Below are 286852 nucleotides of genomic sequence, written 5' to 3'. Positions count from 1 at the left end.
ACATGGTTTGTGCAGTAAAGAAAGCAGCATGCAGAGGTCTGTAGTTTTGAGCAATTGTAGTTTTTTTTATTCCTACAACTGTCTCATAGTGTTATTGGTAAGTGCCGGGTAAGGAGGAAAGGATGGACTCTGGGGAGCTTGACACTATTCACTGTGAATCTATGTACTCTTGTAGTGTAGCAAAATAATTTTTGGAAATCGAAATATGCAACAGTCTCAACATGGAAGGAATCCCTATTTTCATTACTGATATGTTATCTCTGTGTTGGGAAAAGTCATATACTGTACTATCACTGATTGCGTTGCCATGTAAAAATTTGCTCTGGGAATCAGAATGGCTGAATGTCACCTGTTCATCAGGGAACTGGGGTGAAAATTTAGTTTACCCACTAGGCATCACTTCTGCATTGTAAGGTGTTCATTGTAACTGCTCCTCTACTTGAAGCTGTAAAACCTGCTCTGCAGTTTCCCAACCGGTTTACAGCACAAACAGATCTAAATGATTATAAAATTGTATGTCCAACCCAAAGGGACTTTTTGTTGCTTGGTGGGACATAGTAATAATTGTTCCAGTGTGTTGGGAAAATACCACAACCAGTATTTTATTTAAATGAACTTGCATGAAAGGGAAGTTGGGAAAGTAGCTGTGTCTACGTGGTGAGGTCCAGTCTCTTGCTTAGTTCTCACCACATAGCCATGGCTGTGCTGCTCCAGTTTCTCTTGTATACTCAAGCCACTGGAATAGGTTATTGAACCATAACATAACCCCTCACCCATAGCAGCCACAGAACAAAGCAAGCTGCTAAAATTGATGTTGGCGAGAGGAAATCTATTGCTCCTCTTGTGACAGAACTCTAGTGACATAGAAAGGATTGTTGTTTTAATGGCAAGCAGGCAGGGAAAGAATGCTAGTGCCATGGTGATATAGTGACAAACCTTTACCCTGCTCTATTAGGAGACACCGAAAACCATTTCAGTTAACAGCATTCATTTTCTTTCTGCCAGGGAAGAGATCCACTTAGGGAGGATAAGAGGTCAAACCATAATGGGCTCCAGAAGTATAACACAACATTGTGGGAAAAAGAGAGTGGGCTTAGCAGTGTCCAGACACTTCAGCATTGACCACATCATAGAACTCTGGCTACTGAAATGCAGTGGAGCAGAAAGGATATCCAAAGAATGAAATTTGCATTAAAACATCTAGCACTAATTTTTACTACTCTGTTCAGCCTCAGATTAACCATTAATGTTTAGGGCTTCAACAAGGGAAGGGGGCACCACAGAGTTTTCCCCCCCAGTGCTAGAGTTACTATGGACTATGATATCAATGGTGTACCCTCCTTAACAAACCACATCCATCCATCCATCCAAATCCCTCGGCTCCCTCCCTCAAGAGCCCTAAGAGAACCACCTCCCTACCTAAAGTAATTTGAGTATGGACCAGAGAAAACTAAAAGGTATAAAGACCCACCTAGCAAACAACCTCATGCTTGGCTTTTTAAAAAACTTCTGTATTTTGGGAAGTTGGGTGGGGATAAGGATAAAAATAGCTGCTGGTCCTTTAGACCTATGAGAACTATGTTGTGAGCCGCCCAGACTAGACTATGTCTAGATGGGTGGCATATAAATGCAATAAATAAATAAATAAATAAATAAATAAATAAATAAATAAATAAACTATATGTGCAAGCCAGAATTAACAGCCACTGTTAAAAATGCCCCGAAAGGGACTTTAAGCTTTTGTTTGAGCTTTTCAGTTTACAGATTCTGACAAAATCTGTTTACATTAAATGTGAAAGTGCAAGATTTGGCTACAAGCTGGTAATTTGATTATACATATGATTTTGCATATGAGATGTGATTCTTTTTGCTTCGTGCTATGCAATTAAATTACTGTATTTTCATGCATATAATGTGCACATCTATTTTTCACAATATGGCAATGTCAGTATAAGTTGTGTGTTGTTTAGATTATGCAGCTTGCACTGATAGCTCCCACTGAAAAATGGATGATATAAATTTCACCTGGTTTCCTTCTTAGGATCAGACTTTCATGTACTAGGTGAACTATGCAGAGCGGGTCAGTTTTCCATAACTGCAAACATATCTGGATTATTCATGCCAGTACCTAACTCCTTGCTCCCAAATTTTGTGACAACCTAGGAAATAAATCAGGTGGAAGAGGCACAAATGTATGTAGTCATTTGTTGATTGCTCTGATTTCAAAAGAGGGCTCCTGAATTTTTTTTATATTACAGGAGAAACAACAGGTTTATGGAAGTAAATGTCAAGAATCTGGTAAAGAAGAAATAACATTGAACACTGGAAATAAAATTAGTTGTAGTTGTATCCTTGGCCTTTAACTTTGAAACAGGTGGCATATCCCTGATGGACAGGTACATGGCATTTTTGGATTCTGCACAGGTAACCCATTCGGATAAGATACCTAAGTGGTAATAAGCCAAGGACAAAGAATGTCCTTGAATGGTGAAATACACTTTAAAGAATGAAGTTTTCATAAGTTGCTGCAGAGAGAGGTTCTGCCTTCTGTCACATGAATACCAAATGACTCCTTTTTGCTTAGTTGCTGTGCAGTGAGAGCATATCCTGGGTCATTGCCCAGCAGTGGAAACTATTATTTTCTCAAAAATGCATTCATGGTGCTCTGAAGTTATTTCTTGATCACTTGATTGAAAAGTTGCAAACTCTGTCTCAATCGGTTTCTTGAGTCTTTTGTGCTGTTGCTGCTATTTTGGTGAATGTGATGAGCACACATGATGATTTCTCCTTCCTGCATTTGCAGAAGAAATTTTAAAGAAACATGACATAGCTTCTAAAGGTTTCTCTCACATGGGTTATCTCCATTTATTTGAAGCAATATCTACATAGATCACAGAGACAGACCTGATTTGTCTGCCAACAGTTCCTGCTGCTTGTCTTCGTTTCTCCTCATTTCCCCTCCTAGGCCCCTTCCAACATGGTTTAAGGAATTCAGCATGACAAATGTGTGGAAATGTGGAGACATTATTATTATTTTTTGAGTAATGTTCCTGCTTTTTTTTTGCTTTCATTGTTACTGTGGACAACTTTTAATTTTTTTTAAATGGTAAGGGTTTATCAACTTAATAATCTTAATAATTGTATGTTGTCAAGTCAGTTCTGACTTGTGGCGATCCTTTCCAGGGTTTTACTGTTCCATTTTTCTGGGACATCCTGGGATACTGTAGCTTGCCCAAAGCCTCTTTTGGGATGCAGCTGTGGAGAATTGAACTCCCGACCTCTGGCTTTGCAGTCAAAAACCTCACTGAGCTATCCAGCCAGCTCTACTTAAGAGAATGCAAAAGGATGCATCTATAATACCTGTGCAGAAGAGAGAATTCCAGCAGATGTATCAGGCTAACAAAACTATTAAGAATGATGCATTCTGTTTTCTTTGCATCTGGCCACGGAGCACAGTAAAAACAGAAGCTGAAGTGTATCATACAATAGGAACTGTGCACACACACACTATCAGTAGTAAAAGCTGATTCCTACAATCTGGAAGCAATCGCAGAAAGAAAGAAAAAAGCACTCAGACCCAAGAAAGTAGAGTGAGTGGATGGCAGGGGTGGAAGATTTAGCCTCATCGTTATGGGAAAAATTACACCTGTCTGAGCTGCAGGTTCTGCTGAGGTGATGCAAGACTTGGTGATGCAAGACCAGAAATGGCTTTTACTAGTGTGCACAGTTCCTAAATGTGTGCTATTGGACTCACATCCTGGTTGTGGCTTCCCCGAGGCATCCAACTGGCCATTTGTAAGACCGGAAGTGAGAGCAAGGTGCCTCTCACAGGAGTGCGGTCCCTCCCGCCTACGGTCGATAAAGAAAGTCAAACCCCTGCCAGTTCCCCCACCCAGGAAGACAAGACCACCTGGACCAGACCCGGGGAGGATAGAGGAGAATTTGAAAGAGTTAACGGTCAAGGAGACCGGGACTGGTTTGGCGGGAACAAAGCAAAAACTGCGGGTAGTGGTGGAGGTGGGGCTAGCGGAAATAAAAGGAGGTGAAGGAGGACTTCCACCAGGTTGGGAGTGGTTTTCCCTGCCAGAAGAATGAGAAGTTTTTTTCTTTGACAGATCCCGAGTCTGGCAATCTCGTCTCTTGCAGAGCAACAATGTCCATCTGCAGTCTACTCAGTTCCATGTCGATGAGAGCTGTCATCTATTTCCTGCAGGTCGTCAGAAAAAGCTGTAGTCAGAAAAGCCAGGGGTCATTGTCCGTACATTCCAGGTGCCCAGCTTTAGAGCAGAAGTCTTATGATTGTTGCATGGTGCAGGGTTATTGATCTGCTCTTTGGCTTTGACCCTAAACCCCATGCACCCCGTGAGGTTAACAGACCATGTGAGGTAGCACCTTACTGGCTGGGGGCTGCCCAACTTAAGGTGGGCGGTAGCTACCTAGTGAGGTGCAATGACCTCTCCCACTGTCAGAAGTAGTCCCTGGCGTCATGCTCTACACCAATCGAGCACTTATAACTGGTAACTGCTACTTCCCATGTTGTTTTGAAGCTGTATGCAAAGCTGCAGTGTCCTCTCCAGAGCACGAAGCCTGGGTAAAATAATATGGAAGATAGGGTGTTACCCAAGCAGCAAATCCCCCTCTCCACATCGCTGAAATGGTCCAATGGAAAGGCAAGATCCAATACAACTGGTCCCAGAAATGTTGCAGGAGTTGACAGAATGACACAAAATGCCTCCGGGACTCTGGCTGTTGGGATCTGCAAGATGAGGGGAAGTAGGGGTCTTCCAGATGAAGCCTGTCTCGGGATCTGCAGATGAAGCCTCCCTCCCCTCTTGACCAGCAAGGAGAAAGGAGACGAGCGCTCAGGGGTATGTTTCAGGGCGGGATCTTTCTCCTCGACCAGCAAGGAGAAAGGAAAAGACAAGACACTCAGGCGTAAGGCAGCTGCTCAGAGGGTACCTCTCGATCTCTCGCCTCCTCCTCTTTTATTGTATCCCCTACTACATTTGCTCTAGTTAATCAATACTATTTTAACCAGAGGCATTTAATTTCCTGAATACACAGCCAGAATAACCAGAGTGCTGGTAAACAGAGCCAGGTAATTTCCTTGAATACAAAGGCATCAGTAAACAGAGTGGTTGGTAAACAGACAGGCTGGTAAACAGATAGCTAATAGTAAACAGACCCAGATAACTCCAAATACACAGACAATGTAAACATTCCTGAGGTAGACACTTTAACTACATTACCCAGAGACAATAGACAGCAGGTTAATGATCATCCTTACTGGAAACTGACCTGCGCCCAAAACAATTTCTGCTATACACATTGTAAAAGCATACAGTTTCCCAACATCTGGCTCCGGATTTTGCCTCGAGGTTAACTCCTGAAGCCTTTTCCATGAGTGGATATAGCCACAAGGCAGTGGAAGTTTGAAATTGGAGTTTTCCTTCTCCTAGATGGGCTGCCTTCCAAGGCTGACAAGCCCCACCTACCCAGCCTGCTCCCTAATAGTGTGGAGGTAGGGACCAGCTGTCAGTATCATACCAAAGTCTTGGTTACTGGGGTGGATCCTTCCCCAGCACTGAACTGCTGTTGAGTTACCTATAGTGTTGCTCACAGTGGGAAAAGAAGGATAAACAGACGGGCCATTTCTGGTGATGTTTCCATATATCTTGGAGTGCTGCCTTAATGAATCCAAAAACACTGACATTTCAACTAAAATGCTTATGGGCTGAGGATCACAATCAAAATACTGAAGGTTTAAAGAGAACCAAACTTTATTCCCCACCCTAACCCCTTCCATTCCCAGAGTCTCGTGCAAAAGCATCAGAGAAGTCGCTGGACAACCATCATGTGGCCTGGAGAAGCTCCCACTGTTACCCTGGTATATCTGACTGGCAGATGTTGGTCACTAATCTGCTGGACTGGCTTTCTAAGCACAAGCCACTGACAAAGTGATGGATGAAGCTGCCTTTCATCTTCCATTTCTGATGATGGCGTCATGCGTCTGTAGCGGGCCACTCTGATGCCTCTGCCAACTCAGGCCTCCAGGAGTGCTCACTACTCTTCTTCAACTGCTGCCACTACTTATATTTAATATTCAAAAAGGACAAGTGTTTCTTCCAAAACAAAAATTGTTTATTGATTTAACAAAAGAAAATGGGTAAATCACAGGTAGTTAATCAAGTTGTAAATCACGGTTTCTCATTCACTATAGCACACACAGACTTTTCCCTCACTGGCTATTTGGCTCACAGGCCTCCATCGTAGGCATCCTTCAGTCTCGAGAGACTATGGTATCGTGCTCTGTATGGAGGTCTTGGAACAGTGTCTTGTGTGGCTGAGAAGGCCAATTCGAGAGTGACAATCCCTTCCACACTGGAGACAAATCCAATCTGTCCCCTGTCCAGCTCCCTGGTTTTGCTTGTTTCGGGACTGCCTCTTTGCCTCGGTCTGCTGTACAAGTGTCTCTTCAAATTGGGAGAGGCCATGATGCACCACCTGCCTCCAGGCTGAACGCTCAGACGTCAAGGTTTCCCATCTGTTGAGGTCCATTCCTAAGGCCTTCAGATCCCGCTTGCAGATGTCCTTGTAACGCAGCTGTGGTCTCCCTCGGGGGCGGCTTCCCTTCACTAATTCTCCATACAGGAGATCTTTTGGAATCCAACCATCAGCCATTCTCACAACGTGCCCAAGCCAACGTAGACGGCGCTGTTTCAATATTGTATACATGCTGAAGATTCCAGCTCGTTCTAGGACTACTCTATTTGGAACTTTGTCCTGCCAAGTGATACCAAAAATGCGTCGGAGACAACGCATATGGAAGGTGTTCAGCTTTCTCTCCTGCTGTGCACAAAGGGTCCAGGACTCGCTGCAGTATAGGAGTGTGCTCAGGACACAGGCTCTATAGACCTGGATTTTGGTGTATGCCGTCAACTTCTTATTAAGCCATACTCTCTTTGTGAGTCTAGAGAACATGGTAGCTGCTTTCCCAATGCGTTTATCCAGCTCGACATCTAGGGAGAGAGTGTCAGAGATTGTTGAGCCAAGGTACACAAATTCATGAACAACCTCCAGTTCTTGCATGGAGATAGTAATAGAGGGAGGTGAGTCCATGCCCTGGCACATGACTTGTGTTTTCTTCAGGCTGATAGTTAGTCCAAAGTCTTGGCAGGCCTTGCTAAAATGATTTATGAGTTGTTGGAGGTCTTCGGTAGAGTGGGCAACAATGGCTGCATCATCAGCAAAGAGGAAGTCCCGCATGCATTTCAGTTGGACTTTGGTCTTCGCTCTCAATCTAGTGAGATTAAAGAGCTTTCCATCTGATCTAGTCCGGAGATAGACACCTTCTGTTGCAGTTCCAAAGGCCTGCTTCAGCATGACAGCAAAGAAGATCCCAAACAGGGTCGGCGCAAGGACACAGCCTTGTTTTACTCCACTTCGGATGTCAAAGGGATCTGATGTTGAGCCATCAAAAACTACAGTGCCCTTCATTTCCTCATGAAAGGACCTGATGATATTAAGGAGTTGAGGTGGACATCCAATCTTGGGAAGTATTTTAAAAACTCCGTCCCTGCTAACCAAGTCAAAGGCCTTTGTGAGATCTATGAAGGCCACAAAGAGTGGCTGTTGTTGTTCCCTGCATTTCTCCTGCAGCTGTCGGAGGGAGAATACCATGTCAGTGGTGGATCTATTAGCTCGAAAACCACACTGTGATTCTGGATACACTCTGTCTGCAAGCACCTGAAGTCTCTTCAGCACAACATGGGCCAGCAGCTTCCCTACAATGCTGAGAAGAGAGATACCACGGTAGTTATTGCAGTCACCCCTGTCGCCTTTGTTCTTATACAATGTGATGATGTTTGCGTCCTTCATGTCCTGTGGTACTCCACCTTCTCTCCAGCAAAGACAAAAGAGTTCATACAACTCAGTGGTGATGATCTCTTTACAGCACTTCAAAACTTCAACGGGGATGTTGTCCTTTCCAGGTGCCTTGCCAGAGGCAAGGGAATCCAAGGCTGCTTTTATTTCTGCTAAAGTTGGTTCACTGTCCAGCTCTTCCAAGAGAGGCAGGCACTCAATGTTATTTAGTGCCTCTTCCGTTACTACATTCTCTTTAGAATATAGCTCAGAGTAGTGCTGCACCCAGCGTTCCATCTGCTGTGCTCGGTCCTGGATGATCACGCCTGTAGTAGACTTCAAGGGAGCAGATTTCTTCTGTATTGGACCTAAAGCCTGCTTGATACCGTCATACATTCCCTTGATGTTACCTGTGTCTGCTGCTATCTGTATCTGAGAGCAGAGCTGAAGCCAATAATCATTTGAACATCTCCTGGCAGTCTGTTGGACTTGGCTACGAGCAGCTCGAAGAGCCTGCAAGTTGTACTCACTAGGACAGGCTTTGTATGCTGCTAGAGCTCTCCTCTTATCCTCGATGGCTGGAATCAGCTTCTCCGAATGGGCTTCGAACCAGTCAGCCGTCTTTTTGGTCTTCTTGCCAAATGTGGACAAGGCAGTGTTATAAACAGCGTTCTTGAAGTGTTCCCATCGTTCAGGTGCATTTGCATGAGCCGGGCCTGGAAGGGTTTCCTGAAGTGCTTGGGCAAATTCCTCCACTTTTCTTTGATTGTGAATCTTGTTGATATCTATACGTGGCCTTCCTTCCTTTTTAGTGTGATACAATCTCTTTGTTTGCAGTTTTATTCTGCTACACACCAGGGAATGATCAGTATCACAATCAGCACTCTGATAACTGCGTGTGATCGTAATACTAGATAGGCTAGAACGTCTAGTGAGGATCAAATCAAGCTGATGCCAATGCTTCGATCTTGGATGTCTCCAGGAAACTTTGTGTTGAGGCTTTGTATTAAAGAACGTGTTGGTCACACAAAGACCATAATAACAGCAAAACTCCAGCAAGCGTTGGCCATTTTCATTCATCTTCCCAATGCCAAAACGGCCTAGACAGGTGGGCCAAGAGTTGTGATCAGCACCAACTCTAGTGTTAAAGTCTCCGAGAATGAACAGCGGCTCTCTCTCAGGGACTTTTTTGATAGCAGCTGCCAAATCATCATAGAATTTGTCTTTGACTTCTGTTGTGGATGACAGTGTTGGTGCATATGCACTGATGAGGGTGACCAATCCCGCTGATGACTGGAGCTGCAGAGACAGGATTCTTTCACTCCCCACAGTAGGTGGAACAATGGATCTCAGCAGAGTATTTCTGACCGCAAAACCAACACCATATTCCCTGGTCTCGTTCAATGGTTTTCCCTGCCAGAAGAATGAGAAGTTTTTTTCCTTGACAGATCCCATGTCTGGCAATCTCGTCTCTTGCAGGGCAACAATGTCCATCCGCAGTCTACTCAGTTCAATGTCGATAACAGCTGTCTTGCGCATGTCGTCTATTTCCTGCAGGTTGTCAGAAAAGCCAGGGGTCATTGTCCGAACATTCCAGGTTCCCAGCTTTAGGGCAGATGTTTTCTTCTGATTGTTGCACGGTGCAGGGTTATTGATCTGTTTTTCGGCTCTCCCACCATCAGAAGTAGCCCCTGGCATCATGCTCTATGCCAATCGAGCAAAACGTATAACCAGTAACTGCTAGTTCCTGTGTTATTTCGACACTGTATGCAAAGCTGGAGTGTCCTCTCCAGAGCACGAAGCCTGGGTAGAATAATATGGAGGATAGGCTGTTACCCAAGGAGCAAATCCCCCCTCTCCACGTCACTGAAATAGTCCAATGGAGAGGCAAGAGCCAATACAACTGGTTCCAGTGACTCACAGGCCTACTAACATGCTAATCACTAACTCTCAATCTATCAATCTCTCCATTTAACCCTCTCACACCTCACACACCCCTATATATATTCCAGCTCCTCCCCCTTCTGCACCACCCTCCATCCCCTCATTGGCTGATGTTCCACTGCCCAGCTGTGACGGACAGGTGAGAGCAGGGCTGTATGCTACAGCCTCCAATTTCATATCTTCTTCAGAGTCGTCATAACTTGGGGTCACTGGTGATTTCCGTGGAGCAGTACAAAAGCAACCGCAACATATGCAGTGAAATAGAATTGACTTCCTCGCTCTGGTTGTCTTGTTTGAGGAAAGGTCTTCCTGGGTCTTCTCTTCTTTCTTTTTCTGCGTTGATGGCAAGCTGTTTTCCTCTCTTGAAGACATGATGACTCTCCCTAAAGTCTCTGCTGGACCAGATATTTATAAAGTTGACAAAGTGACCAGGTATTGTTACCTGGTGTGGCGGTGCCATTCCGAAGGTTGCTAAGCCACATGGGTGTTGTAATCTACCTGCGCAAACCTTAGTCCTGTTCATGGAAGGCAATAGGGCTTCAGCTTTAATGAGAAACTGGAGAACAAACCTTTTCAAGGGACCCATCGGCGTAACTGGGCATCTGATCTTCCAGTTCTATGGTCAGATTTTGGCTCCAGCTGTCGTCCTCGATAGTTTTCAGGGACTCCTCAGAAACTATGGAGGACAGAATGACAGAAGCCAGACATTTGGATTACAGGGTCCTTGATGTCTGCTTGTAAGATGCCACGACCACAGTTTCCCCTGCCAAAATGCCTTTAAAATGCCCTTTGAAAATAAGTTTTTTAAGAAATTGAGAATATTACTTATCACAGGATCTGAAGTCAAAACAGGTAAGCACTCTCTTGATCTAGTCAGAAGCCAATGGGCTGTTGACCCGGAGAGCCCAAATAGACCAGTTTGGTCTCCTGGGTAAACACTGGTGAAGGGCTGTACTCTGCCACGTCCCCAGTCTTCTTCAACAAATGTCTGTAATCCTAAACGTTTGCTGATGAACGCATAGGACTTCATAGGTTCTTCTATTTTACCCATTGGGCCAATGGAGAAGAGATCAGACCCAGCACTACCTGGGCTGTCAAATATATCCCTGCCCCCCCCTCCAGCCAGTAACAGGTGAAAGATGAGCAAACCCTTACCTGCAGAAGCTTCTGCTCCCACTCCGGTTGGCTTCCAAAAGGCACTCCAAGGCTTAGGAAGGCCTCTGAATTGGTGTATGGCCTCATCTTTGGCCAAATCACTCCTGCAACCAGCGTAGTGTAAGTGTGTGTGCAAGGAGGGAAGCAGGACCTCCCAGGGGAAGTGTGACCCTAGTCATCTTCTGGGAATCTCAACTGGCATCTGCGCAATGCTTGCGCAAGGCTGAGGCGATGCCTTTATGCTCTGGAGGGGTTCCACCTGCAGATCTGGGTTAAACTAGGGGAAGGGAGGCTGCATGGAATGGAAGTCACATCCAGGGGAGAGGATATGCAACCCTTGTGTTTGACCTCCCTCCCTCCAGAAGTGGGAAGGAGAGAGGCATCTTGGCAACTGTCAAAGAGAGCGCACTCCCCAGAGGTGAAGGGGTCATGCACAGATCTCAGCAGTGTGGCTGGCTTGCCCAGGAGTCTTGTTGGGAGCTTCGACAGTCATCTGCTCCTCAGGTGCTTGCTAGCTGCCATGCTACCCTCAGGCACACTCAGGAGGGTATTTAACTAGTGGTAACCTATGGCAACCTGCATGCCTGTGATATCCCTTAGGGAAGGATAAAGGTCTCCTGATTCATTGGATCCTAAGGGGATGAGTCGCACTGAAAGCTGAGTTCTTCCATAACATTGCGGGAGAAGGATGAAGGAGAACAAAGCTTTAAAGGGGCAGAGAAGCTGAGGAAGAGCTCAGCTCTCCTAAGTAGAGTTGGTAAAGGGTTGGGTATTTGAAGGGGGGGGGGAGTCTGTTGCCAACGTACATCAGACAAGAATGCTGTGACGCTCAAACAGATATCGAAAATGAAGGCCACTTTCCCCCACTTCAGGTGCTGAAGAACCAGGGTCAATGCTTCCAAAACTTCAGCCACCACCATGGTGTTGTGTAGAAAGATCCTTTGTAATATTCAAAGAATTGCCTTCTTTTGTCCTTTCACCTGATCTGCTTTCCAAAGGAGAAGCCGGCCCAAGCTTCTCAGAGCCATGTGACGGACATCAGGATGCTGGTCTTCAGCTCTTTCCTTCAGAACTTGAATGAAGGTGCTCAGCTGTATGTATCCTTTGTACGGTGCTGAGCTGAATCACCTCAGTCAATTAACGTGGTTCCCATGAACTGCAGCTTCTCTGATTTTGTCTTCATCCAGAGAAGGACCTTCTGGATGAGGTGGTCATTGAGTAAGCCATTCTGCACCAAGCAGCTCGTCCAAGGCAGCTGGAGATATGCTAGGAGCAGGGCTGGCAAAGACTTTCACGCAGCCTTGGAAGTCATGGGTTCTCGGTTCTGCCGAGAAGGGTGTCAAGAAGCAGGTCCATGCCATGGGATGGAGCCCTTCAGTGCTGCATGAAACATGTGGGGGCTCTTCCCACCGGCAGATCTGCGTCATGCAGAACAGGCAAGGCATTAACCTTGCAGCGCCACCACGTCCCTTGCTTCTGATTGACATAAAAATGGCACAAGAAATAAATACATAATCTCCTACCTTTCCGGATTCATTCAAGTCCACAGATAAAGGCAATCCCATCTTCGACAGGGAGCTACCCTGTCCTATAGCAAGCAGCCTTTAGGTAAAGGATGGGAGGGAGAGATTTCCACATGCCCAAAATGACCCATCTTCACTGCCCCTTTCCCTGGGTAGAAGGAATGCCAGCAGAAACACTTTTCTGGCTAAGATCTGCTATAGAAGAGCCAGAAACGGGTACAAAGCAAGGGAAGAGGTGTTTAATGCAAACTGACACCTTGTCCAGAGACATAGTCACTATGCTGGCATAAAACCTGGTCAAGATGATAGGAGTGGTCCTAACTAATCTCCCCCTTTCCTAGGGCAGGAACACAGCCTCGGTTGCCCCAGTGTCAGCTCAGCTGGCTCTTGGCTGTTCTGGCTCGACAGAATTGGTAGTCCAGGCAGGATCATTTTAACGTAAAATAAAAACCTGCCGATGGCCCAGGACACTGCTCACATATTAAACTCAAGGAAACCTAGTTCTAAGAAGCATCAATGTTTTGGTTCTCGTCTTCATTTTAATCTTGATCTGCCAAACAAAAGGCACCAACTTTCTTCTCCTCTAGAGGGCAGAAGTGTAACAGTAAAGAGCCTTTGAATAGTCGCTTCCAACAATGTTAATTTGAAACAAGTAAGGATGGACTGGCAGGAAGCCTGTCAGCAGCCTTTTCAGAATAGATTACATAGGCCAGTGCTTCAAAATCATAAACTGTATAGCCTAGCTACAAGCCCCAGTGTTGCAGATGCCTGTTCCAAAAACATGGCTCCCTCCGTTTGTGGCGTACGAAGCAAAAGATTCCGCACAAATTAAGGGGAATGAACAAAACTGGAATGCTTCAGAAAATCCAGATAAAAATACACAGATATGTATGCTTTTGCAAGCAGAACTATAGTTGAAGGTTTTGCCACTGAGATCTTGGTATAAGTGAACAACTCGGACTTTGGAAACAGTATTTTCTGAAAGAGGATTACAGGATGCTTACAGAGAAATAGACATTGTTAGTAACCTAACAAAGGGTGGGCTCTGAAGACAGGCAGCAAGAGCGCTCTTCGTGTGTTTTGATGGCTTCATATGATAGGCAACACCTGGAACAGGAGATTTAAGATTCACCAGAAATTATGCTCACTGTCAAAATGATTAAAAAATTAATCTCTCTGCCTTTAACCCGGCTTATTATGGACAGTATAATTCACCACAAAGGAGTAGAATGCCAAAGGAATTATAGTGACTTTAAAGAAGGATGCCAAGAAACTGCAGCGAGTTCAGTGGAGGGCAGCAATGATGACCAAGGGGCTGAAAACCAAGCCCGATGAAGAAAGACTGAACAAAATGGTCATGTTTTTGCCTTGAGAAAAGAAGACTGAGGGGAGATAGGATAACACTTTTCAAATACGTGAAAAATTATCATACAGAGGAGGGATGGGATCTGTTCTTGATCATCCCAGAGTGAAGGACACGTAATAACGGGCTCAAGCTTCAAGAAGCCAGATTTAGGCTGAATATCAGAAAAAACTTTCTACGTACTGTATTAGAGAAGTACAACAATAGAACCAATTAGGAGGTGGTCAGCACTCCAATGCTGGAGGCATTCAAGAAAAACTGGACACCCATCTGTCAGATATGCTTTGATTTGGATCCCTGCATTGAGTAGAGGGTTGGACTCGGTGGCCTTATAGGCCTCTTCCAACTGCATGATTCTATGACTGTCAGAATTTGGCTAGATCCTTTTAATGTTGACTTGGAAAATAGGCCAGTAATGCAGTTTAGCAGCAGAGGGCATAACTGACTTAATCAAAGTGATGAATATTTTGTCTGTAATTAATTATTTATCTGAAATTTGCTGTTCACCACAGGGTTTCTGTGAAGAAAGTGTTCCTGACAATGAGAAAAGATATTAGACTGTGACTCCCATGAGCCCTCAGCATTAACTATATGCTGGCCATAGGCAATGTAGTCCAACAACATCCGGAGGGCCACAGTTGCCTGTCCCACCTATGCAAAGCATAAACGCCAATGGCTAGGGGTTCCCCTATTCCAGTTCTCTAATCCAGTTATTCTGATTTGCACAGAGACAAATTTGCACAACATGCACATTAAGCACATCATTTCAATCTTGGCATCACAGATAATGAGAGAAACAGTATAGTTTAATGGTCAGAGTGCTGACTTGGGAAATCCAAGTTCACATCCCAGCTTACTCACAAAACTAACACGAAAACAAATTTGTATCCACAAGTGTGCCTAACAGTTTGCCTCAGAGTCAATTAGTACTCTCACCCAGACCTATGATACAGATTTGTTTTCAGGATGAAATGGGGAGAGAGGAAACACATAAAGATGCTATGCACATTACTGACCTGTACTGGTGCATATGAACTCCTGTCTCATGGCTTATCTGAGTTGTGTGTAACTAGTTTCATTGTTTGTAAGCCATGAAATACCTGGGACAAAATGAGGAAGTAATTGGTTGCCAAAAACTGTCCCATGTCAGGAATATCATCTGGCTAGGAGATTTTTAGTAGTTAAAGACTTCCTCCTTTCATCCCAGGTCTCCTACAGCTCACATACAAGGAGACTGATTAGACATCCAGGAAAGAAGTAGGAAGTTTTTAATTACTGAAATTTTCCCTCTGCCAGTGACAGGTGTAAATTATACAACAGGATTTTGGTCAATAACATTTTGCCATGCACAGGAATGTCTAGCAATATTCTCACGAGATGGTTACTGTTTATTTTTAAGTTGGTTTTACTGATGGCACAACTTCTCTCAACAGATCAGTGAGAACACTACAAGAGTTCCCCACTCTCATCTGATTTGCAAGGGAGAAGTAGGGCAGATTACAGAAATAAGAGGGGAAACAGTCAGGGAAAGCTCTGGTTTCCCTGAGATATAAAGTTTGAAATTTTAATTATAATTAGAAAATATCCAAACTTACCTACCTTTACTTTTTATCACTACACTGGCTTGCTACATGGCTGGCTGGGTTTTGCCTGGACTTTAGGTATGACATCCATTGCCTGCTTAGCCCATCTGCTGGTCTGGATTCCAAACTTGTCCTACCCCAACAGGGTAAGTTTCTAGCTCTTATAGAACTGGTGTTACAAGGCAGAATATGTCATTTTGTTGCCCAACTGTTTTATAAGAAACAAGGCATCTGTTGTTATTAGCCAATGACTGAAGCCATCTGCAGTTTGACAGGATCTCACAGATGTGTAATTACAGTTCTGGGTCAATATTACATTGTGGAATGCTTGGTTCTAGATGGTTTGTAAACAGCTGATATGTATTTGCAGAGCTGCCTGCAGATGGTGGATATAAAGTAATGAAGCCAAAGGAATGAACACTGGCTGAGGGAGTTATAAGGGGGAAAGAAAAGAAAAGAACTTCTCCAAGCCCTGATCCTATGCATCTTACTACATGTCCTCCTCTGGCAGGGGTTTGGATTTGATGACCCTTGAAATCCCTTTTAGATCTACAATTATATAATTCTTTGGCCAGAGACCTACTGAGGATTTATGCCAGTGTAAATGTAATTGCGTAAATCATGACAGCCAACTGCCACTAATTAAAGAGTTGCTGCTTGCGTTCCTCATCATGCGCCAGTTGTGGAACTTGCTGCATGACAAGGAATGAAAGTGACAACTCATTAATCAGTAGCAATTGGCTGGCACAACTTAAACAATTGCACATATAATTGTAAATCTCCAATAGGATTCTGCCTTATCAATCTGTGGGTTGTCATAAGCTGGAAGTGACTTCATGGCAGATGATGATGATGATGATGACGACGCTGCTGCTGCTGCTGCTGCTGCTGCTGCTGCTGCTGCTGCTGCTGCTGCTGCTGCTGCTGCTGATGATGATGATGATAATAATAATAATAATAATAATAATAATAATAATAATAATAATAATAATAATAATAATAATAATAATAATAATAATAATAATAATAATAATAATAATAATAATAATAATAATAATAATAATAGCAATAGCCTCTGATTCTCAGTGTAAGTGCCAATCCAGTGTGGTGCTTCACATATTTTGCTTCCACTTCTTTATGGGGAAATAATTCTATCCCAAACCTCTTACCTCACCACTTGTTCTTTTGTTTCACTGATGTGGTCTACACGCAGTAGGGAGTGAGATTCATAACAGAGCTTTGATAATTTAATTTCTGGACTAGTATAAAGAATCCCTCAGTCAGAATAATCAGTAGCTGTGTTGGACTACAATTACTGAGATTCTGGGTGTTGTAAGTCAAGAAAGTAATGATGAAACGTTCTATGAAAGGTAGACACTTACTTTTCTTAAATGAAAACATGAAATCCAAGTCAATTGAGAGTCTGAACAAGCACCAGGTGGCATGCCTAAAAACTGAGTAAAAGCCAGTCATCTGGTCAATATGGCAACAACACATGAAGCTCACTGGCTGGTCTTGAGCCCATCACACTCCCTCTGCTTGACCTACCTCACAGAGTTGTCATGACAACAATGTGGGGAGGAGGACAGGCATATATGCCACTTTGACCTCACTGGAAGAAAAGCAAGATACAAACAAATAACAAATAAGTACATTTTATGATCTCATAGTACCCTAGGTAAGCAGTGCACACTGGTGAATGCTTGGGAACTGGAAGGAAATTTGTATGAATCTAGCCTTGATACATACTCTCTGCTTGGAACAAGTAACTACTGTTAGAACAGATTATGGAGAAACAGAATGTCTTCCCATACCCAATGGTGACACACAAGGCACCATTTTATCTTCTTGTACATAGAATATTATTACACTGACAGCTGGACTAGAATCAGATGAAGAAGGAGGGAACATTGGCGGAAGAAATATCAGTGATCTGAGATACCAAGATGACACAATCTTACTGGCAAAAAGCAACAATGCCTTAAAATGGTTTGTGATGAAGATGTGAAAGCAAGGCTGTAACTGAATATTACGACAAAAGCCCTGTCTGAATAAGGTTAATGTAACACTTAGTACTTTGAGAACTGTCAGCCCGGCCCAAACTCTGGCCATTTAGTGCAAACTGCACACTGGGGAAAGTTTAGAGAGGGGAAAGAAGGAGGGGGAAAAATCCCTTCTCTTCACAGCTTCTGAAATCCAATCCTTAGTTTTACAAGCCTTGGAAAGCATGTCCGTGATTCTGTTTCAGAATAGCTACAGCCCCCTGAACAGGAGCACTGTTGGTTGAGTTTGAAAATATGCTTGGGATTCTCAGGTAATTACAATTCATCACATGCCTCTCTTCTTGGGCTGGCTGATATGTAGGATGAAGAGGGCATAAACCTAGTAATGGGTTTTTGTTTTCCCCTCTCCAAATAGACACACATTCAGACCAAACACAGACACATTTTCCCTCCAGCTACTGTGGCTTGGGCTTTGTTTTAGCAGGAAGGAATGAACAGATACTGCAGACGATGCGGAACTCCCACACCCCTCTCCGCATCCAAAAAAACAATCATCTAGCGACACTGGGGAGCTTTTAGCTTAGTAATAAGATGCACTGCCAGTTGCCTCCAGGGTGCTGGTGCCAGCTCGGTCCCCAGGAGATGGATTAGGAGGATTTCATTATCATTTGGTGGCTTGAGTGCTTGGAGCAGAAGCTTGGAGAGATTACACACTGACCTCAAGGAAACAAAAGAGAACTTTCCAGCACGACCATTTTGTTTCTGGCACTCATGCCACTGCAGCACAGGAGAGAGATCCAGGAAGATGGATGTGTTGAGGAATGTTTTTTTCCAGAGAGAAAATGGAAGAGAAGCCGTATGGTGGGATCCCACCCCATTTCTTTCTGTCAAAAGATAATCTGAGAAGTTTAGTATTCAGAACAGTCTGTCCAGTTCCCTTGAGTGAATTTAAGGGGGAAAAAAAGAGAATAATTGAGGAGGCTGAGAGAAAACTGAGGTGCACGTAGCTTTGTGTCTATTAAGAGACCTGTTAATGAATATCATAATCTACCATGGAAGTTACTGATTGCTGCATGAAAGAACTAATGGAGACGGAAGTAAATGTCTGGTACCGGAAGAGATATCTGGTGCAAATGCGCAGATGAGCCAATATTGTATGTTGATGTATGTGCTGTAAAGGCATTTACTGGGAAGCTGCAATTGGTGGTGAATTTCTAACCAGCATATACATTGGCCAGAGTTTTAAAAACCTATACAGTGCCTGTCTTGATCTGTGCAGGAAAAACATCATGGGTAAAATGGCTCTAAATTCCATAAGAAATGGATAGGGTGCTGATTTAAAATAGAGCTATTTTTAAAGGTATGAAACAGGCTGTGTTTCATAAGTTAGATTTACAGGAGGCCTGTGGTGCTATGTTTCTCTCACACAAAAAAACCTCAGAGGTTCCTAATGAAATGGTGTAGCAAGATAGCTTAAGGCTGAGTTTTATAGGGGCTGTACAACCATTTCATCACTGATTATTCCCTCCCTCTGAAAATTTTACAGCTCTGAAGATTAAATTTAAAGTGCCTCAACTGTAAAAATGTGACAAGCGCAAAAGGGAGATCAAAGGGGAGAGTACAGATATGCTTACAAACAGGAGTCACTGCATTTTGTAAACACACTCTCTCTATTGCTTTCGGTTGAGTTTTCTTTCAGGTCAGGAATGGGGAACATAGTAGACCTGGTTTTGTCAGTTTACAGCAGAAGCTGGTTGTGCACCACCGGATATCACACCCACGCTCCCCACCTCCCAATGTCTGGAGAGCTTTCGAGCTTCTTATTGATGTGGCTGACATTTGCCTGTGTCTTTTGCCCATGATAGCTGGCAGTACATATATTTGTAAGGGAGAGTTTGAGATTGTTTATATGGAACACTGAAACCCAAGCACTTCCTGGCAGTCTAATAAGTGAAGTCCTAGAAAAACAACTTGTGAATTCTTTAAATGGCGCCACATCAGATGATGGGATGTGGCTGCAGAGAGAGATTCACAGCAAGAACTGGAAACCTATTCTTTGATGCTGTCTAAACAGTAACACATAGGAATGGGGAAGGTTAGGTTTTTTTTTTTTTTTGAGTATTACTCCCAGAATATACCATCCAGTATGGCCAGTTGATTTTAAAAGCAGTGGTGGTGGTGACTTCTTTTTCTCACCGTAACAACTACGCGTGCACTCTCTCACTCTCTGAGGCGAGATCAACCGTATGTTACCTATCTCAGTTAAGAGCCAGACCAGCCATTGTGTTGGAGGTAAGTACAGTCCCCGAAAAAAGAATTTTTTTGTAAAATTGAGAAGTTTTGTTACCAGCTGTGATTAAGGGTGGAAGAATGGGATGCTAAGAGTTCTCTTGTCCTGCTGATTTTCTGCTCAGAATGAGGCCTCCTATGAGCTGATGGGAAGAAAGCAGGCCTGCTGTACTTTCTCCCCTGCAGTGAGCAAAGCAGCTTGGGAACAGCAATTTTGAGCAGACAAATGAAAGAAGGGGAAAGGGTTAAGCGGCACCTGTTCTCTGCTGTGTTCCTATCCAAAGTGGCAGCTTCCCACTGTTCATGCATCTTCCTCGTATTGTCTAATTTGGTGTCCAGTTGGGTTCATCTTTTCATTCCTACTTTTTTTTGCAAAGCTCTGAATATTCTACTGTTTACTTGTATGAAATCTGCTCCAGCTCCTTATTCATTTTCATCAGGTTCACTCCAACCTGTCATAGCACAGAAATGATGAGAAAATGTGCACCTGCCAATTTCGATTTCAGAGCAGGATAGATACTCAAGACTGGTTTTGAAACTCAATAATTCTTATCAATAGGCATTTGAACACAAACACATTACAGTTATATTAATGTATGGATATTATATTCAGATTAACAAGCAGTGATGTTCTGCTCCCCTCCCCCTCACCCCTTTTGGGAATCAATTTATACTTCCTTCTTCCCAAATGTTTTCTGTATTTTTAAGGTTTCTACAGACATCCACTGTAACAGAGCAATTGTCAAAGATGCACAGCTTCATACATAGGACATGTGTCACAGCTAGAATTTGGACACATTCCTTCTTTGGGACTACAACAGCCCGAATACTCCAGGTAGCCTGGCTGGTGGGCATGCTGACGAGGGAGTCGACAGCTGAAATCTTGTGCCATTATGCAGCAGCAGAACATTTAGAGAGAAATTGCCATTTGTTAAGAAATTGGTGCAGCAATTATTTGTTGCACACTTAGTTGTGTGACTGAGTGTGCAACAGATAATGTCTATGTGGATTTCTTATGGCAATTTGTTTCTAAAAGTAATGCCATTTATGCAACTGTGCAACAGGATTTCAGCCTCTGGGTTGTAGTCCAAAAAATAAATTTTCCAGTCTGTGAGATTACTCAGTTCATGTAATTTTCGTCTTGTTCAACAAAGTGTGGCACATCTGTTTAATATCATTTCCCCAAAATGATTACTTTTGTGTAGTTGGCTTGGCACTCCCAAGCCAACTACACCAGAGCACAGGTTGCTGTCCTCTGAAGATGCCAGCCACAGAGACTGGCGAAACGTTAGGAAGAACAACCTTCAGAACATGGCCAAAGGGCCCGAAAAACCCAGAAAAACCAAAACGATTATTTTTTTTCTTTTTCTCTTCATATTAAAATTACCATCTTCCCCTTTTAAATAAAAGTTTCAGGGAAAAGCTAGTATAACACATAACTTCCCTCTGTTCACGGTCTGATCCCCATGCAACCTTTGTTCAGTACCAAACATTTTAATCACATCAATATTCTCAGTCAGTGAGGCAAGTCCTGTGCAAAGAATAATTTTATGTATGAGAACACCACATGATGCTACGTACGTATATGTCTCCGAATTGTATTCCAGGTAATATCCTTCACACGAATGAATGAGATTATTTCTTCCTTGGCCAACACATTTTTAATCTTGTCAGATGCTTACCATATTTCAGTTGATACAATGTAATTGTTGATTTATCTGGAAACAGGTCTGTTTGCTGTTTTGAATTTTGCAAGGTGTAGCTGGTCTGTTTACTTGTCTTGAAAGCATTCTAAACAGCTGAAGTGACTGTTAATGAATTAAACATTTTGCTTGAATCTTAAAAAATGCAGCATCAATGCTCTTGCTCAAGGAAATCACACCTTTGGCTTTTTCTCCTTCACCTTTGCAGGGCATCTCATTCTGCCACAACTTTATTTTCAATAAAGCTTCATATTTATTTTGAAACCAAGCTCTTGTCTACTTACGTATTGTTACCTTCCTGACAACTTCAGTCATATGATTCCATGTATCCCTGTTGCTATGGCACACGAGAGGGGAGCATGCTGTTGCCATCATGTTTGTATGTGCCTCCTTGGTAACTGCTTGTTCACTGCATTAGGGGCAGATACTTTGCTGTCTAAGATAGAAGAGTAAACAACACTTCTCACCACCGAAGTCAAATGACAGTTATTCAAACCCTGCCAGGTTATTTTTGGCACATGAAGCATGTGAACCCATCTTCCATCCAGTAAAACACAATAATAACAATCTGAGTATCTAATTGTTTGCTGCCCTTTATGACAGCCTGAATTTGCAGCCTCAGGCAGCCGTCTCACTCTGCCTCATGATAGGGCCAGCCCGGCTGCTACAAGAACAGAATGTTGGTCCAGACATGTCTCTCATCTGATCCAATATGCCTCCAATTCTACACTTAGGGGCCAAAGGAAACAAACTGTGATTCCCATTGATTTCGCTGGGAGATACAACAACTAACTTGATATAGATCAGCATCTTTGAGTATCTTCTGATTTCCTCTGCTCTAGTCAGTCTGGAACAGGTTAGAACATCTCTATGGGAATTACATTCAATTAGTTTGACACCCCTGCCAAGATATCCAGTGATGGGACAAAAATATCAGTAATTACAGCTTCTGTTATTTACCTCAAACCAGTTACAAGTTTGCAGTAAGTAAATTAGCAAAGACCTTGGAAGAACTGTTGATTATGGTGGCTGGGGATTTTGAGAGTTGAAGTCTAAAAAGTAACTTTTTCAAGCTTTTGGTTAGAGAGTTATTCAACAGCCAGCAACATCCTTCCCTGACTTCTTAAGGGGTCATGACTGTAGCGGACACCCTGCCTTCCCATATATGTAATGGAATTAGCCTGCACAAATGGGAGATGTTGGGAGGTGGAGCCAGAGAAACCAGAAGGGAGGGGTGAGTCAGATAAGAAAAAATTTAGTGAGTTAGTTCAGTCAGAGAGGGTCAGAGATGAGAGTCTGAAGTAGAAGATAGGGCTGGTTAATCAGAAAGAGAGGGCTAGTTAGGAAAAAAGGTAGAGTGGGTGGTTATGAAATTGCAAGCAAAAAGGACTATGTACTGAGGGAACTGTTGATGAATTGCTTATGTATACTCAGTACTGATAAACATCTGTTATTACTCATTCTGCTTCACTTCATTAAATAAGTTCTGTTTCTGTTCACAAGACAAGTGTTCTGACATTCATCATTTATATTGTGAATTGAAGTAATCCACTGGTGGCAGCGAGAAGAGAACGCGATGTACGCCTTTGTGAGGGAATAATAAACAGGGGGCACGTGGGTATTGCAACAAATTGGTGTCAGCTTGTGGGATATGTAGCATTAGCCCTTGGTTTGGTGAAACAAGCAGGGGCCATGAGGGTAAACATCACAATGACATAGTCCTAACTCTGAAATAGTGAATGACTGGGTCAATTGGTGCCTTTCTGCCCATGACATTTGCGATGACAGAGAGACTATTCTGGTTGATTTTCTAATAAATACATCTCAGGATTTTTTTAAATCAATCAATCAATCAATCAATGTTTATTTGCATTAGCCATATGCCATAGCAAAGTAAGTATAAAATCTACAAAGATACAGAATCAACACATCTGAGTCAAAATAACAGATAAATACATATGCATTGGATAACTATACCAACCAAAATTGGTCAGAAAAAACTATATAAGATTACTCCTTTACAACCATAATTGGCCTAATTTAATTGCTACTACTAAAAATTTGGCTATTTGTGCCATTACTTGTTTATCTTGGTCTGTAAAAAGAAAAGGTACATAGAATTCGGATGAAAGTCCTGGCTTCTTGATTAACAAAGGGAAAATTAACTCTTTGCACATTTCTCTGTAAAAAGAACAGAACAATAAAACATGGGCAAGCGTTTCAATACTATCACCTCAAAGACACATGCGGTGTTGTAATGGGGTTCCTTTAATACAACCCTCAAGTAGTGCTGAAGGTATAACGTTAAGTCTTGCACGTGAAAAGGCCCATCTGTATTTGGGAGTTGTCATCATACACAAATATTTTGCCATTATTTTTGGATGGCTTATCACTTAGTATTTGTACCAGGGACAGAATTTAGTAGTAACAGAACAATTATTTTGGTGTTCAGTATCATATAAATACTGTTCTAGTAGGTTTCTTGCTTTGCTATACCCAATAGTTAATAGGAAATAAGGTGACAGCCCTATAGTATGTATTTTAGACTTCACATCTTTCATCCACTCTCATGAGGATGCTCCACAACAAAGGAGAGCAGACTGGAAGGAACAAGTTTCAGTCTTAACCAAAAGTTAAATATCTTGAGCCAGGACTGTGTGTATACTGAGGAAAGGCTGCTTTCCATCCTCAAAAAGGCATTTGGCACACAGTTGAGTACAGCAAATATTTGTCTAAGAAATGTTGACCAATTTCTATTGATTTTAAGCTTGTATTAGCCCAAATTAGGTTCCCGTACAGTATCTGAGGGGGATGTGGTGGCGCTGCGGGTTAAACCGCAGAAGCCTCTGTGCTGTAAGGCCTGTAAATCTTCAGCTATAATATCGAATCCAAGTGACGGAATGAACGCCCGTTGCTTGTCCTAGCTCCTGCCAACCTAGTGGTTCGAAAACATGCAAATGCGAGTAGATAAATAGGGACCACCTTGGTGGGAAGGTAACAGCGTTCCATGTCTAAGTCACACTGGCCATGTGACCACGTAAGATTGTCTTCAGACAAACGCTGGCTCTATGGCTTGGAAACGGGGATGAGCACTGTCCCCTAGATTTGAACACGACTGGACAAAAATTGTCAAGGGGAACCTTTACCTTTACCTTTACAGCATCTGTGCTAACAACTTGGCTCTGTAGACATCCAACACTACTGGTATGAAATTGTGGCCATTCGTATAGAAAAACTATCTTTGAATTTTTATGGTGCATAAAGCTTTTTCCACAACATATTCTTGTTGAGTTGTCCATATTCCTGATGTCTGAAAAACCACACCTATATATTTAAAGGCTCTGACCTGTTCAATTGGTTGTCCATTCAAGGACCATTTGCAGAGTCTAAAGCATCTGGCAAATACCATTACTTTGGTCTTACTATAATTCACCTCTAGGTGTTCCTGCTGGCAATAGTTTGAGAATGCCCTTATTTGTCTTCTCAGACCAACTTTAGATTGGGATAGCAGCACTGCATCATCTGTGTATAGTAAGATTGAGAAAGATTTTGTTGCTAATTTGGGGGAATGGAATGCTGGAAAAGACAAATGCTCAAAATGTCATTCACATTTAGGTTGAATAAAATTGAAACTAAGACACAGCCTTGCTTGAATCCTTTTGTAGATCTTATAGGATCTGTAAGAAGCCCACTGCTGGAACAGCATACTCTTAGCCAGGTATTATTATAGAAACATTTAATTAGAAAGAGAAGTCTTTTATCTATAATTGTGGAATATAGTTTTTCCCACAGGCGTACATGAGGTATAGAGTCAAATGCAGCCTTCAGGTCAATAAATGCTGCATATAACGTGAACTTTTTCTTCTTAACATATTTATCGATCAGGTGAGCTAGTACAAAACAGTTATCTAGAGTGGATCGCCCTTGACTAAATCCTCCTTGCTCTACTGCCATGATATTTTCATCCTGGATCCAGTTGATTAATTCATTGCTGAGATGTTTGGCATAGAGCTTGTTTATTACACTCAATAAGCTGATTGGCCAGTAGTTGGCAGGATCATTTTAACTCCTTTTTTATATGTACAGTGGACCTTCTACTTACAGAATTAATCCGTATTGGAATGGTGGCTGCAGGTCAAAAAGTCTGTAGGTCGAGTCTCCATTGGCCCAAAATGCATTGAAAACCGATTAATCTGTAACCAATCGTTTTTGTTCTGTTTCTGTTCCATTTAGTTTTGTTTCTGGTCTGTAGGTCGATTCTCCGGCAGCAAGTCGAACCTAAATTTTGCAGCCAGAGAAGTCTGCAACTCGAAAAGTCTGTAAGTCCAGCCGTCTGCAAGTCAAGGGTCCACTGTATAGGGACTATTATAGATGTACTGCAACTTATAGGTAGTATGCCTGTTCGATCAATAAATGAGAACAGGGCTGCTAGCAAGGGTGCCCACCAGCTAATGTTAGATTTTATGAGTTCTGGAGACAAAAGATCCAATCCTGGTGTTTTGTTATTTTTCAATTGTTGTACAAGACTTTTCACCTCTTTTACTGAGACTAGTGGCCAATAGGGGAGATTGTCCATAACTGCTATTAGTTGGATGTCCTGGGGGTTAGAATCGGAGAATAATGCCTTGTAATGCTGGGTCCATTCCTTAGGGCCTATAATACACATTGGCGCCGAGTATCCGTTATTCATTAGACCTGTTATCGTGTGCCAGAAAAGACCAGTGTCTCTATCACTATTCTATCAAGATTTGCCAAGCTTTTATAATTGCTAGTTGTTTTTTCTTCTTATTTAATAATTTATACTTATAATAATTTATAACTGTTAAAGTCACAAACTGTTAAAGTCATATATATATGATATATAATTTATATATTTATTTATATTTATATATAATGCCTGAGCTTTACATACAGCCTATACATTAAGTATTAAGAGTTATGTATTAAGAGTATATACCGGTAGATACATATGCCTGAGCTATATATATATAGTACTGATATTATTTTTTGGAAACTCCTGAAAAACCATATATTGAAAGTTAGGAAAAGGAAGGAGAAGAAAGATGGGAGCCTATATTTCCATAAAATGTTTTTCACAATTCATCCCTAACCTATATATTTGTTGTTATGTGCCATCAAGTTAGAACTGACTTACAGTCACCCTAATAGGGTTTTCAAGGTAAGTGAGGTATTTAAGGAGTGTTTTACCAGTTTCACACTCCAAGTGTGTTTCCATAACAGAGGCAACACAGATTAAACCATGCCTCTCACATGAAACTTTGCTTTCTCGTAAGAATGACTACCATTCTTCCATTTAACAGCATGGCTACACTAGGATAAACACACTTGTATTTGAATTGGGTTTACAATGTTTTAAACGGATTTTAAAAAAAGTGACTACATGACACACATGGAAGGTCAGCTTTTTCCCATCTAGGAAGTATGTTTTTTGGTTCAAAAGCAAGATATTTTACTGGGCAGCAAGAGGGTTATTTATTTTAACACTTGTCAAATTGATTTTGTTTGAATCGTTTTGGCATATGAGAATACGTAAATTGTGCCTGTGGGGTTTGCCACTCCCACCACTCACTGGTGTGCCTTCTGTCTCACCAGGACCTGTTGCAAGTTTCCTCTCCTTCTCCACCAGACTTCTCTCTCTCTCTCTCTCTTTCTCTCTCTCTCTCTCTCTCTCTCTGTGTGTGTGTGTTTGTGTGTCCATCTGTCCCTAAGCCTGTGTCTTATCTATTTTATTCCATTTCTATTGTCAGTTTGAAATATATTTTCAAAAGATGGCAGCTAGCACCAGGGGGGAAAGTGCTCCCTCCTTCACAAGCTTAGAGCTTCTGGTGCTTAGTTGTCAATGTCTTCTCAATTTCTCTGTCTTTCCCTGTTGCCGGTGGCAGCTGCCTTGCTCCCCTCTGTTTGTGTGTGTGTGTGTGTGTGTCTTCCCTGAGCAGCTTCACTCAGAAGTTTTCAAGGAGTGAAGGCTGCTGTCACTTTAAGACTTTACTGAAAGAAGAGACTCCTGGCTTCCACAGGGCACAGGAAACCGCAGTTTTATTTATTTATTTTCCATTTATTTATTTATATCATGTCAGTTTGAAAGGCATAAACATTTTTTAAAAGAAATATTAAAAATAACATCACAGCAGCAATGGCGAGTGGACAGTGTGAGGGCAGGTGTAAAACAAAGCCTCAGTTGCAATCATTTAAAAGGTCCATGTCATAGCTTAAAAATGGATTAAAAGTTTTCCCAAGAGGACACACGCAGCAGTCAAAAAACAATGTGACTATTATGTGACTTTGAACCAATTTCAAAAACCTTTACCCATCTTCCAGTTTATTTTCATAGTGTAACCATGCCCTAAGACACACAAAGCACAAAAAAGACCCAACCCCCCCTCTCCCCTTTCCTCCTGTTTCAGTTTTAAATGACCATGCTTGCTGTCAGTATTCATCTTGGGTATTGTTTGCATGGGGGTATTTTTTTGTTCAGCTATTTCTCCGATCAAGAGTTTAAGCTGTCTGCAGTTGGACAAGTAAATACAAACAACAGAGGAGGAAGACAAACACACCGTTGAATTAATTATAGCTTTTAAATTACAGGTCTTTCTGTGAAAATAGTCTTGAGAGATCAACTGGGTTAATTATTGATGCTTCCTCCACTAAAGTAAAGTTGTGCCAATTAAGCTTCCATTCATATGACTGTACTGGTGCTCGGTTCTCCCCTTCTGTGCCCTGTACACATGCCATTGCTAGGGCTTCTTCCTACGCAGACCTTCTGGAGGATTCTAACAGCTGAATGGTGACCCAGTGCCTCTACAATTTGAGCAGCTCAGCCAAGACAGACTTTCTGCCTGCCCTGCTTTTTCACGGCATTAAACTGTCTCAGGCCATCACAGCCAGGGCTTTTTGAGTGCTTATTGTACAGAGCTAATACACCTTTCCTTTAAGATGCACTATTTCTTCTGGAGATACTGCATTTTTCTAGATGAGCAGCCTACGGCTGCTGAAGTGTTCACCCTCTGTGACCTGGGTGGCTATTCCTACAGCACCAAAAGGAACAACATGGAAGACAATTTTTTTTGCCAAAAAGGAAGGGTTTTTTTTTGCATTGATTTTCATTAGGCTAATTTAAACAAATATATGAATATACAGGGATAATTAGACACACTTATTATAAAGTAAGTAGGAATATAATACCAGAATGGGAAAAGCTGTCAGATGTAAAGCCAAAAAAATTGGATCTGAATGTTACTGAAGTATTCCTTGGATCAAAACATGGCAGACAAATCTGGGGAGAGCAAACCAGATTCCACAAGGTCTTGGGATTTATTTTATCTTTCTTCAAAGTTAAACATGCTGTATGGAGGGCTGAGAAGTTATTTGTCTCATGGAAGATTCCTTTCAATAGGGAGGAGAGATTATATTGAAGCTCAGTCCCTGAATTCTGGCTTACCATAAGCAAGACAGATCGCTGGTGCTCATGGCTCAATCAGTCCCTGACAAGTGGAAACAACTGGGTGAAACCAGATCTTCTGCCTGTTGACAGTGATGTTGACATCTAGCAGCCCCTCTTGTCTCACCTGTTACATGGCACAAAATTAAAACGACACTGAACTGTGTTGGTTGTTCAGATATCATGATAAGTCACAGGCGGAAGATCTAGGTTTTGTTTAGTTACTCCTGCTTGCAACTAGAGCAATGCAGCAGGATGCACCAGTAGACTGCTTCAGGTGTTAAGCCCAGTAATTCTGGTTTACTGTGATGTGTTAAATTTGTATGCGGGAAGTATTTCTAAGCATTGCAACAGAGAAAGATGACATTCTCCTGGGGTGCTCATTTTGACAGCATGCTCATGATGGGAGGAGTGGGTAGCCTGGCTCTAATACACAGAAGGAAACCCAGTATTTTTCACCCAAGAAATAGTAGATATTGGCATATGCTTACTTTATGCAGCATCTCTCATATTGTGGAGCTACACAAGTTTTGTTTTCTGTTGAATCGTCCAGAATTGTGGAAGGAGGCAGAATGTTGGTGTCTTACCTTGATTAAATGTTTGTTGCAATTTGGCATTCACTCCATTCAGATTCCTAATCTGTTATTTTTTTTCCAGAATCTTCATTGTTTCAGCTGCATGCCCCCATGCAAAGTTCAAAACAGGAAGAGTCTTTTGATATTGGGGCTGAATAAAAGCAATGTATGAGCATAAAATTATGTTCTAATTTAGACTCCTTCCTGTATTTTTTTTTTTTTGCTCCTGCAATATAGATTTTAATGCGGAAAATTTATCAACAACAATTATTGTATAATGATGACATTAAATGAAAAAAGCAAAAAGCAAACAAGTAACTGTGGTCTCTTATGGAGGAAACCTGCTGGGTATTGCTGAAATTCAAGACAGTAAGAAGGGGAGATTTGATAAATAGGTGCAACAGTTTGAACTGAAGCTGTCTCAGACTTGGGAACCTACTGCCTTTCAAAAATACTCTGATTTCAGAGCTCAAGTTTTCTAGGCTGACCAAGGAAAACCTTTTTGAATTGGACTGAAAAAATTCAAAACATTTGGAATCTAAATTGAGGGAATTTGCACCCACGAGGCAAGTTTATTTATCAATAGAAATCCTTTGATGACTTCAACAAGTAATGACTTATGCAAAGCACCACATATACAAATGCGTTAAGATGGGGACATTTCACCAGTTGATAGGAGGCAACCCTGGAAGCTGTAGCCTAAGACAAGCACATGGAGGGAGGGGGCTTTGCCTGTACGGAATAAAGACTTGCCTTGCCAATTGAGCTTCACTACCTGAAGGCTATGATGTCATGCCCTCTTTCTTCTAGGATGTTTCTCTGTTTTTAAAGGAGTCTCATGGTGCAGTGGTTGAATTGCAGTATTGCAGTCAAGACTCTGTTCACAACCTGACTTCGATCCCAATGGGCACAGGTAGCTAGCTCAAGGCAGACTTAGCCTTCCATCCTTCTGAGGTCAGTAAATAGAGTACCCAGCTTGCACGGGGGGGGGGGGGTTAATGTGTAGCCTGCATAATTAAATTCTAAACCACCCAGAGAGTTCTTTAAGTGTTATAGGGTGGTATATAAACAGCACACTTTGTTTTATGAATTACTGCTCTGTTAGGCCACACAGAGCCATCTGAGGTGGTGGGGGGGAAAGAATTAACTATAGCACAAGTATCCTATTACAATGGGAAATATTTGCACTCCATGCCTTTTGCTAGAAGGAGAAGAGACTGAGAGCAAAAACCAAAATTATATGAATCATCCATTAAATCCCATTTAAGAGTAAATTAAAATAAAACAGAGAATCAATAGGTTGGCATTTGGGGTGTCCCTTTCTTCTTAGAGAGATAATTGAATTACTCAGGGCCAAAATGTTCAGTTCTGTTAAGACAACAAGCAAGAGGATTTTCTGTCATGCTTGCCATTGGGCTGCATTTATTTGGAAACGAGTCATTTGCCCCCTTGTTTTGCAGCCTCTGCCACTTTCCTCCAGTACCTTGCTACTTTCTCTGACCTCAATTTCCCTGCCCTGTTTCCTATCATCTCATTTTAATTACAATCTAGAACCTTGACCCCCTCAAGTTCGCTTTGCAAATACAGTATGTGTGCTATACTGCCACGGTAAGCTATACTGTGAGGAAAGAGTAGTCGTAGAAGCCTATAGTTCAGACCCGTGTAAATTGGCAATGGAATGGAAATGATTCACCTGAGGGAAAGGAACATATTGCTTTGTATAGGATTAAATTCTTTGGCCTGTGTTTTGCAGCAGGTCATATAATGAAATTTGTCCCCTTTGGCTTCAAAATACATGACTCAATTAATCCAGTTACAAGATGTTCGCTTTTAAAAAATGGCAGGAACCACGGCCTTCCATATGTTCTGGAGCTGTCCTATTGCCCTTTCTTTCTGGTTGCAGGTTGCCTGTTCAATCAGTATGGTTCTGGCGAAATCTCTCCGGGCACATTCAGTCCAGGATTTAATTTCAGTTGTGTACCTCAGCCACGCAACAACATACTGCGAATAAGTCACATCCACTAAGTTGTGGAGTGTTCAGGGCTGGCTGGTGATTACAAATCACAGAGACACCCAAAAGTGAGGCCATAAAAGCAGGGAGGGCCTCCTAAATCTGCTTCCAAATCCCAGTGATGATAATTTCCACTCAATATAATCTGGGTCTTATAGCCTTGTTGTGAAATTTCTAGAATTTAATGGACCTTGAGTCTAGATGATCTCCTGTTAAAATTGTTCATTTACCAACATTCTTTAGCAGCCAGTTATTTATTGGCTGGGGTGTGTATGTATGATATCCCACTTCATGGCAAGTACTTATTTCCTCCTTGTTTCAATGTTATCCTTCCAGGCCTAGGAAACCTCCAGTGCCATCAGCCTGGGGCATCAAACACCTGAATTATCTCTGGAGACAAAAATGATGAAACAAGGCTGTCCTGCTTTGGGCACATCATGAGGAAGCATGATTATCTGGAAAAGACAGCAATGCTAGGAAAAGGTTGAAAGCAGCAGGAAAAGAGAAGAATCAAATATGAGATGAATTGACTTCCTAAAGGAATCCACAACCATGAGTTTGCAGGAGCTGAGCAAGGCTGTTGAAGAGAGGGCATTTTGGAGTTTACTCATTCATAAGCTGGAGGTGACTTGAGGGCACGTAACAACAACAACAACATAAGGGCAGGAAACATCGATCCCACTGACAAATATGCTGCAAAATTAAATAACAAAATAATGGCAATCGTGGTGAAGTGATGCTTTATATTTATTCATTCCCCCCTCCCCACAAACTGAGTCCTGTCATAATTAGCCGGCTTTAGAACAGAATGTTCTCCATAGCATAACCCAGGAGGGAAAGCCTCTTTTGCTCACAATTCTTATAGGGGTTTTGTTTTGTCCAAGCTTTTCCTTTCAGTGGAACCCCAAAGGCAAGATGGATCTCTGTTACAAAATGCAAGTGCAACACCAGTGCCAAAGAATGTGCCAAGGCATAATAGGATGCCTCTCTGAGGCACTGAATTGTTTACTTCTGCATTCATTGACATGCAGAGCACTGAGGGAAGCCAAGTGCTTCTCTGGATGAATATTGTCAGTTACGTAGGCAGGTAATCCCTGAAGAGACTGATCAGTCATGCAGAGGTAGACTTTCTCAAGGCCCTTCACTTTACCCTTGCCAAACGATCCACGCCTTTAGACAGGGATTTGGCCTGCGTCAGCACTTCCATTAGAAACCAGTAGTTGAGAAATTTCTTAACTCATCCATTAGAAGTTTTGGGGCTGAAGGTGTCCTTATAGCTCCCTTGCCCAGGAGATAAAAGCTAAATAATTTTAAAGAAGAAAGAAAGGGAGATGAGAAACCATGGAGGTGAGGAGAAAGAAACTCCTATTGCAGGAATGCATTGAACAGCAGACGTTAAGTTTCACGGAGTATTTAATTTATACATTGATATTTAGCAGGCTGCAAACTAGTATTTGATAGGAATTTATGTAAATCAAAATAATCCTAGGATGACTGCTTCACATTTTCTCCCTAATATATCTTCTCCCGAATTAGTGTAGTATTAGCTGAGGTAAAATCGCCAGAGGCAATCTAATTTAATTAATTTTAAAACCAAGCTGGCTACAATTATGCAGGATAAAATATGATGAGTTTTAGTCTCATTCTGCGGAAAGGCTTCCATAGGGTCGGCGTGTTTTTCCAGTCCTTCCCTCTTAAATAACTCGCGAATCTGTATTTGTTGCTAAAGCTGACTGGCAGCTTTTGGTTCAAGTCAGGAGGGGGTGTCTCTCCAGATATTTTAGCAGGAAGCATCCTCCTCTTGGGCCATGGCCTGCCCCTGCTAGAGCCTTGTCAGAGGCAAGAGTTAGAGGAGGATTGCTTTTCTTTTCTTTCTGATCTATATATTATGTTGATATTGTTGCATATACTGAAGTACAGTACAGGCAGCTTGAAACAGTGGTCGGAGACATCACCTCTGTGTTGTAACGGAAGAGGAGCTGCAGCCCTTCTGCCACCTTCATGGTACAAATCTGGGTTTCGTTAAATACCTTGCATCTAAATGCTAGTTTCAACGTGCAGTGCTTTGTACTCAAGGTGAGCCCTTCCATTAGTCTGTGTGCAACAGCTGACCCAGGCAGCAGATTTTGGCTCTCATGAAAAGGTCAGCAAATGATTAGTTATTTAATTTATGGCATTTTTTTCTCCTATCAAGGATAGGTCACAGAGATTCTGAATGTCCTGCCTTGTTTGCCAGAATTATTTATTGGGCTTTGGATGCTTATGAACATTTACCTTGGGTGGGTGAGATATGCTTTTTGCAGTTCCATACCTGTTTATATAGATGGCTTCTGATCTGCCAGTGAAATCCAAACGGGGTGTGCCCTTGTCGGATTGTGGTATAAGGGCCTAATGGAGCATTATATGTGTTCTCTGCACAGGAATTTTACAGTTACTGCTGATGGATGTCTTTCATAGGGCATGAGAGAGCATTCTTATTGAAACAATGCATTTTTGGTCATTCTTTTCTTGCTTTTACAAGTAGACTTGGGATTAGAGATGGTATATTTGCATTTGTCTTCCGGGAGGAGACGGATATGGATATCACTCCCACAGGTGGCCAGGCTGATTGGATCCTCCCTCCAGAACTGGGCCATCCACTTACCACTCTCAGCGTGCTTGGCTGTCATAGTTTGCATTATGCCAATTGCAGAAGTAGCCAGGCCAGGGCTTCCCCGCCTCCCTGTGCTGCTGACCAATCCAGCGATTGGGCGGGATGATTAGTCTCCCCAGTCCTCTGCTGAGTGGTCAGCAGTGCAGGGAGATGGGGAAGCCTTGGCTGGGCTACTTCCATGATTGGCATGGCATGAATGATGATGGGCCGCGTGCACCATGCTGCAAGAGGTAAGTGGACAGCCTGGTTCGGGGGGGGAGGGTCCAATTGGCCCGGCCACCTGTGGTGGTGATACTTGTATTTGTTTCCCCGGGAGACAAATACGACTATCTCATCTCTGCTTGGGATGCTTCTAGGTTTGGCTTTTATTGTGAAACGGTCCTGCCTTGCTCTTGGAATTTAGAGGGGCTTCAGATATTATCTGTTCCATATTCAACCTTTCCATATTTCCCAACAACTTTTTCTATTTCTTTTTCTTATCCCAGATGGAGGGAAACATGGAATAGCAAAGTCTAAAATTCTTGAGGTATGGCATCATTGACTGAAGCCTCTTCCGGAAATGACAGATGCTGGATTAATCTAAATTGTCCGGGTGCCTTCTTTGGAACTACCCCTAAGGGAGACACTCTCAAAGTGGCTAAAGGCGGTTCAGGGAAAGGCCCCAACACCCTTCCTTCCCATACCTCCTTGTCAATTTTATCCTGCACCACCTTCTCCCTTCCTTGTATCGATTTTAGGTTGTTTGAAAAATATGGTTGTCGTTCACCCTCCGCTGGTATCCTGAAGCCTTCCCTAAAACCTGCCAGCAAATATTGTGCATCTGCCTCGTTTGGGTACTCCTTCAGCCATGCTTCAAGTACCTCTAATTTAATTGGGGTGGGGCCCCTTACCCGGATTGCTGCTTCCGCCTCCGGGTTTCCTTCCCTCAGCCTGCTTAGATGACCCCACCCGGTAACAGCTGGAGCAAGAATGAGGGCCCCCGCAGACCGAGCACTCATGCCTAAATCTACACTGCTTTCTTGAGCAGACACCCTTGGAGTTGTACTCCCAGCACACCAAGCGGGGTTGAACCACCTGCCCCGCACTCCGGCGGGGGGCTGAGGTAGATCTCCGGAGCAGGTGCCCAGTGTCCGTCCTGTCACCTGCATAGGGTGCCATCACCTGCAACCATAACCTCGGTAGGGGCTCGTCCCACCGTAACTCAGGCTGTTCAGCAGCCATCTTCCTAAAAGACTCGTCATACTCTATCCAGGCCTGGCCCCCAAAATCATTATACGCCCGGTATATAATGTCCCAATAATGGAACAATGCGTCGGCCCAGCCGGGCTGCGCCTGTACCATTACCGCGGTGTAAATCACAAATCCGGGGTGCCAGTTCTCCCACGTCCGTGCTGGCTTCTTACGTCTCCTCCTCTCCTTCTCCTTCTCGTCCTCCTTCTCTCCCTCCTTCCTGTCAGGCTCCTTGTTCAAGAGCTCAAAAAAATCAAGGAATTCACCTCGCCAAATCCTTTCCTTTGTCGCCAAGGACAGGTGGTGGCCTAAAAACTTACATCCCTCCTGTGATGTAGGTGTCTGTTGCCCTGTGCCTGCTGCCTGTGTGCCACTACCTGATCCCCTGAGCGGAGCGGCCGCTCCCTGTCTCTGTGCTCCAGCAGTCGAGCCTGTGTGTGGAGCTGGTGCCGCTGCTCCTTGCGTAACACCAGCCGAAATTGCTACCTGGCCGCCCCCCACACTGTGCGGCGGTGTCACCGTAGATGTGTCCTGTGCTGCCACATCTGCGCTCACAGCGGCCTGCCTGGCCCCTGAATCAGGCGCCGACTGACTGGTCCCACCCCATGGCCATGCACCTCCTGTCGATGGGGGATCTGGGTTTGTGATATTCTGTGAGGAAGACCCACCTGATCCCTGCAGCGTTGGAGTCTCCACTATATTGCCCCCGCCCGGTGCTCCGTTACTGCCTCTTGCTGCCGCTGAAGATGCCTCAGACTCTGAGGCAGTAGGGACCTCAGTCTCCGTGCTCCGCTCTAACGGTGCTGTAGCATCCTCGCTCGCATCGTCTGTCTGCAGCTCCGCCTCTAAAACCGCAAGTTTATTATGAATATCCTGGGCGAGGGCACGCAACTTCGCCCTCCGGTGCCCCCTGGCATCCCTGGTCGACCTGCGTGGCTGCCTTCCACCCTGGGCTGCAGGCGCCTGACCCGCCCGTGCCCCTCCCAAGGCATCCATTCTCTGCTGTAATTTCCGCCATATTGGCCATGATTCCTCGTCTGATGAAGACTGAGGAGGGGAAAGCTCGGGTACCGGGCGCTTCCTGGTGCGCTGTTTTCCTCTCTGGGTTGTTCTTGTCCCTTGCGAGCCGCCATGGCCGAGCCCGTCTCGCAAATAGTCTATGGTACACCTTGGCTCCCCCCTTCTGTCTTTACTTCCTTTCTTTTTAGTGAATTATCTATACAGTATACTTATTTATTTCAATAATTTGCTTTTTTGTTTGTTTGTTTTTTTTAAAAAATACTCTATTGTTGCTGTTCTTCACAGGCAATGGTGATGTCCCTGGAGGCCTTTTTTTTTTAAATTAAGTTGCCAGTACTGTGGGGGAGGATCTACTCTCCCTCAGCCCAAAGGAGAAGGCTAGCTCTCAGCTTGCCAGGGCTCGTCCAGCTCTGTAGGCTGCTGGCCCTGCCCCCTGAGGCTGCCTACGGAGGCAAACAAAGAGGGATTCCCAAACCACGTGGCGCTGGTAACATCAGCTTGATCGGGATGAGAGCCCTCTGAGTCAAAGATCTCACCCTGATCAGATGTCGTGAGGGAAAGCACCACAGCAGCCGCACGGAAAAGCCTACTGAACCCCTCCCCTTCCCAATCAGCACCTCCGACACCCCAAGCCCTGTGGCCGCTTGACTGATGTGTTGGGAAAAAAGGATGGACTCCCTAGGCTTGGGGAAGCCCCTGACGTCAGTAAAATGTCACTGGTTCCTTGCTAGAAACCACGTGGCGCCGGGGAAAAAACAAAAGGCGAAGGGTTTTTTTTAAAAAAAACTTATTTAAAGCCCCCTGCACTCGTCAAATGCGTCCCACAGCTAAATCCCTGCTCCTCTGGGTAAACACGCAGAGCTGGGTGGAGGCCTGGTGTAAAGGCACAACTTGCACACGTAAGTCGCTTGGCTCCCTCACTCCCGCAGCTAACCTCCAATCCCCCCTGCCGCTGCCGCCGCCGCTGATCAGGTGCTGGGCTTGGAGGACTAAAGGGGGCAAATTCCTGGCTTGCTGGAGGGAATGGAATCCACTGGCGTCACAAGGAGTAGGCAGCAAGAACGCCTCTTGCGCTGGGCGCACAGGGGGAGGGCGAGAAAAGGGGGGGTTGGTGGAGGTAGCCTGAAACCAAGGGGATGTCCTCTTCTGGCCCCGTGAACTGTCTGTTCCTATCCCTCCCACCAAAGCTAACGGGTGTGTGTGTGTGTGCCCGCCAAAGGTATCACCGTGGGAAGGGAGCCGATGCTCCCCTCCCTATCCGTTGTTCCGCTGCGTCTCGCCCTTCTCTGCGCCCTGGTTTGCTGCTCGTAACCAATGCCCGGCTCTTGCACACACTGCTCTGGAAGAGGGGTAACGGCCGTAAGCCACCTCCGCGTGCGCACGTGCTTAATCGCTCGCACCGAGGACGACCGGCTACCTTCCCCCTTGCCAGTTCAGCAATGGCTGCTGGAGAACAAAGGGGGGAACCCCCTTTAAATGCCCTCTGACCTGCCCACGCCCCTTAGCCGTCCTTGCGTCCGGCCACCCTACGTCATGCATTAATCCGGGCAAGTTGCCAAAGCCCCGCCTTGATGACTGGATCCCTCCGGTCTCTCTATCAGCGTGACCAATTGCAGAAGTAGCCAGGCCAGGGCTTCCCCGCCTCCCTGTGCTGCTGACCAATCCAGCAATTGGGTGGGATGATTAGTCTCCCCAGTCCTCTGCTGAGTGGTCAGCAGTGCAGGGAGATGGGGAAGCCTTGGCTGGGCTACTTCCATGATTGGCATGGCATGAATGATGATGGGCCGCGTGCACCATGCTGCAAGAGGTAAGTGGACAGCCTGGTTCGGGGAGGGAGGGTCCAATTGGCCCGGCCACCTGTGGTGGTGACACTTGTATTCGTTTCCCCGGGAGACAAATACGACTATCTCATCTCTGCTTGGGATGCTTCTAGGTTTGGCTTTTATTGTGAAACGGTCCTGCCTTGCTCTTGGAATTTAGAGGGGCTTCAGATATTATCTGTTCCATATTCAACCTTTCCATATTTCCCAACAACTTTTTCTATTTCTTTTTCTTATCCCAGATGGAGGGAAACATGGAATAGCAAAGTCTAGTGCCTACTCATACATAGCTTTAGGACCTGTCCATTTGGAAGCCATCCTTCCATTTGTTATAACATCTCTACACAGAAGACATTTGGGTGAAGGAAACAGTATATAACTCCCATGTGTTGACCATTCATAGGTACTGCATTTTAATGTTGTGACATGTGCAGCAGCACTGGCACAGAATGTTTGTGTCAATATGTATGTTCTCTTTTTCCCTCTCTTTCTCTCTCTCACACACATTGCTGTGTGAGATGTGTGTTTCATATGCACATGGGCAATCTATATTATCTATGATATACCTGTACTTATTCTTGCTTTTTATCTCTGGTTACAGCACAGTTTAACTGTGGGACAAGAGAAGTTACTGGGGGGAAAGTGGTAAGGTCAGGGATTTTGTGTCACTGCTCTGTTTTGTGTGTGGACTGAATGCTCCATGTTTTGCTTCCAATTCTTCCCATTTATAATGTGAAGCATCATCAGCATGACTTGAACACCACATGGCAGAGACTATGGATGTTTTTGTTGACTGGAAGAGTATACTGTAATTCAGAGACATGTAGACAAAATCTGAAGATGATGGGAGTTGATTAAACATAGATGTGTTTAAGACATGATGTATTTAAGATTTCTTTAATTAAGACTTGCACCTCTCTTTGTTATGCTTCCAACGTGATAATGCAGAGCTGGCTTATGTGTCTCCTCTGTGGAGTGTGGCACATGTTAAAAGTGGACTCTAGCTCACGCCCCTAGCATGTGAGTTTGATACAGGTTAGACGTGACATGGAATATAGATACATTTCTGTAGAAATGATGTGTAAACAATTGTTTTGGACATCACACTAGCATTTATTAAAGAAACTACTCATGTCACATGTGCAGTATATTTATTGCACTCCCTGTAATGCAGCAGTCCCCAACCTTTTAGGGACTGTGGACCGGTTGGGGGGAGCTCTGTGGGGGGGTACCCCCACGCTCGTGGGTGGGCATGTCACGCTTGCTGGTGGGCACAACACACCCACCCGCGAGCACATGCCCCTTCATGAGCACTACATGCCCACCGTGCATCCATGCCTGGGGGTGGAGATCCATCTCCGCAACCCAGTTCCAGGAAGCCCATGGACCAGCACCAGGCCACAGATTGGGTTTCGGGACACCTGCTGTAGTGTACAAAATTTCTTATTGGGACACTTTTGACACAAGTTTTAGTGTGCTTAATCTTCACAGGGTTATGACAAAATTCAGACATGCAAGCCAACCAACATCCTGCATTCCTCATTTTGAATGCCAAAATTTGCAATCTTATGGATATACAGTAGAAGCAAATCCCATTTAAATGAATGAGGCAATGTTCTATGAAAATCTGTGGCATATCTGTTTAATCATCCTTTTGTTTTGCAGTCTTTGTCAAGCGTGCATGAGAGTGAGGCTGGGGAATTAAAAATTGCCTTTACCAAAGCTTGTTCCTGTAAAATCACCACATTGTTAAATTCTGTTTACAGATAACTGAGCAAACACATAAAGTTGAACTATATGTCTTAAATACTATTTTTCTTCCACTGAATCCAGTTAGCTAATTTGTGGCGCAAAAGGAATATAACTGGAATATTAATATTTGTAATATATGACAGTAAACAACAGAAGAAGAAACAAGCATATATTTCCCTCAATGACGGACAGTGAAGACAGATTCTTTTCTGTGATTTATAATTTGCCACAAACATTTTGTAACAGAAAAAAAAATAACATTTGAAATTGTACTTGGACTAAAATCTTATGAAGAAGGGACTGAAAAAGACACATACATAAATTACATCTCTCAGGCTTGAAAGTCATTCCTTCCTATGATATTACAAATGATGACAATTTAATTGAAATAATTAATCAAACTATTTTAGATTTTTAAATAAGGATGACGGCAAACATTTGTGTTAATAAGCAGGCAAACATCATTCTTTTTCTTGGCTGTTGAGCTTAAAAGAAGGAAGACAGACAAAATATAAGCCCAACCAAATTAAGCCAAAGGAGCCCCATGGACGTGGGCCTAAGCTTAATTGCTTGAAACTGTAGCCCACTGCTGAAGTTTATGCCAAATAAATTTGCTATATTTGTTAGTCTTTTAGCTTGCCATTCTAGAAAACGCTTTATGGTTCTTCCTGCAGTATGGCTACTCCCTTGGAAACCACTTGGAAGAGAGTGTTCAGCTGAAAGATGGTTGGCATTGAAAATGTTGGATTGCGAAGTGGTTTTGGCATCTGTCTGCAGAGCTTGGGACTTTGATTCCTCCCCCCTGTGCCTCCTTGACAGGGGCTGGACTTGATGATCCATAGGGTCCCTTTAGCGCTGCAGTTGTAAGATGATGGTGATGATGATGATGATTGATTTGCCTAATTTTAGTAAAGTACTTGTGACAAACCCAGACCTACTGGGATCTATCACACAGTTACTAAGCTGCCACCAACCATTCCCTATAATAAGTCACACAGACCAGGGATGGATTTTTAAACAATAAAAGAATAAGGTTTATTTTAAATACAAACAGGGTAAATAAAACAATCAGGTGAATAAAATAAAGTAACGTGGCTTATTCTCACACACACAAGCATACAGTTTGGTTCACCTAGAACCCTTAACTTAAAGCACAGACCCTGAACCCATCAGTTCTGGCTAACCCACAGACACCTGAACTTATCAGGTTGGTACTCTGACACACAGTAGTACCCTGTCAGACACCCAGACTCCCACAACAGCTTCTTCTTCCCCAGCTGCTGCTTCGTCCCAACCCAGTGTCTCACAGTCTGTCTCAGCATCTACTCTTCACCACACAGGCATCACATATTTATACAGTACAGCCCCTCCTCCTGATGTCCCGCCTTCCACTCCCCATAGGATGGAACTTTCCCTCCAAACCCATGACAGACAGGTAACATCAGTGCTGTTATGTAACACCTCCCCTCTTTAAAAGTTGTTTTGTAGGGGGAAAGCTAAAAGTGCTTTTCACCAAAAAAACAACCTGCATAAAATACACAACAACATTTATACATACCATATAATACTTACATATACTTACACTCCAAGTTAACCATAGCAAATATGCATTTAAACATTTTACCATATACAATACATCAATTTACCTTTATTAATACCAACCAAATTCAAAACCAGGTACATTTTAACTTTTTGTTTTCATTATATACATATAGTCCATGTTCTTTCGCCGTCTTCAGTCTTCAGGTCTTCTTGATAAGGCGTCAGCAACACAGTTCACTGACCCTCTGACCACCTTCACTTCAAAGTCATAGTCCTGTAAGTTCAAAGCCCACCTCATAAGTTTGCTATTGTGGGTTTTCATCGTCTTTAACCATTGCAATGGCGAATGGTCAGTACACAGAACAAAATGTCTTCCCCAGATGTAAGGCTTGGCCTTCTGGATCGCGTAGACTATGGCCAAACACTCCTTCTCCACGGTTGCCAAATGTCTCTCACCTTTTTGAAGCTTCCTACTCAGGTAGGACACCGGATGCTGGTCACCATTCTCATCCTCCTGGCACAGAACTGCTCCTACCCCGCTGTTAGACGCATCTGTGTAGATGATAAACTCCCGGTCGAAGTCTGGAGCACGCAGGACAGGATAGTTGATTAACGCCTCCTTCAACCTCTGGAACGCCGCCTCACAGTCGCTGGTCCACGGGATGCGGTCATCAGCCTTCTTCCTCGTCAGATCGGTCAGCGGAGCCGCAATCTCGCTAAACCTCGGGATGAACTTTCTGTAGTAGCCCACCAACCCAAGAAATGATTTGACCTTTTTCTTGGTGTTGGGTCTAGGCCAATCACGAACAGCTTCTATTTTGGCCTCCAGGGGTTTTATCATTCCTCCCCCTACCATGTGACCCAAGTATTTTATTTCTGGGCTACCCAGCTGACACTTGCTGGCCTTTACTGTTAGCCCTGCTGCACTTAACCTCTGCAGCACTAACTCCAGGTGTATCAGGTGATCTTCCCAGGTATTACTGAAGATCCCTATGTCGTCAATGTAGGCCACTGTAAAGTCACTGAGCCCTGCCAAGGTCTGGTCCATCAGCCTTTGGAATGTGGCTGGTGCATTTCTGAGACCAAAGCTCAGGACTCGAAACTCATAGAGACCAAAAGGGCTGCAAAAGGCAGTTTTTTCTTGATCCCTGGGATCAATTCTTAATTGCCAATATCCCTTTACCAGGTCCAATGATGAGATGAACCGACAACCCCCTATGGTTTCAATCAGGTTGTCTAGCCTGGGCATTGGGTAGGCATCAGGAGTGGTTACACGGTTTAATTTCCTGTAATCGACACAAAACCTAATGCTCCCATCAGGCTTGTCTACAAGGACTATCGGAGAGGACCAAGGACTAGAAGAGGGGACGATTATGTTCTCCCTAAGCATCTCGTCCAGCTCCTTCCGCACCTTGTCCCTATAGGGTCCCGTTACTCGGTATGGGGATACTGCCTGCGGGGGTGCATCCCCTGTGTGGATCCGATGCATCACTCCCTTCACTATCCCCGGCTTGTTGGAAAACACCTGTTGATATTTACTAAGCAGCATTTTTAGTTCTTGCTGCTGGTCTTGGGTGAGTGCAGGACTGATCTTTACCTCCTCTGGGTTGTATTTTACTTCCCCTCTACCCTCCCAGAAGGGTAATTCAGCTTCCTCACTCTCAGCTGCTTTTATCGCGAATAAAACCCTCTGTTCCCCTCTGTAGTAGGGTTTTAGGGCATTCACATGAACCACCCTCCTTGCTTGGTTCTCCTCCTGCTCTATTAGGTAGTTCAGGTCTGACATCTTGGAAATGACCCTATATGGTCCTGCCCATTTGAGCTGCAGTTTATTCTCTCTGCAGGGCCTAAGCCAAAGCACTTCCTCCCCTGGGTCAAAGTGCCTCTCTCTAGCTTTGTGGTCATACCATGTTTTCTGTCTGACCTTCTGAGCTTGCAGGTTTTCTGCTGCCAGCTCTAGATTTCTCCTCAGGTCATTCATCAAGGTGTCTATGTAAGTCACAACGTCTTGTGGGTCATCCTGGGTGATCTGCTCCCAATTTTGTTTGATCAAATCAAGGGGCCCTTTCACCCCTAAGTGTGCAGCCAACATGTCAGAGTGACCCCTTTGTAAGATCATGGGACGATACTTTTCAGGTACCACCAGCTGACTTCTGATCCCATCTCCCCCTTTTGAGATATTCCTCAGGGTTTCTCTATATAAAATCCCCTTTTTCTCCAGAAATCTCACTGGGGTTTCAGGTGTTAGCTGGGCGTCAGTCACCTGTTCAAAACACTTTTGGAGAGTGGCGTCTGCCTTTTGCTCCTGTCCAAATCTGCTGTCTGTGGTTAAGGTTTCCACCACAGCTTCTGAACTCCCCTCTGCTTCCGTCTCTGGCTCATCATTACCCCCCTGAACTGTCCCTGTGGTGGCTTGTGAGCGTGTAATCACTAGCACCCGTTTCACATGTTCAGCCAGGTCATTTCCCACGAGCACGGCTGCTGGCAGAGTCGATGAAATCGCTAGCCGCCAAACGCCCCTCCAGCCTTGAAAATTGACAGGTACCTCAGCTACTGGCAGAGAGATTACCTGCCCCTCAATACCTGCCACCTTCATGCTCTCATTTGGGATTATAAACTCCCGAGGAATAATATCTGGATGGCACAGGGTTACCTGGGAACAAGTGTCCCGCAGCCCCCTATACTGACGGTCAAGTATTCCTACGTCCACCCCGGCTGTCTCAAACAACTGAGAATCTGTTTTTACCAGCAAGCAGCGCTTCACCTCTATAAGAGGACCATTTTCCTCAGCCTGATCAGCAGAGGTAGCTGTTCCAGACTGAGTAGTCATGGCAACAGGCTCCCTCAGTGACAATGAGCTTTGCTCTTTCTGGACACAGAACACAGCTTTTGGCTTGGTCCCACTAGAATTCTGAGGCACCATTCCTTTTAGCTGCTTCAATTTCTCACACTCTGAGATTAGATGACCCTTTCCCTGACAGAAATAACATTTTCTTGTGTATTTTGATTCTTTCTCATCTTGTTTTGGTTTTCCCTCCAAAATCTGAGGTCTTGGTTTCATGTCTGAGGGCTTCCCTTCACCATGGGCCCCTCCCCCTTGCTGGCTTTTCCCTTTTATTCTCAAATCCAGCTCCTTTTGCTTGGCCTCAAACTCAGCCCTGATCTGTAAAATTTCTTCCTCAGCCCTAGCTTTTATCTCTTTTACTTTTTCTTCAGTCTTATCTCTGATTTCTTTTAATTTAATGTCTTTTTGCTGAGTATATTTTTCAAGATCTTGCTCACTTTGTCTGACCTGAGCCTCATACTTTTCCTTCTTTGACATTTCTTCCACTGATAAATTGTTAATAAACTTATTTAGGAACTTCAATTCCAATTGTACCAGTCTAATTTGGTGTTTCAGTTCCATCTCTTTTATCCTCATGGCCATTCCCCTTTTCTTGGCATCTGCCTCTGTCTGACAGATTTCAGCTCTTTCTTTTCTTCTGATTTCCATTTCCCTCACCCTCAGTTCATGCTGTTGGGCTAGGAGTATTTTTCTGAGTTCTGGGTTTTGTTCTCCCGTGCTGTCACCTTGCACTGAGCCAAATTCATCCTCAGAACCTTGGTCAATCTGGGGGTCTTTCACTTCACTCATGTCTGCTATCTGGCTTCGAGTCAAGGGCATAATCCCCCCTCAGAACAGGCTGCTTTAAAAAGTCAAGCCTCAAAATAAAACGACCACTTTTTTCCTTCTTGCCTCAGAACCAGCTCTCCTAGAGATTGCTGCTGTTCTTCAGCACTAAATTTGCAACAGTATCGAGTCAGAGCCTACCCCCCTCTGCTGGGCCTCTCAGCTGGCAAGCTAGCTCACTGTTGCTACGCAGTTTTGCCTCAGCGTTTTCCCGCCAAAATCAGGCTGCCTCAGAGCACCTTAATCTAAGTCTCCCCAGTTGGCACGTTCTTCTACTAGTGCACCTCCCCGTGAGGTACACCTAGAAGATTACCTACGCGCCTCAGACTGTCCCTGACTAGACCCCCCTTGCTCTGGGCACACTTGCCAAGGCTTTGCTGGACCGCTGGACAACTGGACCAGTCGTATCCCACACGCTGGACACCAATCAATGTGACAAACCCAGACCTACTGGGATCTATCACACAGTTACTAAGCTGCCACCAACCATTCCCTATAATAAGTCACACAGACCAGGGATGGATTTTTAAACAATAAAAGAATAAGGTTTATTTTAAATACAAACAGGGTAAATAAAACAATCAGGTGAATAAAATAAAGTAACGTGGCTTATTCTCACACACACAAGCATACAGTTTGGTTCACCTAGAACCCTTAACTTAAAGCACAGACCCTGAACCCATCAGTTCTGGCTAACCCACAGACACCTGAACTTATCAGGTTGGTACTCTGACACACAGTAGTACCCTGTCAGACACCCAGACTCCCACAACAGCTTCTTCTTCCCCAGCTGCTGCTTCGTCCCAACCCAGTGTCTCACAGTCTGTCTCAGCATCTACTCTTCACCACACAGGCATCACATATTTATACAGTACAGCCCCTCCTCCTGATGTCCCGCCTTCCACTCCCCATAGGATGGAACTTTCCCTCCAAACCCATGACAGACAGGTAACATCAGTGCTGTTATGTAACAGTACTCATGGAGGAAAAGTGTGCTAGTGAAGTTTCATTGGATCTGTGAGCAGTTCTGCGAGCAGTAGCGCATTTTTTCTTATCCTAGACATGCCAATGCTTGTACAGTCAATTCTATACTTGGCTCCAGAAACAGTTGCACAGCTGGAAACTGCTTTGGATTCCCTCTTTGTGCACAGTCTGGGATTAGGAGTCCACAAGGGCAACCTGATTTACAGCAGCAGAATGTCAGTGTTGGATACTCTCCAATTTACCATGGCCAAAGGGGCTTCTATTTCTTTAACAAAACAGCCTGAGCACTAGGAAGATGCCAACCATTACTCACCCTCTGTTCTAAAAGGAGATAACTACTCATTTTGAACATAAACATTACGTTTACAGGTAGCTCACACATTTTCCAAATGTCATCCTTTCAAGCATGCAAATCTTTCAGTACTACCTGCTTGAAATAGCGGACATGTAAACAAAGCCATGGTGCACCCCAACTGACCAACTGCAAAACCAAATCAAGCTAATTTGCCTAACACGGATGAACCCAAGAAAACACAGAAAGTCTTTCCTCCTTTCCTTCTAAGCGGGGAGTTTGTGTCTCATCTAGTGAGGCTCCCCTTTTCTCTTTTGGCTTTGGGAAAGCTGATCTCAGTGATGTAACAGGATTATACATTTTTCTGGAATTGCTATGAAATTGTTGGTATTCTGCATTCTGTTATGTGATTCAGTAGTTGATTCTAGACAAAGACTTAATGGCAGAATTGTTCTGCGTTTTTTTGTGGAATGTTATGGGGATCCAGAGGTAGTTGTCTACCATTGGTAACTCTCTCTTTCCTCTTTAAAAAAATTTTTTTTAAGGAGAAAAAAATGGGCTGTCTTTTCATTGGTAGCCAGAGGAACTGTTTGCCTGGATTGTTCCTTGATCTTAGATTGCGTTGTTCCTAGAATTAAGAAAAAAAAGGGAGCCTTCTTCTTGAATTATCTTCCAATATGTTCTCTTTCCTTCACTTAGCAATGGCTCTTCATGGCCAATTTATTTGAGATTCTATCCAGCCCCTCACTTAGAAGAGGTTGAGGTTTTTGTTTCTCTTTTAGACACAGCTCCTGCCTCCAAAGCCAGAGTTCTCCGGTCAGGGTATAGAGCAGTGGTTCCCAGTCATTTTTGAATCATGGCCCCCTTTTATACTAGCCAAGTAACCTGTGACTCTCCTGACACATCTGCATAAAAAGGCAATTTTAATGCAGTAGTCATCCCTTCTCTGAAAGTAGAGGCATCTTTCCCCTGCTCCCTAAATCAGGGGTCCCCAACCACTGGCTGTGGAGACAAATCTCCTGTGCCCGCACATGCAGATGCATGCATGGCCCCTTCCACGCATGCAGACCCCTTCCACAGTCCCTCCCACGTATGCACGGCCTCTCCCATGTACGCACAGATGCCCCTGCCTCCCCCCACGCTAAACCGGTCAGTGGAGGCAAAAAGGTTGGGGACCACTGCCCTAAAGAGCCACTCCCTCTCTCTCTTATACACACACAAACTTTAATAGCCTGCTCTGAAAAGTCAATAAAGAAATTATTTAACAAGGGCTACACCATATATAATGCAGCCCACAACCTCCCAGAAAACACTTTGTGACTCCCTTGGGGGTCACGACATCCACGTTGGGAAACACTGGTATAGAGGACCTAAAAACAAAGTAGTCATTAGGAAATTGCTCCAGAGTCTGGGAACAGTGACAGCCTGATTGTCCCTAGCAAGTGCACTTATGACAGTGCTGGGACTGAGAGAAAGACCTCCCCTGATGATCTCAACACCCTAACAGGCTTGTAACAGGATATATGGCTTCAGAGATAGCTTGGACCCCCAGGCCATTTAGAGCTTTATAGGTTAAAACCAGCACTTTGAATTGTGCCTGAAAGCTGATCTGCAGCTGGTAGAACTGCTGTAACAGGGCGGTGTAAGCGGGTTCAGGATTTTCCTTGTGCTGTTCATCATCATGCAGTACAAATGATGAGTCTGAATTATTAAATAAAGAGTTTTCATTAACACGATTGTTGTTTACATCTTTGTTAAACTCAGCCGGGTTTTGCAACGTTAACTGGGGTGGGGAACTTTCCCAAAACCATAACAGAGATTTTTCATCATTTAAATCTTTCAATAGTATGTTCTTGCCGCTTTCTCCTCATCGGTCGGCATTCTCAGGAATCCGTTGTGGACCATGCACAGGGTCCTGCAACAGGGATGGCGGGCCCATTCTCCCTCTCTCGCTACCTCTTTCTCCATAACTAGATCCAGCTGGTGTACCATTCTCTTGGGACCCCGACCCTTGGGATATACCAAGACTGTCCATTCTTCCGGACTCAGGCCAGCTATTATAGGTCACACTTTTCCTCTTGCGGAACCACTTTCTCTTTCCTCCCCTTCACTATCCACGGCTCTCTTTAAGGGGACAGAAAAGACTTGTACAATATTCCTTTGTCAGACCTTTCAGTTACTGCTTCCTTAAACATGGTTAATTTTTCTGTTTCTTTAGTTACAGTTCCCTCTTCAGTTGTTAGGAAAACATCATCTCTCTCCCTTTCGCTTCCCCACTCCTTCTTCTCTCTCGCCTCAGTCATTTCTAACTGTTTAAACTGTTCCCTCCTCTCGTGACTCTCCCTGTCTCGAGTCCCTTCTATCTCCGTTGCGTGACTTTCCTCACCGGCTCGTGCTTCTGTCATTTGCTTATTCCCTCGTCCTGTTTCTAATTCCCTTTCTTGTTCTATCTTCTATTCTGTCTTAGGTGTTTGAGGGGGACAGCTCACTCTGATGTTCCTTCTGTCTCCTCCTCACAGGCGGTTATTTGACCTCTGTAACCAGCCCCAGTCAGCAATCTGGCTGCAGTGCTTGGACTTGCTGAAGTTTCCAAACATGGAGATGAGGGGCTGGTCTAACTCCTGCTGCTCTGAGGGCTTCCATTCCCGTAATTGAGGCTGGGAGATTCTCGCCAAATTACAAGACAAGTCCTTGTGTTCAAAAAATCCCATCCACGCTCACATATAGTAGATGGCAATAATGTGATATTACAACAAACATCCCTCCTTACAGCCTGAACTGGATAAAGTGGTGAGCAACTAGCTGAGTATCTCAGACTTTTTGCATTTCTTTAGCCAATTACTACATAAACATAGCGTTAAATCCTTAATTGCAAATACAATAGGACTGTCTTTACTGCCAGGATTCTAATGTACCTCCTGGGGAAGGGAAAAAAGTCTATTTAAAATGGCAATTTCCTATATTGCTTTTACATCAACATTGTCTTAATGCTTCATTTGTCTTATTCCCAGATTTTAACACATGCAGAACAAACACTGACACTCTTAAATGTTTTATTAGGCAATTAATGTGAAATGAATGAGAAATTTATAATAATAAACATTAAATGTTAAGGCAGCCTTAGTGCCTCTTTAGCTGCCATGAGAATTAACTTTGCAGTGTTCTGTGTCCTTGGCTCCAGTCTTAAGCACACTTACTTGGAAATAAGTATTATTGATATTGCTCTAGGATTCTTCCACATTATGGACAAGTGACTGTAACAGGAATGGGGATAAGAAAGCTGAGAAATTCTTGCAGTTATAAATATGTAGCATGAAGATGTGCCACATACATTTTCAGAGATCTTTTTGTCACAGTTATGGAATTATAGAATCATAGAACAATGGAGTTGCAAGGGCCCTATAAGGCCATCCAGTCCAACCCCCTACGCTATGCAGGAATCCAAATTAAAGTATACCTGACAGATAATTGGCTAACTTTCTTTTGAAAGCCTCCAGTATTTGAGTGCTCAGCTCCCCTTTGCCCCAAGGTACTGTAATTGGTTCTATTGTTGTACTGCTCTAACAGTTAGGGAGCTTTTTCTGATATTCAACTGAAATCTGTCTTCCTGTAATATGAACTATTATTATGAGCCCTGCACTCTGAAATGACTGTGAACAGATCCTGCCCCTTCTCCATATGATAACCTTTCAAGTATCTGAAGAGTGTTGTAACAGCTTCCCTCAGCCCTCTTTTTTCAAGGCTAAACATGCCCAGTTCTTGCAGTCTTTCCTCACAGGAACTGGTTTCCAGTTCCCTAATCATCGTTGTTGCCCTCCTCTGAAACCTGTTCCAGATTGTCTGCATCCTTCTAAAAGTGTGGTATCTGAAACTGGCCTAGCCAGTGCTGAACAGAGAACTAGTACATGACGTGATTTGGAGACTATACCTTGTTAATGTAGCCTAAGTAGCATTTGCTTTTTTTGCAGTTGCATTGCACTGTTGGCTCATCTGCAGCTTGTGATTTACAACAATTCCAAGATCCTTCTCACATTTAGCATTGCTGAGCCTAGTATCCTGCATCTTGTACCTATGCATGTGGTTTCTTTTTCTGAAGGGCAGAACCTTCTTATTGTTCTTCTTAAATTTCATTCCATTGTTTTCAGCCCAGTGCTTGACCCTACCAAGATCTCTTTGAATTTTGTTTCTGTCTTCTGGGATATTATTTATTCCACCCAATTTTGTGTCATTCTCATATTTGATAAGCATTTCCTGCACCTCCTTATCAAAATCAATAATAAAAACATTGAAGAACAAATTCTGTATTTTGTTCCAATTGTGCATTTTCTTATATTGGGAGGTTTTCTTCTCTCCCCTTCCTTTTCTGCCTATATTTCTTCTCATGGAATCCATTGTTTCTTGGTGCTTCTACTGTAGATGAGACTTTTATCGCACAAGTGCCTGCTTCATTTGGGAATGCTATGGGGTGTATTTTGGTTGGCAGTAGTGGGGTATCTGCATCTAGAAGCTGCCTTAGTAGGAAAGACTTAGGCTGCCTCTGTTTCCTGATTTCCTGCTCCTCGTATATGTTGCCTTATGACTAGGAGTTACAAAAGGTCTTAAGAAGGATTGCCAAGTCAGCATCTTCCCATTCCCTTAGATTCCGGGGCCAAAATCTGAGACCAGAAGGCAGGCCCATGTATATCAAAGTAAGTGTGTGTGTGTGCGTGCGTGCTTGTGATGTTAGAAAAATGGAGCAGGCAAGGGTTTGGAGAGGGACAGACCTAATCCTGGTCCTTCTGATTGTGGAAATGGGCACAAGACAAGTCTGTGTAAAGGAACCCAGAATCTAAAGTGAAACGCAGCTAACTGAACATAAGAACCTGAGAAGAGCCCTGCTGGATCAGGCCAGGGGCCCATCTAGTCCAGCTTCCTGTATCTTGCAGTGGCTCCACCAGATGCCTCTGGGAGCACAGGAGACCACTAGAGACCTGTCTGCTGATACCCCTTCCCCTGCATCTGGCATTTTGAAGTACCTTCCTTTGAAGCCTGGAGATTATATGTCCCCATCATGGCTTGTAACCTGCGATGGACTTTTCCTCCAGGAATCTGTCCAATCCCATTTTAAAGGCATCTAGGCCAGATGCTATCACCGCATCCTGTGGCAAGGAGTTCCACATACTATCAACACTCTGTGTAAAGAAGTATTTCCTTTTGCCTGTTCTCACTCTCCCGACACTCAATTTGAGTGGATGTCCCCTGGTTCTAGTATTGTGTTTTACAGCAGCTGAGATCCGGGGTGGATGGGAAATCTTTTTTTTTTTTTTTGCTAGCCATCCAGTTAATAAAATGTTCCCAGCTGTGCAAGGGTGGCCAGCATTTCTGCTGGGGCTCACATTCCACTGGTATACTTGCTGTATGCAGAAGGAGTTTTTCCAAGACCTCTGATGTTGCTGGGCCTTGTGGAAAGCTCGTTACCAAATCCTGGGGGGAGGGCTTGTTTTTGTTTTGACCAGGCCCCGTGTGGTGCAGGTGCTGGGCTTGTGCACAAGAGAGTAAAAACAAACCTCTAATTTTCTCCTCCTCTTTTAGTGATGCCCACCTTGAGATCTGTCTTCCTGCATGAAGACCTGACAAGGCATAGCAATTCCTTGAGACTCCACCCAGCAGCCTGGAATCTGGCAGCATGAATCATAAGCTCTTGGTACCAATAATTTATAAAATGGGCTGAGTAGAATTTAGAAGTGCCATTGTTTGTCCAACAGGGCTCCTGTACCGTCTCAAGCAACATGATGGATTCTAAGCAGGGGGATGCAATGATGGGGAAGCTTCATCTGGTCAGTTCTTTGGTTTCCTGCAGCTGCTAAAGGAGACACTGGAATGTTGGCAGACAAAGCTTTACGTGTTTTTGTTAACCATTACAGAGCTAAAACAATCGTACAAATTTTTGTTAATGGAGATGGGGAATATATATATTTTAAAACATTTAAATATTTTTAAAAGTTTAAACATTTCACAACTTATCCAAGTAGCTTCCTCAGTCTGAGGAGAGTTCGAAGGGTGACCCCTGATATATCCTCCATGTTGGCTTCGCTTCCCTCTGGTCTGAATAGGCTTGTTAGATGGACAAAGGACAGGGGTGTGCTTGAGTGGAAATCCCATTTCTGCAGTCCTTCTCATTGTCATAGGTTGTTAACAGTCATTAGTAGTCTTTCTGGTGAGTGTGGTCCTGATTTATTTATTTATTTTATTTATTGCACTTGTATGCCGTCCATCTATTCTTTCTGGGGAGTCTGATCTTTCTGGGGAGGGATGAAAGGAAAGGGCAACATGATAAATAGGAGACAGATTATATCTAAAGCCTCCGACCCTGTTGAGTGAGGGATTTTCTATATGCACATGTATGGCCTCCCTGACCCCTCTCTCAAACCACCTATCTTCTCTGTCCAAAATGAATAAATTTTGGTCATCAAACAGTGTCCTTTGTCCTTCAGATGAAGGAACATTGCTGATTGTGGTCCTGAGCCATTGCACCTTCTGTGCCGGGCTGTTCTGTTTAATGGCTGTTTGATTTCTCCAGTGTAGAGCTCCGAATGCTCCTCTTTGCATTGGACCGCATACACTATATTGCTCCTGTTGTGTTTTGGTGTCTAGTCTTTTCAGTGGACAAGTCTCTGCCTTAATGTGTTTGTGGGTTTGAAGTGCACAAGCATGTGTTGTTCACCAAAAATCCTTTTGAGCTTACACACATGCCATGTAAGGAATGACTGGTTCTTCTGTCGGCTCTGGGTCTCAGACTGTTCCATTGTCCTGCTGGGTCAGGATATTGCCTTGTTTAAGGCCCATTTTGGATATCCACGGGCCTTAAGGGATGTCTTCAGATGTCCGTCTTCCGTCTTATTGGCTTCCGTGGAGGCGGGGATATTTCTTGCTCTGTGGTTTCGTATCCTGATGACCCCCTAGTTTGTGTCGCAATGGGCGATGAGAGTCAAACAGCAGGTATTGATCAGTGTGTGTAGGTTTTCTGTAGATTTCTATTCCTCAGCTGCCATTGGATCCTATGATGACTGTACAGTCCAGGAAAGCCAGCCGGTTGTCTTTGGTGTCTTCCTTTGTGAACTTGATATTTGGTTCCACTCCGTTTGTGTGGTCTGTGAAGGCTTGTACTTCCTGAATCTTGATCTTCACCCAAGTGCCATCCACATACCTGAACCAATGGGTCAGAGTTGTCCTCTGAAAGGCGTTTAGTACCTTCTTTTCCACTTCTTCCATGTATAAGTTGGCAACAATGGACAACACCGGGGAATCCATTGGACAGCCATGCTTCTGTCTGAAGCTACTTGGATGAGTAGAGAAATGTTTCAAAGCTAATAAGAAAGAAGTCCAGTTGCCGTGACTCAACTTCCAGATAATACTTTGGTTGTTTCTTTTACCCTTAAGTGACTAATTTTGTTGTTCACTCATTCAAAAAAGTGCTCTGCAACATTTAAGATGACACTTTACAGATGTGTACAAATCCCACGTTTTAATTGCTGGCTGGGGATGGTGGGATTTATCTAGCAAACGCCAGTCTGATGAGGAAACTTCTTAAAGCACAGTATCCAACAACCACTGCAATTACATTTTCTCACTGATCTTTGTTCTTTCCACCCCACCTTCTCCAAGAAACATAGGTGCGGCTTGCTCTTTCTGGAAACACCATCAATTGTCTATGACAGAATGGCATAAAACTTGAAAAAAAATCCTGTAAAAAATCAGTTTTAAGAAAAACTGTAAAAAAATACCTTACTAATGATACCAAAGCAGGTAGTATCACACTACTCATGATATTATTTTCAGAATGTAACCTCATCCATCCCCTGTTATAAAAAGTAACATGGTATAGGTAACTGAGTTGTGTTAAATTATAACTTCCCGCCTCTGTGGAAATGGAGTCAAAGTGGACTGCCTTCATGCCAGTGGCCTCATGTTTTACACACTTTGTGACTCAAAAGAGTACTGCTTGCTGTACTGAGTAAAGCTGGCACTTGCAGAGAAAGCTATAACATTTTTCAGCAACTGAAAGCCCATCTCAGACTCAGACAATGTGGGTTCAAATTCCAATTTGAAATTCACCCCGGGGTGGGGTATGGCAAAGGTAAACCAGTCCTGTAATATCTCCCATACTTACAAAACCCTACTAGGGTTGTGATAAGTCAGAAACCGCTTGATGGCACAGAATAGCTACTACTGTGTTTCCCCGAAAATAAGACAGGGTCTTATATTATTTTTTGATCCAAAAATGCATTAGGGCTTATTTTAGGGGATGTTTTATTTTTTTATGTACAACAATCTACATTTATTCAAATAAAATCCTGTCATCGTCTTCTGGTTGCTGTACAGTGCTGGAGGGCGGGTTTTCACTTAACTGGGACTTATTTTGGGGGTAGAGCTTATATTACGAGCATCCTGAAAAATCAGACCAGGGCTTATTTTCAGGGTAGGTCTTATTTTCAGGGGAACAGGGTATATACTGGCGGCTTATTTATGGAATTTTCAAGCAAGGCACCCCATAATGTACCCATTCATTGTTCACAAAGCAAGCATTCACCAATACCTATCCTAGGAAAACTTTGTTTGTTACATCATACTCCGGATTCCAGATCTGCTCAGCTAAGTTCAGTGCAGACACTATGAAGTCCACTTTAAATAATGATTTTACATTAAACATGAAACTCCTCTTTTGCTACTCTACCCCTTTAGTGATTTTCGTTAAACAGACTGTTCAACAAGACAACTGCAGCATGCCACAGATCAAGATTTACCTATTTCTGAACCCTTAGAGAGAGGGGACGGTAATAGATATGTTGGAAAATGTCACAGCCCTCATGTCTTAGTAAAGCGCAGCCATCTGCAGCTATAATCTCAAGAGCTGCTTACCAGTCAGTCCCAGAATACACTAATTGTCCAGGCCTAAGGCTGCCATTGACTCATCAGCATTTCCTGCCTGGCAATGGAACAGCAGAGAGACAGAAGAGGGAGTGGGAATTATTTACATGACTTTGATTTCAGCACAAATCTTGCCCTAAAAGGGGGCAGCTGTCACTATATTTGTCAACATCAGCAAGTGATTATGTAAAGAAGGCCCAAGTGTACTTTCGACTTTGTCTTGTCATAGCCCTGAGAAGCCGATAGATGGAGCACGTCGCCTGTGCATCCTAGCAACGGGGACCGTGGAGTGCAGAATGATCCCGATTTCCTTAAGCTTGTTATTTTCCCTATAATAGAGTGAAAATGTATAGGGAGGAAATTAGCCGAAGGGAAGATGGTGAAAAAAAAAGGATGGGGGGGGGGAAAGAGGCTCTTTTTTGTTGAATTGTCAGTTTAATTTATTCCTGAACACAATGTACCTGAAGAATGATAAGAAACAACTTTGATACCATTCTAAATAAATAAAAAGATTATGTAACCTAATCTCCCTGGTTCCTGGAGATGGTTTCTGTTTATCCAGTTGTCACTTAACCACTGTAGCAGTCCTATAATGGGAAGAAAGAAGGGAGCTGTTCTGCCTGATGCATATTCTTCTATGGATGAACCTAAGATGCAGTGCAAAAAGCAAGGAACCATAATTCCACTGTGGCACAAGCCCAGCATTGCAGTTGAGATGGACAAATGGGATGTTGGTTCCTCTTGGCCTCCATATTCCAGATGGCCCTTTCGAACACATATCTGGAATCCTGAACAGCTTGGAGGGGGACTGCAGTCCAAAAGCAGCAGATGGAGCAAAGGTCGGAGTACCCACCAGTTACTTTTCTCTTGACTACCAAAATACCGTTCCCCCGGCAGATGGGGCCGTCTGTCGAAGTTTCGTTGCATGAATTTGTGTGTAACATGTTGACCCGAGCAATGGTGTTCCCAACGCAGTTGTAGTTACTGATGTCATCTGGGTGGGATGTAGAGTCTTCATAATATTTACTAACAATCCCCTTTTTCTCCATCCTCATGTCCTTCAAAACAACCTGCTGTCTGATACTGACCATGCCTACCACAGCAACATTTTTGACACACTCGTGTCCCTTTCAACCCTTGCCGGTTCTTCTAGTCCCCTTGTTCTCCCATCCAGTAATTTAGCAGAACGGATAAATATAAAAACACAATGCTTGTAAACATGCAACTGTCCTGGAAAAAAATTAGGGTTTTTGTCTCTGTCGTGGTGGGGTGTGGGTTCTCCGAAAGAATGATGGATGGGATGACATAAAGGAAAGGCTGAGACCCCCTGGGGTAGTGCATTCTGGGATCTGTAGTCCAAAATGTAATTCCTCTAAACTTAGCACCAGGTCTAGTCCCTGATTAAGTTAGGGAATTCTCCTCCTCACACAGAGTTGGGAAGGAGGCCACAAAAGAGACTGTCACGGCCATCTAGTTCTCTAAATACAAGCGTGTGCACCAAAAACAGTTGCATAAAAATAAAACGATGGTTTTGGGGGGCAGAGGAAACTTGATATGTTTGAACACATTAGGTAAGCATCTAGGAGATAGGGGTCTGGTAGCTGATTACAAGACTGAGAAGGAAGACAGTGCTGGGGTAGAACACAATAAGGAGCAGGGAGAGGATTCCCTTAAGTCCTTAGACGCAATTTGAGCAAATTCTTGGTTTGGCTTGACTTGACTTTTAAAAGCAGCAAGTGGAGCAGCAGCAGTGGCAGGAGGAGACCAGAGAGATATTTTTGCTTGCTTTTCTTGACTGGCTGTTAAAGAGCAAAGCAAATAAGAACCCTCTGGTTGTCTGCTCCTGTTTCCTCCTGCTTCTGATACCGGGCTAATAAAGACCAAATAAAGTCACTTCTGCTCCATGTGCTACTAGGATGGAATTTAAAAAATTAATACATTGTTTTTAAAATAAATAAATATTTTGACCTGCTTCAGCCCACTCCTAAACAGGTGTGTAGACAAGCTCTTTAAAGTTAAATATTACTGCTATATGAAGGGCTGATTGAGAGCCAGTATGGGGTAGGGGACAGAGTGATGAATCAGGATTTACATGACCTGGGTTCAAATCCCTACTCAGACATAGAAACCTGAGGGTGGGACAGTGGTTATAAATTTCTCCTTGAATATTTCACATACCTTAGAGACTCTACTAGGGCTAAAATAAATGGAAAGTTACGTGATGGCACATAGCAACAAGTAGCAGTGATAGTTACCAAGCAGTTCATAGGCATCCTTCAGTCTCAAGAGACTATGGTAACATGCTCTGAATCGAGGAGTGTCCTCTCCAGAGCATGAAGCCTGGGTAAAGTAATGTGGAGGATAGGCTCTTACCCAAGCAGCAGATCCCCCATCTCCACTTTGCTGAAATGGTCCAATGGAAAGGCAAGAGCCAATACAACTGGTTTCAGCAACATCACAGGAGTTGGCAGAACGACACAAACTGCCTCCGCGTCTCCGGCTCCGGATTTTGCCTCGAGGCTAATACCTGAAGCCTTTTCCATGAGTGGATATAGCCACAAGGCAGTGGAGGTTTGAAATAGGAGTTTTCCTTCTCCTAGATGGGCTGCCTTCCATGGCTGACGAGCCCCACCTATCCGAGCATCAACTACCCACCTACCCTACCCACCTACTATCCAAGCAGTAAAGAAAAATTAATTAGCAATAATTACAGTATTGTAAAACCATTCTTCAAATATCTTATTTACTTTGGAAAACCTACTGGGGCTTTATTATAAATCAGAACAGATGTGATGGCAAGTAACCTACAATCTTTGGGAAAGGCCCAGTAGCTTTTTTCAGTGACCTATGGCCCAGAATGTTTCCCATAGCTCAGTTCCAGGTACAGTATGCTCATTTACCCAGAAATAAGTACCACAGTGTGGAAAGGATATATAGGATTGCAACCATTGTGATGTTCCAAAGTCAGCTCTTTTTCTAGCTATTGTCTCATCTATACTTTTTACTGAAGCACTTACATAAACACACCCTTCCCAGTAGGACCTCATAAACTAGAAAGATTTGCATGATCATTGCTGGTTTGATAACCGTAACCTTTGTAGCGCATTGATCCCATTGGGAAGTACATCGACTTTCATCCACTTGGAATCAGAAATGCAGTTTAAAATTCATATGTAATTCCACAGCTCTGCATAACAATGTAATATAGCTTCAGATTTAGAGAACCTCCCTTTAGAGTCCAATCTTTCCAAGTAATAAGGTAGATGAAAAAAAGAGATTACTCTCTAACTCCTGGGGGAACATTGTCATGTACCTTTTTGTTCTCCAAGTTTTAGCAATTAGTTACTGTAAATGCCTTCATGTAACTTCCCCCCTCCTTCCAGTTTCTTTTCTACATTTGATTTTGCCAAACAGCTCAGAACACAAAAAGTCAGATAATATAACTGCACGCAATAGCAAAAAAAGAGAAAAGATTGAAATGCACATTCCCCTTGGTCTCGGTACCCCTTCAAATATATTTACAGAGTAAATTGGAAGAAATTGAATTGAGTTCCTTTCACATCAAAAATGAAACACTTCTGATTGTCAATCCAAAGCTGCAGTCTGGTGAGGGGTTCATTCATATGCGAGAGCAGATGAAACTAATAATAATAAAAAAGAATGGTAAACTATGGTTTACTATGAAAGAAAGCAGGAATGGGAAATTAATTCAGGGAGGATGAGATACTTTGCATTACAGTTAGAAGGAATTGCTTGCTCTGGGTTACAAAACTGGAAGAGATCCATGGCATGTGAAGAGATACCTCATATGGTGCCAATTTTGGGGGTGAAATTGACTGTACAACACTGAATTCTATAATAGAAAGACAGGTATATCTGGTTCAATGCACACAGCAAGCTTGTTTACTGATACAAACATCTCGGCCATTTTAAGTGTGTGTGACTTCATAATAAATCCTTTTGCATCTCAAATACCTATAAAACAATAGATTGTCAGTGAGGCAAGTGGAGAGTGAGACGGGGTGGTGTGGAGTGAGGTATTTGTAACAGAGTTCAGTGTATTTATTTTCAGCCAATGAGAAGTACAACGCTTGTAGAAAAGCTGGGAGCAGATCATTTTTTTGAATGAAGGGTCTCCATCTTTCAACCAGATCCAGAGAGAATCCTTCCTGATTTGTAGGTGTTGGAGAGTAAAGCTGTAAGCTGTAACAGTGTGCACTGCCATACTATTTTATTATTTTTTAAAAAATATTTATATCTGTCCTTACACTGGGAATGCCAGAGGAATTCTGTCTTTATGAATTATGACTTGTAATGATGATCTATACTTTTTGTAGCAATACTCAGAATGGAGCTTGGATAGCCACTACATTTTGTACCTTGAATGTTGCAAGATATTTCTTGGCCCCCTAAACATATCCAATTACACATAGAAATATGCACTTTGAAAAACTGCACATACAAATATAATTGAAATAAGTGTGTAGACAGCATTCTGAGAAGATTAATAAAGACAACAAGCAGAACATAATTATGGAACTGGCGTGCGAAACTGGCATGGCTTGAGAGAAGTCAGGTGTGTCCCTTCCAACTGAGCGCTCCTTACCTTGTGCCTGGAGCACAGCTTATGCTGCAGGGACGCCTAGTCCCCACACTCCTCCGTGATGTATGGGCTGGCTGTTGTGCGAGGTGAAAAATGCTGGAGATATTCGTTGACCTTCAGCCAAGCCCTCAAAGTGTGCAGTAATGACTTTTTGCCGAGGATTTCCTTACATTGTCTAATGGAAATTCATATGCTTATTTGTAAACATGTTTAGGCATTAACCATGCCAGCACTGATTTTGCACAGGGAATCCAAGAACATTTTATTTATTACCTTGAGGATATTTATAAGCAAGAAGCAAGACGCAGACTGAGCTACAAAGAGAGCACAAAGGCTCTCTGCTCTGAACATTAAAGGGCAGATGACTGCATTTCCATGGTCTCTGCCCCAAGGTCTGATCATGGTACTTAGCAGATGACCCACAGGTTGGGCTGTCTCGTAAAATTTTGCTTCGAGTGGGTAATTGATTAATAGCTGTCCATTTGGGTTTGCCTGTGAGCAGTTTTGAGCACCTTCCTTTATTCATCATCGTGAGGATGACTGGCAGACTTGCTGTGGAAAAGAATGGTAGTCGCAGAGTGGGTGCTTTGCTTGGTATGAGGATGGGCGTTAAGGAAGATTTGCTGGACATTTGGGAATGAGCCCCTGTCCTGGGCCCCTGGAAGTTGTATGGCATGAACCGCTTCTCCTTTTTCCACTGTTCATTGTCACCAGATTTCCAAATAAATCGTGTCAGGGGCATTTACAACTGTCTTTGTAAATTCATATTACTATTTATTCAAAGACTCCAAAAACAGAAAAGCCTAAGCATAAATATTTACAATGTTTCAATTACTGCCGGCACAGCAGATCGCAGCCATGACGGTTAGACCTGCAAATCAATATTTATGAGCCTTAGAATGCTTCAGATTACAGCTGACCATTCCTCTGAATTGGCTGGTTTATTGTCTTAACACCTTTTAGTACAATGATAAACATCTTTAAACATCTCTTAGCAGATGTCTTGATCATAGCCTCAGATTGTTGAGTCCCTGCAAAGAGGGCCGGTACCAGGGCGAGCTTAGAAACACCCATATCAGACAGAGATTCCAAAGGACAGCTTGTGAGCTGGCAAAAGAGGGTTAATTATAAACATGAGCAGAAGGGGTAAATCACAGCGGGAATATTACAGCTGCAGAGGCCGAGAGCCACCTTATTCCCCGAAGGGTGGTGCGTGAGCATTTTTTGGGTTGAGAGTGACAACAACTTTATCTCAAATCATTTTCTCGAGGGAGATGATGCCAGCTGAATGTAAAGATGACCGAAGGGACACTGGATATTCTGGATGTGTTTTACTGTCCGCCTTTGAGTTTTCAAAAGGGACAGAGTCTCTGCGAGTGTGTTGTGTCCAGGTTGTGTTCTGTGTTTTCAGCCATCTGAAACCTGAACCACTTAGACTAACAACAACACACCTTGTGGCATCGTGCAGGCTAACAAGTTTTCTTTGGCAACTGATGTACGTTTTTGTGGACTTCAGCTCCAGAGGTGTTACTTTTTTTTAATACTACAGTTGCCAGAATCCCCCAGCTTGTAAGGCCAGTGGCCCTGCTAACTGGGTCTTCTTGTCATTATAGTTAAAAAACAAAACTCTTCTAGTTCTGTGCAGTGCAGAGAAGCCAAGCAAGACTTCTTGGTGCCACAAGGCTGTTGGTTTTTTGCCACAGACGAAAGTGATTTCCCTCTGGAAGTTTACGTACTTAGCTTTGAGCTCCCCCAGTTAATGCCAGCCTGTTCTTAAACAGGTTGACTTGGAAGTCTATCCCATAGAATTCTCGCACCCTCCTCAACATGCGCAACACTTTCAGTCTTCAGTCTCCTTAGCACATAACCTCAAGCTGCTGTGGATGTGGAGTGTTTCGTGTTAAAAGTCTCCCACCCATGTGGTATCTTTGTGGGTATGGCTCCAGTTCCAACACTCAGCTGCGGAGGTGACTGCAAGTGTGCTCCAGTCAATCCTGCAAAATGGTGGGTCAGGGAAAGCTTTGGAATGCTTTCCTATGTGATTCATTGCAGCTGTTTTGGGGCATTAGGGCTTGAAAGCTGACAGGGATCTAACTGCGGTCGGGAAGGGATTAGGCATGTAAGCCCTGCTCTCCACATCCTCACCACTAGAATGTCGATAACGTAATTTGCACATTCAGTGTGAAAATTAGAAGTAGCACTTGGGAGTGCATTGGATTGGACACACTGAACAGGGATTTGTAATAATCAGGAACGACACTTTATCAGGGTTTCCAGTCATAGAAATGGTGTATGGAGGTTCAGCTGAACATGCTTTCAAGTGCTGTGTCAAACCTTTGTGCTGAAGGAATGAAGGTCTTGTTGACATTCAGCTGGAGGGAATGCTGGAGGCAGGATTTATGTGTGTTTCCATGTCAGCCATGGGCAGGGTCAGAGCCCAAAGCAGGCGGGTTGCTTCTCTCTCTCTCTCTCTCTCTCTCTCTCTCTCTCAACACACACACACACACACACACACACACACACACACACACACACACACACACAGAGAGAGAGAGAGAGAGAGAGAGAGAGAGAGAGAGAGAGAGAGAGAGAGAGAGAATGCTTCTCTTTCTCCTCTTCATCTTTCCTACCCAGTGGGCTGTCAGGAAAAGTTAGATCATTTTTCCCAAAAGAGATGTTTTGCTGTTGACTCATGACTATTGGGCAAGGGGCCACAGCCTGCAAACCCCAGTTTTGGTAAATGTTCAATTAATGTTTATTTATTTAAAATATGTTACCCCATCTTTCTCCTTGAAAAGGACCCAAGGCAGCTTACAACAATGAAAGACAATATTTAAAGTTCAAAACAATGAGAATAAAGCAGTGGTTAATATTATTAAAAGACGGTATTTAAAAATTATGAACAATGAATAAGGAGGCATCTTATATTAATTAACAGGCAATATTAAGGCTATGATCAATAAGTATACAATTTTTAAAAAAAATATCATTCTGAGAAATGGAAAACACAAGAAGTACTAACAATCCAATCAAAGCAGCATAACTATCTAAAAATCACACACAGGTAGCTGGTTACTAAGGGAAGGCTTGTCTGAAAAGAAAGGTCTTTGCTTGCTTGCGGAAGCAAAGATGGGGCCAGCCTGGCTTCCTGTGTGAGGGAGTTCCAAGATCTGGGAGCAGCAACAGGAAAGGCCCTCTCCCATGTCCCCACCAAGCGCACCTGTGAAGGTGGTGGGACCAAGAGAAAGGCCTTCTCTGATGATCTTAATACTCAAGCCAGCTCATAATGGGAGATACAGTCCTTGAGATAGCTTGGACCCAGGGCATTTAGGGCTTTATAGGTTAAAACCAGCATAGTAAATTATGCCTGGTAATTGATTGTCTGCCAGTGGAGCTGCTGTAAGGGGGGGTGGGTAACCAGCCTGAGTTAGCAAGATGGCTGCTGCATTTTAGAGCCACTGAAGTTCTCCTGACACTTTTGTGCAAATGCACTTCTGGCCATCGCTGAGACCTAGGTATCCAGATTCAGGGATGAATCCAGGAGCAACCACAAGCTGTGCACATCTGTTTTTTCAATGGGAGTGTAATCCCATCCGGTGCCAGCTCCATCCCTATTCCTTGATCTGCCTTTCAACAAACCAGGAGCACTTCTCTTTTGTCTGGATTAAGTTTCAGTTTATTCACCCTCATGTAGTCCATCACTGATACAGTACCAGACACTGATCTAGAGCCAAAGTAGCTTCCTTGGATTTAGGTGGCAAGGAGAGGTAGGGTTGGGTGTCATCCATATACTGGTGACACCGAACCCCAAAACTCTGGATAATCTCTCCCAGTGGTTTTGTGTAGATATTAAATACCATAGGAAACAAAACAGAGCCCTGAGGGACTCCACAGGTCAGTGGCCAAGGTTTCAGATAGGAGTCCTCCAGCACCGCCTTCTGATCTCTCTCCTCTAGGAAAGACCAGGGCCACAGTAAAACCATGTCTCAAAGTCCCATTCCAGAGAGACAGGACAGGAATATACTATGGTTGATTATTACTGGGGGGGTGGGGGTGGAGCATGTGTTAATGGCAGGCTAGCAGCTTGAAACCTAGCCATTAAGTTTCAGTACAATGTAACACTGCATATTACAATGTGATAGCTTATTGCCTTATGGTTTTAGTTATTTGTGGAAAACTTGATTAATTCCTGAGAAAGGGTTAACAACTCAGAGAGTCATGGGTTAAAGAGAGTTATCTAGTAGGAATAGTAAAATTTTGAGAAGTTATGTGAGGGACTTCACGGGTTGAGAAGTTATGTGAAGACAGGAGGTCCTGGTCCATGGGGTCACGAAGAGTCGGACATGACTAAACAACAACATGGTTCTGGGGTCCCCTCAAATTGGTGAAAAATCCCCTCAGAACACAAAATCCCCCCTGCCCCAGATGTCTGTGTGTTTCTGAGGTGGTCATCAGTTGTGTACTTCTAGTATACAACATTGGGGAAATGGATTTACTGGCCCTAGTTTCTCAATAAAGAGGAATGGAAGATAAAACCTTTAATAGGATTCCATTCTGCTTGATCTTGTAGTGGGGCAAAGACAGTAGCGGCAGCCAGGAAATAATTCTCCCTTCACCCAGAAAGGAAAGTGAGATATAAAGAGGATGTTTTCCAGACCCAATCTGATTAATATCAGGAGAAAAGACATTTACAGGGCATTTGAAGTAAAAATGAATACAAAGGCCAGTATAGACTGTAGATTCCTTAAGAAACAGGTTTGCAGCTATACTGTGTTAAGATTTTACAAAACTGGAGACTACGGACTAGATAAACTAGGTTTAGCCAACCTAGTTCTGGAACATGTTTCCTTGTTATTCTTTACTTAATGATCTAGCTAAAAGCATAGTGCAGTGTAACTCAAAAGCTTGCATACCAGTTAGTCTCAATTAAGGCATATTTTGTGCAGAGATTTTTATTTTATCAGACCTGAATAGACAGTAGTTTTGTGTGGTCTATTTTTGAGACTCTTTCCAGAAAAGTGGTACCACCAGGTGGCACTGTAATACACGTTCCATTTTATATAGAGTATACTACCGTGTTTTCCCAAAAATAAGACAGGGTCTTACTGTATTAATTTATGCTCCAAAAATGCACTAGGGTTTATTTTCAGGGAATGTTTTATTTTTATCATGTACAACAATCTACATTTATTCAAATACAGTCCTGCCATCTTCTTCTGGTTGCTGCACAAAGGTGGAGGGCAGGGACTCATTGAACTGGAGCTTATTTTGGGGGTAGGGCTTCTATTACGAGCATCCTGAAAAATCATACTAGGTCTTATTTTCAGACTAGGTCTTATTTTCAGGGAAACAAGGTATATATATTATATATATATTATAGACAACTCTGAGTTTTTCAAAAGCTATACTTTCACCTTTAAAAACAAAATCCTCAGACTAGATTAAGTTTTAATCTTGCTCACAGAAGAGACATATTGAAATAAATAAGAAAAATATGTGTTAACTAAGTGAAGTGTATAAATCCACTGGATCTGGATCTAGATAATTGGGATTAATAATTTTTACCACCCTGAACATGTCAGATCTGCCCATTTTTAGAAGCTGAGCAGAGTTGGGCTCGCTTAGCCTTTGGGTTGGGAGACCATCAGGGATTACGTTGGGCCTCTAGGTGGGACTAGGAAAGAATCCTGCCTGGAAGTCTAGAAAGCTATGCTCATTCCCTGGTGACAACACTGGGCTCCATGGACTAAGAGTCTGGCTCAAGGTAAGGTAGCTGCCTAGCTTTCCCTGTGTTGTTCCCATGGTCTGTAGTACACTTTTTCGTAGGCAAAGCTTTCTCTGGTCTATATTTCATGTAGACACACAGCAGCCTAAGTTATTAGGGTCATAAGTAATCAATTTGTTTGTTTTACAAAAAAAAAAAAAAAAGGATTGGGAGCTACATGAGCACCAGTCTGACGGAACAATTTTTGGCAATGGGTAGGAGTGATCTGATATGCAGGTTGAGTTTCTTTGCCTAGGTTCATCTGGTCATTCCAGTTGTTGTTATGTACCATCAAGCTGAGTGACCTCCAAAATGTCATGGTTTTGTTTTGGCAGAAAGACTACAACTTCTCTGTCTCCTGCTTCCAATTATATACTGTAGTCTGTTTGATTTCTATATCGGCCCTCTGTTGTTGTCTACATGTACAGCTGTCTCTTCAACCACTTGAAATATACGGTATTTCTGCAATGAATGGCTTTGCAGGGCACTATGAGTCATTCTCCTGCTTCATTTCTGTTCTCCTAGGCCGCTGGTTCTTAACCTTGGGTTACTCAGGAGTTTTGGACTGCAACTCCCAGAAGCCTTCACCACCAACTGTGCTGGCTGGGGTTTCTGGGAGTTGCAGTTCAAAAACATCCGAGTAACAAAGGTTAAGAACCTAGGCCAAATATTCCAAATAGCATTTGTTTCCTACTTTTGTGTTCCAGTCACCTATGACTATGTCTTGTTTTGGTGTGTGATCAATTTCTTATTGGATGCTTACATAAAAGGTTTCAGTTTCTTGTTCTTCACTATTGGTAGTTGGAGCATAGCCTTGGATGATGGTTATGTTAATAGGAGTCTGATGGATATTATTTGGTCAGACCCTGCATTATAGTCCCTACCTGTCTGTGCTAGTTCTTGCCTCAGTGTTAGAGCCACTCCATTTTGTCAGTTCCAGAGTAGAACAGTTTGTAGTTGTCTGTCTGAAAATGTGCCATTCCAGTCCATTTTAATTCACTGACACCAAGCACTGCAATGTTTATACATTCCATTTCTTCTTTTATAGTTTCCAATTCACCTTGATTCATACTTCTCAAGTTCCATGTTCCAATTAATTGCATGTGTTGTGCACCATTGGACTTTCCTTTCACTTTGTGCACATCAGTCATTAGATGTCCTTTTGGCTTTAATTGCATCATTAGCAAGTGTGCTATTTGTACATGTTCTTCGTTCTTCTTCAGTTGCTGATTGAGTGTTTTTCAATCTGGGAGTCTCATCTTCCAGCCCTATCACTTCTTTTGTTTTGGAGTGTCACATCATAGGGTTTTAATGGCAAGGAATGTTCAAGCATTTACCATTGCCACCTTCTGTGCAGTACTAACAAAGGTTCGCTTAAGTGTCACCACTGTCGGTCCCAGTAGTGGGGCTCCCCAATCGAGGGGAATCTTTTGTCATCAGTGATGAACAGTGGAGCCCATTCTAAGAGGGTTGAAAAACTAGGACATTTGGACTAGCAAGGAAGATGATATCATCTGCCCCCCTCTATTCTCTTTGTCTTTCACTCATTAAGTAGCAGTGGATGTGTGAAGTATCCTAGAAACTATGTATTTCTATGCACTGTCTGCAAAATATTTTGAGATTACTTGGGTAGCAGTGATCAATTAAGACCCATTACCTTTACAAAAGCCCTGTTTATGGTGGAGATGAAACCTGCTAGAACCATTCTGTTGATATGGATCAATACAATAGTTTGTATTTTGGACTCTTCTCGTAAGTGTGGCTTACAAGATGGGCGTGAACCTGAAAAATGGTGGTTCGTGGTTAGCCACAAACCACCACAAACCAACCGGAAAACTGAACTGGTTCACAATCCAGTTTTTGGTTCGTGCCTGGTGAGAGGGTTACCTGTTCCTGTTGTGCTGCTGCCATTGTCATCGTTGTTGTGCCACCATCGCTGTTGTTGCTGTGCCACTGTGGCACTGTTGTGGTGCCACAGTGTCACCATCATCAGCTCTTAGGCTGCCATAAAAATAAGGCTGATGTTGTTTGTACAGTGCTTGGATAGTACAATGGTCCCCATACATGAGGGTAAATTGGCAGAGCATCTTTGTTGGAGATTTCTGTGTTGGCCATTGAGCCAAATCCTGATGTGAAGGAACATCAAGTAAGCAGTTTAACACAAGCAGCTTGACCATGGTATCAACATAACGTTGTAGCTGAAACAAGCCGTGATGTTTATTAATGAGATTTAAAAGGACAGGTGCTCCAAATTTTATTGTTATACCCTTCCTGTTACAAGCCTGATGATTTATTCCTCCCCCAGTGACTGACGCTGACATGTTGTGTTGAAACATTTCACTTTGGATTCGTTTTGACCTATTAATTTTTATGTGCCTTTGCTAAAGACTGGAGAGAGGTGCCTTGCATCGTTGACATGATGATGTATTAGAACTGCAGGGTGGGCAGTTGTAAAAGAGAACAGCATCTCTGACAGCTGTGTAGAAAAGGGCGCTCTTTTGCTACGAGCTGCACCCACTTTTGTATAAGGCTGCCTTGCCTAGCCCTGAACGGTCTGTGGAACAAAACATTGTGGGTGGATACACCTTTGTGCTCATGAGAGTGCCTCTGATACTGGATGAAGGGAATGGAAGTTTTGTTTCTCTGATGCCCCGTCCAGCTCCTATGACATCTCGTATGTGGTTCCGGAAGGTTGTGCAAACATCTGGAATAGCGTAGGAGGTCAAGTTGAGGGCTGCAGAGAGACTTAGAGAAAGCTGCTCTCTTGTTTCATCGTGAGACTTCCACTAGATCCTGGTTCCCTCTGGAAATGGAAGGAGCCCATCTGGATCCCACCCACAGGGCGTGTTGGAGATCAGAGAACACAACTACCTAGCATTAAGTTAGGTAGTTAGGTAAGGTATAAAGGTAAAGGTTCCCCTTGACATTTTTAGTCCAGTCATGTCCGACTCTAGGGGGCGGTGCTCATCCCCGTTTTCAAGCCATGGAGCCAGCGTTTCTCTGAAGACAATTTCCATTGCCACGTGGCCAGCGTGACTAGGGAACACCATTTTACCTTCCCACCGAGGTGGTACCTATTTATCTACTCACATTTGCATGCTTTTGAACTGCAAGGTTGGCGAGGAGCTGGGACAAAGTGACGGGAGCTCATTCCGTCATGCGGATTCGATCTTACAACTGCTGGTCTTCTGACCCTGCAGCAAAGGCTTCTGTGGTTTAGCCCACAGTGCCACCACATCCCTCCAAGGTAGTTAAGTGATACACGCCAAAGGATATGTAAATTGCATGTATGTCTGTCCTACTCTATTTCAAGCCATCTGGTTCTCGTTCCCCAAAAGGTTCGTGCAACTTGTGCTAATAATGCACTGAGAGTTTGTGGTGAACTGTTGAGCGCATCTGTTATTCAGGAGATGTTGGCTTTATGTTTCCTGCCTTGGCATATTTTGTGGTCCAACTCTCTGTGGTGCCAAGCACTGTTAAATTTTGTAGCACTGTTAATTCTGCTTGTATCTTGCTGCGATAAAATGTCACTAAGCAAAAGAGGAGTAGCAGTTTCACTGGGATACCCATTAACTAAATAGCTTGTGCCTGAACTAAATAGATCTGACACGAGCACCAGTGTAGGCACTTAAAAATGGCAGCTGCAGCTGCATTTTGCTTTTGCCTTTCTCTTTAAAACTAAAACAAATTATCCCAATTTTTTACTTTGTCCATCTTGTTTGAATGAATAGAGTCTTTGCCTTATGAAATTGTAAAAGAAATAGGCATTTGATTATGGCGTTATTGAAAAAAATAAGATAGAATTAAGATAGAGCATTTCTGGAGCATCTTTAGTGAAAAAGGGCTTTACCGATCCTTCTCGTAATCATCTTCTCAAAGATTCATTAGTTTGCTTAGTTTTATATAGGGAACTCACTAGATACTAGTGTTGTATTTAGAAGCTGGTAGCCCTTTTTTTTTCTCCCACAACTCGCTTTGACCTGGGCAATCAGACTCACAAATTAAAACCATATTTACCTTCCAGTGACCAATCATAAAACAACACCAGCTGGGATGCAAGATACGGAAATGGGTGAAAACACATTCTGTGCTAATCAGTGCTTCCCATTATGTGTCAACTGTAGTTTGTAATTTCACCAGAGGCAGAAATAGTGACATATGCATTTAAGATGCTACACCTTAGACGTGGCTACTTTTACTTGATGAAGCAGTGGCAGGAGTGACTTTTAGTGAAGAAGTAATGGGAAAAAATAAGGGGTCAAATCCCCCTTTTTCTTCCTACAATGGTCCCTTTGAAGACTCAAGTTTTCCATCACAAATAAAGGTTTGGAGCTCCTAGCTGGAAGAAAACTTGAGTCTGGGAGCACTGCTGTGGTAAAAGTAGCTGGTATTGCCTTTCAAGCTGCCTTGGGTCTTTCTAAAAAGAAAGGCAGGCTAAAAATATTTTAAATAAAAAAATAAAATAAAATAATGGTGTTATGCCAGAAAAACAGCAGACTTAGCTCATGGACTGAGTTGGAAAACATTTTGAGGCATGAACAGGCTGGCTTCTGAAAGAACTGCTCCACCTTTGACCATTGTATAATTTTAAACCATCTTGCAAAGAGGTATATGGGCCCCCGTGGAAATGGGCTGTTTGCAGCTTTTATAGACTTAAAGTCTGCCTGTGTTTCAAATCCAAGAGGAAATTTATGGAAAAAACTTTATTTTTTTCTAGATTGACAAAAGGCTTTTTCAAAAGCAGTCCACAATTAGGGTAAGATGTGGAATGGATGGAAATCTGTCAAACCCCATTCAGGTGGAGAGGGTTTTTTCCCCCCAAGGTTGCACATTGGCGCCCACACTGTTCAACTTATATCTTAATAACCTCTCCAAAAGTTGTTTAGCTCCTGAATATCACTTCCCGAAATTGGCTAAAATCAATGTACCCCTCCTACTATTCGCAGACAATGCGGTTCTCATGTCACGCTCGGAAATTGGCCTTAAACAAATCATGCATGCCTTTTTGAGCTATTGCAGGAAAAATTTACTAACAATCAATTTTGATAAAACCAAAATAATGGTCTTCTTTAGACATAGTAAAACCAAAGGTTGGGTTATGGAGGACTAACGGATAGAATAGATAAAAAAATTCAAATATTCTGGGAATTACCTTTTCACACTCCCTCTCCTGATCCTACTACCACAGACAAACAACAGTACAGGTGGCCAATAACACAAGTAAACTATTTAGATGATTTCACTATGTTCAGGGTGGGGAGCTGATATCTCCAGCCCTAGAGATAGTCAAGCATAAAATCCTTGCACAGTTGTTGTATGGTATTGCTGTTTGGATTAAGGCTTTTAACCCGTCCATTGAAAGCATTTTATCAGATACGTTACGATCCTTATTTGCCATGCCAAGATGCGCCTCTTCAGCCGGTCTGCGGCTCGAAGCTGGTATGCCCTCAGTAGAATGTCAAACGTGGCTAACATGCATTCTGTTATTGGTTAAAGGTGGTCTATGCCCCAATAATTTGTGGCTACCTATATTATTTGCTGAAAGATGTCTTTGCCAGCTCATGGCATAAGGAATTTACAGAAAAACTACATCTCTTAGGCTTCTCTATGGATTTCCTACTGAGACAGCCTCAAGGTTGCATTAAACCAATACAGTACAGTACTTATACAACGTATCAAAGATATAGACCTTCAGTACTCTCTAGTTTGTGCAGACCACTGTGTTTTGGCCTAAATTTTAACTTCCCCAAGCCAGCTAACTACTTATACCAAATTGGAGCACTGAGATATCACTTTGCCTTTTCAAGGGCTAGGTTTAATTGCTTTCTCTCAGCCCTTTAAAAAGGGCATTTTAATAATACCCCATATTGTGAAAGGATTTGTCCCTGTGGGAAAGAAATTACTGAGACCTTGGCGCACATCATTTTAGAATGTAGCCTATATAGGATCGAACACATTCAATATCTTGGTTCACTTATGACTAAATGTACTGGTCTACCCCCCCACAAGTTATTTGAAGTGTCTGTTGTCTAGAGAGAATCAAATAATTATACAGTTAGTGGCTAAGTTTTTATTTTCAGCTATAAGAATGTGCAAAATGCTATAGCAAGATTCTTTATTATATTATGTATTTATTTTATCTATTTTATCTTTGTATGAACGAGTCTATGACCACACAATGAAACTTACTTGCTAATAAATAAATAAATAAATAAAATGATGGTATGGAGAGTTAATGTGAAATGCACTCCTCCTCCTCCTCCTCCTTTCAGCTGCTTTGCTCAGAAAATGACTTTTCTTTCCCAATGCCATTTCACAGAGAAGTAGAATCTTGATTTTTAGCTTATGAAGCAGAGATAAAATCTGTAGCTCCACTTTAAATCCATTAATGGGAAGGGATTGGAATGCACATCCATGATCATCATCATTCTATACACTTACTCATATTGAGGAACCTATCTGCACTCAGTATGGCATCTCCTTATTCCCCACTTTCCTGTCACCTGCCTAATCATCTTTCCGGCTTAGTCAATGTGACTGGTAGGAAATCAACAGGTTGACTAGTAAATCAACAGAAGCTTAACAGTTGGACTTGAGCCACGTGAACTCTATTTAAAACAATGGAGATTAATTGGTTTAATTTTGGGGTTCAAACCTTATTCCTTGAGTTTAGGAGTACCTTCTTTGAAATCAGTGGACCTTACAGTCAAGTAATTTTTTCCCCAATCTGGGTATTGGTGGTTATGCCAAACAAGTTATCTGCTCAATAAGTTACGAGTTGTAAAGTATGATAATAATGCATATATATATATATATACACACAGACAATTTAAAAAATATTAATATTATTTTGGATGTTGACTTGCAAAATATTGAAGCTACAGACTTCACAGCAATGGTTTAGTTCATTTGATGTAGTGTTTTTTTCCTGTAAGATGTTGCATTTAAAAAAATTTCTGGAAATATTCTACAATCGCAGAGAAATGTATCACAATTATCTTACAACCGCATGGCTATTGGTGTGCCAGCTCAGGCATAAGGCTTATGGTGATAACTGACATGATAAAGATAACATTCAGGAGTGACTCATTATTAGTGAAAAAACAAAATTCCCTCCTCAGGATATATTGTCAGTTTTCAAGCAAATAGTGCATTTCATAGTGGCGAAGCGATGATGGGCTAATATTTCTCCAAGCCGTTTGGAAATTTCTCTTCCTTAGAATAAATACACTTTGGCTACACCTGAGCTATGTCACATTGTAAAGACAACATACACAGTCCCAATAGGCTGCTGAAATTATATCTTAGCCTTTTCTTTCCGGAAGGCACTGCTATTTAATATAAATAGCAATTCTATTTTCCTTCTGCTACCTATGCTCCCTTTGTGGGAGGCAGATGCTGTTCAGAGATGCAATTATGTTTTCCTCTCAGTCAAAAACAAAGGCTCCTTCATAGAGTTACAGCACTCACGGACCTCCGATGGCTCTTTCGATCAAAACGTTCAGTGTTCTTAGGAGGGAAGCCAGAGAAAAGTTTGCCAGATGTGCTTTGCCCAGGAGAGGCTGTTGTTGACAAGAAACCTGTGGTGGTGGAGGCCTTGTCTTGAGCCCACCTTTTGGTGAAGTCATTGCTTTCTCCATTCAATATCTGTTCTTTCAGTGTTGCCTGCTCAGGAGGGTAGAGTCCCTGGTAATCACCACGGTTAGAAAGCATATGTTCCCCTGTTGTGTAATCCCCTGGTGTGTAATCAGGCGATGCCACACCTGTGTTTGCAATGGGTGGGTCAGGATCATCACTGTGGACTCCTGGGCCTTGTTCCCTCAATGTCCACTTCTGTACCTCCAAGACCTGTTGTTCTTTAGGGAGCTTGTCCAGCTGTTGTGCTTTCACAGTGTGAGATGCATTGATGGTCCCTTGTACAGCCAAGATAAGATACCTTGGAAAAGCAAACAATAGCAACAAAAAAACACTTCAGTAACTATTTCATGACAAACAAGCCTTCATTCTTTTAGCATAGTTTTGCTGCAGAGGCCTGATGAGGTGTAATGCTTTTATCTGATTTTAAGTACAGTAAATTTTTTTGGGGGTGGGTAGCATATGGACTTTATACTCACACCAGACCTACAACAAAGATCCCTTTCTACAGGTGGCATGAAAGGATCAATCAAGTTCTCAGGCATTCCAGGACAGGTGGGTGGGCATGTCACTCATATCCTAGTCAGGTGTGTTGGGGAAGCAGAGAAAGGGGGGGAGGAAGCCAATATGGAGACATTCTTATCATATGCTAATGAATGGACACAAAGAAAGCAGAAGGTAGGACTGTGCTTGCAAGTGAACGGAGATTCTGGGAAACAATCTTTCAGTATCAGCCCCCTGCTAGCTTGTGCTGCACTGGCTACTGTCCAAGGAGGACCAGAGAGTTCCAGATTCAAGTCCTCACTCAGCCACTAGGTGATTTGGAACCCAATGCTATCTTTCAGGCAGCTGTGAGGATAAAAAAGAAAATTTAAAAAAAAGAGGTCAGGAGAGACAACCAGCTGTTATGACTTGAGCTCTCCAGAGGAAAGGCAGGAGATAAATATGAATAATAGGAGGCCAGGTTAGATAAGGGACTGATTGTTAAGAGACATGGCTCTAAGTACTGCAGGCTCTATGTGGAAGGAGAAATTTGCAAGAACAGACCAGAGCAAGGATGGTGAGATCCTCTCCACTGACTGCCAGCTGATCCACATAGTGCAGGATATCTCTTGGAAGAGGGCGATGGAGTAAGGCTCATGGCAAATACATTTCCTACACTGCTTTTTGTGATTTAGATGGGAACCTGCTTGGTAACCCACCCTGGAGACCTTTGGGCTGGGAAGTGAAGACTAATCAGGAAGGAGGTTTTTCTTCATGCAATGAGTAGCTGGGAAAGGCACTGTTTGATTCTTGCTTTAATACCATGGGTCAGCACTGGAAATGAAACCATCCATTAGCTTTCATTAAATCACAGCTCTAGGCTTTGCTGAAATTCGTCTTCTGGTGCTAACAGTCTTATGAACTAGTTTCCAGCACAGATTGACCAGGCCTGTGGGAACACTAAATCCCTTTAGAAATGTAACATTATTTACTTACACTCATGTGGCTGGCCGATCTGTATAAAAAGCAGTTTATAAAATGGCTTCCAGATTTTGTGCTGCCTTGCCTATGTAGGTTTTAAACTCCCCATCAGAGAGAATTTAACTCTTGCGTTCATGGCCTCTAGTCCAGTAGATTCCCTTCCAGGTTTGATGGATAGCCATGTAAGAAGAGTTAGATAAACTCTGAAAGTAAATGATGGCACAAGCAGTTGTTCACCTCCAGGTATGAACAGCACCAAATTCCTAGTCTTCAGAAGAACTAGATTTCAGCTGTCATAGATTCCTGCCTGGCTTCCAGAAGATGATAGATTCTGGAAGGTTGCAAGAGAAGGGGACAGCCTATCATATCTGATCTTCCTCCTCCTGTTTCCCTCAGAAAGTTAATTATATAATTTTCTGACCCTTTGCAGTACCCAGCAAAAGGATGGGTTGGGTTCTGTTTAAGGAACTGCTCAGGCTGATATACCTCTTTCATATGACCTCCACCCTTCGTCCCTGGAAAGGTGACAGGTTGGGCAGATAGCGCCAAAATTCACTGGTTACATGCATATTTATTGTTACTATTAAATTAATATTATATGAATGAAGTGTGTGTTCACATGCTCCCTCCTTTCTCTGACATAGACAGCAGGAGCTAGGAAGTTTTTGCTTCTGTTTTCAATTAAACTTGGTTTACTGTTACTTCTGCACTCCATAAACTCTGGTTAACCAGAACTATTTATTGAAACAAGTTGACTTTATCAATTAAAGTTTTAAGTTGGTTTACTTCAGTAAACCATAGTCATGACAAACTCTAGCAGTTCGTCTGGGTTTGTATGTAAAATAAATAACATTTTATCTTAAAAAGGAAGTCAAAACTTCTGATTGCTTTGTGCCATCACTGGAGGAAGAGATGGGAGGGGGGAATATATGAGATTGAGGTTTGCTTGCAATGACACACTACAGTTTGTCTTCACAGCCCAAATACAGCCATTCACTCAAAGCACCATCTTTTTATCAGTGGAGCCTGGGGTACACAGGATACAGTTGGAAAATGGTGAGAGATGTCAAGGAACGCATATTGTTTTTGTCTGGTAGCTGTTCAACCTTCATACTTTTCAGGCTCCTATAGCACTCAAGTCTAGATAATTATTTCATAGCAAAAGGGCTGATTTTTGTTTCTATAGGAAACGAGCCCCAAGGAACAGAATGCCATGGAAACAAGCTTGAACCTTCTTTTTGTGAATTCGCCCTCGAATGAGTGTGTGTTTATGATGAGTAAAGTAGGATATATGAATTGTAAGCCTCCCGAGTAGGATGAACAAGAGGTTCTTCTTCTCAATCCTTCAGAGATCAGTGCTAAATGGAGATGCAGATACTGCACCTTCACACAACAGCTAAGGCCTGTTTGATGTCTGGGAAAAGTTTTGAGTCCTGACAGCTAGTTACATTCCTATTGCAGCACTGAAGAGGAAAGCACAGAGGGCCTTTTTTTTTTTTTTTTTTGGAAATGCTTAAGGGTTGCCTCTCAGAGACCTGTATTACACAGCACAACAGCAAAGCCTTTTACACTCTGGCAAAGACATATAGACTCGATTCCCCCAACCTACAGAATAAAAAGAGAGAGGGAGGGGAAAAAGAAAGAAAAAGAAATTGGGAGCACATGAAAGGATGTGGGCTGTCAAGGATTTAAATTTTCCCTTCTGAAGGGAAATCACAAGGAACTAGCCCAGTGATGGCGAACCTTTGTGTCCAAACTGCAACACAAAACCAACCACGACTGTCCCGAAGAGTCCCCCTCCTCTGGCCGCACAACCTCCAGCACCTGCCTGGGGCACTCCCTGTTTTGCCTTCGGATGCAGTCCTTAAAGGTGCAGGTGGCAGGAGCCAGGTGTTTCCATACCTGGTGTGTGTGTGTGTGTGTTTTTGTAATGTGGCAGCCATTGCTGTCTTGGCTCTCCCTCCCTTCTTCCCGAAATCCGGGATTGTAGGATGGGTAAGTATTTATCAATGGTGACTTAGTAGGGCTCGAGTGCATGCCAGCGGTGGCACGCGTGCCATAGGTTCGCCATCACTGAGCTAGCCCCAGATTGGGACGGAGGAAGATAAAGAAACAGCACACTAAGGGCAATTCTGCCTAGAACTCCATCTGGTCAGCATGGTAGGTGGGGGAGCACTGCAATGCCAGCACCCTGCAAGAAGGAGCGTTGCTTGTCATTCTTGTTTTCTCCTACCCGAGCCACAGGGGAACAAGACCCAAAGCCAGCCAAATTATTTGGGCACACGAGACAGAAAAATGGCACAAGTAGACCTGTCCCCAGCAGTAGCAACAATGGGATGGCAGCAGATACGTAGCTATGTACAGCCCTTTCATGGCATTCAAAACCTGTTCCCTAAAGCAGCTACTTCACTATGCCTACAGACAGGACTGGTATTTACAGCCTGGGCAGGCATCATCCAGTGATGCATATGACGCACCACGCAGCAGCAGGGGCGTTGCTTTCAATACACCAGCCCCATGGAACAGCCACCCTGGTAAGCCCTTCCGACACACTTAACCCCTTGTGAAAGTCATCCGCTCTCCCCAGATTTTAGTTCCCAATGAGATTTTAATGTGGGTGGTGGTGGTGATGAACCAAGTGTCCAAACCTTGGGAGAAGTGCTGTGACTGGTGTAATGATGCAGATGAAATAGAAACTTGGTTCTGAGAGTTCCTTCTCCGTAATCCAGTAGGGGTTGGCTGGATGATTGCAGACAATGCAGGAAGCATTGTAGATGAGCGAGAAAATAAAGTAAAGGAGAATGCTCCCCATCATGATGATCCCATGGAGCCAAGTCTAGGAACAGAAGCGAGAGAAATTAAGTCAAAAAAAGCTTCACAGATGTAGCCACAGGGCAGGTATCTGGAAAAAGGGATAATTGTAAATCTTGGTCCAGAAGCAGTCAAATTACATACACACAAATGTATTGGTACACATGTATATACATCAGTGAACAAAATGCCATAGCAGTAACCGTGAAAAACAACAATGAAATCTACAGTGAGGAAAGCAAAACCTCAGAATTCATGTTGATATGTTTTTATGAAATATAGCTTCAGTTTTATAGGTACAGTATTTGAGCTATGGTTCTCCAAAGAACTCTGGAGATGTGAGAGTCTCTGGAAATGAAACGGGGTGGAGAGGAAGTTTGCTTTGGCTGCGTTTTATTAGAGGCCTCATTTGAAGCTGAATGTATGCTAAATACTGAATTCTGAGCCATGTTGTAAAGTGTTTACAGAAGCGTTACCTTTCTGATGAATTCTGAACTGTTTATTTATTCTGTGAATGTCATCCAGTTAACCTGAGCTTCAGGATTCTTGCCAACTTTGCTCAAAGCCTTCAAGCTCCTAGCAAGCCTCAGCAGTTTGCTGTATTCTCTGTGGCATTCAACAACTGCAGTGGGGACCCGCAATGAGGATGTTTGTTGATTGTCAGTTTGACTTGTCCAAAAGCAGCTCAAAAGAGAGCAGGAGGGCTGCAGTATGTCAAAGATCCACTGTAGCACATATACATCTCTCATAGGGTATGAACTGATATACAGACAAGTCATAGAAAAGGCACGAAGCTATGATCGTTTAAAAGCTGTAAGTAAATGATTAGTTTAAAAACAGTTCAAACTGAGGAACCTCAGTGGAAAGGATGTATTTATTTTTTTGGTAGGCTCTATGCTGTCTCCAAATGTTGGTATTTGAGCAATTTACACCTTAAACTGTTTTCTATTACTGTACTTGTACAGCAAATTACTGTACAAAAGATCAAGCTAGCCAACAAACAAACACACACACACACACACACACACACACAGCAAGAGACATAGAACTCTGCATATACAAGCCCTGTGTGTATAAAACATGGAAATCTGTTGGCTATAAGCCCTGTTGACATCTGATAGCCAGGTATTTCTGGTGCAGAAGCCAGTGTCAATACATACCCATGTCTGAATTTCTAAAGCTTGGTGAAAGAGAATAGTAAGGAGGGCGACGGTGTTGACTGTTGTCCCAAAGGTGAAAACACCAATATCAGAATCTTGATATGCCTGGAAAATAACATTTGTGGAGGAATCGGAAGTATACTGAGTGCACGTTGGTTGACTGCACTTTTGGTTTCACTAAGGGCCACTCTCAGAATGCCTTAAATACTTACTAGGTAAGGGATGAAGAAGCAGATGAGGCTCTGGTAAAAGGCATCCAAAATGGCGATGCAAAATGTCAGAGGCTTGTAAACCTGTAGCAAATCATGGCACAAAGAGAAAAGAATTGTTCAAAGGCTACACAGTTTCTTGGCATACCAACCAGTAACTCACTATATGGTGGCTTTAGACACGGTATAGCTGTGGTTGGTGAAAGACATTCATCTTATCTCCACTACATAAATTAATGGTGGAACCTGTCAGGGTATGGTATTTTATTTTATTTGGTACTCTCTTCTGTTATTTATATATTTTAAATTATGGCTATTACTCAGTATTGCTACTTCTGAAACTTTCTGAAATTTACCATCCCAAAGAATTGCACACACTTTTTGTGGGTGGTGGTCAATGGCAGCCTTTGTGAAGACAGGAGGGGCTTTATATGAACTCCCATTTCTACATAGTCTGTTCCTACTTTAGTTCCCCTCTGTTTTCCAGCTCTCTCCTCCAGGAGACCAAAGGAAGCAGGAGATCTAAGCAGTGTAATTGACAGTGTCTTTTGTGGTGCTTGTGTCATACCTATAGCGGCAGGCAGAAAGCAAACTCTATAAACCCTGCTTTGCACACCTCCATGGTCAAATGCGCCTTCATGGATTGCTGCCTTGTCATGGCGAAGGGGCTTGAGTAATTCAGAGAAGCTATGGGATATGCTGTGCAGGGACACGCAAGACAGACAGATCATAGTGGAGAGTTCTGACTAAACGCGATCCACCTGGAGCGGGAACTGGCAAGCCACTCCAGTATCTTTGCCAGGAAAACCCCATGAACAGAAACAAAAGGCTAAAAGATATGATGCCAGAAGATGAGCCCCTCTGGTCAAAAGGCATCCAACATGCTACTGAGGAAGAGCGGAGGACAAGTACAAGTAGCTCCAGAGCTAATGAAGTGGTTGTGCCAAAGCCGAAAGGATGCTCAGCTGCGGACGTGCATGGAAGTGAAAGGAAAGTCCAATGCTGCAAAGAAAAATACTGCATAGGAACCTGGAATGTAAGATCTATGAACCTTGGGAAGCTGGAGGTGGTCAAACAGGAGATGGCAAGAATAAACATTGACATCCTGGGCATCAGTGAACTAAAATGGACAGGAATGGGCAAATTCAATTCAGATGACTACCATATCTACTATTGTGGGGAAGAAGCCCGTAGAAGGAATGGAGTAGCCCTCATAGTCAACAAAAGAGTGGGAAAAGCTGTAATGGGATATAATCTTAAAAATGATAGAATGATGTCAATACGAATCCAAGGCAGACCTTTCAACATCACAATAATCCAAGTTTATGCACCAACCACCAGTGCTGAGGAGACTGTAATTGACCAATTCTATGAAGACTTACAACACCTTCTAGAACTGATACCAAAGAAAGATGTTCTTCTCATTCTAGGGGACTGGAATGCTAAAGTAGGGAGTCAAGAGATATAAGGAACAACAGGTAAGTTTGGCCTTGGAGTTCAAAATGAGGCAGGGCAAAGGTTAATAGAGTTTTGTCAAGAGAACAATCTGGTCATCACAAACACTCTTTTCCAACAACATAAGATTCTATACATGGACATCACCAGATGGGCAATACTAAAATCCAATTGATTATGTTCTCTGCAGCCAAAGATGGAGAAGCTCTATACAGTCAGCAAAAATAAGACCTGGAGCTGATTGTGGCTCTGATCATCAGTTTCTCATAGCAAAATTCAAACTTAAACTGAAGAGAGTAGGAAAAACCACCGGGATAGTCATAATCTAAACCAAATCCCTTATGAATACAGAGTGGAAGTGAAAAACAGATTTAAGGAACTAGATTTGGTGGACAGAGTGCCTGAAGAACTGTGGATGGAGGCTTGTAACATTGGCCCAATCCAAAAGAAGGGCAGTGCCAAAGAATGCTCCAACTACTGTACAACTGCACTCATTTCACATGCTAGCAAGGTTATGCTCAAAATCCTACAAGGTAGGCTTCAGCAGTATGTGGACCGAGAACTCCCAGAAGTACAAGCTGGATTTTGAAGGGGCAGAGGAACTAGAGACCAAATTGCTAATATGGACTGGATTATGGAGAAAGCCAGAGAGTTCCAGAAAAACATCTGCTTCATTAACTATGCAAAAGCCTTTGACTGTATGGATCACAGCAAACTATGCCAAGTCCTTAAAGAAATGGGGGTGCCTGACCACCTTATCTATCTCCTAAGAAATCTGTATGTGGGACAGGAAGCTACAGTTAGAACTGGATATGGACACACTGATTGGTTCAAAATTGGGAAAGGAGTACGACAAGGCTGTATATTGTCTCCCTGCTTTTTAAACTTATATGCAGAATATATCATGCAAAAGGCTGGACTGGAAGAATCCCAAGCCAGAATTAAGATTGCTGGAAGAAATATCAACAACCTCAGATATGCAGATGATACCACTCTGATGGCAGAAAGTGAGGAAGAATTAAAGAACCTCTTAATGAGGGTGAAAGAGGAGAGCATAAAATGGTATGAAGCTCAACATAAAAAAAAACAATAACACAAGATCATGGCCACTGGTCCCATCACCTCCTGGGAAATAGAACGGGAAGATATGGAGGCAGTGACAGATTTTACTTTCTTGGGCTCCATGATCACTGCAGATGGTGACAGCAGCCATGAAATTAAAAGATCCCTGTGTCTTGGGAGCAAAGCGATGACAAACTTAGATAGCATCTTAAAAAGCAGAGACATCACCTTGCCGACAAAGGTCCACATAGTCAGAGCTATTGTTTTTCCAGTCGTGATGTATGGAAACAAGAGCTGGACCGTAAAGAAGGCTGACCGCCAAAGAATAGATGCTTTTGAGTTGTGGTGCTCTTGAGAGTCCCCTGGACTGCAAGGATATCAAACCTATCAATTCTGAAGGAAACCAACCCTGAGTGCTCACTGGAAGGACAGATCCTGAAGCTGAAGCTCCAATACTTTGGTCATCTCATGAGAAGAGAAGACTCCCTGGAAAAGACCCTGATATTGGGAAAGTGTGAGGGCAAGAGAAGAAGGGGACGACAGAGGACGAGATGGTTGGGCAGTGTCATTGAAACTACCAATATGAATTTCACCAAACTCCGGGAGGCAGTGGAAGACAGGAGGGCCTGGCGTGCTCTGGTCCATGGATCATGAAGAGTTGGACACCACTTAACGACTAAACAACAAATGGTCACATGTAGCTGATATCTCAAACTAAAGACTTGACTGCTTTCTTATAAGCAAAAGATAAACAGAGGAGGAGAGAACTTAAACAATCCAAAGGTAAAAAAACTGAACAATGGAGTTAAACTTTTGAGTGAAATTCTTTTTTTGTGTGTGTGCTCTAAAATGGCAGTTAAGTACTTAGTGACCAGAACAGAAATGGCTCCATTTCCCCTTCCTCACTGAACCCAGGAGGCAGGAGAATTGTGAGGATGAAAAGACAAGCACTAAGGGAAGCATCCGTCTAATTTGTAGCCATGTTTCTGGCAGGGTTGGCTCACAACCTGCTGGTGACTTAGCATTAGAGTCCTTCTGGCCTTGGAGCTGGTAAACGTGGGATGAATTGCTCATACAATGGAATGGTTGGCCTTCAACAAGCTAGTAGCTGAGCTTAACTGAAAAGGGGCAACTGCAACATAAAGAGGATCAGAATAATAAACAACTTTTCATGCCAGTAGTACTACTCTATTCATAAAAAATAAGAACAGGAAAATTGCATTCAGAATAAAAGAAATCCATCTGCCCTCAAGGAGACACTTATTAGGCCCATAAGAAAGAAACCTAGTTTGGCGGCGGACGAAACTGGTAGTTATAGGCCCGTCGCCAATGTTTCTTTCATGAGCAAAGTGGTCGAGAGGGTGATGGCCGATCAGCTCCAAGCCCACTTGGATGACACAGATGCCCTGGATCCGTTCCAGTCGGGCTTCAGGCCGCGCCACGGTACAGAGACGGCATTGGTCGCCCTGTACGATGACCTGCTGAGGGAGGCCGACAGGGGCAAAATGTCTCTGCTGGTCCTCCTCGACATCTCGGTGGCCTTTGATACTGTCACCCACGGTATCCTCCTGGGGAGGCTCTCCGAGTTGGGAATTGGTGGCCTGGCCCTTGCCTGGCTCCGTTCCTTCTTGGGGGATCGTCCCCAGAGAGTGCAGCTTGGGGAGTTTGTCTCGGCCCTGTGGAGTCTCAATTGTGGGGTTCCACAGGGGTTGATCATCTCCCCAATGCTGTTCAACATCTATATGAGGCCGCTGGGAGGGGTCATCAGGGGATGTGGGGCTTCGTGTCATCAATATGCCGATGACACCCAGCTCTACAGCTCCTTTTCACCAACTGCAGGTGATGCCGTCCTGTCCCTTCAGTGCTGCCTGGGGGCCATACTACAATGGATGCAGGAGAACGGGCTGAGGCTGAACCCGGACAAGCCGGAAGTTCTGAGGGTGGGTGCCCCCGTGGTAGGCAGCTTGGGTGACTTTCTCACATTTGGGGGGGTCACTCTGGCTGCGAAGAGTGGGGTCCGCAGCCTGGGCATACATTTGGACCCGGCCCTCACCAGGGAAATGCAGGTGGCCGCCTTTTCTATCTTTGGTGGATGGCCCGGCTGCGACCCTACCTCAACACGGGGGCGCTCACTACCTTGGTGCATGCGCTTGTAATCTCAAGATTAGACTGTAATCTTGAGATTGTAACACGCTCTACATGGGGCTGTAACGCGCTCTACGTGGGGCTGCCTTTGAGGTTGATGCGGAAACTTCAAGTGGTGCAGAATGCGGCGGCCAGACTCCTCACGGGAGTGAGAAAATACCAACACATTTCTCCAACGCTGGCCACATTGCATTGGCTGCCCATTTGTTTCCGCGTCAACTTCAAAGTTTTAATGCTGACTTACAAGGCCCTAAACGGTTTAGGACCTTGATATTTGGTGGAACGCCTGTTTCTACCAAGATCTACCCGGATCACCCGCGCGAGCCAGGAGGTGAGGCTGAGGAGCCTGACGCCGAGAGAGGCCCAGAAGGAGAAGACACGAAACTGGGCCTTCTTGGCGGTGGCTCCTCACCTCTGGAACAATCTCCCTCCGGAGATTCACGCGGCCCTATGCTTGGGCATCTTTAAAACCCAATTGAAAACATGGTTGTTCATTCAGGCCTTCCCTCCAGCCAACTCTTGATTTTTTTTCTCTTACTTTTCCCTATCCTTTATTTCACTGTAGTTATTACTGAATTGTCACGTACTTACCTGTGTTTTATTGTTTGATTTTGTATTGGAAGCTGCCTAGAGTGGTCTGGTAGTCCAGATAGGCGGGGTATAAATCAATCAATCAATCAATCAATCAATCAATCAATCAATCAAATGAATGAATGAATGAATGAATGAATAAATAAATAAATAAATAAATAAATAAAGTTAAGGTCCTTCTGAGATACTTAAACTGGAGTGTATGTATGTCATGACTTTTTCTTAACATGCTCATGCTGATTCCTTCTTTTTCTTAGTATCATTACAGCTTACTGCATTTCTTTTCCTATTGCAACTGACTGGATATGTTTATGCTGCAAACAGTGTACATTAAAAGAGCATCTGTTTGGTCCTTCTAGAAGGATTATACAGCAAGCTTCATCACCCTCCAAATATCTGATTATAGGGCTTGATGTTCAGCACCTCTGAATGGTACAAGTTGAGGAAGTCTGCATTATAGTCTAGAGCAGTGGGTTCCCAGTCTTGGGTCCCCATATGTTCTTGGACTGCAACTCCCAGAAGCCTTCACCACAGCTGTGCTGGCAAGGACTTCTGATAATTGTAGTCCAAGAATATCTGGTGATCCAAGGTTGGGGAAAAAGTAGAGAAAGAGAGGCTGTTCAGCTTTTTTTCCATCTTGGGAGCTCCCTTCTCAGCTCAGAACAATCCTTCTCAAGCTTCCTTTTCAGAAGCATGAAATGAGGAATGAGAGGAAACGGTTTCACCAAATGGCCACAGCAATTTGAGGAGGGGGATTCTGAGCTAGAAAAGGAAATTTCCATTCAGGAAATAATTAAGCAGCTTGTGCCTGCCCTTCTTCCCCAAACCCTAGGAAGAAACTCAAATAGCATTGATAGTACTATAAGCTTCCTTGGTGTCTGAGCATTACTCATGGTGGCGATCATTTACTTTTGTGACACCAAACGAAAGATTTATAATAACCCACAAATCATACTTGAGCAAGTAGGGTGTACCTCTGAGTTTTGTCCACTCTTGTAAAGTTCAGGCAAGCTTAACAGGGTCTCTGCAGAAATGTCTTTATCCAGGACTCCTGAAATTATTGGTGGCACAGAAGTGAAAAACAGGTTGAAGAAAATCATCTGCCAGTAGTCTATCATGGAGGTCCCAGAGAAAGCGCAGAAGAACTGGTACCAGAAGAGCAGATTGACATAGGCCTGGTGGGAAAATGTTAGAAGGTGATATATTTTCATTGTTTGTATATGTCCTTCATTGCATCTGCATCCACATGCCCTTAGATAAAAGAGTTGAATGCAGATTATGAGCTCTTGGGAGCCAAGTAACAAAGCTTTTGGGGAAAGGATTACTCGTTCCTTTCTTTCTCTGCTACATTTCTCTGCCTTGCCTTCAACTACAACATTCTAATAATGTGTTTGCCCTAGCTTTCTGGAATTCCATATAGATAAGAACTGCTGTTGTGGTGTACACCAGCGAAGCAGAACTCTCCTCATAAAATTTTCCTCACCTGAAGCTAATTTTTTTAACTCCAAAAACATTCAGCCAGATGGAGAAGTAGTCCTATTGGAAGCAGCAGACCCATTGAAATGAATGAGTCTTTAGTATGTTGCGACTGAAGCTTCATTGGTTTCAGTGACAGCATCATCACTGTTACAAGGTTTAGGATTCAGTAACAAGAATTTGTTTGCCATCTGTAATTAGTCTCAGTGTACCAAATGGGTCAGTAGTCACTAGGGGCAGGGTTTGTGTTTGAAAACAAAAGGGAATAAACACAAAAGAGTATCTCATTTTAACTTTTGTGTTCTTTCCTATTCCAAAAAAGTGAACTAATTAAATATAAAGGAGTAATTTAAATGAGAGGAACACAAAAAATTCATGTTTTTCATAATTCTCTCTTTTGTTAAACATTTCTTTCACCCTTTATCTGTCCCATTGCCCAGGAAGAAAAACAGCAACTAGTCATTAAGGTTGTGAGGGCTGTTGCCAGCAGCCAATTAGAAGTTCCAGGAGAGAGGAGCAGAAATTCGGAAGGCTGCAAAGGGACCTTGCCCCAGCCCTTTTTCTGCTGGATCCCTCCCCCCCCCACTGCCCTTTTTCTTAAAGAAGTGGATAAGAAAACGATAAGAGGAACAGAGAGAAGAAGTCTGGGCTGTGTAAAAGCCAAGCCAAGCTTCTTGATCCCATGGGAGCAGTTTTGCATGTGTCTGTTGGTGGTCCCAGCAAAAGCTTCTCTCCCCTGCCTAGTCTAGAATCTTTTCTGGGTGGTGGTAGAAGAATCACTTTCTCCTCCTCATGGGATGCAAGCCTAGACCCATGATGATTTGCTCTTCCTGCCAGCACCCAGACAGGAGCAACATATTTTAGATAACTCACTGTAATTTTTTTTAACTGCAGGTGATCCGAAAAATAGGCGTGAAACTACCTGTTTCACAAGTTTTCCTTTAATGCAAATCCTCACAGTAAAAATAGGACATGGAGCAGCCCCTGGCCTGCAGACTGGCCAGCGCTGGGCAGGGGGCTTCCCACTGCTATCGACAGTGCTGAGGTTAGGGCACCCTTGCACACTTGCTATGTGGAGGAAAAAAGAGCTGCCTCTACCCCAGCAAAAAGAACGCTGCCAGACAGCCAGTGCTGAGGTGGCCGAGGAAACCCCCAGCAGTGGCTGGGCAGCGATATAGTTCTTGGCTGAGGGGTAGCTCCGCTGGCTCTGATTTTGCTGTATGTTGAGTTCTGACTCAGTGCCGTCAGTACCTGAGAACCAGGATAGAAGCCCTGGTGCAGTTTAAAAATGCAGTTAATGCACAATTTTAAAAACCGCACCGAGGCTTGCATCATGTGAAACAACCAAAGTCCTTGTGAAGTGACTTTGAACCTTCCTGAAAGTACTGGGGAGAATCACTGCTGTTCATCATCTATGCCAGCAGTGGTGGCAACAAGGAATCATTTTGGAGAAAGAGGAGTGCCAGGGCTAAGCTGGGCAGAGGTCACCAAGGCTCTGCCTGTAGAAAAAGCGGCTGGGAATAAAAGGGAAGATGGTGGAACCAGGACTCCAGGAAGAGTAGTAGAAGAGAAGCAAGGGAAGATCTGGGCTTTTACACCACTGCTGGCAGTCCCTAGCCAGGGTCAGCCTGTGGAGCTTTGTCTGTGGAGAGGACGAGGAGAGTCACAGTGTACCAGCAGCTGAGGTGATTCTCCTTGACAGTGATCTGCATGGAGCTCAGCCAGAATCCACATGCATAAACATGCTGTTTATTGGTCTGGAGTAGTGGTTCTTAACCTTTGTTACTCGGATGCTTTTGAACTGCAACTCCCAGAAACCCCAGTCAGCACAGCAGGTGGTGAAGGCTTCTGGGAGTTGCAGTCCAAAACTCCTGAGTAACCCAAGGTTAAGAACCAGTGGTCTGGAGGGCTGCTTTGATCAATGAGAGATCTCTTAGTCCCTCTCTTTCTTCCCTTCTTTCCCTCCTACCTCAAAACCATTCTACCTACTTTTGCTCTTTCCTTTCTAATCTGACTAGATTGCATCAGGAGACCCTCCTCCTCCTCTTCTGACACAAAACCATTCCAGTTCTACTCCAGCATGAGAATAGTCCAAGGCTAGCATGAGGTAATGCATGAGTGTGTTCTTTATGGCTTACTTACTAGGGGACAGGAAAAAAATATGAACGAGGAAGACAAAATACAAAACCCCGAAAAAGCTTTCATTTTGTTTATAATAAAAGGACCAGGATGCAAAATGAATCAAACTTGAAACTTTCTCCAGTGCACTTCCCTAATAATCATCTCTTTGCTATTCAAACTCATAGGTTGCTTTCATAACTTCAAATTGGTTTTGTTTTTCTTGTAGTTATTTGATGCTATGTATCTGTATTATGCATATTACAAAGTCAGTCCAGGAAAACCTCTACTATAAATATTTTTTTTAATTCAATGCCTCTTTGGGTGAAATGTCAGAGAGAAAAATCAAACTTGTACATGGGGAAGGGGGAGAGAATCGCTCTCATGCTTATCTAGCATGGAAGAGACCAGCTCCACTTTGTTGAAAGCCTCTGTGCCAGGGCACCTGAGCCACTGTGATCTCTAGGTGCTGTTGAACTCTAAACCCGGCATCCTTTACTATTGGCTCTATAGGCTACGGCTGGTGGAAACTGCAATCTGACAATATTTGGAGGGCTGCATGCTCTCAATCGCCACTGTATTTAAAAAGTATTATGCATCCTGATGGGAAGAAATGGCAGACTGCAACCCACAATGGCACGTTTTGATTACATCTGTTCATCAAAAGCCCCACATGAGAGGGCAAAAGCCTATTTCCTGCCACCAGATGATTTGAATGAAATATCTATATTTGTGCAGATCAGAAATGTGGGTGGTGGGGGAGGAATTATTTCCTGAATTAAACCCAACATTAGCGATATCTAAAAAAAAGATACCAGAAGCAAAAAATAAAAATAAATTAATTGGGAGGATGGCCATGGGGCAAGATGTGGAATGGAAATGAAGTTCACTAAGATGACACATCTTACAAGTCTCCCTGTGAAGAGCGGCTTCTTTTTCATTCTATGTCAGAGCCTAGTTTTGGATCTTAAAAAAGGCCTAATGTTTCCATAAGTCCATAATGGGAACATATTACATGGGAATGGAGGTGCGTAATGGAGCTTCCCATAATATTGCTAAAGCTGATTACTGTCATTGGCAATTGGTAGCATGTGGCTCTCATCAAATTAAGTATCTTGGCTGGCTTTATAGCCTAAGTGGAAGCCAACTCCCATTTTGAATAGTGATAATTTACCATTCTGTATGCAGAAACATAGCCAAGGTTCTACCAGCAATTAAAAAAACAAAACAAAAAAGAAAACAGGGACTTATTGAATAGAAATAGTTTTTTTTTTTTTTGGCTTACTGAGAAAAAGGAATGAACCTCTTTAGCAAATTTAAGGGTCAATCGGCTTTCATCTTTCTTTATTGAATCATCCTTTAAGGTTCTAATTGCAATTTTATAGAATGTACTGTGTAATATTTTTGGAACTTGCTAGCTGTCTGGTATGGATTACCTAATCAGGTAGAACCTACATGATCATTGTCCTCATTATCTGTGGCTATGAAAGAAAAGCTTGGCATGGAGGCACTGAAAATGAAGTTTAAACTTACCACATTTTTGTAGAAGAAGTAGATCACCATCTTCCCCAAGCGAGAATAGCACCAGTGTCCATGGACTAGAAGCAGCTTTTTGAGGTGCTTAAACTGAGATACGGCAAAATCACTGGCCATGACAGCCTAGGGCAAAAAACAAAACAAAACAAAACAAAAAACCCAATAAGAAAAAGAAATCATTTATTTCTCAGCTGGCCCAGAGTAGACCAAAGACAGTCAGATACCAACCAGCATGGTAAAAGCTAAGAATACGATATACTTCTAATCTGGTCATTTAATTTTAAAACCTGCTATAGTTTTTGATATGGAATTTTAACTACCTACCTTTCCAAGTCCAGCAGAACAGTTTCATCCATGCTAAAGTGACACGAATACTGACTGGTCAGATGTAAGAGCCATTTTAGAAATATTGGACACTTAAAGAAAATACTGGATGGTGGCTCTTTTTTTGATAGCTTATAACAATCAGTACAGTCCTGTGTGGAGACTACTGGATTTAAGAGTGACTTGGATTTAAATCTCAACCCACCCTTGGGCTTTGGTTTGTCACAAAGCTATGACTCAGCATTGATTTTCTACATGTGATAAAGTGATGCTTGTGTTAATAAGCAAGGCAGAAAACTGCTACCGGCTGTTGGACATTGGTTTAAAGAATAGCTGAATCTTAAATAAATAATTGAAGCAAGAATATAGGATAAAGGTGGGAACCCTCCAGCCCTGCAGATGTTTTACACCGTGGCTCTCATAATCCCCCACAGTTTTTTAAATCAATCCTTCCAATACTACTTCTAATAGCTCCATAGAAAGTTAGGGTGTGACTACACTGCAGTTCATTCCAAGGCTTGTGCTGGACTTGCATCATTAAATTTGATGTACTGTATCTTCTAATGACTCCATGATGTACAGCTAATTCTGAGTAAGCTTAGTCCTTTTTTATATGAGTTGTTGCTTTTCATTCAGCCAGTATGGGCTAGTGTTATTTTGTAGTGATCCTACTTGTTTTGCTCTCTCTCTCTCTCTCTCTTTTTAACTTTCTGTCATGTATTGATCACCTGTATCAGCCCTCAAGTGTATCTTGAGGTCATGTTGATGGTGGGATGTTCTTTTTTAAAAACATATTTTGGCAAGTCGTATAGCACCAAACTGACATAACTTGTGAAACTGCAATGCATATCTGACATAGCGCTATAGTGAAAAAGCATAATGAAACTTGGTTGGAGGAGACAAGAGGAACTTATTTGAGGGGAATGTTCTTGCTGTACAAACATATTATGTACTGCTTATCAATTCAGTGTTATGTCACTTGCCAATTTTTAAAAAAGCGGAAGGGAAGAAGACAGTGTTAGTGATTGATGAGGGTTACTGACACATGATCTCAGTGAGAATTGTAGTGATTTGAGATGCTGCATAGACTTTCTCCCCCAGAATTTCCTGAGAAAATTTAACATTCTGTGTGAACAACAGCAGTCATTCAACTATCACAGGAAACTTCCAGTCAGCCATTATCAGCTCGGAACAGTTTCCTTATCTATTACAGAATTCAAAAGATTGTCTTTCCTGAATCCCTAAAATGTTAGAAGAATGTGAAAACTCATCTTATTTGAAAGTTCTTGGTGACCCAAGACGTTGGACTTTGCTTCCATGAAAGGATCACTTAGACATTTTTTGTGCGTGATGATGCCATGATTGGTTGCCTGGAAAGAATTCTGTTGGCATTGGAAGAGGCCTTTCTGTGAGACTGAACTTTTATGAAGATTCAATTTCTTTCAGTTTACTGGAGGTAGGATTGCCAATTTGGCTGGGATGGATTCTTTGAGATCAAAAGGTATTCTCCTATGTGGCAGATGTGAAGCCTGGGACCTTGCTTCATGTCTTTCTGCTCTAAGTCGAAAAAGAGAATTGTGTGCCTCTTCTAAGATAAGTGGCAGAGCTGTTGCCAGGGGAACTTTTTGTTTGCAGAGAGGGGAGGAACTGTTAAATGAATTACCTTTGTCACCTTTGTCTCACGTGGAATCTAAGCTCTATTTTGCCTTGTTGGCAGGTGGGCTTCATGAGACACGGGCACTGCATCTGGCCCAAATTTTGGAGGATTTACCTTAGCCCCAGGTTCCATACCATCTTTCTCTGAGGAAGAGTTCTGGAGAATTCAGAAGTTTTGTTTGTAAATTTTAAAAAGTGATCCAGTAAAAGTATTGCTCAACCTTGGACCCTGATGGTATGAAAGGATCACACAGCCATATAGAATACAGCCTCCTGTAAATTCTGAATATGGATTAAAAATGTCTTAGCAGTAGTTGCCAAGTGAAAAAGAATATGTGTCCATTATTATACGTACCTGCATACCTTCTTGTCCAGAAATGCCAATTCCAACATCAGCTGCCTGAATCATACTTACATCATTTGCCCCATCACCTAAAGAACCAGTAAAATTGTAGAGGTTAAAATGGTTTTTAAATGAACAGAAGGGTTAGTCTGGCACTTTTCTCAATTTGAAGTGCAGTTCTGGTTAAAGTAAAAGGCCAGAACAAAAAGAACAGCTTTAGTTCACACGAGAAGCTTGAATTGGTCCAATGGAATTCTTCACATGCCATCTGGCTTTGAACAGTTGGCCCTCCTGTCACAATGCGCTGCCCCATTCCTCTTGGTTTTGAAAGCAGTTTGTTAGATTGCTTGGGAGATAGTGGTGGTGGTGGTGGTGGTAAGGCTACTGCTTGAGAAAAAAAATGACCATGGATTGATTTCCTTGAGCTCACAAATCTAGTTCCAGTATTCTTTGAAAACTAGCTGAAATATCTATATGAAGTTATGGATTTGCAGTAACACCAGTAATGTCCATTTATCTGTCTGTCTGTCTCTTGCTTTGAAAGGTAGCTTGGATCCACATAAATTGAAATTTGTAATTTTATGATTTTATATATTTTTATACTGTTTTATTTTATTTTGTAAGCCGCCCCGAGTAGACATGGTCTAGAGGGGCGGGGTAAAAAAATCAAATAAATAAATAAATAAATAAATTTAGGCATGTCCACCTGGGCTTACTGCTTCTTCTTTCCTGCAGCCTTCCCCTGGTGAACATGCTACACAGAGAGTCAAAGGGCTCTAGTAAATGGGGTGAGCTCTGGAGGAAAGTTTCCTGAAAAGTGGGTAAAGGCCTATTCCATGAGTGTAACCCTCCTCTCTACAGGCAGATCTTGACTCCAGGCCAATGAATAGGCCAATTTAAATTGTGTGTGTTGTGTGCCATCAAGTCAGAATTGACTTATAGCAACTTTAAATGACCTTTTAAAGTACCGTAAGTGAGATATTTAAGGAGTAATTTTATGAATTCAATCCACCCAGTGTTTTTTGACATCCAAGCAGGGATTTGAACCCGGGTCTCCTGAGACCTAGTCTGTCACCCTAACCACTATGCCATGCTGGATACTCAGCAATTTAAACATCCCATTATACTTTGAAATTTGATATGAAAACTGGTACTGCTTTAACATAATAATAACCATCATCACCACCACCATCATCAACTACTACTGCTGCTTTTACGATTAATTAATTACATTCCATTATATTACATTTCTACCCATTTTTTTCACTACTAAGTAGTGCTCAAGGCAGCTTACTATAATTGAAAACAACAGAAGAATGAATTCAGCCATAGGTGGGAGTAGAGATGTAAAATTTCTAATTTTTTTTAAAAAAACTTTTTCTCCTGTTTTCCCCCCCAAAAAAAGGACATTTTCAGGAACTTTACATCTCTAGAGAGAACTTAAATATATAAAGTCTCCAATGTTTTTCATTAGGTCTTCATATAGTTGTATAGTTTGAATACCATAATGAACATATTCCACACTCCACCCCCCCCCCAAGTTTTCAGGAAAAAACAAACAAAAATAGCTTTGGATAAAAAAAGGGAAAAAAATCTGTCTCCCCCTTTTTTCTGTCCCCCCCAAGCCTTCCCATCTCTAGGTGGGAGGTTAAGTAATATTAACAAAAGGGGTTGAATGGGTGATGTCTGTTTTACACATACATAATATTGTGTTGTATTTCAGCCATTGAGCAATGAGTACAAATACGTAATCTTTCTGGACTCTGAAATGTTTCATCTGAAGGAATGTTCTGTCATATACGTAAACATATTCCAGCCTATGGAGAACTAATACAACAGGAAAATTATTTCCAGTTTTCCATTATCCCTGATATACTCTTTTTCTAAGTATAGGACATTTTTCTGAGAACCAACATTCAGATTTTTACCTACATTATGAAGGGGCAGATTTTTACCTACATTATGAAGGGGCAGAGTTCTAGCAGGAAGGGCTATAGGGCATATTTCCCCTCTTCCTTCTGAATATGTAGGTCAAACTTCATCTATGCGTTACAGACACTGATGGATAATCATGGAGACCACACTGCAGACCTTCCCAGAACATATGTATTGAGAACTGGAGCCAGACCATAAGAATGCAATCTTATTATACGCTATGCTAGTTTTCAGGTCAGGAGCAAGAATGGTTCCATTTCATTTTGCACTACTTAGATCTTGTGTGGAATACTGTGTTCATTTCTAGGAACACTTTAAGGGGGAAGTAAACGATTTGGAACAGGTTCAGAGAAAGGCAATGAAGATAGTCAGTGATGAGGAAAATAAGTGCTATAAAAAAAGTGCTGAACATGTTTAGATTGGACAAGAGCAGATAGCTCTGTGTGTGTGTGTGTGTGTGTGTGTGTGTGTGTGTGTGTGTGAGAGAGAGAGAGAGAGAGAGAGAGAGAGAGAGGAAGAGATAGATAGAAAGAGAGTGAATACCATTCAAATACTGAAAATACTGCTAGATCTGACAGCCTTAAGTAATAGGAGAGCAGATTTTTCTTTGAACATTAGGAGAAACATTTTGATGGTAAGAGTGACTTGATAATGCAACCAGATGTCCAGGATTTCTAATTTGATTTCTCTTCATACGTGTCTCTTAAGACTAGAGCTTGGAAACAACGTTTTAAAATGAAATTTGTTACACTGTGGAGGAATATCAGAAAAAGGTGCTAAAAATTGAATGTTCAATTTTTTTTAAAAAATAGTATTAACAAGTTTTATTCATTAAAGATGAAACACAAAATGAAATCATTGATTGGTGATGATGATAACAATGACAAAGACAACAATGACAGCAGCAGCAGTAGTAATAACAATGTGCCATTAAGTAAATTCTGACTTATGGTGATGCTTTCCAGGGTTTTCTAGGAAGAGAACAGTCAGAAGTGGTTTATCATTCCCTTCTTCTGGGGGCATCCTGGAAATGATGAAGCTTGCCCAAGGCCACACAGGCAGGTTTTTCTCCCTGGAGGCACAATGGAGAATAGAACTCCTAACGTCTGGCTCCAGAGATCTAGCTGATTAAGCAATCTAGCCAGCTTAAACTTTTACAGTTAGTTATGTGCCATCAAGTCAGAACCAACTTATAGCAACCTTAATAGTGCTTTAGGTGAGACGTTTAACAAGTGGTTTTTCCAGTTCCTCTCCCCCAGTGAGTTTCCATGGCCAAGTAGGGATTTGAACTCTGGATTCCAGAGTCCTAGTCTGTCACATTATCCACTACAACACACTGTGTACCATGAAATGGTAATGAATATGAAAAACGAAAATGAAAAAGAACCAAACTTCAGTTGGTGCAAAGAGAGGCTGTTTTACATTTGCAGCAGGCTGTGGCACTGAGCACATACAACTCAGCTGTTTACGTTCACCAGTTTGACAACACAGGCTCAGCAGTAAGAAAAAGAGCCTCTCCTTGTGTCAACAGAGATTTTATTTTTCCCAGCTTCATTAATCACTCATTTGTGCTCAATAGGCAGATTTGCAGGCACCTATGCGTTGAGCAGCTCAACTAGGTCTTCAGCAGTACCTTGGACCTTTCCTGTGTATAGAGACCTTTAGGGGAAAGGGCTTGCAAATCATCCATGTTCTCTTGTGCAACAGCTGCTGGATAGTGGTTCTTTTCAACATTATCCACAGGAGACTTAAGTCAGTATTTTTTTTCATTAATTGGGCAGTTTGGTTGACTAGTTTTGGCTGCAGGAGGAAAGGGTTCAGTAGGAGTTTGATACCAGACAGGCCAGCTGCTTTTGAAAGTATGGCTTAACAGGGCTATGTTGTTGCTCTGCACTATAAAGCCATTTATGAGATATGTGACACTATGCATTAGTGACCTCCAGATGGTATTGTAATTAATAATTTTGCTAAACCCTAATAAACTCAAGGCTGTGGCTTCCTTTAGGCTTAATGCAATGAGGGGGTTTGACTATGTCAGGGAAACTGAGAACATGCTAGATTCTTCTACAAAAAGCTGAGGCACCAGAATAAGGCACATTCATCCTCTTCAGGATTAAGAGTCACATCAACAGATGATTTGATAGTTCCAATGGTGACGTGACAGAGAAAATTCTGAAGGGAAGTCACTGGGCAGCCTCAATAGTGGAAGACAACAATGGTAGAGGTTTGCTGTGGAACTCAAGCTAACTCTTGTTAGTACTGTGCAGAAGGAGGCAATGAAATATCCCTGTTGTATATCGTACCTTGAAAATCTTATGATGAGAAAATAAAAAACGTAATAGCATTGTATTTTTTAGACAAAGCTTTTTATAGTGCTATGCTAATGTACAATACATACAATATTAGGAGTAACTAATCAGCTCTTTAAAGTGCAGCAACTTTTAATTTGATTCTTCCAAAGGTCTTATACTGTATTCCTCTCACCCCAAAAGTTATTTTCCTAAGGTTTTGGGGCACTGTTGTATAATTTTATTCATATTCTCAAAGTTAGGCTGTCTATTGTAAATCCAGTTTAAAAAAAGAGAAATAGGTATTTTTCCAGGATAGAGGGAGGGTGTGAGTAATGTCTGCAGAGTGAACTGATTTAATATGTAAGTTAATATGTAAGTTATAATTCTAGTAATTTAACAAGTTAAATGTTTACAGTTTTAAAAATTTGTCTCAACAAGTTGATTTCTCATGATCTAATTTTTAATTTAATAATTGTCTAAGTCTGTTATTGTTTCCACACATTTAACTGAGATTAAGCCAAATATGGCAGACCAGGATGAATCAAGGATGATCCATACTGCTGCACTCTTTAGGACAGTGTTCCCCAACCTTGGGCCTCCAGATGTTTTTGGACTCCAAATCCCAGAAGCCTTCACCACCACCTCTGCTGGCTAGGATTTCTGGGAGTTGAAGTCCAAGAACATCTGGAGGCCCAAGGTTGAGGAACACTGCTTTAGGACACATTCTGATCTGTTCCATTCCTGGATCCATGACATTATGTGTGCATTTCTGTATCTTCATGGGGAATTTTTTTGTGTGAAGCGGGCCAAGCAGCTACGGGGGGGTGGGGAGCCTACACAGTGCTCTAATTGTGTGACGTATTCACTGGATAGCTAAGTAGCTTAGGTATCTGGCTGCAGGGCCAGATGTTGAGCATTCAAGTGCCCACTGTGCCTCCTGTGAGTAGAGCCAGCCTGTGTGGCCTTGGGCAAGCTGCACAGTCCCAAGATATCGCCAGAAGAAAGGAATGTTGAACACTTTTTTGAGTATTCTCTATCTGGGAAACCTTGAAAAGAGTTGCCATATGTCAGATTTGACATGACAGCACACAGACAAAACAAGATGTGCTGAAAGCCTATTCAATAATCATCCACAACACTCAATCCTACCTGTATAACATTTCAGTAAAGTTTACTTAGTAAATCTGTGTGAGAGATAATAAAAACAACAACAATCCAGAATGCAAAAAGGCTATCTAAACAGCAACACAAGTTTTTCTCTTCATCCTACAGCTCTGTGCAGTGGTTGGTAAAACAGCTTTGTTGTGGTGTGGATCTGCCCTGGGAGGGAAGGGCAGCTCCTTATTCCACCCTGTAGTTGCTTTGATACTGCACAACTGCCCCTAATACAGTCCACTGTCACATGTTTGTCCAAATACAGTGTGTGTGTGTGTGTGTGTGTGTGTGTGTGTGTGTGTGTGTGTGTGTGTGTGTGTGTGTGTGTGTGTGTGTGTGTGTGTGTGTGTGTGTGTGTGTGTGTGTGTGTGTGTGTCTAGTACTCACCGACTGCCAGTGTCATAACTTTCAGCTGACTCCGCACAAGCTTGACCACCATGCTTTTTTGTAAGGGGGTGCATCGGCAACACAAAACTGACCGGCTGTACTTGGTTAGTTCGAGAAACTTATGTTCCAGTTGTCCCTGGAAAATGGTGTTCAGAGTTCTTCCATCAAGCACCACTCCAATTGTGGGATTTGGAGTCACGGCGCTTGACAAAGAAAAGGGCAGCTGAATGCTGAAACAATGCCGCTTTGTCCCTCGAACAACTTCAGCTTTCTTCACTTCTTCCAATGTGATATCCAACAGTGATTCACAAGTTTCCTGTAAGAAGACAATAAATTTCAATGCTACATTTTCCTATAAGCAAGCATGGAAGTTATTCCACTGTTAAAGTGTTCTTTGGTAACATAGTATTGAGCCCACTCTCCTCCACTGTATTTGGCCACCATAAAGAGCAGGGGCATAGTTGAGATTCATCTTATAGAAACCTTCTACCAAATGACTTCAGCAAACATTTGTCATTAAAAATAACAACATATTTTTATAAACTATAGTAGATACCAATATATAGGTAGCCCATATAAGCATTGTTAGTGGCAGTCAGGTTTCCTTTCAATGCTCCAAAAGATCTGATTATTTTAAAGTATTATTTTTTTAAAAAGGAGTTTCTTAGACTGCTCCTCTTTGTGGACATAACGCATTATTGCCACTAATGTAGCATGTTACTAATCCATTTCTTTTTAGTTACTTTTGGAACTGATTTAGGTATCTATCTGTAGAGTCAGAGGTTGGGAGTTTGATTCTCCACAGTGCCTTCCTGGCAGGGACCGGACTTGATGATCCATTGGGTCCCTTCTGGCTCTGCAATTCTAAGAGTTTTATTGTTGTTGTTGTTATTATTAAAATAAAATTTTAAAATAAAAATACACTTAAAATCCAAAACATGGTTTCTTTCCTCCCCATGATTCAGAAAAAGCAATGTTTTTCGATAAACAACACTACTTATCACATTAAAAAAGTAATGTCATCCATGATAATATTTATATTATCTCTAGCTGCCTAGAGTGGTCCGAGTTGACTAGATAGGCGGGATATAAATAAATAAATAAATAAATAAATATAAATAAATAAATAAATAAATAAATAAATATTACTTTTTAAAATAATCATAGAATAATTGAGTTGGAAGGCATGTATAAGGCATCAATTCCAACCCCCTGCTCAATGCAGGAACACAAATCAAAGCAGATCTGACAGATGGGTGTCCAAATTTCTCTGGAGGCACCCATTGGAGCATTTACTACCTTCTGATATAATTGTTTTCATTGTTGTACTGCTCTAACAGTTAACATGTTTTTCATGATATTCAGCCTAAATCTGGCTTTCTGTAACTTGAGCCCATTATTATGTATCCTGCACTCTGGGATGATCGAGAACAGATCCTGCCCCTCCTATGTATGACAGTCTTTCAAGTATTTGGAAAGTGCTATCATATCTCCCCTCAGTGTTCTTTTCTCATGGCCAGACATGCCTATTTCTTTCTGTCTTTCCTCATAGTGCTTGGTTTCCAGTCCCCTGGAAAATAATGATGTTGGAAATAACATAACTGAAAACCAATGATGGCCAAAGCACTTCCATGACTCAAGTTTTACACCATTCATGTGGTGTTAAAACAAATAGTTACCCAGGATATCATACAGTCCTTGGAGACTGTTAAGACTCACCTTACATTCGGTATTAATGGTAAAGACAGTGTCTCTTTGGTTAAGAAGTTTGCAGGCATAAGCAATGTTGACAGCTGTTTCCTGCTTATCTCCAGTCAGCACCCATGTCTGGATACCAGCCTCTCTGAAAGCAGCGATGGTATCTGGCACTCCATCTTGCAACCGGTCTTCAATCCCAGTTGCACCTGGCCAAAATGGAGAAGATGCAAACTCAACACTGACTGACTGACTACCTTGAATATACTGTAGTTTATTTGCATCAAAAGGTATTCAGAGATCTGAAAATGTTCCTTCGTTCTGAAATATCCCTATGAATCTGATATATGGATAGACTGACAATTGCTTCAAAAATAGTAATGACCTGAGTAGACAGCTCAATGCCTAGAATTTAAACACAAAGACCAAAGGTGTGTCTGCTCTGTAGAGTTTTATCACTTTGCTACTGCTTAAATTGCCTTGGCTTCATCCAAAGAAATGCTGTGATCTGCAATTCAGCGAAGTACTTAGCATCTGCTACAATTGAAGGGAATATACTACAGCGCTAGTTTTCTACAAATCTGAAGATTCCTTAGGATGGAGCCCTGAGAGTTAAAGCAGTATCACATAGACCTGCATAGTGCAGATACACCCAGAGCATCACACTACGCAGTAAACAAAGGGACACTGCTTCTGAAATATGACATTTCAGGGTAATGCAGTGAGCACACGCTAGTGCAGTATGGCTCTGATTTTGTTTATGGAATCTAGTCTCACTACAGCAAAGGACATCAGTTCTTGCATGGGAAGAGGAAAACTGTATGTATTCAATTCTTTTAAAAACCCTCTAGTTTATCAGTGCGGGAAATGGTACTTCTATATGCATGATTCAAAACACCAAGAAATGGCCTGATACTGCTATACAGTACCATACTCACATTGCCAGCAGGAAAAAGGATGGCAAGCTTTATATAGCAAAAGGCAGCCTGAATGTTGACAGCAGCAATGGCAGCAGTCAAGATAGTCTACCCGAGGGTACTCACTATTATTCGCCAAGTTATATGAAGCAAGTGATCACAGAAGTTGACTCCTTTTTTCATCAGTTAACCAATTTTCACCCAAACACTAAGCAATTTTATGGCTGGGTTTGGACAAGTGTGAATGGTAATGGGCACAAGACAGCATCCTGTAGACCATTTTGACCACTCCCATTGGGAGTTGTCAACATTCAGTGTGCCCTTTGGTATGTAAAATTTGGCATTCTTTTTCCTGCTGGCAACATTTTCTTGGTGTTTTGAATTATGGATTACAGAAGCACAATATCTCACATTCATATATCAGAGTAGTGGTTTTTTTTTTTTAAGAATTTAATTTCTTAGCTTCTTAAAAATGGAAATTTAAGTATACATATACTACACACAAATTCCAACTGAAACTTCCCTCATCTAGAATTCCCCAGTGCTAGAGGATCTCAGAAGATGAACACCTGATCTGTACTATGGCTGCTGAGAGAGGACAGAGGCAAGAACAGTTTGGATGTGGCTGAAGTTCCCCTGTGCTGAAATATTTTAAAAGGCCGTTGTGGACTTAATGAAATGGCAAAGCAAAGGTATGAGTAAGTACTTTACACACAACAGAGAAACATAAGTACCCTTTAACCAATCAGCTAAACTAATGTTGCCATGGCCACTTCACAAAATGCAGACTAGAAAGCTATCTTCCAATTTCCAAACACTTCCCTTGGGGCAGGAAACCTGAAGAAAAGCTACATTGAAGCAAAAGCTTTATGAACATGTTACCTGCATGGTTTTCAAAAGATATCCCATCATCTTTTGAAATTAAAAAAAAAAAAGAAAGCAAAGATGGTCAACAAAGAACAAAATCATCCACATAATGTAAAAGGAGACAGAAGAAAGACAAGGGAAAAAATCAACCCATTTAAAGTGTAGTGTTGGAGGACAGCATTACTGATACCAGTTCTGATTCCTGTCCTCTGAAGATGCCGGCCACAGAGACTGGTGAAATGTTAGGAAAAAAAACCTTAAGAACACGGCCAAAACAGCCCAGAAAACCCACAACTACCATAGGATCCCGGCCATGAAACCCTTCAAGAATGCAGAAAAGACAATATTTCTAGGATAAGGTGTGAGCGTGTGCAGGGAAAGGAAGACCTTACATGAGATAGATTGCCTCAGTAAAAGAAACCACAGTTGTTAGCTTGCAAGTCCTGAGTAGAATGTAGTAGAAAAGACAGTATTGATAGGAGAGAACAATCTAAGATGAAATGTTGTTGGTTTGCAAGATGTAAGAAAAGCTGCTAATGATGGGACATTTTAGCGGTCATTTAACTTCTACTGTACTCACTACCACACACCAGAAGTGGAACATAATAGCTTTGGAGTCTCCTCCCCTTAATTACCAAACAAAATGAGTGGAATGATTGAAGCTATGACAGGGCATGACACCAAAGCTCTCTTAACAGTGAGTAAAATAATCCCCAGCACAGACAAAAACCAGCAGTTTCACAGCTTAAATGAGCGAGTTTTTGAATATTTGTTCTCTTTTCTTTTAATAAATATATTTAAATATTTGTCAATACAGTAATAGGCTTTTGGAAAATTATGTGGCATGAAAAAATATATGAAAATTGATTGAATAGAGTGCAGAAGTGTTGCCCTAAACTTTCAAAATCCTTTAAAAATGTTCCTTAGAGAGGTACCTTAAAAGTGAAAGCATTATGCTGGGAACAAAATCAAAACAACATGCTAATAAGATAGGACGACAGAAGCAAGTTCATTGGGTTTTCAGGAAGTAAACAATAATGCTTACATTATGTATGAGGCAATGACAAAGAAAAAATGGAGTACAGTTTATTTTGATGCTTGAGTTATGTTAATGTAAATTAACAAAGAACCATCATAAAATAGATGTGGAAACCTGTGTTAAACAAATGAGAATTACAATATATTGTACAGAAGAATGCTTTTACAGAACAGTGTAAAAGGAGGGAAAGGATGAATGTTATTTTAAGTAGTTTGCTTCTTAATAAGACTTAAAGTTTGCTTTTTATAAGGTTTTAGCCTCATAATAAGTAATTAATAATTCCCTAATTCAGTGTGGCAATGAGGAGTATGAATTCATATAATATTCTGTAGTATTTATGAATGGAACATTTTAAATGTATAAGCATGTGTTATTCAGGATGTACTGTCCAAATATGGTGTTAAGGAAGTTACTCTGAAGGCAGTCTCACAGCTCAGTGGGTAGCTATCTCAGCAGGTAGCTCTCTTGGCTAGTGGCTGGGTCATACCCCAAATGTCTTGTATCTTAGCTGCCTGGACAACCCAGCATTGCTTATCAGTAGAGCTAAAATTCTGTATCATACTGTTTTGACTAACTCAAAACATCAAAAATATTTAAGAGATCTCTATCATGTTGATGAAGTCATCTCCCAGAGCACATTTCCCAAGAACCACAGCCACCTGGTTTTTGCAAACAAGTGGGAAGATGCAGACAAACTGAGAGCCACCAGGAGATAACCATGAATATAACATATATGAAGGCTGGGTGAGCTTTTCTTTTTTAGAGAAAATATTTTTCTGTGTGTTAATAACATGCTTAGAGCTAAGTACAGTAATGCTTTGGATTTTATATATTTTTACTTTTAAAAGTTTACATTCCCATGACCATCACTGAAAACTATAGGGCTTTTGGCTTTTTATGATTTAATTCTCAAGGACTTTTAAGTGTTATAGAAATGTATTCTTTATCTTTATAGCCTATGAGTTCCTGTGTTTTAATGTTTTTGTATTTTTGAATCAGCATGACTAAAATTCTTGCCTAGATTTTGCATAGCTATAAGCTTACAACTGAGATATATTTTCTGACTGACGTATTTGTTCAGAGCTTCAGTTTTTATGGAGTTTTAAATAAGTTTACAATTTTTGCATGTCTGTATGACTTAGCTTTAAGCACACATGCCTACAGTTTTTCTTCAGAACTATAAAACTGGCTTTGCTATTTTTAAGCATGGAAAGCAAAGCAAAATATGCTGCTTATAATATACTTTTGTAAAGCACTCTCTTATACTTACATAAAGCACTCTCTAGGCAGTTTACGAATTAATTATACAGGCTACACATTGTAACCCCCCCAGCAAGCAGGGTATTTTACTGACCTTGGAAGGATAAAAGGCTGAGTCAACCTTGAGCCGGCTACCTGGGATTGAACCCCAGGTCATGAACACAGTTTTAGCTGCAATACAGCAGTTTAACCATGTGCCACGAGGCTCCTAGAAATGATGTACATAAATGGAACTTGTATAGCATTAAGTTCTGGAGTAGCCTGCAATTATTACAACAATGAATACACTTATATTGAGATACCTAGATGAGTTTAAAAACTGCTTGTGACAGATTATTTTTGTTCTAGTATTAACCCTTTACTGGGATAATATCAGCTATGAAGAATCATAGAATATGTTTTCTTTGCTCAGAAGGTCTGTAAATCCTATAGGACTCCTGGGGGAGTTAGTAATTCAAATCAGAATCTGACATATTTTTACAATCAGACACAGTACAAATTTCTGTTTGGCCAAGAATGAGTTCAAAATGCAGTTGGGTTCTGACTGACAAATTCTAAAGTTCAGATTGCTCCGGATCTGGAACTGATTTCCCCTTTGAAAACGTGTGTCAGGAGATTAGTCTCAAAATTCCCGAGAGAATGTTTGCTGAAAGTATTTGGGGCTGGGACAAATACAACTGTTCTGTGCTTTTGTAATGCAGAAATTCTTTGAATATGTCTAACAAAATTTTACGCTATTTCCCTGGAGATACATAGTAAAATATTTCCCTTTCTAGAGGACTGTCACTCCACTATTTTCTTTAATGCAAACCTGGTTTTTTGACTCCTTTCATAATAGCTGTGAACTTTTGTTGACCTGTAATTCTCTTTCACCCATATGCTACATTATATGATCTGCCTGGCAAGCCTGTACCATGTATGCCCAGTTTACAACAAAGTCACAGTTTTTCCCATTTTAAAGGTCTCTTTTGAAGATTAGTATTTTAGCTCCTGCAGCCTGGATTCTTTCCAAATAAAAGAAATGCAGGTGTGTCCAAACACTCTCTTTCAAGATAAGCAAGACTAGTCTTCTCAATTTATATGAGCTATTTTAAATCTGGGGACTTTTAGGGTTGCCTATTTCTGAATGGGGATAACACTTTTTACTTTTTTTTAAAAAAAGCATAATTTGAAAACCCTTTGCCCACGCTCTCACATATTGGCACAGAGTAAGACCAGGCTGTCTGCTACATATGTACCAATTTTGGTGCTAATATAAATCCCTGTTTCAAAGTTATTATTTTTTGTTTGGGCTGCTTTGTAGAATGTTGATTTGCTCTATTGCACAATAACATATGGAAAAATGGTGCCCAAGTGCGTACTTTGAGGGCTTTGTCTTTGGGCTACAGGTCCATGTTACATGCAGCTCCAAGTTCGGATGTAGCTCATCAGTCTTACTTGCATATTCTGAAGTTGTTTAAGCAATCATGAAGTGGGTGGGAAATATTATGGAGCCACAAACCCTCCACAGCTGCTCTTCGTGTGTCAAGAGTAGCAGTCTAAAGTCACTGCCTGTGAAAGTGCTCCCCATGATTCAGAACCTTGATCTTCCAGTGTTCAGAACTGTATAGGCATATAAATTGTTGCTCAAGTCATAGATGGCTAATGTGTGTCACATGGGTTGCACCAATCAAACAGACAGGAGAGGTTTACAGGACTTCTGGGTAGGCAATGAGGGGAGGCTTGCTTTAGCATACGTTCAGGCCAGCCTTCATCTTCATCTCTCTGGTGATACCAGGATGTCCGAAGCACGAACCTCTAGCCACCTGAGTTCTACATTTCTATTCTGATAGCTTCATGAACCAATTGTCAGAACACCTGGTGCCCACTCACATAAGCCAACCCCCCTCCCCATATTTGAAAGTTAGGCTAGGACATTGATTTGTATTTCTGATAGATGGCTTCTAATTCTGAAGCTTTCTTCCTCTGACCCCCAGAGTACATTTTCTAGTTCACATGTCTTGCAGAAAGGGAAATACATTGTTTCAGCCATGCAAGAGGAATGTGCGAATCCTGCACTCTACATTACAAAAGAAGCAATGTACCACTTTCATATTACAGACAAAATACTTCCATGATACCTAGTAAGGTGAGTTTAGTCTCCAAGTGTTGTGCTGTCTCCATTAATAGCTCATCTCTGTTGTCAATAGCAGATTCTGCCTCATGACGAAAGCTGGCCCATTTCTGAAAATCATCTTCGCTTAAGACCTATGACACCAAATATGCATGATTTCAGAGAGTGAAAACAATGGGTTCCTGGACTCTGCTGGATTGTTAAAAGTAAACATTTCAAATGGCTTTACATAACTTATGCTTCAATTGATAAATCTACCTGTTTGGCTTTTAAGATATGGCAGTGCATAGATGCTGGTGGGATGTCACTTCAGAACCCAGGTAGATGCAGATAGAGATGTGAGGTTTTCACTACTGAGCATGGAGAAAACGGCATGACAGGTATATGCCGCTTGATTTTCTGCATGTTTCTCTGAAGTATGTTTCAAGGAAGTGCACTTGAGCTTTAATCTAGTAACATATTATGTGGAGAATTTATAAATCTGTGCTCCAGTAATCATATCTTTCAGTTAAAATGCTAACAGTAGGGTACCTATGTGATTTGCACAGAAATTAAACGAGAGACCACACTCAGTGTATGCTTGATAAGCCAGCATCTGAAGCCATGGCTTGGGCAAGCCGTGACTGAACACCACATCTGATCCAGCACAGTATGGTTGGGATGCTGTTCTGCTCTCTGAAGCTGCTGTTTGGGATAGCATCCAGGGATTCTCAGAGACAATGGGAATGGAATAATGGGTACTGATGGCAAAAAGGACAGGGCTCCACCTTTAATACAGCTGTACAGTAGAAGAGATTTCAGCCAGGGTAACTGCCATGCACAGCCATTTAAGGTGCAAGAGTGCTTTCTTTCTTTCTTTCTTTCTTTCTTTCTTTCTTTCTTTCTTTCTTTCTTTCTTTCTTTCTTTCTTTCTTTCTTTCTTTCTTTCTTTCTTTCTTTCTTTCTTTCTTAAATCTATCTACCTTAGAGAAGAAGAAAAAAAGGCACAGGTACAGAAACAAACTTAGTTTTATATACCTGACCTACTGAAAATGAACTGCTGCCATGGTAACATTCTCTGTCTTTCTTCCTTCCTATGCAGGGATGATCCCAAACACTCTGTTTCAAGTTAATGTGAAATGCTAGTGGGAACACCAGCAGCTGCCAATGAACCCCTTTCCCTTCTTCTAGTTCATTGGCCCAAGACTGTGATTGTTGGAACATTTTCTCTGGAGCATTCTTGGAATGCTTATTGATGCTCTGAGGGAACTTCTTCAGTAAAGCAGGAAGACGTGGCAAATTTCAAACATCATGCAACTTGATTTATCAGTCTAGATGGCATACTAAATGCTACAGGAAACATAAGACAATATCTATTTGTTTGAGAATGCTTTTGAAATCATTAAATTAAGTGCCGCTGGGATGGCAAGAAAAACAGAAATGGAAAGACTGGATTAGAACATTGATCCTTCTAGTTTAATGTTCAGATTATTCAGATCAGAAAGATAAAAAGGAATACGAAACAAGCTTATGAAAGCTGATGTAGAACTTTCTCTCCACAAGGGAACTGGTCTGAAACATTAATGTAAGCTATTATCAATCTACTTTTTTTAAAAAAGAAAAGAAAAAGGAAGAGCTTATTACCTTCTTAGCAATGCATAGGGTTCTCAGGCCCTCTCGTGCATACAAATCTAAATGTTTTTGTGTTTGAGTTCTTATTTTTCTTATATTCTTTTCCGCAGTCATTCCAGCTGTGAAACACAAACAAACTGCTGCTTATTCCAGCTACAGGTTCTTCCAAGCACAATAATAATAACAACAAAAATCATTCCTTATAGCCTGACTGTATATAGTCGATTCTTGAGCTAGGGCACTAAATAACGCTTTCCTCCTCTAAATCCACACCTAAAACACCACAGGTTTGGACCTGAGAAAATTCCACAAGCACTTTGCTGCAGGATCTTCACTCTGCACATGCATGTGTCATTATTACAGCCTACTATACTTTCTGAGCTTAGCTCCTCATTCTAGAAACAGAGCTCAGTTGTGCCAGTAAGTCCATCTAGCCCAGTAGCCTTCTGGTTTCCACTGGCGCTGGCTCAGTGATCATTCAAAGGGAGATAGAGGTATGGTCACATCAGTCCCCCATCCCTGCCACTTTTGGTTGGCAGTACACTTTGAGCAATATATGATTTTCAGACAGCAAGTGAAACGCTAAACCACACCCCAGTTTTGTCATTATCCCTTCTTTTTTTTTTTCATGCTACTTGAAACACTTCTTGGACCCAACATAGATTCATTCTGAGTCATTTGGTCTCTTCTCTATAGGGTAACTTCCATGTATGATATGCTACTATATAGCTTGGAACCAACTTGGCGATAGGTGGCACAATATACATTTGTCTGAATGACCAGCAGCTGGTGTGATTTTTCTTTTTGCTCCAATCTTGGCTTGAAATCAAATTCTTGAGACATATTGTCTCAATTGCTTGCTATTGGAGGTGTCATTCTGTCCTCACCCTCAGGCTGGAAGATGTCTTGGCCTAGCTCTGTTTCTCACAGCAGTCAATCAGATGACCATGCCCCCTCCCTTACTCTGGTTGTATATCCCCACTGTCTATTACTCAGCACCTGGTATTTAGGCATACCGTCTGTGGACAATTTGTCTTGTAATGAGTAATATCTGCTAATATTTCCTCTGTGGGTTTGCTTAATTCCCAGTGGCTATCATGTATGCTAGCAAGAATAAACCTGATGTGTTGATATTTCCCTCTTGTTTCTTTGCGGTCATATATTTATATCAGTCTTAACGGCTTTGGGACATCAACTTCTCTATTAGAGGAAGATGTTTTGCCATTGCACTATGTTACACTATGAAATCAAAATGACTGCAGTGCTTGGTTGCACTAGAGCTTAATGATGCTTAATCTTCCCTAGATTGTGACCATTACAATGAACAGCCCACTGCGTTTATTAGTGTAATGTCTATCCTCACATCAGACTCCAACAGTATGTATGATTCTTCTGTAGCCCCCATAAGGCCCTTTAATATAGGGTTCCTGCATGTCCTAATGAGCCTGTTCTACATTCCAAGTACTCTTGAATTAACCCAACAGATGCCCTCCTACTGACCTGGCGTCCTGTGCTTGCAAATGCTAGTACTTTTGATTTCCTTACAATTTGGCCAACCTGGTACACATTTCATGCAACCCAAGCTCCACCCGGTTAGCAGTTCATGGACTAATGCACAAGTTACCTCTGACGGGGTCTTCCAGTAAGTCCATTATGACTGAGTCGGCCCCTTTGGTGTAGACAATTATTTCCTTAGTAAGAGGATGCCTCACCACTACTGACATTCTTTTCCTGTTGGAGTCAAATCCCAATGTAAACAAGAGCTCAAACGTCAAGAGGGTGCCCTCTGGCAGCCTCACAGTCACTTGTTCAGCAGTCCTGGATATCAAGGTAAATTGGTATGCGCGGGCAGCGTGGACGAGGGCTGCCTCATCTGGGCTTTCAGCCTCATAACAGAATTCGGGCGTCAAAGTTCCTTTGTCATCTGGCTCACAGAGCTCAACCAAGGAAGGGTCAACATCCCCAGAGGGATATGTTCCAGTGACTGAATCCCTCCTAAAATTATCATCTTCTGTTAAAGTAGAGCAGCTTGGGCTAGAAAAATAGTCATTTGCTTCAGAATCAGCACAAACTTTGGTGCGTTCTGTGTTAAAACTCTCTCCTAAGTCTGAACTAGACTGCACTGATGAAAAAGACTGGCTGAGGCTTGCCAGCTTTAACCGCTGGAACAGCTGCTGGATTTTCTCCAGGGAGAGTCCTGATGGTTTCATCTGTGAAGGAGTAGTAACCTTGAGAAAGAGAGAGAGAGAAAAAAGAAAGAACCAGGATTAAATATAGCTAAAATGGTATACTACACAGGGTACCAAGGATATTTTCAAATCAGCATGGCATTATGTAGCATATAGTAAACGAAATGTGCGCCAGTAATGTCTTCAGTCACAATAATGGCGGACCAAGTGAATATCTAGATTAGAATGTGATTGTCTTGCTTGCTTATGCCCTTACTGTGGATTATAGAAGCAGTCAAAGATGGAAATGCCTTACAATCCACAAAGGCATTGAGATAATTAAACACAAAAACATACATGAATGGAGCTGTCTAAAAAACTTACAAATCAATGGATTTCTGACTTGTCAATGGTTGCTCAATTACATTTGCATATATTAAAAGGTTTTTTACATGATTGAAAAAGAATGTTCTTTTTCTAATTATGGGACAAGCCAAAATCAGAAAAAAGCAAAGAAGTGGAAAATAAAGCAACCTATTCATTCTAGAGAGATGATGAGCCAAAAGTATAGAAGACATCAGTCTGTTTTTGGTCTGTGTCAATTTTGCATGAATTCTGACACAGGTCCAATTTGATTCCACCATTACTGTCTGTGATTTTTTAAAAAAAGCATTGTAAAATCTGCATGTGTAAATGCAAACTGGTATTTTTAAACACTGTATCATAAAATTCAGGGAAGCATGCAATTAAGAATATAATCAACCATCCTCTCCCTATATTAACCTAGGGAGTACAATCATATTGGTTTGTTGCCAAACGTGACCTGAACAAAATTCTCAAGCACACCCTTTCAAGTAGTAGCTTTCAGACCCTAGTATTCCTCTCCTTAGGTCAGACCGCATGTTGAAAAGTTACCTTTTTGGACTATTAGATTCTGGAGTTTTATTCCAAAAAAAGTAACTTTTCCAAGCTCTGCTTGTGAAGTGGGTGTCCTTTCAACTGGGAAATGGAAAGCAATCTCTGAACATCAGAAAGAACAGAATCATTCTTTTGTCTTTTTCAAAAACCAGTTTTGTGACTTGAGCAGTTAAAGCCCTACAAATTTTGTATTTATCTGGTGATTTGCAAAGCAACATAGTCTCACACTGTGAGGGCTCTCTCGTCACTCAGCCAGTGAACAAGCTGGAGTCATTGGAGGCGGGGCTTTGTTGCGGCGCTGCCAGTAACTCCAGAGAAGAGCTCTCTGGAAAAAACTGGAACCGCCCGGTCCGGGATCCCCCTTTTGAAATGGGGATCGAAGGAGAATCTAGGAGAAGTTTGTCTGAAGCAGATGGTGAGCAGCAGAAGGAGAAGAATGGGAGGCAGACCCGGACTTCTTCCCTCTGAAGAAATCACCGTGCACAGATTGGAGCGGGAGCCATCTTTGGCACTGAGCCGTGAGGAACCCTTTACCGGGGGAGAGGAGAGCAACTAATATAAGCTTAAAATATATAACAACAAGGTAAGCCGAAGCCTCTGATTTATGAAACAGCCTCATTAAGCTGAAAATAAGAACGAAAATATTTGGCTGAAAGAAGAAAAGTAGCGGCGAGCTTATCTTATCAGCCTGACTCAAAAGTGAAACTAAAGCTTCTCCAAGTGAACTCTTAAAACAGCAGGCTGATTTCAAAGCCGAGAGAGTGAGACAGAAAAATAAATCTTATGTTTCTGGAAAAGAATCCCAGATAGTAACACCATCTGACTGGATTTAAGAGACTTGAGTGTGGTGAATGCAGTTTGGCTGGGACACGTTTCTCTTTGCCTTTCCCTGGACTTTGTGAACTGTAAAAAATAGAATTCGGTGGGTTTTGGGAGAAGAAAGGAGCTGACGTGGTCAACTGTATTAAGGAGTATCAAGGGGTTAATGAAGATCACAAGATGGGCTCCGAGGACAACTACTGGACAGTTTGAGACTTGGTGATTGTTGTTCTGTTTGTCGGATTGCGGACTGCGTGTGAGTCTGATAATAGAAGCTTGCTGAACTCAGGAGAAGGAAAAAATTGTGACACGGTTCTATTTGACTCTGTATTTGCTGGGTTAAAAGTTAATCTTATATTATAACATTTGGATAAAGATTGGAGGGAGATCTAAGGGGTGGTTTATGATGAGGGGTTTGGATTGTTGATAAAATTGTGGAAACTGTGGAAGGATTTCTAAGGGGTGATTATTGCAGTTAAGGGTATAGTACTATTTATACAAACCCCAAAGCTGGAGATGGACTCCAGAAATGCAAGAGAAGAAATGGAGACTGGGTCTGTTCAATCCCAAGGTTTTGGAACAGTGGTACAAGAAATAGAAAAGGAATGGCAGATCAATATGCAAAGGATAATAATAATAGGGTTTCAGCAAGTGAATGAAAGCAAAATAGAAGATTTGATGAAAGGGATGAAAGAGGGGACAGTAGATGGCAAACAAAACTTAAATGAAGCTGTACAAACTTTAGAACTGTTTGCATTAGGCATGATACCAAGTAACAAAAATGGGATAGAGAGCTACCCAGTGACCTATGCAGCTTCTAAAATTAAAAAGCATTATGTCAAAAATCTCAAGGAAGCAGAGATAATGAAACCAGAGAATCTCATGGTGAAAATATGGGAAGTGAAAAAAATGGATATTCTGTCAGATGGGCTGAAGGACTGTTCAATTCAAAAGGAAACCGAACAATGGGATGTATTGTATAAATGGCAGCAGCTACCAGACAGTGTTGGAGTAACATAGAATAAAACTAAAATTAAATGATAAGATAAAAGCAGGAGGGTAATCAAACGGTGAAAAAGCAAAAAGTTGATTTGTATTTGTAATATGAACTAATTGGATGATGGTATATTTTATGTTCTCCTATCCCCCAAACCCTTTCCCCTCTTCCCTATTCCCCCCTACTTTTTGTATTCTCCATCCCTGTTCTTAAATATTTAAAAATGAAAAAAAAAAGCTGGTGTCATTGAAAATGCACCAGTTTGCCAATTTTTTGTAGAGTTGAAGAGCACATTTGGAAATTACATTTTTTGACTACAGCTACCAGAATCCTTCTGACAGCATAGCTGGTTGGGGATTCTAGGAAAGGTACTCCAAAAACAACAAAACAAAACAAAGCAAAACCTTTTCCAGGCTTTGCCAGAGTGTTTGCAGCTTAATCATAGTGTTTTGAACACCCTTTCACAAGGAATGGTGACTTGCATCACCATATCTGCGTCTGTCTATCTGCTTCTCTCTTTCTCCTTCCTCTGTATATGCATTTTTTTCTATAATGCCTCACATGTATAGAGGGGGCAGTATGTGCTCAAGCAAGGGTATTTTTCAGAGCACAAAGAGGAATCTTTTGGAACAATGGAAGCGACTAGCTGAATGAACCACAATGTGTTTAAAATGCAATTAAGCCTTTAATAATTTAATCATGCCAATTCATCAATTGGTGGCTGCAGCAATGATCAAGAAATAAAAGCAAATACTATTTTACTTGCAAATTAGCATATTCCTTAGGGCCATGAGGGTAGCCAGCTAGGCAGAAAGATAGAAAGACTATTTAGTGGGATTAGTACGGGCTGAACGGGGAAGGGAAAAAACCCTTTAAAACAAACTGCAGTACAAAACTCTTTCTTTCCTTTTGGATCGCTGTCACCATAAAACTCTCATTTGTTATATTAGATTCAATCCATTTAGAAAAACAAATACAAAAATGTCTTTCCTAATAGTGAAGTTAAAATGAGAGATTATTACCCTTTGTCTTGGTTCAGTTGCTGTGGAGACCACCACTGTGTTGCACAAGGCCAGAGCAAGAAAAAAATCTGTGATGGAGGAGGTGGCTTTGGTAGACATAAATGGGGCCAAAGGGTCTAGGTGGCATGAGGTATTTCTCACTTTCATCCATAGCCTGTTATCTGGGGTCACGTCCTTTTCCTGGAAGACAAATTAATTGTTTTTTTTAAACCCACATTCTTAGCATTGTGCAATAATAAAACCTTCTGCTGCTAGAGTTCTTTATATACTCTTTAAGTATATAAATTATGGTGTTATACCTGTTAAAAAATCTTTTCAAGCCCTGAAGATACATGTAAACATTTTATTGGTAGTCCATCAGTTAAAAAAATGTTTGCCTTAACTTTTTTTTAACCAATGACCTGATTTAGTTAACAATTATAGTTAAACGTTGAACCACCGCTCTTGAATCCTAGTCCAACTATAATGTCCACAGTTAAATATATGTACTATTGCCAAAGCTGTCCAGTGGCTGTGTGTCATTTACATCAGTGGTCCCCAACCTTGGGCCTCCAGATGTTCTTGGACTTCAACTCCCAGAAATCCTGGCCAGCAGAGGTGGTGGTGAAGGCTTCTGGAGTTGCAGTCCAAGAACATCTGGAGGCCCAAGGTTGGGGACCACTGATTTACATGATGTAAGAGGCACTTAGATGTATAGAAGACATTTCAAGCTCTGGGCTGGGGATGTGGGGAACATTCACATTCCCTTTCTTCCTTTGAGTGGTAATGGGGAGGAGGAGGAAGAGGAGGAGGGAGGAAGCAGCAGTAACCTGCAACCATCTACCCAAACTTTGCCTCACCACTGCAACCTTTGGGTCAGCTAGTCAGTTCATCCTTATGAACTAAGGCTCTTCTGACTCACAAAAAGTGATTTAGCAAAAATAAATCTGGATGAATAAATGGCAGCAATGGTACACAGGTGTCAGCAGCAGTCAGATCTAGCTAGCTGTGGGGCTGTGGTTTCAGTTTGCTAGAGGCGGGTAGCCACACTTTGGGTCTCCTCTATAATGGCTACCAGCATACAGTATATGGAAACCAGATATAAGGAGTTCTGTAATATTCTCTGAACTGATCTACGGAAGCAATAAATGCAAGATTTGTACAGGGTATTTCCACCTAACTACAAGCTTTAAGTACTGTATTTACTCTTATTTAGTATTCTTTGCCCCTACTTTTGATTTTAATTTCTGCAGATTTAACATTAAAAGGCAACATTAAATTGAACTAACAAAGAAAAAACAAAAACAGAGCAAATCAGTGGAAAATACTCTGGTTTCTCTTCAAATTGTATGCATCTTTTGCCTAGTACCCTTAAGCTCAGTACCAGTTAGCTGAACTCTGCTAAGATAAATCCCTAATAATCTTATACGCCTTGTGTTTTTTTTCCACTTGTAGCTTGCCATGTTTTTGCTTTGTTCAAACCCCCCCCCCCCCAAATATCTGTGCAGGTGAAAGAATGGGAAGAGCTGCATCATGTCTTTGGACTGGAGATGGGACCCTGTCTAGGAGCCCCTTCTGTCAGAAGTCTCTTAGGAGAACTGAAAGCCTTATGGCTGCAAATGGCAGAAAGGCAGAATACTTTGGTTTAGTCATGTAACGAGAAATAGATTGTGATTGCAAAGTAGAGATTGCTAATGCTGATCACTCAAGGTAAAAGAAATGCAAAGAAAAGAGCAGAAAGGAGCAGTTCTTGGCTGAAAACCATTACAGACTAGTTTGGATGAAATACAACATAATGGTTTAGAAATGCTACATCCAAGATCAGAATGGCCATGATGACGTCTTGCAGAATTAAAAGAAGAAAAAGACCTGCAATGGGTGGGGAATGAGGCTGCAGTTCAGGATGCTGTGAGTATGCACAGGCATGCCTCTACATTGGGATCATTTGTTCTTCCTCTCCCATCTCCTATTTAACTTTGGTTGTTAGTTTGTCAGTTGATAGTGTTATTACTTTGAATACAGCTTCAACACACACTACTCTGATTTGCTCCTTACTATGTTTCTTGACAATGGCAAGAGGCAGGTGTTTGAAGGAGATGTTGTACTAATTTTTAGCTAGAAAGCACAGTTTCTTCTCAGTAGTGCTAATTTTTTCAATTTTCATTCAACCCAAGGCTATCACTTGTCCTACCTGGCACATAAACTTCGGGAAACTTGGCGTTTCGTAAACAATGCAAACTGGCCTTTGGGCACATAACTGGTATTGGCTGATAAGAATCAAGGCTTTGCCTAGCATTTTGAAAATGCAAAACAAACGGGGCATCTGCTGTTATTTTCATCTGGATTTTCCCTTTTTCTTTCAGTAGGGCTTAATTTTCATCTAGGAATATGTATCAGTGCTAAGTTTCAGCCACAAGCATTTTCACTGAATAATAGAGTGACCTTGATTATTGTGCAGCTCATATTCCACCCAAATTATACAGTTTTTCTCTTGCTACCTCCCCATGATCCTGCTCTAAATGATGCACTTTCTCCAGAAGACCCTTAAATAGTATTTTCCAATGTCTGCTCAGTTAAAGGTGGGCAGGTGGGATGCAAGGGAGCAAGCACATGTTTTCACACTCAGGAAACCATCAGTCCTCGAAACCCTTCCTTCAACCTCCACACGGATAGTTGTTTACTCTCCTTCACAACCTAGACCACTTTTGGGGGATAAATTGCTTCTTTGCAAGGTGTTAAGAGAATACAAATGGCTAAAGGAGATGGTGGGAATCATAGGCCGGGAGATGGTCAACCTGTAGAGGTCTGAGATCCACATGTGTCTACCCCTGGACCTTGCAGGGCAGCACCTACTCCTGTACCCTCTCCCCACATTTTTCTTTTTAAAAGGCTTTTAATTTTTTTTAAAAAAAAAACAAGTATCCCCCCATGCCCTGTAGTGGCCAAGTATCTTTTTGTTCGTAGAAAACAGGTGCTGCAGGGGGACCAAAACATGGCAAAACTTCCGCCCCATAGGATACAAGGGGGCTTTTTGGTTTAATATATATTTTTTAAAACTACAGTGGTGCCCCGCATAGCGATGTTAATCTGTTCCAGATTAATCATTGCTATGCAGAAACATCACTAAACGGAATGGAAAAAGCCATAGGAACGCATTAAACTTTGTTTAATGCGTTCCTATGGCTCCCAAACTCACCGTTGAGCGAAGTTCCTCCATAGCACCACCATTTCCGCGCCCTCGGTAAGCGAGGGCAGGGCTTGAAAACACTTGTGGCGGCCATTTTAGGCACCCAGCGGCCATTTTGGAACCGCTGATCAGCTGTTTAAAAAACCATCGCAATGTGAAGATCGGTAAGCGAAACACCGATTATCACAATGCGATGTTTTGCCTATTCAGAATATCGCAATGCGATTGCATTAGCGATCTAAAAAAAAAAAATAGATCGCTATGCGGATTCGTCGTTAAACTGTGCACTCGTTATGCGAGGCACCACTGTATATGTTTAGGGGTGCCAGAAGACTAGACTGAAGGCCCTGGAGGCTGCACATGCCCACTCCTGCCAAGTAACAATATGCCATAGGGTCCTTTAGTGTTAATACAGACCTATAAAATCTCAGAATACATTTGTGCGGTTATGTTGAGAATACAGATGGGGATATTCGTATCTAAATATGAATATCCCCTTCCAGCTGAACTTAACTAGCTTCTCGGCAGCCGTGCAGGGAGACTCGTCCTCCCTCCCATTGCCAGCGGTGGGTAGCTGAGCAGGAAGAGAGCGGGGCTCCAGGAGTGATTGGAAGGATGAGTGAGGCTGCTGCCACCATTGGACACAAGTTAAGTCCAGCTGCGTGGGAATATTCGTATTCATATAGAAATACCCCATCTCTAGTTGGGAATTCACTGTCCAACTCTGGATCTTGCTGTGTTTTCTTGAAGCTGACACTTAAAGCATGAACCTCCAATATGGTTTGATTTCACTCCCCCATAGACCATATGCAGTACAGCAGTTTAAAGAAACAAGAGGGCTTACTTACAATGGTACTGCTGAATGCAACCTGGAAAGGACAGTTTCCATAGGCCCCCAGAGATCTGATCCTTCTATGCCCTTGAAAATGAGCCCGAGCACTCTGAGACCTTCTCAAGGGCTGGGTGGTGTTTGTCCATGTTCCAGAAACTCTTTGCGCACCTTTGTTTGAAGGGAGGCTCAATTGTTTTGCCCAGTCTTCACTGTCTGAATCCAATTCCTTGTAGGTTTTTAGTCGCTTGGCTAAAAGGTATAAGACAAAGATGTTATGTTCTCCTTTGAGAAAAGAAAGAAAGAAAGAAGAGAGGGAAATAATTAAAAAAACCCACTGCAGTGTTTCATACAGCCTCCGTCTGAATCTTAAGTGAAAGGGGCAACAGCACAGGCCAGAGTTGTATGAATCCTATGTAGTTAAAAACAAAGGATGATGGTGAGGTGAAGGAAAGAAACTGTGAGGTGATTAATGAAATACAGTGGTGCCCCGCATAGCGACATTAATCAGTTCCGGATTAATAATTGTTATGCAGAAACATCGCTAAACGGAACGGAAAAAGCCATAGGAACTTTTTAATGCATTCCTATGGCTCCCAAACTCACCGTTGAGCGAAGTTCCTTCATAGCGCCGCCATTTTCGCACCCTTAGTAAGCGAGGGCAGGGCGCGAAAACACTTGCGGTGGCCATTTTGGGCACCCGGCGGCCATTTTTGAACCGCCAGTCAGCTGTTTAAAGAAACGCTTACCGATCATCGCAATGCGATGTTTTGCCTATTCAGAACATCGCAATGTGATCGCATTAGCGATCTAAAAAAATAGATCACTATGCGGATTCGTTGTTAAACGGTGCACTCGTTATGCGAGGCACCACTGTAATGTGGCTGGTAGCTGTGCTGACTAAATGGCCATAGGAATTATGGTCCAAATAAGTAACATCCACAAATCTCTATTCAAACCAGACTTCGGGTGGGTACTGCAGCTGTGATCCTATCCTCACTACTGGCAAGTGGGTCACAAAGTCCACAGGTTCAACATATGCACAATAAATACCCTTTGTAGGAGCAGCATACAAGGAGAACTCATTCCCATCCAACATGGCTTTTGGATTGGATCTGACCAACAGACAGAAACTTCAGCACCTACAACTTTGTTACCCATCTTCATCTGGGATCTAGCAACTGATGCCAACACTCTAGGCTCACCTGTCCATGACATGCTGTGCAGGACAGGAACCAGACTATGACCCACCTGCAAGCAGTCCAACAGTTCCAACCACCAATTATCATTTATGGCCAGCAAGGGAAACCGGACAAGGGGCAGATAAAGAATGTCAAACCCCAGAGGCTGCCAGTGAGGGAGAGCTGGGGCAACAGATTTGGATTAGAACTGGGGTAACAGAGGTGAGCTGGGATAACAGAGAGTAGGACTGAACAACATCCCATGGGCAGCTCATTGTTAGAAGTGGTTAAATCCTCAAGTATGAAATCCCATCCGATTGCCATTATGTATGCTTGGGACAGGCAACTTGAAAGTTGGCTTCTTCGTTTTGAGATTGGCCATCAGAAGGTTATCTTCTGACTGCTCAAATATGGAACCTAGGGGAGATTCTGTCATTCAAACACTAACTTTTCTTCTTCTAACTAGCTTTTACTTTCTTCACACCAACATCTGTTTTTACGATCAGTCACTATGTTTGTTGGAGACATACCCACACTGTATGGCCTAGCCTCTTTACCACAGCGTCTTCCAGTATCCCAGTTGCACAGCCTGCCTTTCCCCTCCTACCCACTGCAGGACACAGCTGTAGCTGGACATTCATACCTGCAAATACTAAAATGTCTTCAAAAGTGGGAGAAAAAAAAGCCCCATTGAGCCTCTCTGTCTTGTATGAATATCTGATTCATGTTTATGCAGCCAGTCCATCCATCTTACCATTTTCCTGATGTGAAAATTCTTTCCCGTTAATTGTACACCGTCGAAAGACCATCTTATTCTCTGTCAGTGTTCCTGTCTTGTCTGAGAATATGTACTGAATTTGTCCTAGGTCTTCAGTGATATTTAGTGCTCGGCACTGAATGGGCAAGTCTTGTTCTTCATTATAGAGGTCAATATCATTGTGGATGAAGAAGGCATGCCCCAGCTTGACAAACTCGATGGATACATAGAGGGAAATGGGAATTAAAATCTGAAAAAAAGGAAAACCCCACCCACCAAGAATGTTAACAAGATGTTATTGACTTCAAGACTTCACTCTCCAACTAAAATTCCAGTAGATAGAACTTAAGAGCAGAAAATGCTTGCATGTTGTTGCCTGCAGTGGATGTACTGATGTATTGCTAAATTCTTACAGACCGCAGCTAAACAGAACCAAACAGAAGTGTCACTTTTGGCCACTGACCAAGCATCCACCAAGTAAAACTATTATTTGGCTTTAGTTTGGCTAACACCGGCTGTTCCTGGTGTTTAACTAAATTCCTGATCCCAACTCTATTAGAGGCTATCCATGCTCCTGGGCCATCACTTTTTGACTTCAGCCAAATAATAATTATTTTAAATTTTAAAAGGCAGAAAAGGGGAATGAGGTGGGCTCAGATTACCTGACTCCTTTGTTTTCAGAGATGGGCTATAAATTCCAAACTGCTAGCTGAAGAGGGGCTTGGAGCCACTCCCTTCTGCTCCCCCACATAAACCATTTGCAGACTGTAGCCATTTCCAACTAAGAAGCTAATCTGGCCTCCACATCAGCCACGTGACTTTGGGACTTTAATATTAGCATATAATTTTGGAACTACCCACAAGAACTTGGTGCACAGCCTTGAAGATGATGATTTATCATCGAACGCTTGAAGCTTGTTTATTTGTTTTATAGTTTTAATTTTTGTACTTTATATACTCTTGAAGTTGCTTACTGATGAAACTCCAACCTATAATTTTTGTGTGTGCTCAATAGATAAGTATAATATATGGTTTATTAAAATAAACTCTTTTATCCATGATGACCTGCTGGTTCCAGTATAATATTGCAGTTACTTTTCCTAAAACTGGAGGCAGCTAGAAGTTATAATAAGAAGGCAAAGATGTGAGTAATTTGTAAGTTTTAGCCAACTGCTGAAAAATGAGCTTTCCCACTCGGTTGTGCCTGCATAATCTACTGATGCTAGTTTAAGGCATGAAACTATAATATGAAAATTTATATCTAAGGATTCATGACAGACCCTTCATATGTCACTAATACCTTGCTTCATAATTATCTTTTGATAGCATGTAGAGAAAATAACTTGGTCTCAGACTGCACATATAAATGCCTCTGTTTCAGCCCGAAGACTGCCTAATTTAAGCCACAGGTTTTACTTGTTCCTTATCCATATTGTCATTCAGGAGGTAGCTGGGGTGCTGGCAGCGTTTCTCAAGCCATACATCTCTACACTTTGGGACTTTCATTTGGTTCTCACTTGCAAGGTGTAGTAATGTTAGTTCTTTATCACTTCTAATATTATCTGATGAAGTGGAAACATGCTTCAATGGAAATTGCTTCATAGTTTGACTGTTTGATGCATACAGATATTCTTAAGGTCGACAAGTCCACACTCTCCCATGCTTACTACTACTACTACTACCATCACTGCAACAAATATATGCCTGATTCTGTTGTGTGTCTGCTTCAGCTTTTTGTTTTGTATTGATCTTTCTTACATTTCTGGCATAATAAAATTAATTTAAAGGATCATTCAGTTTATACAGTTTGCATCTTGGGTCTATCTACATGTACTTGGAAATGAGTGCTCATGAACATCTCTGAGTTTCAGTCTGATTCAGCCTGCAACCGTACACTTCTTTTCTCATTACCAATAAAGATTTTCTTACCTGCAAAAGGATTATCATTGTCAGGAACATGTAGAAACCCGCAAGGGCTGGACTAAGATAGTTGCCGTTTGCATCTGGGATGACATACAAGGGGAGCTTTAAAAAAGTCCCATTCCAGATGCCATGACCTGTATAAAATACATGTGACTTTAGCATAACAGATTAAGGAAAACATATACTGAATGCAAGGGAAAATTTCCACAGTTGCTCTGCTAAGAAGAAATATAACCCTATTTATAGTTACACTGAGGCAAACTAATACTATGCAAGAAGTTGGACCATTAGTCAGTGGTGGTTTCACATGTAATTATTTGTTACATTTATATCCCACTTTTCCTACTATGAACCCAAGGTGGCATACATAGCTGTCCTTGTCCTCACAGGAGGTGCCTCACACTGAAATGGTGGCCTTGAGTTGCTGGTAGTAGAGAGCCTGCTGAAGTAGAGTGATTGACCCACGGGTCACCCATTAATCTTTACAGGTCTGAGCATATTAGAACTTGGCTCTCTTAATGTCTTTTGCTGTTTGGATTTGTTTTTGTTCATTTTGTTTTTGTTCCTCCTTTAGGCTCTTCCTTGGGCAATTACCTTCTGTAATTGGTACCTATAGTTTATTACACTTCAAACATACTCCCCCAATGTTTCACCTGCAGCTTCCTTACTGATGAGCTTACAACCCACCATCTGATGAGGAGTATAAAAAAAAATTCTCATCCATTTTAAGATATTCCAAGGCAGCAGTATGAACAAAGATCAAAGATAGCAAAACCTTTGTATTCAAATATGATATTCAAACACCCACAATCAGTGTCAGTGGCATGTTGTTTTTACTACCCGCTACAGTACTCACATTTACATCAGAAAAGGAAAGGGTTCTCCTAAATATGTTGGGAGTGTGGATCCAGTAAATGTCTGGTAGGTTTTACAAGTTAAATTTATGGAAAAGTTCTTGCAAATCTGTTTTACAAAATGTCAACTGCATTTGTAACCCAACAAACTTGAACTCTTTTTTCTTAGTTTTTTTGCATGTCAAATGAGCCTCTCAATGCACAAAACATATCAAGTTGCAATTCCAGTTTAACACAAGAAACTCATTTTGATCTGAAGTACCATTGAATTTTTTTTAAATCTGAGCTCCTGATCAGCTGGAGAGGACTCTTCCTTTCTGGGTCCTTTCAGTGTTTCTCATCTGGCTAATTTAATGGCTCACAGCCATGTCAACCCATATTTCTCAAGGTCTTACTCTACTAGGAATTCTAATTCAATATGAAACCTTTCAACATTGTGTTTTGTATCTCACTCCTTCACTGCTGCTTACAAACAAGGATACAGTTACAGTATAGGAAATTTTATGTTCTCTGCCAAATATTTATTTGTGGAAGGCTTGGTGCCATGATAGCCGTTTGCCATTATTTGGAGAGCTGCCAGTCACATCAAAGATGGAACAAGTTTGTTTCCTATTGCTCCAAAGGTTAGTACCTGAACCGATGGGTACAAATTGCAAGAAAAGTGATTCCAAGTCAACATTAAGAAGACACACAGTTGGATTCCTGTCCTAGCAGAGGGTTGGACTAGATGACTAGAATTCGTTGGCAGTCAGCCTTCTTTATGGTCCAGCTCTCATTTCCATACATCGCTACTGGAAAAACCATAGCTTTGACTATGCGGACCTTTGTTGGCAAAGTGAGGTCTCTGCTTTTTAGGATGCTGTCTAGGTTTGTCATCGCTTTCCTACAAAGAAGCAGGCATCTTTTAATTTTGTGGCCGCTGTCACCATATGCAGTGATCATGGAGCCCAAGAAAGTAAAATCTGTCACTGCCTAAATATCTTCCCCTTCTATTTCTCAGGAGGTGATGGGACCAGTGGCCATGATCTTAGTTTTTTTGATGTTGAGCTTCAGACCATTTTTTGTGCTCTCCTCTTTCACCCTCATTAAGAGGTTCTTTAATTCCTTCTCACTTTCTGCCATCAGAGTGGTATCATCTGCATATCTGAGGTTGTTGGTATTTCTTCCAGCAATCTTAATTCTGGTTTGGGATTCATCCAGTCCTGCCTTTCACATGATGTATTCTGCATATAAGTTAAATAAGCTGGGGGACAATATACAGCCTTGTCATACTCCTTTCCCAATTTTGAACCAATCAGTTGTTCCATATCCAGTTCCGACTGTTGCTTCCTGTCCCACGTATCGTTTTCTCAGGAGATGGAAAATATATATATGAGGTTTTAAATATTGGAAACAGGAAAATCCACAATCTATTTAAAAGGTGAGTCACTGCACCTGGCCTTAAGGAATGGAAGCTCATTCCTATTTTTTTCCTGGGGAAAAAAACAGTATAGCAGGGGAAGCTTGATAGGATGTGGGTGACAGAAGCAGCCTTGGAGGGCTGTATAGAGGCCTTTAGAGCAGAACCTTGTCTGGTCCAGGACTAAATCAACACAATACTTTTCAGACCTGACCTCTCCATTAAAGATCCTCTCAGCTCTTTGGAGGCAGATGGGTGGTTCATGTTCAGTTGAAATGGACTAGAATCCAAAGATGAGGTGGGCTAAACAACATGGATGCAGCCACTCTCTCTCTTTTTAAATTCCCCTCATTAAATAGCAAACATCCTCATGCCACCATCACTAAATAGGTTTTTGAAAGTCTCCTCAGCTTCCGAACTAACTGGTTCCATTAACCAAAGGAGGCCTCTGATTGTTTTCTGTTTCTTTTCAGGGAGCACTTTTCTCCCTTTCATGTACTATCACAAAAACCTTTTAAAAAGAACAGGGAGTTCTGAAATGGTTTGTGGTGTGAGTCACCAGTTAGAAAAGAAGAAGAACAAAGATGAAGGACTCAGAAAAATTCCACTTCATGAGCTGAAGAATGTATTTGGACTGCGTCCAGAAAACCTAGTAAAAATATGTGCAACACCCTCCAAGATGGCAAAGGCTCATTCTTATTTTTTTTCTCCATTTTAAAAAGCCATTCCCACATGTAAAAAGTCCATGGGGTGATCATATTTAGATTTAAAACAAAAGAAAAAAATGGTTGTTAAGCAGAAACACTGTAAAAACACAAGGCACAATTTCTGCCATTTCCCCATACCTACTGCTCCAGTCAGACACATGACGAATAGCAGCCCCACACAGAAGAATATATCGATGTTCATGCGTTGCTCTATTTTGCTGCGTTTGTAACGAGGACCTCGGTTATTTAACATGGCCTTGGTTTCGTGACCTTCAAGACACAGACAAAAACAGAGAGAATACAAAAAGAAATAGTCATAATAATCGAATATCTTCACACTTGCTGGGAACTAAACTTGAGATACAATGAACATATTCCACTTGCTTTTCATTTTATTCATTGTCACCTAGGATTTTACAGTGGTTTCAAGGCTTTGAAAGAACATTGAAGAAGGAAAAAAACAACAACCAGGCACAAAGAAGAACCTGATCTGCAATGTTGTTGGGAGCCAGTGCGTCAACCATGGCAGGGTCAGAGGCTAGGATGGCTCCTTCCCCGTCCCTTCTCTCCCGCTCCCTGTGTGTTATTTGCAGGTTCTCTCACTTGCTGAGGAAATACTTTTGAAAGCATGTGGGCCCCTTTTTTACAGTGGTGTTCTTAAATTGTACATTAATTTTAAAAAAATGTGTTGTTTTCTTTTACGGCCATGTTCTTAAGCTCTGCTTTAACTTTTTAAAAATGTTGATATTCATTTTATGGCTTTAATTATATTATTTAACTGCAAACTGTTGCACTCATTGCCTCCGTGGCTCTGGCAGAACAGCTGTGTAAAGAGACTCTAATTTTTTAAAAAGCAAAAACAAAATACAAACTCACATGTTAGCACATGTGTTAACACATATTAACTAACTAACTAACTAACTAACTAACTAACTAACTAACTAACTGACTGACTGACTGACTGACTGACTGACTAACTAACTAACTAACTAACAGCAAAAAAGAATTTTAGGACTAATATTATGAAAGATACAATATCATTAAACTCAGCAGAAATCACTAATATTTATTTATTTATTTATTTATTTATTTTATATCCCGCATATCTGGTTGGATGAGGACCACTGTATGTTAACAAAAAAAGAGTGGTCTCACCTAACATAAGATAGCTTCATATGTGTTCCTACCCATGTATTACTAAGTGAAATATATTTTGATGGCTATGCTATTTTTTCCTATAATTCCATTCATGGTACTTGAATAAAGTAATATGTCTTTCTCAATACAGTAAAGAACTTTTTTTTGGTCAAAGTCCCCTTATTTTTAGCCAGGTGCCACTGTCTTTCAATACAGTCAGAGAAGTCTGGGATTTTGTTTCTGCATCAGAATAGCTGAAAACCCTTCCTTTATTCACAACAAACATCTACTTGAGTCAGAAAAGACAGAGTACTTCAATGTGTTAGAATCTAATTAGATGGCTGACTGATTTCTAAGTACTTTTGACTGTTTCACAGCAGCCAAAATGACTTAATGAGAAGCTACTAGTGCACTTCCTGTGTGAACATAAAGAAAGCCCAATATGTCAGATCCAGCCGTGAGTAATTTCAGCGCTATTTAGCTCTTCCCAAAGTGAACCTGAAGTACCAACAAAACAGCAGGCCCAAAAGAAAACACAGACTAAATTGGAATAAAATTGCTGTAAGTTTTCAGTGGACAAGCATCTGAAGTTCTAACCACGCTCTTGAAAGAGGAACCTGACTCCGTTTCTGTACCCTGCTGGTGGTTTCTCCATCCTTCACTTTTCTTCCTGCTATGAGCATGACCACTGAGGTGTTGTGTGAACATATAGCAAGCGACAGCCACAACATCAAAGATCCAAGATGCAATTAGAAAGTTTTGTAGAGCGACATATTAGAAATGAACATTTCTAAAATGAACTCCTAAGTCCTCTTCTGGATTCCAACTAGGAAAATCCTGAAGTCAAAACCTATCATTTAAGCTGGCATGACAGAGTAAGGAAGTTAGTTCTGAATCCTCTTTCTTGAGTGACAGCCTTGATCATAATCTCAGCTGTAGCTCCAATATTCTTTTTTCCTCATTCTGGTCCCAAAGTGTACAATTTAATCCTATACTGATACTTCTGTCCTAAGAAATAATCGGACCAAAGTGAAGAATGGAGTTCAAAGCAAATATGACTGATTTGAGAAGGACCTTCATATGACAGGATGGAACAGCAAGGCCTTATCATCACAGCAAAAGACTGAATTATATGCGATCAGCCATCCACAATTCCTTACCTTAAAATAATGTACACTATTCATTTCTCAGTTTCAAACAACAGAAGAACTCCAAAATGTGGGGTATGTGACAGTCATAAACTCACATGCAGCAAGTGTTGTAGCGTATGATTCAAATGGCTGGGCTTTAGCCAATTCCTGGACGCGTCACCAATTGCCTGTTTATACCATCACACGGCCTGGGCTCCAAGCTTCAGTTTTTTTAAAGCAACTCTCTAGCCCTGTGGTTCCCAAAACCTTGGGTCCCCAGATGACTACAACTCCCAGAAATCTTGACCAGCACAGCTAAGGAGTGAAGGCTTCTGGGAGTCCAAGAACATCTGAGGATCCAAGGTTGGGAAGCACTGATGTAGCTCCTATAGAAGTTGAGAAATGGGGCAAAAAAGAGAGAAAGCTATTTTTACCAAGTTTTTTTTTTTTTTTTGGAGAAACAAACCTCTTGCTTTCTTTCAATGTGTATAGTTAATGACTGTAGACGTCCCAGCAATTCTCTAGGTAAATATTGCAGTTTGTGGGAAAATAGCCTATCTGCAGGTAATGAAAAGATCTGTACAGTATGGAGGTGGGGCAAGAGAACGCATGAAGTAGGTAATAAGCAGAGCACTCTCAAAATGGCCACTAAATAACTTCCATTGTTCTTTGTGAGTTCAGCAGGGTTTAGGTTGGTGTGGGGTCCATATAGCTGAGCTGTTTCAGAGCTTGGTGGCTTAAGGAGAGTAACTTGGGATGGGGGAATGCTTGAGAGTTTGTTGGAATGGGAGTTTGTTGGGGTTATTTCGTGTGTAAGACTTTTGTATGTGCTTTTTGAAGAACAGGAAGCTGTGGGTGGCTTGTGTAATAATTAGCTGAGTTGGTGTGGGTAAAACAAACATGTTTGAATGCACTTCCTTTCCATTTCGCTCTCAGCCTGCCATTGGGTGTTTTATTGTCCTGCAATTCATCCTCCTCCAGTGTTAAGCTTAATTCCCAGTTGTGTGTGTGTGTGTGGGGGGGGGGTGTAGCAGTTTAGACCAGTACTTGGCTGGAACTGAAGAGATCCAGTTTCCATTTTATTTTTATCCTCTCGAATAGTGAGAAATTCTGGGGACAGCAGCGCCTGGGCTTTCTTTCTTGTGGAGCGGAGTACACTGCGCATATTATTGTGCATTTCCAAAATCTGTGTTGTTCATAGCTATATGAGCAGAGCTTTTGTGGAAGGAAAGAAAACCAGTGTCATGTAGTGCTTGGACTAAGGCCTGGAGATATACAGATCTCAGTCCCCACTGAACTACAAGACTCGACCTCATTCAGTCCACCGGAACCTATCTCATAGGGCTGTTTTGGAGAGTAAATGGGGAGAAGGACAGCCTGGGAAGCTGCCTAAGGCTCATTGGAGAGAAAGGGAGAAAATGAATGTGCGTCTGGAGGAAATGGGGCCTCTCTCTCTCTCTCTCTCTCTCTGTGAGTGAGTGAGTGTGAGACAGAAAGAGAGAGAGAGAGCAATTAAAAGGGGGAGCAAAGTGCAAAGGAAGAGTTTAGCTAGCAAGTCTTAAGTGGAGGATTTCCCCTTTTGTGATTCACATTCCAGGTGCAGAGGATACTAGCCACCTCTGTTTGAGATTTGTTTTGCACAGCTGCAAAAGCAATAGAGGGATAGGCAGGGTGGGGAGAGGAGAGGAGGGAAATGCAAACTTTATTTTATCTAAATGAAATGTGTGGGCAGCAGGTGGAGGTGAGCTATATGGCCCAGAATCTGGGCTTTAGCTGGTTGCTTCTAGAAAAGAAGAATTTGAAGAAGACAAGAAGAATAGATACACAAAGAGACAAAAATTATAGAGAGGCTTGCTCTGGACAATTAATGATTAAGCTGTCCAGGCAGGGACAATCAGATTATGGCAACCCTACCCCATTGACAACTGAATGAAACAAAGCACCCAACCAGACCAAACTCAATAATTACCTGCATAGACCACAATTCCTACTGCAATCTCTGTATTCCTCACTGAGCACCCACGAAGAAGAAGGCTTTCATGATTAAAACCAATCCGTGTGAGATCAGGCTGCTCCCTACAAGGAAGAATGGGATTTTTCTTGTTTGAATTTATATTAATTCATTGAGGTCATGCCCTACTCTTCTAGCCCTCCAAAGCTGCTGAGGAGCAAGGAGAGGGTTGTTGTTGTTGTTGTTGTTGTCGTCGTCGTCGTCGTTGTCGTTGTTGTTGTTGTTGTTGTTGTTGTTGTTGTTGTTGTTGTTGTTCTCTTTACTTCAATGTGCGCTGCCCCTAAGGCCATGCCCATTGGATGGGTTCTGCTCAGGGCTATCCCTTGTTACTGTGACCATCTCTGCAGGGCCACCCAGAAAGGTTATGGGGTCAGGGAAAGAGTGGCGTTTTGGGTCTTGCTGACACCCCTGCAAAGGACCCATTGTGTGCAAAACTGAAGGCTGCAAGAGAGAATTATTATATTTCCTGCACATGCATTCTCACTCACTGTTCATCTTGTAAGCAGAGCCATCCCTCTCTAGGTTACATTTTATAGGCGACTTCAGTTTGATAACAGCGGCAAAAATAATTTATGCAGCTTGTTTTGTTACACTGCTCATTTTATCAAGATCTGCGAAGGTCTTTTCTACGGTCCATTCTACAGAAATTTCCTGGGAGAAATACAAATTTCTATATAACTTTGCTGCTTTCAGACAAAGACCCAGATATCGCTCTCAAAGTGGCTAAACATTGTGCTGCTGTGATATCATACCGTAGCCTCCTATCCTTGTGAGGCTACTGGTCGCCCTGGCCTAACGTAATGACAATGAACCTTCAATGATGCAATAATGGCTTTTGGCCTATGTTTTATCTGTGCTTGTTACACACCAGTGGTTTAAACAATTACCTGTACTATACCTCAAATTGGTGTCTATTCTGTTTTGTTCAGAACTACTTAAAGCATTTACTTCATCACAGCTAGGGAGAGCTTCCATCATGTTACAATTCTGTGTTTAGAGTCAGTGTCATCTTATACTCTGATACAGAATTTCTTCTTTTTATGAAAACTGTAAACAGAATAGCAAAAATTCTGGTGAGCAGGAGGAGGACCAGGGCAGGGGCCTGTGATCTATATAGGAACTCACACAGCCTGGTTGCCCCACCTGCAGCTAGAGCAGTCCTGCACCTTTCCTATGGTATCAAGATGCATGCCTGCAACTCGTGCGAGATTGTGAAACCAGCAGTAGAACAGGATCTGCTCCTTCCAGGCTTTCCCTCAACCACGCCTTTGAAAACGGCTCAGAGCGCACTGCCTCTTAGTTGCCACACTGCTTTCGTGCACTCCTACTCCAGTTCTAGGAGTCCTAACAGAATCTTTGTCACATGGTGTGGGTGAATCTCAGTGGGCAACTATCTATAAGCATTGCTCAAAACCTTGATTTCTCAGGCACTGTGCTGTAGTCCACACAAGCCAAAGGTCAAAAACAATAAGCTGGGCAATGGCATTGCAGTGCGCAATGTAGCAGGCCTGTCACAGATTTTCTTTCTTTCAGTTTCAATACAGTTCCTTATATTGTCTAACTATATTTGCCTTTAATATAGGGAAAAATGATTTCATTCTTGTTGCTGTAACTGCATGGAACTGGGGAGGGTGTCTGCGTCATGCAACATCATAACATAATGTAAGAATTGTTTTCTAAGGCCACCAAATAATGGCCAGTTTAGCAGTTTAGTGCAGTTAGGAGGAAGTTCCTAAAGAGATAATCTCCAATATCTTTTCATTGCATCTTTAGGAAATGCATGAATGTAAGAATCTTAAAGCCTGGATTTTGGGATGGGGGTGGTGATCAGCATGCTGATTTTCTTAATGCACCCAAATCAGATGTCAGTTGTATAGATCCTTGTGTTGACTCTTACTAGCACAGGCACAATTGTCGTAGTGTGAGTGTGGGGAAGATGAAGAGAAGGATTAGTGTCCTTTACAATTGTCTAGAATACAGTATAGGCTTCTCATGTAGAGCATCTCCTGTTCAATCTTTGCTACCCCCAATTAGAAAGAGCCTATAAAAAAGAACATGTAACTGAACATGATAGACATACTGATTGTAGAATAATATAAATTATACTGTCTTACATGTAGCCTTTAAATCTGTTGAGATCGTTGTTGGGCTTTTCACAAACAATGATGTTTTGGAAAAATTCTGGCTCAAATTCAGTATTCTGGAAGAAATCAAAACCATACTGAGTTTTAGCATCAAAGTGACATATCTGAATACAAACTAGAATTATGTTTATGGGCCTTTTCACAATCTTTTCATTTGTTAGGAATTTATAGAAACACAGATGTGTGTCGTTGAAATGGATATAAAGGTGACCTGATCCAAGCATGGCTTAGCCTGTCTATTAAGCAACCCTGTGATGACATTTCTAGAGAGTTAGCTGTGTAGGTCTCTTATAACAAAACAAAACTTTCTCTGCCACCTTAAAGGCTAAAACAGTTACAGTAGTATAGGACAAACGTTTATGGTCACTGTCCGTCTTTAAAATACTACAGGGCACACTCTTGATTTTCTATGATAAATGTTTTTGCCATGTGATTGCAAATGATCAAGTTTTAGATTAGGTTTAGGAGTACCGTATTTTTTGCACCATAAGACGCACTTTTTCTCCCAAAAAAACTGGGGGGGAAAGTGCATGCGTCTTATGGAGCGAATACTGTCCCCTCCATGCCACCATCGCTGGTTTCCCAGGCCTCCGGAGGCCTCAGCAGGCCCCGTGGGGGCCTCCCCCAGGCACCATCACTGGCTTCCCAGGCCTCCGGAGGCCTCAGCAGGCCCCGTGGGGGCCTCCCCCAGGCACCATCGCTGGCTTCCCAGGCCTCCGGAGGCCTCAGCAGGCCCCGTGGGGGCCTCCCCCAGGCACCATTGCTGGCTTCCCAGGCCTCCGGAGGCCTCAGCAGGCCCCGTGGGGGCCTCCCCCAGGCACCATCGCTGGCTTCCCAGGCCTCCGGAGGCCTCAGCAGGCCCTGTGGGGAGTCCCCCACCACCACCATCGCTGGCTTCTGAGGACCTCCAGGAGGCTTTTGACTGGTAAGGTGCTGCTTTTTACTTTTTAAAAAATGTTCTGGGTGGGTTTTGGAGGGTAGATTTGGGCTGGGGGTATGTTTCTATGTTGCTTTGTGTTTTGGTGATTTTTTTTGCAGTCCCAGCATGGGACTTGCTCTGTTTATTTATTTTTACTTTATTTTTTGGTATTTAAAAATTAGTTGCTGCTTTTTACTTTTTAAAAAATGTTCTGGGTGGGTTTTGGAGGGTAGATTTGGGCTGGGGGTATGTTTCTATGTTGCTTTGTGTTTTGGTGATTTTTTTTGCAATCCCAGCATGGGACTTGCTCTGTTTATTTATTTTTACTTTATTTTTTGGTATTTAAAAATTAGTTGCTGCTTTTTACTTTTTAAAAAAATGTTCTGGGTGGGTTTTGGAGGGTAGATTTGGGCTGGGGGTATGTTTCTATGTTGCTTTGTGTTTTGGTGATTTTTTTGCAGTCCCAGCATGAGACTTGCTGCTCTGTTTATTTATTTTTACTTCATTTTTTGGTATTTAAAAATTAGTTGCTTCTTTTTACTTTTTAAAAAATGTTCTGGGTGGGTTTTGGAGGGTAGATTTGGGCTGGGGGGCATGTTTCTATGTTGCTTTGTTTTTTGGTGATTTTTTTTTTTTTGGCAGTCCCAGTGTGAGACTTGCTATGTTCATATATTTTTATTTTATTTTAATATTCAGTATTTAAAAATTAAGTGCGTCTTAACATCCGGTGCATCTTATGGAGCGAAAAATACGAGGTAATTTCTAAAAATAGCCCTATATTCAGATTTGTTCAAGTATTAGTGTAATTGTAGGTTCAGTTGTTTTCATCGTTAAGGATGATATGAAAGCAGAAAGTAATTGTAGTGAAGAATTCAAAATTATAAGTAATGAAATAACAGAGAAGGCAAAACATCCCATGACATTTGCTGTACATTTATTACCTGAATAAAATGCTTTACATAGTTGCTATGACCCATTAAAGATGCTCTATTCTGAATAGTAGGTTCAAATATGTGGCAAAGTGAAGAGCTAAAGTTGGTGGAAAAATCACAAACAATAAGATCCCCTTATCCATGAGGGATCAGTTCCACAATCTACCACGATACCATAAACTGTGGATATATGAACACTGTATATATAGTGTGAAAAGAAGAAAAGAAAACAACGTAAGCTGGGGCTTTATTTTTTATATATTTCAGTTTGTAAACAAAAATTACGTAAACTGAGGCGTTCTCAAACCGAGGTACTACTGTATATATATAATTTATGTAATTTTTGGTTTACGAACTGAAATCCATAAGAAATAAAGCCCCAGTTTATGTTGTTTTCTTTTCTTCTTTTCACACTACAAAAAGGTTTTCCCAGGGCGCACTGTGCCTATAGCGCCACCCCTTATGTAGTGCAATTTGTGTTTCAGTTTGCGAAATTTCTGTACTACATAATGTTGTGTAAAACGGATCCGTTTCCCAAACCGAGGTACTACTGTAGTATAAAAGGCAGGTGGATGATGACCACAAGAGGACACTCTTGTATGTTGTATATAGGGCTTTGGTAAACCATGAGAAAGTAAAACCAGCTATACTACTCCCATGGATATGGGGATCCTACCATACCCAATACAGGGGTGCCTCGCTAGACAGTTACCCCACATGGCAGTTTTTTCGCTAGACATTGACTCTTTGCGATCACTGTAGTGACTCACAAAACAGTGATTCGTATGGGGGAATTTCGCTGGACAATGTTTGGTCCCTGCTTCGCATACCGATTTTTTGCTAGACGACGATTTTGACAGCTCCCTCCGCAGTCGCGAAACAGGTGTTTTCGGGACCAAAGCTTCGCAAGACAGTGATTTAAACAGCTGATTGGCGGTTCGCAAAGCGGTTTTCCTATGGCCAATCCTCGCTAGACAACGACAATTCTTCCTCATTGGAATGCATTAAACAGGTTTCAATGCGTTCCAGTGGGGAAATGCTTTTCGCTAGACAATGTTTTGGCTAAACAGCGATTTCAGTGGAATGGATTACCATCGTCTAGCGAGGCACCACTGTATTTTAATAGGCTGGCTAGTGTGGTAACATGGAGTGAGTGATGGACTAGCTCTCAGGGGACTTCAGTTCAAATCTCTGCTGGGCTGTGGAAAATAACTGGGGGTGCCACTGGTAAAACCATTCCTTGAATATGTCAAATACCATGCCAACCCTATTAGGGTTACCAAAAGCATGTAAGGAGAACATTATTTTAAGATTACATCAATAGCTTCTTTTTATGTTTCTTGTATTTTAATTATGGTCCATGAAGATTTGGGATTTAATGGCAATTGCAGCAAATTCAGGGAAAGGCAAAACAAATCAGATCAGTCTCTTCTGTCTTATGTGGAATCCAAAACTCTCTTTTACTTTGTTGGCAATTGTGGTTCATAAGCCATGGGTATCTATTCCGGCTCCTTTTTTAAAAAACGATTTGCCTTAAACCTGAATTTTATATCATCTTTACCTGAGGGGTTTAGAGAACTCAAATCCTCATCTTATTTGGGACTTTTTACTAATGCAGGAAAGGTGTTCCCCCAGCCATGAACTTTGTTTTATCCTCCTAATGTTGCTCATTTAACTTCCTTTTTCTTTTATCTGACACTTATGATCGATATCTTTGGGAATCACTCAGGAGTGTGGGGAATATAATCTTCTAAAGTTAAACAGCCATGTGGGTTAGAGATTTATCTTCTGAAGATGGCACAATAGTGATAATTCAATGTATCATTTCTGAAAAAGAAACAAGATATGTAGTAACAAAGCAATATTGTGTATTTATACAGTGGACCCTTGACTTACAGACGGCTTGACTTACAGACTTTTTGAGTTACAGACTTCTCTGGCCGCAAAATTTAGGTTTGACTTGCAGCCTGAGAATTGACTTACAGACCAGAAAAAACCCAAAATGGAACAAAAATGGCCTGTTATGGGATTAATCGGTTTTCAATGCACTGTAGGTCAATGGAGACTTGACCTACAGACTTTTTGACTTGAGAACCACCTTCCAATACGGATTAAGTTCTCAAGTCAAGGCCCCACTGTATTTCTATCACAACTGCCAGTGACAGTCAATTTGCACCCAACACAATCTTTCAGTTTTAAATGTATCCTAATTTTCTACCCAGTTATAATGCGTAATAAATATGTACACAAAGTTTTAAGCGGTTGCAGTCAAAACTATGTTATACGTATATGGTTACGTATAACAATTAAAGAGGTGGTTCCATCATTGATTCAGGTTAGTTGAATGGATCTACAAAATGTTACTGCAGACTGGAATCAATCTCTTTATCTTCCCTTCTTTCTACTTTGAGACAACTTCCCTTCATTTGGGAAATTGTTTGTTTTTGGAAGCCTGGTTTGTTCCAGAAGTGTCAGCTCCATCTCTTTCCATGTCCTGAACAAGCCCAGTTCCTATGGGGCGTGCACAATTTGAACTCCTCTGCCACTAGCTGTCATGTCATACGGGGGAGTACCTTACCTCCTGTAGTGGAAAAAGAGACAAGGAGTGGAGATAGGGTGGAGAAATGGGGGGGCAGGAGAAGAAGGAGTGGGAGAGGTTCAAGAAGGAGGAGAAGAGATGTCTTATGATGTGGGAGTTGAAAGTGGAAGACTCTGGATTATATTCAAGGAAAAATGGGAAAAAAGGTGTGGAAACTTGGAATGAGTGATTCTGGATCTATGGGGGGAAAAGGGCTATTCTTCATCTCTCTCTGAGCTATACACCTTTGACTAAATCTAACTACAATCCTATGAAGAGACAGTAATATCAAATGCTTGCCCAGCTGGTGCCTTTTCTAGTTGGCCTAATAAAAGGATTGCCCCAGGGCGAAAACCAAAGCAATATGCGCAACTTCTTGCTCCTTGGGTGGTCCTTACAAAGGAGCAGCCAACAGATGAGTGGCCCAAGGACCTGCTTCTTGACCTACCATATTAGAGAATCCTTTAACTACTTGTCTTTGCTTAAGGTTGGTCTCCCCATCGAGATTGGCTGTCTCCAAGTGGCAGATCCCATTCTGTTCGGAGGAGTAGAGCAGCAGGAGGTCAGCAGGAATGATCTCATTGCACTGCAACTGCACAAAGTCTCCCACTCGCACATCTTTCCAGCACGTCTCGGTGTAGGTGCGTTTGTGCCTGTGTGCACAAAAAGAAGAATTACTGAAATTCTTTGATTCCCTCCAGTCAATACCTGATCTTTTTTCTTTCCTTATTTTTCCTTATTTATTTTTTACTCTATCTTCTGTCTTGTAATTGTTGGGAGATATTTTATGTAATGATTTTTGTGTTATTTTTTATTTGCTATTATGTTGTATTGGAAGCCGCCTAGAGTGGTCTTAGGACCAGATGGGCGGGGTACAAATAAAAACAAACAAACAAACAATAATAAGATCCTGTAACTGAGTGGCTAAGTCTAGGCCTATCAAGCAAGATTCAGAAAGAGGCCTTTCTTTTTCAGTACAGGGTGGTCAAAGCCAGAGAAGCTTTAAAAAATAAATTTAAAACATTTTTTTTCATATCCTGTTGTTTCCCTCCACACTTTATATTTATTTTACACATTGTGTTCAGGGTATTTTATCTCTCACTTTATAATTCTAGGAATGTAGAAAGAAATTTCCACCTCGAATCAAAGCATGAAGAACACAACACACTATGGTGTGATCAATAATATAAATATCAGCAGTGACAACAATAAAAAACTAAGTACATTTGTTTATTAAAAGGCTGAGCAAATACAACAGTTTTTACCTGGCTTCAACTCACTATAGAAGACAGCAGGTCAAGTAGTGCACCACTGCAAGGAAGCAAAAGTGTCCCTCAAAAGCAAAGTGTGCAGCTTATATACTGCCTCATAGTGCTTAAAGCAGTCTCTGGGCGGTTTACAATTTAATTATGCAGGCTGCATATTGTAAACCCCCCCCCCCCGAAAATTGGATACTCTATTTAATGATCTTGGAAGGATGGAAGGCTGAATCAACCTCAAGCTGGCTACTTGAGCCCACCGGAATTGAATCTAGGTCTTGAGCAGAATCTTGACTGCAGTACTGCACTTTAACCATTGTGCTATGAGGCTTCACGCCATAAAGCCAGATAATCTTTGCTTAGCTTCTGAAGGAAAAGTTATTTAGAAAAAATGACCTTGCATAGAACAGTTTTGTATGGTGCAGGCAATATTTTAGATATTTTGGTTTTAAATTGCATGGGGCTTTCTATATCAACAGCAACACTTTGAGCTGTGTTCGAAAGGCAGGAAGAAGTGTAATGTTCGCAAAATTGATCCCATATGAGTATCCCCAGTCAGAAATCTGGCTCTTGTGTTTTGCAGAAAAAGTCGTTTCTGAGTAGTCTTCAAGGGCATCCCCATGTACAGTGCATCGCAGTAGTCTGAGCCAGAGATGGGTAAGCCTCAGGCTTGACAGATCTATTTGGTTATCTTAGCTGAACAGCAAGGACCTTCAAAGCCTCATGTGGACAAATGGCTTCTGTTTCTCTTCATTTAGAATGAAGGCTCAGGGGTCCTCTGAACTATTGCTTAGAAACGCTATATTTTCCCCCAGCTAGGACTTCCAGAATATTGATCAGAATCACTGGAGGGCTTCTAGCAGTTATACGCCAAAATGACAAGTTTCCCAATCTCACTTTAGTTCAGAAATATTTTCAGTGCCAAAAATGATTTCAGTTATTTCATTCACAAAAAAATCATGTAGAGTTTTCTCTTCATGTTTTCCTCATCAGAGTGCCAGAAGACCAGCTTCAACCACTCACTCACTCACTCACTCACTCACTCACTCACTCACTCACTCACTCACTCACTCACTCACTCACTCACTCACTCACTCACTCACTCACTCACTCACTCACTCACTCACTCACTCACTCACTCACTCACTTTTTCTTTCTTTCTTTCTTTCTTTCTTTCTTTCTTTCTTTCTTTCTTTCTTTCTTTCTTTCTTCCTTCCTTCCTTCCTTCCTTCCTTCCTTCCTTCCTTCCTTCCTTCCTTCCTTCCTTCCTTCCTTCCTTCCTTCCTTCCTTCCTTCCTTCCTTCCTTCCTTCCTTCCTTCCTTCCTTCCTTCCTTCCTTCCTTCCTTCCTTTCTTTCATTTTAAAATAAAATAAATAAAAATTAAAAAAAATCTTTGATTTATATATCGCCTATCTGGCAGCCAAGACCACTCTGGGCGGTTTACAACTCTTAAGAAGAGACCATTTATTACTGATTAATGTCTAGGGAAGGTTTCTTGAGAAGTGACCTAAGACTACCACTTTCAAGATGGAGTGGGTGGGTGAAAGACATTAGATCAATAGAGGGCTCTGTTCAGGTGTTTGTCTGAGGCACTAAGTGGGTAGAAAGTCAGGTTGTCTGGCACTTGCTCTGATTCTTGAATCCATGAGCCTGTCCATCCTGCCCTTCAGTCCTCGATCTCCTTGCATTGAGCAAGGATTTCTGAAGGCTCTCTTTCTCTCTCTCTTTCTCAAGTACAGTATTCTTTTGAATATGAATGCAAGAGCATGAGATACTAAACGACTAAAAAAAAAAAAGAACAGAAAACTTTCATGGGTTAAATCCATTTCTTCAGGCTGTGCACACATATTTTAAGGATAGTGCAGCAAAACTGTAAATAACAGTAAAAAAAACCAAACAAACTCATGGCAGATGTTGGGGCCGGATCTCCTTCTAAGGGGTGAGTTCAAACCCTGACTGCAAACATCTCCTGGGGTGCGGTCTCAGGCGTGGAATTTTCCGACCCAGCTCTTCAAACAAAGGATTGACCATGAAATCTTGCTGTTTGTTTGATTTTTTTAGTGGTCTAATAAATGTATCATCTGCTGCAGCATGGCTTTTTTGTAATTTTTTAATTTGAACCTGAGTTTCTCTGATTGCCCCGAATACTGTAATCATATGCAAATGAACACAGGAAGAATGACCTTCCTATATCCCAGGCCAACATGAGGAAGTTAGGGATTAAGGAAGCAGCAGTCAACAGGGGAGGTGGGGTGAAGGGATGTGAGGGACACAGCCACCATACATGGCCTACTTCTTCTACCTACTTAGAGATGTTTCCTGAAAACACCAGGACAGGCCCATAAAGACTGGATCATGTTTACTTGGTAAACTTTTATAATGGAGTAGAGCAGGCCTTTCAGCCAAGGTTTTAATTTTTTGGTCCACCTCTAGATACTCTATTTCCTTGGCCTTGGTGTATATAATAAGAATAAGAACCAGCCATCTTGACCAAGAAACAAAGTCCAAAAATCCAAATTCCGTATCTGTTGTCCCAGCTGTGATGAAGGAGAAACCACATACTCAAACATGACGGTCTCGGGTGATCTGCTGCTATTTTCAAATTGTTGAATCTCTTAGTACAAGGCGTAACTGGAATGGCCATCTTGAACAGACTAAATTGAAAACCACCAATGTTTCGCAAATTGTTTTGTTTTGCTTTGCTAGAATTGAAGTGTGGAGGGATGGCTGAGGGTCCCAAAATCAAACTGTGCTTTTTATTTCTCATCTCTTTCTATTTTCAGCCGTGTATTTTTCATTATTAGCTAACTTTTTCCCTTCAAGTTTCTGTATTCTTTGCCTGTTCATGTTCTCTGTCACTAAATTGGGAATGCGTAACAGGAAATAAATTAAACTGAGTAATGGCAGACTTGGTGGCTGTCACTTGCACACCCACCAAAAAGGGGTAGGTGGTGCAGGATCGATACTTTAATCATGGATATGGATGGGCAATAAAGTATGTATTTGCTGGAGGAAGAAATCTATGATGAGAGATTGTACACGTTTTAAGAGAGGGGATTAAAACATCAAATGGTTTTGATAAATGGGAGAGTTAGCCAACCATCAATACAATGAAGAGAAATGCAAAGTACTGCACCTACGGAGGAAAAATATTTCAACTTTTTTCAGCATGCTTGTGTCTGATGGAATAAAAACAACCAAGAATCTTAATATTTTTCAAGTCTAGGCAGCTGGATAAGGTAGTGCATCTTGGTATGGATGGATTTTACATGCTCTTGCTTTTTACAATAATTTTGATAAGGAATTACTGAAATTTCTATATGGGATAAACATGTACAGTTGTGCACACAATGGATTTATCACTTATGTCAAAGAGACCTTACTAAAGGTAGCCAATATGTTTCTCCACAGAGTGCTCTTTAACAACCGGGTGTGCAAGACACTGGCACAGAGCACACAGAGTGAAGATATTATTTGTGTATACTGGTATCCAGATGTTTGTCAACTGGATATTCCTTTCTGGCCCCTCCACGGAGTATTTAAACAAGATAATAAAGACTATTTTTGCACACATTCCACAGATATTTCTGAGAGCCAGCACATGTCCATGCTGGTGTGGGGATCAGATTTCAACCAGGAGATCCACTGCAGGAAGGTATTGAAATGTTTATGACAAATATTATAGAAATTCTACCGTGCAGTTCTGCTTTGGTTGGGGTACATATGAGCTGCATTCTTTATCCAGTTGTTGCAGGATCTTGGTATGTGAAAAGTGGGAGCCTATTTCCACCCAGCTTCATCCTTTTTGGCACCTAGTCTGCACCACTGGGAAAACAAGTCCTCTGTCATTAAAAGAGGGGGATCTTTTATTAGAACTGGTATACATGGCTGGGATCCTGCAGATCCCTTCTGGATTTGCTTTTCCTGGGAAATTCAGCATATAGCTGTGGGTTCTAGGGAAGACAGGAACATTTTGCTAGATAAGAACTTCAGGGCAAGGCACATCCCCTTAAGCTCTGGGTCCAATATGTTCAGTTTGGCCTCTCCAACCTGCCTGAAATGATGCACACCTACAACAAAGTGCTGTAGTACTGATACCCTTCCATCTTCCTGTACTATGTTATCAGAAGCCCTTTAATGATTTGGCTCACATAAAAGAGATGTCTCTCTGTGTGTAATACAAGTACAACCAGTCATTCTTTGTCTGTAGAAAATTCTCCATGGTGAAAGACCATTTTCTTTGACCCAGTTTATCCAAAGTGTTGGAGGCAGTGGGTGTGGCATAGTCAATGATTAAAGAGAAAACGGTACATTACTTCCTCCTGAAGTTTTGCCTGGAAAAAGTAAGAGGCTATTTCACTGATAAATGAAACAGCTATTTCAGTTCATTACTTGGAGTGATTTGAATGTCACAGCATGTCTGGTGTACGATCATTATGTGAGGCATTTATTCCCATTAGGGCTGAGCCCTGGCCAGTGTAAAACCTGGTGTGAAGAGCTGTTTAGACCAGATCAAGGGATCAGAGCAGTAAAGAGACACTTCGTTCAGAAGCCGCTCACAGCAGACTAGGAGGACCTGCCACACACTTTGAGAGGCACGAGTGCACGAATCAGCCGCAAGTTCAGAAAGCAAAAGAGTCTCCTATGCTGGGTATACCCCTGGTGGACAAGTCCATGTTTTAAGACAAATGTGAGGAGAACATGCTTACAATAATGCTTGCATTTTAAAATAAGAACACTTCATCAATGGAACTGACCGGGTGATTATGCCCTGCCCTTTTAAAACAACAAGCTACTATTTCTGCATGCTGCCAATTTGATTCCAACTAGAAATTTCTAAAACAGGCATCTGTTTGGAAGGCTTGAAGATAGAGGTCTGGTGTAAGATGGCACCGTCTGCAGTTGAACTTTGTGACTCTGAAGCCATAACATTGTGGTGCTTTCTGCCACCTCTGGTTCCAATGACATATAAACTTCAGCTAGTTCAAAATGCGGCAGTCAGACTATTGAATGGGCCTGGTTATAGGGAGCATATATAAAATCCTTGCTCTAACAGCTCCTTAGGCTATCAGTCTATTTTTGGTCCCAGTTCAAAGTGATGGCGGTTACTTATAAAGACTTCTATGGCTTGGATCCAGACTATCTGAAGGATCAGGTCTCACCAGAGGAGCCTTCTCAGTTTTTAAGATCTTCAGAGGAGACCCTCCTCTCAGTCCCATTGCCAAGTACAGTATGTGTGTTGAGACCACAAGAGAACCCTTCCTATGGCAGCTGTCAGAGGGTGGAATGCTGTCCCTCACACGTTAGGTTAGGTTGGCCCTCACACGCCAGTCCTTCTGCTGGCAGCTGAAGATCCACCTTTTCAGAAAGGCTTTTAATAACTGAGCCCCGCATGCTGGTTTTCGGCTTAGTAAGTTTGGTTTTTAAGTTGAACTTCTTTAAGCGATTTAATGTATTTTTAATTATTATGGTATAATTCCTTTTTAAATACATCACTTAGTATTGTGTTTTTAATTCTACTTGTTTCAAATTTGTGAGCTGCCTTGAGTTCCCCTCACTGGAAGAGCGGCCTACGGATGATATGAAATAAATAAAATAAAATAAATAACCATATGATTATATACAGTAGACAATTTGTGAGATCTGCTGTCAGGAAGACATTGTAAATTTCATTTGCAGTCTCTGTGGTAGGAAATGCGGAAATGAAATAATTCTGATAAACTAGTTCATTTATAATTGGGAATCCAAAAATTAGTTGCACTGAAATAAATTAAATTAAATTACACAGGGCATAAATTTGCTTGACAGTGTTGAAATTAGTACCAGATATATATATGTGTGTATGTAGGGGGTCACTCTGGTGAAATAAATTTTCAGGTTTTTTTTTAAAGTTCTGACTCCACTAGCAACCCAGGCCTAGAGGATACAGAAAATATCTCAGCTTTCAACCACTTAAAAAAAAGTGAGAAGGGAGATGATGTTTTAGCCAATACCATTGTAATGTAAATCAAATTATTTACTGCTTTTGCGGATTTATAATGGTTTGTTGTATCATCAATGAGAATTAGCTTTCAAACAAATTGGATCACAAGAGTGCAGATGCTTGGATGTGACCCTTATTACCATGTCATAGCAAAATTCTCAAATCTAAGTTATAGTAGGGGTACACAATACAGTACTTTTATCAATCTTTTTGTGACTAATGGAGAGACCAGAGAAGATTTCCTGATTCCTTGCTGTGCTTCTTTGTGTTTATTGCATTTGTTGTGCTTATCTTATCCGCAGCAATAAATATAGTTTCCTGTAAGATTCCTTAAATCCTTGAAGACAGATTATATATGCAGCCGTTCATGACTATTGTGTGCTGATAATGGCAGCAATATAGAGGGAGTTACACAATTACTTAGTAGCAATTATAATATGGCTTTTCAGCGCCAGGCAAAGACCTTTCTGTTCAGCCAGCGTTTTAATTAAACAATATTCCCTAGCTGGCCATATGAGCAGCAGGACTTATTAATTTTAATGTTTTAAGAATTATTTTAATATATGCTATTTTATATTGTCTTTTAAAATGTTTTTAATGTTTTAAAGTTTTAATGCTGTATGCTGCCCAGAAGCCACTGGCAATGGTGCGGCTAAAAATATTGTAAATGAATGAATGAATGAATGAATGAATGAATGAATGAATGAATGAATGAATGAATGAATGAATAAATAAATAAATAAATAAATAAATAAATAAGTGGAACCAGCAACATTATATTACAGTGTATACCTATTCTGCAAAAGGGACATTTTTCTTCAGGTTGCCAAACAGCTAGACAGCCGTGCCCTCCTGCAGATATTATGTGCTGTCAGAGGTTCATGAAAGTGAGTTTCCCCACTTGGTTTCCCCTTATTAACCAAACTGTTACTGAGTTTTTGTACTGGTATAGTGCAGCAGGCCTAAATCTCAATGATGAGTTGTGTAAGTTACAAATTTAGGGTAGGCATTTACTGTTGCATGCCTGTTCACATGACTTAAAAGATAAGGTAAAGGTTCCCGTTGACATTGACAGTCCAGTCGTGTCCAACTCTAGGGCACAGTGCTCATCCCTGTCTCCAAGTTGTAGAGCCAGCGTTTGTCCAAAGACAGTTTCCGTGGTCACATGGCCGGCGTGACTAGACACGGAATGCTGTTACCTTCCCACCATGGTGGTACCTATTTATCTACTCGCATTTACATGCTTTCAAACTGCTAGGTTGGCAAGAGCTGGGACAAGTGATGGGAGCTCACTCCGTCGTTCACATGACTTAGCATACAGTATTTTTAAAATTTTTTTACACTAATTGCTTAAATTAACAGCAGGAGAAAGGTGGAGTAAAATGAATGAATGAATGAATGAACGAACGAACGAACGAACGAACGAATGAACAAATGAACGAATGAATGGCAATTGTGTCATGCTGGCCAGTGTAACAAATAGAATTTTGTCCTTAAACCCTCCCACCTACCCAAACACAGCTACCCACCTGCTCTTTGCAGTTAAAAGCAGTAGTGACATTGGAGGAGGGTGAAAGAGTGAACACTAGAAATCATGACCCTGTCTCTTTGGAATAAACGTTCAACAGAGATTTGACAAGCTCCTTCCTTCTAAGCCTTTAAGAAACAGCTTTTAAAAGTGCCTTTGACTAATATTGACCTGGGATTTTTAAATGTTTATTTTATTTAAAGTTGGGTTTGCTTGTGGTAGGTGACTAATCAATTTGTTGATTTAAATTGCATGTTTGTTTTATTTTGGGTTTAATTTGATTGAATTTACAGTTATAAACCTCCCAGAGAGTGCTATGTACTATGGGACAGCATACAAGCTACTGTAGCTAGCTAACTAACTAACTAACCAGCAAGCAACAGATCCTGGAGGCCACTGAATAGGCCTACTGTTTTTCACATTCTTCTCTCCTTTCTTTTCTTTTCAGCGTACATGTCTTGTGAGACCTTCAAGTATATTGAGGCCACCTAAGCTTCCTATTAGAAGGAACAACGCCAAGACACGGGATTGACGGAACGTGCTGTACAGTATTGTTATCATGAACTATATATAACAAACTGGCTTAAAATTATGAAAAGAAAACCAAAGTGGAATTATCGAACTTTGTGCCACTGACAAAATCGTATCACATGGTAAGCTATCCTACCGGGGACCAAACATTTTGTAAGTACATATCATCAATGGTAAGAATTTCTATTTCTTTGTTTGAAGTGTAATGTGATCTTCTAATTGTTATTATATATTGTCAAATTGCTTCTGACTTCTGATGTCCCCATGAATTACTGACCTCCCAAAGGTATTATCATTTACAGCTTTGGTAACATCTTAAAAATGAAAAGGTGTGTCTTCCTTTATTAAGTCCACCAGTTTCATGCCTTCAACCTTACCTAGCATTAGTGTGCTTTCCAGTGCACTAATGTCTTTTAATATGTCCAAAACCTCAGCTTAACAATTTTTGCTTCTAGAGAGAGGTGCATGGCTTTGTTGCAAAATTATGGGCATCACTTTACTTGCATTGGCCATTGAATGGTCCTATGGTATTTTACTCTTTGATATGTGGGGTGATATGATAGCACTTTCCAGATATTTGAAAGGCTGTCATACAAAGGAGGGGCAATATCTATTCTTGATCATCCCAGACTGCAGGACATGCAACAATAGGCAAAGGAAGCCAGATTTCAGTTAAATATAAGGAAAAAAATGTCCTAACTGTTAGAGCAGTACAACAGTGGAACCAGTTACCTCGGGAGTTGGTGAGTGCTCCAACACTGGAGGCATTCAAGAAAAAGATAATCACCTGGCAGATATGCTTTGATTGTATTCCTGCTTTGAGCAAGGGGTTGGACTTGATAGCCTTGTACGGTCCTTCCAACTTCACTTTTCTATGATTCTATATCTGCTTGCTTTGGAATTGAAATATATATTGAATGTATATTGAATGTCTCAGTTCTGCAAGCCACAGCTTTGTTTTCCATATTTGTTGGCGTATTCTGATTAGAACTTTTGTAGATTCAATCTCTGTAACTTTAAATAGGTCTATTGGTACCCCATTTACTCTTGGTGAACTAAACTAAACTAAACACGTCTGGCTTACAATTCTGAAAAATACAGCCTGCAAAAGGTTACCGAACTATACCCAGCCACAAGGGCCAGGGGGCCAGGTATCATTGCACAAGAAAGACCAGATACCCATCAATCACAGTGACAGATAATCTCCCCCCCCCATCACAACAAAAACATGTTGATCTCCTAGAAAAAAAGACAAAAGCTGTTCCCACAGGTATAAATACTCCACTATGCAACAAACAGCAACAGAGCATGGACAGAGTTCCTATTCCAGTCCTCTGAAGATGCCGGCCACAGAGACTGGCGAAACGTCAGGAATAACCTTCAGAACATGGCCAAAGAGCCCAAAAAAACCCCACAACAACCATTAGATCCGGGCCGGATCAACTTCCCCCAGAGTGTTTCTACTCAGACTTTTCTGGCTCCTGTTGGGATCTTCTATTTTTTTGGTAGTATTGCTCCATTTGAGTTTGTTTCCAGTGCATGAGGCTGCTGAAAAAGAACCAATGCAAGCCTTCCTCTTTGAATTTGCATGTGGGAGGGTTTAGTTTCCCAATGTCCTGAAGTGGCTCTCTTCTTAAGCCACTTCACAATACTGTCAAATTGACGGCAGGTTGGCATGGGCCAGACAGGGTTGCTTGAGGTTCATATACCATTTGGATCTGAGGATCACACAAAATGGCATACTGGACCCCCACACAACTCTTTTTAGCTCACTCCAAAGAAACCATGTATACAAAGCCTGTCCACTTTTCTTCTGTTCACTCATTCACTTGTATGCACACAATGCACACTTTGTCAGTTGTTCCATACTGACTCCAAATTTTTCTATGTGCCTTTTAGATTAGCAACCACCACCGCCTCACAAACATCCAGTTCTTCAAGGCCCTCATTTCTATTACCACAAAAATCATACACGCATTGCAAGATTTGAAAAGCACACCCAGACAGGATGCGGCAGCATAGCCTCAGGCTACAGCTACATAACACATAGCGTTAACCACTTTTCACAAATATGCCCCATAATAAGGCACATGGTGTATATTCATAAACTATTTTGGTACTTATAGTGGACATGTAATTTGCATTTCATGTTATGCCTTTCTGAAAGAGAAGGACATTGCCTTGAAGAAACAGTGTTTCAAGACAACAACGAAAACCATATTAAATAAAATCATTTCCTTATTGCAGTTATAAACCCTAGGACAGACTGTGCTATATGGTTTAGTCATCAAGCAAGAACAGCTTTGTTGGGGACAAGCTCTCAGCTCAGGAGGCATTTTGTAAAGATTTAATAGATGGTGAGAGATAGAAGAAACTTTCACACGGAGATGTCCTTCTGTCGTAGTTGCTGCATCAAAGCTACCAAACCCCCTCCAGGTTCACGTTGCGTAGTCCCCTTCCTTCCTTCCTTCCTTCCTTCCTTCCTTCCTTCCTTCCTTCCTTCCTTCCTTCCTTCCTTCCTTCCTTCCTTCCTTCCTTCCTTCCTTCCTTCCTTCCTTCCTTCCTTCCTTCCTTCCTTCCTTCCTTCCTTCCTCCCTCCCTCCCTCCCTCCCTCCCTCCCTCCCTCCCTGGCACTGATGCCATTTTGCCATGCAGTGATCAAAGGTCAGAGTATGTTCTTTGGTTTTCACTGCTGTATAAACATAATGACCTGACAAATCCAAATAACAGATGACCAAGAACAAATGAGAGCCAGACCCATTTGTCCAATAAAATAGGCCAGCATAGTGAAAGACAAAGTCTGCATCATTCTCCTATAGGTAAAGGTTCCTCTTGACATTTAGTCCAGTCATGTCTGACTCTAGGGCGCAGTGCTCATCCCCGTCTCCAAGCCATAGAGCCAGCGTTTGTCCGTAGAGAGTTTCCGTGGTCACGTGGCCAGCGTGACTAGACACGGAATGCCATTACCTTCCCACCGAGGTGGTACCTATTTATCTACTTGCATTTACATGCTATCAAACTGCTAGGTTGGCAGGGTTCTCCTTTAAGGATGGGGCAAAGCCTTGAGAAAGTGCAAATCCAGGAAACAAAAGTTTAGAAGAGAGGAATATTATCCATAAAAGGCTGTGGTGCCAGGGAAAGACCCTTATCTAAAATGCAAAGTCTAAAATACAAGGGGAAAAAACATGAAAGGAAATGAAAGGCAGGGAGAACATAAAAAGATTTAGAATAAATATGTGGTCAATAATCCAGTTTTTTAATGGAAATTGCTGACCTCAATAGCCATTACCATAAACCTCAAAGTCCCCTGTACAACTCTGTGGTCTTTTACATATCTTCCCAGCTGAGTGAGTGGAATATGTTTTTTTTTTCAGCCACAACAGCACCAGGGCACAGCTGCAGAGGCTCCAACCATAGAATCATGCTGCCTCGTTGTCCCTGGAAGAAACCACACTCTTGACCCTGCCCTGCCCACTGACTGGGTTATTTAAATGTTATCCCAACCAAGATAGAAGAAACATAGAGTCAATGTGCCCGGGACCCTGGATTACTCTGTGTCCTTCTATCTGTCCAACACAGTTTTCTGAAGGTCCAAGACACTTGTGATCATGGCAGGTATCTATGAGGCAAGGTGAAAAGGGGACCTAATGGAAAGTGCCAAGAAGACTGGAAGCTGCTTGAAGCCCTCTACCATTCTAAGGCTCTGCTTGGAGGTGATTATCCTCCTTTCTGTGGCCCCTGGCTTGGTGGCATTGTGCAGTTACTGCTGACCAGTAACATTTTTAATAATTATTATTATTTCTTTTAAATATTCAAATAATATACTGTTTTTATCTTTTAATATTGTGCTTTTAGTGACGTAAGCTGCTGTGAGTCCTTTTTAGGGGAAAGACAGGGTAAAAATATTTTTAATAAATAAATAAAAAGAGCCTTATTCCTCGGCCAGTGATCTTGTAGTCTCTAGACTGTGTTGGCTCAGCCTCCTCTCACTCTAAACTTGATTCCCGGGCCACAACACAGACTTCAATGAGAGAAGTTATGAATGTTCCTCTCCACTGCAGAAAAGGCCACAGTTCCTCCCTTCTCTTGCAAGGAAATGAATCAGGGAATCTTTCATTAATTAATAGAAAGCATCAGTTCAGGCATGCGCAATAATGAGCCAGTAGCTGAGGGTGATTCATTCCGGTGAGGTAACCTAAATCGAAACAATATTTCCCTATATATGGGACAAATTTCAGATGCAACGTTCCTTAATCCTTTAGTCATTCCAGCAAAAGGAGAACCATGTTTCTGTATGAGCTGGCAAGACAAGGTCCTAATATTTTTCAATGGGATTCTGATAGAATGCTAATAGATTTTGGCACAAATGATAGCAGAGGACCAAAATAGAGGTTATAGTTTTTGCTCTCATATCTTCTGCCTGCTTCAGTCATATACTCACTTCACTGAAACTGTAGTTGGTCACTATGCTCATTTTGACTCTCTCCCCCCCCCCCGACTGTTGTTACCATAAACCAGAATTGGAGAACAAGTTAAGCCATGTCTTTAAATTCTGCTAGAGAGGCAAATTATTGTTTGCACGAACTATCATTCATCAAATATGGATGCAATGATGAACTATAGTTACAGTAAATCAAAGCAAAGAGTGCTGCTTATATAGTGCTTAAAGCTCTCTCTGGATGGTTTACAATTTAAATATGTGGGCTATACATTGTCTCCCCAGTGGGCTGGGTACTCAGTTACTAGCCTTGGAAGGTTGAGTCAACCTTGAGCCAGCTACCTGAGCATGTCGGGACTGAACTCATGACCAGAGTTTTCACTACAGTCCTACAATTTAGCCACTGCACCACAAGACTCAAGTAGAAGGAAGGAAGTTGCTGTAGGTAATACTGAAATTATGGCCTTGGTGGCTGAATCATAGCTTCTCTGTGATACGTAAATCAGGGCAATGATTCCACATAGATTTTCTTTAGAACACATCATACAGTATGAATAACTTGTTTTTAGACAACAGCCTGAAAAACTCACTACCTGGACTATGACTTCCACAGTCACTCAGCTAACATGGCAATGGCCCATGTTGCTGAAAAACTCTGGGAAGCAGACTGTAAAAAGGTAACTTTTCTAAATTACGCTTTAGATCAGGGGTGTCCAACCTTTCACCTTCCCTGGGCCACATTAGAAGATGAAAATTTGGTTTGGGCCGCACATACATTTGGTTTGGGCTGCATGGGGGGGCAGCCCTAGCCGTCCTCCGCAGCCCTGCTCCAAGCGCGCTTACCTGCAGCTGCGATCTCAGACAGCAGAGGCTGCCAGCTTTGATTCCGGCGGCTATTGACGGGATCCACCTATTGACGGAGACGGTGCAATGCAGTCACACAGCCCCCGTCCCCTCCCGTCCTGCTCCTTCCTTCCCTCTCTCCCCCTCTACTGTTGTGACATGCCCTGGCCACATTGTGGCCGCAAGCGACGGCAGTGTAACTTGAAACTTTGGAATTTCTTTTAAAATAAAAAATTGCACTGGGCCGCATTATGAGCTGACCTGGGCCACATGCGGCTCTCGGGCCGCGAGTTGGACAAGCCTGCTTTAGATAAAGAACTCCGAAAGTAAAAGATGCAAATGGATCCTATGTGGTTTATAACAATACCGAGAAAATAGAAACAAAAACAGCCCATTTAATTAGCAGGACTAGTTTACAGGCACTTGGGACCAAAGCTTTGACAACAGTTCTTTCCCTTTTTACCAAAAATAGAGATGCAGGCACATAAAATGTGACCAGGCACATAAAATGTGCACAGGTTGTGCTCACAGCTAGAAAGACACTAGAGATGGAGACATTTGTATTCATAAATGAATACGAATATCCCTGTCCCAGCTGCAACCAATGTGGGTCCGTCTACTTGAGCGCCACTGTGCCACGAGTGTCTTGCACTTTCCACCAGTTGCTGAAGTAGCTCCACTGTCTCCCTGCTCAGCTGGACACTCCAGGCAAGGGGGCAGGAGGATGAATCTCTTTGCATGGCTGCCGAGTGGCCAACCGAGCAGGGAGATGGTGGAGCTACTTCTGTGATTGGTGGGAAGAACGGGATGCTGGCAGTGCAGTGACACACGAGTGGACAGGACAGTTCCAAGGGCCAGACCCACATTAGTTACAGCTGGGATGGGGATATTCGTATTCGTGTATGAATACGAATATTCTCGTCTCTAAAAGGCATAGAAAAGGTCAACTAAAATGATTAAAGCATGTCCACTGTTAGAAAAGCTTAGAATGCTTGAGATTCTTTAGCAAGAAGAAAACCAAGCAAAGGAAACATGAATTGTGGAGTTACAGATGTTACAGCTGATGTGGAGAATGTAGAAAGCTGGTTTTTACCCCCAAAATGTAGAAAGTGGTATAGTCGCCCAATGAACCTACCTGGTGGCCAAAATCCTGTTGCACAGCTCTGCCTGTGCAATAGGAATGATGTCACAATCAACAGCAGGTTGCCACTGATTCAGTTCTGAAGTTGCCACTGATTAAAGTCTTTTTCAATATTGGGGGGGGGGGAGGAACGACACATAGTTTGCATGCAATGAAACAAAGTCACATATACCCCAACAATGAAAAAGAAAGTCTTTAATCAACAGCCATAAGCTGTTGATGATTACATCATTATTTTTGGAAGTGGAACCTGCCTAACATGAGTTCAGCCAGCAGAAGATTCAGCGCAGATAGAAGGACGTGCCTCTTCATGGAACCCATAGTTTAAGTTAAGCTACAAGATTTGCATCCACAGAGATAGCCACTAACTTAACAGGCTTTAAAGGAGGATGGACAATATGTTCACCAGTGGCTACTACTAGCTATGAAGTCTGTATCTTCTTCTAGAATGACAAGCAATATGATCCTTCTGAAGCAGGCTTGGGGAAACAGCAGCAGGAAAGGGATGCCACCCTCGAATCCTAATGGTAGGTTGCTCATAGGTATCTGGCTGCCCAGTGTGGGAAACAGGATGGACTTGATAACCAAACATTTCCTCACAAAGAAATATTTTTTTAGAAGAAGAGATTGAGAATGAAGGATTGAAGTTAGTGTGGGCACAAATTTTAGGAAAAAGAATAAATGGTGAAGAATGGATGAAGATGTGGAAAATGAGGGTTTTACCATTTATGTCAGTGAGAAAAGAAAATTTTTAAACTAAGTTTAAGATGGTATTTGACACCGATAAAGTTGAATAAAATTAATTCTAAGTATCTGAATATGTGTTGGAAATGTGAGAAGGAAATTGGTACATACTTTCATATGTGGTGGGAATGTGAAAAGTACAAAGATTTTGGAAATTAATTTTTAAGGAATTAACTGATATATGTGAAAGGGATATAGAATTTAATCCTGATATAGCTTTGTTATCAATATTTGTAAATGTGGAATATGATATGATATGACTAGAGAGTTGATTTCCAATTTATTAACAGCAACCAGATTAATAATAGCCAGGAATTGGAAATCAAAACTTGAATTTCAAATGGAAGAATGCTATAATGAAATATGGAACATTGCTATAAATGATAAATTAATTAGTAATTTAAAGGTTTAGAAAGGAGAGATAAAAAAATAATAATTTTATGATATATGGGGCAGATTTATTGAATATGATGCTAACAAGAGGAAAAGGGAAAGTTCCAAATCGGGAATCAATGCAGTTCTGGAGAAAAGGACAATAAAGGAAGAAAAAGAATAAAGACAATGGAAGAAAAAGACTACTGCAAGAGATCCCGACTAGGGTAGTGAGGAACACAATTGATTAGTATTTTGGTTTATGTATTTTATGTTGTGGTTTATAATAATAATATATATATTTTTAAAAAATAAAAAACAGAACAATAAATATTTGCCTGCCTGGACATATTTATATATTTGTTCAAGCAAAAAGCAAAGGTGCATTTCATATATTATAATTTAAGGTTTAACGAAGTTTCTTTGGGACCCCCCCCCTCAAATTCAACAAGTTATGTACTTGCTATATAAAACCCCTTATTTACCTGCTATATACAAGGCAACCCATGCTATTGATCTTCCGGTCCAGATGGAATCTCCGAAAGTCTTCCCAGGCATCTTTAATAGCTGTGATGGCCATTATAACACAGACTGGGATGGCAGAGATCCCTGGCTCAAAGGCGTTGACCACAGGCACAAAGTTGAGTGCTACGATGGCCACAAAATAGAAATTGGCAAAGCGATGGAATTGTTCAAAGAGGTTCTTAGGGATGAAAGACAGAAGGGTATATTTTGTGGTCTTGATTTTGTTCCCCTCATAATGTCTGTTTGGGTTTTCTTTCCACTTGCCGCCTTCAAAGGGCAAGTTAGAAACAATAACTCTTTTGGCTTCATCTTTCTTCTTTCGTGTCTTCCTTCTCCTCACAGGTTCATCGTCCTCGGTATCTGAAGAAACACTCTGGCAGCACAGTCTTCGGAACTGAAGTATGTCCCACAGGAATTTTGTTGAGCACATTTCCTTCACATCTTCCTGCCCCTTAAAATTTACAGTTTGCTCCACAGAGTTTAGAAATTAAGGGTTAAGTCCTCCAACTGAGTTGCTGTACAATGAAGTGGTGAAGTGCTGACTGAATTGAACTAAATTAATTGCTTTCACTTGTGTTTCGTCAACACCTGCTGGAACACAAAGGGCTGACAGGCACACACACACTCCTATAAACCGGTTTTCCTGTGAGAGTGAGGAATCCCGGGTCCTAGTGCTTGCTCTTTGTAGTAATAACCAAGACAATTGTTCCTTAGATATACAACTACAGTACACAGCAAGTTTCTAAATGTCACAATGAAAACAGTTGGTGTTTGTCAGTTACTTGGGTCTTGCAGGTAGGTCCTAATGTGTTATATTATAATTAGAATTGTAACACTAGTATAATACAGCTATATGCAAGGCTACTTATGTAAACTCTATATGATCTCCTCCACATCAACATTCAAACTTCTATGCAGATAAAATAAAAACAGAGTAGCAATCAGTGTTACTCATACAAAGAAAGCATATTTGCATTGTCATTGTCATTGTTGTCATCATAGTCCTCCTCCTCCTCCTCCTCCTCCTCCTCCTCCTCCTCCTCATTATTATTATTATTATTATTAGTAGGCATCCTTCAGTCTCGAAAGACTATGGTATCGTGCTCTGTATGGAGGACTTGGAACAGCGTCTAGTGTGGCTGAGGAGGCCAATTCGAGAGTGACAATCCCTTCCACACTGGAGACAAATCCAATCTGTCCCCTGTCCAGCTCCCTGGTTTTGCTTCCTTTGTGACTTCCTCTTTGCCTCAGCCTGCTGGACAAGGGTCTCTTCAAATTGGGAGAGGCCGTGATGTACTGCCTGCCTCCAGGCTGAACGATCAGATGTCAGAGTTTCCCATCTGTTGAGGTCTATTCCTAAGGCCTTCAGATCCCGCTTGCAGATGTCCTTGTATCGCAGCTGTGGTCTCCCTCTGGGGCGATTTCCCTGCACTAATTCTCCATATAGGAGATCCTTTGGAATCCGACCATCAGCCATTCTCACAACGTGCCCAAGCCAGCGTAGACGTCGCTGTTTCAGTAATGTATGCATGCTGAAAATTCCAGCTCGTTCTAGGACTACTCTATTTGGAACTCTGTCCTGCCAGGTGATACCAAAAATCCGTCGTAGGCAACGCATATGGAAGGTGTTCAGCTTCCTCTCCTGCCGGGCACAAAGTGTCCAGGACTCGCTGCAGTACAGGAGTGTGCTCAGGACACAGGCTCTATAGACCTGGATCTTGGTATGTGTTGTCAGTTTCTTATTGAGCCATACTCTCTTTGTGAGTCTAGAGAACATGGTGGCTGCTTTCCCAATGCGTTTATCCAGCTCGACATCTAGAGAGAGGGTGTCAGAGATGGTTGAGCCAAGGTACACAAAGTCATGAACAACCTCCAATTCTTGTGTGGAGATGGTAATAGAGGGAGGCGAGTCCACACCCTGGCCCATGACTTGTGTTTTCTTCAGGCTGATTGTTAGTCCAAAGTCTTGGCAGGCCTTGCTGAAACGGTTCATGAGTTGTTGGAGGTCTTCAGCAGAGTGGGCAACGATGGCTGCATCGTCTGCAAAGAGGAAGTCCCTCATGCATTTCAGTTGGACTTTGGTCTTCGCTCTCAATCTAGAGAGATTAAAGAGCTTTCCATCTGATCTAGTCCGGAGATAGACACCTTCTGTTGCAGTTCCAAAGGCATGCTTCAGCATGACAGCAAAAAAGATCCCAAAAAGTGTTGGTGCGAGGACACAGCCCTGTTTCACTCCACTTCGGATGTCAAAGGGATCTGATGTTGAGCCGTCAAAAACTACAGTGCCTTTCATTCCATCGTGGAAGGACCTGATGATGTTAAGGAGACGAGGTGGACATCCAATCTTGGGAAGTATTTTGAAAAGGCCATCCCTGCTAACCAAGTCAAATGCTTTTGTAAGGTCTATGAAGGCCACTAAGAGTGGCTGTTGTTGTTCCCTGCATTTCTCCTGCAACTGTCGGAGGGAGAATACCATGTCAGTGGTGGATCTATTTGCTTGAAATCCACACTGTGATTCCGGATAGACTCTGTCTGCAAGCACCTGGAGCCTCTTCAGCACAACACGGGCAAGCAGCTTCCCTACAACGCTAAGAAGAGAGATACCACGGTAGTTATTGCAGTCACCCCTGTCACCTTTGTTCTTGTACAACGTGACAATGTTTGCGTCCTTCATGTCCTGTGGTACTCCACCTTCCCTCCAGCAGAGACAAAAGATTTCATACAGTTCGGTGATGATGATCTCCTTACCGCATTTCAGCACTTCAACAGGGATGTTGTCCCTTCCAGGTGCCTTGCCAGAGGTGAGGGAATCCAAGGCCGCATTTATTTCTGCTAGGGTTGGTTCGCTGTCCAGCTCTTCCAAGACAGGCAGGCACTCAATGTTATTTAATGCTTCTTCGGTTACTACATTCTTTCTGGAATATAGCTCGGAGTAGTGCTGCACCCAGCGTTCCATCTGCTGTGCTCGGTCCTGGATGATCACACCTGTAGTAGACTTTAAGGGAGCAGATTTCTTCTGTAATGGACCTAAGGCCTGCTTGATACCATCATACATTCCTTTGATGTTACCTGTGTCCGCTGCTATTATTATTATTATTATTATTATTATTATTATTATTATTATTATTATTATTATTGTTGTTGTTGTTGTTGTTGTTGTTGTTGTTGTTGTTGTTGTTGTCGTCGTCGTCGTCGTCGTTGTCGTCGTTGTCGTTATTGTTATTATTGTTATTATTGTTATTATTGTTATTATTATTGTTGTTGTTGTTATTGTAATTGTTATTGTTATTGTTATTGTTATTGTTATTGTTATTACTTCTTCTTCTTTTAGTAGTGGGATCGGGCAAAAAAAAGTATGTGGGGCACAGAGGTCTTCTGGCCATGAAAAATGTTATTTCCCCACACATATGCTCTGGTTTCTTAATCTTCTTGAGGGGGAGCCTGCGTACAGTATTTGGAGGTGGGCATGGAGATTACAATTGATTACAATTTTCCACTCCAGTGCACTTAAAGTAGAAAGAAAAAAAGCAGAATGAGGAATCATAATAATAATTCCTAGGGCTATCATTTTTTTTTGGACAAATGCCTGCCTGCCTCCTGCCTGCCTACCTACCTACTTTCCAGGCATTTGAAAGTATACATCTTTTTGTTAATAGAAACCAAACATATACAATGGAAGGCTGAGATCCAGAGTGGTCCTTCTGCTGGATCCTGCTGCTTCCATCAGAACAAGCTGTTCACGTTCCCTCTGGAAGTCCCCAGGCGTCCTGCGCACCTGCTTCAGTAGGATGGAAAACTAAGTGGAGCGGATTTGTGAGGTTGGGGAGATGGGATAGGGTGGAGCTGCAGCAGGAGAAGGGGTTGTGTTGGCAGTGGATGCAGAAGTACACCACCAGATGATGTCCAAAGTAATTCTAACATAGTATCGCAATGCATTTCAGAAATGTTTATTATCATACATATTGAGGATGTAGTCTTGGAGTCCTTAAAATCATTGACATTCTCAAAGGCAGAGCCTGAATAAAGACGTTAGCATTAATTTTGAAGAGAAGAACTGCCTTCTACAAAAAGCTGCTCTCAGACTTTTTGATTGCATTCATGGGATGAGGGATCAGATTCTGCTGCAAAATTTAGTGGTGCAGAATAATAGTGCATAGACTTACGTATTGTATGCTTGTGTTTTAGAAAAATTGATTTTCTGATCAAATTGGTATCTCCTATAATCTTCAATGCCATCCTTAACTGTGATAACTGAAAGCACAGCTGCCAAAGGTAACATCGTAATTTCTCTATGGAAGACTTCCAGTTGTGGAAACCAGTTGATGATTACCAATAAGAGGAAGTAGACATTGGCCAACCTGAAACAAAAATCATATACAATTAATAAAAGTTGATAATTTTTTACAAAATCTCCCTTTCTATTCCTATATGTGAGAGAACAGTCTCTCCATGCTCACCTCTAAATACGTAGACTAGGTTCAAATTTAATATCAAACCATGGATTGACAGATTGACGTTTACTTTGGCTTGATGAGCAAAGATGTGATACCTCAATTTGAAAATGGGCTGCAAACTACAATTTATGCATGCATGTATGTATTGTGTACCATCAAGTCAATTCTGACTTATGGTGAGTATTTCCATGGTTTTTGAGGTAGAGAATATACAGCAATGGTTTACTATTCCCTTCTTCTGGGGTGTTCTCGGACTGTGAAGCTTGCCCAAGGCCACGCAGGCTGGCTCTGATTGCAGGAGGCACAGCGGGGAATCAAACTCCCAACCTTTGGCTCCACAGCCAGATGCCTAAACCACTGAGCTATCTCAGCCGGTTTGCAGTTTGTGCATAGTTTGCACTTAAATCTGGTTCAGAAGACTAAAGAATGTGTGAATTTAATCACACAATTCTGTTACTGGCTACAGGCCTTTATTTTTTTAAAAAATGCCAGCCTGACCCTGTGAGAGTGTTTGGGACCATAATGCTAAATTACAAGTCTCAGATCCCAGAAGACAGAGTCATGGTAATTAGAGTATTGTCAAATTGCTCTAACTCTGAAGTATAGACACATTTGACATGATTAATGCCAGCGTCTGCAGACCACTGAGACATTACAATCACTGCCAGCATTACTCAAACTGCTGTGCTTTCAAAACACTGCACAAGTATATCATAAGGTAAAATGAGATAGTCACCTTAGATGATGGGGCATAGTAAACAGCAATTGTGATAGCTGTCTCTCTGGAGCTACTGTTGCTCACACATTGCTCTGGAGCAGGACGTTCCCTTAATGCCTGACTCCATGGAACCAAAGATATTTACAGAGTAACATTAGGCAGGGGTACCTGGTGGGGTTTAAATGTGGAGGGTTCTACCATGGCCCCCTCTTTCAAACTTGTGGGTGGAGTACTGACGCTTCCTTCTGCTTTTCTGGGTGAAAGTACCATTCTTCTCTCTCTCTCTTTGGCTGGTGGGTACCTTTGCTGGCCTAAGTGCCACAGAGTGTCCTTTTTCCAGTTTGGAGGGCATGGCTGCTATGGCTGCTATCTCCTCCTCAGGTGGAGGGATGCGTAGGGGATGAGGGCACTGCCACAGCTGGTTTGTCCAGAGCTGCCTACTGAGGGGGAGGGAGCTACCAGGGCAGCAAAGGAGTCCCTTTGCTTCCTGACTCAACTGGTGGGAGAACTCACAGCACCTGTGGCTGTAAGGCCTGTTTGAAATGGTCTACATCTAGATAATCTGTTTCATCCAAGAGAATTGACAATTTACCTGCCATGATGCACTCTAATACAATGTCCTAAGCTAGCCAGTGATTTTCTGTCTTGAGCAGATTTATTACAACTTCATCAGAAATAGGTTTTGCAATAGGACCGTTTCATTTAAAGACATTTTGCAATAGCTCTTGTTCAATCACCGAGCCTCACCCAGAGCACCAGAACTGGTTGATACAAGAAACACGACACAACAGGCTACCCAATGAATATGCTGATCCTGAAGCCCAGGCCCCATAAAGCCTTGCATCCACTCAGAAAAGCTATTCTAGATGACAGTATACAGAAATATAACGTATAGAGGTGGTGGAAATTAAGGCCACTTTCTCACAAGCACTGCAGTAGAACAGTATCTGAAATTAGTCTATGAAGATTCTTAGTCATCCAGGTGCAGATATCTGGAAGTTGATATCCAGTTGCCGTAACTCAACGTTCAGAGATCTGAAATGAGTTGCAGCTGAAGGCCTCAACCTGTCAAGCCCCAATCCATCTCCAGCCAAACACATGACAGCTCATGCTCACATGCTAACAAAATTTTCAGCCCTCTATAGTCTAAATCAGTGGTCCTCAACCTTGGGCCTCCAAATATGCTTGGACTACAACTCCCAGAAGCCTTCACCACCACCTCTGCTGGCCAGGAGTTCTGGGAGTTGAAGTCCAAGAACATCTGAAGGCCCAAGGTTGGGGACCACTGGATGACTCCACTTCCCACGTTAATTCTCTGCTAGTGCTACATTAGGAAACAGGTTGCCCAGAGGTGTGATAAGATGGGACCTCTTGCTTCATCTATCTTAGGTTTTGATGCAGTGTGGATGACTACTGATTTTTTTAATGTATTGTGCAGCTGAGTGGTATTCAGCCTCTGCCAAAGGCCACAAAAGCTCAGAATACCACAGGACAATATATTCTTACTCATTTCATAGGTGTCTAGTTGTACCTCATCTAGTTAATTAGGTGCAAATATTGTCAACTTTATGCAACTGCTCTCAGTGATAATGAGATGCATTTCTGTGAAATTCTACAGTATGACAACTACATTGACCCAGACTACTACAGTAAATAGCAGCAGACTTTTTGAAATTAATCTTCCCCATCTATTATTTTTTGTCTAGTTTTGCCATTCTAGCTGTTCCTTTGAATGACTTTTAAAACATTCCTATTCCTGAAAATGCATTTTAACCTCGTGATAATTTTATTTTTGTTTGGGTTTGTGGAACATACCTGTAAAATTGTTCAAAGAGATTTTGGGGTAAAAAGGTTAGCAAAGTGTATTTTGTGGTCCGTATTCCATTTCCAGAGTAAACTCGAGAGATGCTCCCTAACGCCTTGTGAAATCTTTCATTACTGGGAAATACAACCCTCTGTTTGTCCAGATTGTATTTCTGTCTCTTTGGCTCAGATGACAACAAAGGTGTTGATTCTGACTGAGATGGGGAGACCTCTTCAGCCCGCCACCGAGACTGCCAGCGATACAAAGCTGAGTCCACTGACAGAGCCATTTTCACCTATAGAGGATGTCTGAAAGACAGATGCATAACAAGGGTTGAAAAGCAATTCCAGCCTAGAAGCAAATGCATTTCTTGCTAGGAGAAAGAAGGAGCCACAAAGGGAGACTTAGTTCATATATTACTGGCTTGAGCACCAAATTGAGTGTACCCAGTATGAGGTCTGTAGGCTAACTGGCACAATAAAAACATGTTGGAAAGAAAAGACACACACTGTTCACTACCTGGAAGAAATGATTCTCTGCTGAAATGCATTGAGGGGATTCTTATTCATAAATAGAATTTTTATTTTCATGCAAGGAAAGTGGGAAAATGGTGCCAACTGAGTCATAGCAGATGTTGAAATTTTACTGCACAAAAGCTAGGGGAAAGGATATCTGATACTCCGTGGCAAAAGATGAATATGTCGGTACTTGTTTATTGAATCAAAGACTTGCTCTACCAGCTTCCTCAGCAGTGGAAGATGATGAGCAGAGCTGATTAAAATGGAGAAGAAAGCACAAAGCTGAAAGCATTTCCAGTAGCTGTCCCAAACTCTGCAAAGTTGGTGTGATCCTTCAAAAGTAAATATAAAAATAAAAAGTAACAAAACAGAAGCAGCTGGGATCCAAATCCAGAATATGCTTCTGATCTGGAGCATCTTCTAGCTACCTAGTTACCAGCTTGGCCAGAAGACTATCAGGAGGGACCGTGTCAAAAGCCTTGGTGAAATCAAGATCTACTACACCTAGGACATTCAACAGTGAAGCTTGTGACTCTATTGAAAAAAGAGATATGATTAGTCTGGCATGACTTGTTTCTGCGAAACCCATGCTGGGTCTTAGAAATTGTAGTGTTCTTTTCGAAGCACTTGCAAACTGACTGTTAATTACCAGTTTTAAGACCTAATGCCAAACTGGTTGATAGTTGTTTAGATTGTCTTTCATCTCCTTTTTCAAGAGGGGGAATGACATTCCTCCTGCAGTTTTCAGAGACTTCACCTGTTCTCTAACAGTTCTCAAAGATTATATGCTCTGCTATTCCAGTCCCAAGTTCCTTTAATGGATGCACCATTAAATGAATAATTAAAGGTTAAACAGGAAGTTTAAAAAACATCAGTAAAAGTAAATAACATTTCCTTCCTTCAACAGTGAACAAATGTTGATGACAAAGACCTCGCATCCACGAACCAGCTCAGCTTCTTCCAGCAAAGTGTTCCAAAGCAGAAGGGGGCACCATGAAATCCATGTCTTGCAATCCCTCCAAGCAAGCCTTTAAGGGTCGAAGATCAAGAGAAGGGTTTCCCTCAGAAATTTTGTGATCCGGGGGGGCTCACATAGGAGGACAAAGCATTTCAGCTTATCCCATGTTGTGCAGAGTTGTACAGATCATGATTGGCCCTTTGAATTTTGCCCAGAAACGGGTAGATAAGGAGCAAAACTGTCATAAAAAAGGCTGCTATTTGCTACTTTTAACCAACCTTGTTCAACGGTCTGATCGTAAAATTCCCAAACAGCTGAAGTTTCCAAATACTTTCCAAACTTAATTTTCTTACAAAGATAGCAAAAGTTTATTTTTTTTTCTGGACAATGCTAGATAGTGTACCCTGGGAACAGTAGCCTCAAAAATAACTTTCCTCATCTCTGCTTTCTTAATTTTTCAAGCTTGTGACTGTTACAAAGTCACCCTCAGAAAAGATCCTACCAACCTGACAGACTTTAGGCAAAGGAAACTACTGTATATGAATAGAGAGGACTCTCTCTCTCTCTCTCTCTCTCTCTCTCTCTCTCTCTCTCTCTCTCTCTCTCTCATGCACACACAAAAGAAGTTTCTGTGCTTAGAGGCCTTGCAAGTTTCACTTTAGAAGTTTTGAAAACCAGGTGCCACTCCGCATCTCTTTCAGAATGAACCAGTCCTACTGCATGCGCACTCAAGAGTAGCTGTAGTAACACTTCTATTAAGGACAGGGTGTCAACCTTGACATTACAGCCAAATTATAAAGTAGTGATTAACCAGCCTACATACAAGTTACCTATAACTTTATTTGAATAGCAAACAAGGAAAGAACAAAGCAGTACTATTTCAGAGGATTCAAGAAATGTACCTAAAAATTCACCACTAGAGATGGGCATGAACTGAAAAAACAGGTGGATAATGATGGTTCATGCCTAACCATGAACCACGAACCACCACAAACTGGTGGAAAAATGACCTGGTTCGCTGTTTGTTTCTCCAGTTTGTGCCTGGGGCTCCCGCCTACCTGCTCCTGCCATGGTTGCATGATCACAGGCAGCAGCACTGCCTCTATCAGCTGGCTGCTGCCTCTGAGCATGTGCCCGCCGCCTAGCTGATAGGAGGGCACAGAGGAAAGATGCCCAATTTCCCTGCCAGGAGCTTGCCGCTGCTTCTGAGCATGCACCCACCTATCATCTGGGCAGTGGGCGCATGCTCAGAGTCAGGGGTCAGCTCTTGGCAGGGAAGCTGGGCTTGCTACCTCTGAAGATGGCACCCACAGCAGCAAGGTGTAGATAGGTGCAGGAAATGGGGGGGAGCAGTGGACGGGTGGGCATCTTCTTTTTCCAAAGCAAATGAAATGCCAAAGGGGAAAAAGGTTAGGTGGCTTGTTTTGCTTCAACAAAATAGGGTCCCTGAACTAGGTCATGAAATGAACCATGAACCAGCTTGGTTTGTTGGTTTGTGGCTTGTTTTGTGCCCATCTCTAGTGGGCAAGGTGATTGAGAGGGTGCTGGCAAATCACCTCCAGACATACCTGGAGGAGCAAGACTGCCTTGACCCATTCTAGTCTGGATTCAGGCCACAGCAAGCTACTGAGACGGCACTGGTCGTGCTGCAGGATGACTTTTTAAGGGAGGCTGACGGGCGAATATACTCTTTTGGTACTGCTGGATCTCTCAGCAGCTTTTGATATGATCAACCATGGTATCCTTCTGGACAGGCTCTTGGAGATTAGGAACAGAAGCTTAGCATTGAACTGGCTTCAATCCTTTCTTGAGGACTGTTTCCAGAGAGTTCACCTAGGGGATGGGGTGTTGGCCCCTTGGACCCTAAGGCGTGGAGTTCTCCTGGCTCTGATCCTGTTTAACATTTATGTGAAGCTGCTGGGGATGTGGTCATCAGGAGTTTTGGAGTAAGGTGTCATCAGTATGCTGATAACATGTAACTATAGCTCTCTGTTACCATGGAGATGAACCAAGACAAGACAGAGATTTTGTTCCTGGGGGAGTCCTCTGAAAGGTTGCAGGTGGGGGATTGTGCCTAGGCTGGATGTCATTGTCCTTGTGCTCAAGGACCAAGCCCATAATTTGGGTGTTCTTCTGGACTCAGCTGTTTCTGGGGAGTCCCAGATAGCTGCTGTGTCAAGATCAGTCTTTAGAGTGGTCATTTGACTAGATAGGCCGGGTATAAATGCAATAAATGCAATAAATGCAATAAACAAACAAACAAACAAACAAACAAACAAACAAACAAACAAACAAACAAATAAATAAATAAATAAATAAATAAATAAATAAATAAAAAATAATCAATTTAGGCTAATCCCCCAACTCTACCGTAGACAAGAGCTCCCTCAGGACTTTGGTGAAGTTGCTGGTCATCTCCTGGATTGACTACTTCAATGGTCTCTATGTGGGGCTTCCCTTGAGGCTAATCTGGAGACTGCAGCCAGATTGGTGGTTGATCATGTCACCCCAGTTCTGGCTTGCCTCCACTGGTTACTCACTGCATCCCAGATCTGGTTCAAGGTTTTGACAATCACATACAAAGGTCTCCATGGTTTGGGACCAAGTTATTTGTTGGAGTGCCCTTCCCTAATGTCATCCGCTCAACCTACTAGATCACCACAGGCTAAGCTCATTTGGGTGGCCACCCCAAGGGCAGCCTATAAGTCATCTACTAGAAGCAGGGTTTTCTTTGCAGTGGCCGCAGCCTTGTGGAACCAGTTTCCAGAGGAGCTTTGCCTGGCCCCTTCCCTCCCTGCGGGCCTTCAGGAGGCAACTGAAGACATGGCATTTCACAGGGAGGCTTTCCACACCGACCCCAGCTGACTGCTTTTTGTCCACCATTTTTTTTGTTCTGTTGCTTTAGTGCCATCTGATTTTAATTAGCTAGTTGCTATACTGGTTTTTAAATAGTTTTAGTTTTATATTTTGTTTATTATTGTAAACCACCCAGCTTTGGCACTAAGGGGGAGCGGTATACAAAATTAAGTAATAAATAAAATACATAAATAGTCACCACTGAAAAAAGAAATAAAAAAGTTCCTCAGGCTATTTGATTTGTGAAGCTTATACTAAGTGGTTTGTTATGTAGTAGGTATACAGCCTTCTAAGACTTGTCTTTTAACTAGAAGAAATAAATTGTCTTGATTTTCATATTCCACTTCCTCTTTCATTAAGATTTGCACACCCCCAAACCAAATCTCTCCCATTAGCTGATTCTGGCCAGTGTCCAGCTATGGAGTTCCTTATCTCTACTGCATATAACTTTATCAGCCAGGACATTCTAATATGGTCTCAAAGGTCCATAGGCAATTTCTATGCAATAATGTTATTAGAGTCTTAACACACCTTGTTCTGAAGCTGTTTTCAGATAATTTTCATTCTGACAAAAAATTAATTACGTCCCAAACCTGCAGTCACAAGGAACTTTTTGCAGGGATGTGTCAGCACAAAGCTTCAAACTACTGCAACACAATGCTCATTTCTCACTTGACATTGATCTGCAATGTACAAGGCATTTCTAGAGGTACAAGGCAAGGCCTGAGCAAAAATTGATTGTAGGTTGGAAGGAGCAATGAAGGATGAATTAAAATTGAGTGATGGAGAAATGGGTAGAGGTCCCAATGGAGTAGACACTAGCTGTTCCCAGTTCTTGTTGCTGCATACTAGGGATAACCACTGGCCCTCTGATTTGGTCTGTGTTTTAACAAGGACATAAAGATTGGTGTCCAAACAACTCTGTCTGTGCCCTTTGGGTGACACTTCTCTTCTTTGTGCAAAAAAATAAAATAAAAAATCTCTGTTTCCAATCCCTGTGAAAAACTCCATTTCCCAAATGGGGAAATGCCAGCACCTATAACATGAGTGTATACATGTAACAGTGCCACAAGGATTAATTTTCCCATCTCCAATCCAGGAAACATAGGATAGTGGGAAGCAGGTGACTGCTTCTATGAACTTTGGCAGTGACTCCTCTGTAGAAAAGAGAAACTAAAGGGGACAGGAAGGGAGACCTGAAGCAGTGGTTCCCAACTTTGGATAACCCAGGTGTTCTTGGATTACAGTTCCCAGAAACCTTCACCACCAGCTGTGGTGGCTGGAGTTTCTGCGAGTTGCAGTCCAAGGATACTTGGGTTGCCCAAGGTTGGGATCTACTGTCCTAAAACTAGCATCTGATCTATACACAAAAACGCAAGCCTTCATCCATGTACACATACCTGTCCCACACTCAGTCCTAGTGTAAAAGAAGGAAAAAAGAGGTGAAGTTGACACAGTGGAGAGCAGGTGCCACAGAGTGAGGAGCTTGCTTGGAAATCCACATCACCAGTTGGACTCCACAGGAAAGATCTTTGGCTTCAAGGAATGTGTCAGTCTTTTCCTCCTTTGGCAGTGGTTTAGCACTTTTCTTATGAAGCAATTGTAGTTTTGATGCCCTTTCCCCTACTTGTAATTGTGTCACATCTTTTGTAATTTTAACATTTTAAACTCCACAAATGCCAGGCTTAACATGAAGGATCTGTCAGGGGTGCTGCTCCATCTCATGTGTATCTCTGGGCTCTTTGCTGCAGCCTGTGACTACTTCAGAAATCATCACTGCCCAAGAGTGCAGGGATGCTATTGTGCAGCAGAGCAAATTAACACTCTACAAGGCAATTCTAAAAATGATGATCACCCAAACAAAAAATTGTAACCGTGAAACCGGACTTAGGATCAGCATCAACTTTGGCACAGATGTAGCAGACAGTCTGCTCTTGCTCTGTGCCAAATATGGAGAGGTTCGTGCAAAAGGTTTTTGAATTCTGTTTTTTAAATGCAAAACTGTTTCCATCCCCCCCCCATGCAGAAACAAGGGACCTTAAACATCTCCAGATTTAAAAGGGATCAAATACAATACATTGAAAAGACCAGTCTTGCTTATCTTGAAGAAGAATGGTTGACCCCACCTGCTTTTTTTATTTGGAAGGAATGTAGACTGCAAGGGCTGATATGTTGATCCTCAAAAAAGGCTTTTCAAAACGGTACAACAGCCTGTTCCACTGAGCATGCATGAAACAGACTTGCCAGCAAGAGTGTTCTAAATTAAATATATTGTTGCAGTTTCTTGGCTGTTTGGAAGGTCATGGAAATAGTCAGAAAACAGGTTTTCATTGAAGAGTAAAAAATAAATAAAAATAAAAATAAAATCAGGCTTGCTTTAGTGGAGTGACAGTGCTCCTTCCAGAAAGAGACATCTTGCCATGTATCTTGGAATCAGCATACAATTTTGTAAAGTATATACAAAATATTTCTGTACAGTATTACAAAACCACAGAATAGTTCTTTGTTCAGCCCTGAATGTTTTTAGTAAATATTATCACAGGATTTCTGAAACCAGGCTCCTAACACAAGTCTTCTAAGGGGAAATCAGCTCCAGGTCTGGGGCAACCTGAATTTTTAACAGGATCCAATTAGCTGACTTAATTAATGTGATCATTCACATTTGTTGAAAAACAGCCCTGACAATTGTTTTGTGTTTGGGTGAGGAAAGGAGTCAGCTTCTGGGATTATGCCTTGCTTAGCGTCACTTTGTGAATGTTAGTGAGTCGAAGAGGGTATCCTATAGACTATCTTGACTGTTACCCTTGGTATTGTTAACATTCAGTCTGCCCTTTGCTATATAAAACTTGGCATCATGTTTCCGACTGGTAATGCGAGCATGATAAAGTGCAGTAATATTGGTCCACTTCCTGGTGATTTGAATCACAGATTCAGGACACACAATATCCCACATTCATAAACTGGAGGTTTTTTTTTTTAAAGAATTGAATCAGCCCGTATTTCAGCATTTGGCCCAATACAGCACACATCCCTGCTCTTTATTGTATCTGAAATAACATCATACAGAGAGATCTGCAAAGATGTTGATGAACAAAGATGTTGATGATCTTTGACAAAAATAGCAACCTTGGATGCTGCTAGAATCACTCCACACATTAGAACTCCACCCTGTTCAGCTAGGATAAAGATTCTGTGGCCCCTGAGACAGGTTTGGCTGGCAAGGATACTTCTCCAGCCAGAATGCTTCTCCTACTGTTACCTTTGATCAGCTATCATATGTACTGTGTTTTCCCCAAAATAAGACAGGGTTTTATATTAATTTTTGCTCCAAAAATGCACTAGGGTTTATTTTCAGGGGATGTTTTATTTTTCATGTACAACAATCTACATTTATTCAAATACAGTCCTGTCATCTTCTTCTGGTTGCTGCACAGTGGTGGAGGGCGGGGTTTCACTTAACTGGGGCTTATTGTTGGAGTAGGACTTATATTACGAGCATCCTGAAAAATCATACTAGGGCTTATTTTCAGATTAGGTCTCATTTTCATTTTCCTTGCTAAAAGCCATTGGTCTAATATACTGTGGTATAATATTTTGGGTAACTTAAAATTGTATGTAAATAGGCTTGAAATGGTGGTGGCGCTGTGGGCTAAACTGCAGAAGCCTTTGTGTGCTGCAGGGTCAGAAGACCAAGCAGTCGTAAGATCGAATCCACGTGACGGAGTGAGCTCCCGTCGCTTGTCCCAGCTCCCGCCAACCTAGCGGTGCGAAAGCATGCAAATGCAAGTAGATAAATAGGGACCACTTCGGTGGGAAGGTAACAGTGTTCCGTGTCTAAGTCGCACTGGCCATGTGACCACGGAATATTGTCTTCGGACAAACGCTGGCTCTATGGCTTGGAAACGGGGATGAGCACCGCCCTCTAGAGTCGAACACGACTGGACAAAAATTGTCAAGGGGAACCTTTACTTTACCTTTTACTTATATTATGAGCATCCTGAAAAATCATACTAGGGCTTATTTTCAGATTAGGTCTCATTTTCAGGGAAGCAGGGTAAGAGATAAAAGGCTATTTATAGCCAAGGCAGGTATAATGTGTAACTGAGCTCTCTTCTGAAGTCCAGGAAGCTGTTGCACTGAAGGTCGTTACTGAACAGATAGATATGTGCTGCCAAAGTTCACTGAGGTGAACTTTGGTAAGAATTACATCTGTCCCACCCATCTCACTTCAGATCCACTCATTCATTAACAATGGGATTTGTTGTAAAGGGCACAGGGGTAAACAAAGAGAGAACAAGGAGTTTCATTTGGATTAGTTCCCTTAACTTCCTGCAGGCACTTTCTAGAATCCAAGAGTCCTCTGTTTACTGTCACCAGTTCAGATTCTATTAAGACTCTCTTCAAGAGGTTGGGTCGTGGTGCCCAGCCCCTTGCCATCCACAAGAAGGGTTTGTCTGCCTACCCTGATGGCCACAATGGTAGTCCCAGTTCCTACTATTGGAGTGTTGTCCCTCAACTAGGCATTGGCACTCCTGCTTCTTTGGCTTCCTCCAGAGCCATGACTGGGTTGCAGTTGATACATTGGGCTGTGTTTTGCTCTGCTGATATCTCTGCTCCCGGTGTTCCCTCCCTGCCCCCAGAATAACTCAGCTTCACAAGAGGCTTGGGGTTCAGGTGTTTCTCAGCCTCTTTCCAGGGCACCTTTAACTGCACAATGATCCTGGTTCAGGGGTCTACCTTATACACATATTCCTAGTTATCTGGCCCTTTCGAGGGGGATCTACCTTTACCTTGTCTTCTAAGCCATCTCTCCAGTTCCCCTCTTCTTTAACCTCCTCCACCATCATGCTCTGCTTGATCTCTCCTTCCCTCCTCCTTTCTTCCAGGCCTCTCCTTTCCCACCTCCAAAGCCTTCTTTATATCCCTTGACTACCAGGGGCCAGTCATGTCTCCCCCCCCCATGCTAGGAGGTGCTCCCCTTCACCTGGAATCTCCTCTGGCATGCCCTCCCCAGGAACCACAGTATGGGTTCTGAGCTTTGGGTTCTCTGTCCCTGGGTTTCTCAGGTACCCAGAGAGCATTGCCCTGGTCTCCCAGGGAACTGGTAGAAAAATGTTCCTGGCTCTGAGAAAAAGGGAGATGGCCTGCCCACTGGGGACTTGACGCTGGGGTCTTCCTCCTCACTGTGACATTCAAGGAATACAGTATATAATACATAATGTTCAAATGCAGTGTACCGAAAGGTTGGCTGTTCTGCTTTTTACAGCAGAATCAAACTTGTGTTTTTATTATTCATTTGTGACTGTAGCCACATGACTGATTTTTAAATTAAAGCTTGCCCCCATATACTGCACTTGACTCCGGGTCTTTCTGGCCACTTATTAAGTAGTCTGTTTTTATTTTATCCCGTTAGTTCTTAATGTGCAAAAGTCTTTGCAAACACTTGTTGAGGTCTGTAGTTTGATTACTGACACCCAAGGCAATCCAAGACTTCAGTACTCCATATAGCTCCCTTTTATCACTAGCAAAATCAAATCTAAGTTAGCAAATGAAGTGAAATGATCAAATGTAATCAATTTGCATAATTTATGCAAACCACAGTACTCTGCTTTTCTTGGTACCAAAATTTCCTTGGCTTTATTTGATGACAGAGATAGAGCACGTGTCAGGACAAGCCTTAGAGCCTGTCCCCCCCCCCCCATTCCCCAAGCAAACCTGATGATCAGGGTTAGTGAATAATTAGCAGTTTGCCGGTAAAGCAGAGATATGGGATGTGCATTGCTGAAGCATCCAGGAAGAAGTTCCCCCTCACAAACCAAACCCAAAATACACAGTTCCTGCTTCTGATTAGAGAGTAAGCTGTTCTAAGATACTACAATCCATCTTTAAGCAGCTATGAATTTATTTTACAGTCTAAATATGCTGCTTACTAGTTTCCTCTGTTAGACACGGCATTACCCAGCCTTTACAAATAGCTCTCCTGAAAGCACTTACATTTATGAACAGTTTGCGTGCTGATCACACTGCCAGTTGTCAGCAGACAAATAATCATTCACACCGAGGGAAGGAAATTGATGCTGAGGAAAAATGGCTCTCAGGCTATGTCTCCATAAATTCAAATAAGGAAATAACCATAAAACATACCCTGCAACTTAGTGTTAATAATGACTCCCCAGTCCTTTGTTTCTAAATACATAACTTTACGGGCTTTGTTGTATGACAGAGATAGAGCACGTGTCAAGAGAAGCCTTAGGAACAGTGGTAGTGAGGGGTACCAGATTGTGATCTAGCAGGGATTTTCTGCTTTTGAAGAACTTACAGATTTTTCCAAGACTTGCCAAAGGCCCATTAGAGTCTTGTTTTCTGCCCATAGACTTCAGGATACTTATTTGCCCATTTTTCACAGTACAGCATCTTTCCATTGCACACTAAAAGTCAGCATATCCTCTCTAGCTTTGGATGTTGTTGGGTGAGGGGACTCACAGACAGACAGGACAGCTTGAGCCTTCAGTAATATCACTGGGAGTGGAACAGCCTCAGTTCCCACCTGGAACTGCCATGTAAGCCCACAAAGACACTTTCTAAAGTGCTTCAACAATGCTATAGTGTCGCATCTGAATGCAATATAGAACAAAATACCTAATATACAAGGTGGGGGGATTTTTTTGCAGGTTGTAAATAGCACTGTCAAACTAAGGGTTATTTTGATTTAGCTCTAGGAAAACAATCAGCAACAGCAGCGGTCCCCAACCTTTATCGGTCCGTGGACCGTTTGGGGTGTGTCTGCTCCATGCATGGACCAGTTGGGCGTGGGATGGGGCACCACCCACTTACTGGTGGGCATTTCATGCTTGCTAATGGGTGTGTGGCCTTCATGCTAATGCTTCCCCCAGTGCCCCTTCCTTACAGGGAAGCTGCTGTGGGGCAGCCAGCCCGGGAAGTGCCCCAATGCACGGCTTTGATTCTTTGCTGGCTCGCTCCCCACCCTCTTTCTCCAGGGAGCAACCGGCTAACAAGCAGCAGCTCTCTCTCCCCCTGCTCTTGCCTGCCTGTGTCCTCCTTCATCTGCAAGAAGTTACCAGGTGGCAGGAGCCATACCACAGAGACCGTGTGGTCTCTGTGGTATGTTCTTCAGTGAATCACTGATGGGTGGTGACAGCATCTAGAGGCAGTTGGGTCTCTCAATGCTTTGAATCCACTCCTAATGCTGGGCCAGAAAAGCTGCTGCTGTAACCAATAAAGTTATGTCTTTTGCTTCCAGAGGCGTGTCAGTATGTTACTATTCTCAGGTCTGGCAGTCCAGGCACACTCAGCTCTAGGCCCACAATTAAACATATTGCACAATGGTCATATTGCACCTAAGCTAGTTTAATCATACTGTATGTGCTATATCAGAGTACATCAGAACTACTGTCTGTGGAAGAAGGGAGCTCTCCTGGATGCCTGAGGAACTGTTTGCTCAGTTCATTTTCATGCACACAAGAAAGGCTTTCCTCTCAGTTCTTTGCTCATTTAAAGTCCCACGGGTAGCTGTCAGGCAGGAGGCTCTGTTGCCTCATTGATGGAATACTTTCAGAGATGTTCACTTGATATATGTTCTAACTATTCTGAAGCAATTCACAAAACCTTTGTATTTTCCTGCTGTTTTTATGTGCCATCAGGTTACTTCTAATTTATGGCTGCCCTATGAATTAATGACCTCAAAAAGGTATTACGATTAGCAGCCCTGCTGAGGGCTTGCAAACTAAAGGCTGTGGCTTCCTTTATTGACTCAGTCGATCTCATATCTCCTCTTCAGCTTTTGTTACCATTTTTGTATTTTGAACAATGTTTTTGTTCTCCTGATATGTTCAAAGTACACTTCCTGATATGTTTGAAGCACTCCCTAGAGGAAACTGGAAGGCTCCAGTTAAAGACAGATTGCTGGGAAAGATGGATTTTTGGCTCAATCTCTTCGTTGGCTCTTCTTTATATGCTTAATCCTGGATTATGGAAGCTAGGGATTTACAGTTCTAAATAAGTATCTAAAGTTATATTTATTCCTTCTTGCCTGATTTCCTTTTTAAGAAGGGTGCAACTTTCACTACTACCAAATGCAAGATATTTAGCATATTGAATTATATTCAACTCCACCAGCAGGATCACCTTCAGCATCCTTCCTCCCCTCGTGCACATGGTTTTCAGTAAAATGACCCTGAGGAAAGCTTATGTAGCTGTGAAGGCTTCAGGTGACTGACAGAGTACTTTCCCCTTCTCATTTCTCATCAGTGTTCACACCAGTGCTTTTGGCTAGTAGGAAGATTTCTGCTTCCAGGTGCGTAGATAAAAAGGAACATTTATGCCAGTCAAATTAAGCCCTTTCACTTCTTGGAATCAGCACCCTTTCACACCTCCCAGACCATCTGAAATATTAAGCTCATGCTGCTTGCCTGAAACCACCAGATTGGGTACGCCTCAAGAACAAGGGCATCTCTATTCACATAAGATGGAAAGCAGCTACAGAGAACTCTCCTGGTCAGGCTTGTATTTAACAAAGTGTTCAGCCAAAAAGCCTGTTTAATACACACCAAGGCCCTTCTGTGGCTACACTACAGATATGGATTACACTCATTAGTACCTCCTTTGGCTTATGGTCATAAGCAATAAAACACTGGCATTATACTCAGTATAATTATAGTCAGTAGCAGTAAAGCATCGAGGTCTGAGAACGGAAAGTGAGGGATTTTTTCAGGGTTGGTCCTAATATTAGGCAGAATGAGACAAATGCTTTGAGACCACTTCCGTCCCCCAGCTGTTCCTCCTGAGTGCTGGCTGTTCTTCTCTTAACTATTTTGATGCCTTTTGCTGCTGTAAAAAACACGGTCCCTCTGCCTATGTTGAAGTAAAATTCAAGTGCCACTCTGGTTCACTTCTGTACATGAAGTATGAGGTCTAGCTGGACCCATTTCCCTCCCCTTGCTACAGCCAGTAAAACACCTTAAGAGAGCTGAGGGCGTCTGAGTACCAGCTGAGCAACCAAAATCCTGTTCACGCAGGCTGGGAGGCTGGGAGGAAACAAACATTCAGGAGACCCTGAGCCAGCTCCTAATTTCTTCAGGGTGACTATGATGGTGGACTCTGCTGCTGGTTCTCAAGGCTGCCTGGAGAATCGGCTGATGGACTGGGGAAGGGAGGAAGCAGCTTCAGTTAGCAAGCTGGAACAGGAAAGAGTGGCATGAAGCTAAAGCCTCTCGTCCCTGTTTGCCTTTCCAGGGACTAACAGAGTAAGAATGGGGGTGAAGTCCTCACAAAATTATAACTCAGATGGTCACTTTTATTGCAGAGGACCAATGGCAGAATCATGTACACAATATAAATATCTGCGTAATTGATTCTGTGATGCTGAATTGTAACCGATATCCCACATAACCCTAAGTGTTGAACAAGGGAAAGGTTCCACCAGAGATAACCAGATGGAAGAACTTTGTTTTAATACAAAGGTGCCTATATGCTTTAACACACCTTTAGAGTGTTTCCATGTAGAGGACATCCCATTACTTTGAAGGAGGCACCAGATCTGTATGTGCAAAGAACGGTGCTTCTAGGTCTTCTACCTCCACTGGGATTAATGAGCAAACTATTACAGGTTAACCTATAAAATTATCCTGAACTGAAATGTTTATCTATACTATAGAGATGCTGGCGCTCTATAAATATTTAAGTCTTTATTATGCTGGCAACACAATAACATTTCAAAAAACAAAAGATCCATCATCATGGCATTTGTCATAAGAATAAGAATAAGAATACTTTTCAAGCACTGAAGTATCTGTACTTCTGTCTCTCCATTTATTCTACTAAACCCTTTGCACTAAACTGCCTTTAAAATATTTATCAAAGGAGTAAGTGATAGAATCATTGCACAGTATCTTTTTGAGTAGCAGTCCTCTTTCTGGAAGCCTCCTATCTCTCAGCCATTGCGTATAGGTACCTTTCTATACTTTTTTGAAATTCGTTGTCACAAATGGCATAATCTTTGGAAGCAAACTACTTTAAGTCAATAAATCTCCATATATGTTATCTGTTGCCTGCTGAGTTGCACAACTTGGTGTGCAATAGATAGTGCTTATAGAGAATTTTTCAACACATGGTAACTCACATCTGAAAGTTACGCCATTTGCACAAATGTGTGACAGGATTTCAGCTAATGACCAAAGTCCTGTTGCTTAGTATAGTAAATCACACTAGAATGGGCCCATTGGATCAATGGGGATTTAGTGAATCAATTGTTCTACAAGTTCCATTGCTTCAAATGGACCTACTCTGTGACTTAACATACTTTAGCATACTGGCTGTGTAATTCAGTAACTCTAACCACACAGTTAGCCAAAATCTTGTTTATAAAGCCCTGTTGAATCAATGGGCCTGTTCTAGTGCAATTTACTACACTAAACAATAGGATTTTGGTCATTATGTGGCTGCAGTGATGGAGTTATACACAATCAGTATAAAAATAGAAAATGGGATTTGCATGGGGAGATGGGTCAAGCCATTTCCTGAACAAGAGGCCACATATCTCCTGTGTAATTCTTCCCCCACATATTATGTCAACAATACAAAAAGGAACATCATTTCTACTTTCTTGCTCATGTTACCTGCAGTCAGATAATCTACAAAAATTAATATGCCTGAGGCAAGTCTCTCCCATTTAAAACATTCCATCACCTAAGCGTGACAAGCATCTTGCTTCTCAGAATTTGACAATAATAGTATCTCCCTTTGTTGGGAGCCTTAACGACAGACTGGGCAACAGATAAATATAAAGCATGTCCTTGTTACCTGACCTTTAAAAGCTATCCAGTACCAAAATATCTACTGTAGTTTTAATCTTAATAAACAATTCTGGAGCATATGTGGCGGATTTTACTGTGATTTTTCTGATATATTATGGGAATCTATGTAACAGCATTCCAGGAAGTTAAGGTTTTATGGCCTGTTTTTTAACTAATCTATAATCTAATAGCTGCCCATATGTCAGCTAGTGCTGGGAAAATCATTTGCCACAGCTAGGCAGTGGCTAAGGAAAATGATAGGCCCATAGACATCACAGCAACTAGTGCCATGTATTGAGCAAGATGGAAATATAGATGGATAAGTTGGTGCCTTAGTCACATGAGATCTCAAATGGCTGACAGTGTTGTTGGTATATGTCAATGTACACCTTAAAGTGATGTCAAATACATGAACAGACTTCCCCAGTCCTCGTCAACCGTTTAGGAGTGTCAGCAGAATGTCGCAAGGAACAGATTATCATGTAGGCCATAGATCCTTAATCTGTGGTCTGCAGAACTCTGGGGGCAGCAATGTCCCCAAAGAGGGTCCATGAAGGCTTGAAAAAATATTACGATCTTTTGCAGTTAAAACAGAAAGAAAGAGAGAATGAATGAAAGCAAGAAGGAAACACAGAACAAAATTTTAATTTCCCTTGCTTGTTTGTGTCAAACTTGGTTTTTCTAACCTGCTGCCTCCAAATTGGTTATGAACCTTACTGTTCAATAGTAAATAACTGTTTGATATTTCTGCACATGGTACGAACATGCAAGTGAATGATACTGAGTGGCTGAGAGACAGCACGTGACATTTCTCACTACTGCTCAGATGGTCAGAAGCTGCAAGAACAGAGAGTCAGAACCAGTCAGTGTCAATGTGAGTGAGTATTTGGATGGACCTTGTGTTATGTTTCTTCTTCAATTTCTCCTAATGAAACTTTTGGTTGTTGTTCGGCAAAGTAACTTTTTTGATATTATCACAGTAAATTTCATGACAATACATTCTGGCTGAGCCTCAGAATGGATCGCTGGCCAAATTTTAAACGTAAAAGAACTGATGATGTTAATGAGGGTGAATCTTGTTCAAAGCAAAATGAAACTTCTTCTAGTCATCTTAAAAAGTGTCACTGTTATAGCAAGGAATAGTTGTCCAGGAAACCCTTCATGAGAAACTTTAAATAAATATTTGATTCACTTTAGGGTTTTAAATCTTGGTGGTCTATGGCAACAAAATACAGTATACTTACAGGGGGTCCATGTTAAAGAAAAGGTTAAGAACTGCTGATGTAGGCTATATGTTCTATAGAATGGACCATAAAGATATCAGGGACTGCACCATAATATTACAGCACAGCACACCCTCCCTCAATAATTTCCCCAGGGGTTGCTTGGGGAAGACAAGAGTGCTCTTTGACCACATCAGTCTTCCACACACACACACCCCGACTCCACCATCACCACTATGGTAGCTTCTGGACCAGTCATGAGGCGATCATCTTCGGGGCTGGGATTGAGAGACTTCATGTTCATTTGGTAGTGGGTGCTTTAAAAGAGGAAGAGAGGATGGTAAGAACAGAAATGTTGTGGTGACAGTTGCTGCCCTGCTGGTTAGGATGGCTTTAAAAACACCACAGATCTGATTCACTCCTTGACTTACCTCTCCTTACCCTTGAGTTCCTTAATAGGATGAAGGGTGTCGGAGGGAGGGAAAGGAATGTGTGTCAATCTCCTCCCCAGTGACAACGTGCTTGTTGTGTGTTTGTTTTTCTGAAAGAGATAGGGAGGCATGGTAAAGGACTGGCTGGCTGATTGATCTGAGCTACAAAAAGGAATAAAAAGGAGAGGATCCCCATTCACAACTGGATGAGAATGAAAGGAATGTTGGAAGGGAAATATAGCAAGGAAGGACAAATGGGATTCAGAAGGGAATATGCTTCACCCTTCCCAGTCTGTTTCACCTGTGTTTGCACTGCAGTCACTGGTGGTTGTGGAGAAGGTATGATGATTTGTGTATAGAATGTAGCTGGTGAGGTGAAAGAACAGGGACATGCCATTGTGTGCTGGATCCTGTGTGAAAGTCATATTTCTTCCTTTCTGAGGGTCGGATCAAATCTGAAGAGCAATGCATGTTTCCTGCACTTACAGTGGTTTCTTTCCAGGCACACAAACCCTTCAAAAATACTTGGCTGAGAAAGCAGGCATGTAAATGCCAATCTTATGTTTGTTTGTTTGTTTGTTTATTTATTTATTTATTTATTTCATTTATTTATTTCATTTATTTATTTCATTTATTTATTTCATTTATACCCTGTCCATCTGGTCCAGGGACCACTCTAGACAGCTTCCAGATACTTAAATAAAAACAACAAAAATACTGTACACAAAATTTATGACATCCGCAAGTAAAATTAACAAGATGGCAGAGGAAAAGAAGGAAAAGGTAATCAAAGGTTAACTGGAGGGAAGGCCTGTACAAACATCCATGTTTTCAGTTGGGTTTTGAAAATACCCAGCGAAGGTGCCATGTTATTCTTTGCCCTCTTTGGGATGCAATTCATGTGATACACATACCTGTACTTCTACACAACCTGGAACCTGCATATCGTGGAAATGCAGGAAATCTCTGTTTTGCTTGTGGGTGCCCTTGTTTTGCTTCCAAACTAACTGGGATGGAGGTACCCACTTTGCTCTTACAAGAACCGTAAACATACAGGTGCCTTCTTATTTATTTATTTAAAATATTTTTATACTTCCTTTCTCCTTAAAAAGGACCCAGAGTGACTTACATAATTAAAAAGACAATATTTAAAAGCTAAAACAATAAGCATACAAATAGTAAAAAAATTAGTAAACAAGTATTATATTAAAATGGTAAATAAAATCAATACCAAAGCACATTTAAAACAACAGAGCACAATAGTCCCATTTTAAAAACTCTTTCACACCACCAGCCATTAAGGAAAAGCCTGCCTGAAGAGAAAGGCCTTTGCCAACAAAGATGGGGCCAGCCTGGCTTCCCATGGGAGAGAGTGTCAGTCTCTAGGAGCAACGACAGGAAAGGCCCTCTCCCATGTCCCCCCAAGCATACCTGTGAGGGTAGCGGGACAGAGAGAATGGCCTCTCCTGATGATCTTAATACTCAAGCAGGCTCATAAGAAGAGACCTGTTTTTTTAGATCAGGGGTCCCTAACCCTTGTCTGAGGCTCAGTATTGGGCCGTGGCAAGACTGGGCTGCAGAGATAGATCTCCCATCCCCTCACATGCATGTACACACGTATGCTCCCCATATGCATGCATGCACCACCTACAGATGCACACACACCCCACCAACCCACCCATAGATGCCCCCTGCCCATGCACGCACAGATGTACCGACACCCCATCTCTGCATGCACGGATTCAGACACACCACGCCTGTTGAACTGGATCATAGATTGAAAAAGGTTGGGGACCACTGTTTTGGATAGCTTGGAGCCAAGCCGTTTAGGGCTTTATAGGTTAAAATCAGTACTTTGAATTATGTCTGGCAATGGTTTGGCAGCCAGTGGAGCTGCTTCATATCTTCCAAATTTGTGTGGAGAGGGGTGGGGGTAGCATGGTCCCTGGATAGTGGACATAATCCCATTTATAAAGTTCTACCTATTGATTAGAGATTGGTAGAAAAGAGTGAGGAGGGCCTAGCATATTTCCTGTCTTTGCATGCTTACTTTTCACAGTAAAGTACCACATAAGAGAAACATTCTTTTCACTTCCATTTCTAGTTTTTTTCCCCAGAACTGTGAGAAAATGGGATTAGTACCACAACTGCAACTGCATTTGTAAGAAAAAAGGAATGTTTAGAAAATCAAAGGAGTTGAAAGGCTTAGTGAGCACAGCCTTGTGGCTAATAGCTCAGATTCTGATGTCAGGGAAACATCAACTACAAGAATATAGTTTGTGAATTTGAATGCTAAAAAAGTTTGACCAAAAGAGGGCAGAGGTGCATTGTACAGAGTGAAGGGTGTGTAGAGAAGAGGCAGCTAATCAGGCCAGATACCTGAATTTTTATCGCAGCACCTGGAGATGATCTTTTCCCCCCTTTGCACTGGCAAATATAACACAAATACAATAGTTGCTTCATTGGATTTCCTCAGTCATTGTAGTTTGTGGTGAATTACTGCTGGCATTACATGAGAAGAGGAAAAAAAAAACAGCCACCAATCTTTTCTAATAATTGATTAACTCTGCAATCCTATGCATACCTAATTATAAGTCCGACCCTCTGAGCTCAGTGTGAATGACTCCAACGCAAGTTCATAGAAGTAAGCAGTAGGGCTCTGCATTGGTCGGTGTGCACCATCAAGTTAGAACTGATTTATAGCAACCCAAATAGGGCTTTCAAGGTAAGTGAGATATTTAAAGAGTGGATTTACCAGTTCTACTCCCCCAGTGAATTTCCATGGCTGAGGGGGATTTGAATCATGGTCTCCACAGTCCTAGTCCATCACTTTATTAGCTACATCACACTGTGGAATCCCAGGGCTTTGCATTGTTTTCGTCCAAATCCTGAATGGAACCAGCCTGATCTGGACCAATTAGCATGAGAATCTACATGGTTAATATTTTTTTTAATTAAGATGCAACCAGACAGCTGCCAAGGTGTGCACTTGATTGTGCCATAAAAGATTGCTTTAACAGGAGTGATCTCCCTTAAAGTGACCCTTCCACCTACTGGGGAATTGCTTCAGCCTGGCCCCCAAACTGGGCATGGTTCAGGGTTGAGTTGGGCTGCATTTCCCTGCGCAGTGCATAATTGCCAGGAAACAGATTGTACTAGATCCCTCCACAAGTCGTCCAAATTGTGATCAATTTCTTGGTGTGATCATGCCCTCAGTCTGGATTAGGGGCTTGGACAAAATAGGGTGGGGAGCCAGTTTAGTTCAGACCGTATGGACATTTGATTCATAAAACTGGCTTCCAAACCAAATGAGGGGACCGACGTACAGCCTTGCTTTGCAGCCTCCAGAGAACACACTAGAAAACATAGTGAAAACAGGGAAGAAATGGTCTCTTAGGTAATTGGATGCTTTATACATATATGCATAGGATCATAATGAATTTTTGTTCTAGACCGCCACTGTTGTTTGCTGGATAAATAGAGCAATGCATTTACATGGCTATAGCTTTCATCTCAGAAAAAGCTGTTTTCTTTTATCAAGGATATACACACTATGTACTCTGTCAGCCTTGAGAACATACTTTTAAGTATTTGTTTATAAAGGAATGGCAACTTTGACCATTTAAATGATAATAGAGAAAAATATTCCATGCATTGCTAGCTTCCACTAAACACTTTCCCACCAATCCAGCTATTCAGCTGCTGTGTATGAAAATAACCTCCCAAGAGGATAGTTCTTCTGGCTGTGGTCCTGTTTGCTTACTGTCATTTGGATACTTCTTTTGTATTCTATGCACATTGGGGTATATGGAGCAAGCTGCAAAGGATGGAGGAGAAACATCTGGAGGGTCACAGAAGAGGGTGTAAGATGGCTCACATCTCATAGGTATGAAGAGATGGTTCACAAGGGTGTTCTTGGTTTTGGCAAAGGTGGATACAACTTTTGTAAAATGTGTGGCTGAAGAAAATATTTCCCCCCAACGTCCAATAGTTGGGGTCTTGCAAAAACGACAATATTACAAATTATACTCTTGTTCTTTCCTTGGCCTGTGCTTGCAACTGGCTTCTCTGCCCTCCCCCAACAATCCATAGAGATGAGGGAAAAGGAAGTACTCTTTTCCTTGCCAGCTCTTTACCTGCATCAACTCAGTCACCCTGGGATTGTATATTGGACCATGCTGATGATTCAGCTGCCTATAGAGGTTACACATGATCCCATCCCTCTGCTGAAAGAACACAGATCAAGAGTTGTGCAACCTAGACCTGCCAAGTGGCTGGAGAGCATGCTGTCTTGCCCCTTCTCATGCTTGTCTGGTGGATATTCATGAAGAAGAGTTCTCTATTTGTGCATATGTGCATACAGTGAGCTCCTATACAGAACGGTGTGTAGTTCTAGTGGTAGTTGTGCAAGTGTGACAAGTGTGCCTCTCTCTCAGAATGACCACACATTCCACACATATCTCATATACTGATATACTGGGATGTTACAGGTGGCCATCCTGAGGGAGGCCTGGAAATCAACAGCACATTATGGAACTTTCTCCTGATGCAGGTGCGACTGGCCCCTTCCCTCCTTAGTTTAGAAAACATCTCAAAATGTGGCTGTTTACACAGGCCTTCCAGAGCCTTAGCCCAGAATAATTTAGTTTTTGATCACTATACACTGTGGAATTTTGAAATAAATGTCACTGTTTTGCCACCATCTACTGTTTTGCTGCCAACTACTGTACCCTTTGTATTGTAATACACACACACACACACACACACACACACACACATGCATTAGTTATTTTATTTTTAGAGATTTGGTTTTGTGTGATGTTTTAGTAGTTTATTATTGCAATTTTATCATATGTTACTATTATGTTATTGTAAGCTGCCCAGAGTAGTGGCCTGGCTACTAGATGGGTGGGATAAAAAATTAAAGAAATAAATACGATAAACCTCTGCTGCAGATGTTCACTGAACATTCAGAGGGGCTCATGCGAACCTGCCACATCTACCAGACTTCCTTTCAGAGGAATACAGAGCTACTAGCTCCAAGGGAAGAGAAATACAGATTCAAATATCATTAGTTCTTCCTGGAGGGGAGAACCTAGAAGGCAGTGTTGGGAGATTCCTGTTTGACACCCTGGCTGTTGGTCTGTAGGGTTCCTCAGGGTTCTATTTTGTCCCTTATGTTATTTAGCATCATTCTACGTGAAACTTCTGGGAGAAATTGTCTGGTGTTTTGGGGTTTGGTATCACCAGTATGTGGATGATACCCAACTCCTTTCCATCTAAATCTGAGGGAGCAGTTTTGGCACTAGATCAGTGTCTGGTGTCAGTAATGATGGACAGGATGAGGGTGAATAAAATGAATTTTAATCCAGAGAAAACAGAGGTGCTCCTGGTCAGTTGAAAGGCAGATCAAGGAATAGGGATTCAGCTCATGTTGGATGGGGTTATTCTCCCTTTTAAAACACAGGTGCACAGGTAGGGTGTGCTCCTGGATTCATCACTGAGCCTAGATGCCCAGGTTTCAGGAGGTGTGTGGAAGATATTTATGAATTTGCGTACAGTACTTTATTCTGGGGGAAAATTATGTACCAAATTCCACATTTACTCATGACACTTTCCTTTCAGAAGCTGTCACCAGAGAAGCCAAGAATCTACAGGCAATGGAATCTCCAGGGCAGGCATTCTGCATCAGCAGTGTTCTAGGACATCAGACATCAGGGTCACCAAGGGCCTATCACAAATTTGGCTCTTGCTCAAACGCCACCAATCATGCCTAAGTGCTTGAAGCACTGTGATGCCAAAGACAGCTGCTGTTTAAAAAAGAAGTACAAGTGAAGTTACCCTTCCTTCCCTCATTTATTTGCAACTTCATCTTGCATGAGGCTGGTGGACTACTGAATTTTTTTGTAGAACCAGTGGTGTCAAAACAGATGATAGTCCTTGTCATAGATAGAAGGGGTTTCTCTCTCTCTTACTCTTAGAACTGCAGAGCTGGAAGGGACCCTGCTCCATTTACTGTGGGTTTTCTTAACCAAACTGATTGTGCTCAATTGTGATTGGGTTCTTGTTTAATATTCGGCAGTTTCCTTTCTTTAGCTAAAGCTATAATGGGAGACAGAGTAACATTGGTTAACAGTTTAATATCTTTTAATGGTGTAGCATGAACAACAACTTTTGTGAGTCCAACGGGACCAGTAGCCATAGACATTTCCGTCCACATTTCCTGTAACCCAGCCATTGTTACGGAGTCCTTTAACATGAGGACATTCCAAATCTCTCAAGATTGGTAAATTGCCATAGTGGTTGGCTCCTCACCACACAAATAGTCCCTCGACAGAGGTAGCAAGCCCAGTTGCCCTCGGGAAGTGTTGAACCAGTAGGGATTGGGTCTGGGTGTACCACCTTCTTCCAAGGACCCTTCCCTCTTGGGTAGATGTATATGGACCATTCCAAAGGTTCCAGCTCTCCAAACCCCCTTAGGGTTTCTCTTTCCCATTACACCGTCCACCTCTACGTTCAGGGGGAAGGAAAATACCGAAGGCCCTTCAGCACCTCATGCCAGTAGCCTTCCTGTCCCCCTGCCTCCTGTCTCTGGATTTTCGCACTCTTCAGATCCCCAACTTTTCTTCTTTATACCATCTCCTGAAGCTATATCTTTTCCCTCCTCCATCATCAAAAAGCCCTCTACTATTAGCCGCCTCTTTGCCGTTGTCTGCTTCCTGCTTCTCTCTCTACCTACCATATTTTTCCGTTTATAAGATGACCCAAAGTATAAGACGAATCCCCCCTTTTCTAACCCCAAATTAGAAAAAGCAGGGATGAAAGGGCTCCCTTTTTGCTAAGCCCTCTGCCTTGGCAAAAGGCAAGGAAAGCGGCTGTCAAAGTGACTGCCGTTTTTCCTCACCTTTTGAGAAGGCACAGAGTTTAGCAAAAAGGAAAGGGAGCAATGGCTCCCCTTCCTTTTTGCTAAAGCCCTGTGCCTTCACAAAAGGCAGTGGTAAAGAGCTGCCTTCCGTGTATAGAACAACCCTCAATTTATTCTCAAATTATTTAAGAAAAAAGTGTTGTTTTATACACGGAAAAATACAGTATTTTCCCACCTTGTCCTGCCATAGTCATTGTTTGCACCATTGAAGGCAATAAGGTAAAGATCATGCTGAACCCTTCCGAGTGAGGGGACAGCTCACTTCTAGGTCCAGCTGCTTTCGCTGGTTCCTCTTCACGTTAATCCACATGCAAAACAATTTACAACTGCCTGTGTTTGCTGGCCATGAGAGTGGTTCTCAATGAGTTTACAGCAACATCTCAAAGTGCATCATAGATACTATTCTTTCCTAATAGTTCTTGCTCTAACAGCAACCTGAACACCCGTGGACCTTAGTTCCCTTCCTGTTCTTAGAAATAAATTATGTGGAGTTGGCTGAAGTCCAGCAATAAATGGCAACGAGAGTAAGCCCATTGATTCAGTAAGGATTTGGTGAGTCAACGTCTCTGTAAGTTTCGTTGAGTCAGTGTGACTATTTTAGTTGTGATTTACTATTGGAGTTTAGCTATTCATAACCACAAAACCTCAAAATAAATAGTTGAATCTGATCTGAGCTGTAGAATTTCACTTGCTACCTGTGCTTCCGTAGCTTTTCCAAAACCAGAGAGCTTGTGAGATTTCAGTTCACTGTTGTTCAACATAAATATTAATTGAAAATAAACACTGACCTCTAGAGGTGGCTGACTGTCCATTGCTTGGAGTAAAACAAAAAGAGAGGTATATAAAAAATTCTGTTTCCTGTGTGGCAGACATTTGAATTTCTGGTAAAATTCTTTTTGCTGCACAATAGTACAGAGATTCATAGAGGAAAATAGCTTCAAGTTCCCAGGATAGCCCACCCTCTTTGCATTAACTGGCACTCAAAGTCTCAGTAACTCTGTTTGAGTCATTTGCAAGAGAAAGAATAAAAATGTTTCTTTACTTACAGTTGTGAACAGATCAACAGCAAACACTGCTTCAACAGACTGCTTCAAGAGGGGAAGGACAGCTCTCAGCTGTAAATGAAACAAATTGTTCTCTGTATGGTTAAGAGACTGCAGAATACTAGGCTAGGAATGCTGGGGGTTCTTCAGTGCTAAAGAAATATCGAATGGTTTACTTTATACTTGCTCTGTTTGTGGAGTGACACAGGAGAGGAACTTCATCTCAGCACCCTTCCTGCTTGGACCATAAGCCAATGTCCTGATGTTTTCTAAGGTGGACTTCACAATGGCTGAAGATAAATGCATGTATTTTTGGGGGGGGGGGGCATTCCAGAGATGATAATTATATTCCCAAAGCTTTCTGCTACAGCTGATGGCACAGAATCCTGTAATCTACCAGTAATCTCAACCCCTAGATCTGTGTTGACGCTGTCCTTCTGCTAGTTATAGCTTCTCTGCTTTAGCTGCTCATTGCTTACTGTAGTTTATTACTGTGAAGTGGGAATGGAAGGCAGTCGAGGTTAAGAGTCAAGCGTGGAAATGCAAGTGTAGAAAAAGACAGCAACTAGTCAGATGTTGTCAAGGATCAGTTCCTGCTGGTTGGCTTGACCCTGACTATCAGCAGAAGAGTCTTCACAACCACAGATGTCAGTGAAGTTTGGCTATATGCCCGTACATGGTTGCTTTAGAAGCTGACACAGTTCCAATTACAATGCAGCCCTATGGAGTATGGTTTGGCTAGTGATTAATGACTTGATCCCTTGAGTTGTCGCTACAGGAGTGCTAATACAGAAAGCACAAAATCATGTTGCAGAGTGTGCTGCTGACCTTCAGGGCTTAGTGATAAGATGCCTTTCCATTAAATCAAAGGAAAGGTGAAGGAAACAGAGGGAGAAAAATATACGTCAAAGTAGAAATCAAAAGGAAGTGTAGCACCAGCATTTCTGGGTAGCCACCCCTTGGCTGGCAGGGAGCAAGGGGACCAGCCGTGTTCTGCAGGGCTGTCTGAATACATTATTCAAATCACACTATTTGTCATTTTCCTGGCAGAAACCTCTTCCCTCTGGTCCTCGGTAAATCCCGTCTAGCAGATTACCTGCCAGAGAACACCATTTCCAAATCTTCAACACTCCATTTGCTAATTTCCAGGGCATCTCTGCTCACAATGCATTATTTACCAGTGAGCTTTGGGTGGAAAGGTATTAAAGAAAATTGCATGCGCCTTGCAAACCTTGATTTGAATTAGGATCAGAGACTCCATAACTTTTTTTTTTAGTGGTGGGGAAAGCATTTTGGCTACAAAGGCCTTGCCCCGGTGCTTGTAAGTGTCAGCCCCAGGTTTGGGATTTTCTCTGCTCCTGCTTGCATGGATACATTTCATCATAGAACAGAATGGCAGCTCGTTTGCAGGAATGAGCCTCGCACAGCACCTCCTTGGGTGCCAAAGATGTCAGAACAAACAAGACCTGACAGTCTTTCTCAATACTCCATGGACTTTGAAAGTCAAGAGAACATCAGCCGGCAGGGAATGAATTTCATATGAAAATAAGCTAATAGCCAAACCAAGAATCATGAGCTCAGGATACCAACAATCTCTGGAAATAATTTGGTTCTAATGTGTCCAAAATGGGCCAAGGAAATGCCCCCCTTTTCCTTAGTGACAAGCTGTTACACTGCTGTTTTGTCATGTAGGGGCACTCAGATCAATGTTTTGAAAGCAACACACTTGGTTAGCAGCATTCTGTGCAGGCATGGGCCAAGGACACCAGCAAACAGCATGCTATAAGGCTAGGTTGTCAGCAGGTGTGTGCTTACAGGATGTGAACTTCACCAGGCCCTCTCGCTAACTAGGAGTGGACACACGTAGCCCTCCAGATGCCAACAGGTTGTAATTCTCATCACCCATAACCAATGATGAAGAATGATGGGAGCTGTAGTTTGACAACATCTGGCAGATGATAGGTTCCTTAATCTTGCTCTAAATCCACTGTGTGCTATTCCCCTAAGAAAGGCATAAACTCCTTCCTGTTCAGCCTCTGCTCAACCACAGCAGCTGGTTCCTATTGCTGGTACACCTGCCATTGGCCTAAAAATCGTATTTGCTAATCCTGACAAGGACAGATTCATTATATCAATTGCTGAATGGTGAGTCAATACTCACATAAATACCATTGGTTCAACTGGTTTACTCAATAGAGCCACATCTTGGATTCAGCCCATTGTCTTTTAAGTAAGAGGCCTCTTACTGCTTAGATGTGGTCATTAACTAATAAGCAGAGAGAGGGGCCAGAAGCTTAGTCTAAATCTATCTGTTTTGATCTTGCACCACTACTACCTAATGCGAGATGTGGGGGAATGGCTGTAACTTTTTCAGCAGGGAAGAAAAATGCTTTACAAATGCTTCTGATAAGATGCTTAGGGCTGGCAATGGTGGTGAAATCAGGTTAAAAGGTTGCACCCTGGTGAGTCTTTGCTAGATTAAAAGCCTGACCAGAGCTGCAGATAAAATGCACACAATGAGAAACAGCAAAGAGAGAGAGAAAAAAGAAAATTTTAAAAGCAAAGTATTTTCTTTCTTTTTTTAAAAGGAATAAGTTTTTGAAGACTGGAGACTAATGATGTATGAAATGAAAATGTGAAGAGGAAAGTACTGTGACCCTGGGCTTCACATATTCCATTTTTGAAAAATAACCAGGGGTGGCTTATGATGCAAACAGGTAAAAGGCCTTATCCTCATATATCAAGGGGAGCTAACTTGAAGAAATACATACTATGTAGGTTCTTTTGGTCCCTCTTTGGTCCCCCCTCTGAAGAGAGGTGGTGCATGCTTTGTAGTGAGATACATATTCTGTCCATGTAATGGTCACGCTGTATTAGGAGAAAGCACGCTGTGCCATGGTGGTGCTGGAGGAGGGTGACACATCTCCCCCCTTTTTAGGAGATGCATACTGTATCCAGAATCACTAACAAAGTCCCTTCCTCCTCTCCATAGTTCTTGACATGGACATTCTTACAGTACATCATTTATAGGGCATTCTCTAATGTAGAATTCCAGGTGTTAGCAGCAAACTGGCCTCTATCCCGAACAACCAACATTCTATTATTTCAGCCTTTTCAATGCTAAAACACCATACTGTATTACTTTATAAGCTTGACTATGTCTCACAGTAGCTCTAGTTTTTGGTACTGAGCTTTGGTTCATGAGTAGAGATGGGCATGAACCACCATTTCAGTGGTTCATACTGGTTTGTCCTTTGGATGAACAGGTGTTTGGTGCTTCCAAGCCCCACCTCCTCAGAGGCAGTACCTAGAGGTGGTGGGGCAGGAAAGCTGGGGTGCTGACTTTGAGTGGGTGCCCACTGTAGGAGATGGGGCTTGGGAAATGCCAAACACCTGCTCACCTGAAGGACAAACGGGCACAAACCACCATGAATGCCCATTTCTACTCTTGATACTCCCTCTCCCCCTCCAAATGGCATGTTGGGTCCAACAGCATGCAACCAAAGACTCTTTCTTCAGTCCTTTTCCTCACCCCTGGCTTATTGGTGTCCTGCCATGCAGGCACAACCCACCTAAAAACATGTTTATGCTGAAAACCCCAGCATCAGTGAAGAGTGGGTGGAGACAAGTGCTTAGCCTTTACAGTTAGCTCACATAAAAAACCAAACCTTCCCCCTCATCCTGCTTGTTGTGAGATCAGTCCCCCTGTCTGGAGATCCAGGAATACACAATGGTATTTTGGGATTTCAGTGAGCATCCAGGGACCCAGCAACAAAAAATGGAATAGCAAGGGAAGTAATCTTGTCCTTCACCTCAGGCAACAAAATGTCCTGGTCTAGCTCTTCTGGCAAGATAAATGCATTTCTGACAGTCACAGAGATGTGAAAGATGAGGGATGACATTTGGGGTAAAAGCTTAAGAATTCTGTATTTGATACATGCATTTGAGATCTCATTGGGACATCCACTGAAATATAAATCTGGTTTCCATTTTCTGTACTCCTCATTAGAGATGGGATATTCGTATTTGTCTCTTGAGGGAGATGAATATAAATGTCACCACCACACGTGGCCGAGCCTATTGGACTGTCCCCCCAGAACCAGGTCATCCATTTACTGCTTCTGGTGCAGTGCGCATAGCCATCGTTTTTCACACTGCACCAATCATGGAAGTAGCCCAGCCGGTGCTTCCCCACCTCTCTGTGCTGCTGATCATTCAACTAGCTGAGTGGGGAGACTCGTCATCCCACCTCTTTGCCAGATTAGTCAGAAGTGCAGGGAGGCTGAGAAGCTCTGGCTGGGGTACTTCCACAATTGGTGCAGCACAAATGATGGTGGCCATGTGTATCGCAAGGGGTAAGTGGATGGCCTGGCACTGGAAGGGGAGGGTCCAATCAGCCCAGCCATCTGTGGTGGTGATATTTGTATTTGTGGTGATATTTGTATTCGTCTCCCCGGGAGATGAATATGAATACATATCTTCTCTACTCCTCATAGTTCTAAAGCAGTGAATGCTTGACACCATTCCTACTGAGATAAACACTTCAGGGGTACAACTGGATCTCCACCTGAATAGCAAACAGGGACTACTGATTTTAGTTCTGCATCTTTATATTGTTGGAGGTTTATTTACAACTTCTCATGTTGTTTGTGAGTGACTGGAAGGGACTTTTCTGGGCTGGGGTGATTGTCTGTCTATCCGATACTAATCAATTGTTCTTTCCCACTTTTGAAATTAAAAGAGAGCCTCCCTCACTTTCCTCAGTTGGTGGCAGTTATTTTGTTATGGTTGACCTGTTTGTTTGGTTGCTAGTATGTGTGCAGTAAAGAAAGCAGTATCCATAAGTCTGCAATTTCAAGCAACTGTCTTTCAGTTTTTGAGACTTTAAGTGCCACTTTTCAAGAAAGGGGTGGCCTCTGGGGAACTTGTAGCCGTTCTCTTCTGTGTGTCTCTGTATTTCTACTGTGTAGCAAAAAGAGAATTTTACCAGAAATTAGAAATTCTGCAACACATATAGCTGATGGAATGGTATATATCTCATTCAAGTCTTCATCTTACTGAGTCCTTGATCAGAAAACAGAAAGGCTGATAAACTGCCTTTTTGTTCTATACTAGAATGATAAAATAAATTAGTATTGGATGCAAAGACAGAAATACTGTAGTTTGTGCTCTGACTACTGGTTATAGAATGAAACAGACAAGGCTAGCATTTCTGTTACCATGACAACAGCAAATGACACAGCTCTTTTCATGCTGTGCGTGTGTGTATGCACAAGTAGAATTGCTTCACTGATTTGTATTTTTTAAATGTATGAACTGTCTGAAGGAAAAATCTGTTTGTTTGTTTTTTTAAAAAAATAACAGAAAATGGTTAAGACATTAGAATTGCTCTGGTAGATAAGACCAATCATTCAATCAGCAATAGCTGAGCAAGGTGCATCTTGTGAGATCACAAAAAAGCTCTCCAGAGAAACTAGTCTCTTCTGTCTATGGTAGGACTAGGGAAATTATGGCTGTCCAGATATTGTTGGACTTTGGCTCTTACCAGTCCTATCCAACAGAGGAATGATGGGAGCTGCAATCCAGTAGGGTTGGGGGAACCATGTGCTTCACGCTCTTGCTTTGTGCCATATGTAACTTGATAATTTTACACTACAAGACAGCACTGGGACCCGGCTGTCTATCACAACTCAAGACTATGTCTAATTTATTCTGGCTGATTTATAAAATAAATGTGCAGAGTCTGCACTCTGAAGCAGAAAACTGGACTAGCAGAGGAAGATGGTTCTAACCTGCTTCTGCCTATGAATTTTCTGCCAAACCTCACTCCTATTTCCTTCTAGCTGTGGTATTCATATATTTCCTGTTCTGCAGGAAAGCAGCGGTGGGAAGAATTGTCAAAGCTACAGAAAGAGATACTTCACTCCACCAGTCTTTTTGCTTTCTTCCAAGAAGCATGAGATGGTTGGTGTACATTGTCTTCTTCCGCATTTTAATCTTCACAAAAACCTTAAAAAGGCTGGTGCAGTGTTAGACTAGGATGAGAAAGACATGGGTTCAAATCTGCATTCAGACTTGAAGCTCAAAGGATGATCTTAAGCCAGTCACCATCTTTCAGCTTAACCCCACGAGACTGGGCTAAGCTGAAATATGGTGACTGCCTCGAGATATTCCTTTGAGCTTTAAGGCAGAGTGTGGATTTGAACTCAAGTCTTCCTTGTCCTTTTCTAACACTGCAACTACTATACCAGGCTTTAGCTGCAGTTTGTGAAAACTAGAGAACAGCTACCCTCAGCCAGGTGCCATGTGTCTTTGGACACTTGTGGAATGTCTCCGTCTGTATACTTTGTCAGAACGACACTTTCTGGGAGATCATTTCAGGACACAACCCATTCGTGGGTGGGGATGAAGGAAGCAGTCAGCTGGGCCCGTGGAGGAAACCAATACAAGCTTGTGATGCCTTTTGATTAGTTCCTGCTGAGTTCATCTTTTGTAGAGATAAGCCCTTTGTCTCTTTCCAGAGTTCCACCAGACAGCTGGAATTAGTGCCCACTAAGGTTCCTTCTTGTTTTATTTTATGCCTAGCTGATCCCACTCGACAGTACTGAGAATGCTGAGGCAAAGGGAAAGAGATTTAGGCAAGTAATTAGTATGAATGATGTGCATCTATTTTCATGCAGACTCACCTGGCTAATTCTAAGAAAATCATTCATCTACATTAAGCATTTACCCAAATAGCTCTCTGCTGATGTTGTCCTGCTGCAAGAAGTATTTATAGGGAGTTTTGCTCTAAAGTGCAAATTTTTTTTCAGAATGAAATAATGCAATTCGTTTTCTGTTGGGAGAAAAGGGAATTTTACAATGTATCAAGCTGTTCTATTATTACATCTACAGTACACCATTTATCAACTGCTTACTTGCAATCAGATCTCAACCAGTAATTAACAGTTTTTACATCTTTCTTCATTTTTCTTTAGTGCTAAATGGAGCCAACAGCCTTTGCTTTAGCTTCAACCTGATGCAGTCTACAAGAACAGATATTTTATAGTATGACCTATAATGACCTATAATAAAAAAGGGATGTGGTGGTGCTGTGGGTTAAACTGCAGAAGCCTCTGTACTGTAAGGTCTGTAGATCTTCAGCTGTAAGATTGAATCCACGAGATAGAGTGAGTGCCCGTCGCTTGTCCCAGCTCCTGCCAACCTAGCGGTTCTAAAGCGTGCAAATGCGAGTAGATCAATAGGGACCACCTTGGAGGGAAGGTAACAGTGTTCCGTGTCTAAGTCGCACTGGCCACGTGACCATGGAAGATTGTCTTTGGACAAATGCTGGTTCTATGGCTTGGAAACGGGGATGAGCAACGCCCGCTAGAGTCGAACATGACTGGACAAAAATTATCAAGGGGAACCTTTACCTTTATAATAACCTAGGGCCCATGCTTATATTGAGCAGCATCAGCTATGCCTGCTGGGAATTTATTATCATTTGGTCAGGATATTTTGCAGTGATGTCAATATGGAACAGTAAGATATCACAAAAGCTTTTAGACATTCTTAAAAGACTCTGTTCAGTTTTATAATAAGCCCAAGGAGACATGCATTAGAAAAAGAAGGGAGGGGGAATCACCCAAGAACAAATAAAAACATACTTGGTGATGGGAGAAGATATTGGCCAGGGCTATGTGTCCTCTTTTTGAAATGTAGGTGTCTTTTGTCTCAGACAAGACACAAATAACTTTCTCCTGGTTTTTATTAATGCTGCACTTCTGTGCTGATGTGAAGGTAAGCTGTATTGAATTTGGTTGAACTGGTGAGTAAATTTTTATAGGATTGCACTGCATGTCTGTAAGACTGGTCCTGTCATTAGGCAGTGATTCAGCTACTTTAGATGGTAAATGTCAAAGGGGACAGTAGCAGTATCCTGCCCATAACAACTTGTGCAACTAAAACATGGCTTTGTTGCATACAGCCAAAAGCCTTTGCAGTCAAAGTGAGAGACATTATCCCATCTTCAGTGGATCTGAGATCAGATCCACCTGCTTGGCTCCACTTGGCTTCTGCACAGAGGATGTGAGTAGGTAGGGCTCATGACCTCATCTGCTACTACAGACAGCAAAATGTTTTGATTGGCTGAACCATTTTGGATTAGGATGCAGGTTCATTCACACATTCTGACTACCTTTTTTCTAAGCAGAACGTGTACAGTATCCTGATTTTCAGACTTTGGAAATGAAAGTGTTAAAAGCCACACATTTATGTTAAAGTTAGAGCTGCTGAATAGCTCAGTGGTTTAGATATGTGGCTGTGGAATCATTGCTTAAGAGTTTGATTCCCCCCTGTGCCTCCTTGATAGAGGCTGGACTTGATGATCCACAGGGTCCCTTCCAACTCTGCAGTTCTGAAATGATGATGGTGATGATCAAAATCAATCTGCTGTTAATCTTTCTAGTAACTGTAGAAGTAGCTAAAAACTGCCCAGCTCTTTGAACTCCATCCCCCCCAAAAGCAACTAAATAAAGTAACATGAAACCAGAAGTAATCACTATTCACATGGATAACACTAAAACATTGTCTTAAAGTCAGAATTTTTAATGATAATGAATTTTGGTTGGGAAATAAATATTTAATTAGTCATTTCCAAGCTTTACTCCCTTTTTGGAAAATCATGCACCACTAACTCCTTTTGTTCAATGCAGGATTATCACAAGTATGTTGTCTGTCTCACTTGTGTTGCGTACATGCACCCCTATGAAGGTTTTTGAGGGGCAATCTGCAGAAGTGATGACATCAAATGGTGCTTTTGTTGGTTACTTCACCACATTATGTCATACAAATATAATTGTAAGATAAGGAATCAGCCATAAAATTTATTGCTGTCGTATGTCTGCCTTCGAAGACCAAAGTTTGGAAGTTAAGTCTGGGCCTTAAAGAACCATGGCAAGAATAGAAGAGATTACATCCAAACTCTGGTCAGTGGAGGAGGGGGAACATACCCTGCAGACATTCAGTTATGTGCTTATGTTTATTTCTAGGATTCGGCCAGTGCCTAGGATCAAGGGCTTTGCACAGATTGTGCCTCTAAACTGGAGGTGAGGGTTGGGGAGAAGAACTAGGGACCACAGAGGGTCCTGTTTTATACAGTGTAAACTGCTTACAGCCAATCGAGCGAGCAGAATGGTTAATAAGCAAAATAATTATTTCTTCATTATTATTTTTTTGTGCAATCAAGCAAACCTTGAATTATTCTAGAAATCTGGGGGCTGATTAGAACAGGGCCTGTTTGAGGAGGGCCTGGAGTCAGGTCACCTCATCCCTTTTCTCAGCAGAGACTGCCAGCAAGCTATTAGTCGGTGCCATCCGGTTTTCTTTTCTTTTCTTTTTTTGGTTTTCTTTTTTAGGGCTTTTGTTACCAGTTTTAATATTTCTATTTACATTTATGTTTTCTATTTTATGAGACTGTAACTCACCCAGAGTAGTGCTGTGACACTAATTGGAATGCAATAATAATAATAATAATAATAATAATAATAATAATAATAATAATAATAATAATAATAACAACAACAACAACAACAACAACAACAACAACAACAACGACGACGACGACAACAACAACAACGACAACAATGACAACAATAACAATAACAACAACAATAACGAAAACAACAACAACAACAACAACAACAACAACAACAACAACAACAACAACAACAAAATAACTAAATAACTACAAATAAGCTAGACTCCCCCTCAAGAACTCTCTTTTGCCACCGACTTGGCAAATGGAGGAGGAGGAGACCAGGAACAGTCATAAGGCTATTCCGGGTAGCCCAATATATTTGCTTCCCTAAGCTGAGCCTACGTCTTGCTTCCCTTGGCCAGGGCTTTGTAAGTCTCGCTGCTATTTCAGGCACCAGTTCCTGTGTTCTTTTCTCTCCCTATTCCATGGTGCCTCCTGAAACAGAAATGCATCACCCTCTTGCATGGCAGAATTGGCCACACTTTGCTTTAAAGGGCCCAGGACTCCATCTTCCTGTTTTATTGAGCCATTTTATAACCCATAACTTTTTATTGCTTGGGCCCTTTTCTTACCTTTTTATAGTACATTTGTGACTGCTGTTGCCTTTGATTAGATCAGCTTTTATTGGATTTTAGTAATTTTAGACAAGATATAATTGCATTGTAGGTTTTCAGTATTTTGTATTACCCCAGGCAGCTTTGGGCATGAAGATGAGTCATAACAATCACTTCTAAGCCAGAACAATAGGGCTGTCAGACACCTTTTCCATTTCATCCTCCCCCTTGCTTGTCACTTCTACATTTTTAAGAACACGTGACTATCGTGTTGTGTTTCTGCTTCCTTATTTTTTTGAATCTGGTGGTTTTTAGAAGGCAAATTAATACCTATCCAATTTGTAACAAAACCACAATAACAGGAGTGCAAGGCAGATTAAAGAAAAAGTAGAATGGTTGTTGTGGGTTTTTCGGGCTTCTTGGCCGTGTTTTGAAAGTGGTTCTTCCTAACGTTTCGCCAGTCTCTGTGGCCGGCATCTTCAGAGGACAGCAAACTCACAGTTTGCTGTCCTCTGAAGATGCCGGCCACAGAGACTGGCGAAACGTTAGGAAGAACCACTTTCAGAACACGGCCAAGAAGCCCGAAAAACCCACAACAACCATTAGATCCCGGCCGTGAAAGCCTTCGCGAATACAAAAAGTAGAATATTCATATTCTGACATTCCTTAGAAGTCTGATGCAGCTAAGAATAAATAAATAAATAAATAAATAAATATAGAAACCAATAAAAAGACCATCAAATTACTGCTACAGTAGAAATACTGAGTACACCGACAGCAGTTAAAACCATAAGAGCAGAAATTATAGACAGTGAAAAAGTTGATAATAAGACTGGAAAACCCACAGCTTTTCCTTAAAAGGTAGGTTTTCCCACTGTAGCAGTAGCAGTTTGCCACACCACCAGGCAAGGGGCTCTCATGGCCTAAAAGCAACATGTTACTGTAATGTCCTAGCATTAATATTGTTTAAAAACCTGGGTGTGGCCACTCTTTCTTCCTCCCTTTTAGATGTGAATTTGGGACTACTCCCCTTATGAATGATCTTTCCTCGTCTGACATCTTAGGAGGGCGTCTCTTGATGTTTTAATATCCAGTCAGCATTATGATACAGAAACGAGTCCTTTAGCTAACCTGTTCCTAAGCCATACAGGGCCTTTAATTCTCCGTCTTGCTTCATAGCCATTCATTTTTATTAGACTTTGGGGACCTCAACACATCATGTCTCTCTCTTTGGGGATGTGCAGACATTAAATTAGTGGAGGCTGAGTCACTCTTGACATAGTCAGGAATCTTCTTCTTCTTCTTCTTCTTCTTCTTCTTCTTCTTCTTCTTCTTCTACTACTACTACTACTACTACTACTACTACAGCTACTACTACACTTTTATTACAGTTTAGGCATCCTTCAGTCTCGAGAGACTATGGTAACATGCTCTGAATAGAGGACTTGGAGCAGCATCTAGTATGGGTGAGAAGGCCAATTCGAGACTGACAATCCTTTCCACACTGAAGACAAATACAATCTGTCCCCTGTCCAGATCCCTGATCTGGCTGGTTTCAGGACTGCCTCTTTGTCTCAGCCTGCTGGACAAATGTCTCTTCCAAATGGGAGAGGCCATTAATGTTCAGATGTCAAGGTTTCCCATCTGTTGAGGTCCATTCCTAAGCCCTTCAGATCCTGCTTGCAGATATCCTTGTATTGCAGCTAGGGTCTCCCTCTGGGGCGATTTCCCTCCACTAATTCTCCATACAGGAGATCTTTTGGAATCTGACCATCAGTCATTCTCACAACATGCCCAAGCCAACGTAGATGTCGCTGTTTCAGTAATGTATACATGCTGAATATTACAGCTCGTTCCAGGACTACACTATTTGGAACTTTGTCCTGTCAGGTGATGCCAAAAATGTGTCAGAGACAATTCATATGGAACATGAGCTTCTTATCCTGCCATGCACAAAGGGTCCAGGGCTCACTGCAGTACAGGAGTGTATTCAGGACACAGGCTCTTTAGACCTGGATCTTGGTATATGCCGTCAGCTTTTTGTTAAGCCATACTCTCTTTGTGAGTCTAGAGAACATGGTAGCTGCTTTGCCAATGTGTTTATCCAGCTTGACATCTAGGGAGAGAGTGTCAGAGATCATTGAGCCAAGGTACACGAAATCATGAACAACCTCCAATTCTTGTGTGGAGGTGATAACAGAGGGAGGCAAGTCCATGCCCTGGCCCATGACTTGTGTTTTTTTCAGGCTGATAATCTGAAATCTTGGCAGGCTTTACTAAAACAATTCATAAGTTGCTGGAGCTCTTCAGTAGAGTGGGCAACAACAGCTGCATCATCGGCGAAGAGGAAGTCCCGCATGCATTTCAGCTGGACTTTGGTTTTCTCTCTCAGTCTAGAGAGATTAACGAGCTTTCCGTCTGATCTAGTCTGGACACCTTCTGTTGCAGTTCCAAAGGTGTGCTTCAGCATGACAGCAAAAAAGATCTGAAACAGAGTCAGAGCGAGGACACAGCCCTGTTTCACTCCGCTTCAGATGTCAAAGGGATCTGATATTGAGCCACCAAAAACTACAGTGCCCTTCATTTCCTCATGAAAGGACCTGATGATGTTAAGGAGTCGAGGTAGACATCCAATCTTGGGAAGTATTTTAAAAAGGCCATCCCTGCTAACCAAATCAAAGGCCTTTGTAAGATATATGAAGGCCACAAAGAGTGGCCGTCATTGTTCCCAACATTTCTCCTGCAACTGTCTGATGGAAAATATCATTTCAATGATGGATCTATTCGCTCGAAATCCACACTGTGATTCTGGATAGATTCTGTCTGCAAGCACCTGGAGTCTCTTCAGCACAACACGGAAAAGCAGCTTCCCTACAATGCTGAGAAGAAAGATGCCATGATAGTTATTGCAGTCACCCCTTTCGCCTTTGTTCTTATACAATATGATAATGTTTGCATCTTTCATGTCCTATGGTACTCCACCTTCCTTCTAGCAAAGACAGAATATTTCATACAGTTCAGTGGTGATGGTCTCTTTCCAATACTTCAGGACTTCAACAGGGATGTTATCTTTCCCAGGTGCCTTGCCGGAGGTGAGGGAATCCAAGGCCGCTTTTATTTCTGCTAAAGTTGGTTTGCTATCCAACTCTTCCAAGACAGGCAGGCATTCAATGTTATTTAATGTCTCTTTGATTACTACATTCTCTCTGGAATATAGCTCAGAATAGTGCTGCACCCAGTGTTCCATCTTATACTTTAAAAAAAATTATTTTATACTTTTATTTTATTTTTATTGTATTTTTATTGGACCACTAGAATATCATATTAAGATACCCAGTCTGGTGTAGTGCAGAGGTCCCCAACCCCCGGTCTGCAAACTAGTCCTGGCCCATGGCCTTGCCCAGACTGGGCCACAGAGACAAATCTCCTGTCCCCAGCATGCACACCTCTCCCAAGCACACAAGGCCCCTCCCATGGACACACGGCCCCTCCCATGGACACACGGCCCCTCCCATGCACGTGTGGACCCACCCTCCCACCGCCTGCAGGCTAAATCAGTCCATGGGGGCAAAAAAGTTTGGGGACCACTGGTGTAGTGGATAGAATGATGAACTAGGACTCTGGAGAACAGAGTTCATATCCCTACTTGGTCATGGAAAATGGCTGGGGTAGTGAAACTATTAGAACTACTCAATTATTTCACTGATCTTGAAAGCCCTATTAGGGTAATTATAAGTTGGTTCCAACTTAATGACACGGAATACACACTCACACACTATCACAAACTTAACCTAGCTTTCGACTCTGTAGGAGTCTTCATCAGGCTGGGTGTTACAGAACTGGGCTGGCACAAAAGAAATATAAAGGGCCCAGAAATCAGGTACATGCTAAATTACTAGGTCTAAAGCAAGTTCCAAAATTCAAGCTGCAGTCCCTTCAGAGGCAGGAGATTTCAGGTTTTATCTCTAGGATGTAGATTAGGAGGAACATTCTAATCTTCTTAGATGAAGGGTTGCTAGTCACTTCGGGCACTTAATTTTGGAAACAATCCAGACTCCTAACTACTACAGTAGTTGCTAGACAAGCCAATCTTATGGTCAGTTAATGTTATTTTATCTTAGCAACCAGTGTATATGTTATGATGCAAATGAAACCTTTTAATTTGATAACTATTAGAGACCTGCAAGAAGCAGATTTTTAGTATGGACCCTATTCACCCACAGCTTAACATTTCTGGTTTAAATTAAAATTTGGACTTCATAGATATCTAAAATAAAGATATAGAAGGAGAGCTTAGTTATTTATGCTCCATTTCTTGTTTAAAAACATATATTCCACTGAAGGATGCATCTTTTACTCTTTATTTTGCATCCCAATTTATTGCAACAGCCAATTCATTTAGGGAAGTCAAGAAGGAGTAGTAACTGAGCTGACCAATCAAAAATTTAATCATAGAAGATTCTCCGGGAAGACTTTCTCAAATTTAATCTCAAACAAAATATAGCCAGTCCATTTTTGGGCTCTTGATCTGAGATCTGACAACATTCTTAAACATTCATCCAACTGAGTGTCCTTATCATCAGGAACAACAGCTGAACTATTTTGAATGTGAGCTCTGCTGAAGCCAGAAAGATCCTGGTGGCTCTCAGAGTGCCTGCATATCTGCTGTTCTTCCAAGAGAGAGCCAACACAATTTATATTTTATTAATGTCTGCTTGCCTTAGTGTGCTATTAACCTAAACTTGGGCTAGCCTGAGGCAACAGAGGAATTTATTGTCCTCTACCACACAACACAGTGTTTGGCACATTCATTCCATCTTCCATGAAGCCAAAATTTTTCTTTGCTCCAGTTATCCTGTCAGTTGAACACAGTGTTTTGGAATCATTCTGAGCACACGGATAAAGGTGACTTGGACAACTGAGTATCTATTAAATCAAGCTGATGACTGTTATTTCAAAACAGTTTGAAAAGGAAGCCTAGATTTTGTGTAGTAGGAATAGGATGACAAAGATTTAACATCAGCAGCTTTACACACAGTCTGCTACACCTCTGCAGACCAATATCCAAGGCTGTGTGGTATCTCATAAAAGAAACATGCTGAATCAACCCAAGAGTTCACTTAGCCCAGCATCTTGTTCATCAGACCAGATACTCCTGAGAAGCCCGCATGCATGGTGTAAAGGCAGACTCTTGATATTTTTCAGGAAACTGCCTTTGAGCCTTGAGGTTGCACAGAGTCACTGTTACTTATAACCTCTGATCACCTCCTATGAATTTGTCTTACCACTTTCTAAGGCTTTTCTAAGTTGGATCTCATGGCAACAAATTTTATAAATTAAGTAGCACTGGGTACAAAACTTATTCTGAGTCTCTAAGGTCCACATAGTCAAAGCTATGGTTTTTCCAGTAGCGATGTATGGAAGTGAGAACTGGACCATAAAGAAGGCTGACTGCTGAAGAATTGATGCTTTTGAATTGTGGTGCTGGAGGAGACTCTTGAGAGTCCCCTGGACTGCAAGGAGATCAAATCTATCCATTTTAAAGGAAATCAACCCTGAGTGCTCCCTGGAAGGACAGATCCTGAAGCTGAGGCTCCAATACTTTGGCCATCTCATGAGAAGAGAAGACTCCCTGGAAAAGACCCTGATGTTGGGAAAGCCTGAGGGCAAGAGGAGAAGGGGACAACAGAGGATGAGATGGTTGGACAATGTCATTGAAGCTACCAACATGAGTTTGCCCCAACTCCGGGAGGCAGTGGAAGACAGGAGGGCCTGGCGTGCTCTGGTCCATGGGGTCACAAAGAGTCGGACATGACTTAACAACTAAACAACAACAACAATATCTTTGGACAGCTCTGGGATTTAGTCCTATGGGTGGGGGTTTCTCTACCCACTTTCTCTATACTTTGTATAATTTTATAAACCTCTATCCTGTGCCCTTCGTCTGCCAACTTTTTCCCACATCATCACTTCTCTGGAAGGTAGTTTAGCCCCTGATTATTTTCATGAATGTTTTCCTCATCATTTTCTTGCTCTGTGTTAATCCTTTTAGAGATAGGGTGATCATAGTTGTACTTCTCTAGTGTGGCATCCTTTCAAATGTGCATAAGGGCATGATGATACCATCACTTTTATATTCTTTCCGTGATAATCCTTAGGACGAAACTGGACTTTTTCCAAATTGTTGACCATGCAGTCAAAATCTTCACAACCATACGATCTCTAGTTAGTTGCCACTGAAGCAATGGGTGCTATAATGTCTCAATATGTAGCCCCATACACTTATTTACATCTTAGGATAGTTCCACATATGACAACAAATTTTGAAGACTGAAAGGAGCCATAGCCAACCCAGGTTCTGGAATATGTACCTCTATCTTTATGGATGTGTCTGAGAGGACCTTTAACCACTGACAAAATACAAAGAAGATAACGGTTACTTAAGACCTCTGCTGTGTTACCATCCACTATAGTGCATTCAAACAAGTTTACTTCGAAACATGTAATATATTCAATGGGGCTTACTGTACTTCCACCTAGTGTACACAAGGCTAACTTTGGGGGCATTTTTTCATCTGTGACATCAGAAGCATATTTGAGTCTCCATTTCTGATGACTACCAATGTGGCTTTGAAAACAAGGACGCTTTACATAAGAAAGACATTCCAGTCAACATACAGTTTTATTCAAAATAGGAAATGTAAAAAAAAAACCAACTAATTACCTTTAGTATAAATAGTGTAATAGTGGAGAAAGGGTGGGATTCAAGGTCTCAACTTTTAACATTCAAGCCTTCCAAGAGTTTTGCATTTTCCACAAGGGCCGGATCCACTGAAATAGAGGAGAAAAAGGAGCCTGTAACAAGTCTACAAAGATCTTCAGATGGTTAAGAATGTCCAAATAGCATCTTTTCCAGATTAAACCCCAGACTTAGGGCCATCATCTTTTGGAGCTACAGCTCCTCAAATCTCAGTAGCCATGGTGTCTGGGGAATTCTGGTAACCCAGATGAGTGACTTTCTCAGACTCTGGTCGAATCCATAGATTAATGCAACGAAGTCTGGAGTAGGGAATGGAGAACAGTCTCTCCACTTCTCCACAGAAATCCTGCAACTAACAGTTTTCCCTTTCCTGCAAGAAATAGGTATGGAATCAGTGAGAATTTCAGGGTTGTGCTGTGAGTGTCATTACTAGTGCTGGGGAAAGTTACATTTTCCTCCTCTGGTCAAGTCTGGGTCACTAGTTGAGCACTCCTGACCTAGATGCACCATCTATTCCTATCCTACTAAAAGTTAGAACATCTTAGAATATGGCAATAGAACACTTCTAATATTTTATTTATTTTGTTTAGTGTCCTTTGTAGGCTGCCTTTCTCCTGGCGAGGCAACTGTAGAAAAGAATACTCTTTAGTCAGTTTTAAAGAATACTCTTTAAATGAAATTGTGCTCTTAAAGTAATTTCCCCCAACTTATATTGCAAAGTTTGTTTTCCTTTAATAAATCAATTAACTGGAACCCGCAAAGGAGGTGAAATGTAATTTATAAGATGAACAGCTTGCATAATGTGGAAATGCAAACAATGTTAAGATTTTTTTTCCTGTAGATCCACCCTTCACAAATTCTGTGTGACCAGAATCTGACATTAAATGAATCCAGACTCCATCTGCAGTTGAATTCTCTAGATACCATGGTTCTCTTTTACATCGAGCACGCCATGGATGAAGAAATACACCTTGTCAGCCTATGCCAGATGTCAGTATCAAATTAAAAGCACATTAATGAAGCACACAGTAGTAGAAGAACTTCTCAGTATCCAGATTTTAAAATATTTTACATGAAAGGTATAAAACATGAAAAAAAAAGGAAAAAAGCATTCTTTTTATAACTATGATTAGTTAAATTAGGATAAAAAGCTGAAGGGGAGGGGAAACTGCATGCATCAAATTGTGTGGCCATTCGTGCACAGATGTTTACTTATGAACTTTTGCGAGACTGGAGAGCAATACTGATAGAGAAGGGTTTTAGGAGTGGTGCACTTAACTCTAAGCTTTCCTCCTATTTGTTGAAGCATTCACTGCTCATAATTGCGAGTAATATGTACTACCATTAAGGCACACAAAATCCACATGAAGCAAAGATACCCATTCTTCTTTCCCTCTCTGTGGCAAATAAACCAAGATGATAAAACAGATTTTAAATAGAGAATCAGTCAGACTCATCTGTTGTGTTCAGACCTGAAAACAGAATGCAGCTGTTCGGTGAGCATGCCTGCCCCACATCAAAGCTCCAAGACTGGGAGTAGTTACCGTAATTAGCTGGGGACGTGGTGGTCCTTAGTGCTACAGGCAAACTACTCCTACAAATGTTTATTGATCTATTGATCACAAGAGCACACACAGAGAAGCAAAACAGTAATTGAATAACCAGTTGCTCCATTGACTGTATCTTTTTTTTGAACGTGTTGAATTTATTTATTTATTTGGCTTTGATACTGCCTCTCTGGCTGCCAAGGCCACTCTAGGCAGTTTACACTTTAAACAAATATATCTTCGAACAATAATGTAAAGCAATGCACAAAATAGTTATAAAATCAAAATTAAACACAAATGCACCAACAACATTGGACTGAAAATAATTAAAATTATATGGAAGCAAGGAGGCAAGACTGAGAATACAAATGTTAAGACCACCACTATATTGCAATGTGATAAGGTCCGGAAAGGCCTGTGTAAAGAAAAATGATTTTGACTATCGTTTAGGAGTTCCCAGTGAAGGGGACAGGTGGATTTTGGGTGGGAGGTTGTTCCAGAGTTGGGGAGCGACTGCCGAGAAAGCCCGCCTTCTAATCCTCTCTTTCTGGGCTTCTTTTGAGGCAAACACTCTCAACCGCCCAGCTTGGGAAGATCGTATAGGACAGGCAAATCTCATTGGGAGGAGATGTTCTGCCAGATATCAAGGCCCCAAACCCACATAGGGCTTTTTATAGGTTATCACCATCAACTTCAACTCAGTATCAATTGTAATATGTAACATGTTAGTCACATTTACAACAGAGAAGCTTTTCCAAAACAATTAGAAGCATGGAAAGGATTGTTTGTGTCTTTTTAAACAATCAGTCAGTCTTTCTGGTCCTCCACACATTCTTTCTCTGGATATGCAAATTGCTTTTCAAAGGGAGAAGGCATTAGTTTTTTTGTAGATTATAAGGACTCCATCAAGGATTCTCCCCCTTATCCCTGAGTTCCTTCTTTCAATTGAAGACCCAGACACCAAGACCTTTCCTGCCTTCTGTTCTCTGTACAATTCGCAAACAAAAACAATTTTTTTGGACCCTAACAGATTTTTTTTCTTTGTGAGGCTATGAAGACACAAGATGCAAGCAGACAACAACTGGCTGTTATTCATTGAGAAATGAAAAAAGCTATTCACTGTTTGTTTAATAATAAACAGTGCAACAAGGAGGAGTTAAATTGTGCACATTTACAGAAATGTGCAGAAATCACGTTTGCAAATGCACAAACACTCTGAGGCTGACAATTTCTAGCTGTCTCACTAGGGAAGATAATTTAGTGTGTGTGCACCCGCGCAAGTGTTACCTGGCATGGAAGAACAAGATAAATGAGCATTTATGTCCCTAATTCTGAGAATGTAGTGCCAGTGCACCTAAAGAGCCAAAGTTTATTTTAAGAATAGTGTATTTTAAGAATAGCTTGCATTTATTTAATGACTTTGACACGTAGAATATCTTAGAATGTCTCAGAATGTGATTGCTCTGAAAGATTTCTTGTAAAGAGAAGATCCCCCAACCCTTTCTCGAGTTTTCTAAAACAATTTGCTAGCTAGCAATCGAAATGAATAAGCTTGGGAGTTATTGATCTGCTTGACTGAATGTCAATTCTTTTATTTTTTAAAAATTAGTTGTTATGGAATCTTGACTCTAAATTTTGTCTCTTTCTTTGTCAGATACCTTGAGTTAACCATTGCAAAGAAAAAAGTACTTAAAAAAAACCAGGCAGGTCTTGACACTCCCTAAGGCAGCAGCAATTGAGTAGGCCAGTGAGAGAGGAAGAGAGAATTAGATATTTTCTGCATAATTGCATGGAAATTGCATGCGGTATGGGGATGGCAGTAGCAAGTGATGGCTCTCTATTGCATATCTTTCATTCAGCATTTTATATGCTGGAATCATGCTCCTGTTTGCATAACAGTTATGTAACTTTGTCATTGCTAATTGCAACTAACTGATGAGATGGCGGGACACATTTGGTTATGCAATCAGGCATGTGGCGGGGCATGCAATTGAGATGTGCCCCAGCACAGTTAAATTTGGACATTAAATTCCTTTTTTGCGGTCATAGTCACATGATCAGCACAAAATACACTGTACAGGAAGTAATCAATCTCCTGAAAATAACATGTTGGCAGTGAATAACTCTGAAATTCAGCAAGGGCTGAAAATACTATGGGAAACAAGGTTCTGAGTTACATTCATTTTGCTGGAATTATTGTTTTCCGTATCTTAACTGAAAGTTGTTAAATGGCAAGAAGAAGACATGCAGCTGGCTCTTCATAATGTACAGAGGTATTTCTGTTTGTTGAACTTAATTTATTGAAGTCGTCAAGCGTCAGGGACAGCACTCTGTCCAAGACCTTTCATTGCTCAGCAGCATGGTTGTCCTTAAATGCCGCTGCTCTTGGGTATAACCTTTACACTCATTGTTACATTTCAAGTTTATTAGTCTGTGTTATCCTTTGCCTTCTAACAGTCTGCAAAAGTTTATTAGACTTTTTCACTTTTACTGTAAGTAACTCTCCACATTCATTGCGCCCACAGCAATATTTTCTCTGTCTCACTGCAGAAATCCATGCAATTCCCACAGGACACTCTCAGAGGAGTAATTTATTTGCTCCTACCAGTGGAAATAACAGTGCTGAAGCTAAACGGGTTGATGCCACTGGTGTGATAACAGCTCAGCAGGCTGTGGAAATGTTTTAGAAGCCTGAACAGTATCATGTGGAAGTACCCTCTGTCAAGATTAGTCTTGTCAGGTCTCTCTGAGGATCAGATAGTGTGATGCAGAGATACAGCAATGTGATTTTCATAAGAGGAGGAAAGACAAATATTGGGGAGCCAGAAAACTAGTGAAATAGGTCCTCTTAATAGACATTTCTGGGAGTAGGAGTGCTGCTACGTAACACTATCTATCCTCTCTTAACATTTATGATTTCAATTAAGAACTCTCAATAGTGAAGTTTTAGGTAAAGGTTCCCCTTGACAATTGTCCAGTTGTGTCTGACTCTAGCGGGCGGTGCTCATCCCCATTTCTAAGCTATGGAACCAGCGTTTGTCCATAGACAGTTTCTGTGGTCACGTGGCCAGCGTGACTAGACACAGAACGCTGTTATCCTCCCACTGTAGTGGTACCTATTTGTTGTTGTTGTTTAGTTGTTAAGTCGTGTCCTATTCTTCATAACCCCATGGACCAGAGCACACCAGGCCCTCCTGTCTTCCACTGCCTCCCGGAGTTTGGTCAAATTCCTGTTGGTACCTATTTATCTACTTGCATTTTTACATGCTTTCGAACTGCTAGGTTGGCAGGAGATGAGACAAGTGATGGGAGGTCACTCTTGTGTGTGGATTCAAACTGCTGATCTTTTGACTTTGCAGCCCAGAGGCTTTGCGGTTTAACCCACAGGTTAAATTTGCCCAAGAGAGCAAATTAATTTTACATATATTTTCCACATATGAAGTAGTTATATAGAGCAAATCACAATGAAATAAATATGTATTGGAGAAATTAGTTTTCTAGGTAAAAAAAAAAAATTAATGAAAGATAATGAGAAACATTGTAGAGGAGCTGTTCATCTGCAATTCCTTCAAAGATATGACCTTCGAAGTCCAGGATTACCAAGTCTGCTTTTGTTGGTGAAACCTTGAACACCTGTGTGGTATTAGTACATTTGTAAAGTTGAAAAAGACCTACAGATGCAGCACACATGCAGCTATCTCCGTCTGAACAAGGAAATTGTCCACAGGGTGTAATTTTGTGAGTTGTGCAGGGGTTGCATTTACTAAAAGTCCACCTGCCTTGCCCAGTTATAACAGTTTGAATCCACTTTAACTGTTTTAGTGCCACCCTATGGAAGGCTAGGATCTGTAATTAAGACCATCGCGATACTTCAGAGGGAGGGCACTAGAACTCTTCTTGTGATAGAATAGTAAGTGCCCCCCACGGTCAAAATACAAATCCCAGCATTCCATAGGTAGGCACCATGGCAGTTAAAATGGAAGCAAACTGCAAAGTATAGATGTAACTGTGTAGTGTAGATAAATTATCAGTCAGAATTGCCTCACAACTTCATTTCATTTCTGTGGCAGCTGCTGCTCTGGAACAAACCGTTTAATAAGGCTATCCATTTATTATGAATATTTGCATATAGAGGTCTAAAGCAGTGGCAACTAAAGTTCTAAACACATAGCTGTTATGTGCCATCAAGCCACCTCTGACTTATAGGGATTCTATGAATTAGTGATTTCCAAAATGTTTTGTCCTTAACTGTCCTGCTCAGCTTTTTAAAGTCAACCTTGTGGTTGTCAATTCCTCTCATATTTGGACTTCTCCTTCTATTTTCAGTCTTTCCTAGCATTATTGTTTTTTTTTCCAGAGAATCCTTCCTTCTCATGATATGCCTAAAGTAGGACATCTTCAGTTCCATCATGTTTGCCTCAAGATATAGTTTCATTTGTTCTAGGACCCATTCATTTCAGTGGGATCAGTTTCCATTCTTCCTCTGCCACTTCCTTTCTTTCTGGAGTAATCTTCTAGTTAGTTCACCTGCTCCAGCCTGGGATCCCTAGATTAATGCGGTGTCTCAAGCATATATGTTTCTACTCTATTTTACATTTTCATTTAGTTTACACTACACTTACACTGGATTCCCAGTGTGGTGTAGTGATGGACAAAGACTCTGGAGAGCAGGGTTTGAATCCCCACTTGGCTGTGGAAACTTACTGGAGAAATGAAACTGGTGAAACCACTCCTTAAATATCTCACTTACTGTGAAAGCCCTATAGGGTTGCTATATGTCAATTTAAATTGGATGGCACAAAACACACTCACACATAATTATTTTTCATACAGATAGCCATATTAGTCTGTTTCAGTATATATTGCAAAACAGAACAAGAGAGGGTATGCATCAAAGAACCTTCAAGTGTTCTGGTGCAGATCCATTGAATCAATAGGATTTACATGTGTTCATACCATGCAGCAATAGTTTCAGTGGGATTATTCTGGTTGTAACTATGAGTGGGACTCTACCCCATGGTGCCTGAGGAATCCTTGACAGCTCACACTGCAATAAATCTTTAGTCCCGAGGGAGTAGAATATTTAGGTCACAGGTTTATATACACCCTATGCATGGCTGTGACTGTAGAGACCAAGTGAGATGGAACATAGAAAACGATAATTGCACTATGGTACAGGTAATGAACTTTCAAAGTGTTCGCACAAGCCTGAAGAAGTGTTTTGCAAGAAATCCATGGTTCAGCACAGTAGATCACGCTAAATTAGGCTCACTGACTCAATGAGGATTTGATGAGTCAACTGCCCCATAAGTTCAATTGATTCAAAGCGCTTTCTTCTAGTTGTGACTTACTTTAGAATAGTTGAATGGCAACTAGAGAAGGTTCATTGAATCAATGGAACTTATGGAGGAGTTTTCCACTGATTCAATAGGCCAAGTCTAGTGTGAGCTACTACACTGAGCTACAGGAATACAGCCCCTGAAATAAATCTGTTAATCATAAAGGTGACACAACAGTTTTGTTTTGTTATAGATTCACACTGTTTCATGTCAGACACCAACACTCTTATATAATCTGTTGGGGGGGGGGGAGATGCACCATCCCAAAACTTGTGGTGTGTTTTGATCACAAGCCAACTGCGTGGTCTACTCTTTCTTCTCCTAACAGTGCTTAACAAACACTCCCCAGCCCATTAGGGACAATAACAGAGGCACAACATATTCTTCTTCTTTGTTCATTCCATCTCTTCATAGCCATATACTGGAACTCCTCTGATTTGCAAAGTGAGACATGCTAGCTGTATAATATTTTATTGTCTGAATTACTCTTTGTTTGGCATATCCAATTCACTTTGCCCTGCATTATTTAGGGCCCCATATGTAATGGAAGTGGATTCTTAATGCAGAACATCCTGGGACCAGCTGTATATGCTGAAGGTCAAACTAGAGATGACAAAAGAGGTCGTGCATGTTTAAACCTGGCAAAAAGAGATGAGGGCAGAAGGCATGATTTTAACAGGAAAAGGTGCCCATGGTCTGCAGAAGTCCTCCAGATAACTTTCCTGCAGCTTCTTTATCTAATCATTTTTCTATTCAGCTTGGCCATAATTCTGGAAATTGCCTTACCTGGGCAAAAATAAATAAATAAAAGGAGCTCTGTGGAGATGAGTAGTGGGAAAGGGGAAGGTTTACCACAATAAACATCTGGCCTTTTGCCTTTTAGAAGTAAACCATATTCCCTCTTTCTTAGCTGTTAGCATGGCCCAGAGACCACAGGCTACAGCTGGAGTTACCTGTTAAGTGTAAATAAATAAATAAATTTAAACTTGAAGCTCCAGATCCCATGCAATATTAAGGAGCCACGTCTCTTCTTCTAGTCAGTGAACCTGATCATAATGTATATTATGCAGACTGATCAGCAATTTGCATAATTATATACTCCCCTTGTAACAGTAGACATTGCTTTTGACTTCACCAATATGAAAAACAACATTCATGAACTCCTCTGATTTGACTTTCTAATTTTCCTGGGGCCTGCACAAACTTACACAGGTCACTTAAAACCATCAAAGGTATCAATATCTCAGAAAAATGGAATATTATCATGACTCGCCATTCTGCCACCAGCTTTAAGGTTTAAAAAGTCAAAAGATCTTATGGCAATGGGGGAACAGCTTTTGCTGTGCCTATGCTCCCCTAGAGACAACTGCAGCTTGCTCAAGGTAACCGGTAGATTGATAACTGGCAAATTACAGGTCTGCCAGAGCCGTAGCAGGTGAAAACCTTTGCTTGGTTTATCTGTCAACACCACAGTGCCAAAGCACGACTTGCACTTGAACATGAAGAAGGCAAATGTTGTGACTACAGAAGAACTACATAGCTTTAACATTGACAATGAAGAAATTGAAATAATTAGAGATTTTGTATACTTTCATTCAATCATTAGTCCCAATGGAGAGTGCAGCCAAGAAATCAGAAGACGTCTGAGAATTGGAAGGGCAGCAAGGAAAGAACTAGGAAAGACAATCAAGTGTAAAGATGTGTCACTGATGACCAAGACCAAGATCATCTACTCTTTTGTATTTTTGATCATCATGTATGGGTGAGAAAGCTGGACAGTAAAGAAAGCATTGCAGGGCGATTTGTTTGTAATGCAGTGCTGGAGGAGAGCTTTGTGGATATCTTAGACTGCCAAAAAGTCAAAGTGGGTCCTAGATCAAATCAAGCCTGAACTATCTTTGAAGACAAAAATGATGAAACTGAGCCTGTCCTAATTTGAGTACATCATGAGAAGACAGGATTTCCTGGAAATCCTGGGAAAAGTTGGAGGCAGCAGGAGAAGAGGAAGAACAACTATGATATGGATTGACTCCATAAAGGAAACCACAATCTTGACTTGACAGTACATAAGAACAAAACATTAAGCTCTCATTCACTCATGTTCCCTAGTCATGGGAGATGGGAGTGGAAGGGGGGATTAAGGTGGCTGTGGAATATTAAGTGAGCTGGCACACTTCCCAAATATACTTGCAGCACTAGATTCAAGTGTTACATCTACATTACTTCAAAGGAAGGTGTGTCTGTTGGGAAAGATACAACAACAACAACAACAACAACAACAACAACAACAACAACAACAACAACAACAACAACAACAACAACAACAAACTGCTGGACATATCCGTGGTTTAGGCATCTGCCTGTGGAGACAGAAGTTGGGAGTTCGATTTGCCACTGTGCCACCTTGATAGGGGCTGGACTCAATGATTCATAGGGTCCCTTCCTGATCTGCAGTTCTAAGATGATGATAATGTGCTGTCAAGTCAGGGTTTTCTAGACAGGCAGTACTCGGACATGGTTCATCATGCCCTAGGACTCCTTAGCTTGCCCAAAGCCACACTGGTTGTCTCTACTTGCAAGAAACACAGTGGGGAATCAAACTCCTAACCATTGGCTCCACAGACGGTTACCTGATTCACTGAGCTATATTCTCTATGAAAGCAAAATCAATTCAATGTTCCATTTAAAATGAATTAGAATGGCAAGCTCCTTCTATTGCACCCTTATGGTATGGTTTTTTCCTCTGCTGTATGCTTTTTGAGAATCCCTGTACCATTTTCTTAGTATCATTCAGTGCAAGATAAAAAAAATAGACAGCCCTATAATCTGTATGCTTATGACAGTGCTTCTGCACTTGAAAATTCCTAGCTGATCAGAAATATATTTCAGTGTTCCTGGATACTTGGGTGGAATACTGATTCTGGAGTGTTTGGAGAAACATTTCTTCAGCTCTCTGCAGAATGGCGGGGGAACTTTTACATATGGAGCATTGTGCCATCTAAAACAAAAGGGAAACAAATGCACAAAGCAGGGATAGTCTAAACTAATCTGTGACTGTATCTCTTTTAAAAGGTGTAGACCTGGAATTAATAGGCATCAACCCCTATTTCTGTTTTAAAATCATTGGGGCACAATATTCAGGACATATAGTCAGAAACAGCTAAGTTACATATCTTAATATGCACCACAGCAAACACTATTTCCCCTGGTGAGGAACCTTCAGCCCTTAGTTATCACTGATGCATAAATCATTATTTTTATAATAGTTGATGAACTACCATATCTCATTGTGGGATGGGGGTGGCGGTGGCCTGGAGCATGGTGTCTTCCATGGCCTCTTCAGGACTTGCCTGGCTTGGGGAACTGTCTGACTCCTACCCTCACATTTGCAACCACTGGACGTCAATACAGTGGTGTCTCGCTTAGCGATGTTAATCGGTGCAGCAAAAATCGGTGCTAACCGAAAACATCGCTAAGCGATTTTAAAAAGCCCATAGGAATGCATTGAAACCCCTTCAATGCATTCCTATGGGCAAAAAACTCACCTTTAAGCGAAAATCCTCCATACGGCGGCCATTTTCGTTGCCCGGTATGCGAGGAATCTGTCCCAAAACACAGTGGGCGGCCATGTTTTTTACCCGGTGGCCATTTTGGAACCGCCGATCAGCTGTTGGGAAAACATCACTATGCGATAATCGGTAAGCGAAACAGATTACCGATCATCGCAAAGTGATTTTTCCCATTTAAAACATCGCAATGCGATCGCTTTTGCAATCACAAAAACCTTATCGCTATGCGATTTCATCATTACCCGGGGCGCTCTATCCATGGTGATGAGCTCTTGAGGGAGGTGGCAGTAGGAGGAAGGGCCAGGTGAGGAAGTAGGTAGTATAAAGGAGACCTGGGGGAGCACACTGGAAAGGAAGAGAATGGAGGGGAGAAGTGGAATAATGCCCCTGACCACTCCAAGACTCACTCAGTGGCCTTCTGCTACATCCCTGTCTGTTATTGCTCTTTGGAGAAGTACTTGAAGATACTGCCTGGGTTGGGGCTTCCTAGGTTGGAAAGCTCTAGAGAAGCCAGACTGTCCAGACAAGCCCTTGAGAATGGCTCTGAGTCCTGTGCCAGCACCAGTGCCCATGCAACTGCAACACTAGCAGAGGCAGCAGCAGTTGAAGTGGCTCTGGAAACCTGAAAGGGAGATGCAAGCTGAGATAGAGCAACAGGTGGAGTCCAGGGCTTGACAGGACTGAGTGAAGGCCCACCTGCGTTTAGACTCCATGCGCTGGGACTATAGCAGCAAGGGCCACACACAAATGCAGGGCTTGGGGTGGTGAACACAAACTAATCCAGCCATTCTCAATGGCGGCCATATGGCCCCCTGGGGTGGGGCTGGCACATATGAAGGGAGCCACAGACTGGAAACCTTTCTTCACACAGCACCTTATAAGGTTCATTATGCAATTTATACAATCCTGATTTGGCTTATATTTCTTTCATATTGTTTTTATGGCCGTGGCCAAAAATAGTTGAGAATGGCTAAAGTAGCCTACTGGAATATGAGGAGCGGAAGGAGGCTGAGAGACCATGTGGAGGTACATTTTGAGGCAGATAGCCCACCTGGAAATAGTTCTGAAATAAAAACTTACCTGGTTGCAGTTTGAGCCACCCTCCCATGTGGTGATGACAATCCCAAGGGGTTTTTTCGATATCCCCTCACCCATAGAGGGCCAAAGTCAGCAGTGGATGGAGTTATGTTCAAAAGTAGAAAAGCACATCCCCCCCCCCTCTCTCTCTCTCTCTCTCTCTCTCTCTCTCTCTCTCTCTCTCTCTCTCTCTCTCTGTCCCTTCTTGCACTTTTACTGCCCATACAATGATCTGCCAAAGAGAGGGGCAGAACACTCCTGCAGTGATCTGAACTTGTCATTTGCAGGAGCAATTTTGAAATCAGGCCAAAGACTATACAAATTCAAGCCCTAGGACTGCAGGGTTCCCACACTTGGCCTTTTGCCTAAGAAGAAACTTGGGAAGAATTATCGTAATTCTCCATACACAGCATGCAGCCAAATGGCTCCATTTAGAGTGGCATAGCAGAGGGGAATTATTAGTGTAGCTGCTTACCAATCAGTCACCATCATCTCTCATCTTATGTTATTTTTTATTACATACCCACTATTATGCCCTGTCCTTGCAAGGAAGGACTCTGAGGATACGTCTTTGGGCTGGGTTCATTATTGCCCAGGCCTTAGATCTTTCCTGTCAGCACTGAAGCTTTTAAATCTAAAGGCGTTTGGTTTAGTGGCTGCAGTAGAAAGATGCTGCATGAATAGAAATGTTGTTGTCTTTTAGGAAGATGGTGGAATGATAATTCTGGTCGCCTAAGACATGCCGAAGCTTCTTACTATTTTATCACCCTGTGTAATATTAAGATCCAGTTCAATGCCCGTTCTGGAGGTAGGACAATAGTATTAACGAAAATCCTATAACAAACTCTTTTTCCTTCTGATTAAAGGTCTAGTGCTCTCTAACCTAAATGTACTCACCAAATCCTGTCTTAGGGGAAACTGTGCTGCTACCTTTTCAAATCCACAGGGGTGCAAACTTCAGCCTGCTAATCTAATTATCTTGCGGAACCACTTCAGGCAGTGTGGTTAAAAAGAAGGAAAACAGCAGGAGCAGCAGTATGACTGCATTATTAAAACCAAATGCAGAAGGGCTTTTGAGGGGGAAAAAAAGAAGCAAACCCTGCCTCTGCTAGATTCATCAGCAGCTCCTTTTCCCAACAGCTCAATTAGGAGTCAAATTTAGTGTCATTTTCCTAGCTGTGGTATCAAAAGAAAAACGGCTCTGAAAGCACGGACCATTTCCAGCTTATTATCAAATGAAATTTCCCCATTCGTAACAGTAGGTGGGCAACTACTGAATGACCTTGATGCTAAAATAAAAACCTTACACAGCTGTATGATGGGCCTTTCATAGCTATCCCTACCCAAACAGTGCCACAGCATGGTCACAGCATGGCCCCATGGGGTGGGGAGGAATGTATAGCTCTCCACACACTCTTGACCCACTTCTCTCATTAGCTCTACCTCCACCGCCAGTGGTGAGGAATGTTGGGAGTGGTTGTGCTACAACATCTGGAGGGCCACATTTGTGATATACACGTGTTCAGCATCCACCCCCGTGCCGCCTTATCCTAAACTGTTGGTCTTTTTTGTTCTGAGGACAAACCATGGGTTCAAATTATTAACTTAAATCTGTCAGCTTCACTTAGAGTGGCCCCACTAAATCAACAAGATGTACACAAGTGCTGACTTAACACAATAAATTCATTCACATGGTCTACTGCAACTGGGTCAGACAACTGGCTTTTAGCCATAGCTGCAGAGCCAAAGACTGGGAGTTCAATTCCCCACTGTGCTACCTGTGTGGCCTTAGGTAAGCTGTACAATCCCAGGGCACCCCAGAAAAAGGGAATAGTAAACCAATTCTGAGTACTCTCTACCAAGAAAAGCCTAAAAAAGGTCAGAATTGTCTGACCATAAGTCAGAGTTCGCTTGACAGCACGCAGTAGCAGCAGCAGCAACAATTCAATATCCAAATAAGCTTCTACTCCAGACCTCTACCTAGTAAATACTCAGTACACCCAGTCATGATATCAAGTGACACTTGCACAGAATGTCCTGCAGATTAGAGAGCAGCACTATTAACTGTGAAAAATGGAGGCTCATGCTATTAACGCCCCCACATATTCATGCCCCCCCTCAAATCTGGAGGGGAGTGCATAATGTCACAGCACCTTCTTGCTGTGCCCTTTCCATCCTGGATTCCAGTGCAAAACAAGAAAAAACAGTTTGTTGCTTCTGTTTTTCTCACGGGCTCAGAATTAAGCAGAGGAGGTAGGGATGAGGTGAAAACATCTCTAGTCAAACAGAAAATTATAAAAGCCCTGTAATCTGTATACAAAACCCTATTTGATTATTATAAACATGTTTATGAATCTTTATTAGATGGTTTATTATTGTTATCTCTAGCCATCACCTGCAACTTCACAGCTCTCACTAAAACACATACACAATCAATGGAAGTTTAGTGGCTGTAACTGTCTGCCCTGAGACACATAAACTGAGAGTTTCCCCCTATAAAATATTAGATTCAAGAATCAAGGTGTGATCAGATGGGCATTTGTCCCACTATTCAGTCTGCTATGGGATGGGTTGGTTCACCCTTATTTCTGGCAATCACATGACATAATCGCTTGGGGAAAAAAATCAAACTGTCCCCAAGGTGTTCCTATCCACACTTTTCCAAGCCCTTGTTAGAAAAGTAGGCTAAGATTGCTTTGGTTTTTCTATTTCCAGCTCATGGATTGCTGGCACAGGGTCAAAAGCTAGCCTTCTGCCTGTCAAGGCTCCTTCCAGCTGAAATTTCTGTTATCCTGAAGTGGCTTAATAAGTGAGCCACTGCAGGATATTGGCAGTTGGAACACTTCCTCTACTCCTTGGTGGAAAGGCAGGAGAAATCAAACATATTTTTGACTGCAATTGACTATCTCATATATGTTGCATTACTTATGATTTTGTTTAATTGTCTTTTCTGAAGGGTCTGTTAAAAACCTGGCCAGAGCTGTATGGATTTGCTGTGGGCAATTTCTCAACCAGCCCTTTAAGACAAAGCAAAGAATACATTTCAATAGGTGATGCAGTGTATCAGCAATGTTCTACTACAGTCTAAAAAAGTTCACTTCCCTTGCCCCTCTGCTGAGGGGCAGAGGAAATGTTCAATTTGCTGATATACTGAAGTGGTTTGCTTATTAAGCCATTTCACAATAGCATAAATTCAGACAAAATAGGATTGCTTGAGCTCCAATATTCCATTTGGAGGATCACACTAAATGGCATATCACACCTCTAACTGAATCCAAGTGATCCTATTTAGCCTGCACCAGCCGACTCCAAAAGGACCAGTAGAAATAATCCCTCAGACAGTAAGTACCTTTTGCAGTCTGAGGCACTGGGCTGTCAGGAACCCATACACTGCTATTCAGACTGCCCTCAAAACACATAACATAGAGAAAGCAAATGTAGGTGGGGGGAGAGAACCATAAAGAACAGCCTGTGCTTCTTTATGAGTCAAGCCAACATTCAAAGAAATTTTGGCTGATGATTAAAAGCTCATTATTTCTGAACTTGGGTGGGAGTTTTCGAAACTATCTTTTCCCTAGTTTCAAAACTCAGCAACATCATTAGCTGTGAAACAAATTAACCACACACTTGTGTGTGCATACACACACACACACACACACGGTGGAAAAGAAGGATTCAACTGAAAGAGCTGGATATTGTCAGTGGAACAGTATTAATGCAGAAGGAAATCAAAATAAGAAATCAGTTTGCCAAAACGAAGACCCCAGGACCTGCTAAAACTACACAGACCCCATTCCAAACTATGCTAATAGCTGAAGGGGATACATATAGATAGTACATTTTTTTTCTTCAAGGGCTTTCTTGAAACAAGAATGCCGAAAGAAAGAGAAGATTAAAAGTGTAAGAGAGGAAAGAACAGAAGAATCAATACTCACCAAACAGCTAAAAACAACAGGATTTAAGTGAATTTAAGCGAACAATGAAGGAAAGAAGTATTAGATACAGAAATTGGAAAATAGAGAAAAATAAAGTAACCACAAAAAAGATGAAGATGACAGGGAACAGAAAACAAAAACATTAATTTCAAAATATTGAGGGAAATTATTTGGACAACTTGTGAAAGAGCAGGCCAGGGAAGAAGATGAATTCAAATTAACCAGCAGACATTAAAGAAAGATGAAAACAGAAAAAAGCTGTAAGTAAGGCAGGAAACATAGGAGCATGATCTTTGCATTCCTCTCTGCTCCAACAGCCTCACTGGAGAACAGGGTTCTAACCAACCCCTTGTACCCACAGGTAAAGCTGCAAAAAAGATGATGGTTTTTGGGAAGCAGAAAATGAAGAGAAAACTGAAATCGTTTTACCCCATTCCTTCTTTGAGACTGATCACTTCTATGACAGGAAAAAGAACATGTATGTTGAGAGGAATTCCTTCTGCTATTGACCAAACCAAACACAAAAATGTTTCTAAAATGCCTCCTACAAGATGACTGTTCATAGCTGTAAAAGGTACTCTGTGCATCTGTCTTGAAGTCATCTAACATTTCTGTTCTGGAAGTGTTACAGAGTTCTCTTTGGTAGCCTCCACTGTACCACATTTCAGAAACTGCAACATTTGGGTCCAAGGTATGAAATGTCCAGTAGGGGGCAGTTTGGTTTCATGTTTCGAGACCTACCCTCTTTGCCAGTTTAAAAAGAGAATGATTCACTCTGGACTTCAACAGTGACATGCTAAAAAGGCCACATTATATTTTCTCTTCAAACTAGACATCAATAATATTACAAAATCACAGATTTTTTTTAAGTTCAAAGGGGGAAAAATCTACATGGATCAAAGTGCTGTATTCAACATGAGGCTGCTCCCCTGCCTTTCCTTCTGGAGATATGGACGAAAAGTGGCTTTGAAAAAGTGCTTCTGTTTTACACTGGCAACATTCTGGCTTAATTCATGGACGTAAAATCCATTGAGAAATCCTGATTTTAATGTTCGTTTTCTGACTGAGCATCTCTCAGCTCCCCCTAGAAAAAGCTGGTCTACATGGAACATTTGTTTTAGGGGGTTGTAGGAACAAACTGTAAACTCTTGTTCACTATCTTGTGTCAAGGCCTGCCAAATTGCCATGCACAACAGTTTCTAGTTGTGCATGGAGATGGGATTTTTGGATTTCTTGGACTACAGAGTCTATAATTATCAATTCTGGAAGTTCTGTCTGATAGCCAGACGCCTAAATATGGGTCACCAGCAAGAAAGGCCTCAGCTACAAAGCTTTGAGGCTGAACTAGGCCTGAATCCACCCAAACTTCCTGTTCCTGCCCCAGGGCTATTGGGACCTTTGTTTTTGAACAGGAAGCCAGGCTGGCTTAAAACCTTCCAGTGGTGAGTGAGGGATTCTGGCAGTTGCAATATTAAAAAATGAACCTTCTGAGCTATGGTTTTTGTTAACATAAAATTTTAAAATTAGGTGATGGCGATGGAGAAGTGGCAAGGCATGAGAAATCTAATAGGGTATAATGGGTGCTCCTAGTCTGTATAGTTTTGAAAATACAGCAGCTTTCTCTAGTCACACACTCATCCAGCGCAGCCATTTACAACTTCTCTCTGTCAAGCTAGGTCTAGTCTCAGTGCCTTACATCATTGGGCATCTGCCAAGGTCCCAACAAGGCTTGCTTTGCTGTTGCCTGCACTGCCTTTTTAAATTGATTTCTAATTCTTTCCTTAGGTTCGGCACTCTAAATAGTACCAGGCTGCTACTCTAGCTTCAATCTCAACCAATCACAAATGGCCTAATATATTTTTCAACCTCAGATATGTAGATGATACCACTCTGATGGCAGAAAGTGAGGAGGAATTAAAGAACCTCTTAATGAGGGTGAAAGAGGAGAGCGCAAAAAATGGTCTGAAGCTCAACATCAGAAAACTAAGATCATGGATCACCCATCACCTCTTGGAAATAGAAGGGGAAGATATAGAGGCAGTGACAGATTTTACCTTCTTGGGCTCCAAGATCACTGCAGTTGGTGACACAAAATTAAAAGCCACCTGCTTCTTGGGAGGAAAGTGATGTCAAACTTAGACAGCAAAAAGCAGAGACATCTCCTTGCTGACTAAGGTCCGCATAGTCAAAGCTATGATTTTTCCAGTAGCGATGTATGGAAGTGAGACCTGGACCATGAAGAAGGCTGACTGCCGAAGAATTGATGCTTTTGAATTGTGGTGCTGGAGGAGACTCTTGAGAATCCCCTGTACTGCAAAGAGAACAAAGCTATCCATTTTGAAGGAAATAATCCTGATTGCTCACTGGAAGGACAGATCCTGAAGTTGTGGCCCCAATCCTTTGGCCATCTCATGAGAAGAGAAGACTCCCTGGAAAAGACCTTGATGTTGGGAAAGTGTGAAGGCAGGAGGAGAAGGGGATGACAGAGGACGAGATGGTTGGACAGTGTCACCGAAGCTACCAACATGAATTTGACCCAACTCCATGAGGCAGTAGAATACAGGAGGGCCTGGCATGGTCTGGTCCATGGGTTCACGAAGAATTGGACACGACTTAACAACTAAAGAACAACAAAGATATATTTTTAACACAGGTATGCGGGGAATGTGGGGAACTAAAATGGTCATTGCCTCAGAGTTCTCAGCGACAGGCATGATATTTGTCACAATATTGCCAGGCATGCTCAACATGGTTGATTTACAAGAAGATGACCACTGAGGATATGTTTCCAAACGGTCTCCCCCCCCCCCCCCGACCCAATTTGGCACCATTCGGTCTGCCAAGCTCTTTGAGACATATGGAGCAAAGCTGCCATGTGAGGACTATGAACATGAATGGAACCACTCTTATTTAGTGAAGGGATTGCTAACAAGTCGGGCCCTAAAGGTTACTGTCTACATCCCTTGAAAAAGGCCTTCACATTGTGCCATAATGGTTCAGCTTTGTCAATTTTTGCCATGGCTTATATTAGATTTGCAGACAGGGAACTGAAATGGAGGGAGATATGGTTATTCAAGGATCATGTTTTCAAACTCCTCTCCAAAGTCAGTGGACCACACTCACTGTCACTTCAGCATTGGGTTGTTAGGTCGTGTCCGACTATTGCTCTCTTGAAGAAATCTTAGGACCTTAAATTGCTAATCAAGAGAAAATGCATTCTTTCCACATATCAAGCCCCATCAGTCCAAATTGGACAGTGTAAGAAATCTGTTCTGCAAGACAGCTGGTGTCTCAACAGGGCAATAAAAACAGAAACGTACTAACAGTGAAAACAAAATAGAAGCTTTTAGCAAAGAGCTGTTTCCTTGGAGTTCTCACCTAGCTGTGTTCTGTGTTGCTATTATGCACAAGATAACAAGGCCCCTGTGTAATAAACTGTGTAACCTTCTGTGCATTGTGCCACATGCTTCATTTGGAAGGAACTACCTTGTGGTGACACTTGGTAGGAAGGCAGAGCTGGAATTGTTTACACGAAAGAAGACCTGAGAAAAACGGAGCTTGATGGATTCTAGGAGTTGTGACCCAAGCAAGGAACTCTTCCAGATTCTGAACATGACAGAGTGGTAGATGGTGGAAACATGGTAGGTGGAAGAACACATTTACGCCATATATTCCATATAATTGTTTCAGTCTGTGTCAGTGGACCAGACAATGGCATATCCTTCATACCAGCCCTAGATCTGGTGCAAAGAATTAAACAGTCAACACCAAACTTCAATTTAGTAGTTAGGGATATGTCTGTCTGTTTACTTGCTTATGTGTTCAAGAAATTTGTTTCCATAATTCCAAATTACTCATTATTCTATGATTCCAACTGCTGAAAAGCGATACTTCAACAAAGACAGTGCGGCTTTCTCCATTAAGCTGTTAAGACTAAGTGAAATGTTGTATTGTAATGCCTCTGCTTGATCTGACCCAATGAATATAAACTTCCATACAGTATTTGCTCAAATGTCCATTTACTTATCACTTGTTATAGCAGCAGTCCTTTGGCTTCCTGTCACCTCACCACAGCTGATGGGGGTTGGCTGCAGGCAGCCCAGAATGGAACTGCCTTTACTCTGGTCTGCCTCTCCCATACTGAAGAAGAAGCCAGCCTGGCTGTCATCAGTTGCTTTCCAGAATACCTTACACCCACCCTTCCTGTATGCCAGTTAAGGAGGTTGCATTTGTTGTTGATGCATTCTTATTATTGCATTTTCTTAGTATAGTTTCTGCCACAGTGTAAAGAGGGTAGTTGTGATGCACTGAGTAGGAGGGAGAAGGTGTGGATGTAGCCCCCTCCACCACCACCTACAAGTATTTGTAGGAACTTCATTAAGGGAACTGTGGACATAGTCAGGATCAAATTTACCTTGCGAACCAAAACCGACCATGTGATCTCCCCTGGACTATCCTTCCTAGGTTGACCCCAGCTGGCTACCAGGGATGTGGACTCAAGTCAAGTTAGACTTAAGTCACACTAGTGGCTTGATTCATTCCCCCCCCCCAGTGACTCAGACTCGTGACTTGGAGCCCACCCTGAAGGGTTAGCGTTGTTTTCAGCCCAGCACTCAAACCTATCAAGATGCTTTTGATTTTTTTGCCCCTGTCTTACAAGGTATTAGCTGTTCTACTCAATTTATTTGTCATCTGCAAATTTAATAAGCATTCCCTGCACCTCCTCATCAAAGCCATTAATAAAAATGTTGTAGAGCACTGGGTCCAGGACTGAGCCTTGTGGTACTTTACTTGTTACCTCTTCCAATTTGAGAAGGAGCCTTTGATAAGCACTGAATACAATTCTGTAACCAGCTATGTATCCATGTGACAGGTATTTTTTCTAGTCCATACCTAGTTAGTTTGTTAGTCGGAGTATCATGGGGCACTTTGTCAAAAGCTTTGCTGAATTACATCTACAACATTCCCACTGTTTACCAGGGAGGTTACCCTATCAAAAAATGAGGTAAGGTCAGTCTGGCAGGAGATACGATTAGTCTGGACAGGTATTTTTATTTATGCATTCCTGTGCATGTTCAGTTGTTCACTCTTGTAGAAGAGTAATTGTCTGGTTATTTGGGCAGACTCACCTCCACATATAGTATGTGCTGGTGACTCTCCATTTTCAAAGGCAACGTTGTTTTATTGCTGATATTCACTCTGTGTTCTGTTTGTGACACCCCGCCCACAAAGTCAGGGAACAGGGATTGGGCTGATGGAACACTAGCACCAAGACATTGTTGGATACAGGCCATTATGCTTCTTTACATGCAAAGTTGCCTCCCCAACCTCATTTAAAACACTCAAACTCACACTGCCCCTCACCCCCCCAAAAATAAGGTGAAACACAAGTATTGGGTTAACTGGGGCCACACTGGGGATAAACTGATATTTAAATTCTTGCTCAATCAAAGAGCCTGCGGTAGCGTGGAATCAGGTTTGAGGCCAAAGGTCTCACTGGACCCCCTCCCCAACCACATTTGGGCAAGTCCCACACCCTATTGTTGCGCAGTCCTCTGGACAGCACGATGCTGGCCAGCCCCTGAAGTGACCACCCCTTGCAAGCCCCCTCTTATTGGCGACCCCAGCACGGCCTCCCCCACACCGCTGTATCCTCATGATCTGCAGCACCGTGAGGTCAGATGGGCTATAATTTCCTTTGAACTCACTGGGCACTCACCGATCCTTGTTCTGCACTACCCACCGGTGTGACCAATAAGGGATCTTCAACCTATATACAACTATTTATACCAGTGTGGGATAGGTGAAAAACCCAAGGTCAATTTGGTAGCAAAATCCTACTCGGCCCTCGTAATGAGTGACTACTCAAGACTGGCACAAGGGAAGGTGGGTGGGAAGGAAGCCTCAAGAGGTGAGGCTGAGTGGGAAGGGGAGCACAGTTTTAAATCACGCTCCTTGTTCCCTTCTGCCCCCTCCCCCCACTGGGCGAGATTCTTGTCTTGCCTGATCCAGTGCAGGGAGAAAAAGAAGCCCCACCACAGTGACGTGGACCTGCCAGCAGTGTCGTCATTGGGATCCTTCTCTGCCTCTTTTATTGTGTTTTACTGTTTCCCAGTCTATGATCTCTGTATTCCTAAATGCAGTCTTTTTCAAACAACCAACCGATTTAGTCTTCCTGGCAGACATACACGTAGCTTAGACTCTGCTGATGCCTAAGAACTATCCCTTTGGGTCTCTGCTTAAGGCTTCTCTTCTTTTTAAGAGAGTTTTTTTTCCTGACGAGCAGAAATTTGTTCCTTTCTTCTTCTTCTTGTTTTAACAGCTCTTATTTACCCTTGCTCTCTACTTCTGTGCTCTCTTGTGGTTAGTTAGCAGTAGGTTTCTGCTTAAAGTGGAATCAGTGAAGTGAAATGGGAGGAGAGATTCTTCTCAAAAATCCATACTTTAAGTCACATGCTGCTTTGAAGGAGGCTGTAGCTATGTGCACCAAACAGTGAGGAGAAAGAGCACTGAAGACATACACAGTTCTCTGATCCTGAGACTTGTGAGGTTCACATCTCTAGATTTCTATTTGATTTGTTTTTCATTTTGTGTTTTTTGAGTTTATAGAAATCCTAGTCAAAAGCTTAATTGTTAGGAATGACATCATGCATTGAGCTACCTACATCTATCAGTCCCAACAAGTGCAGATCCACTGAAGGAAGATGACTTGTCAATATTTAAATACTTCCCCTTGATTCACAGAGCTCGTAATTGGATTTAGCCCATTAAGAACAGAGCTATATTCTGCACATGCAGGTTTTAAAAAACATGACAAATCGGGTTGGGTGGGGGAAGATGAGCCAAAATGAAAAGCAGCTCTTGCAATCAGTATTTAAAGATATTTTAAATACATTTTGATGTTAACAAAATGTGTCTCTGCATTTGAAATACTCTTTGGTGGAAATTGACATATTTAAGGCTTTAATCATGTTTGGGAGATGAGGTAGCAAGGACCTCTTGAGCGTGAGATCATCATTTTCTAGCTGTTCAGAAGGAGGCATCTTCAAGAGTTCTGACATGTCTTTTTTCCTATTTTCCATTCCTGCAGCTTTTTATCCCACTGGGAGTGAAGGATAAAAGAATTCAGAATGACCTTCATTGTTTAATACCTTGCTGGGCAAGGTTAGATGAGTCATTCATGAGATTGCTGATAGTCTGCACCAGGAGAAGGTCGATGACATTTCATGGGTAGGACTAGCTGGAATAAGGTGGACCTGAACTGGGAAGGGAAATGAGGTGCTGGGCCTCCAGCCTGGTTCACTTGCATGCTGAGTGTTCCCAACAAGAATAAACAGAGCTTGGAAAGTTACTTTAAAAACAAAACAAAGCACCAAGTTCATCTGGTTATAATTTAGTTGTTGTTTAATTAAGTCATGTCTGACTCTTCATGACCCCATGGACCAGAGCATGCCAGGACCTCCTGTCTTCCACTGCCTCCTGGAGTTTGATCAAATTCATGTTGGTAGCTTCAATAACACTGCCCATCCATCTCTGTCATCCCCTTCTCCTCTTGCCTTCACACTTTCCCAGCATCAGGGTCTTTTCCAGGGAGTCTTCTCTTCTCATGAGATGGTCAAAGTATTGGAGCTTCAGTTTCAGGATCTGTCCTTCCAGTGAGCACTCAGGGTTGATTTCCTTCAGAATTAATAGGTTTGTTCTCCTTGCACTCCAGGGGACTCTCAAGAGTCCCCTCCAGCAGCACAATTCAAAAGCATCAATTCTTCAGCGGTCAGCCTTCTTTATGGTCCAGGTCTCACTTCCATACATCACTACTGGGAAAACCATAGCTTTAATGATGCAGACCTTTGTCGGCAAGGTGATATCTCTGCTTTTTAAGATGCTGTCGAGGTTTGTCATCATTTTCCTCCCAAGAAGCAGGTGTCTTTTAATTTTGTGGCTACTGTCACCATCTGCAGTGATCATGGAGTAAAATCTGTCACTGACTCCTTATCTTCCCCTTCTATTTGCCAGGACGTGATAGGATCAGTGGCCATGTTCTTAGTTTTTTTTAATGTTTAACTTCAGACCATTTTTGTGCTCTCCTCTTTCACCCTTATTAGGAGATTCTTTAATTCTTCCTCACTTTCTGCCATCAGAGTGGTATCATTTGCATATCTGAGGTTGTTGATACTTCTGCCGGCAATCTTAATTCTGGCTTGAGATTCCTCCAGTCCAGCCTTTCGCATTATGTATTCTGCATATGTTAAATAAGCTGGGGGACAATATACAGCCTTGTCGTACTCCTTTCCCAATTTGAACCAATCAGTTGTTCCATATCTAGTTCTGTTGCTTCCTGTCCCACATATAGATATCTCAGGAGATAGATAAGGTTGGCAGGCACTCCCATTTCTTTAAGAACTTGCCATAGTTTGCTGTGGTCTACACAGTCAAAGGCTTTTGCATAGTCAATGAAGCAGAAGTAGATGTTTTTCTGGAACTCTCTGGCTTTCTCCATAATCCAGCACATGTTAGCAATTTGGTCTCTAGTTCCTCTACCCCTTCGAAATCCAGCTTGCACTTCTGGGAGTTCTTGGTCCACATACTGCTGAAGCCTACCTTGTAAGATTTTGAGCATAACCGTGCTAGTGTGTGAAATGAGTGCAATTGTACAGTAGATGGAGCATTCTTTGGCACTGCCCTTCTTTGGGATTGGGATGTAGACTGATCTTTTCCAATTCTCTGGCCACTGCTGAGTTTTCTAAACTTGCTGGTATATTGAGTGTAGCACCTTAACAGGTTCATCTTTTAAGAGTTTAAATAGTTCAACTGGAATGCCATCACCTCCACTGGCCTTGTTGTTAGCCATGCTTTCTAAGGCCCACTTGACTTCACTCTCCAGGATGTCTTGCTCAAGGTAGCAACCACACTACCTGGGTTGTCCGGGATATCCAGATCTTTCTGGTATAATTCCTCTGTGTATTCTTGCCACCTCTTCTTTATGTCTTCTGCTTCTGTTAGGTCCCTACCATTTTTGTCCTTTATCGTTTCCATCTTTGCACAAAATGTTCCTTTAATATATCCAATTTTCTTGAACAGATCTCTGTTTTTTCCCTTTCTATTATTTACCTCTATATCTTCACACTGTTCATTTAAGAAGGCCCTTCTTGTCTTTCTTCGCTATTCTTTGGAAGTCAGCATTCAATTTTCTGTAACTTTCCCTATTTCCCTTGTATTTTGTTTCCCTTTTCTTTTCTGCTCTTTGTAAGGCCACGTTGGACAGTCACTTTGCTTTCTTGCATTTCCTCTTCTTTGGGATGCTTTTTGTTGCAGCCTCCTGTACAATGTTATGAGCCTCCAACCATTGTTCTTCAGGCACTCTGTCCACCAAATCTAGTCCCTAAATCTGTTCTTCACTTCCACTCTGTATTCATAAGGGATTTGGTTTAGATTATACCTGACTAGCCCAGTGGTTTTTCCTACTTTCTTCAGTTTACACTTGAATTTTGCTATATAAAGCTGATAATCAGAGCCACAATCTGTTCCAGGTCTTGCTTTTGCTGACTGTATAGAGCTTCTCCATCTTTGGCTGCAGAGATTATAATCAATCTGATTTCAGTATTGCCCGTCTGGTGACATCCATGTGTAGAGTCACCTCTTGTGTTGTTGGAAAAGAGTGTTTGTGATGACCAGCTTGTTCTCTTGGCAAAACTCTATTAGCCTTTGCCTTGCTTCATTTTGAACTCCAAGGCCAAACTTTCCTGTTGTTCCTTTTGTCTCTTGACTCCCTGCTTTAGCATTCCAGTCCCCTAGAATGAGAAGAACATCTTTCTTTGGTGTCAGTTCTAGAAGGTGTTGTAAGTCTTCATAGAATTGATCAGTTTCAGCCTCTTCATCATTGGTGGTTGGTGCATAAAGTTGGATTACTGTTGAAAGGTCTGCCTTGGATTCATATTGAAATCATTCTATCATTTCTGATACAGCTTTTCCCACTCTTTTGTTGATTATAAGGGCTACTCCATTTTTTCTATGGGATTCTTGCCCACAATAGTAGATATGATAATCGTCTGAATTGAATTCACCCATTCCAGTCCATTTTAGTTCACTGACGCCCAGGATATCAATGTTTATTCTTGCCATCTCCTGTTTGACCAAATCCAGCTTACCAAGGTTCATAGCTCTTACATTCCAGGTTCCTATGCAGCATTTTTCTTTGCAGCATCGGACTTTCCTTTCACTTCCAGGCGCGTCCACAGCTGAGCATCCTTTCGGTTTGGCCCAACCATTACATTAGCTCTGGAGCTACTTGTACTTGTCCTCCGCTCTTCCTCAGTAGCGTGTTAGACGCCTTCTGACCTGAGGGGCTCATCTTCCAGCGTCATATCTTTTAGTGTTTTGTTTCTGTCCATGGAGTTTTCTTGGCAAAGATACTGGATTGGCTTACCAGTTCCTCCTCCAGGTTGATCGCGTTTAGTCAGAAGTCTTTACTATGACCTGTCTGTCTTGGGTATCCCTGCACGGCATAGCGCATAGCTTCTGTGAATTACTCAAGCCCCTTCGCCATGACAAGGCAACTATCCATGAAGGGGTCTGTTACAGTTGCAATGCCTAAAAAGTAATTTCTTGCCTTTACACGTTGCAAGATTTAAATAGAAACATACTACATCACTCATTGTGTGCCTCACCATTTATTCATTACTGTTTTAAAAACGCCTCCAAATGGATAGAAGAATGACACAAAGCTTGAAGAATTCCTGTCAACATGCCTCTGAAATTCCATTTAAAGAGAATTTAAAACATAACTCAAAAACAGTAACTCTATTCCCATTGGTTATGTACATTGCTTTTCAAATTTAATTTTGTTTGCTTGCAGTTAAAAAAAGATGGCGACAAAGAAATCTGCTATGGTTAGCTATATTATATATAATTTATTGGCTGAAATAAAATAGTAAGTTGCAACTAGAATAGGTCCATTGACTCAATGGAGCTTACAGAGGAATTGACTCACCAAATTCCCACTGATTTAATGGGACTACATTAGTTGCAGCTTACTATTGGACTTCAGCTATTGGTTTCAAGTTGTGGGTGTAACACAGCTGCCCACACAGGTAATTGGTGTACAGGCCTTGGCCTCTCCCGATAGTGGGAGGCCATGAACTACTTCCTGTCCAGCCTTCCTTCTTTTCTCACCTGGGGATTGTAAGTCACAATAGGTTGTAAGCAGAAGGGCTGGATTACAACGTGAGAGACATGCACAGGCTCCCTATCTCTATATGGTCTGTGCAGATGATGTGGGATAGAGGAAAAAGAAGCCCCCCATCATGATCCATGGACATCCTTCTCTATGCACATGCTGCTCTCAAAACCAGTAGACTGATTATCAGTCCATAGCCTTACAAAACTCCAGAATTAGGCTTCTCCAGTTATGCCTGAGACTATGATGAAAACCCCAGTGTAAGTTTCAGTAGAGTAGAGAAACTGACAGACAAGAGAGGGGTCTTACTGAGGCCATTGAAAAATTATCAAAGGGCTCAGTACAGTGGATGCCTTCTAAAACAGAAAGGTGTACTAGGAAGCAGCAATCGATCAACTAAATAAAGACAACACCAGCAGCCTAAGCCAGAATTGGCTACTCGCTACTCAATAACATACTTGGCAAATGTTGGGTTTAGTGCCAAACATTCCAATGACTTCCATGAATTTGTAAGGCCTTTATTCCACAGCAGCCTTGCACAAGTTGACTATGGTGGCACTGAACTTGGTGAAAGATCAAAGTGCGCTAAGAATCCCTGTGCTGGGAATGATTGCCAAAGGAAGAAGACAAGATTGGCAGTTGCTACATACTGTAAAAAGTTGATGAATAAAAAAAGCTAGAGAAGGAAGTGAAAAAAAATGATTGGGACATTATAGGATTGGCTAAAGTCAGACAAAGAACAGAACATTGCATATTGCTCAGTTCTGGGAATATTTTATACTATAAAGGAATAGCAGCAGAAGATTTATGTTGCATAAGAATAAGGCAATGAAAACATAATGCTATCTCAAATAGAGTAGCATATATTGCTGTAACAATATCAAGCTTCTGCAATATTAAGATTCTTGAACTATAAGACCTAACAACAGTATCCATTAAGATGATAACATGATAAAAAAACTTTATGTCAAGAGAGAACCATACTGAGAATAAACAATTTGTGCGGGTATGCATTAGTGACAGGAAATTTTAATGCAAAAATAGGTAAAAAAACAACAGCAAGAAGCCAGTGAAGAGCAAGTTGGGGCATTTGAGTTAGAAGAGAGGAATAAAAGGAGCCAGATGTTGACATAATACTGTGAGCAGCAAAACCTTTATTCTGTGAATACCTTTTGCTAAAAGAAAGCAAATAAGAAGTGGACACAGATGAGCTACAATAGGGAATGTATAAATAATTGCTTATATACTGTTCACAAGCAGAAACATTGTGAAGGATATAATGACATTGAACAACATAACTGCAGGAAGTGATCACAGAATAGTATGAACAAAAGTTGAAATAAACATAAAATTTAAGAGTAGAAAATCAACAACAACCAAAAATAAACATTCAAAATCAACAGGAAAATCCTAAAAGAGAAAAATGTCAAATATGAAAGTGAGTAGTGGAAGAAAATAAAGATTTCTGAGCTTGATAGTGCAACTGTTGACCACATTGTTTAAATATGACACTGTTAGTAGCTGGCAAAAATATGGCTAAAATCCCCAAAAGGAAAAGCATGAAGTGTTAAAACAAAAGACAGAAGAAGAGAATTACTAAGAGAAAGGAAACAAGGTATGATAAAATACATTGAAACTAAAGAAAAGAAAAGAAATTAGCAAGAGATAAAAAATTTAGAGGAAATGACTGAAAAAATATGAAGAGAATAAGAAGATTGCTAGGGAGAACAAACATTAATGTTTTAAAGGTTAGAGATGGAAATGAAATCAGAGATAGGGAAGAATATTAAAAGTAAATCAAAACTTCTTTGAACAACATCTGCATAAACAAAAACAGGTGCCATCAGAGGATTTTACAGAACAACTAAAATTAAAAATTATAAAAGTAAACTCTGAAGAGAACACCTGAAATATTAGCTAACAAAGAAAAAACACCAAAGTCCTGTAAAGAGATGTAGTTATGGCAGAAATTTTCTTTTAAGAAACTTTTTAAAACACATCTGTTCTGCCCAGCTTTTCAAATCCATGCCAACTGATGTTTTATAACTGTTTGTAAGCCACCCCTAGTAGACTCTGTCTAGAGGGGCGGGGTAGAAATCAAATAATAAATATAAATGCATAAATAAATAAACTTAAAAACTTCTTGACAATCAGCCTCTTATTCTATAGTCACTGTTCATAACCTTGTTTAGTTTAGTTCGTGATTACTGTAATTAAATTAATTAATTTAATGCATTTTGGTTGTTGTGGGTCTTTCGGGCTCTTTGCCCGTGTTCTGAAGGCGGCCGGCATCTTCAGAGCGCTGTCCTCTGATGATGCCGGCCACAGAGACTGGCGAAACATCAGGAAGAACAACCTTCAGAACATGGCCAAAGAGCCCGAAAGACCCACAACAACCATTAGATCCCAGCTATGAAAGCCTTCGCAAACACATTAATGCATTTTGACTGTTTTTATGCTCTTTGATTGGTAGTGAACCAATGAGTGGCCATTGGCCAGATGGTTGGTATCTAAATCAATTAATCAATCAGACAAATAAATAAATAGATAGATAAATAAATAGTGGTGTGCATGTGAAATAATATTGAAAGCACTGTGAGTAGTTGTCAACAGAAGTCTAATGGATGGCAAAATACCAGATGATTGGAAGAGTTACTAGTATTATTATTTTAAAAACAGGGGATATATCAGGGGTCTCCTACCAACTCTCCTCAGCTTGAAGAAGCTGCTTGGATGGGTAGTGAAAAAATCCAGTTGCCATGACTCAACTTCCAGATCATCATAGGCATCCTTCAGTCTCGAGAGACTATGGTAACATGCTCTGAATCGAGGAGTGTCCTCTCCAGAGCACGAAGCCCGGGTAAGGTAATATGGAGGATAGGCTGTTACCCAAGCAGCAAATCCCCCCTCTCCACGTTGCTGAAATGGTCCAATGGAAAGGCAAGAGCCAATACGACTGGTTCCAGCAACGTCGCAGGAGTTGGCAGAACGACACGAGCTGCCTTCGGGACTCCAGCTCTGGATTTTGCCTCGAGGTTAACTCCTGAAGCCTTTTCCATCGGTGGATATAGCCACAAGGCAGTGGAGGTTTGAAATCGGAGTTTTCCTTCTCCGAGATGGGCTGCCTTCCATGGCTGACGAGCCCCACCTACCCGGCCTGCAGATATACTATTGTAAAAAGGAGGTAACAGCAAACTGGAAAACTACAGAAGTACATCCTTGTAATTACAAACTTATAAATTATTGACAAAAATAAAAATAAAACAGGTGGGTAAAACAAGGATTTTACTAGTCTGTTGAACAGCCAGAATTTAGGAAGGTTTTCAGTACATGCAACTACATTCTTACTATTAAAAAATTCATAGAAAAAGCAACAGAGTATAATTTACCTTTATATCTGGCCTTTGATAGTACTGAATTGTGGGCAATGGAAAAGGTGTTACAGAATATGAGAACAAATTATAGATATACACAGTTTATGTGATTAATTTATGAAAAAGCAACAAGGATTGTATGAATGTATTTGCGAAGGCTTTCACGGCCGGGATCTAATGGTTGTTGTGGGTTTTTCGGGCTTCTTGGCCGTGTTCTGAAAGTGGTTCTTCCTAACGTTTCGCCAGTCTCTGTTTGCTGTCCTCTGAAGATGCCGGCCACAGAGACTGGCGAAACGTTAGGAAGAACCACTTTCAGAACACGGCCAAGAAGCCCGAAAAACCCACAACAACCAAGGATTGTATGATTGGTTATGCAACGGAAACACCAGGGTGACTCAAGGAGATTTGATGAGTCTGAAACTATTTATATAAGCATTAGAGGATGTGTTAAAAATCTCAGTTTGGAATATAAGGGGAATTCATATCAATTGGAGGTGACTCAATCAGCTCAGATATGTGAATGATATAGTATTTATAGGAGATAACAGTGATAACTTATAAAAGTATTTTGGAAGAAATGGAAATTGAATCAGAGGAGCTGCTTTTAAACTAAATAAACCAAAATCCATAACAGAAATGCTTGCAGAAACGCAAAGAACAATGGAAAGACTGATGTTAAATGTCAGTCTAATAGGTGTGAAGATTCTCAGTCATCCAGGTGTGATTATCTGGAAGTTGAGTCATGGCAACTGGACTTCTTTTTTATTAGGCTGAAACTTTTCACTCCTCATCCAAGTAATTTCTTCAGTTTGAGGAGAGTTGGTAGGAGACCCCTGATATATCTTCCATGTTGGTTTCACTTTCCTCTGGTCTGAAAAGGCCCATTATATGGACAAAGGAGGATATATCAAGGGTCTCCTACCAACTCTCCTCAGACTGAAGTAGCTACTTGGGTGAGTAGTGAAAAGTTTATATATTCATGAGTAAAAGAGGGTATCTTAAGGATAGGTTGTGTGTGCCATAGCAAGAGATCTTCTCACTTCGAAGAATTTGCAAATTGCCTTGCTTTATTTTGTAATCATCTTCATTACTTAAGCACAGGATTTTGAAGTCCACTTTCTCAAACATGAAGACAGCTCTATCACATCTCTCTGGCTTTTATGCGCCTACAAAGGATAGCTATAGGCTATTTATCATCTCAGATTTTGCCCTGAATTAGATCTAATATTGTTTCTCTGAGTAGTAGAGACAGATAATTGTCATGTGTATCACTAACAAAAGTGGGCATAAGAAGTTACTCTATTTTAGAAAGCAGGGTTGTTATGTCCATCTCAATGGCTTCCATAAACATCAGCATAGCTTCAACAAAAACAAGGAAAGTCTGAAACTGAACAAGGCCTGGCTTCCAGCATTGGAAAATACAGCCTGCAGAAGGTCAACAAACTCTACCCAACAACAAGGACCAGGGATCATTGCACAAAAGAGACCAGCTAAAGGCACCCATCAACCACAGGGACAGATAATCTCTCCCACTTATCACAACAATACATCCACAACAAAAACATGCTGATTACCCTATCTCCTGAAAAGGACAAAAGCTGTTCCCACAGCTAAAATACTCAACTATCCAACAAACAGCAACAGAGTATGGACAGAGTTCCTACTCCTGTCCTCTGAAGATACCGGCCACAGAGACTGGCGAAACGTCAGGAAGAACAACCTTCGGAACACGGCCAAAGAGCCCAAAAAAACCCTCAACAACTATCTATCAGCAATTTTTTGGTAACTGGGATTGACAAATCAGGGGAGAGCAAACTCACTCACAATCAGACAGATACACAAACAAAATCCACAAGAGACAAAAATATTGTGGTATCCTAAAGACTGTTATATACTAAAGTGAACTTCAGTGGATCAAGTCCACTTCTTTGGATATTATAATGCAACTATATGACTGTCATATTTATACATGGCCCCATGATCAGATGAGTGTACAGGTGATAGATCAAATGTCAATGGTTTGTTAATAAAGGAATAGTAAAGGATCTATTGGTTATTTTCTGAGAGTCTACAAGGTAACATTAGTGGCAAATTATGGGAATCAGTGTAGGATGTCACACTTGATAATGTGTGAGAAACCCTTGATTGGCATTTAACCCTATTAAGTAGGTCTCAATGTCTATTATCTAGGATCCATACTGTATATACATTATCCCAGCTATTGCTCTTCCAAATTTAGTTTTGTTGATCATTGTCACTTCCAAATTCAAAGAGTGTCCAGGAACACTCTTTGAATTGTCTTGGAACAGGTTTTGTGTGTTGCCTTTCTGATGTCAGATTTATGTCTCTTATTTTTTTTTTGCACAGAGATCTGTTTGTCCTATGTAGATAGTGCAGAAAGGCATTGTTGGCATAGATCATATTAGCTGAGAAACAAGTAAAGATATACCTGACATAGTGGGTGATATTGTTAGGACCTGTAATGAACTGCAGGAGAAACATACTGTCATTTTAAACAATATGGAGGAATGTATTCGCGAAGGCTTTCATGGCCAGGATCTAATGGTTGTTGTGGGGGTTTTGGGCTCTTTCGCCGTGTTCTGAAGGTTGTTCTTCCTGAAGTTTCGCCAGTCTCTGTGGCTGGCATCTTCAGAGGACTGGAGTAGGAACTCTGTCCATGCTCTGTTGGTGTTTGTTGCTGTGGGAATGGCTTTTTTCTTTTTTCAGGAGCTAGGGTGATCAGCATGTTTTTGTTGTGATGGAGGAAAATGACACGTTCTAACAAAATTAGCCTCCTTTCCATTTAAGCATAATCCGGGGAGTAGTAAGTTAATGACAGAAGAAGACCCTTGCTGGATCCGACCAAACGGCTATCTATTCCAGCATTCTGTCCACAACATAACCGATTGGATGCCGATAGGAGCATGAGACCCAGCATACACACCCATCCATCCTTCCCAGCTACTGGGAAAGAGCAACTAATTGCCTCAGCCACCATAAATCTGTTTAATATCCCTTTAAAGACTTGGTGGCTAGTACTACAATTTGTGGTTCTTGCTGCTAGCATGACTTCAACCTCACTGCTTTTACTAACTGTGGGGCAATGATTCAGGGAAAATGTATCTCACTGTTTCTGGAATGGAAGAGAACATGGACATAAACTGGAGCTGTAGCACTGTGAGGAAGTGAGAGTGACAAGCCGTTCAAGAGAACAACAGTGAGGAGAAACATTTAAGCCCGTCTGCAAACTACAGGAAAACTAATGCTTCAATAAAGTCTTCTGCCCTTTTTTGTTGAGAGAAATTGAATTCAGTATTTCTCAAGAACAATTTTGTTTGTTCAAAACAAGTCAACGACTGTCATCTTAAAATATACTGAGCTCAGCCTTCTACAGCAGTAACAGAACATATATTTGGATGTATAAACAAGGGAAGGAACTAGTCAGGAGAATGTAGTTACCTGTAACTAGTTATTGTGAGGGCATAACTAAGTTACAATTAAAAGCAATATACTGAGGCATTATATTTACTTTGCTTTAACAAGTAATGTCTTCTAGTTACTTTTAAAGAGCATTTGAAGCATTTTTGAATGTCTTTTGACATGACTTTTTCAAGTTCTGTGTGACAGTCTTTTAAATCCTTTTTTTTTCTTTTTGTATTTTCAAGACATTGTATTTCCCTACATTTTCCTGCCATCTGTAAAATGTGAATAATGTACAATGCAACACATTCCTTTTGTAGCCTGCAGCAATGGTAGCAACAATAGTTATTCAGTTGCTTCAAAGTAATTGAACAAGTTCCTTTAAAAATCATTGCCAGATTTGCATTTGTTTCTCTAAAACATTGGCTTTTTCAAAACACAAGATGACTGCCAACATGCAAACAAATTCAATATCTGAAGCATGTGCTTCTGGCAACCTATAATAATGCTTTTAGTATATTTGTATATCAGAGAATAATAAATACAGTATATCTAAAGCCACACTCAAACTATACATGTATGGATGGAGCGAAGATCAAGATAATTTCATATAGTTCAATAACAGCTTTTCAGATTGATATGTTAATATGTGAGTCATATGACAACCCTTAAAGAAGAGAACTGAAGCCCAGGAACAAAATGAATTTAAAAGTGCAACAAACCAAGAAACAGCAAGTTAAGTGAGTGACATACTGCAGAAATCTCCCATGAAATCAATGGAACAGCTATGCCAAGAAGGAGCTTAAAATGCTACTTTGTTTTGAAAATGGACAGAAAAAAAATATTTTGCACATGAACTTAGATCTTTTTGTAGATGCTATATGTTATTGAATTTTTTTTCCACACAATTCTCCATTATTATATCAAGCTTACTTGACAGCAGAGGACAAACTGTCTTTCACATGATGTAAGGTAATATGCCAGCAGTTAAAAAAAGGAGGAAGATTAAATAAGACTGTCTGGTGGATTTATCTATACCAGATATAAGTCCTCCAGAAACCTCAAGTGACATGCTGTTTAATAGAACTAGCACAACCTTAGCTTTGAAAGATTACACCACAGGACAATGGGTTTACCTCTGAACTGAATATAACAACATGGAACAAACATGCATTGGTTTCCAAATTCATATTCACCTTTTCAACACAGTACAAGTATGTCTATGTTTCGTTCACTACTGGTTTTATAGGCTGGGAAGGCAGGCAGCAACACCACAGCTGTTACAATTCCAGATTCCCTCAACAATACCAGCAGTGTGTCATGGAAAGATATATTGTTCGATTCCATGGACAGACTACTCTTGACAAAAGTCATTTGAATATTGGTGTTTCTGCAAAAACAGACATAGCCTCAACATGGAAAAAATGGCATGGATAAATGTCGCTCATAAATGGCATAGAGCAATCTGACAAATATTTCCAAATGATCATTTGTTTCTGCTAAAAGATCTCCAAAATGGTAAGCCAAAATGCCAAATGGTTATGGATGCTATGGAATCATCAGTTTCTATAACTGGATTAGATGTGTTTTGAAATCAGCCCTCCTGAAGATCCAATTTATCCCAGTCATTATTAGCTTCATGTGGTGCCTGATCACAGGCATTTGGTAGACTCCTCTTGTAATTATTTGTTAACCCTTTCTTTTCGAGAAATTAAGGTAATCTTAAAATGGATATTCCAAACTTTTAAATGGAGAGTCCCACTTTTGCACATATAGAAGTGACTCCTGGAATCTTTATCAAGCTGTGTGAATAGTAGTGAGGAGGGGGAATGAGGGAGAAAAATAAGACCAGTGTGAAAAATGTAGGGTGAAGGCGAGCAAGAGCACTGGAAGAGGGGGTGGAACTAATGGATGAAGCCTAATGCGTAAATCCACTGGTAAATAAATATGCTCTCTTGCATACATTATATTGATGAGATTTAGACTGAAATTTATGTATCCCATAATTTAATTGCAAAATAGAAATGTATAAAAGCCTAGCATTTTTTCTGTGTTACCTCACTGGCTTCAGTAATATAAGTTACGAGTGTTAACACTGGTGGTTGGTTTTTTGTTTTGTTTTTATTAGACATGAATCTCAAGAATGGAACAAGAGCAAAATTTATGGTCATGGAGAAACTACTACAGGTAGTCCCTCAAATATAAACAAAGGACAAAATCTATGGCCTGGCCTCTTCAAATCAAGAAACATTTATTTGTATGCAATGCTACCTTCAGGTGATGGGTGTTCTCCTAAAGCAGATGTGATCAACCTGTGGTCCTCTAGATGCTGGACTAAATTAGCTATAGCTGACACAGACAATGGGAAAACGTCATGGCACCTTTAGTTCCACACATGTTTCCCATTCTTGCTGTAAGGTTCAGAGTCAAATGAGCAGTCATTTACACACCCTCACTTGAATGAGAATGATTCCTAGAAGGCCTTCCATAGGAACCAGAGATCTTTCCTCCTCCTCTCTTTCTAGGATGGATCAGGTCTTTACCATCTTCTTTTCCTCTGTATTTAAACCAGCCATGATAGACTGGCTTCCTAAAATCTGTCTTAAATACTTTTGCCTAACTCTTCAAAAGGTTCACCCAGAATAAGACAGTGGTCCTCCCCTTTTGAAACTGAAAGCAGATGGCAACAGAGTATTGTGATGGAGTCAGTGTGATGCTAATTATAACAATTAGCTATCATACTAGTAGTGCTGGTTTCATCAGTTGTATAATTTTAATTAGTCTCAGATTTATGTTACACCTACTTTCCTGATGATAATGTCATCAGAGAAAAACGTCCACAATATTTATTTATTTATTTATTTATTTATTTGATTTTTACCCCGCCCCTCTAGACCATGTCTACTCATGCTCATGCTCATGTAACTACCATCCTGACTACAAGTTGTGAGGTCAATCACACAACCATTCATGCAATAGGAGGTCTGCCAGAGCTGAGGCAAATACATATGTGACTTCCCTTCAGTTTCATGTTTAGGCAACAGGATACTATCCAAAACAATTAATGCATCTCAGATTCTGAGTGGTTTTTTTTTTGTCTGTTTAGACCTAGATTCATTACCAAGTGGGGATTTTCAAACCCAATTGATCTGGACTCTCAAATCAGTGTAATGTCACAGTTAAAGTCACCCCTTTGCACTAACATTCCTGTACAGTCGTGGAGAAACACTATCTCATTTTCTCACTGTGCACTATGCCACCTTTTCTGAGGGAAGTGGGTCCTGGACAAGGTCCTTTATTATGCATTCCATGGACACAGTGAAGCAGCGATACTCTTGCACAGCTTTTATTGATTTTGACAATGCCCCTAAATAAGGAGACTGAGGATTCCAAGTGGTCCCATTCTTGGTGGTGTTCTTCATCCAGCCAGCAATTTCCTGAACTCTTCTCCAAGTCTGTCCTTCACCCTTCCATGAGGCTAAGTGCCTTTCACTAGTCCTAGTCCAATGGTACCCTTCAGTGAGGGCTGGTAGTCCTTGACAGAAATCAGTCCCCACAGACTGAGGCTTCCTCTGGCTCCCAAGCTACCTGTGGGAGAAGCAGCCTCTGGTGGCAGGATCTCCAGCACTGAGTAGGAATGGGTCCAGGTGGGTGAGCCTCCTCTAGTCATCCGAGTCAGCAGTCCTGACATTCCATGGGAGCAAAGATGGATGTGCTTTCCCCACATCTGTGGCCCTTTGCCATGCTCACCCACCCTTCAGTCCATGGATCCTGCAGGACACTCGGCCACACCTCTGTGAGGTCACAGAACACTGATAGCAACTCCTCCCAGGCCTCTGCCCATGCTTCATCTCCTCTCCCCTCATCCTCAGCTTTACTCTTTCTGACCCATCTGTGCCATCGATTTGCTCCAGGTGTTTCTCTCTTCCTTATGCTCAGCCCGGTGCTCCTTTCCCCCACCCTCATCTCCTGCCAGCTCTGTTGTCAGGGCCACCCTGTGCTCCTCCTGGAGATATGAAGGTGGGGTGGATGAACTGCCAGGAACAGTGAGAGCATCCCACTCACATTGACTTAACTCACAACATGGAGAGTGGGGAGTTGGAAACATAGGATTCTAACTTTGAACTCACTGGAGGAAAGGTCAAGTATAAATGTAACAAATAAAACAATACAATGGCTGAAATCCTGTTCATTCTGGCATAATGTAAACATATGCCAGTGGAAGCATGCCAGGCGTTATGCCCAGGAAGTCAGCACTGTGCACGTTGATCATGCAAAGGATTGCATGGTTCATGTCATGACTCTTGCACTACACACATGTGGGAGTCCTTTGTTCCACAGCTTCACACTGCATATGCAAGGTTGTACAATAGGATTTCAACCAATAAATAGTAGAACTACAGAGCTGGAATGGACCCTATGGATCAGTGAGTCCAGCCCCTGTCAAGCAGGCACAGTGAGGAATCGAACTCCCAACCTCTGCTTAAACCATTTTGCTATCCAGCTATTCTATAAAATAAAGCCATATGAAGGAATTATATCATATCTTTGTCTTATCAATACTGAAGGCAAGGAAAGAGATCAGGCAAGGCTATTATTGACAGATGAAAATGGAGAATATGGTAAACTGTTTGAAATGTCAGATGCCTCTTGCTGCATAGTAAGTTGCTAAAATTTGCTTTGTAGAGCCAGCCTCTCCCACTTGTTAGCAAAGAAACAAAGAAGTACTATAGTTGCAAGTTATTTACTCCCTGCTAGAGGCAAGGGTTGGCAGATAGTCATAGTGAGTGATTTAATGAGAGATCCTTTGGCCTTCCTTCTACCTTCCCATCATCAACCCCCAAGGTGGACAAGAAACAAAGTAAGTGCACAGAGCTTGGAGAAAAATAAATTTTCTTTCCTTAAACCGATGGGTTCAGAACCACCGATGACAGTTGTGGTAATAACTGCATCAGAAGAAGAATAAATGTAAATACGAAACAAATCAAGCATCGGAGTGATCTACAGGAGAACAAAGCCCTCAAGACCAATTCAATACTTGGAAATGAGACATGAATTATTTTCCTTTAGGGATGCATTTTGTTTTGTTGCTTGAGATGGAAGTCACATTTTCCACTGGCTTTTGTGTCTAGGTTTGTTTTTGTAGGACTGATGGGAAAATCCAACACTGTATGGGTCTTGTTCCCCATTAAGGAGTCCATGGGCAGGCGGTTGTAGATGTCTGCTTTTCCTTGAAACATTTTAAGTGGCAGAATTTAATTTTAAGTGGCAGAATTTGTTCTTTTGCCTCATGGCAATGGGAACAAGGTGCTATTTGAGAAACTATTGTTGTCATGCAACAAGATGCATTCAAGCCCATGTTGAACAGATGCCTTTCACACTCCCTCTAAAATGCGATCTCCCCTGATAACTTATACCTGCTTTATTATAAAACATTCTAGAAAATATTGTGAACAAAATGCCTACACCTTTTGTATGCTCCATCAGCAGATAACAGCACATGTCTCCATGATAATCAAAAATTGTAGACCATAGATAAGGGAGACCACATGGTCTGAGGGGGTGGGGTTCTGGCTTTAAATGTGGGCTGGCAGAAGCTCTAAGCACTTTTCCTGGAAAGGAGCTGAGGCTGGAGGTAAGCTGTGTTTGGGTGGACATTTTATTTGGTGAGTTTTTTCTTCTAGGCTGACCTTTGTTCTCCCTGACTGCATGGTCTGAAGGGGTGGGGTTTGGGCTTTAAATGTGGGCTGGCAGAAGCACACTCCTAACGGTGTGCAAAATCCTCTGATTCTGTTTATGACTCTAATCTGGTAAATAGGAAGGCCAAATAGCATTGCATACACCTGGCGGGCAGGAAAGTTTTAGGGGTTGGATCAGACTTCCTCCCTTTTTCAATTCACTGACCAATCAGTCAAGATGGAGAGTGCAGGATCTGTTGCATTTGTAACACCTGTGGTATGTTTGTTTTCTTGCCAATGAGGTGCCTGGGTAGAAATGCTCTAAGTGTTAGTTGATGGTCCTCTTGAAAGATAGGGTCCGGCAGCTGGAGTCCTGTGTTCTAATATCCACACTCTTAGGGAGCTGGACGGGTAGTTTGGGCTCATCAACTTTGGAAGGCAGCCTATCTAGGAGAAGATTTCAAACCTCTACTGCCTTGTGGCTATATCCACTGATGGAAAAAGCTTCAGGAGTTAACCTCGAGCCAAAATCCAGAGCTGGAGTCCCGGAGGCAGTTCATGTCATTCTGGCAACTCCTGTGATGTCGCTGGAGCCAGTTGTATTGGCTCTTGCCTTTCCACTGGACTATTTCAGCGATGTGGAGAGGGGGCATTTGCTGCTTGGGTAACAGCCTATCCTCCATATTACTTTACCCAGGGTTCGTACTCATCAGCAGCACGGGTCACCCTCATTAGTGCATATGCACCAACACTATCATCCACAACAGAAGTCAAAGAGAAATTCTATGACAATCTGGCAGCTACTACCAAAAAAATCCCTGAGCGAGAGCCACTGTTCATTCTTGGAGACTTTAATGCTAGAGTTGGTGCTGATCACAATTCTTGGCCCAATTATCTAGGCCGTTTTGGCATTGGGAAGATGAATGAATATAGCCACCCCCTGCTGGAGTTTTGCTGTTATTATGGTCTTTGTGTCAGCAATACGTTCTTTAATATGAAGCTGCAACACAGAGTTTCCTGGAGACATCCAAGATGGAAGCATTGGCATCAACTCAATTTGATCTTCACTAGATGTTCTAGCCTTCCTAGTATTACGATCACACACAGTTACCAAAGTGCTGATTCCAATACTGATCACTTCCTGGCGTGTAGCAGAGTAAAACTGTGAACAAAGAGATTGTATCACACGAAAAAGGAAGGAAGACCATGTATTGACATCAGCAAGACTCGCAATCAAAGCAAAGTGGAGGAATTTGCCCAAGCGCTTGAGGAAACCCTTCCAGGCCTGGCTGGTGCAAATGCACTTGAATGATGGGAACATTTCAAGAATGCTGTTTATAACACTGTCTTGTCCACATCTGGCAAGAAGACAAAGAAGATGGCAGGCTGGTTCGAAGCCCATTCAGAGGAGTTGATGCCAGCCATTGAGGATAAGGGGAGAGATCTAGCAGCATACAAAGCCTGTCCTAGTGAGTATAACTTGCAGGCTCTTCGAGTTGCTCATAGCAAATCCATCAGGCTGCCAGGAGAGCTTCCAGCGATTATTGGCTTCAGCTCTGCTCTCAGATACATATAGCAGCAGACACAGGTAACATCAAAGGAATGTATGACAGTATCAAGCAGGCTTTAGGTCTAATACAGGAGAAATCTGCTCCCTTGAAGTCTGCTACAGGCATGATCATCCAGGACCGAGTACAGCAGATGAAAACCTGGGTGCAGCATTACTCTGAGCTATATTCCAGGAAGAATGTAGTAACCAAAGGGGCACTAAATAACATCAAGTGTCTGACTATCTTGGAAGAGTTGGACAGCGAACCAACTTTAACAGAAATAAAAGTGGCCTTGGATTCCCTCGCCTCCGACACGGCACCTGGGAAGATTAACATCCCTGCTGAAGTGCTGAGGTGCTGTAAAGAGATCATCAATACTGAGCTTTATGAAATCTTTTGTATTTGCTGGAGGGAAGGTGGAGTACCATAGGACATGAAGGATGCAAACATTGTCACATTGTATAAGAACAAACGAGACAGGGGTGACTGCAATAACTACCATGACATCTCTCTTTTCAGCATTGTAGGGAAGCTGCTTGCCCGTGCTGTCCTGAAGAGACTCCAGGTGCTTGCAGACAGAGTCTATCCAGAATCACAGTATGGATTTCGAGCTAATAGATCCACCACTGACATGGTATTCTCCCTCAGACAGTTGCAGGAGAAATGTAGAGAAAAACCACAGCCACTCTTTGTGGCCTTCAAAGATCTTACAAAGGCCTTTGATTTGGTTAGCAGGGATGGCCTTTTTAAAATACTTCCCAAGATTGGATGTCCACCTCGACTCCTTAACATCATCAGGTCCTTTCATGAGGAAATGAAGGGCAGTGTAGTTTTTAATGGCTCAACATCGGATCCCTTTGACATCTGAAGCGGAGTGTTTGGGATCTTTTTTGATGTCCAGTTTCAAATATATTTTTGTTTGAGCTGTCTCACTTTTAGATTTGCTTTATAGAATGTTGATTTGCTCTGCTGCTCAAGAACATCACTGCGCTCTCATGCAGTTATAACCTCTGGTTTGCTTCATTAGAAACTTAACGTAACAGTTCATTTGTTAATGATCAGGGAACTCACTGTAAACCTGGCTGTATTAATTCAAGACTTGAACATGTCTTATGTTTAAGAGCCAGCCTTTTCATGAAGCCTTTCATCTGTGGCCATCTTTAATTACATGCCTCAAAACCTCCAAGCATTTTTAGTCCTGCAGGCAGAACCCCTAACTGTAAGAGCTAATCTTTGGGACAAGTAACGATCAACAAATATCAAATGTGGCTAAACAGAAACAAAATATTCTCCATGAACTTTCAGCGGGAGGCATGGTGTATGTGCCACTTTGGAAGGCAGAACCAAAGGTAATCTCTTAGAAAATGAGTACCAGGAAGCACCAGAAAAAAGGTACCAGCTTTAACTCTCACCCAAGGCATGAATTCAAAAGTAAAACCACTTCTTAAATATCTTGTTTACCTTGAAAGCCCTATTAGGGTTGGTTCCGACTTGCTGGTACAGAACACAGACACACACCATGCAGATTATATACAGATGCAATTGGAATTAAACTTCAGTAAGGTGATTTTGTTTGCTATGATAGTAGGAATCAGTCTGGAGTAACTAGGCAGGCTGAGATGATGGGTACCACTGTGTTAATTAAAATAAGGAAGCTTGGATTTTCACTAAACCTGGAATCCTTTCAATTAATACGATGTATTGCCAGTATTCAAGGAGGATTCTGCTTCCAGTCCAGACAACTTGTATAAGCAGATTGGAGAGAGGATGCAATTTTGTTTGTCACCTTAGCTGATGTAATATCTTGGGCCAGAGCTAAATGAAACTGAATGTTAGATCAGGGAAGATCTAGTTTTGAATGTTTTCATACTTCCACTAATTGGAAAGTAGTATTTCCACTTGCGATACTCAAACTATTTATATGCAGTAGATTTCCAGAATTAGCAGAGGTGATCACAACTGAACAATAATACCCATGATTATGAACATGGTTAACATCAACAACAATTTGCCATCAAGTTCATTCCAACTTGCGGTGACTCTTTTCCCAGGGTTTTCTAGGTACGCTCGGGTTCATCACTGCCTTCCTCTGTGCAGTTTTATAAACTTACTATTCTCCTGAGACATATAGTGGGGAATCGAACTCCCAGCCTCTGGATCTGCAGCCAGGTACCCAGTTCATTGATCTACCCGGCCAGATACACATGCTAGGTTATATTTTTCCCATAATTAATTATCAGTATAACTAGGAGAGAGTGTAACATTTGGACACACTAATCTTTGGATTACAATTCCCAGAATCCTCCGGACAGCTAGGAGCAGCTGTGAGTTGTAATCCTTTAAAAATGTTTTCAAGATCTGAAGAGAGTTCATAGCTCAGTGTTGGCTTCACTCCATCCTCCTCTGGTTAAAAGGACTAAGTAGCAGATGTTGGGAAAGATCTTGAGACTTTGTCATCCACTACTCATCAAAGGGGACAATACAAGGCTAGGATGGACCATCAGTATGGCCTGGGAGAAAGCAGCTATGTTCCAATGGCAGTCTGTAGTCATAATATGGCTCCACTGCTCCTCATTTGTGTTCCATGTCTGGAATAATAATCTGTATTTCATATTTCATTCATGGGGGGGTATTTCATATTTCATTCATGGGGGGGGGGGAAGCATGAACTCCAAAAATATTTTCTTTGTTCACTGGCTGAAGAAATGCAAGTAAATATATACCTGGCAATAATGCACTGGCTGAAATCACATTACTTTGATACACATATGGAAGGCAAATGGAGTAACAGTGGCTTTAAACTGCCAATTAAGAAGTTGTTGCTGAGATTTGCGGGGCATGCACACCTTCTAATTTGTTGCATGCTTGAGAATCCAAATGGGCACTTATTAACTACCAGATAGAAGGCAATGGAAGTTATGCTGTTTGCCTCCTGCATGTATAACAAAACAATAGGAAGCCAGCCACTGAATTCCGATTAGTTTGGATGGCTGTTGGGTACTAGTTGTCCAAAGAACCATCAGTCTCAAAATTATTTCTCTTTTCCACTTGAGATGTCTATTTGTAATATGAGGAAAAACTTATTAGTGTACCATTAAAGCCCCATGCAGCATGGCCAATGCTCAAGGATTATGGAAACTGACGTCCAAAAATGTGGAGGACCAAAGGTTGAGAACCAATGCACTGGAGCTCTCGAGCACAAGGTTCTGCACCAAACTTTGTTCCCAGGATTCCTCAGGATGGAGGGAGACAGCTGAAATGGTATCAGCACTTAGTAGAGATGCATCCAATGAAATACTGGTCAGAATCCGCTTACTTAACCTCCGTTGACATACATCTATTAATATACATTTCAGCAGGAAATTACCACCAGTTAAGAAATCCCATCATCCCCAAATAGGGCTTCTGGGAGTATCTGACTCGGTTAAAGGGAGCTGTGGCTTTTAGAGTGCAAGACTTGAGCAAGGTTGTTAAGGATAGTAGCAGTGCTGGAGCATACTCCATTGCAGTATCAGGAACTAAGTTAAATCCTCATCCCAAGAGGGAGACCCCAAACCTGTTACATCAATCTGAAACTTCCTTTTTTCCCTTCAGGTAATGTAAGACGAACAGCGTTCTCCCATCTCGGTAGACAAAGGATTGCCAATCACCTCGTTCTTTTTTTTTTTTAATTTGATTACAGTATTTTGTTTTATTTTTTTTTAAATACCTACAAACCCTGCCAGACACACTTGGAACCGGTGGTCCCTCCTTGGTTCCTAACTATTCAAGCCACTAAAGTACATCAAGACAGACTGCAGGGATGGCTTCTGTGTCAAAAGAAGAACAGCATACTTTCCTCATGGGGATTCTTCCCATCCACATCTGGTTTAGAGTTAGTCTGCTAAACGCATAGCGTGTGAAGCTGGCATGTGCCCTTAGGTTTTACAGCTGTTTCTGTTTCCTTATACAGAAAATGAGCAATGATAAGTGTGTTAAGGAAATATGGGAAGAGGATTTTGTTTTGTATTTAGGTAGAGCACAGGATAATTATATTCTATTGTTGTGTCCTTACCCAGCAGGATTTAAAGGTAAGGAAAAAGGGGAAAACAGCAAAACTTTCAAGCAGAATACTAATTTTTCTTCCCATTTGGCGCCGTATTTGCAGCCTCGGTAGGTGGTAAGATGGCAGGTCTGGAGGAAAAAAAAGAGGCATTACGTCTGAGTGCCTTAACAGGCCCATCAAACTTGTAATGAAGGCCCTTTTCACATATATACAAGAACACTCTACCGCACACAAAATCTCTCAAGTCATTAAGTAAAATGTTTAGTTTAATTTTGAAACTACTTTTTTCTTCTTACCATCACTCATTACTGGGGATTTTAGGGCTGATTTAGGGGGGGCTTCTGATAGCCTTTTTGTGGTTACGGTTCTGTTTACTACTCCTTCCTGATTACTCCAGACGCTCTTCAGCTATTATGTCTCAAGGACACTTAAGAATATGGATAAATATATATTTTTAAAAGATCTCTATGCATGTCTTTTCAGAGTCTACATCTGCATGCACAAAGCTTGTAAGTCACTTCTGAGTGTGTGCATGTAATGAGAGGGAGGGAGAGGGAAGTGGGAATGGAGGATCATGGCTGTTATTGATCATCATTTCTTGGAGATAAAAAATATCTAAATATTTTTCTATTTAGCTGACCCTTACATAGTTGGCAGAAGCCTTCTCAGATTGTCATGTGAGATGTTTTGCCAGGGAATATGAAGGCAGTCTGGTAGGTCTGGATTTTTTCCTGCATGGAGGGAACATGAAGGAAGCAACAGACCTTCATCTCTTTGTACAGTTTAACTAGCCAAGAACCAAGTTTGTTGTGACGTTTTGTGACATACAGTGATGTCTTCTGGCTGCTTCTTGTTGAACAAACAGCCACTGTGGGTTCCCTGAGCCAGGTCATGATCACAGGGTGGAAGGAAGTGTGGGTTTTTAAAAATCCTTTGCTCCTTCCACAGTTCCATTTGGAATTCTTTCCAGTGCTTGCTACTCACAATGGCAGGAAAGGTCCCACTGACATCTTCCTCTCTGCAGTGTCTGCAACAAGGGCTTTTTCAAGTCCCTTCAAAAGTACTAAGGCTACTTTACTGTGATTTTTTAGGGGAGGATCTAGAGAGATGGTGAGTTATTCATGGCAGTCCAGGTGTTGCTGAACCAGTTGGCCGTTGCTCCCTAATATGCCCTGCTGAACTAGTGCAGCAAAGCCAAGCAGGAAGCACTGGACGAGTTGCCTTAGTAATGGAAATACGTTCCCCATCATATGTTCCCCAAATATGTATCCTATCTGTTTAGATTGGGGGGGGGGGAACTGGCTTCATTCTTGCCCAGTGACATCATCATGTATCCAAATCCCAATCCAATTATGATTGGTCACAAGGCACTGTGACATGATGACATTGACAAGATGATCTCTGATTAGCCATGTTTTCTTAATGAAGGAGAAGAAAAAAACCCTACCACATCCAACAATAGTACTGAAATAACAGCAGGTCTGAAGAACATCTGTGAAAAACCAAGCAAAACCTGCAAGTTCTTTTCAGGGTGAATCTTGCCCCTTCAAAACCAGGATATTTTTTTTTTTAAAAAAAAATCTCAAAAATGTTTGCAGATAAAAATTCAGTGTAGTCCAATATGGATCTCTGTGGGTTGAATTTTGGGATTCATATAGGAAAGTAAGCACTCTCCCAATGGACTGTGTTTCATAGGATAAAACTGATCATACTATGGTGAAGAATAGCTAGCAGAGGTGATTGCTTTAGAGATGATTGGAGGAAAAATACAAGTAATGTGGTATTCCTGAGCTATGTAAAACAAAATGTTACACTGAATTCCTACTGATAAGGGAAACTTTTCTTTTTAGTCACAGCTGAACTGAAAAACAGCTCAGAGTTAAAATTCAAATCAAGTAGTAGCAAGCATCATTGCAAGTCATTAGAAGGTCATAGCAAAGAGCTTGTGACTCCCTGAATAGCAATTAATTCAAATCAATACAGAAATTAGAGAGAAAGATTAGAAAGTGCTGAAATTTACACAGTGAGAACTAATTTATATTTTAACAAATCACATCCTGCTGCTCAATCAGTAAGGTCAGAATTAAGATTCAACTCCAAGTTCTTTACTGTCTTTCCTTGTTAAAGGCCAATGCATAGGCAACCATGAGCAAGCAGTACAAGCAGCAGTGAAAATATAAATTCTGCAATGTGTAGAGCAGGGGTGGGCAAACTCCTCCCACAATGTTTTGGTCTACAGCTCCCATGATTCTTTAACGTTGGCCATGCTCAATAAAGCTCATGGTTGCTGTAGATCAAAACCTTGAGGATGAAATATTCCACATGAGGCAGGTGGGTGGCAGGCCCTAACAGATTTCAAGGTGGAATCTTTGCTTTAAATCCCATGAAGCTGTTTTTCTTCTTTGAGGAATGAGCTGCCACTTTAACCTGGAATACAGGAGAGGGAACAAGAGTGGTTTCTTTTCCCCCCCAAATGTATTAATTTTAATTAATAACTTGGGATAAGGTATCTGGTGCCACCCTTTCTCACTCCCTTCCCTAGCTCGCTCTTTCTGTCTTGACTAGTATATTAGTTATCCCAGCTTCCATATGTACCTCCAGTAGCAGATAATCTCCCCAAGCATTCCCCCAGTTGCTTGCCTGAAGCCCTCTAATTTTGCCTTTTTTTCTAACTTACCACTTGGGGCAGTTGCCCCTTTTAGCCTTTGTGCTCACCCCAGGTCCACACTGTATTGCAACCACATTGATAAAAATTGTAGGAGATGCTCCGGGATGGGAAGGGGCTGATTTGCATTTTTTTCCATTGATCACATGGCACAAAAGGAAAAGCTAACCACAGATTCCCCCCTAACCACAGTTTTTGCCTACATCAACTACTTTTTTAAAAAAAAGCTACTCATCCATTTACAGTGTTTCAGATTACAGTGGTGCCCCACACCACAATGATAATCCATTCCCCTGAAATTGCTGTTAAGCAAAAACATCGTCCAGCGAAAACAGTTTCCCCATTGGAATGCATTGAAACCCATTTAATGCGTTCCAATGGGGAAATTACCTCATCGTCCAGCAAAGATCGCCCATAGGGGAAGCCATTTTCTGAGCGCCAATCAGCTGTTAAAATGGCTGCCCTGCAAAGCATGGGTCCGGAAAACACAGGGCAGCCATTTTGTGGAGCTGGAAAACATCATCGTCTTGCAAACAAACAGTTCACGAAGCACGGACCTAATCAACGTCCAGCGAAAATCCCCCATACGAAACATTGCTTTGCGATCGCTATAGCAATTGCAAAAAAGTCACCGTCCTGCGGATTCGTCATACAGCGGGGTCATTGTCTAGCGAGGTACCACTATGTGACGACTTGAACCAATGCAGTAAAGCCACTATGGGAACAAACATATAGGAATGGTAAGCGAAGTCTATTGTGGGCAAGAATCCCGTAGAAGGAATGGAGTAGCCCTCATAGTCAACAAAAGAGTGGGAAAAGCCGTAATGGGATATACTGTAATCTCAAAAATGATAGAATGATGTCAATACGTATCCAAGGCAGACCTTTCAACATCACAATAATCCAGGTTTATGCACCAACCTCCATTGCTGAGGAGACTGAAATTGAACAATTTTATGAAGATTTACAACACCTTCTAGAACTGACACCGAAGAAGGATGTTCTTCTCATTCTGGGGGACTGGAATGCTAAGGTAGGGAGTCAAGAGATAAAAGGAACAACAGGGAAGTTTGGCCTTGGAGTTCAAAATGAAGCAGGGCAAAGGCTAATAGAGTTTTGTCAAGAGAACAAGCTGGTCATCACAAACACCCTTTTCCAACAACACAAGAGGCGACTCTACACATGGAAATCACCAGATGGGCAACATGGAAATCAGATTGACTATATTCTCTGCAGCCAAAGATGGAGAAGCTCTATACAGTCAGCAAAAACAAGACCTGGAGCTGATTGTGGCTCTGATCATCAGCTTCTCATAGCAAAATTCAAGCTTAAACTGAAGAGAGTAGGAAAAACCACTGGGCCACTCAGGTACAATCTAAACCAAATCCCTTACGAATACACAGTAGAAGTGAAGAACAGATTTAAGGAACTAGATTTGGTGGACAGAGTGCCTGAAGAACTTTGGATAGAGGCTCGTAACATTGTACAGGAGGCAGCAACAAAAACCATCCCAAAGAAAAGGAAATGCAAGAAAGCGAAGTGGCTGTCCAACGAGGCCTTACAAATAGAAAAGAGAAGGGAAACAAATGCAGGGGAGATAGGGAAAGTTACAGAAAATTGAATGCAGACTTCCAAAGAATAGCAAGGAGAGACAAGAGGGCCTTCTTAAATGAACAATGCAAAGAAATAGAGGAAAATAACAGAAAAGGAAAAACCAGAGATCTGTTCAGGAAAATTGGAGATATTAGAGGAAAGTTTTGTGCAAAGATGGACATGATAAAAGACAAAAATGGAAGGGACCTCACAGAAGCAGAAGACATCAAGAAGAGGTGGCAAGAATACACAGAGGAATTATATCAGAAAGATTTGGATATCCCGGACAACCCAGACAATATAGTTGCTGACCTAGAGCCAGACATCCTGGAGAGTGAGGTCAAGTGGGCCTTAGAAAGCCTGGCTAACAACAAGGCCAGTGGAGGTGATGGCATTCCAGTTGAACTATTTAAAATCTTAAAGGATGATGCTGTTAAGGTGCTACATTCAATATGCCAACAAGTTTGGAAAACTCAACAGTGGCCAGAGGACTGGAAAAGATCAGTCTACATCCCAATACCAAAGAAGGGCAGTGCCAAAGAATGCTCCAACTACTGGACAATTGCACTCATTTCGCACGCTAGCAAGGTTATGCTCAAAATCATACAAGGTAGGCTTCAGCAGTATGTGGACCGAGAACTCCCAGAAGTACAAGCGGGATTCCGAAGAGGCAGAGGAACTCGAGACCAAATTGCCAACATGCGCTGGATTATGGAGAAAGCCAGAGAGTTCCAGAAAAATATCTACTTCTGCTTCATTGACTATGCAAAAGCCTTTGACTGTGTGGACCACAGCAAACTATGGCAAGTCCTAAAAGAAATGGGCGTGCCTGACCACCTTATCCATCTCCTGAGAAACCTATATGTGGGACAGGAAGCAACAGTTAGAACTGGATATGGAACAACGGATTGGTTCAAAATTGGGAAAGGAGTACGACAAGGCTGTATATTGTCACCCTGCTTATTTAACTTATATGCAGAATACATCATGCGGAAGGCTGGACTGGAGGAATCCCAAACTGGGATTAAGATTGCAGGAAGAAATATCAACAACCTCCGATATGCAGATGATACCACTCTGATGGCAGAAAGTGCAGAGGAACTAAAGAACCTTGTAATGAGGGTGAAAGACGAGAGTGCAAAAAACGGTCTGAAACTCAACATCAAAAAAACTAAGATCATGGCCACTGGTCCCATCACCTCCTGGGAAATAGAAGGGGAAGATGTGGAGGCAGTGACAGATTTTACTTTCTTGGGCTCCATGATCACTGCAGATGGAGACAGCAGCCCCGAAATTAAAAGACGCCTGCTTCTTGGGAGGAAAGCAATGACAAACCTTGACAGCATCTTAAAAAGCAGAGACATCACCTTGCCAACAAAAGTCCGAATAGTCAAAGCTATAGTTTTTCCTGTAGTGTTGTATGGAAGTGAGAGCTGGACCATAAAGAAAGCTGACCGCCGAAGAATTGATGCCTTTGAATTGTGGTGCTGGAGGAGACTCTTGAGAGTTCCCTGGACTGCAAAGAGAACAAACCTATCAATTCTAAAGGAAATCAACCCCGAGTGCTCATTGGAAGGACAGATCCTGAAGCTGAGGCTCCAATACTTTGGCCATCTCATGAGAAGAGAAGACTCCTTGGAAAAGACTTTGATGTTGGGAAAGTGTGAAGGCAAGAGGAGAAGGGGACGACCGAGGATGAGATGGTTGGACAGTGTCATTGAAGCAACCAACAAGAGCCTCGTGGCGCAGTGGTTAAAACGCTGTACTGCAGCTAAAACTGTGCTCACGACCTGGGGTTCAAATCCCAGGTAGCCGGCTCAAGGTTGACTCAGCCTTCCATCCTTCCGAGGTCGGTAAAATGAGTACCCAGCTTGCTGGGGGGGCAATGTGTAGCCTTTATAATTAAAATTGTAAACCGCCCGGAGAGTGCTTGTAGCGCTATGGGGCGGTATATAAATCCAATAAATAAATAAATAAATAAATAAATAAACATGAATTTGACACAACTCCGGGAGGCGCTGGAGGATAGGAGGTCCTGGAGTGCTCTGGTCCATGGGGTCACAAAGAGTCGGACACGACTAAACGACTGAACAAAAACAAAACAAAAGCGAAGTCTTTGGTCAAGATTATAAATGAGAGACAAAGTCTCAGAATGTAGAAAGTAGAAACAAGCTCTTTATTCTGTATTTCTTTGAATGAGATGTTAAAAAGCTCTGGCTCAATGTGTTTCAGCAAAGCCTTCTTCAGGAGCTGAGCATAACACAAAGCCACACATTAGATATTGAATCAAATAAATAAATAAATAATCATTCACATTTTCTTAAAACAATAATAATGTATATATACAACTGACTTGGGACTCTCAACTTTATATAAATACATGCATTTATACTAAGCACATTAGGCATGATAAAATATATTAGACACGATATCAAATACTTACTGAGCTTCTTTATATCCTCTGCACCTTTTTTTGATCTATATCAGCTCAAAAACTATTTGAAAGTGTTAGAAAGTGCAGGCACTAGGGGAGGAGGCATTTGTACACAGTTGTGCAGGGTGGCAAGATAACCTGCCCAGCAGTGTTATCATAATAAAAGGAGAAAGTCTATTTCTTTGTTTAACCCATGAGGTACTAGGGTGTTCAGTTTCAGGATCCAGTCAACTCCCCTTTTTAGTAAAGACTTTTTCACAGTTCCCAGGAACTCTGTCCGTGGCCCAGAACACCAAATATTTTATTGTATGGTTTATTTCTGTACAATGGCCAACTAGAGGACTGCCTAGTCATTTATTTCTTAAATGACTGAGGTGTTCACCCATTTGTACTTTAAGAGGTCTAGAGGTTTTTCTTATGTGCAGTTTATTACATGGGCACCTTATAGCATAGATTATTCCCTTGGTATTACAATTAGTGAAATCCTTCAGGGTGTAAACCTTTTCATTCTGTGAATCTATAAATTCTGACATGTGCCTTGTATTACTGTAATAAACACAATGCCCACATGGCTGATGTCCTCTGGGGGGGGGCAGGTAAAACACTGGAAATTAGTGATAGTATAGTATCTTTGTACTCACTTCTAACCAATATATCTCTTAGTTTCTTAGTCCTTTTAAAGGATATCCGTATTCACTCTTCAAACCCCTCTAGATCTTTTAGAATGTGTCAGTGCCTTTTAATGCATTTGGTCAGTTGATTTTTCTGCGGTTTTTAACAGCTAGGAGTCAGATAATGAGAAAAGGAAATGAGGAGGGAACACTTGTTTACAGCTTATTAGGTAGCTCCTTTGTAACAGTATCACATGCAGGGCTACAAGACAGCAGCAAACAAAGCTTTCCTCCTGTGTGGCCACTAAATGTGAAGAAATCTGAGTACTCCAGTGTGACTTCACAGTGAGTGAATCTCCGTGACAGGCCTATTTATATTAGTAGCATAACTCAGGGCCAACACCTTCATCTTGTCCTGGGTGGGCCCCACTGAACTAAACAGCACTGGTGAAGACAATGATAAAGATGTGGAGTAGCCTTCAAGCACCCTGGTGAGCCAGCAAGGGAGACAAGGAGATGACTGCCTGAATTAAGGGAGGTTGAGGGGACATGGCTCGGGGGGGCATCCTTATGTTCTGTTGGAAGACTCTTCCACCATTTTCTGCTGTCCTCTCCAGTTACCAATGTTTGGCCTGGCTACTCCCTCACCTCACAGCCCCCTGTGCCTACCAAGGCCCCTCTTCCAAAATGCACCTCCTGGCCTCCTCTGCCAGTGTTGGTGAGAGAAGCAGCAGGAGCCGGAGCCAGAAGGACCTTCCTGGCTGCTCTGGCTGCCTCCTTCTCTGTCTCCTGAGCCTTAGACATGGTGGTCCACCCTGCAATGCTGCCACCTCCACCTCCTCTGGCGCCTCTTGCTGTACTGGCACTCACTTCCTCTCTAGCCAGCCCAACAATCTCTCTCTCTCTCTCTCTCTCTTTTGCATATATGGTAGATTATTGCTATCTCACTTGTAAATAAGGGAAAAAATAGCACATAGCAGGAGTACTTCTGAGAGGTAGCCATTGCAAGACAGTTTACAACATATGCCAAAATGATTAAAAATAAATTGATTTACATCTTTGCTAAAATAAATGACCCTGGCACAGTCAAACACCATGCTTCTGATCAAACCCCCCCCCCCAATTCCTAGGTAAACAAATCCATGATTCCTTGTATGTTGTTTAGTCACCTTTTAAAAAATTGAATTTAATTATGCTGAACCCAATTCAGTGGTGGTTCTTATTGCCAGTGTACCTGCACCCCAATGAACGTGCATTTCTCTCTCTGAGCAGTCACACCCCCAAGAAACAAACAGTTCAGTCATTCACTGGTGTACAGTTCATTTCCATGACAAAGCATTTGCTAAAGTTCATGATGGGCATTTATTTTAATATACTTCAGATTCTCAGTTAAAGAGCCCCAAAGACTAGAAACTGGCTGGAGATACGTGTGAGAAGGCAGGGGGAAATGAGGTCTGTTAGGGGGCAGGGATTGGGTCCCCTCTCCTGGGGACATCTTTGCTTTTAGCTAAGATGTCCAAGAGAACCTAAGGACAACTCTAGGATGGAGTGTAAAATATTATGGAGAAGTAAGGCTCTAAGAGCCTTGTCTTCCTGAAGGGCATGTGAGGAAAGTAGCAAATATGCCTCCACCGGATGGTGCAGTGGAGACAAGCTGAAAATGAAGTCCAAGGAGCTCCTGTGTATACATGATCCCTAACTGACTACTTTTCTACACGCAAAGTAAATTTTGAAAATCCAGCTGATGATCTTTCCCAGTGAGTACAGCTGAGGACCAGGTGCATAGGCTTTCACACCCTTATGCCATCAACATTTATTCCTTAGAAGTCAGGAGGAATCCTTCACAGGGTTGTGAAAAAGTAGCTGGACTTTGATGGCAGATAATCTCCTGGCCTTATAAAGGGCAATGTGCTCACAATATTGCAGCACCACAGAAGCAACACCCCAAACATTATCTTTGAATGTTCTTTTAAAATATAGTTTCTTTCTCCTGGAGATCTAGCTTGCCAATAAGTAGAGGAAGAGGTCATTCTCACTATGAAAAGAAAGATCCTCATAAGAGAAGTAAACAAATTGCCACTACCATTTTATTTTAGAAAGGAAAAGTGGTTCAATGGATAAGGAAATGCTGTTCCAAGACATACACCTACACAGAATTTATGACAAACCTCTCTCCCCACAAGTGAGTTAAGAGGGTTCTCTAAGCTCTGATGGTTAGCACTTGAGAAATCTTGGATAACTCTCAACTATTCACCACCAACTGAGAAGACACCAGCCAGGCATTCTGGCCCATTAACATACCATCTCCTGGGTCATTAAGAAGCCAGCAGTCAGAATAAAATGTATTATAGCAATGCAGGAAATTCTGTTGAAGTTTACATGAAAGCACCAGCACAGTATAGGCAAGATGCATGGGAGAATTACGAACCTCAACAGAAAACAAAAAAGTAAACATGTTTCCCATTATAGATATTATTATTCTGGCCTGCAGCAGCATTACTTACAGAATTGATTTGTTTCTTCTCTGGCTATCTCATATGCCCGAAGTTTCCCAATGTCCCATTGATCTGCCAATCATACAATATTCTCCAACAGGATGAATAGGAGCTGGAAGCACACCTTTCAGTAAGCGAAATCTCAGCTTACCGTAGCAGACTTTTTGGGGTAAAGAAATCTCTCCCCTTACAGAATCAGAAGGGATGGGATGGAATTTTAATGAGCAGTGGCTTGAAAAACTGGAATTTCTAGAGTTGTTTGACCGTTCGCCCCACCCTGTCCTTTAGCACACTTTCATCACAGAAGAGAAGTCTTGAGGCTGAAAAACAGGGGAGCACCACAGCTTGAAAAAGTGACTTTTAAAAATACAGCAGGTGCCAGAATCTCTCCCCATCTCTCAGTCAGTAGAAGAGGGGTTTGCAGAGAGTGTTGCTTTCCAAAAAAAGATACATTTTCTCATGCTCTGATAAAAGACTTTACACACTGTAACGCAACACCTAAGTATCCTGATATTGATAAGGAATGTTTAAATAGCTGGATGTTCAAAAGTGACAACAGAAGACTTAAGTGGAACATTTCCAAAGAAACAAACTCCTACTCACTTCCTGGAATGGGGGGGAAATATAGCTCTGCTCAAGAAACCGGTTGCCACTTCCCCACCCATGCAGCCTTCTCCACGTGTGTCTATGAGCCTATTTAAATGTTTTTCACGGAAAGCCAAGCCAAGAATGGCCCTCTGAATGTTTGGTGCTGGATTGCGGATCCTATGAGCCCAGCCATTGTAGCCACTAGTGAAGGACAATGGTGCAGGCCAAGAACATTTGGAAAGCCACAAGTTGCCGAACCCTACATAAGCCCTGGTATTTCATGATCACTTTTCTAGGTCAGGATCTCTCTTGCTCCCTCTCCCATCTCTTTTGTATCATCACCGCACCAACTATATTGGGTTCTGACATGACACATGGATTCCACCATCAAACCTAACATTCCTCCAAAAAAGAAAAAGCCCCGAGCCTCCATTTTCAAGGTAAAGAACAAATCTTATGTATACCTGGAGAAATGCACACAGAGAGGAGTCACAGGAGAGTGGGAGGTAAAACTGAGAAAAAATATGACAAAAGGGCTGTCCGGATGCACCATAAACTTGCTGTTCTATCAGATACCTCCGTGATACCATGACGGAATTATCCATTCTGTGAATTTCATAATTGCTGGGCATAACTGAGACATATGGGAGCCAAAGGCAGCAAAACTCAAAATAATGAGAGCTTTGAAAGAGCTTGTTAAAGGATTGTGTTGAGCAATGAGGGTTTATCTGGGTGAATGCTAGCCTACAGCTGGAGGAATGCAGAAATTAAATCTGAGACACAATGTGGGGAGGTTATAGGACAATTTATAATCACAAATCTGAATTTGTTTGTTAGGGTTGAGCACCAAAATTAAGAGCTGGCTGAATGGAGAAGTAATCAGGAGAGTTTGTGCCAAATCAGGCATGCATCAACTAAGGGCTGCTCCAGATGGAGCATTTGTTCAATGTTATGTACAGGATTTGTTGCTGGTGTTATTTGTATATCCATCACAACCCATCCTCATGACACAAGGCTTGTCTTGGTAACAATAGTGACAAAATCTATGCCTTCCAGTGCTTTTTCATCTCTCCTGAAAACATGGTATATTTTGTTCTGGGTTTTAGCATCATGGCACTTTCCCTTAAGAGTTCATTGCTTCAGTCAAGATCTTCCTGCCTGTAAGCTTTAAATTAAATTCAACTTTAATCAGCAAACAGACAAAAAGAATTTTAGAAGAGAAGCTATGGGAAGGGAATGGAGAAGCCCACCATCCCATAGTGTTGACACACTAATTCCAGCATGAGAAATGTTCTTTTACAACCGCATGTTGGGATGCTACTGTGATCTGGCTGGACCAACTGCTCCAGAGCTGCATCTTTATTCAAGACCTTACTGGTTCATAAAGCTCCAGGCTGCATAGGCCCTATGAGGAAAATGCCCAGGAGTGAACAAAAGTGATGTAAGGTGGGCAAAATCTCACTTTCATCCATCCAGCCTTAAGCAGCAAGGGAGTCCAACATGATCTCTCTTATCTGCTCTGCTCCTGTGCTTGACCAGTGGAAGCAGAACAGATGCTTTCTTGGTGGAGCATGAAAACACAGACCTACAGTACTCTGTTCATAAATGTGGATTCATTTCCTCAGCCTGCTTTACCCTCTCAGTAGCTTGGGGGTGGAGAAGTGTTTTTGCCAGGTTCATCTTCCAAACACTTGCCCCTGTCCTCTCTTCTCCCTGTTAGCATCCTTTTTTCTTTTCTCAGCAGGAAAATATCCTAGCTTGTTCCACAGCAAAGCTTGCTTCCCAAAGAGGGAAGGCAGTGCCAGGAAAAAAAAAAGTTTGCCAGCTAAATTTTTGCTGCTTACATCCAAACTTGACATCCTCAGAAGCTCCAGCTGCCCCTATTTACCAGGAACCATCCTGATTTTCTATTCTGTATCACTGTTCAGTAACTGTTCCTGTTTGATTTGGGAGAGGTGTTTGCTGATGCCTTCTAAAGATAGTCGGTGTGCAGATAGTGACTAAAATTCTTACAGTTCCCCCACACTCCTTCTGGTTTCTAGATACTACATTTTAAAGGGCTGAGGGTAAGCAGATTTAACTTGATCGTGGTGTTTACAGGCGGGCAATCTAAAGCTACATATGACCCTGGGAGGTGCACAAATTGAACTTCCCTGATACTTTATTCTCCTCGAAAAGGTTGCATTATTCTTCTAAGTCTGGCAAACCTGGGTTACCAGGTTTGCCAGGCGTAGGTGAATGAAGCAGCAGGCTAGTGCCCAGTTATTCCATATTGCTTATTTTTAGGTAAAAATTATAAAGGAATGGAAAACAAAACAAACAAAAAGTCTCGGGCATAACCTGAATCCTTGTCTGGCACTCATGGTCCAGCCGGTGCACTCACACGAACAAGAAAGTTAGAAATTACTTTTCAGGTAATTATAGTTGCTTGTAGAATAGAGTCTGCTTGGATAAACTCCAGTCCAGTAGTTTATTGATTCCAATTTATAACCTGTTAAAAAACAATTCATGGTCTGGAAAATGCTGCTAGGGACTAAAGATGACTAGAATTAATGGAAGGGAAAGAAAAATGGCTTAGAGAGGCAGGAAGACAGCAAAATTTCTATCCCTACCCAGTGTCGTTATATGGATCCATTTGAGAGGGAAAGTCTTCAACCGATATTTCCAGCGGCAGAGATATTGTGTTCTTTAAACTTCAAAATTATGGCTTCTTTGGGATGAGGGGAAAATAGAGCCTCATCTCCAGAAAGCTATAAAGACGCTTTAAATAAGACTGTAGTGATGAGAGGCTATTGCAGTGATGGTGAACCTATGGCACGCATGCCACAGCTGGCACGTGGAGCCCTTTCTTCTGGCACGCAAGCCATAGGTCGCTACTCCCCCGCCCCCCCCCCCCACGCAGCCAAACCTCATGAGGCAGCTGCAGCCGGGATTCCCCCTTCCACCACTTCCAGGTCCTCTGGGTCCGTCGGCATGATTCCCCCTTAAACTGCCACTTCCAGGTCCGGGTCCGTCGGCATGCCACCCGCTGTCCCCCCCCCCCCATTTTGGGCACACAAGCCCAAAAAGGTTCACCACCACTGGGCTATTGTGTATGTGAGAACCGTTGACTTCTCCTATGAGTTCACTTAGTTATTACTACTATTTACTGAGAGACGTCTGAGCAGAAAAATGGGGGGAGAGAGAAACAAGTGAATGATGACTAAGTATTGTCCTGAACATCCTGAAATCCGTCAGGATTTTTTGGGGCCCTGAGATTAAGCCACCCCAATCATTCACACAGGCCTTTGCTGTGAAGGGGAAGCTCCTCTTCCTGGTGTTGGTCATTCCCTTGGCCTCTTTTTGCTTGGCTTTGTAAAGAGAACTCTAGAAGGCCTGCATAAGAAAGAAGCAGTCACTTCACCCATCCTTTAGGAAAATACACAGGAGGCAATAAAAACAGCATTTATGGGTATTAATGTTTCTGGATTGTAGCCAAATAGATACTTCTAAAAGCTCAAACATCCTCTTTTTTAAAAAAATGGTGGTGTTGGTGGTAAGGGAAATGTTTACTTTATTGTTAATTCTAATTAAAACGAAGGATTCCATTTCTTTCCAGATATCTACATTCTAAAATGTTCTTTCCCCCCATATGTAGTCAATTTTATTATTAATACCTTATTTTATTCTGTTGTCACTATGGCAACAAGAGAAGTTAGGCTATCTTCATCCTTGCCGAGCTTCTAGTGAGCAGTAAGAACTGAACTATTCAATGTAGCCTTTGTTTTTTAATGCTCAAAACTAAGCTTTTAAAAATGGCTTTGATTCTGCATTAAAGAATGTTGTTTTTTTAAAAAAATCTGTTATATTGTACCCTTGATTTGGGAGCCCTGGAGGGCAGGAAAATGGTTTAAAATACTTTTAACCAACAATAATAAATAACCACCTCTGAGGTAGGTCAATATACAGATGCTTGGCACAATAAAATTGGATCTGTGTATCAACACCTGCTCAAATGGTCCTACAGGAAGTAAGAGTCTAAGCAGGGATACAGAGCATGTTGTCCATGGGTCACATGAACTCCACAAAGGCCCATAGGTGGACCCCCCGCTTACAATAGCACTCATATACACAATTAGGCGTTTAAAAAATCCCCTTGTATCCTTTGGGGGCCTGGGAGGGTAATTTTGCCAAAGTTTAAGCTCTCCTCCAATATCTCCCACTCAATTTTAAAAAAATAAAAAAAAATCTTTTGGCCACTAGAGGGCGAAGGATATTTTTTCCCCAGTTAAAAATACTTTTAAAAAAGGAAAAAAAATGATTAGTGGGATTCATAGAAGTGGGTGCAGCCTTCCAGGGTCCAGGGATGGCATGTGCTCCCACTGGACATCTGGAGATTGCCCAGCTCCATCTAGAACTAGCAGCCAAGCTGGTGCTTGCAGTGAAACCTGATCAATGGGGCTCTTGCATACTTCGCAATAAAGGGACAGTGCAGGTAGCTTAGATACCATCAAATACCTTTTGATCTATCTAGGCCAGGCCTTCCTTTTTTTTACTTCCAGTCGTTATTGGCTTTGTCCCATCCTTTACTATTTGTTCTGGTGTTTTGCTTGCTTATGCATAAATGTCTGTGTTATGTGATTATGTCCACGTTAGCTGTCATGGTTGCCGCCTACAGAATTTGTAAGTTGGTGAAATACTTCAAATTCTCTGGAAACAGAGTTCTAATGGTAAAGTTTGAGGGGGGGGGCAATGGAGCTCATGAATAGACCATTCCTAAGTCCCCTGCCAAACTATAAATCCCACACTTTTTTCCGGATAAAACCAGGATAGTTAAAGTGATACCAAACTGTTCTAAGTGGGTGCCGTACATCCACTCACGTATCTGCTTACCTTTCTACTGTTGAATGAGGCAATCTGTTGATTAGAGCAGGAAAATGTTTAAACTTGGGGGACAGTCCTAATGAGCCAAGATGGCTGAAGGCCAGCACAGCTGACAGCAGGCCAGTGGAAGCTGTGCTAAAACCAAACCTCTCTTAAACTAAGGGTGTTGGAATTTACTTAGGGCAACTCTCACTTTAGGCTCACTTTGTGTTGCCATGTGTCTGCCTCACTTTTTGATCTTCAGCTGGGAGCACAGCAACTGTCCTACCAGAGCCTTCTGCTGGCAGATCTCTGGGATCATATCGCCCAAGTGGACTGTGCTAGCACAGGGGAATTTTCCCCCAGGACAAAGACAATGATGCCGGCACAAAAAAGCTTCAGCCCATTCCAAACGTGCTGCAGCCAGTGCAGGTTTGCGATTGGATTGCACCGTATGCCCCTTTGATTCAGGTGACTCTGCTCTAAGTCTGGATGGAACTCAGTGCTTCTGGGAGTTTGCTAAGGCAGTATCTGGGACATTCACCAGAAATGTGCAGGGCTCTTCAAGTTCCCTCAGTACTGTAGACATTTCCTGTAACATAACACCAGGTCAAATGTAAATTGCATCTTCCTGGCTTAGGGTTCTATAAATACTTACACCCAGCCTAGGGCAGGAGGGTTTTGTGTGTACTGCAACATGAATGAACTCGGAGCAGCTGTTGTTTCATATTTTATGCTGGAAGTGCAGTGCATCATAATGATGAGTATCTCATTGGCCTCTTTCCCTCACATCGATATCATACTTAGAATGTTAGGGCAACTTGAGAAATTGCAACTATAGGCCTTTCTTTAAACCTCTCCCCCACCCCAAATGTGACTAACCCAGAAGCAGCGTTTAACAGCTACATAGGATCCACCATGTGGAAAACAAATTCCTCTGGGACTCACGTGGCTGTTATATTAACATGCCTGCTTTTGGTCTTTCTTAATTCTTTTGCTGTACATAAACCCATCCCTTACCTTACACAATTCTCTAAGCCTCACTCTATTTAGTTTCCTTTTTTCTTTTCAAATGTAAAAAATAGCTGGTGCAGGGGAAGAGCTGAAGATGCATTAGGGCACCAAACGGTACCAGTTTCAGTGGCGGGCATCCTTCTGAATTGGGCAAGACAAAAATGAGAAGAGACGAGAGCATCATAAATATGCCGGAAGGAGAACAGTGGCTAATTAGAAGATAAGGAAAGTGCATTAGTACAGCAAAATTAATGAGCTCATGAAATCGGTACCTTTGACAAAGGAAGAACAGTTAGGGAAGTCATAATAAAGGTGGCAGCAGAGGGCAACTGCAATTTCCAGTTTTCAGTCTATCTAAATTCAGTATTTAAATGGAATTTTAAAACTCCCTTTATTTCAAAACAAAAAGGTTTCAAAGTGATTTTAGCTCAACCATGTCCATATTTCCATTTTCCGCATGCATATTAGGGTTAATTATTTTCACATGGTTCTAACAGGGCAGCTCTAATCTTCATTATCTCATTCAAAATGCACTGTCTGTATTGGAAAGCGTGCAATCTCTCCTTGGAAGTCTCTCTGTTAAGACAGAAGCCTTGGCAAACATAAGCCAATGAGAAAACAAAATGATTAAATTTCGTGTTCTACAGAAAGAAGCAAAGGGAATCTCAAAGTCACTTGAACAAATACTGACTTGATTCAATAAACACTGCATTCATTCCACTGCAACCCTCAGTCCCCAGTACGGTAGCTATGTGCCCTATTTTACAGAGAACATGTAGACATATACATATAAATTCTATATCTATAGCATGTATATGCCAACATTCTGTATATACAGGTTTTATACGGGCCTGTTGGCTTTTTTATCTGCTTCTTGGTTGCCTTCCCCAGTTTTGGTCATGTGCAAATAACCGCCCTAATTCATGGAGATCATGACAGATATAAAATATGCAGACGTGATCTAATGACACAAGTATCTGATCAGGGAGAACAAGGAAATGTTCAAGACAATCAAGAATGGAATGGTCCTGACTTCTTAGAAGACCAGATGGGGGCATATGACTGTAGGTGATGATGAAAGTGATATTGATCCTGGTATGCTGAAGGAAATCTGCTAAGGCAACTGCAGCCAGTGTTTTATTTGTGTATTAGGCAGTCAGAAGATGGATGGAGCAAAAAGGCAACTAAAATCAGTGTGTGAACCTGTACTCATGCCATTCCATCCTTCAATAGGGGTGAAATCTCAAAAGCACACTGCATCTTGTTGAGAAGAACAGGTAAAAAGAGAGGGACTTTAATGCTTGTTTTTCACCTTTTCCAGCCTACTGTTTCTTTTCTACTGTTGCATCTCTCTTATGAACAGCAATCCTTGATTTCATGCCCCTTCCATTTTTTTGCCTTCTGAAACTATATAAACAAATCAATCAACATTGTAAGCATTGCTGGGATTTTTATTAAGAGTCAAAGATTACGGTTTAAGGGACCCAGCTGCAAAGTTACAGGGTCAAAACTCAGCGAACAAGAGAGAGAAAACCAGATCACAGAGTGCTGTCCTCTAAAGATGCCGGCCACAGAGACTGGTGAAACGTTAGGAAGAACAACCTTCAGAACACGGCCAAAGAGCCCGAAAAATCCACAACAACCAGAGAGAAAACCCATAGCAATAGTGATCAAAGGCAGTAATGTAAACAAAATTATATTTTTCCCCAGACCTTTCCATAAATCTTCCTATTCTCCCTCAACTTGAACCTGGGGCAAAGCCCACATCCTGAGATCCCTATCCTCAAGGATAGCTGTGTCTTTCTTTAGCCAACAATTTTTAGTGTGAGATTTAGAGTTGTCTGGTGGAATGGTGACCAGAGGCACTCCAGTATTCGTAAAAGTTTAGTTGACTTAGGGAATCCAGCACAGGCTGGACTCCGGGCAAAATTGACTTGCAGAGAAGAAGCAAGCAAACAATCCACACACACAAAAAAATGTTATTACTGTAGGCAACATGCAACTCATTACTGAAGCTGAGCACAGCATCAGCACAGAGAAGTGAAAGGCATTGAATCTCTAGCAGGCTTCTAATCGCTTGGGGTTCCCATACTGCCGTGTTGGAAGCCAATGTAAATTACATGTTGGCCCAGGTGAGCAAACCCAGCTAGCCTTTCATTACCAGCAGTGTAGAAGGAATGTTAATGAAGATGTCAGTTCTAAGCTTCATGTACAATCCAGTGGGTGGAACTTCACTCTACCTGGTATCTTAAGTTTCAGTCAGCAGAGTAAGTTTTTTGTCGATACTCTCTGGGCCTTGGTTAACATTCTCTAGCCTCTTCTTGAAATGCTATGTAAAGGAGGAAATAAAACACTTCTGATGGATGAGAATCAGATTGTTTCCAGTTGCTACTGATAACCTTTACCACAAACAGATGCCAGTCCCAGGTATTTTGCTGCCTGAGACAAAGAATAAATTAGTTCCCCTGTTGCGCCCATATACAAAGGCAATGGGACTGTCTGCTGTATCTTTCTTAAGCACTGGTGATGGAAATGCATTCTCTTCCACACCATAGCAGCTTGCTAGGTACAATGGCACACACTGTTCTCTTCTTCAGCATCTTAAGGCTGAGGTGCCTGTCTTCACTATGCCTAACGGAAGGGCCTGCTCTGCCCACAAAGAAACTTTATATGATGAAAATAAATCTCAGGTGAAATTGTGCACTAACAAAATGGGACAGTCTTCTAAGCTAGTGTTGTTATGTACATAGGCCACAAGAAACAGAACAATAGGTGCTATTAAATTACATCAACATTTTGAAATTTAATCTTAAATGTATTAAACAATGGAGGTTTTACTGCTGCAGAATAAAACATCTTATTAAAATATCTTTGCCCCACCTATAAGTAACCCTGCAAGGACACCTGAGGGTCTTCGGCACCTTCTTGTCCAAAATCCAAGCACTGGCGGCTGGAGCAACAGACCATAAAGCAAATATTCCTTGACAATGCTTCTGTATTTCATCTCTTTGTGGCTTGCTTTTGTTGCCTTTAAGATTTGGGCCAATAGGAAGCACTGTTTGTTAACTACCTTTCATGGGCTGAAAAGTCATAGCCAGAAGGTAGTTACTAATGATTTGCTGTCAGATTGGAACAAGTGGGGACCCACTGGGAACTGCTCTGGGTTCAGGAGCATTTCAATATTTCTTTCCATCAGTATGTCGAGGTGGAAGATAGCCAGATGTTGGGAAGAACTTTGCTGAATAGGGAGAATGTAAAATATCTGAACTTAGACCAACAACATGAACATTATTAAGGTATACTTAAAATACATAAAAATTACTGGTACAGAAATCGCAATTTCATTTTTTAAAAAATTTGTTCTCCCACCTCCACTGCTTGCAATGTTCAGTATCTATTGATGTCAGTGGTGTTTAAGCATCCTGATTGTGTTCAGGACAACAACAACAACAACAACAACAACAACAACAACAACAACAACAACAACAACAACAACAACAACAATAGTGTGCTGTCAAGTTAATTCTGAGTTATGACAATCCTTTCTAGGCTTTCCTAGGTAGAGAATACATAGAAGTTGTTTGCCATTCCCTTCTTCTGTGGGTATCCTGGAACTCTGCAGCTTGCCCAAGGCTCTATAGGCTGGCTCTTCCCTAGGAGGCACAGTGGGAAAGTGGGAAATCAGACTTCCAACCTCTGCTTCCACAGCCAGATACCTAAACCACTGAGCTATCCAGCTAGTTGTGTTTAGGATAGGTTAGAAGTAATATTTTGGTGTTATTGCATCACCTTCTACATACATTGTTGGTGCTTCTTGAGATCCAAGACAATATAAATGAAAGTTTGACAAGTTATTTCAGATGAATCTTTAAACAGAAAAGCTGTGCTTTTTGCCAACTTGCTTCTGACATCCTTCCTTTTATTTCTAAAAACATCTTGTGCTAGAAACTTTTTCAGCAGTCTTACATGCTGAAATCCAGAGAGAGGGCATCCACCTTGTTGAACTTTGATTCCCAGAAAGCCTCAGATAGCATGGCAACGGCCCATGTTGGATAGAGTATTCTGTAATTCAAAAAAGTAACTTGTCTCATCTCTATTTCCATCTATGTTAGGCAGTAGTGTCTTGAACAGACAGGGCACCTGGTACAAAGCTGAATTGACTGAAACGTTTTAGGAGGAAAATAGTTGAATCCAGCAATTTTGTGAAAACAAACAAAATAGCAGCAAAATGAAATTCAGTGTAAAACCAGGAAAATGGCAGGATCAACAGGAAAAATACAATTTTTTAAAAAGCAAGTGCATTATGAGAGAGGGTTGTAACTTTGCTCCATCTATCCCTATCTACCAAGAAGAGTCCCTTTTATTTATTTATTTTCATTACCTGGTGCAAAATAAATATTTTATATGCTGCCCCAATTTTGAACCTCTTTTGGTTCAAAAGCTGTGTGAAATGCTTGCTTGTGCCAATTGAAAGAGTTTTTTGATCCTCAGGTTTCAGCCTGACCCCATGGTTTCCAAAACAGAGATGGATAGCCTTCAGGTTTGCAGGATGTACCCATCCATCCTACGAATCCAGGCCTAAGAGTTAACATAATAACGGCTTGTACAATCAGGCAACACAACTGAAAATTTAAGGAAGAGACCACCTGTGAATATGCTCAACCCATGCAACCATTTTAAGTAGAGTACCTGGAATAACCTCCTGTCTAATCCACATCCCATTTGTTTCATTTTAGAAGCAGGGATGGTCCTTGACATTTTGCTGCTTAAAAGGGGGGGGGGACACACCAAGATGGCAGCCTTGCTCATTTTATTTACTGGATTGTCAATTCACTCTTTCTTCAGTACTGATGATGGGGCAATGTGCTCCTCCATCCTCACATCTGAAGGATAAGACAAAAATGGAGGTAGTGACAGAAGCAGCAGAAGTGGATGATGGAGGAGGCACCAATGCAAATGGAGTGGGAGCAGGGCTTCTTCTGCTGTCCCCAAACCGTTGGGAGGTCTTGAGCTGCCATTCTACTGCCATGGCGTCTGTCACTTGGGACAACTACTTGGCTCTGCCTAATGGTAGAGTTGGCCCTACTCAGCCCCTTGGGAAATGTCTCATGCCTAAATGTGAGGAGGACATCCTAGATGCCTACAGTGGGCTGTCCAGCCCTGGCCCAAGAGGGTGCTGCACCTGCACTCTTAGGGGAAGTTGTGCAGGACAGACTCAGGCTGCAAGACATAGCAATGCAGACAGGCTGCCCTACAAGAGGCAAAGGAGGAGACCCCAGAGACCCCGTGCTTGTCTTGAAGGACAGTGTGACTCAATCAGAGAATCCTGCCACCAAAACCCTAGAGAGTTGCAATAGACTTTACCCTAACACCTCAGGGACAGCTCAAGCAGACCTTCCTGCGCAAACCCAGACCAAGTTCCAATGGAATGCCTTCTACAGGAGAAAGAAGGAGGCAGAGGGGGTTGGGAAGTGGGCAATAAAAGGCAGGCATTGGAGGAAGTGGAGGAGAAATCTGAAAGAGAAGGAAAGGGAAAGGAGTATGATATAGAAGAGGAGGCAGAGACTCAGGGAGATGCTCAAGAAGAGTGTGGAAATGCTCTCTAGACTGAAGAGGCTGAGGGAGATTCACCCCAGCCACCCCAAGGAGAGGGAACCATGAGTGCAAGCTCAATTAGAAGACAAATTAGTTTGTTCTAGAGCACCAACTCAGCTTTTTGTTAAGTAGCACCATTTTCCAGATTTCTAATGGTCTTGGTTTTAATTAATACAATTAGTTCCATGAATTTTTTTTCTTAATCTCATCTACTAATAAGACAACAAAAGATGTCAGGCAGAATTTCTCCATGACTCAGAGGAGGAACAGAAGGAAACCTATATATGTATGCAAATTCAGACCCGACAAAACCATGTAATTAGTTTTGCCTGTCTGTTATGAAGCTTATCTTTTTAAAAAAGTATTGCCAGGTGAAATCTTCCGGAACCTATTGCTGTGCAGTGGTAGAACTAACAGCATTTCAAGGCTGCATGCCCTAGCAGGCATGAGACAGCCAGTTGTGTTAGAACATGTGCTTAACTCTACAGAATGCGGTCCAGATTTTTCCATCTTCAGGTTTTCAAAAAGAGTTTGCTAAAAAGTATGATGGAATCCTCCCAAATATTGTCGATGCCTCCTGAAATCCTTAGTAGCAAGATCCTTTCTCCATTCTCTTCACCCAATCATGCCATTAGCTATCACACCTGGTGACACTCTTCTTTCTTCTGCATTAAAGGATCTTGCAAAATGTGTGATACATTTGTCTTTGGTTTATTTGTCAATTTAGCTCATTGTTCTTCCTCCCTTTTACTGTCTTCCCTATGTGAATCTTTAATAAAGCTTAAATTTATACAAATTCTGGAAGAAAGAATACAAGACTTAAAGCTACACAATCTCTTTGGATCAGTGCTTAAGTGTTTAGAGCAGTGGCTCCCAAATGTGGGTCTCGGATATTCTTGGGCAGTGGTTCCTAAAAGACTTAGCTAGCACAGCCAAGTCTTCTAGAAGTTATACTCTAAGAACGTCCAGGGTCTCAAGTTTGAACATGTCTTATTTAGAACAATTTTGAGTCATAATGTATAAGGTGATTAAAATATTTGTTATTTTAAATCAACTTTACTTTGGTTATTTGTTATAGTGACTAATTAGATGGGTATGTGTTTCAGTTAATGAAAAGATTGCTCATTGTTCATAACAGATTAGGATGAATTAATTACAAGAATGCTCATTAAAATCATGTCTGCTGTATCAGCATATTAAAATTACACAGAAGGGAGAAGAAGAATACTTTGTACTTAAAGACCTGCTCTATAGTCAAGGCCACTGATGTGACGTAGAAGTGTGGCAGTGTTGCTGGAAATGAATAATTTCATGATCTCCAGAATCTGAACTAAATTTCTAAAAGCTGTATTCTCACATTTAATTGTACCAAAATCTCCTGGGGGGTGATCTTAGATTTAATTAAATTAATTTGTTTCAGAAAAGGTGGCTTCAAGCAAGCAATGAATGGGACCAGTAGATACACCAATAATCCACAAGAAGATTGCAGAAGCTGATGTCCTGCAGATGGTGCTGGACTTTGTCTCCTCTCAGCCTTAGCCAGGATAGCTAAGGATGAGTGATCATGGGACCTAGGGTTCTGCGGCAGCTTGAGGGCCACATATTGCTCCTGGGTTTCTTCAGGCAGTCAAACTGAAAGTAATGTTTTGCCCCCTTAGTGAAGGTTTTGAGGCCTTCTCTCTCAACTAATGATATCATCTGAAAACATTGCTTAGGGAGAGGGTGTTAGACTGTTAGCTAGATTCCAAACTTTGATTAACAATATGAATACAAGGGCAATGTCTTACATTTAGTCAAAACAATTAGAAAAATTGAAATTACCAGATTTCAGAGAAGCTGGTTCTCCTGGGATTTCTTCAGCTGTGTAACTGAGTTAATTGCACATGTCTCTTTTGTGTCTGTTTCTGTACTGTAAACGCACTGGTGCAAAGACCAGTCCCTTGCCACCCCAACCCTGGAATAAAGACACGAGACAGTAGATTGGATTGACTGCAGGTCACACTTTATTTAAATAATGAATTCAGGAAAAATTGCCTTTCAGCCAATAAAAGAATATGGGGGCCTGCTGTAGTGCGGAAAGCTGGTTAACTGGGGGTATTCCCATACCCCCTGACCAATAAATGGTCGAATCCCCGGCCCCCAATCTCCGGCAGTCCCGAGACCGCAGGATCCTGGCTAGCCACTAATAAACACCCCCAGACCTCAAGACATCTTTGACTGTTGGTCCAGGAGTGGCCCAGCGCATCCTTTCCCCACAGGCACTGTAATCGCACGATCCGCAGTACCGGAAGGTCAGATGTGCTGTTGGCTTACCTGATTTTACAAATTGGACACACCGAAATACCGGTTATTTCTGCACTACCCACCAGTGCAACCAAATTAGTTTCCAAGAAAAGCCAACAACCCTAATTCAGTGTGGGATAGCCGAAAAATGCCCCCATCCAAGGCCAATCAGGATGAAGGTCAAAAATTCCTATCCGGCCCCAGATGGCAACCAGAAAAACTCACACTAGATTTAGGGAGGGTGGGTGGGTGCCCGGAAAGAAGAGGACAACGTGCGCTGGGTGAGTCACCTAAATAGGTTCCTCTCTCCACCCAACCATCATGTGTCCCTCTGATGTCTCTCCCTTTTTCCAGGGTGGGAGGCAAACGACGCTCGCTTGCTCAAAGTCTATAGACTTAGTAGCGAGCTAGATCTTCGTTCCTTATAAGATACTTGGCTGGTGTAATAGGAGTAGCAGTTGCAATAGCTTTGTTAAGTCACTGGACCAGTTCTGGAACTACTGCTCAGGCTCTGTTAACTGCCTAGCAGGTATCAATACCATACTCCCATTCTCCAAACCAGAGTAGCCAAGTTTGTACAACACCCAAACGGTGATTTTATTTTCCCACAATCCAAATGGGCATAGTCTGCAAATTAAGAACATTAATTGTTGCACAGTTTTTCTAACCATCTGTTTCAGCCTTGGCATCCTTTATACAGTAGCCACAGAGAGATCCCGGAATGGTTAGCATGTGGGACTTAGAATAGGGAGACTGAGGTCCTGCCTTAGTCACAGAACTTGATTAAAGCCCTTGGGTCAGTCAGGATCTGTCAGCCAAATTTAATTTACAACACTGTTCGGGGGATAAAGTGTGGAAGGAGGAACAATATAAAGTGCCCATGTAGTATCTTGTGGTAGATATAATAATTAAAAAAAAACATTTTGCCATGTATGTGGGTTTCTGGTGATCTTCTCAAGAGATGTCTGCTAGGTTGTTCCATCAGTTTTTTCCTGATGGCAAAATAAACCCTATAGAACCATTAGAACACCATGGGAATTGGCAACAAATTACTCACTGTCATTTTATCTGCAGGGAGAAATGAGAGAACACTGCACAAATCAGAGGAAAAATCAAGGCATAATATTCTCAGAGGTATAGTCTAAATATTTTATTATAAGTAGAAAACATCCTAGTTTAACTTTCTTAGCCATATTCAATTTTTCATGATGATATACAGTACAGTATATGAAAGCGAGTGCCTATCTAATATGGTCCTTCCCTTATTTTGCTTCTGCTGTTGCATAATATAAATTCTTCCTAGCTGCTGTTTTGTTTAATTGCTATGTTCTGTACTCGACTGCAAGAGGGAATTAGATTCAAAGCAAAACTTTGAATATTCACTTCAAATTTACACTTCGTAACAAAGCTTTAAAAATTTACTATTGTGGCCAAGATATTCTGGATGTAGAATCCCTCATCACTGATCACGTTGATTGGTGTATTCTGGGAATTGTAATCCAAGAAAGTAATTTTGTCAATCTTTGTTTCCTCTTTTACTGAGGTACAAGATCAATTTCACATAGGCCATATATCTGAGCAAGCAGTAAAGAGTCTTCCTATACTTCCAAAACAAATATATGTAGAACTAGTTCTTTGCAAAGAACATTACCATTTCCTTATCATTTTTGAAACTGTTCTATTTTAAAGCTGCAAGTGGCTATAAGCCAGAGAATGCACCCATTAAATGGACTATTCTCTACAAAGGATAGTTCAAAGGCAAGCCATGTGGATATGTGGGTGAAACGTTAAACAGAGTTAAGCAAGTGAAACAATAACCACAATTGCAGTCCAGAGTTAGTTCATCAATCAAGACCTCTCTAGTTTGGCAGTTTGGGCACTGAGTAAGCAGAGGTGAGTCCAGAAAGCAGTCTGGGTCAGTCAGTGGGAGGCCCATTGAGCAAGGTGACAAAGAACACTACATCAAAGCTGGCCAAGCAAGGAAGTTTTCTGCACAGAACTTGGAGTATGGAATCTCTGTTTATCTAGCTGCAGCATGGGCAGCCAAATTTAACTTAGAAAGCTATTTGGGGGATAAATCCCGACTAAAACTAGATATATTCAGTTATTTCTGACAGCTTGATCATTCTTGATGAAGATCCTGAGTTTGTCTCTCTCCCCCCCAGCCAATCTACCAGCCACCATTCATTCCTAAGACTTTGTTACTTTCTATGCAAGGTCTGCAGCCAGTTCTACAAACAGATTTAAACTGTTTCCAAACCAGACAAAGCTAGGCTTTCTGACAATTACGTTTCCTCATGAATTGGGATTATTGTGTTTTATACAGCGGCGAGATTCTGTCAAACTGCAGATGGTTTCAGTCATTGGTTAATAACAGAGAAAGGCTGTTTTCTCAAAAAAGCAACTGCAAATGCTTGTTTTGCCTTTATATCTTCAGTTCAGTAATAGCTACAGACAAAAGCCACCATCCTATTGCCTAAACACAGAGCAGAAGAGGAATGATTTTAAGTGTCCCACCTGCGCTGCCAGGATTCCTGTCATGTGACCAGTTGTGTGGTTGATCCTACACTGAATGGAAGAATGGCCCTGTGAGGGAGACCTGCCAGAGTGGGTGGGTGTGATTTCCCTTTGGCTCTGTGATTAGGCAATAAGACACTGCCCTTGCCTATATATTGTTAATCAACGCTTGTAATCTGGACAAGCTGATGCTCTAAATGGGCACTGGCTGTCTCATTGAAAGCCTAGGTAAAACTCAATGTGGCAACCCCATTAAACAGGTGTTATTTTCATCTTCTTCTGCGGGCAAGGTTATCCATAGGAAGTAATTAGCAAGGCTATTGCTTAAAGAGTTATAAATACTTGAAAAGAGACCATTTTCCCTTCAGAAAACCAGTACTTTGGGAACGCCTTGCAGATTAGCACTGCCTTGAACTGTTCAGAAGGAGGTAATGTGATTAAAACCAATCATCACATTTATGAAGGCTATCAAGTGAATAAATATGGTGGTGGAAGGTTTCATAAACAATTCTCTTTTATTATTTTTGGATGTTCATTCACTGGGGTAGCACCATTACTCAGAGGATATGTTTTCAAATGTAAATTCAATTCCAAGCTCTTGGGCTGCCTAGGACAGAAACATACACACACCGTGGCCACCCAAGCTCTCCTGCCACCTGAAATGGGAGGAGAAGCCTCTCCATCTTTGCAGCCATGCACAGCTGTCTTCCAGCTGTTGACTCCTACTCCTCCCCTCTCTGCTCTGTGGAAAGAAGCATCAACCTGGCTCTGCAGGCAGGTCACTTAAGTTAATCTTTTTGCAGCTAGTAGCCGGGCAGTGGGATGGCAAAGAGAATGAGACTGATTGGGAGGGGCATGGGTGCAGTGGCAAAGTGAAGGGCAGAGGGCAAGGATGCAAGGGAGAGAGAGATTATTGCCGGAAACCCTCTCAGCTAGGAGAAGGTTGCCACTCCTGCCATCTGAGGTGGTTTTTCTCATGCTGCCTAATGACTGGGCTGGTGCACAAATGAATGTTTATGTTGTGGAGTTGTATAAAGAGGCTGCCTGCAAAGGTCTTGGTGGCATGCAGTGATCGAACCTACACTTGTGTTAAACATATGGATGGTTAGATCCAACACCTTCCCCCGCAAATGCTTGTTACTACTTTTGTGATAAACGGCATTAGAACTGAAACGTCACATTGCTGTGGACTCAGATCACAACTTAGAGAAATACAGAGTTTCTTCAAAGACAATGTTTCTCATCCAGGCATCCAATTCTTTCGAGCTGGGGTAGGCAACCTCTGAGGTGTCAAGGGCTAATTCTCAGAATGGCTGGCTGCACAAGGATTACATTCCTTCCCCCACTGCATTTCTTTAAACACCAATTTCCAAAATTTCAATAATGATTCACATTCCCACCACATATGGAAATTAAGTACCCACAACCTAAAATCTCCAGATTATTCAGAATCCATTCTGGATGGGAACTCCATTTCTAATGACTCATTCTTTCATCTAATTTGTGTCATAGTTTGATGGGACATAGATAATTAGATAATTAATACCTCAGATGGAACCTCTTCAGCAAAGTTTCTTATGGGTAGATTCCATCGATCAAGAGAAACTTTCAGCTAAGGATGTGATCTGGAAGTGGTAACAGGATCACATTGGATTGCACCAGAAAGAGTCACTTTACTGAGTGTGATCTCTTTTAAGCTGACCCTTCTGTGTTCTTTGACCTCAATATGGTCCCCACCATTCCAGCTCAGCTGAAAAAGAAAAGAAAAGAGTAGCTCCTTGCTGGAGCAAAAATGATGAGGGTCAGAGAAATAGGGTTTGCAATTTCCTTGTTGTATAGTTGCTGGAAAATAGCTCAAACCAGATTGTGCCACAAGCTGTCTGGAATATGAGCGATATCACGGTCTGTTTGGATGTCGGACTCTAAGCTTCATGCCGATGAGCTGCTCGCTGAATCAGACAATAATACAGTATTGAACACCAAAATTTTTGAATGCAAAGTTGGTAGTAAAATTCACAATATACCAAGAAAAACAGATGAGACATTTATAATAGTGTGCTTACTTGGTGACCACCATGAAACTCTCTTTTTTTTACAGAATACGTGCTTCTTCTGTATCTATATATATATATATATAAGAGAGAGATCATGTTGATCTTTAAAGGGTAATCCAGGGCAACAAAAATACCCATGAAGTCCTATCATTTTTGGTGCTTCAAGTATTTATTTTCCTCATTTAACTTTTCAGTGACTTAGCTGCCTAAAGTCTGCTTGTCTTCCTCATTGACTTTCTTGGGTGATTTATACTACCACCATTTAGAACACCTTATTTACCTTGTTGTGCAGCCTGGAGTCCTTTGAACAGCCTTTCCCTGGACTTAGCACAGGTTCACACATAAATTCTCTGGAGGACCCTCTTTATCAGACATGGCCTTCCACTTGCTTGCTCTTCTCTTTGTAGGTAACAAGATTTCTAGCATCACTCAAAAGCAGACAATTTGAATTACTTCTATAGCATGCACCCCTCCCCCAGGCAATCTGGAAGATAAAACTAGCTGTGGTAAGAGCATGCTGAGGATGTTTCTGTGCGCATAATAAACATATGGAGGCACGAATATGGAAAAACAGGTCAGAAGAGTTCAGGAAGTACAACACCTTCTAAAGAGCCGGTGCAGCTTAAATCAGTATGGGGGGGGGGAGGGAATGTATATAGTACTCAACAGAGTTTGGGAATGATCCCTGAGCCAGCTGGGGGATTTTGAGAGAGGTAGTTTTTAAAAATTATTTTAAATTAGCTTTCCAAACTCTGCTCATCCTCTCACAGCAACACCTCCATGGAAATGGCTGCTGCTATTTCCTTCCGGATGAGACAGAAAGCAACACAATCCTGACCACATTTCTACTGGAGAAAATGTATTTTATAGGGTATGCTATAAAGAGATTAAAACAAGACATCCTTAGAAATGATGTAAAGCAATTGTCTTCTTCCTAAGTAAAACCATTCTTCATTGTTTAATTGTTTCATAAAATCACCACCCACTCAATGAAGCTATAAGAGCTGCGTCATATCCCTGTGTAGCAGAGCCCATTGACCTGATTTGCTGCAGATAAATGAGGGGGTAGGGGTCTGCTGGAACAGAGGTGATCTGCTACAGCAAGAGGGAACAGCCCATCCATGCCTTTATTTATTTATTTTATTCAGTATTTGCTTTAATATTGCTTACTACTGTTTCATATATGAGATTCATTTATTTATATGTTTCTTATTTATACATTTCAGAAAGAACCTTTTGGCCATCATGAAGGCCCTAAGGTGATAATGGTGATGATGGATGATAATTGCAGTCATCATCTTAGATCTTCATAACTAGAAGGGACCCTATGGATCATTGAGTCAAGGAAGCACAGTGGGGAAACAAACTCCCAACCTGTTTCCTTAGCCAATTAAAATGTGTATATCTATTCCATTGTGTGCATATGTGTATTTTATTGTGGGTCCTGTATTATTAGGAACAGAAAGATAAGAGTTAAATATTTAAATCCAGCAAACAAACACATGATAGTATAAAGCAAACAACCACTTAGAGTAGAGACGGATTAATACGGTAAATATTGGCTGAAATCCTGTTGTATAGGATAGTAGATCACAACTAGAGTAGCTCCATTCAATCAGTGGGGATTTGATGGGCCAGCTCCTCCAGAAGTCCCATTGATTTAATACACCTATACTAGTTGCAGATCACAACAAGACTTCAGCTATTCTGTTGTCCTTCATCCCTAATAATATAAAAGCCTTCATTCTTACCTCTGCTTTCTAAGAATTCTGTATTAATTGTTATAAGTGAAGGCAACAGTTTCTTCAAGCTCCCTTTCTGCCAAAAAGCTTCCTGAAGATCTGCTCAGTTTAAGCTTCTCATTTCCCCTCTTTATATGTGGAAAAGACACAAATCTGCACAGGAAAAAAACAGACAAGCACAATCTATGTGTGTCTTACCTCTTAAAACTGAGTTAGGCAGGGCTCTTGCTTTCTAGAATGGAGTGGAAAACCCTTCTCAGGCTACACAGAGGGCCGGAAAGTCTCATTGGCTTTGGTCGTCATCCTGCTCTCTAATCTGAAAGAGCAAAGAAACAATTCTGGTTGGTGCAAGATTGCTGTCCCAGAGGTCAGGAAGCAATGTGGGAGTCCTCAGTTCCCAGCTTTCATGATGCAAAAGCTGCTTAGCTAGCAAATATCCCCTAATTATATGCTGGAGAGCAGGAAAAAAAGCATGTTTTTTCCTGCCTCTTTCTTACTTCTCTGGTTATCAGGTGGTTGGAAAAAACAATACATTTGTAACACTCAATAAAATGAAACACTTGTTTCCATTTTTGGAAACTGCTATTTCTGCTGTCATCTCCTGGCGGATGAAGCCACGCTATTAGGTATCCTCCATTCAACTGCCTGCCAACTGTAGGCTTGTTCTGGGAGGCCTCGTAGGATAAGAGGGTTTTTTAAAAAGTTGGCTGGCTCCCTCGAACTGCCCACTGAACAAAAACAAGAACGGGAGTGCCAATTAATATGCAGGCATGTCAAGTTATCCTGCAATGAGAGGCATTTTGGCACAGGTTAGTAAGTCATACTGGTGGGTGAAAGCATTTGAAAAATGTTACAGGTTTGAACTGAACCAAGGATTCTTCTCCCTCTTTACAGCATTTTTTTTAAAAAGGGGGGGCCAATGATGGTTAGTTATACTGGGTCATTCTATGTTGTACTCTGTTGAAAACCAAGCATGTATGAAGAGAGTGCTGGGCTATCTAGGCCTGGTTGGCAAACTAGGTCTCCTGACTGATCCAGCAGAGATTTCCTAAGGCTAGTCAGAGAGTAAAGGCACCCAACAGAGTGCCTTTAGTTACACGGAGCACAAATGTACTTGCATGCAGAGCTGATAACTGGAGGATGAACTGAAGTTTGGAAACGTGTGAGCGACCTGCATGCACACACAAAGGCAAACGTACATGTGAGATTCTCGGTGTACAGTTTTTGTCAAAGGGAATGCCATAGCTCCGGGCACTGGCTGAGCATCTGTCTATGTAGGGTAATTATGAGCACTGTTTATTTGCACTAATTATCAATCACTCAGCCAGATAGGTCAGGTGAAGGAGGGTGTGATTGCCTGAAGAAATACAATAGATTGCAATTTGGACTGCTCGTGGAGTGGGCCAGCGTGATCTATTTCCCAGTGATCAAACAACGGGCCCCAATCCATGCCCAAGATGAATATTTTTGGTCCAGCTATGTTGTTGTTGTTTAGTCGTGACCCCATGGACCAGAGCAGGACAGGCCCTCCTGTCTTCCACTGCCTCCTAGAGTTTGGTCAAACTCATGTTGGTGGCTTCGATGACACTGTCCATCCATCTCGTCCTCTGTCGTCCCCTTCTCCTCTTGCCTTCACACTTTCCCAACATCAGGGTCTTTTCCACGGAGTCTTCTCTTCTCATGAGATGGCCAAAGTATTGGAGCCTCAACTTCAGGATCTGTCCTTCCAGTGAGCACTCAGGGTTCATTTCCTTCAGAATGGATAGGTTTGTTCTTGTAACAGTCCAGGGGACTCTCAAGAGTCTCCTCCAGCACCACAATTCACAAGCATCAATTCTTCGGCGGTCAGCCTTCTTCATGGTCCAGCTCTCACTTCCATACATCGCTACTGGAAAAACCATAGCTTTGACTATGCAGACCTTTGTCAGCAAGGTGATGTCTCTGCTTTTTAAGATGCTCTCTAGGTTTGTCATCGTTTTCCTCCCAAGAAGCAGGTGTCTTTTAATTTCGTGGTTGCTTTCACCATCTGCAGTGATCATGGAGCCCAAGAAAGTGAAATCTGTCACTGCCTCCATCTCTTCCCCTTCTATTTGCCAGGAGGTGAATAGTGTCCATGATCTTAGTTTTCTTTGATGTTGAGCTTCAGACCATTTTAATTCCTCCTCACTTTCTGCCATCAATAGGGCTTCTATTTTAGGGGACTGGGCTGCAACGATTCCATAGTGGATGGAAGAGTTACTTTAATAGAGATCACTCCCATTAAAGTGATCCTTTCTGATGTAGTCAGATGTGTACCTCTGCATTTATACGGTCGCTTCCTGAATGCGAGAGTGAGTGAATCCAGCACCTCTCTTTCCTAACCAGCCACCTTCCTTGCCATCTTCTTTGGGAGGTGATCACTGTGAAGGCTAACTTTACTGTTTACTGAGCAGCCATGTTCTGTCTAATATACATGACACAGTCCATTTGTAATCCTTGTGTTTCAGGAAGTGGCTATTTTACCCATGAAATCTCACACTGAAACAAATCTATAAGGAGAAGTTACATGGAAGTAATTTTAGGCATTTCCCCCCTATTCTTGTAATAAGCTTTTAAAAATGCTAGTGCCCTTCCAACATTTCTGCTCTCTCTATATAGATATGTACATTTGCCAAAGAAAGGTGGTAGAATATGTTTCTTCAATTACTACTGTGCTCGATACAAATCTCTCATATCACTACTATTCATATTTACTTCTGGTCCTCCCAACTTCGGAGTGTAACAGTTATAAATTGTGTTCACATTCAGCTAAAATTGTAACTCATTGTCCAATTAAAGTCTGTACGCAATCTTAAAAATTCCAATGTAAAAGTCTCACAAGAGTTTAATTGGATTTATTCCTTAAACTTGGTCTTAGACCTGAGTCTAAGTGTTTTGCAAAAACAAAAAACAAAAAAGGGAAGACTTGATGAATCTTCTGGAGCGTACCCAATACAGTGGGGTCTTGACTTGAGAACTTAATCCGTATTGGAAGGTGGTTCTCAAGTCAAAAAGTTCTCAAGTCAAATCTGCATTTCCCATAGGAATGCATTGAAAACCATTTTATCCGTATCTGCGTTTTTCCGTCCATAGAAACTAATGGGAAGCTGCTATTCCGCCTTCGACCACTAGAGGGGGATATTTTGTTTCTTTTTTTCTTAGGTCAAGAAAGGTTCAGGGAAGGCAGGGAAAATACAGTCCAGGCAGTACCAGGTGGTCTGAAGACTGTCTCCCAATCCACTCTCTAAACGCTGGGAGGAGTGAGGAAGCCGACAGGCACCCTTTTCACTGGCCAACAGTTAACTGAAAGTTCACATTTTGCACTTTCCCTGCCTCCCATGTGGTTTTTTTTCAGTTCTTAACTCAAATCTAAGTATGTAAGTCAAGTCAATATTTTCCTATGAGAGTGGTTCTTAAGTCAAAATGTTCTTAACTCAAGCCGTTCTTAAGTCAAGACCCCACTGTACAACATGCAAATGGTTAATTTTGAACAATAACCCAGAACTTTTTGGGAATGTCCAAGGCTTAACCTTCGAATAAGGTTCTAAGGTTACAACATTAGATGTAGTGCCACAATATTAGATGCTGCTCTGCAAAAGCCTATGGACTTCATGAATACATTGTGCTACAAGTGGCGTATTGTTCTCACACTCAGTGATCTCGCTTTAGGTTTAATTTATAAAAAATTCTGTAAACATTATATTGGTATAATGCTTAATCATGAAGCATTTTAGAGTCATCTCATGTTGGCAGGGGAACTCTGAGTGGTGTAGTCCAATAAACTAGATTTTTTTAAATCTCTGGTATAACTGAAGAAGAGAGTATGCCTCAGTGATTTTTCTTCTTACCATTGACCTGCCATCAATAGACCAATTTAAATAAATCTGAGATTTATAGAATAGATTGTGTTGGGATGGTAAAACTATTGCCCTCCAGATGTTGAATTTCAATCCTGATCAGTTAATGCCAATATAACTAATAGTGAGGGGTGATGGTCCCTCGCCCTGGCACAAGACATCTCCATCACTGACGATGGCTTCTGACAAGCTTTGTCCCTTGAATGTCTCTCTTTCCCCCAGAAACAAACTACTGCAAATGATTTACTGATGTTGCATGAATTTTCAGACTGTTGAAGCCTTGTAAGCACATCATCATCAGGCGACATTCATAGCAGCACAGGGCAAAATATGGACAATCACAGAATGTCCGTATGATTCTGGACACTACATTATGATCTCAAGTGTGTTTCAGAGAATTAGCCTTGTATTGTTTTGCTTGTAAGACAAACTCTGGGGGGGGGAGATCAACATGTTACTGGTAAATGTTAAACACTGAGGTTATATTATGAGCTGAAATGGGTTTAGGCCCTTTTAAGAGGTTAGCAGTATCTGCAGATGTCCATCCAGCAAGAAATGGCAAGAGATTTGCCCTGGTATTTCTCCTTTTTGAAACAAAGGAAAGGTTTGCACTGTGAGTGTGCACCTGACTTTCTCTCTGACCCTGGTGAGCACTTTAAAACTCTGCGAAATTTTCAGATTAAGCTTTTACCACATCATCATCTTGCCTCACTTCACAGGCCATTTGCCATTCATATCTCTGCCTTGCACCCCACATCCCCCCCTTCTTTCTTATTGGAGAAAATTGGATAAGGAGAAAAAATAGAGAAGCTGGACAATGCCTTCTAATTCCTAGTGTGGGGAGGCCTTCATCCGAACACACGCTCTGTCTCAGTTTTTGAAAAATGTCATCGATTTTTAAAGGTACAACAGCATATCCATCTTTGATCTCTACCCACCCATTCCTCCCCAACACTGTGCCCCACCTCTGATAATTTGATACATGTGCCTACAGGTATTGATAGCACATGATGATGATGATGATTAACCCGAACTAGTACAATCTGCAAGAAGCACAAATAATAACCAGAAACAGATGCATAATCAAACAGTGATCTCCTCCACAGCTACAAATCAAGCCACAAAACATAACATGCACATACATATGCCATCTAGGCAGACAGTGCACATGTATAGATTGCAACGCAAGCTAGAAATATGTACCCATTTTACAGATGGTGCTTTCTTAATTTGCCAAACTTCTGTTTTCCATTATTCTCCTCCTCTAAACTAGTCTCTAGGGGTTTTCAGCCAAGGGAACTTCACCTCACACTTCTTTTTTGGTTTATTTGACTTCTAATATAACATGAGTAAAAAGGTTAAACATTAAGAGCCTGAAACACAAGCAAAACTGTAGAGGATCATAATGAAGGCTGGCTATCCTTTAAAGGTTGCTTGGTAAAGCATAGCATATGCTTTTCTTCACTGTCTTCCATGCAATTGCCTTGTTCTGCAGAAGGCTTCAATCAATGTGGGTCTACCCCTCTGTACTGCAGTGACATGTTATGTTGTTCCATTTTCCTACAGCCTCTGAATCACCCAAGGTAAATATATTAGCCTAGCATTGCACTGTGCCACATAACAATTTAGGAGCAATACTGAAAGCCAAAATGAAATGAAAAAGCAAGCAATATTAAGAATGTCAGACAACATTTCAGAAAATAATGGAAGAATATGTATGCGAATGATTTCAAGAAATGCCACACTTAATGGAAATAGTATGCATCTGATGTTGTTTGGATACAGATATGCTTGAGCATATTCTGTAGTAAGGTCTACACAGGGGTGACCTTGAAAGTTGTGGGAGTCGGAAAAGTTTGAGTGTTGTTGAGATGTGAATCAGGTTTGGAAGTGGCAAGTTGATGATGTTAGTGCTAGCAAGGCATCAATCAGAGAAAGTAAGAAACAATCATTTAGAGAAGTGGTTCCCAGCCATGGCTAACCTAGGTGCTCTTGGACTGCAACTCCCAGAAACCCTGGCCAGCACAGCTAGTAGTGAAGACTTCTGCCTTAGAGATGCCCATCTCTTGGAGGGACATATAGTCAGATATTCCCTCATTCTGAAGATTAGCTATGAGCTATGACAGCTAAAATGGAAGACAGGTGTTCAGTGATACAGTACAGCTCTGGGAATAGCCATCACAATCATTTTCTGAGCCTGAAAATTTTCCAGAGACATTGACTGGCATATATATGTATATGTATATGTGTATATATATGTATATGTGCATGTGTGTGTGTATGTTTGCGCATGTGTATGTGTGTGTGTATATGTATATGTATATGTATATGTATATGTATATGTATATATATAATTAATCTAAGTGATGCAGTGCATCAGTGATGGTCTGGCAAAGGCAAAACATCATTTTTACTTTCCATGCTTTTCTGTAGAGGAGTAGGGGTGTTCAGTTTGCTGATATCCTGACGTGTCTTGTTTATTAAGCCACTTCATGACAGTGGAAGGAACCAGAGCAAACAGGGTTGCTTGACATCCTTATGTCATTGGATGCAAGGACTGCACCAAATAGTATATCACTCTTCCCCACAATCTCAAGTGAACCTATTTAGACCACCTCACCCCACCAGTGTCTTTTAGACATGCTGGACTACATTTCCCATAGCCCTTAAAAGTGATGGATATTGGTTGAGGACAACGCAAATTTTACTGGAAGGCCCCAGGTTGAGGCAGGTTGCTGTAAAAGTTGATTATCTAATTAACAATATTTGATATGTGGATTCTCCTCTTTCTGTGTTTTTCAATGCAGAGTTTAACATCTAGATGCCAGGTGAGGTTGGGGGATTACATCCTATCAAAAGTTTTAATTTACAGTTTTCATGATAAAACTGCAATGAAACTAAACAGATGTTCTCCTGACTAATTCATAAATTAAAGTAATTCCCTAAAGAGCCTTAACACACTGGAGGAAAACAGATTTAATTTTATGCCGGTTCTTCATAGAATTGCAAATAAATACAATCTGTTTTCAATCAACTAAAAAGGAAGGGTGGGGACTGACTTGAGTCAATGCATTTTAACAGATACTCCATGGAACTTCTAGTGTCTGGAAAAAGAGCATGCAAATAATAATGCTTTTATGACTGAAAAGTCTGAAGTCATGAATGACAGTGCAGTATAAGAAAATAAGAAAAGCCATGCTAGATGAGAGCCATCAATAGGATTCTAAAAGATGCCTCTGATCCTGTAGGTAGCATGCAGTTGACTTAAGAACTTAATCCGTATTGGGACTGTGTTCTTAAATCAAAACGTTCTTAAGTTGAAGCACCATTTCACATAGGAATGCATTGAAAACCATATCTGCTGTTTTTCGTTCTTAAGTCGAGGCGCTGTTCTTAAGTCGAAGCATTAGTTCCCACAGGAACTAATGCAAAGCCAGTTAATCCGTATCTACCACTAGGGGGTGATTTTAATTTTTTTTTTTTTCATCTTTTGACCTAAGGTGATCTTAGGTCAAAAAAGGGCAGGAAAGGTTTTTCTTCTTCTTTTTGGTTCTTAAGTCGAGGCTCTCTTCTCAAGTCGAAACAACTTTTTGTGAACGGAGCCGTTCTTAACTTGAATCGTTCTTATGTAGGGATGTTCTCAAGTCGAGGTATCACTGTATATTCATCATGACTAGTAACTTACCACCAAGAGCTTTATCCTCCATGGGTTTGGTGAATCTCCTTCTAACACTTTCACCACATCTCGTTGTAATGGATTCCATTCAATTTCACCATGTGCTGCATAAAAATATTAGTTTTTCTGGCTCTCCTGTGCCCCAGATCCATGTTTGACACCATGATATACTAGAAAGTAGTGAAGAGGAGCAAGAAGTGAACCACATATTGGAATGATTTAGTTACCTTGATGAAGGGTGAAGAAATGAGTGAAGAAAATGAATTACATTTTTATTTATAACACCATAATGAGAAATAGGAAGGAATTCATTTTAAAAGAGTGGCATTCCAGGTGCTTGACCCAGCTTTGGTGGGAGAGCATCTTGTTTGCCCTAATGGATTTGTGTTTCCTGCTATTTTGACCCCTGAAGGCATTTACAAACATGTCAAAAATATCCCACTGCGTTGTGAGATTTCGATTTGTTATTTACTCACCTTAACAGTTTCAGTCAGCAGGGACATTACAGTTATTCAGCACATACACCATGCAATGTTCATGTGATTTATCTAAATAAATCTCATTAGTACCTTGCACAGTCCGTATCATATTCCATAGCAAATTCTAATGTGAATTACACATCTAATTTCCACTGAGCTCATTTTTAAACTTTAAAATTAGTACCTCCTTCACATTCTCAGAATTAGTAATTTAACTAGATTGTCCAAGGACCAGTGCTTCTTAACTTGATTCACCCCACTCCTTCTCCTCTGTGTATTACTTCATTTTTGTTTGGCATTAATACATACTTTTTATTTTAAAAATCAGATGGTCCATAGGCATATTTAAGTATGTATATTCCTGTATACTTATTGACAGTTCTTGGCAACACAGGTTATGTTATGTCTGTTGATCTGTTACTTTCTCATGACCCCAGTTTTGCAACCTGCTAGAATTACATTTTTAAGCCTTCCCTGCTCCCTTATTAAGCTTTTGCCTGTTAATTTATTAACCACCAGGTTAATTATGTGCCATCAAGTCAACTGTGATTTCTGGTGTCCCTTTTCATGACTTTCCAGGTAGAGAATACCCAGAAGTGGTTTACCATTTCCTTCTTCAAGGGGTCACTGTGAGACTCTGCAGCTTGCCCAAGGCTACACAGGCTGGCTCTACTCACAGGAGGCACTGTGGGGAATAGGACTCCCAATTCCACAGCCAGATACCTAAACCACTGAGCTATCTAGCTAGCTGCCCACCAGTAAAAAAAAAAGCAAAGCAAAGTGTGCTGCTTATATACCACCCCTTCAATGCTTAAAGTACTCTTTGCACAGTTTACAAGTTAATTATGCAGGCTACACACCCACACAGCTAGCTGGGTACTCATTTTATTGACCTCAGAAGGATGGAAGGCTGCGTGAACCTTGAGCTGGCTATCTGGGATTGAACCCCAGGTTGTGAGCACAGTTTTACCACAGCAGTTTAACCACTGCACTGCAAAGCTCTCTTAAGAGTACCTTAAATGAATGCATGACTGCTATTATATATACTGTTACTTTTCACATCCAAAAGCACAATAAATTGGGGGGGGGGGGATTAAATTTGCACTGCAAGAAAGTATAATGTGGAAAGCTTCTGAAGACAGTGGCAACAAGGAAATAGGGCAGGAGACTAATACCTGATGAACATATACTGCAAAGCAAGTTCACAAGAGGGCACATTTAAAGGAAATGTGAACACTGCCTGAGTAAAAATGGGAAATCCTTAATAGCTTATTCTTGAGTTCATCCAGAAAATGGCTGTAAAAACATGTGGAAGCTCTCTCTTTCAGAATACTGTATATGGAATGCTTTAACTTGACCTGAGTAGCCCAGTGACCGGTTATGAGATCTGGATTAAGTACTTGGACTGTGTTTATATCTAGATTCAAAATACTTAAACAGAATTTTGCAGTCAGATGGAATAAGCACTAGACTTATGCTGGAAGTCTGAGTCATAAACTAAATCAGAGACACCATGGAATAGACCAGCATTCATGCTTGCGTTTACTTTGAAACATGCCGCACCATGCTCCTCTTTTGTTCTTTTTAACTGACTGATAGATAGTTAAATATGTATGATTTCCACAGGTATGAGAAATATACTTGATATTATTCAATTATTTATTGACCTGGGTCTCCCTAGGTATTAAGATAATCAGGGGAGGCTTTTCTCTCAGTCCCACCACCCTCACAGGTGCACTTGGTGGGGACACAAGAGAGGGCCTTCTCTGTCGCTGCTCCCAGACTTTGGAACTCCCTCCCACAGGAGGCCAGCCTGGCCCCATCTTTGCTTTCCTTCTGCAAGCAGGGAAAGACCTCTTTCTTTAGGCAAGTTTTCCCTGAGTGACTAGCTGACTGAGGTCTTAAAATTGGAATGATTAGTATTTTTGTTGTTTTAAAATCTGCTTTAGGCATGTTTTTATCTAATCTTTTAAATATAATGTTTATTTAATTCCTTTTGATATTTGTATAAGTTACTGTTTTGGGTTTTTAAATTTTGTCCTTTTTGATGATGTAAGCTGCCATGGGTCCTTTTTTAGAAGTAAGGTGGGGTAAAAATATTTTAAATAAATAACTAATAAATTTATTCATTCATTTTGACTTATTTTAAAACAGGGATCCTGCAGTTACAGTTCAGATAAGTATGGTGTGTAAAAACCACACCTAATGGAATGAATTCAGCTTTTAGAATATATTTCTTCTTCTTTTTTTTCCATGATCATTTTTATACAATATGTTTTTCCTACATGCCCATCCAGAAAGAGACAGAAAAAACAAACACCACAGCAGAATTTCCCATAGTGGTGAAACTCAAGGCATGCCGTTTTAGACTTGGGACAGAACTTTGATTCCTGGGTGGATGCTGTGTTTCTACAGTTTAGGGTGAGGAAGGTGTGTGTCTGATCCGACCAGAAAGGGTTGTTTTGCTCCCTTGTCAAGTGGCCCTCCTGTCTGTCAGAGAATCACTCCAGCCCTGTGTCCCATAGTAGTAGCCCTGTTGCTGAGGTCAAGCTTCAGTGCTATTCCTCACAGGGGTCACATTGCTGGGAAATACATAGATTGCACCCAACTGTGCCACAAGAAGTTCAAAATGTGAACTATATGCCCATGCGGTCACACTTTTAGTCATAAGATAGAACTGAGCTTAATTGTAGCTGGGTACAGTTATGAGGTTCCTGTTGATTAAAAGATAAAGGCAGAACTTCAGCATATCTAAAGTTGGAAAGCAGTTGTCAACTGCATCCTATGAGATTGCTGACAGGTAAACCCACTACTGTACAATTGTACTCATTTCACATGCTAGCAAGGTACAATTGTGCTTATTTCACACACTAGCAAAATCCTGCAAGGTAGGCTTCAGCAGTATGTGGATCGAGAACTCCCAGAAGTACAAGCTGGATTTTGAAGGGGCAGAGGAACTAGAGACCAAATTGCTAACATGTGCTGGATTATGGAGAAAGCCAGAGAGTTCCAGAAAAACATTTACTTCTGCTTCATTGACTATGCAAAAGCCTTTGACTGTGTGGACCACAACAAATTATGGGAAGTTCTTAAAGAAATTGGAGTGCCTCACCACCTTATCTATCTGCTGAGAAACCTATATGTGGGATAGGAAGCAACAGTTAGAACTGGATGTGGAACAACCGATT

General features: G+C 41.8%; 1 protein-coding gene and 2 long non-coding RNA genes across 4 annotated transcripts; 1 reads left to right on the top strand and 2 right to left on the bottom strand.

The window, feature by feature from the left end:
• Nucleotides 1–10131: 10131 nt before the first annotated feature.
• LOC144586880 (uncharacterized) lies at nt 10132–30231 on the bottom strand. The gene is made up of 2 exons (XR_013541953.1): nt 21606–30231; nt 10132–21522 (listed from the first exon to the last, which is right to left on the bottom strand). It is a non-coding gene; the product is annotated as an uncharacterized LOC144586880 (long non-coding RNA).
• A 41578-nt stretch (nt 30232–71809) lies between these two features.
• Nucleotides 71810–276033, bottom strand: ATP10B (ATPase phospholipid transporting 10B (putative)). Of its 2 annotated transcripts, XM_020809289.3 has the most exons (24): nt 275833–276033; nt 200459–200565; nt 158907–159203; nt 156083–156277; nt 135003–135207; nt 130096–130181; nt 127940–128046; nt 123842–123973; nt 120750–120877; nt 118818–119070; nt 116902–117134; nt 112888–113067; nt 108588–109191; nt 106976–107082; nt 105360–105486; nt 99181–99365; nt 97462–97777; nt 91706–91782; nt 89368–89493; nt 85215–85415; nt 78991–79071; nt 78779–78883; nt 77456–77643; nt 71810–73644 (listed from the first exon to the last, which is right to left on the bottom strand). In XM_020809289.3, exons 3-24 carry the CDS (start codon nt 159182–159184, stop codon nt 73158–73160), a joined length of 4401 nt encoding a protein of 1466 aa, XP_020664948.3. In that variant the 5' UTR covers nt 159185–159203; nt 200459–200565; nt 275833–276033; the 3' UTR covers nt 71810–73157. The 2 variants fall into 2 exon arrangements, with proteins under 2 accessions (XP_020664948.3, XP_020664947.3); XM_020809288.3 differs by lacking the exons at nt 156083–156277; nt 158907–159203; nt 200459–200565; nt 275833–276033 and adding an exon at nt 151880–152349.
• Nucleotides 135205–152849, top strand: LOC144586879 (uncharacterized). Its single transcript, XR_013541952.1, has 3 exons — nt 135205–139469; nt 143774–144009; nt 152262–152849. It is a non-coding gene; the product is annotated as an uncharacterized LOC144586879 (long non-coding RNA).
• Nucleotides 276034–286852: the final 10819 nt, after the last annotated feature.

The sequence above is a fragment of the Pogona vitticeps genome, chromosome 2 (assembly GCF_051106095.1).
Source record: "Pogona vitticeps strain Pit_001003342236 chromosome 2, PviZW2.1, whole genome shotgun sequence".
In the NCBI taxonomy this organism is placed as follows: domain Eukaryota; kingdom Metazoa; phylum Chordata; class Lepidosauria; order Squamata; family Agamidae; genus Pogona; species Pogona vitticeps.
This window is presented reverse-complemented; position numbering and strand designations above follow the sequence as displayed.

Excerpts from the sequence above, each read along its gene's own strand:
- ATP10B (XM_020809289.3), bottom strand. The coding sequence starts at position 159,184 with ATGGCTCTGTCAGTGGACTCAGCTTTGTATCGCTGGCAGTCTCGGTGG. Across the intron at positions 156,278-158,906 it reads CTCTTTGAACAATTTTACAG|GTTGGCCAATGTCTACTTCC; the intron begins GTATGTTCCACA and ends TTTTTGTTTCAG. Across the intron at positions 91,783-97,461 it reads AGTTATGACACTGGCAGTCG|GTGATGGGGCAAATGATGTA; the intron begins GTGAGTACTAGA and ends CTGGTTCTTTAG.